Raw genomic sequence first — 239,461 nt, forward strand, 5'->3', positions numbered from 1 at the left:
AGGAATGAGCACATGGCCTAAGTCCAGCCTCTGAGACTTCTGCTCAAACTATTAGGGGAGAAAGGGGGCAGAAGGGAGTTCTCTCTTTCAAAAGATCGACAGCCACAGAGATCCTTCCTGAAAATAAGGCTGATTAGGAAGAAAGCAGAGCCAAATAAAGGAAGGAATCAGACACCTAGGGACATGATCTGGATTTCTGTATATAGCTATGCCCAAACCTAAACTTTCCCTGGACATTTCAGTTATGTGAGACAATAAATTCCCTTCATTCAACAAATATTTACTGAAGGCATACCAAGTTCTGGGCACCCTTCTGGACACTAGAATACATTAGGTAACATTTTTAAAGCCTTATTATGGCCTTCACTCGCAACTGAAATAGCCCCCTCGGTCAATAAAGACTCTGTGCTGCTTTCTGCCTGCATGATTTAACATCCTTCACGTGGATGCTTCTTTTTTGCAAGTAGACCATCGATTCACTAAGAATAAAGACCCTATGCTGTATTTTTCTGCATCACCAACTGTGATATGTACATAGTAAATAATTAACAGAGTATTTGTTAGGTCAATAAATAAAGGCTGCATTTATTGGGAATTCCACTGGTGGTGTTGAGTCTAAAAAGCACCATTTAGAAAACATGTCACAGGAGATTCCCTTCAAACACAAACAGGGCATAACGATGGAATCGGTATCAATCCACACAGAAAAGGAGTGTATCAGAGGGTGGAGTCACGATGTCGGCAGGCACGCAGGGCCTACCTCTGCACCCAGATCGTGTTCCAGAAAGGGACCCAAGAAAACATCCTGTCAGGTCATGTATACATACTCTCGATGAAAGTCAAGAAAGGTCGCAGCAATGCATCATCATTTTTTAACATAAGGAGAAAAGCTAAAAAAAAAACATAGGCAGGAGATGGCTGGCTGTGAAGACGGGAGTGGTCCAAATTCAGAATAGGAAGCCGTGGATGCTGAATGGTGAACAGAGTCTTTGAAGAACGGAGTTCAGCGCAGCTGAGTGGTCAGCTCATTCCCTGAGATTCTTATGCCCCTGGGGAAGGGGCAGCCACGACCTTCTCCTGCAGAAGAAGGCGTGACTGTGGACACAAAAGAAGGATACACAGAATGCCGCTTCAAGTATCTTGCAATTCCCAGGAGAGAGAGGAAACATTCAAGACAGAAAACAAGCTACCAGCTCACTCCACCTGGCAAGTCACCTAGTGTTTAACAGCTAATGATAAGCTGATAAAATAAAAATCATCACCAGGAGGTGAATATCGAATGCCAAGCTCCAATATGAGAGGTGGGAGGGTCAAGAATCCTCAAATCCATTGCAAAATCTAATCTAATTGTCCTTTCTCTACCCTCTTCCTATTTAATTTCTCAACAGCCTTTAACACAAGTGGCCGGTCTCTTCTTCTTGCAACAACGTTTGTTTTCCTCGGCTGCCATGACACCACACTCTAGTGGTTTTCCTTTACTTCTCTAATGGCTTCTATTGATCCTTCTGTGCTGGGCTTCTGTCAGTGTGCTACGGCTGTCGTAACAAAATACCACAGGCTGGGTGGCTTAACAGGAGTTTATCCTGGCAGACTTCTCAAGGTCAGAAGTCTGAAAGCAAGGTATCAGCAGGGCTCTGCCCTCTCTGAAGGCTCCGGGGGAGGAGCGGTCCAGGCCTCTCTCCTAACTGCCGGCAGTTCTTTGGTTTGTGGTAACATGATTCCGAGTTTCACACGGAGTTTCCCCTTTGTATGTGTGCATCTCTAAATTTCCCCTTTTTCTAAAAGACACCGGTTATAATGCATGGGGAGCCCGCTCTACTCCAGTATGACCTCATCTTAACTAATCAGAGCTACAACTATCTTATTTCCAAAGAAGAACACGTTCTGAAGTACTGGGAGTTAGGACTTCAACACATGAACCTGAGAGGGACACCAGTCAACTGTCAGAATTCTCCTCCTCAACTATCTGCTCGATGATGGGGTGCTCTGGGGTACGGGCCTACCTTCTTCCCCTTCTGTATCTATACTCTTTCTTGATCTTCTCATCAAACCTGATGGCTTTACCTATATGCTGATGACTCTGATTTTATCTCCACGTTGACTTCTCCCTGGAGGTTATCTCCAATGGTCTATTTGACACTGACTGATCTAACAGAGATCCCACAATTATTGCATCCAAACAGAATGAATGATTTTCCCAACCACAACTCCACTCCACAAACCAGTTCTTCCCAGATCAAAAACTGTAGTGCCACAACCTGGTGGCTCAAATAAAAAACCGAGGGTCCACTCTCAATCCCTCCCCTTTCCCTGGTGTTCCATTGTATGTCCTCACTCTTCTGCATTCCAAACATATAGAACCCACCCATTTCTCTCCACCTCTACCGTCACACCCAAGTCCAAGCCGTCATCACGTTTTGCTAGAACCAAACCCAAAAGCCCACACCTGGTCCTTCTTGCCGCCTTTCAATCCACTCTCAACACCATCTAGTGTTCAAGTCTCTATTAGACCATGACAGTCAGTAGCTTAAAACCCTAAAATGCCATTTATTTTTTTTTTAGAATGAACTACATACAAGTCCTTTACCACAGGCCGCCAGGGTCTTTCAGCATGGTCTGTGACTTGACTCTGGCCCGTCCCCTTGCTCACGATGCCCCGGCTCACAGAAGAACCTTCTCCCCGCCGTGAGGTCTCTGCCTGCACCCGACAGGAATGCTCCTCCACAAACCCTGCACGGGCCCGGCTCCTCCGCAGCCTTCAGCTTCCGGCTCAAACAGCAGGACTTAGAACATCTTTTCCCTGATCACACTGGATCAATAACCCCTGGCCGGTTACGTTCTGTCCCAGCACCCTCTTGATTTTTCCTCTTAGTATTGACAACCCCTGAAATGACCATCTCTGTCTGTTTCCTTATATAGTGTTTGTCTCCTGCACTCCCCACTAGAATGGAAGGTCCTCCAGGGCAGGAATTGAGTCTCTCTTTCCACCGCTGTGTCCTCAGTAGCCAGTATTGTACCTAAACCATAATTAACTTCTGTAGAGGTGTGTAACGGATGCACAGAAAAGTTCGTAGAGCCTAGAAATCATCTTATTCAAACCCGTCTGCTGAGTAGGTGAATAGCGGCCCTAGCACAGAAGTCTCCACAGAAGGAGAACTCTCTCCCAGCAACACGGAGTCACCTTCCCCTTCTCTCAGCAATGGACACCTTTCCCACTGCCTCCATCGCAAACTCCAATCCCCTCCGACCAGTGTGCACAACCTCGTCTTCCGCCACGTCCTCCCGCCATACGGCGTTCATCAACACCACTCGTGTTCACGATGGTGCCTCCCCCAGCAATGTCTTCACCCTCCCACACTAACCAGCCTTCAAGATTCCCTCTAGAGGAATTTTTTTTTTTTTCCGAAGCTGGAAACGGGGAGAGACAGTCAGACAAACTCCCACATGCGCCCGACCGGGATCCACCCGGCACGCCCACCAGGGGGTGACACTCTGCCCACCAGGGGGCGTCGCTCTGTCTCGACCAGAGCCACTCTAGCGCCTGGGGCAGAGGCCAAGGAGCCATCCCCAGCGCCCGGGACATCTTTGCTCCAATGGAGCCTCGCTGCGGGAGGGGAAGAGAGAGACAGAGAGGAAGGAGAGGGGGAGAGGTGGAGAAGCCGATGGGCGCTTCTCCTGTGTGCCCTGGCCGGGAATCGAACTCGGGACCCCTTGCACGCCAGGCCAACGCTCTACCACTGAGCCAACCGGCCAGGGCCCCTCTAGAGGAATTTTGAAGCTTGTCCTCGTACCATTGCTATGACTCTGCACTGTCACAGGCGGTCACACACAGTTCTACCATGTGACAATTATAAGACTAACTTTCTCCACCTTATTCTTAATACTTTGTGTCAGAGTTATGTTTCATCGATGTAGCTACCCACCAGTGCCTAGCATGGAGCCTCAGTGATCTAGAGAACAGTAAAAAGCTGCCGACTGCTAGCTGTAGGCCTATCGAGAACCAGTTGGGACTCTTCCGTTATCGCTCAGTGGAGTGAGGAACCGGAACACTGAGCGGCCATTCTGCTGTGTGCTATCTGACCACCGTTATTAAAACACTGGGAGAGGCAGCTTTTGATTTGTGAGATGGAAATTTACTTCAGCCTGGTATAGCTAGTTTAAGACATCACATTTGAACATACTTATAGTATGTCCAAAATAGACACACCGATACATACATACCCAACCTGTCCCCTTCCAATTTTCAATTTTTTAAAATATAGTTTGGATTTTCAGGATATAAAAGAAATAAGAGGTAACCGGCATTCCTAGGAAATTATCTTGGACCTTTTTTTTAACTTAGCATAGGCACAGACAGCACTTTTCAAAACTATTTAATGTATATTTAATGTTCCCTTTTCTAGTATCCCTATATTCAATCCCATTGGCCAAAGCGTATTATAGCTCTTCTGGTTGCCAGCCAAAGGCCTAGCAGATCAGCACCATGGACAGAGAAATGCTAAGTGGAAGAGCCCTTTTATTTTGCTTTTTTTTCTAATCATCAACAAATGTAAACGCCATTTGTATGACAGAAATGTTTTAGTTTTCCATTGCAGTTGACATTCAGTATTGTTTTGTACTAGTTTCAGGTGTACAGCCTGTGGTAGACAACCATATACATTATGTACACAAATATAAATCACCCCAATATTTCAAGTACCCACCTGACTCTTAAGAGACTATTATGCTAAGTGAACTAAGTCAGACCGAGAAAGACAAATGCCATATGATTTCACTTATATCAGAAGATCACTCTTAAGGCTGCTTATAAAATGAGAGCTATGATATCAGATGTATTACCAAAGAAAGTCTGGTTTGAATGTTCCTCTGAGGACCATGGGAAGAGAGTGCCTCTCTGGATGTGGGTCAAATCAGAGGATGGGGCCCTAAGAAAATAACCACTCCTCCGAGATGTCTCCTTGTAGCGTGATCTCCTTCATTTATTGGCCTGTATCGATTCACTACTTTTTCAACAGTCTGCTTTTCCGTTCCCAAGGGCACCAACATTTTCCTGCTGAGGTAACTGTAAACACCCACCTAGGAAATGTGGAAAAGTTTGTTCCGTTTACTCGTCTAAAATCTACGATCCTTTCTGCGTTTGCAAACTACCTTTCAAACAAATAAACGGTTTATTAAAAAAGTACGAAGGAATTTTTGATGCTTTGGAGGAGGGTTTATCATTATATGGAAGATGTGTTTAAAATGGGAGTCTCTGTCTTTCAGCAATAGATTCTGATAGTTACCGATAACATAATATGATATCTGGAACTTGTTTCCAAATAATCCTGGACCCGGGGAACAGGCAGACATGGAGGGAAGGTAGTATTGGCTATGAGCTGTAACTTGTTAAAGCCAGAGAATGAGAACATGAAAACCCTACTTTTGTGCGATTGAAAATTCCCCTTACAATATACATCTCCGTGAGCGTGTGTGTGCACCCATGCTACTGAAAGGCCGTTAAAAAAAAATCCCGGACCATAATTCCTGAAGCTCTGAAGACCTGCACCTCAGAGACCATGCAGAGCATGCTCCGACACTTCCGCTCCAAGATCAGCCTAAAGGAAGCGAGGTGACAACTGTCCCGTGAAGATTGGAGAATGTGTCGCGCTCAAGTCCGCGTGATGAAACAAGGAAGTTCAGATGCCTAGGTGTGATCGCTCTCTCCCGGAGCAAGATGTCTTCGGAAGGAAGCTTCGAAGAAAGGAAAGCTCTCTAACTAACAAAAAGCAGCTGGGGGCAGCCTGGGGGTGCAGGGCCTGAGACTGAGTGTCAGTCGGGGGTGCCTGGTTTGTGACAAGGGAGCCAAGGTCCATACCTGACCTTCTAGGTAAGAACCAAAAGCTAACATTCTAGTGGGAGAGATAAAGGTATTTGCTGATTATTTAAAAGTGCAACAACTGAACTGAACTTCTGGTCAAGATGGCAAGGTAAGTAAAGGCGGTACTCAGATTCTCCCACGAGCACATCAAAATGACAACCAAACTACAGCACAACCATTCTGCAAAATCACCTGAAAGAAACCGGCTGGCTACATGAAAAGTCCTACAACTAGGGAATTAAAGAAGAAGCCATACTGAGAGGCTGGTAGGAGGGGGACTCTGAACCAGCTGGTCCCACACCCTCCTGTGGTGATGGTTTAAAATCAGCAGGGATCTCTCAGCTGCGGAGGTCACCCTGGAGGAGCAAGGGGTCCCAGCCCCACACCAGGCCCCCCCAGCCCAGTTTCAGAACCAGGAAGAGATGTTCCATAACTTCTGGCTGTAAAAACCAGTGGAGTTTCTGGCTGAGACGGAGGGTTGGAGTCCCAAGCAGCTCCTCTTAAAGGGGCCGTGCATGGACTCACTCCAACTCCCTCCCTCTGAGCTCCAGCGCTGGGGCAGCGGCTTGAAAGGAATGGGGGACACGCAGGGAGGGACTGGAATGTTGGGCATCAGACAAGAACTGTAATTGAATAAAAAGTGCTTTTTAAAAAATAATAAGTTAAAAAATAAGTGTGATCATTTCACCTGGCTCTTTCGTTTACACAGGAAGTATGGACCTCGGTTTGCTGCAGTCCCCACCATTCCCTACTGTCTTATCCTCTACCTACTTCACTCAATTTATATTATCTGCCTGAGCCCCGCAGGCTTTTGAGTTTGTGTCCCCTGGTCTCTAATGTCCCTGGGCTGCTTGTGACACCTGCCTCTTCTCTTAAAAGCACCAAATGACCCAAGGAACTGAATATATATATAAAAGACCCTATTCTGAGCTGAATCTGAATTCTAGGTTCCCACTTAATCAATCTTAAGTAACCTTGGGCAATTATAATATATATCCCCTCGCTGAGATCTCAATGTCCTCAACTCTAAACTGAAGGTAATCCTATCTGCTTTATCCGATTTCTGTGCAACTAGAGTTGGCACACTCAGCTCTTAGCCCTGCTTTGGCTTTTGGGACCACGCTCTAACCATCCTAGCGATCCCACCAGGGTTTCTTGGGCCTGCTTTGGCTCTAGTCCCCGACATCACTGCTAGAAGGAAGGCCTCTCAGACCTCGTGACTAGGTCAACTCCCTCTGAAGTAGTAGGTTCTCAGCATCACGTTCTGCAAACGTGTTGGGTGTATTCACTACTGGGATTAACGCCTGCCTCTGCCACCAAATGGAAAGCTCAGCAGTGTGGCCCAGGTCCTGTTTGTACTCACAACCTATCAGTAGGCCCAGCATCAAACGGGTGCTCAATACACATTATTATAAAGAAACGGAAGACAAGAAAGCGGGGTGCGACCACCCCGGCCTAGGCGAGGTGCCCCAGCCTCTCCCCCACCGCCCTCACAGAGTGCCTGTTCCGACCCAGTCGCTCCCTGCCCCTGGGCTGCTGCCACGTGCTCATCCGGTTTAAACTAAGACTTGGGCACTGACTTACAATCGAGAAATTAAAAATGCTTAAAAAAAGAAAAAGAGTCACTACACTGTTTCTCAATAAGCTCTCCACTCCTAGAGCAGGGGTTTTTTGCTTTGCCCAGTGATCTGTTCTAGGCCAATGGCCCGGAACACCACCTGGCATGTGGTAAGGGGGGGAGGGAGGGAGCGATGGGTGGGCACAGCGTGGACCAGGGTCCACGGATGCGAGGACACCAAAAGCCGCCGCCGCCGCCCTGACGGGGAGTGGGGCCCAGTGGGGGGGGAAGGGAGGGGACTCCCGGCAGAGACCCACATACACACCACCTAACATGCCCAGCCACTTCCTGAGACCTTCAAGGCCAAGAGACGGCCTCACCCTGCTCCCCGGGCAAGCGAGGCGCCATTCACGAGACAAGGCCCGTGTCCCCCGCGAGGCGAGCGGGGGTCCCCGCGAGAGAGGCCACCTGCACAAGGCCAGCCACCTGCACAGGGCAGTCAGCACGTGGCCGCGACGGGTGGACTTTGCACCGTCTTCCCAGTGCTGCGCCTGCGACCCCCGATTCCCCGGGTGAAGAAAGGCGCGCACGGCCCGTTCTCATGCAGCTCACGCCCCGCTGCGTCCCCTGGGCAAGGGCCCCGCCATGCCTCCTCGCTCCTCGCGCTCTCGCGAGACTCCACGTGCTCAGCCCCTCGCCTGCGAGAAAACGCCGCCAGGTCCCCGCAGCGCGGGGACGCGGACGGCGCATGCGTGGCCGCGATTCCCAGCGCCCCCCGCGCCGTCCGCGGGAGGAGCGGACGCGAACGCCCCGGGAGAGACCTGGCTGGGTGCCCGCCGCTGCCGTCGGCTCGGGGGCGGAACCGCCCGGCGGCCTTTGCTCGGCGTGCGGAGGATTCCTGCGGACGGACGGCCCCCTTGGGCCCGGAAGCCCCGCCGGCACCGACCGCCGATCACCTAGCGCCGCAGGGCCTGGGCGCGCCGCCCTGTCCGAGCGTGGAACCCGGGACCGCGCGGGACCCTCCCCACCGGTGCCGCCCACTGCGCGGCGGCTCGCCCCTCGGAAACCCGGACGCGCCCCTCGGGGGCCCGGACACGCCCCTCGGGGGCCCGGACGCGCCCCGCCCACTGTGCGCTCTGGCCCGCGGGGAAGCTCCGGGCCCACGGGGAAGCTCCGCGCCCCCCGCGCATGCCCCGTGGCGGTGACCGAGATGCACGCCGCACAGCCCCGGCGCGGGAGCAGGCCCGGCGCGGCGACCTCGGGGCGCGCAGGTCCCGTGCGGAGGCCCGAGGGGAGCACCTACTCCCGCTGACACCGCATCGTCCCTCCCCGTCTCCCCCACGTCTCCGCGGAGCGCGGGTCCGTTTGTCCGCGCGGCGCCGGACGTGAGGCTGACCGCTGGCGCGGGAGCATGGACCCTCGGGCGGACGCTCCCTTGCAGGTCGAGGGCTGCCTGGCGATGAAGGTGGAGAAGGAGCCCGTCCTGGAGGGCGCGGGGGGCTCCCGGTCGGAGACCTTTCGCAGGTGCTTCAGGCAGTTTTGTTACGAGGACGTGAGCGGACCCCACGAAGCTTTCAGTCAACTCTGGGAACTCTGCTGCCGGTGGCTGAAGCCAGAAGTGCGCTCCAAGGAACAGATCCTCGAGCTGCTGGTCCTGGAGCAGTTTCTCACCGTTTTACCCGAGGAGATCCGGCCGTGGGCACAGAAGCAGTGTCCCGAGAGCGGAGAGGAGGCGGTGGCCCTGATCCTACACTGGGAGAAACAGGCCGGGAGAGGAGGAAGACAGCAGGTGAGAGAGCAGTTTCCAGATTTTTGTGTTTTGGACAGAAAGGCGGTGGATAGGCCGGTGTGCCCTGCAGGAAGCGCTCCCTGCTTGCGCAAGGCTCGTGGTGCTAAAGAAGACCCTTGAAGTGCATCCACTGGGAATAGGGTCGGAATTTCAAGTTCAGTAGGACAAACAGCTTTGGTTGGAAATAATGCCTTGCAAATAAAACTGAACAGTATTCGTCTAAGTATTTGTTTCAAGTCTTTGGCATAATACTTCCCAAAAATTCTATGAGAGAATTAATGCTCTCACAGGGTTTGACTTTTGCAGCTTGGTCTGAAAAAGGGCTATTGCATGTGTGCGTGCATGTGTGTGTGTGTGTGTGTGTGTGTGTGTTAGGACTTCAGCAGTTTTCCCAGGGCCTTTTAATCCTTTACTATTCCAATTCCTGTCTTTCTGTGACCTCACGCCACCCTCCTGTCACTCTTCTCCAGTGTAATTGCCAGGTCTTCATTTGTCACTGCCTTGAGAAATCTAGTTGTTTCTCAACAGCCTTTCCATTAACCTCACAAAATCTCGCAAGATTTGCAGTTTCACCTGGCACAGGATTTGCATTTGTGTGGAGAGCTGATTACCAGCTTATTTCTGTGTTGGTCAAGGATAGACCGAAGACATGGAGCTTACAAACTATGGTTTCATTTCACTAGTGAATTTGTGTTCCGATAATTCACTTCTCTGTGAACCCAGTGGGTGTGAGGACTCAGATAAGAGGTATTCTAATGACAAGAAAGCTCTGTATTACACGCCGTGCCTGACACGTTTCCCTCTCTGCATGTTAATAAGGAGCACTCTGTCCCCTTACACCCAGACTTACAGACACTCCTCTTAACACAGTGCCCTGGAGACTCCCCTCGGCAGTGGACTGACACTGTCATTCCTTCTCACATCTACCCTTCTCTGACATCTTTCGGGCGGGGGAGAATGGGCCTCCTCTGGCCCTCTTTTTCTCCCTTTTTTCATGGTGGCTTTGGCTTTACTTCCCAGGTTTGCAGTCCTGTGCACTCAGAGAAGCAAGCCCCACGTGAAGCAGTGTGGGATGTGGCAGACTTCCAGCCAGAGACCCTGCCCAGAGTGACGTCTCGGGAGGAAGCCAGAAGCCGGCACTCAGGACACCAGGAGCAGCTGAACTCAAAGAGAGAGCATCGGCCCTTACCTAGGAACGGTAACAATTCAGAAGATGTCCAGTGCAGACCACGGCACCTTTATTTTGTAGCCCTAACACTGTGACTTTTTCAGAGTAGGGTCCCCTCAGTTTTCCTTTGAGAATAAATTGAGTATTTGGAGAGAAAGACTTGATTAGCTTCAGGAGTTGGGAGTCTGTGCAGCGTACATCAAAGGGATTTAAAGACGGAATCTAGGAAAACAGGTTGCCCAGGCTGGTCTTGAAGTCTTGTAGTGTTATTTAGGAATCTCCATTCTGTAATCAGCGGTGGTTTTTAGTCCTGTCACGTGTGTGTGTGTGTGTGTGTCTGTGTGTGCGTGTGTGTGTGTGTGTGTCTGTGTTCTTAGCTGACTGCAAACAACTTGAAAACCTGTTTGGAAAGGGAAATGAGACACATATTTTCAAAAATTGACTCACAAGTAAGGCATCATGAAAGTGGCATAGGAGAGTGGTAAACGTGAGATTTCACAGAGAAGGGGCCACCGATGTCCACTGCTGCCCTAGACGTGAATGAGTCAAGTCAGACACAGGAAGTGAGCACCCGTCCTCATTTCCACAGTGGTCTCTCCATCCCTGGCTTAAAGAGAAGAACGGAAAGACCGCTGAACCAACCGTAAAAAGACACGGGCTTGCATCCTGCCTCTGCCCTCTCTGTCTGACATTGGGCGGGGCAGAGTAGCAGGTGCGTGAATGCACAGAAGTGACGTGATCGGGCGTTAGAGGCAGATAGCCTGGGTTCAGGACCTAGCTCTGCCCTTTGTCTGTGCCCTTGGTTGGTGACTTAACTTCTCAGACTTTCCATTCTGTCTCTGTAAGAAGGAAGATAATAAGGTTGTTGGTGTAGATTAAATGAGGGAGTCTGAGGGCCAGCGTGTAATAGTGCTCGCTGGATGTTAGTTTGCTTTCTCCCATAATGGGGCCATCATTCAACTTTTTCTTTTACAGAGACAGAGAGAGAGTCAGAGAGAGGGATAAACAGGGACAGACAGACAGGAATAGAGAGATAAGAAGCATCAATCATCAGTTTTTCGTTGTGACACCTTAGTTGTTCATTGATTGCTTTCTCATACGTGCCTTGACCGTGGGCCTTCAGCAGACCCAGTAACCCCTTGCTGGAGCCAGCGACCTTGCGTCCAAGCTGGTGAGCTTTTGCTCAAACCAGATGAGCCCACGCTCAAGCTGGAGACCTCGGGGTCTTGAACCTGGGTCCTCTGCATCCCAGTCCGATGCTCTATCCACTGCACCACTGCCTGGTCAGGCAACTCATGAAACTTTACATCTGTTTGACTTACACAACACCTCACCAAGAGGCAGGATCTACTACTATGCACCCCACTTTCTTATTCCTTCCAAAATGTGCATTATGATAGCATGTGTTGCGAATATTGACCGTTTCTGAACTTCCTAGTGTGTGTTTATCAGTATCTTAAGTTTCTTTGTCACGTGGACTGAATGCTCCCAGTTAACAGTTGATAAGCTTTTAGTCCAGTAAATTCATAGTGTTTCTAGGTTTCACCATCCCAGGTGATAAGGAATTCCTAAAGTGGACAAGTTTGTTCTGTCGAGGTACGTACTAGGGGTGTGGAGGACAGACAGTGTGAGGGATAGATGTCTCCAGAGGTGAATTCATTCTGAAAGAAGACCTGTGATTTCAGGCACAGATGCCGACGAGAAGAGTAAGTTTCCCAGGAGGTGATTTGATTTGCATCTGTCGAAAGTAGTAGTGTGAGCTTTTGAATTTTTGGTCACGGTAATATTTATTCTAGAAGTTTTCCTTGGACAGTTCTAGCAGAGACGTTGGAGCACAGACTGTGCTGTAGGTAAATTCTTGTGTCTTGATCCGTCTCTGGAAGGGTGTCTTGCCTGTCCACAGTCCAGGACCATGCAGCTTTGTTAGCACACTGGAGGGGATGGACTTGAACAGAGACTGCAGACTGGTCACTCACATGCCAGGCCACGCTCGTTTTGTTTCCCCTACGAAGTGTTTTTGGTGTGGGCAGTTTGTTTGTCTTTAGTTCTCAAGGTTTAAGACTTTTGATGTTCTACATAGAAGTCCAGATTTCTGGTTTCTCTAGAAAAGAGATGAAAAGCTCAGCTGTACCGGGCCATAGTCCACAAGGACGCATCAGCCGGGGCTGAGCGTTGCTGAACCCTTTCGACGGAACGTGCTCTCGCTCCCCGACGCCTTACCTGTCCCTCTCTTGATGGACTCGGTCTGCGTGCGCTCTAAAAGCACTGGCATTTGTGAGGCCTGCTTCTGGTGACCTGGTTTCGGTCAGAGTTCTGAACTCGCGGAGAAAACGATCTTGTTTTTTACATGCTCATTTCTTAAGAGGAGAAGCAGCATGAATTAAAGGACAAGGGCCCAGAGCACTAATTGTTTCTTTCTCTGACAGCACGGCCTTCTCCCTGGGTCCCCCCACCTGCTGAGGGATGGGACGCCGCAGACCAGGAAGTAACAACCACGACACTTCCTGTTGGGTCCCAGGTACAGTGTCTTATTCTCGCTGCCCTCATTTCTGGGGTCCTCGGCCACCGATTTCCTGGGCCTTCGTGGTCCTCAAAAAAAATTTATTTTTTTTTTTGTATTTTTCTGAAGCTGAAAACGGGGAGAGACAGTCAGACAGACTCCCGCATGCGCCTGACCGGGATCCACCCGGCACGCCCACCAGGGGTGACGCTCTGCCCACCAGGGGGCGATGCTCTGCCCCTCCGGGGCGTCGCTCTGTTGCTACCAGAGCCGCTCTAGCGCCTGGGGCAGAGGCCAAGGAGCCATCCCCAGCGCCCGGGCCATCTTTGCTCCAATGGAGCCTTGGCTGCGGGAGGGGAAGAGAGAGACAGAGAGGAAGGAGGGGGGGTGGAGAAGCAGATGGACGCTTCTCCTGTGTGCCCTGGCCGGGAATCGAACCCGGGTCCCCCGCACACCAGGCCGATGCTCTACCGCTGAGCCAACCGGCCAGGGCCTCAAAATTTTAATACTCCCACCAAGAGACCTTTTCCCCCTTGTTGCTTTTCCAGAGGAGACTGGACCTTTCTCTGAGTAAGGGGACACCTTGAGAGACCACCTCTCATGATTCTAGTGTTCTCTCTGCTTCACTGGGCATATGGTACACACTTGCTTCCTTGAGATCTTAGTTCTTCTTCAGGGCCTTTCTGGGCTCCATTCAGTATTGTTCATTCTTCGAAGACCCAGCGTGACTGTGCTGGTGGTCATTGCTGTCAGTGTCGTTGCAGGGACCAGTGGAAGGTGTCCACGCGGCGAGAGGCTTTTCCTACGAAAAGAGCGTACATCTGACTCCTGCCCACAGAGACCTCCGCCAGGACATCAGGGAAGAGAGTGTCAGGAGCACGGGCTCCCTGGGTAAGGAGTCTCTCCCTTGTCAGATAAAGGATTTGGGGATTTTTAACCTATTCATTCCACTGCTAATAAAATAGTCAGAAATGTTAACACTTAACGGGCTCTTCGTGGGTTACCTAAAACTCCATAAAGTCACAAGTTCTCTTTAGGATCAGTTCTTGTTTAATGATAGTAAACCCACCAATTTTCACAAAGTCTGACGTATGGGTGGATGCCCAGCAGATTTTGGTTGGTGAATAGAAACCTTATAAATGGAAGGAAAAAATAATTTTAGTACAATCACCTCAGTGGTGTGTTGTGAGTTACTTAAACAGCACAGATTTACAGGCACACGTCCCCACTGAAGTGTCACTTTACAAGCAAACTGCCACCTTAGCCATAGGGCTAAATATGATCTGTTCATGCGTAGCTACAAGTTAAGGACTACTTATAAATAAAGTTATAGGCCTAAAATATGCACTCATCCACAGTACTGCTACTATGTGCTAATTGGGCAGTCACTAGCCACACGTGGCTATTCACTTCTAAAATTAAGTCAGGTTAAACTTCAGTCCTCAGCGGCGGTGGCCACATGTGAGGAATCCAGTCACTGTATTGGACAGCACAGTCCGGGAACATTTCCATCACCACAGAAGGTTCTGTGGGACAGTGCTGCGTGTAGACCCTGGAGCACCGAGGTCACAGAGGGTTCTGTGGGACAGTGCTGCGTGTAGACACTGGAGCACCGAGGTTGCAGAGAGGGTTCTGTGGGACGGTGCTGCGTGTAGACACTGGAGCACCGAGGTCACAGAGGGTTCTGTGGGACGGTGCTGCGTGTAGACACTGGAGCACCGAGGTCACAGAGGGTTCTGTGGGACGGTGCTGCGTGTAGACCCTGGAGCACCGAGGTCACAGAGGGTTCTGTGGGACGGTGCTGCGTGTAGACACTGGAGCACCGAGGTCACAGAGGGTTCTGTGGGACGGTGCTGCGTGTACACCCTGGAGTACCGGGGTCACAGAGGGTTCTGTGGGACAGTGCTGCGTGTACACCCTGGAGCACCGGGGTCACAGAGGGTTCTGTGGGACAGTGCTGCGTGTAGACCCTGGAGCACCGGGGTCACAGAGGGTTCTGTGGGACAGTGCTGCGTGTAGACCCTGGAGCACCGAGGTCACAGAGGGTTCTGTGGGACAGTGCTGCGTGTAGACACTGGAGCACCGAGGTCACAGAGGGTTCTGTGGGACAGTGCTGCGTGTAGACACTGGAGCACCGAGGTCACAGAGGGTTCTGTGGGACAGTGCTGCGTGTAGACACTGGAGCACCGAGGTCACAGAGGGTTCTGTGGGACAGTGCTGCGTGTAGACACTGGAGTACTGAGGTCACAGAGGGTTCTGTGGGACAGTGCTGCGTGTGGACACTGGAGCACTGAGGTCACAGAGGGTTCTGTGGGACAGTGCTGCGTGTGGACACTGGAGCACTGAGGTCACAGAGGGTTCTGTGGGACAGTGCTGCGTGTAGACACTGGAGCACTGAGGTCACAGAGGGTTCTGTGGGACAGTGCTGCGTGTAGACACTGGAGTACTGAGGTCACAGAGGGTTCTGTGGGACAGTGTAGACCCTGGAGCACTGAGGTCACAGAGGGTTCTGTGGGACGGTGCTGCGTGTAGACACTGGAGCACTGAGGTCACAGAGGGTTCTGTGGGACAGTGCTGTGTGTAGACACTGGAGCACCGGGGTCACAGAGGGTTCTGTGGGACAGTGCTGCGTGTAGACACTGGAGCACCGAGGTCACAGAGGGTTCTGTGGGACAGTGCTGCGTGTGGACACTGGAGCACCGAGGTTGCAGAGAGGGTTCTGTGGGACAGTGCTGCGTGTAGACACTGGAGCACCGAGGTTGCAGAGAGGGGTGTGTCGTAGGGAGGAACGCAGTCAACCCACAGCTGTTTATGTAGGAAGCAGTTTTTATAAAATGACCAACTTCAGACCAACCGGGGACACACCGGTCACAAAGCACTCTTCCCAAAGCAGCGGGCAGCCCAGCCGCTGCGTCGCTGTGCACGCACTGGTCAGGAACGTGCTCCAGACCTGACGCAGCGTCAGGCACTGTGAGGGGATCAGAGGGCGTCACATGCGTTTCTCACCCTGAGAGGTTTTCTCTAGGAACCAGCTGGGGCAGTCAGCGGGACCTGCATGGGTAGTAAAGTGACGGTGTAAGTGATGATTGTGCCAGAGCTTGTGTCACAGTCGCTGCAGTGCACACTGTCCTGGAGAGGAGGGCCTGGGAGAGAGGTGACGGACGGGACTGACCCGTGAAGGACGGTGGTCCGGGAGAGCGTGCCGCCGCGGCGGGCGGGGCTGCAGCAGGGAGTGCGCTCTGGGTCAGCTGCGAGCTGTGTTTCTCTCTGCAGGACGTGCGTTGTCTACTCCCAGCAAGACAGCCCAGGGGGAGCCCAGGAAGGAGCCGTGGGCCGTGGGCCTCCGTCCCACCAACAGAAGGGACACTGTCCAGAGCAGCTGCGTCAGGGGAAAGGCGGGCCGCGCCGTCCCGGTCCCGGCCAGGACCGCGGGGCGGGTGTGGAGGGAGCCACAGCCGTGGGCCTTGGAGGACGAGAAGATCGCGGGCGTGCACTGGAGCTTCGAGGAGACCACGACCTTCCTGGCCATTCTCAGGGAGTCCCGCTTCTACGAGACGCTGCAGGCCTGTCCCCGGAACAGCCAGGTGTACGGGGCGGTGGCCGAGTGGCTGCGCGAGTGTGGCTTCCTGCGCACCCCCGAGCAGTGTCGGACCAAGTTCAAGAGTCTGCAGAAGAGCTACCGGAAGGCGAGAAACGGCCACGCGCCCGAGCCCTGCGCCTTCTACGAGGACATGGACGCGCTGCTGAACCCCGCAGCCCACGCGCCACCCACCAGCACGCCCAAGGGGACCGTGTCTCTCCCCAGACTGAAGAGGGTCGCTGTCAGCGCTAAAGAACGGGCCAGGTCGCTGGGGGCGGGGCATGCTGCAGGAGAGTCGGATGCGGAGGAGCCGGGCGTGGAGTTCACCCGGAAGGCGGGGGTCTGCGGTGCCCCCGTCCTGTTCCAGAACCTGAGCGGTAAGCACTGGGCTTCTCGTTCGGTCTGAAACGGTCGTGTGGTCTTGTGGGAGAAGGAGCAGCCCGGAGTGAGCGGCCGAGGGAAGGCTGTCACCCGTGCCTGCCGCCTGACGCGGTGCCGGCCACCCAGCTAAACCCCTTCCGGGTGTCTGTTCCTGGGGACAGTGCTGAGCGGCCGAGGGACTGCTGTCACCCGTGCCTGCCACCTGCCGCAGTGCCGGCCACCCAGCTACACTCCTTCCGGGTGTCTGTTCCTGGGGACAGCGCTGAGCGGCCGAGGGAGTGCTGTCACACACCTGCCGCGGTGCCGGCCACCCAGCTACACTCCTTCCGGGTGTCTGTTCCTGGGGACAGCGCTGAGCGGCCGGGGCGGCTTCTCCCTGAGGTGGGCGCACAGCACGGGTGTGCAGCACTTGGAGCCTGTGGAAAGACGAGTCTAAGCTTATCTGAGAATGGGTGTAAAGCAGCCAAGTGTTAGACTGTAGAGTCAAAGGTGCGTCATTACACTAGGACAACCAGAGGGTGTCTAACTAAAAACAGTAAAGTGGAATTCTGAAAGAAGACAAAGGAGAGAAAAAGGGAGGTGTAAATCCAAATCTTTAATTACAAACTTAATAGACTATCATACATTTGAGAAAACGATGTGATTTACAAGAGATACGTCTTAAATAGTAACACAGACATTGAAATGAAAAGGACAGAAGTGGACACACTGTCCACCTTACACAAGGAGGCCGGGACACGCCGGACGGGAGTGCCACCTAACAGCTGGGCCGGGGGACACACCGTGTCAGTACTGGGGCAGGACACTTCCGGCTCCATTTCCCTCCTGTGGAAAGTGTGACTGAGGAGGCGGGGTTGTGGTCAGTGTGCAGTGAGGGCATACAGGAAGGCACTGGGGTTGTGGTCAGTGTGCAGTGAGGGCATACAGGAAGGCACTGGGGTTGTGGTCAGTGTGCAGTGAGAGGCGTACAGGAAGGCACTGGGGTTGTGGTCAGTGTGCAGTGAGGGCGTACAGGAAGGCACTGGGTTGTGGTCAGTGTGCAGTGAGGGCATACAGGAAGGCATTGGGTTGTGGTCAGTGTGCAGTGAGGGTGTACAGGAAGGCACTGGGGTTGTGGTCAGTGTGCAGTGATTGGCATACAGGAAGGCACTGGGGTTGTGGTCAGTGTGCAGTGAGGGCGTACAGGAAGGCACTGGGGTTGTGGTCAGTGTGCAGTGAGGGCATACAGGAAGGCACTGGGTTGTGGTCAGTGTGCAGTGAGGGCATACAGGAAGGCACTGGGGTTGTGGTCAGTGTGCAGTGAGGGCATACAGGAAGGCACTGGGGTTGTGGTCAGTGTGCAGTGAGGGCGTACAGGAAGGCACTGGGGTTGTGGTCAGTGTGCAGTGAGAGGCGTACAGGAAGGCACTGGGGTTGTGGTCAGTGTGCAGTGAGGGCGTACAGGAAGGCACTGGGGTTGTGGTCAGTGTGCAGTGAGGGCGTACAGGAAGGCACTGGGGTTGTGGTCAGTGTGCAGTGAGGGCGTACAGGAAGGCACTGGGGTTGTGGTCAGTGTGCAGTGAGAGGCGTACAGGAAGGCACTGGGGTTGTGGTCAGTGTGCAGTGAGGGCATACAGGAAGGCACTGGGGTTGTGGTCAGTGTGCAGTGAGGGCGTACAGGAAGGCACTGGGGTTGTGGTCAGTGTGCAGTGAGGGCGTACAGGAAGCACTGCAGATGTTAAAGTGCAGCACAGCCTTGGTTGATATCTGTTATTAGTGATGTTTCCCTACTCCACCTTTTAAACAGGTAAGTTCTTAGAAGAAATGGGAGTATAAACCAGGTGGGAGAGTAGGGAGTGTATGTCTGACTGTTCCTGTTCAAAAGAAATAGCTCTCAGGGAAAAGAGGGAAGTGCGTTATGCACGCACAGGTGTTCGCCCGTCTGGAAGTCCATAGACGTGAGGATGGGGCTCTTGGAGTGGTCGCAAATTCCGGAATCTAGTGTTGGGACTGGAAGAGACCACCCAGGAAGATGAGGATAGAAATGACTTTTTTCACTTTACACACAAAAAACCTAGTTTAACAAGCCATGTTCCAACACGTCCTAAAAAGGTTTATTCTGCTCTAAAAGCAGAACATCTTCCTGTCTCAAAGTAGCAGACTCAGTGACATCGGCAGCTGCTACGGACATAGTTCTCCTCAAGGGAGACTGGTTCAAAGGGCCAGACGACCTTCGGGGGGACGTTCCTACTGGTGCCCCAGTCATGACTCTTAACTTGAAACTCCTAGTTCATCGCCGTCACAGTGTCAGTTTGGAGGACTGCATTATCACTCCGCCAAATACACTGAGATCATTTTATCATTTTAGTTAAAAATCTTACGAGGATTTTTACGTTATAGATTCATCTGGGAAGTGATATCCGTACAGCTTGAGTCTTCTGTGCAGAAACGTGGTACCCCTTCAGTTTTTCTAGTTCTTTCATGACTTTCAGTAAGATGTTACAAATTTTCTTTTTTTTTTTTGTATAGACCTCATTGTTGGCCAGGCGTACGCCAGGCCTATCAGTCCCCGTGCCTACTGTGAATGGGATTTGTTTTCTTTAACTTACCGTGTTTCTTAATACCGGACAGCGGCCGCAGACTCCTGACAGCTCTGAACTTTGTCCCTGAATGGCAGGTGTGCACTGGGGCTATGAGGAGACCAGGACTTTCCTCGACATCCTCCGGGAGACCCGGTTTTATGACGCGCTGCAGTCCTGCCACCGGAAGAGCAAGCTGTACGGGGCCGTGGCAGAGCGGCTGGGGGAGCACGGCTTCCTCCGGACCCCCGAGCAGTGTCGCACCAAGTTCAAGAGCCTGCAGAAGAGCTACCGCAAGGTGCAAAACGGCCACCTGCCGGAATCCTGCGCTTTCTACCGGGAGATGGACGCCCTGATAAACTCGCGGGCGTCTGGCCCCCCCAGCGCCCCCCTGGGCGTCTCGCCACCCTCAAGGCGAGAGAGAGAGGGTGCCGAGACGGAAGTCCAGGGACCGCCAGGCTGGGGGCCTGGGGAGACCCCACCAGAGGCAGCGGTGGGAGATGCTGGCAGCGAGAGAACGGGCGAGGAGGGGAGTGCACACGGGTCAGAACCCCAGGGGCCGCCGGGCCTCCTGCCCGGCTCAGATGGTAAGGCTCATCCCGGGGGCTGGTCTCAAAGACAGTCAGGGTGGTTTCCTGCAGACCCCGCCCACCGGGCATGTCACTCAGGAATTTTTTTTTTTTTTTTTTTTCTGAAGCTGGAAACGGGGAGGCAGTCAGACAAACTCCCGCATGCACCCGACCGGGATCCACCCGGCACACCCACCAGGGGCAACGCTCTGCCCACCAGGGGGTGATGCTCTGCCCCTCCGGGGCGTCGCTCTGCCGCGACCAGAGCCACTCTAGCGCCTGGGGCAGAGGCCAAGGAGCCATCCCCAGCGCCCGGGCCATCTTTGCTCCAATGGAGCCTTGGCTGCGAGAGGGGAAGAGAGAGACAGAGAGGAAGGAGAGGGGGTGGAGAAGCAAATGGGCACCTCTCCCATGTGCCCCGGCCGGGAATCAAACCCGGGTCCTCCGCACGCCAGGCCAACGCTCTACCACTGAGCCAACCGGCCAGGGCCTCACTCAGGAATATTGATGCATTCAGGAGGTGTCTGAGCACCTGTGCTGCTTGAGGCAGGGCGTATAGCCATGGCTAAACCGTGTCTGTGCCGTGGCACTTCCGGTCCAGGAGGGAGCTCACGTGCTAGGGGACCCCCACCTCAGTCTTCTCTGTGTGGGTCAGGCAGTTCTCTATCTCCTGAGAATACCGCGGGGAGGAAGATCTGGAGTTATACGTGAGGAAACACTCAGGTGAAGGAGGTGTGTCCTTAAGCCCACAGCAGAAATGTCTCAGGGATGTGTGGTGTGCGTGAGAGAAAGGACAGGCCAAGGTCGAACGAGGGAGAGAGAGGCTTGAACCTGGTTCTCAGCCCCGTCTGTTGCAAACCCTCATTGGCATCTCATCGGACTTAAAATTCTCAAAAGTAAAATCACCATCTTCCCACACCATGGCTCTTCTCTGTCCTCCCACAGGGCGTTCAGACTTTAAACTTTAGAGATATTTTTGATACCTTCTCTCTCATTATTTACATCCAGGCAGTAACACATTTTTTTTTCAACTGTTGTTGAACTTTTATCCACCCCTCTAGTTCTCCTGGTCAACACCCTCGTCCAGCCTTTGTATCTGGCACCTGGGCTGTTGTAGCGATCTCCAGACCAGCTTTCTGCATCAGCCTTGTGTTAACATTCCACAGCCATTCTTCATCTGGCTCTTCTTACCTTTCTGTCATCACCCGTTACTCTTCCCCTCCCAAAACTCTGCCCTGCTCCAAATAAACACTGGAGGGGGAAATGCACGCACAAACCCTCCAGTAGTACTTATGTGGAGATGGCGGTGTGAAGGCTGAGGTCAGTGAGTCTTCCCTAACCCTGGAAACAAACTCCTGTGCTACCATCTCTTCTGGATCTCGTTTTTTGAGTTGAACGCAAAATCTGTCATCAAATTATCAGGCTCTCGCCGAGCCAACGACTAGGCTGTGACTTCCCTCAGACCCCAAAGCAATGTTAGACCCCCTGAGAACACTTCAGAAGAGCTGCTCCGTGGACGATGGCGTTGTAGGGCTTTTCACGTCAGCTGACGGGTTATTGGGTCATCAGTGGGCGGCTGCCCCTTCCCCACAGCGCTGGCCACAGCCGCCCCTCGCTGGGCAGAGGGAGAGCGGCAGTTTCGGCCCCGTGTGTGGGGAGAGGAATGTTGACACTGGGAAGTAGAAATGAAGCCGGTAACACAGTGTCTGCCACCAGGAGTTTGATGGCCAACCAGTCCTGGACTGGGCCTCAGTTACACAGCTTGTGAAACACTTTTATGGATTAAATAATACAAAATGTCTGGAATGTGCTTTAAAATAATCTGGGCAGAGGTCACAGGGAGCGGGTGGGAACAGAGGTGAAACAAGATTGGCAGCGGGGGTCGTTGCTAAAGCTGGTGGACACTTCCTGGAAGTTCATGGTACATACAGTTCTCTGCGTGGAAGTTCACTGTACATACAGTTCTCTGCATGGAAGTTCACTGTACATACAGTTCTCTGCGTGGAAGTTCACTGTACATACAGTTCTCTGCGTGGAAGTTCACTGTACATACAGTTCTCTGCGTGGAAGTTCACTGTACATACAGTTCTCTGCGTGGAAGTTCACGGTACATACAGTTCTCTGCATGGAAGTTCACTGTACATACAGTTCTCTGCGTGGAAGTTCACGGTACATACAGTTCTCTGCGTGGAAGTTCACGGTACATACAGTTCTCTGCGTGGAAGTTCACTGTACATACAGTTCTCTGCGTGGAAGTTCACGGTACATACAGTTCTCTGCGTGGAAGTGCATTGTACATACAGTTCTCTGCATGGAAGTTCACTGTACATACAGTTCTCTGCGTGGAAGTTCACTGTACATACAGTTCTCTGCGTGGAAGTTCACGGTACATACAGTTCTCTGCGTGGAAGTTCACGGTACATACAGTTCTCTGCATGGAAGTTCACTGTACATACAGTTCTCTGCATGGAAGTTCACTGTACATACAGTTCTCTGCGTGGAAGTTCACGGTACATACAGTTCTCTGCATGGAAGTTCATTGTACATACAGTTCTCTGCCTTCGTTTATGAGCGTTTGGATTGTTCACAGCAAAACGTTAACACAAAACCACATAATTAAGTGACCAGGGTCAGAACCAACCAGAGCTGTCTGATTCCAAAGCCTGTGTCTCCTTACCATCGTATGCTCTCCATGCAGAGAACTTCCTGGAAAAGCCAGGATCCAGGATGTCCCTTGCAGTGAACGTGGCTGTCGATGCAGGAGTGAGGAGATCATTCTAGTGTGGGGAACGGTGAGAACCAAGGCTGAGTTAGTGTAGTGTGGGAGAGACAGCTGGAAGAGAAAAAGACGGTGACATTCAGGGAAGACAGAGAAGCACTCTTGGGTAGGGTATGATCAGATACTGATGGACTTAGTCCAGTGAGGGATCTGGACTGGACCACTAGAATCTACTCTAAACACTAGTGGAGTAGGGAATATTTTAGGATAGAAGAGAAATTTTGAAAGCAGGATGAATTCGAGTGGAACTTCAGGGAGATAAGCCAACTTGCTCCCGTGTTAATCAGATCTGGATGAGGAATTCGAGCTTGGGTTACAAGTCAGTGCAGCAGGCCCGCTTTGAGCTGGGCATTGTTGGCTGTTCTTGGAACTGAACGAAGATAAGGAATAATGAATCGGGGGAGAGTAACAGGACCTGAGGCCAGTGAAGCATGCAGGGGTGAAGTCCGTGTTGATGTTAACTATGGGACTGCTCTGAAATTTTTCATTGTCTTTTTTTTTTCAGATTTTGAAATTGGAAGTAGTATCAGGGAGGCTGCGATGCAGGTAATAATATATAAGGACATGGATGAGCACAGGGCACTAATAGAAAAGTCTGGAAGGGTTGTTTCCCAGACTCCTGACCCAGCTAAGTGTCGTAAGAAGGACTGCAGCTCAGGAAGACAGTGGGAAAGCCGCCCAGGGACCAGGCCAGGCAGGCCGGCGCCCCAGCCCAGAGACCCGGGGAAAGCCCTCGTGCACCCGAAGTCTCTCCTGGGGAGGAGACCCCACCGACTCCTCAAGCACGGAGACGGCCTTGGGAGGGGTGCTCGCCTCCTGGGCCGGACGACCCGCCAGAAGGAGAACTCGTACTCGTGCAGTGTCTGCGGGAAGTGCTTCGGTAGAAGCAGAAGCCTAATCAGACACCAGAGAATCCACACAGGAGAAAAACCTTTTAAATGTCTTGACTGTGGGAAAAGCTTTAACGACTCCTCCAACTTCGGTGCCCACCAGAGAGTGCACACGGGGGAGAAGCCCTACAGCTGTGGGGAGTGTGGGAAGAGCTTCAGTCAGAGCTCCAGCCTCGTCATACACCAGCGAACCCACACGGGCGAGAAGCCCTACCAGTGCGGCGAGTGTGGGAAGAGCTTCACCAACAGCTCCCACTTCAGTGCCCACTGCAGGGTCCACGCGGGGGAGAGCCCCTACAGGTGCGCGGACTGTGAGAGGAGTTTCAGTACCTGCGCACGGCTCCGGGAGCACCGGAGGACGCACACCGGGGAGAAGCCCTTCGGCTGTGCCTGCTGCGGCAAACACTTCAGTAAGAGCTCGGTGCTGACCAAACATCGGGAGGCCCACGGGAGAGAGAAGCTCCTGCCACACCCTCCGTGCGTGTGGGCCCCGGAGAGCCCACCCAGGGGGAGGGCTGACGGCTCCAGGAAGACCTTCTGATGACCTCGTCTCGTCCTCAAGGCCCCTTGAGCCCGTCCCCCCTGACCGCACTCCTGAGACCTGTTCTCAGCTGTCACGGGTCATCCCCAAGGTACACTGGAGAATGGACATCAGCTCCAGACTTGGATCCTGTTCTCACCTCTGCCTCTCACTGGACCAGTCTCTTTCTCTCCTTCAAGGTGTCTCAGTTTCTCCTTGAATAAAGTGGAGAACACAAGTGATCTGGGTTCAGAATGGAGTTCTCTTCGATATGTTGAGGCCACTGCTATGGGACGGCTACGTACAGCAACGTCAAACACCCTTTCGTGGAGGTGAGAGTTGATGTCCAGGAGATGAGGAAAAGTGCTGAAAGGATTTTGTCGTGATTGACCACATGAGATCCTGGGTGCAGCGTGGCCACGAAGTTTCATGTCTGGGAGGAATTTTCCGGAGTTTGGTCCGAACTACATCAAGTCCACTGCGGTTTTGAAGATATCCACAGAGGAGACTGAAGATTGGATAGCTCCCATCAGATTTCTGTTGCAGTCTACCCTTTTTGTGTCAAGAAGTTGATCCAGATAGTTCGAGTTGAGTCCCCTGTTGTCCCTGAAGTCACGTGAGCCATTCCTTCATTCCCTTCCGTAGAGACAGGGAGCAGCCGATCACCACATCCCTCTGTACACCAGCCTTTCCTGTCCCTGAGGACAGTCTCTCGGCCGCTGCGTTCAGGCCTGGAAGAAGCTAGTCCTGTTCTTGTTTCTTGTACGTCCTACACTTACCTCTTCCCGTCTGGGTGCTCTTGCCTGGCGCCTCTGAGCGTCACACCCTCCTCAGATCGACCGGGCTGCCTGCTCCTGGCGTATCCTTAAAAGGGTTTCAGATACATTCTAGTTCTCCCCTGTCATGTCTTTGGTTCTAATCTAGAACACAAAGTATGTTGGCATATTTATGCCTCCCACCCCCACACTTTAGTAGAATATTATATAGTCATAGTTTCCTAAGACTGAGGGGGTGAAGGAGGAGACACCTGAAGCACCAGGGTTTCTAGGCCAGTCGGACTCGCTGGGCCTGCTTCAGGTCGATGGCCACCTCCGTGCAGACTCGGGTGGTCTTTTCTGAGGCTCTGAGACCCTACTCGTAGGATCGTGACTCTTGCTGCAGAGTCCCGGGTAGTTTGTACAGTTCTGTAGCTCACTAAGTGCAAGCAGAAGTCTTTGTAGAAACCTCCAGTCCAGGACATGTTAGAGTTTTCTTCATTTACCTGTCTGTCTGAAAGATCTTTGTGCTAACCCCTCGCCCTAGCCCGATGAATAATGAAGGAAGCGTGGAGGTGGACGGATAGCCCATTCGTTTCTGGAAATTAGGGGCGGATGTGGTCATCCGAGGCTGGCCGCCTTGGGCAGGGAGCGAGCCCTCGTTGGGTGGAAGGGTTACTAGAGCCAGGGCTGTGTGGGTAGATTCTCCTCTGGTCTTACCTCTCCTTTTCTTCGTCACACGCTCTCTTGTTGGAACACATCTGGAGACAGTATTTTTCCTCTGACTGTGTCTGAATCTGTTGGAATTTGTTCAGTTACGGAGCCACGACAGGGTGTGGCCTGTGGGAAGGCAGGTGACTCAGGTAAATGCTGATAAATGTTCAGTGTACACTTGGGAGTGTTGTGCTCGTCCACCTCTGAGTAGATGGACTTCCTCGTGTTGTCTGAATCCTAGACTTAAGCAGGTGCAGCTTCACGTTGGTAGCGTGCTGAGCAGAGTACGCGGGCGGGCGTATGCCGTGTAGACATTCCGGGATTCCGACTCCGGAAAAGGTGCGTGTCCACAGGGGCCGCCTCTCAGTAAGACGTCCACAGGCTGATTGTCACCTTGACTGACGCGATTGAGGAGAGTGCTTTACTCATACGTGTTAGGCACCGTTGTGTGTGAAGGGCGTGTTCTAGGCACAGGGAGGGAGGGACACGAAATGGACGGGGACACGGGGCCTGGGCTCCAGGAACTTGGAATCAGGTCGAGAGAGACCGGAGCAGACCGTGCGCCAGTTCCGGGCGTGTAGGTCCCAGTCGAGGACTCGGTGATGAGAAAACCATCGTGACCCGCAAGAGGTGCCCGGACGTCCCTGCTGGCAGAGAAGGTCCGACCCAGCCCGTCCCGTGGGGTTCTGTTCTCGTCTCGCGGGTCTGGGATCAAGCTCCGGTTCTCCTGGTTGTAGCTGGGCTGCTGAGACCGGTAGTGAAGTCACTTGGGGAATGAAGTTTGTCTGTCTGAGGAGACGGGTCCCTCCCACCGCTGGCCAGGACTCCCGGCGTTTCGTCCTCTCAGCCGGAGTGCAAGTCAAAGTGAGGGACGTTGCTTATGTCACCTAGCACTGCCTTTGGGGCAGTCCCTAGGAAAGGCTTGCTTTCCGTCTCTGTACAGGGAAGCAGCTCTGGTCCTGAGCCAAAAAGAATAAAATAGTTATCTTTAAGAACACTGTGATTTTTATAACTTACTGTTTTCTCCTTCTGTTCTGGCTACTGAAAAACACAATAAAATTTCCAGCCCCCTTAACCAGCTACCTGAAACCTCTATTTCATCCTGTCTTATTTCTTTGAACGTTGTCCCAAACCCTACTTTTTTAGTGGTATGACTGCGGGCATTTTGTTTTCTGACGGCTCACCCAGCGCCCTTTGAGACTGGCACGCCTGCCCTGCCCAGTTTGCTGTTAACTCTCACACATGCCTCCATTCTTACTGCTGACGTGATGACACCCAGAACCTAATTTATTCATCTGGAAAGAAACCTTGCTTACGGAGGAAACCTTCACACAGACACAGCTCAGGGCCGCTTGTCACAGGGGAGTGAGCATTGGACCAGAAGCCAGAACACAGGTTTCCGTCTGGTTACCGCCACTTACTGAGTCGTTGGACGGATCATAGCCTCTCTCCAGGAGAGGCTGGGCTTGGTGGCCAAGACCACTCCGACTGTGACGTTTCATGAGGCTGTGCAGCACGGTGTGGCTGAGGAAGAGTGGAGGTCCAGGCCGCCCGGCCGGGCTCAGCGCTGCACACAGCGTCCGGGCCACGCTGAGCCGTGTCCGGGCCACACTGGCTGCGAGCACGGGCCTGAGCGGGCTCAGTCGGGAAGGGGAACCGTGTTCTACTGTAGGCACCCCGGTCAGCTGGGTAGGCCACTGCAGGTAGCTGGCTGAGGAAAGGAAGCCTGTCTTGTGAGGTCGGTGGCCGGTGACAGACAGACCGCTGTGTGGGAGCTGGGGAAGCCCCAGGGCGCTCGTGTCCTGGTGGCCGGTGACAGACAGACCGCTGTGTGGGAGCTGAGGAAGCCCCAGGGCGCTCGTGTCCTGGTGGCCGGTGACAGACAGACCGCTGTGTGGGAGCTGAGGAAGCCCCAGGGCGCTCGTGTCCTGGTGGCCGGTGACAGACAGACCGCTGTGCGGGAGCTGGGGAAGCCCCAGTGCGCTCGTGTCCTGGTGGCCAGCGTGGCTACCAGCCTTGTCCTCTATGAGTTTATTCCGAGTGTAAGTGTCTCTCTGTTCATTGTGTGTGTGTTGGTGTGCACTTAGATGTCTTCTTGAACACTTGTATGTGAAATAAATGTCTACAATAAATGACTCCCATTGGTTTTTGCCATAATTTGAAGGCTGTCTTCTATTAAGGGAAAAGAAAACTTAGAGGGGGTAATCAGAGCTGACCCTGGAGAGAACTTCCGTCTTGTTCCCGTTCGCTGCTCTCCCCGTAGTCAGAGCTGACCCTGGAGAGAACTTCCGTCTTGTTCCCGTTCGCTGCTCTCCCCGTAGTCAGAGCTGACCCTGGAGAGAACTTCCATCTTGTTCCCGTTCGCTGCCCTCCCCGTAGTCAGAGCTGACCCTGGAGAGAACTTCCGTCTTGTTCCCGTTTACCACCCTCCCCGTAGTCAGAGCTGACCCTGGAGAGAACTTCCGTCTTGTTCCCGTTTACCACCCTCCCCGTAGTCAGAGCTGACCCTGGAGAGAACTTCCGTCTTGTTCCCGTTCGCTGCCCTCCCCGTAGTCAGAGCTGACCCTGGAGCTGGAGAGAACTGTCTTGTTCCCGTTCGCCGCCCTCCCCGTAGTCAGAGCTGACCCTGGAGAGAACTTCCGTCTTGTTCCCGTTCGCTGCTCTCCCCGTAGTCAGAGCTGACCCTGGAGAGAACTTCCGTCTTGTTCCCGTTCGCTGCTCTCCCCGTAGTCAGAGCTGACCCTGGAGAGAACTTCCGTCTTGTTCCCGTTCGCTGCCCTCCCCGTAGTCAGAGCTGACCCTGGAGAGAACTTCCGTCTTGTTCCCATTCGCTGCCCTCCCCGTAGTCAGAGCTGACCCTGGAGAGAACTTCCGTCTTGTTCCCGTTCGCTGCTCTCCCCGTAGTCAGAGCTGACCCTGGAGAGAACTTCCATCTTGTTCCCGTTCACCACCCTCCCCGTAGTCAGAGCTGACCCTGGAGAGAACTTCCGTCTTGTTCCCGTTTACCACCCTCCCCGTAGTCAGAGCTGACCCTGGAGAGAACTTCCATCTTGTTCCCGTTCACCACCCTCCCCGTAGTCAGAGCTGACCCTGGAGAGAACTTCCGTCTTGTTCCTGTTCACCGCCCTCCCCGTAGTCAGAGCTGACCCTGGAGAGAACTTCCGTCTTGTTCCCGTTCACCGCCCTCCCCGTAGTCAGAGCTGACCCTGGAGAGAACTTCCGTTTTGTTCCCGTTCGCTGCTCTCCCCGTAGTCAGAGCTGACCCTGGAGAGAACTTCTATCTTGTTCCTGTTCACCGCCCTCCCCGTAGTCAGAGCTGACCCTGGAGAGAACTTCTGTCTTGTTCCCGTTCGCTGCTCTCCCCGTAGTCAGAGCTGACCCTGGAGAGAACTTCCATCTTGTTCCCGTTCACTGCCCTCCCCGTAAGTCAGAGCTGACCCTGGAGAGAACTTCTATCTTGTTCCTGTTCACCACCATCCCTGTAGTCAGAGCTGACCCTGGAGAGAACTTCCGTCTTGTTCCCGTTCGCTGCTCTCCCCGCAGTCAGAGCTGACCCTGGAGAGAACTTCCATCTTGTTCCCGTTCACCACCATCCCTGTAGTCAGAGCTGACCCTGGAGAGAACTTCCATCTTGTTCCCGTTCGCTGCCCTCCCCGTAGTCAGAGCTGACCCTGGAGCTGGAGAGAACTGTCTTGTTCCCGTTCACCACCCTCCCCGTAGTCAGAGCTGACCCTGGAGCTGGAGAGAACTGTCTTGTTCCCGTTCACCACCCTCCCAGCAGTCAGAGCTGACCCTGGAGAGAACTTCCATCTTGTTCCCGTTCACCGCCCTCCCCGTAGTCAGAGCTGACCCTGGAGAGAACTTCTGTCTTGTTCCTGTTCACCGCCCTCCCCGTAGTCAGAGCTGACCCTGGAGAGAACTTCTGTCTTGTTCCCGTTCACCGCCCTCCCCGTAGTCAGAGCTGACCCTGGAGAGAACTTCCGTCTTGTTCCCGTTCACCACCCTCCCCGTAGTCAGAGCTGACCCTGGAGAGAACTTCCGTTTTGTTCCCGTTCGCCGCCCTCCCCGCAGTCAGAGCTGACCCTGGAGAGAACTTCTGTCTTGTTCCTGTTCACCGCCCTCCCCGTAGTCAGAGCTGACCCTGGAGAGAACTTCCGTCTTGTTCCTGTTCACCGCCCTCCCCGTAGTCAGAGCTGACCCTGGAGAGAACTTCCGTCTTGTTCCCGTTCACCGCCCTCCCCGTAGTCAGAGCTGACCCTGGAGAGAACTTCCGTCTTGTTCCCGTTCACTGCCCTCCCCGTAGTCAGAGCTGACCCTGGAGAGAACTTCCGTCTTGTTCCCGTTCACCGCCCTCCCCGTAGTCAGAGCTGACCCTGGAGAGAACTTCCGTCTTGTTCCCGTTCACCGCCCTCCCCGTAGTCAGAGCTGACCCTGGAGAGAACTTCCATCTTGTTCCTGTTCACCACCCTCCCAGCAGTCAGAGCTGACCCTGGAGAGAACTTCCATCTTGTTCCCGTTCACCGCCCTCCCCGTAGTCAGAGCTGACCCTGGAGAGAACTTCCATCTTGTTCCCGTTCACCACCATCCCTGTAGTCAGAGCTGACCCTGGAGAGAACTTCCATCTTGTTCCCGTTCACCGCCCTCCCCGTAGTCAGAGCTGACCCTGGAGCTGGAGAGAACTGTCTTGTTCCCGTTCACCACCCTCCCCGTAGTCAGAGCTGACCCTGGAGAGAACTTCCGTCTTGTTCCCGTTCACCGCCCTCCCCGTAGTCAGAGCTGACCCTGGAGAGAACTTCCGTCTTGTTCCCGTTCGCTGCTCTCCCCGTAGTCAGAGCTGACCCTGGAGAGAACTTCCGTCTTGTTCCCGTTCACCGCCCTCCCCGCAGTCAGAGCTGACCCTGGAGAGAACTTCTGTTTTGTTCCCGTTCGCGCCCTCCCAGCAGTCAGCGGACCTGTTGACTCCACAGCTGTTCTTGTGCAGCTGTCCTCGGATAGGGTCCACTGCCATCGCCCCAAATAACATTCAGCTCTGATTCTAGGATGGGATTAACCTCAGCATGTATCTGGGGGAGGCACTCACCCACAGCTCTTTTTTTTTTTTTTTTTTTTTACAGTGACAGAGGGACAGATAGGAACAGACAGATAGGAACGGCGAGAGATGAGAAGCATCAATCATCAGTTTTTTCGTTGCTACGCCTTAGTTCATTGATTGCTTTCTCATATGTGCCTTGATCATGGGCCTTCAGCAGACCAAGTAACCCCTTGCTCCAGCCAGTGACCTTGGCTCCAAGCTGGTGAGCTTTGCTCAAACCAGATGAGCCCGCACTCAAGCTGGCGAATTTGGGGCCTCAAACCTGGGTCCTCCACATCCCAGTCTGACACTCTATCCACTGCGCCACCGCCTGGTCAGGCACCCACAGCCCTTTATGGTGGAACAAGACGCCACAATTTCCCCAAAGATACACAGTGTTGCTTTTGACTTACTATTTTTGTCTAGAGTTATAGTGGCTTCCAGGAAGGATTTCAATTCCACGAGTCACAGACTCAACGTACTTTGCTACTGGCTTGAACATGAATTTCCCACTACTCACGAACTGTAAGAGCCACAGGGCGGGTCGCCTACACATGAGCAGGACTCCAAAGGGAAGTCCCCTCTCTCCCGGACTTTGTAAGCCTCTGTGTGGCCGACGGCTGTAGTCCCAGGGCTCTCGAGAAGATTATCCGTTCCGTCAGCATCTAAGAGCCCCTGTAAGTTTTCCGTATTGTCCTTGAGTCCACAGCCACAGCCCCTTTGGAGGAAAGCCGCGGAAGAGGCTGACAGGTGTATGGCGCCCCGAGTTCTCCCACAAGATTCCTGACCTTCCGTTCCGTTACATGATTTAGGTCTGTGAACCGGCTCAGACCGGGGATTCGATGAGAGTCGTGGTGTCTCTAAGAGCCACAAATCTTCCATCTTTTTTCAGAGAGGAGAGAGAGGGGGAAAGAAGGAGAGAGAGAGAAGGGGGGAGAAGCAGGAAGCATCAACTCCCATATGTGCCCCGACCAGGCAAGCCCAGGGTTTCGAACCGGCGACCTCAGTGTTCAAGGTCAACGCTTTATCCCACTGCGCCACCACAGGTCAGGCAAAAACAATTCGGCCTTTTTTTTTTTTTTTTTTTTTTTTTTGTATTTTTCTGAAGCTGGAAATGGGGAGAGACAGTCAGACAGACTCCCGCATGCGCTGGACCGGGATCCACCCAGCACGCCCACTAGGGGCGATGCTCTGCCCACCAGGGGGCGATGCTCTGCCCCTCCGGGGCATCGCTCTGCCGCCACCAGAGCCACTCTAGGGCCTGGGGCAGAGGCCAAGGAGCCATCCCCAGCGCCCGGGCCATCTTTGCTCCAATGGAGCCTCGGCTGCGGGAGAGGAAGAGAGAGACAGAGAGGAAGGGGGGGGTGGAGAAGCAAATGGGCGCTTCTCCTATGTGCCCTGGCCGGGAATCGAACCCGGGTCCCCTGCACGCCAGGCCGACGCTCTACCGCTGAGCCAACCAGCCAGGGCCAACAATTCGGCTTTAAGGTAGGAGAAAGAATGCCTTGTGTCTCAAGCACTAAGAGGAACATGGCTAGTCACAACCTCCCAGCTCCACGCTGGGTCCAGCGACTCGAAGGGGAAGCGTGGTTTTGGGCAGATAGATGCCTGACCCACTGAGGTGGCAGGGCTCTGGAGGAGAATGGCACTGTGGGGTAGAGGGCACGGGGCCAAGCCCGGAACGGCTTCAGCCTCAAGGGTTGCTTAGACGCAACACAGCGCCTGCGGAGCGTGCCGGGGCGGGGAGCTTGGCGTGGCGGCCGGAGCGGTCTTGGCGATGAAGTTCAGCCTTTCTTCAGACCAGGGACTCCTCTCTCCAGACACTCCCCCGGCCGGGTCCAGGGTGGCCCAGCAGCACACCTGACGACCACCCCCCGTGGCGGCAGATCAGGCACAACGTAGAAAGTTCCGTATGAGAGGAGGGGGGCGTCCTTCCCCCTGTCGGGTTGCTTAAGCTCTCACGGTTCTTGGAAGACCTGCTGAGAGACAGGGGGGCACAAGTCTCATGCCAGGCTTCCCGACCACATGGCGCGCGAGGGCTAAGCAGATTCTGGCAGAAGGGAAGGAGTCAGTGCTCGCACCCCGGGGGTCTAGAGCGGGGTGTGCCTGCTGCAGTCGGAAGCACCCCGGACTGCGTCTGAGATCCTGGTCGAGCCCTGACACTAGGTAGACCCCTGTGTGATTACCGTCACCTTCTTCAGCCACTGGGTAGACTCCTGTGTGACCACAGTCACATCCTTCAGCCACTAGGTAGACCCCTGTGTGACCACAGTCACATCCTTCAGCCACTAGGTAGACCCCTGTGTGACCACAGTCACATTCTTCAGCCACTAGGTAGACCCCTGTGTGACCACAGTCACATCCTTCAGCCACTAGGTAGACCCCTGTGTGACCACAGTCACATTCTTCAGCCACTAGGTAGACCCCTGTGTGACCACAGTCACATTCTTCAGCCACTAGGTAGACCCCTGTGTGATCACAGTCACATTCTTCAGCCACTAGGTAGTCCCCTGTGTGATCACAGTCACATTCTTCAGCCTCTCTCGGTTTGGGGTCTGACAGCGTGAATGCTTCCCAGCCGTTCCCCTGGGAGGCTCTGAGAGCCTGAGGAGGGTGGTTAACTGAGAAAACGCATCTGCACCAGGTCCCTGGGGAGACTCCACCCCAAGCCCTGGTGCTGATCCCTGCAAGTGACAAAAACCTCTGATGAGGTCGTAAAGAAAACAAGAACTGACACGTCGTCCGCTCACAAGGTCCGAGGCGCTGTCCTCACGCTTTACAGCCATCATCTGTTTACCGTATTTTTCGCTCCATAAGACGCACCTGACCCTAAGACACACCTAGGGTTTTAAGGAGGAAAATAAGAAAAAAGATATTCTGAACCAAATGGTGTGTTAAAATATTTAATAAACTACCATATTTTTTTGCTCCATAAGATGCATGAGCATTTTCCCCTCCACTTTTTTTGAGGAGGTGGGGGGGGAGTGCATCTTATGGAGTGAAAAATGCGAGGTACTTCTCACAAGCACTCTGAGGTGACATTTCTATTTTATAGACAAGGAAACCGAGGCTGAAAGAAGTTCAGTACCTTCTTCAAGCCTATCCAGCAGATGAGCCGGACTTTAAATCTGCGTCCTCCTCGGAACCCAGGCTCATAACAACGACAGTGTGCTGCTACCCCAGAGCGTCCGGCTCCAACGTCTTTAAAATTCTGTCACCTTGTTCTCGAAAGGGCGGGAGATGGGGTGGAGACAAACTGAAGAGATCAGGGCTATTTCGGATTCTACTCTGTGCAGGCAATGAATTTGTGAGTTGGCGGGATCCGCCTGGGCATTCATTCATTCAAGTCTCTGAATACTTAGTCCCTTCTGCGCGGCAAGCACTAAGCCAGACGTGGAGTCCCGAAGACAACTCAGCTTTGCTCTCTCGCCCGAGAGCGCGCAGTCCGGGACTTGACGTGAGGACCAGGACGCACGTCCAAATCCAAGTGCAAGTTAGGACGAGAGAGGAGTTACGATGCCTCTCTTAATGGGGACAAACAGGCAAGTAGAAGACAAGGCAAGAGACAGGCTGTCCCTTTATTCAGGAACAGTGGAGTGTGGTGACAAAGCTTCTGGGAACCTGCAGTCGAACACAGCTCATCATAAGTGGTGGCGCCGTCCACCTGGATGACTTCGGATGAGGTCCTCTCCTGGAACCTGCATTTGAACCTCTGGAAAATGAGAAGACGAAGGATCCCTCCCTACCTGGGAGAGTTTCCTGGGGCCACCTTTGTGACAAATGACCACAAACCTGGCAAAAATATCTTACCTGCTACAGTCCCGGAGGAGGCCAGCAGGCTGAAATTAAGCTGCCAGCCGGCCACGCTCCCGGCCCAGGCTGTCAGGGAAGAGTCCTTCCTGGCCCCTGTAGCTCTTGGGGACTCTTCGTGCTGTTAGGTGGCCTCCCCGCTTTGTTCACGTGCCCCCTTCTCTGTGTCTCTGTGCGTCCCTTTCTGTCTCTTATAAGAACATTCACTGGAGCCTGACCAGGTGGTGGCGCAGTGGATAGAGCGTCAGACTGGGATGCAGAAGGACCCAGGTCTGAGACCCCGAGGTCACCAGCTTGAGCGCAGGCTCATCTGGTTTGAGCAAAAGCTCACCAGCTTGGACCCAAGGTCGCTGGCTCCAGCAAGGGGTCACTCGGTCTGCTGAAGCCTCACAGTCAAGGCACATATGAGAAAGCAATCAGTGAACAACGAAGGTGTCGCAACAAGAACATTCACTGGATTTAGGGCCCACCCTAGTCTGATCACCCAGTATGATCTCACCTTAATCGACCCGTCCTTAATTATGTCCGCAAAGACCTCATTTCCAAACAAGGCTATTCTTAGGTTCCAGGTAGACGTGAATTTTGGGGGACACCATTCATTGGACCCACCACCCTCCCCATGGGCCTGTTGTGGGCAGTGAGCTGATAATGTACGGAGAGCGATCAGCACAGTGATGGGCACATGAGCGATACATGCTGGGTGTACGCATGCATGCTGGTTGGTACATGCGTGTTTACGTGTGTGTGCGCGCACTGTCACTATGTTATTACTTACTGGGTTCTCCAGAGGTTTATTTCATGACTGCTTTCACCGGAAGAAGTGTTCTGCTCTTTGCGAGTGTTCTAACTTGCTTGTTTCCGACTTGATCACATTATTTCCTCCCCTTTGTTTTTCTTTAGGTTTGTGGTGGTTCCTCGTATTTTTGTCTTTCTCTTTTCGTCCAGAAATGTTCTGGATGTTTGGGCGTACAGTGTCCATTGTCTCAATAGGCAGTGTCTTATCATATTGGTGACTGTTCTCCTTTGAACATTTTGTTTTTACTCAGGTGAGGAAGTTGAGCCTGTAGAACTGGGAGAGCTTTTTGATTGTTGAGAGAGTTATGTTATATCCCTAGACTAGAACTTCCTTATATTGTGGTGGTCATCGCCCGTAGATGGCCCGGAGATTCTTACAGAGAAGATACACCCCCCCCCCCACACTTAACGGGGAGAAGTACAGAAAGTGTCCTTTGATCCTCTTTTATTCTTTCTCATCATTATACACCGCAATGTCGCTGTCCCTCCGGACCACATTGTCTCTCTCCTCAGGACATCCTGGCAGCCGGCCCACCCCACACTCACCCTCATCCCCAGCTGCCCTGCCACGGGGCCTGTCCCGGACCGTCCCGGGAGCCAGACCCCACCCTGGAGTTCGCACTGGGCTTTGCAGCCGGGTCCTCAGGTCTGGGACGTGGAACTGATTCTGACGAGCTAACGAGCATCCAGACTGGGTTCTCGATTGGGCTCCGAGCTCCTGAACGGCCTGCAGTGGGTGTGGCTACGGCGGAGACCGACCCGGGCTGGCCTGTGTCCGCGCTGGGTCCTAAGCTGGACGTGGGCCCTAACCAGACTCTGGACCAACAAGGCCCAGCCTGGACTCGGCTCCCTCCCCAGCAGCGCCCATTTCTGAAATGAAAGGCAAGCGGAAGGGCACGCGGAGGGAGACACAGGACTATTTATTTATTTATTTATTGCAAAGCGAGGCGGGCAGCGCAGGGAGCAGGAAACAGACCGCGGCAGGCCCTTCGGTCCCAGAGGACTGCGGGCGAGGGAGGGGCGGGAACTGAGCCGACAGCGCCTCTTCCAGCCACCGCCCCGCACTCCTGGGCCCCTCCCTCGGGGCACATGTTTCCGGCTGGGGGCTCTGATGAGAACAAGGGGACCCCCAGGACCTCGAGCACCCTCAGGACACAGCAGCGGTCCGTCCATCGGTCTGAGAAGCCAGGCCCCAGGCAGGGGATGGGTCAGCCGCCCCTCGGGCCTGTGCCACAGCCGGGCATGCAGCTGTGCCGGCAGCTCCAGTCCGGGCTGGGCCTGCTGGGGGCTCCGGGCGGCAGGGAGTCCACGCTCTCGGCTTCACCATCCCTTTAGGACGAGGCGAGTTTTCCCATCTCCGATGAGGAACCTACAAAAACCAGTGAGGCCCAGTGAGGTCTCGGAGCCGCTGGGGGAGAGATGCCTCCCCGAGCCTGCCCTTCCTCCGCCGCTGGGGAGCCCACCTAAGCATGAAGCCTGCCCAGAGGATGCGGTCTACGAGAAAGACTCGAGTCTGAGGACGTGGTTCGAGCACCTGCCTAGACATCACAGCGCTACCTGCAAACCTTTCCGTTATGTGAGCGCATGAATTCTCCTGAATGACATAAACTGTGTACAGGTGCATTTCTGTCTCTCGCAGTCCGAGGTCCCAGAGTCAGAACGCTTGCCTCCGCAGAAGGCTCCCTTTTCTCTTCTCCAAACTCGAGCGAGGTCCTCGTCCTGCAGCTCTAGACGCTGCAGGAGGCAGGAGCTGTCCCCAGGGGCCCCTCAGGTGAGCCAGTGACGCTGCGTCCCACCCCTACCTACCTGATCAGCATGGCCACAAGCAGGCTGGCCAGGAGCGGGCCCAGCCAGTAGATCCAGTGGAAGTCCCAGTGGTTGGCCACCACGGCCGGCCCAAAGGCACGGGCAGGGTTCATGCAGGCCCCAGACACGGCACCCCTGCAGACGACCAGCACAGGGTCACCAGAGCCCGGTCAGGAACCCCCCCCTCCTCGAATTCCCCTCCCCAGCTGAGCCGAGGTCTCACGGCCACCCGAACCCCACCCCACCGTGCGGTTCCGGTTCCGGAGGGGTTCAGAGAAGGTGCGGGTGAAGAGGCTGGTCGCACTGGAAACTGAAGGGCCTGCCTGTCCCCACACCCCGTCTAGAGGACCCCGAGGACGTGCCCGCTCCGCGAGGGGGGCGAGAAGAAGAAGAAAAGGTCTCTTCGAGGAGGTGGAGCCTATCAGCAGCCGTCAATCATGTGAACTTGGCAGCTACTTCTAGTCATGCGACCTCGGTATTTCAGTTAGGATGACAGCACCTATCTCGTGGGCTGTCAAGAGTCCACGAGAAAGCGTAGATAGAGCCCGTGCCCCGCATGTAATTCATGCACAGGTGTTTAATCGAGCTGCTTCAGCCCCTCCTGTGGGGGATCTGTGACCCCGGTGCACCTCTGGTTCTGCTGAGACTCAGGCGGGGTCCCGCAGACTGCGCCCCTCACCCGACCCGGCTCCAGTAGCCGTGGTCCATGGGCTTGTAAGTGAACCGACGGCCACCAGGGGGCAGCAAAGCGCTGCCACAGCCTCCCACGCCTCCCACCAGAGCAGCCCGGACTCGCCCTGCCACGGGTGACCTGGGCTTGGAGGGCAGAGGCGGGAAACTGCGCCCAAGAGAAAGAAAGAAAAAAGGAGTGGACCCTAGGAAGGGCTCCCTCTTCCTCTTCAGCAGCCCGTGTGGGCTCCTGTCCCAGGTCTGTCACTCAGTCTGCCGTTGTCCAGGGACCTTCAGTAAGTCACTCACGTCCTCTCTGAACCTCTGTTTTCCTCATACAGAACATGAGGGAAATAACACCTCACCCAACCTTCTCCCCTGAGTTGCTTCCCAGGCCCACTGTGGGGTTCAGTGTGAATGAGACAACAGGCGCGGAAGCTCTTTGTAAGTCGGGCCTGCAGAAATGTCTTACCGGCACTACAGAAATAACTGCATGTAAGAACCCGGCTTGCTGACTTCCTCAGAGTGAAATGAGCAGAAGGCTCCCTCCAGGCCCACACTCCCACATAGCAGTAACTTCCCAAAGATACCACAGTCCCCACCACTCCCTATTGTCTGCCTCATGCCAGCCTACTTCACCAGTCTGCATTACCATCCTGGACCCTGTCAGCCACTGAGTCTGTGCCCCTCCGGGAAGCTTCGCAGGCCCAACCGACCGAGAGCCGAGGGCACTCACCCCGCCAGGACATCCACGACGACGGAGAAGCCGATGGGGAACGGGGCCAGGGGCCCCTGCGTCCTCTCGTTGACGGCGCCCATGCAGACGGTCAGCGTCAGCAGGGTGGTCAGGACGATCTCGGCCACCACGGCCCCCACCACCTGCCCCGGCTCCTGCACCGTCACAAAGGCTGCCCCGGACGCGTTCCAGAACCGCTCCTCCGGGCTCACCACCTGCACGGGGAAGCCACTCAGTCCCACAGTGGCAGAGGGGAGGCACAGGGACAGCCAGGAGCCGCGGGCAGTGGCCCCAATACCCACGGCCCGGCCCTGCGTGAAGGGCGGCAGTGCACACACCCGGGGCCCGTCCCAGCCCCACCGTGTCTCCCGGGAGACTCTGCGTGAGCCGCTGGACTCCCCTGGGCCTCGTTTGGCCCCGTCTGTAAAATGGGGTTAACGCTGACGGCAGCGGCTCCTGCGGGCCTGAAGCTGATGTGACTTGTGACCCTCTTTGAGAGAAAGGGCACGAAAGGACCTCCCCTTTACAAACTGCAAACACACGTGACCAGTTCAAGACATTGCTAACCCCTTATAAGTTCCCTTCGGGGGTGGGGGGCACGGGGAGCCCTGACGCTTAAGTCTGGGGGGGTCATCACAGCCCCTGGAGAGGGAGCCGGCAGAGCGGACGAGGTTCAGGGCCCCGGACCCAGGTCTGGGCTCTGCTGCTCGCCAGCTCCTCTGAACTCGGGCAAGGTGCTGACGTCTCTGCCCCTCCGTTCCCCCTTCTGTACAAGGGGGACGGTGACAACTCCAGGCCCAGGCCCTGAGCGTCCCCTCAGGACCGACGGTGGCTTCCTGTGACATTGTCGGGAAGTGAAGCGAGGAGAGACGAGGAGAGAAGAACTTAGCAGCGAGGATGTGCTGGGTGAACGGCCCCGCTGTCCGGCTGCAGTGTGGCCTGTTGTCGGTTTGACAAGGTGGCCAGTGGCCCCGCGGGAGGGAGTGTGGGCACTGCTCTCTGCCGAGGGTCGGAGCCGGTGGACAGGGTCTCCGATAGGGGTGCCAGGAGGCCAGGGCAGGGGAGGGAGCCTCTACCCTGCCCGCTCACCCACACACGCCAAGCAAGGCCTGCATCTTGAAGGGCCCGTGGTTGGACTGACTCTTTCAGGGGCAGCAAGAAAAAGCGAGTGAAAGTGGGAAGGGAAGGGGGAAGGAGGAAAGGAGGAAGGCCGGGAAGGAGGACAGGAGGGAGGAGGCGAGGGCGTCCACCCGTGGGTTACACACAGAGCCATGAAAATTCTGCAGCGGAAAGGGAGAGCGAGTCGTCCTGAGGGGGCGGGAGAATTCCAGATGTGATAATCAACCCGCTCCCGTCAGAGGCAGAGAGCTCGCTTTGGAGGGGGCAAGCTGGGAACACGGAGAAGTCAGACCAGGAGCTCCCCGAGAATAATCGTATTCACCTCGTACCCCCTAGTCAGTGTTTCGTATTCACCTTGTACCCCCTAGTCAGTGTTTCGTCTTCACCTTGTACCCCCTAGTCAGTGTTTCGTATCCACCTTGTACCCCCTAGTCAGTGTTTCGTGAGAGGTCTGTAGAATAAATGAACAAGTAAATGAACGAATAAATGAATGAATGTGGAAGAATGGACTCAGGAAGAAAAGCCTCCTGTCCTGAATCCTGCTTCTTGGTCTGTCCTGGTTTGTCCGGGTGTGAAGAGAACGGGGTGGATCCGAACTGAGCCACAGGCCCCCCCAGTCCCACTGGAGAACACAGGGAGGACTGGACAGGCCCGCCCCCCCCCCGCCGCAGCCCCGCCCCCACCGGGCCTCACCCACCTTGGCCAGGGCAGCCCCGATCAGCCCCCCGCACAGCTGGGAGATCCAGTAGGGAAGGAGCATCGTCAGGGTAAGGCCTCCGATCAGCGTGACCGCCAGGGACACGGCAGGGTTGAAGTGTCCACCACTGTCCCCCACAAGAGCAGAAAGAAGGCGTGAGGCCAAGGTTCCAGGTGTGCCAGAGGGGTGGTGTCCCACCCAGCCCCCCAGGGGCTGGCCTTGCGCTGCTAGTCAGTCAGGGGTCCCGTCCAAGTAGGACAGGGGCGGCGTTTTTCCTGAGCTACCCAGGGGTGGGCATGGGCGGGCGGGAGAGCCTGGGAGGGGTCAGCCCAGTGCCTGGATGCCCCTGGGGTCCCAGAGGGTGAAGGCTGTGGGACAACGTCTCTCAACTCCTTCGAGACCCCCTCAGAGCCCCTACTAGCCCTCCGGAGCTGCGGCCACAGGTCAGAGTAACACCCCAGCCTCCAAATGAGTAGCCCAGGCGAGGCATCCTGGCCTCCCCTTGTAAGTAACCTGAACAAATGCTCCTCACCGGGCCCTGGCCAGTGGATAGAGCATCAGCCTGGTGTGTGAATGTCCCAGGTTCGATCCCCAGTCAGGACACAGAAGAGAAGCGCCCATCTGCTTCTCTTCCCCTCCCTCTTCCCCTTCTCTCTCTCTTCCCCTCCCTCTTCCCCTTCTCTCTCTCTTCCCCTCCCTCTTCCCCTTCTCTCTCTCTTCCCCTCTCATAGCAACCGGCTCAACTGGTTCAAGCATCAGCCCCAGACGGGATTGCCGGGTGGATCCCGGTCAGGATGCATGCGGGAGTCTGTCTCTCTATCTCCTCTCCTCTCAACCGATAAAAATCTTTCTTTGTTATTGAGGTATAGTTGACAATTACATTAGTTTCAGGTGTACAAGATAATGATTCAATATGGGTCTAGATTGCAAAATGACCAGCACAGTAAATCTAGTTCACACCCATCCCTACACGGAGTTACAGTTTTCTTGTGATGAGGACTTTTAAGATTCACTCTCTCAGCCACTTGCAAATACGCAAGACGGTATTCTTCACTCTAGTCACCATCCGGGGCTGCACATCGAACCCCCAGAACGTACTCGCTTTATAACTGCAAGTTTTTACCTCTTGACTCCCTTTGCCTATTTCGTCCACACACACCCCCTCCACACACACACACACACACACACACACACACACACACAACAACCTGTTCTCTGTATTCATGAGCTCGGAAACCCCCTCATTTTGGTCTGAAAGTGTGCTTAGTCTTGGAGATAAAACAGAGAGTAGGGGTTTCGGTTGGGAACGGCATTCAGAATCAGGAGAAAGGTTAGACATTCTCGAGGGAGTTTGGGGTCGGGACCTGGAGTTTGGGGTGTGAAGGTAGTGGGAAGGGCAGACAGAATTGAGCCTGGGGTCCAAGGACTGGTTTAAGCTGGCCGGCCCCCTCCACTGGTCATGGGTAAGAAAGCCTTCCTTCTTCCCAGGATGCTCAGCGAGCTGGAACCCAGAGCCAGGAGGCCCCACACCCTGCAACCCACCTCAGCATCCTGAGGCTCGCCCGTTAAATTCCCCTGGTGCGTGGAGTGAAACGGGCACCCCCATAAGAAGAAAAATGACCCCTGAACCCCCACCCAATGTGACACAAGAGCCAAAGCGCCGCCCTGATGTTCATTCAGAGCCCAGCACTGGACCTGTCCCCAGCGGACAGAAGGCACTGGGCCAAGACCGGACGGAAGACCTTGGCCCTGGACAAGAAGCCTCTGTGCAACATGCTGATGTCCTGGGGCCAGCGCCCCCGCTCCTCCGGCCCCAATCTGTGCAGAGCCTCTCGGCTGAGTTTCCTGTGTGATGGGGAAGCCCCAGCAGACGCTCAGACTCAGGTGGGCAGAGGGTGGCCAAGCCTGCGTGGCCTCAGTTCCGGTCCGTGACCAAGTTCAACCGGGGCCCTGCCAAGGCATCGAGGTGACGTGGGGCGGGGCGGGGGCTCTCCCAGGGGACAATGCAAAGCTGGAGGCTCTCTCCCCGCCACTGGCCTCTCCTCCACCAGCTCACCCAGCCCAAACAGGGAGAGAGCCCCGACTCGGAGCAGGGCTCATCCAGGAGAGGGTGGGGCACTCCGGGACACCCTACGTGCTCCCAGGACCTACTCTGCCCTCACTATAACAATAAAACAATAATAAAAAAAGCAATGAACATTTACTCATTCATCATCTGCTCCATAAATATTCATTGAACACCTACTATGTGCCAGGCGCAGAATTGGGTGCTTTAATCACACACCTCATCTTGGATCCACGGAGCAACCTCCACGTCAGTGCCCAGCGCACGGTGGGGGTGCTGAATGAATATTTGTTGAGAAAGCAAGTGATTGGCTAAAAACGTGGTGTTCTAGGGAGGCGGGCTAGGGAGGCAGGCTAGGGCACTGCATAAAAAATGGTCTCCCAGCCAGCGGGCCTGGATTCGAATTCCAGCACTGCCCCTGAGTCGCTGTGTGTCCTTGGGCGAGGTATATACCTCTCTGTGCCTCAGTGATCCCTACTTCATCAGGCTGTTGCAAACATATAATAAACCCAACACACGTTCCCATATTGTATTCTGTGTGTGGCTGGTACTCAATCCATATCGGATATTATTAATATCCCCACTCAGACCACTGTGCAGAGTCTTGGCCTGTCCACCCAGCTAGGCCGTTGCAGAGATCGCACTCAGCACCAGACCCACGGAAACAGAAGGAGATGATGTTTCCACAGGCAGCATGCCCTGGACATCGTCTTTTTTAAATGTTAAAATTCTCTTTCCGTTCTGTTTTTCTGGGAAACGGTATTTTCATTTCCTTATTCTGACCCATTTTCCGAGTGAGATTAAACACAGAGCAGCTGTGTCCTACCTCATCCTGCCAGGGGCCCATTCGAGGCACCTGCCACATGGCTGGTTCTCCTGGCAGCCCACGGACCACCCACGGAGCTCCTGTCCTGATGGGTGCTGGGCTAGGGAAGCCCTTCGCCCACCCCTCTCTGCTCACCATCCCACAGGCCGGGGTCACGCGGGTTTGTGGGTACCCGAGTGGGGAACCCCTCCACAGCCCGCTTTCCCCAGGGAACCCCTGGCTGCAATAAAACCCCAGCCTCACATCCGTCGCAGCAAAGCGACCAGCCGCCACTGAGCCCTTGATCGCACGAAGCCCTTCACACCGCTTCTGCCTCCTGCCTCCCCACGGGGCTGTCCCCCTGGGGTGTCCCCCTGGGGTGTGGGTGCCGGACAGCCAGCCCTGTTGCTCCTGAGCCACGCCACCTTGGGCCTGGCCATGGCTGTCCTGTCGCCGCTGGAACATGGCGATGAGGGCCCCCTCCGCACTGGGCTGTGGTGGCGACCGCACGAGTCCGGGCCTGTGAGGGGCTTCGAACAGCGCTAACCACATACGAGCACTATAGGATATGTGCTAGCTTGTCCAAAAATAAATAATAATAATAATAATAATTTCAAACATACTCTGCTTCGCATTCTCTCTCTGGAGCGGTTCGGATGGGAAGAGGGACCCACCCACAGTCACAGAGCTCGTGGGCGGCAGAGCTGGGATCTGAACCCCGGCGGTCTGCCTCTCCCCACCGTGTTCCCAGGACCCCGCGTGGGTGCCCGGGGACCGGGGCGGTGGAGGGAGGGGGCGGGGTCCCTGCGGACGGCTCAGCTCTCGGGGTCGCGCTGGCGGCACCCACGCACGCCCCGCCCGGCCTCACCTGATATTGCCCAGCGTGGCGGTGAGGAGGCCCAGGGCCAGCCCGTGGGCCAGGGCCGGCTGCAGCAGCCCGGTCTCCGGCCCCTTCTCGATGACGGACAGACAGCCGACGAAGGTGAAGAGGGCGGAGCCCAGCGCCTCCACCGCGCAGGGCTGCACGAACCGCTCGTGCCACAGCCCGCGCCCCCCGCCCCCCACGCTGGGCTCCTTCCCGCCGTCGCTGCCCAGCTCCAGGTCTGCCATCCCCATCGCTTCCACCGCCTGCAGGGAGGAGGGGAGGAGTGAAGGTGGGGGGAAGCCCTCCGCCCCCCCCCCAGCCGTGAAGGAATCTTCAGTCACCCCGGAAGGGCCAGGCCCGAGGGGAAGAGGTGGCAGTGGGCTCACCTGCTCAGACATCGGGGACGAGGCTGCGGGGACAGAGCTGCTGGGAACTCGCACCTGCTCTTCTAGACGCTCTTGTCTCCCTGAGGGACGGGACTGGCTGTTCCCAGCGTGGGCTCTGCCCTTTAAAAGGGGCCCAGAACGCGGTCAAGCCCAAGTGGGAGGCGGCCCCGAGGCCCAGAAGAGGAAACATTTTTTTTTTTTAATCTCAACGAGCCAGCTAGCGCCAGGGGTGGCGAGGATCGCGGAGCTCCCTGCCAACCAAGGGAAAGGGGCTGGTGTAGCTGCCTCTCCCGGGAAGCCTCCGGGCCTGCCCCCGCGAGAAAGGTGGCCCAGCGCCCCACGGTCCCCATCGGGGCCACAGGAGACACGCATGAGTAGGTGGACACGAGGGATGCCCCCACTGGGTTAGGACAGCAGCCAACTCAGCTGCAGTGGGGTTCCCCCAGTTCCCACAGGGTCTTCCTGTACACGGGGCCCCCCACACCTCCACTCACTCACCTCGGTCGCCTGACCCAGGACTGAGATGCAGAAGAGGACCGTCCACTGACAGGCAGCAGAGACCCTTTGTCCCTGTGGGCAAGCCGTGGACTTTGGAAACAGGCTGCCTGGATTTCAGCCTCAGCTCTACCAGGCACTGGCTCCTCCGTGACATGTGCAGCATCGTGACACACCGCAAGGGTTAAATGAGCTAATACGTATATGCAAAGTGCTTGTGAGGGTGCCGGACACAGGACAGGCACAATGCCAGTGTCTACTAATTCATAGCATGTGTTTATGCATAATTAATATTTATTGAACACTTTCTTTTTTTATTTATTTTTATTTTTTTATTCAGTGAGAGGAGGGGAGGCAGAGAGACAGACTCCCATATGCGCCCCAACGGGGATCCACCCGGCAAGACCACTAGGGGACAATGCTCTGCCCATCTGGGGCGTTGCTCCGTTGCTCAGCAACTGAGCTCTTCTAAGCGACTGAGGTGGAGGCCATGAAGCCACCCTCAGCATGGGGGGCCAACTTGCTCCAATGGAGCCATAGTGTGGGAGGAAAAAAGAGAGGTAGAGAGAGAGAAGGGAGAGGGGGAGGGGTGGAGAAGCAGATGGGCACTTCTCCTGTGTGCCCTGACCGGGAATCAAACCCAGGACATCCACATGCCAGGGCGATGCTCTACCACTGAGCCAACCGGCCAGGGCTTATGGAGCACTTTCTACATGTCAGGCACTGGGCTACCTGCCTTACATGCATTATCTCATTTAAGCCCTACAGCGACCCTACGAGGTAGGTACTGTTATTACAGCCATTCCACAGATGAGGCAGTGGGGGTTCAGGAAGGTCAAGTTTCTCAGGGTCACACAACTTTTGTGATTACAAAACTTGTGGGCTACGTCACAAAAAGGGACCAATACTGGGTGGGTGATTCCACTTCTATGTGGCAGCCAGAGCAGGCAGATTTAGAGAGAACACAGAGTCGTGGTTGTCAGGGACTGGGGGAGAGGGGTGAACAGGAATGAATCTATTGTTTAATGGAGACAGAGTTTCAGTTAAAGAAGATGAAAAAGTTCTGGAGAGGGTTGGTGGTGACGATTGCCCAATATGAATATATTTAATGCCCCTGAACAGTACACGTAAATGGTTAATGTGGTCGAGTTATCATATGTTATGTATGTATTACCACAATTGGGAAGAAAGAAATCCTTTGAGTTAAGCTACTACACTCAACTGCCTTTCTAATAGGGAAGAAAGGAGAGAGGGAGGGAGGGAGGGAGGGAGGAAGATGGATGGAAGAAGAGATGGATAGACGGAGGGGGGGTGGGGGGTGGATGGGCAGATGGGTGGGTGGAGGGGTGGGTGGGTGGGTGGATGGGTAGATGGGTGGGTGGGTGGGTGGATGGGTGGGTGGGTAGATGGGTAGGTGGGTGGGTGGATGGGTAGATGGGTGGGTGGGTGGGTGGATGGGTAGGTGGGTGGGTGGGTGGGTGGATGGGTAGATGGGTAGGTGGGTGGGTGGATGGGTAGATGGGTGGGTGGGTGGGTGGATGGGTAGATGGGTAGGTGGATGGGTAGATGGGTGGGTGGGTGGGTGGGTGGATGGGTGGGTGGGTGGGTGGGTGGGTGGATGGGTAGATGGGTAGGTGGGTGGGTGAATGGGTAGGTGGGTGGGTGGATGGGTAGGTGGGTGGGTGGGTGGGTGGATGGGTAGATGGGTGGGTGGGTGGGTAGATGGGTAGGTGGGTGGGTGGGTGGGTGGATGGGTAGATGGCTGGGTGGGTGGGTGGATGGGTAGATGGGTAGGTGGGTGGGTGGGTGGGTAGGTGGGTGGGTGGATGGGTAGGTGGGTGGATGGGTGGATAGGTAGGTGGGTGGGTGGATGGGTAGGTGGGTGGATGGGTAGATGGGTAGGTGGGTGGGTGGATGGGTAGGTGGGTGGATGGGTAGATGGGTAGGTGGGTGGGTGGGTGGGTGGATGGGTAGATGGGTAGGTGGGTGGGTAGATGGGTAGGTGGGTGGGTGGGTGGGTGGATGGGTAGATGGCTGGGTGGGTGGGTGGATGGGTAGATGGGTGGGTGGATGGGTAGATGGGTAGGTGGGTGGGTGGATGGGTAGGTGGGTGGGTGGGTGGGTGGATGGGTAGGTGGGTAGGTGGGTGGGTGGGTGGGTAGGTGGGTGGGTGGATGGGTAGGTGGGTGGATGGGTAGATGGGTAGGTGGGTGGGTGGGTGGGTGGGTGGGTGGATGGGTAGATGGGTAGGTGGGTGGGTGGGTGGGTAGGTGGGTGGGTGGATGGGTAGGTGGGTGGATGGGTGGATAGGTAGGTGGGTGGGTGGATGGGTAGGTGGGTGGATGGGTAGATGGGTAGGTGGGTGGGTGGATGGGTAGGTGGGTGGATGGGTAGATGGGTAGGTGGGTGGGTGGATGGGTAGGTGGGTGGGTGGGTGGGTGGATGGGTAGATGGGTGGGTGGGTGGGTGGATGGGTAGATGGGTAGGTGGGTGGATGGGTAGGTGGGTGGATGGGTAGATGGGTAGGTGGGTGGGTGGATGGGTAGGTGGGTGGGTGGGTGGATGAGTAGATGGGTGGGTGGGTGGGTGGATGGGTAGATGGGTAGGTGGGTGGATGGGTAGGTGGGTGGATGGGTAGATGGGTAGGTGGGTGGGTGGATGGGTAGATGGGTAGGTGGGTGGGTGGATGGGTAGGTGGGTGGGTGGGTGGGTGGATGGGTAGATGGCTGGGTGGGTGGGTGGATGGGTAGATGGGTAGGTGGATGGGTAGATGGGTAGGTGGGTGGGTGGATGGGTAGGTGGGTGGGTGGGTGGATGGGTAGATGGGTGGGTGGGTGGGTGGATGGGTAGATAGGTGGGTGGGTGGGTGGGCGGGTGGATGGGTAGGTGGGTGGGTGGGTGGGTGGATGGGTAGGTGGGTGGGTGGATGGGTAGGTGGGTGGGTGGGTGGGTAGATGGGTAGGTGGGTGGGTGGGTGGGTGGATGGGTAGGTGGGTGGGTGGATGGGTGGATGGGTGGGTGGGTGGGTGGATGGGTATATGGGTGGGTGGGTGGGTGGATGGGTAGATGGGTAGGTGGGTGGGTGGGTGGGTAGGTGGGTGGATGGGTGGATGGGTAGGTGGGTGGATGGGTGGATGGGTAGGTGGGTGGGTGGATGGGTAGGTGGGTGGATGGGTAGATGGGTAGGTGGGTGGATGGGTAGATGGGTAGGTAGGTGGGTGGGTGGATGGGTAGGTGGGTGGGTGGGTGGGTGGATGGGTAGATGGGTGGGTGGGTGGGTGGATGGGTAGATGGGTAGGTGGGTGGATGGGTAGGTGGGTGGATGGGTAGATGGGTAGGTGGGTGGGTGGATGGGTAGGTGGGTGGGTAGGTGGATGGGTAGATGGGTGGGTGGGTGGGTGGATGGGTAGATGGGTAGGTGGGTGGATGGGTAGGTGGGTGGATGGGTAGATGGGTAGGTGGGTGGGTGGATGGGTAGATGGGTAGGTGGGTGGGTGGATGGGTAGGTGGGTGGGTGGGTGGGTGGATGGGTAGATGGCTGGGTGGGTGGGTGGATGGGTAGATGGGTAGGTGGATGGGTAGATGGGTAGGTGGATGGGTAGATGGGTAGGTGGGTGGGTGGATGGGTAGGTGGGTGGGTGGGTGGGTGGATGGGTAGGTGGGTGGGTGGGTGGGTGGATGGGTAGGTGGGTGGGTGGGTGGGTGGGTGGATGGGTAGGTGGGTGGGTGGATGGGTGGATGGGTGGGTAGGTGGGTGGGTGGGTGGATGGGTAGATGGGTAGGTGGGTGGGTGGGTGGGTGGATGGGTAGGTGGGTGGGTGGATGGGTGGATGGGTGGGTGGGTGGGTGGATGGGTGGATGGGTGGGTGGGTGGGTGGATGGGTAGGTGGGTGGGTGGGTGGGTGGATGGGTAGGTGGGTGGGTGGGTGGGTGGATGGGTAGATGGGTAGGTGGGTGGGTGGATGGGTAGGTGGGTGGGTGGGTGGATGGGTAGATGGGTAGGTGGGTGGGTGGATGGGTAGGTGGATGGGTAGGTGGGTGGATGGGTAGATGGGTGGGTGGGTGGGTGGGTGGATGGGTAGATGGGTGGGTGGGTGGGTGGGTGGGTGGGTGGGTGGGTGGATGGGTAGATGGGTGGGTGGGTGGGTAGGTGGGTGGGTGGGTGGGTGGGTGGAAGGGTAGGTGGGTGGGTGGGTGGGTGGATGGGTAGATGGGTAGGTGGGTGGGTGGGTGGGTAGATGGGTGGGTGGGTGGGTGGATGGGTAGGTGGGTGGGTGGGTGGATGGGTAGATGGGTAGGTGGGTGGGTGGATGGGTAGGTGGGTGTGTGGGTGGATGGGTAGATGGGTGGGTGGGTGGGTGGATGGGTAGGTGGATGGGTAGGTGGGTGGATGGGTAGATGGGTGGGTGGGTGGGTGGGTGGATGGGTAGATGGGTGGGTAGGTGGGTGGGTGGGTGGATGGGTAGGTGGGTGGGTGGGTGGGTGGATGGGTAGGTGGGTGGGTGGATGCGTAGGTGGGTAGGTGGGTAGGTGGGTGGGTGGGTGGATGGGTAGGTGGGTGGGTGGGTGGGTGGATGGGTAGATGGGTGGATGGGTGGGTGGATGGGTAGGTGGGTGGATGGGTGGGTGGATGGGTAGGTGGGTGGGTGGGTAGGTAGATGGGTGGTTGGGTGGGTGGATGGGTAGGTGGGTGGATGGGTGGGTGGATGGGTAGATGGGTGGATGGGTGGGTGGATGGGTAGGTGGGTGGGTGGATGGGTAGATGGGTGGATGGGTGGGTGGATGGGTAGGTGGGTGGGTGGGTGGATGGAAAGTAGCTGCTTCAGCACAGAAGCAGGCGCGTCCAAACAAGGGCTGGGCAGTCTGCTGGTCCGAGGCCCACGCAGCACCTCAGGGGGGCGTCTGCATGCATCAGGAGGTGTGGGGTCCGCTCTCCCGCAAGTTATCTGGAGACTGTTCTCTCCTCCTCCACACCCACAGCCCCGGGTGCAAGATGTTCCTTACCCCCCTCCTCCTGCGTCCCTGCAAGTGGCAACACAAGATAGTGGCCCAGCCCTCAGCTCCCCCCCTCGTCCTTGGTCCGATTTCTGCAGGGCAGCTTCTGGGGCGTGTCTCGCTTCGTCTCTGGAAGAAGATCAGTCCTCGCTGTCCACCCTCCAGGCCCCAGGCCTGCCCGAGACCCTGCTCGTGCCGCCACTCAACATTGACCATACATATCATGCTCCTCCTATTTACCTGTTCTCTTCCCCCTCTCACAGCAGGAGCTCCCTGCTGGAATGATTAGAGCAAATCCTCACCTGGGCTCCTGGCCTCAGTGTTCGACCAGCCCTCTGATCCTGGGGGTGAGCAGGGCACGGTCTGGCACTTGGTCCAGTCTTGGGGACAAGGCTTCTCCACCTGTGCCCACTGTCTGCCCTCTGCTCAGCTTCCTCTTCCATAAAAAGCGGGCTAATGGCCCTGGCCGGTTGGCTCAGTGGTAGAGCGTCGGCCTGGCGTGCAGGAGTCCCAGGTTTGATTCCCGGCCAGGGCACACAGGAGAAGTGCCCATCTGCTTCTCCACCCCTCCCCCTCTCCTTCCTCTCTGTCTCTCCCCCCCCCCCCACAGCCAAGGCTCCATTGGAGCAAAGTTGGCCCGGGCGCTGAGGATGGCTCCATGGCCTCTGCCTCAGGCACTAGAATGGCTCTGGTTGCAACAGAGCAACGCCCCAGATGGGCAGAGCATCGCCCCCTGGTGGGTGTGCCGGGTGGATCCCGGTCGGGCGCATGCGGGAGTCTGTCTGACTGCCTCCCCGTTTCCAACTTCAGAAAAATATAAAAAACCCCACAAAAACAAAAAAAGCGGGCTAACACTGCTGCCCACCCCCACAGGGCTGTCATGAAGGTGAAGAGACAGGGTGTACTCAGCATAGCGCCCAGCACCAAGTGGGCCAAGTGGGTGCCCAATCAGACATAGCAACTCAGGGGGTCCTCGGGTGACAACACAGTTCCATTCCTACGACAGCGACGTCACCCAAATTTTGGCGTAAGTCGAAACACACCCTAACCTATGTCACTTACCTATCCTCACACAGTTGTAACATCATCATCTTCTAGAACATAAAAACACAACTGAGCCACAGAAAACGGAAAAGGACATAAATATACTGTATTGGACACTGTACTGTAGTAACAGGAAAAATGACAAAAAAATGAGTGATAAAAAAACATCCTTCCCTTTATCCCTGTGGTTGGCTGGCACCCTGGAGGGGACACTGCAGGGTGGGAGAGAGGGACCTATGGGGAGGAGGGAGCTGGAGAGGCAGGAGAACCTGCAGCAGGTGCTGGAGACACTGGGTCAGGTGAACCGGGATTGTCTAAGGAACAGGCAGGAGACACTGGGGATGATCCTACCTGTACGACGGGTGTCTCATCTCGAGAAGCAGCTGACTCTGTAGAGGGTGCAGGATCTGGTGCAGGCCTCCCCACCTTCTTAGAGAACTGTTCCAGGCTCGTCTGGAAGGTGGATGGCGTCTTCTCTTCCAAACTCTGCCCTGTAGCTCTGCAGGGCATCCGTCACAGCTCTGTAGACCTCACTGGATCTGTCATCACTGGGGTCCTCAGAGCCCACCGCAGTCTGTAAGTATGACGCTAACGGTGTAAGCCAGAACACTCACATCTCAATTTTTTTTAAGTTTTTATGGGAGTGAGAGCCGTGAACTCGGAACATCGTATGTCAAGACCGTTGTAACCCGAGGACGCCCTGTCTGTGTAAACGGTATCTCAGTAAAGAGAGGAACGGAACAACACGCACTTGACGAGTAAAAGCAAGAACGGGACGAGTCATGACACCCCTTTGCCCCTGCTTATCTGATTTTGTTTCAAACGAAAGTCTTTTGTCAAAAGGACAATTTCTAGCCCTGGCCGGTTAGCTCAGCGGTAGAGCGTCGGCCTAGCGTGCGGAGGACCCGGGTTCGATTCCCAGCCAGGGCACACAGGAGAAGCGCCCATTTGCTTCTCCACCCCTCCCCCCCTCCTTCCTCTCTGTCTCTCTCTTCCCCTCCCACAGCCGAGGCTCCATTGGAGCAAAGATGGCCCGGGCGCTGGGGATGGCTCCTTGGCCTCTGCCTCAGGCGCTAGAGTGGCTCTGGTCGCAACATGGCGACGCCCAGGATGGGCAGAGCATCGCCCCCTGGTGGGCAGAGCGTTGCCCCTGGTGGGCGTGCCGGGTGGATCCCAGTCGGGCGCATGTGGGAGTCTGTCTGACTGTCTCTCCCTGTTTCCAGCTTCAGAAAAATGAAAAAAAAAAAAAAAAAAAAAAGACAATTTCTGATTCTAATAAAAGTGTGTCAAACTGTAACCTTCCTTAAGTGCTACCTTACCACCTTTTAAGAAAGATAAAAGCGACAATATTTGTTCCTTTCTCAAAATACACGATGATCTTAAGACACCTACTTTCCCAAACAGTGTGCACCCCCTTCCCCACCCCGAACCCCTCCTCCGACCTCCGCAAGGTCAAGCATGACTGGCTGGCTGATTGACATCCGTCTGTTGACGTCAGGATGGCTCACTGGGGCCCAGCGGGGAAGGAGAGCCCACCGGTCCGGACCTGGGTCGGGATCCAGGTGTCCTAAGTCCATCCTTCCTTCCTCCACACGTCTCTGCCCTGTCACGCACAATCCTAGGCACAGGATTAAATTCAAGGTCGATTAATCACCTGGCCCTTAGCTTTAGACGATATTGAGCAAGAAGCTAACTTGAGAAAAGTGTACTGTTAGGTTGTAATCTTGTAAGTCGTCGAAAACTAACGTAAGAGGACCTCCCTCCCAGGTGGCTCACCAGCGGCACCATCACCCCCCCTCAGGGCGGCCTCCTCCCGTGTGGGAAAATGGCTGGGAATTAGACTGTGGTCCTGAGACAAGTCTGTTGTGTGGACTTTGGAACGCCACGTCCTGCGGGGGTAGAACGCTGCCCTTGCAAACACTGGTGAGATTGTTTAAAGGAAAATGGTTGATCCCTAGGGCTCCTCCCTACATACCTGAAAGACATTAATTACCCTTCTCTGCACCTAAGCCCAGGCTCTGCTAATTTGCTTAATGAGTCAAGAGACCAATAAATACGATGAGGCTGCAGTGATCTGGTCTCTCGGTCCTAGAGGCCGGGAGTCCCCTGGACCCGTCTTTTCTCTCTGTTGCGTCTTGCGTGTGTTTTTTTCTCCAGTCCTGCAGCGCCCTCCTGTCGTGCGCGCCCACGGCCGAGCTGGCCTCGGCAGTTCCGTGTCATGGGGACCGCCCTGCGCCTTGTAGCGTCTTCAGCAGCATCTCTGGCCTCCCCCCACCGGGAGCACCACTACCCTGAGCTGCGACAACCGAAAGTGTCCCCAGATAGATAGCCGGATGTCCCCTGGGTGGCGGAACTGGTCAGGAACCTCAGAGGATTTGGGATGTTGGTGGAAGCTCCTCTGTGCAAACCGCCCTCCCAGGGCGACAGGGAGGCCCCCCAGAGAGACAGACCCAGCCCTCGGGGCTGGCACAGGGCGTCTGGGAGACGATGGTCTCAGTGTCTGCTCAGAAACTGCTCCCGGCTCCGCGACGAGGCCAGAGCACCCCACGTGCCTGACCGACGCACCCAGCACGCGCTTCCTGACGCCTTCCGTTCACAGAGCGCGGCGCGGGGCAGGGTCTGGGGTCCGGGCCTTGTCGAAGGGGCATGGGGCTAAGGGTTTGGTTTTGTTTTTTCTCCTAGATCCAGTTATGCTTCTTTTTTGATTTTTTTTTTTTAAAGACTTAACATGTTCACCATTTCTAAGTGCCCAGTTCAGTAGCATTGTCCTCACCACTGTCTTTTCTCAGACATTTCCATCTTCTCCAACCGCATGCAATTCTGTGTCCGTGCCACACGAACGCCTCATCCCCTTCTCCCTCTGTCCCCTGGCTGCCACTCCACGCTCTGTGTCCGCGGCTTTGCTGCTCCAAACGCCTCCCGTCAGGGCGAGCCCACAGCACTCGGCCTTTCCTGGCGGGCTGATGCGCATCGTGCCCTCACGGGCCGCCCGCGCTGGGGCCCCGGTCAGCATCTCCTCTCCTTTAGAGACGAACTGTTACCCCCTTGTGGAAACAGGCCGTGTTTTATCGACCTGTTCATAGACACTTGGGTTGCCCCCCTCCTTGTGGTGAGGAGTCATGTTGTAAGAACTGGAGTACAATAGGAATTCTTTCTTGATGGCTAAAAAAAACTTGAATGTCACTTTTTTCTTTTTCCTTAAAATGGACTCGAGTCCCTTTTCCCCCCTTACCAGTGCTTGGCTTTCCCGGCTCTGTCCCTGGCAGTGACATCCGGCATCCGTGGTGTCTTCTTCAAGATCTAACCCCTCCTTCCCTGGGCGACAGCATCTGGATGTTCCTTGGAGGACCACACGGGCTGTCCTGTCTCGGCTCACACAGTGTGGGGGGCGCTGACACCCCGCCCCCATCCATCCCCGCATCAGTCGGCTCTCCCAGCCCATCCTTTCACCACTGGAGGGGCTGGGCGTCGACCTAGGTCCAGCTCACCCGACGTTCCACCTCCCGGCCGTCCCAACCGGGTCAGGGATGGGCAGAGAATGAGAGCCAGGCCATTAACATGAAATTCTGGAGGCCCTGGCCAATTGGCTCAGTGGTAGAGCGTTGGCCCAGCGTGTGGAAGTCCCGGGTTCGATTCCCAGTCAGGGCACACAGGAGAAGCGCCCATCTGCTTCTCTACCCCTCCCCCTCTCCTTCCTCTCTGTCTCTCTCTTCCCCTCCCGCAGCCGAGGCTCCACTGGAGCAAAGTTGGCCCTGGGCACTGAGGATGGCTCTGTGGCCTCCGCCTCAGGCTCTAGAATGGCTCCAGTTGCAATGGAGCAACACCCCAGATGGGCAGAGCATCGCCCCCTGGTGGGCATGCCGGGTGGATCCCAGTCGGGCGCATGTGGAAGTCTGTCTGCCTCCCCGCTTCTAACTTTGGAAAAATACCAAAAAAAAAAAATTCTGGGGAATTTTTCTGGAGATTTTTGGGAATGACAAGCAGCACCCTTTCTCTGGTTGTTGGGAGGGAGAGGTGATGCCAGCCAGCAGCCATCTCTGCCACACGAGGGACAAGGCTGAGGAGAAGGGTGTCACAGAGGCGAGCAGAGCCCAGCGGGCGACCGCGGTGGATGACTTCCACGTCGTGTCCTCAGACCCAGCCGGGCTGGGCTGGCCCTGGTCTTTCCAGGATTTTCTCTTTCCTGAGCCGGCTGGAGCTCAGCTGCTGGCCCCTTGCAACAGCGAAAAGAACAAAGATTCCCATCTAATACCCGCCAGCGCCCATCTCTCTTTCCCATTTTGGGATGCTGAAGTCTGCGCACGCGCGGACGTCTCCCTGGCATTTCCAAGGACAGCGGACAATCTTCGGAAGCGAGGGGCGCGCGGCAGCACCTGCGTCACCCTGGGGCCCACCTGTCTATCCAGGTTAGAGGGGGACTTTACAGTCAAACCAGGGAGATGCGTCGGGCACGTAAATAAATAACTCCCGCCCGCCAGAGGCTGCGCGGGACAAAGCCAGCTGCAGGTGACCCGCCCTGGCGTGTCCGGCGGCCACTAGAAAGGCAGGACGGTCCCACGCTGGGGAAACTCCTGGGCAAGTGGGGCCGGAAAACGGAGACGAGAGGATTAAACGAGGCCAGACCACTGGACCCATTTACAGCCAGCTGGTGAATCACAAGACCTCCCTCTGTCTTCCCTAACCAAGGACACTTGACAGCAAAGAATGGATACTTCTCCTCTCTGACCCGAGAATAAATAGCGTAAATCACCCCAGTCGGGGGAGATAGGGGACGGAGACCCAGTGAATGAATGCCCTGTGTGCCGCCCAAAGCCAAGGACGGATGAAGTCAAGGGGGACGGATAACGGAAACCCGATCTGAGCCAGGCAGACCCAAGATAAAAGTAACACGGTGAAAACAACCAGGGGACGATCCCAAACCTCCCTGGTGCGCGCATCCCGATGAACCGACAAGCTGGAGGACGCAGCGGGCACGGGAACGAAATGTTCTGCCGAAACCCTCCCCCAAGACTCTCCCCCGCAGGAGAGGAGAAACACTCAGAACAAAGGACCCGGCACGGGCTCGCTCTAGAGCACACCTGTGCCCACGCTGGGGCATGGACGCTTGACTTCCTTCTGAACTCTAAGGGCCCCCAGGAGACTTGTGACCAGGAGGAGCAGTGGGCAGCGGCGGCTCGTCCCAGGCGTGCCCCCCACCCCCGACCCTGTCTCCAGGGCCTCCTCTCCTCTGACTTCCCAGGGAGCCGCGGGTGCCCCGCCCTGGCCCCCTTCCTTCCTGTGACCTTCCTGGGGAGCCCAAGCAGAGCCCCGCCTGGTCTCTGCCGCTGCCGCCTCTGCCCCGAGAACCTTCCTCCGTCTCCGTCCCCAGCTTTCACAACCGTCCTCTGAAAACCACCGACTTGTGTTGTGGGACCTCGCCTGCACAAGGTCAAGGACCCACACGGGACTGGCCGGCCCGAGGCTGACCCACTCCGTGCCCGGTGCCCATCCGTGCAAACACCAGGACGAGCTGACCTGGGCCAGCAGGGAGCGTACACCTCACAGGCTGGGGGACGGCTGTTACGAAAACCTTGAACATGCTCCGGTACCAGCCTGGAGTCTTCTCCTTGAAATTTAAATTTTTTTTTTATTTTGGAGTGAGGAAGGGAAAAGAGAGAAACCTCCATTTGTTGTTCCATTCATTCATGTTGTCATGGGTTGATCCTTGGATGGGCCCCTGACCAGGGATCGAACCCACAACCTGGGCACATCAAGACGACACTCTAACCCAGTAGCTGCCCGGGCAGAGCTCCTTGCACTTGTTAGGAAGTCTTGAAAGTAACCGAGAGGCAATCGCCTCCCTGGGGCAGCGTGGTCCGCAGCCCACACCCCCGGAGACGCCAGCCCAGATGCAGGTGGTGGGGAAAGATGGCCGTGTTTCTAGGAGGGGCAGCTGGGGCTTCCTCCCTGCCACTCTGCCTGCCCAGGTTGAGTCCGTCACTCGAGTGGGATGTCCGTCCGGTGGGCGAACCTCGTTTCCGGCCTGTGGCATGTGCTCTCTCTAGGGGCGTCCTTTCCCTCTGTCAGAACCGCGTGGGTTTTCTAGGGGCTGCTGGGACCACTGGCCACTAACATAGTGGCTTCAGACTAAGTTCTGGAGGTCAGGAACCTGAGACCAAGCTCCCGGACTCCGGTCAGCCAGGGTGCTGGTGCAGAGATCGAGCCTGTGCTGTTTGCCCCTGCGGTGACGAGTGACACCTGTCCTCAGCTTCTGCCCCAAAGCATGCATCACTCCATCTCCACCCTGAGATCACAGGCCCCTCTCTAAGGACCTCGTGGTGACCCTGGGCCCACCCACAGGCTCCTGGGTAAGCTGTCCTCCAGGTCCTCGATCGCCCTGCAGGGCCCCTTCCGCCACATGAGGGAACATGGTCACAGGCTTCGGGGAGCAGGAGGACATTTCAGGGTCCCCGTTCAGCCTCCTCAAGAGCTGAGAGGAAGGTCTTCCGCAGGCCGGTGTCATGGGGGACAGGGACAGGAGCAGAGGGGGCTCCGGCGTCCGGAGGCCCAGGGTCGAGGCACAAGGCGCAAAGTGCACTGTCGGCTGCTGCAAACAGGACCAGGTGGAGCAACCCCCAAGCGACGGGAGGGCAGGAGCTGTCAGTCTCACAGCCGCCAGCCACGGCAGGCAGGAGGCAGGACTGGGTTCAGCTCATGTGGGGGGACCCCATCACCCACCCAGAGCTGAAGGACCAGCACGCAGGCAGGAGGCAGGACTGGGTTCAGCTCACGCGGGAGGAACCCATCACCCACCCACAGAGCGAAGGACCAGCACGCAGGCAGGAGGCAGGACTGGGTTCAGCTCACGTGGGGGGACCCCATCACCCACCCACAGAGCGAAGGACCAGCACGCAGGCAGGAGGCAGGACTGGGTTCAGCTCACGCGGGAGGAACCCATCACCCACCCACAGAGCGAAGGACCAGCACGCAGGCAGGAGGCAGGACTGGGTTCAGCTCACGTGGGGGGACCCCATCACCCACCCAGAGCTGAAGGACCAGCACGCAGGCAGGACTGTGGGTTCAGCTCACGTGGGGGGACCCCATCACCCACCCAGAGCTGAAGGACCAGCACGCAGGCAGGAGGCAGGACTGGGTTCAGCTCACGCGGGAGGAACCCATCACCCACCCACAGAGTGAAGGACCAGCACGCAGGCAGGAGGCAGGACTGTGGGTTCAGCTCACGCGGGGGGACCCCATCACCCACCCACAGAGCGAAGGACCAGCACGCAGGCAGGAGGCAGGACTGTGGGTTCAGCTCACGCGGGGGGACCCCATCACCCACCCAGAGCTGAAGGACCAGAACACAGGCAGGACTGTGGGTTCAGCTCACGCGGGAGGAACCCATCACCCACCCAGAGCTGAAGGACCAGAACGCAGGCAGGAGGCAGGACTGTGGGTTCAGCTCACGCGGGGGGACCCCATCACCCACCCGCAGAGCGAAAGACCAGCACGCAGGCAGGACTGTGGGTTCAGCTCACGCGGGAGGAACCCATCACCCACCCACAGAGCGAAGGACCAGCACGCAGGCAGGACTGTGGGTTCAGCTCACGCGGGGGGACCCCATCACCCACCCACAGAGCGAAGGACCAGCACGCAGGCAGGAGGCAGGACTGTGGGTTCAGCTCACGCGGGGGGACCCCATCACCCACCCAGAGCTGAAGGACCAGAACACAGGCAGGAGGCAGGACTGTGGGTTCAGCTCACGCGGGAGGAACCCATCACCCACCCAGAGCTGAAGGACCAGAACGCAGGCAGGAGGCAGGACTGTGGGTTCAGCTCACGCGGGGGGACCCCATCACCCACCCACAGAGCGAAGGACCAGCACGCAGGCAGGACTGGGTTCAGCTCACGTGGGGGGACCCCATCACCCACCCAGAGCTGAAGGACCAGCACGCAGGCAGGAGGCAGGACTGTGGGTTCAGCTCACGCGGGGGGACCCCATCACCCACCCAGAGCTGAAGGACCAGCACGCAGGCAGGAGGCAGGACTGTGGGTTCAGCTCACGCGGGGGGACCCCATCACCCACCCACAGAGCGAAGGACCAGCACGCAGGCAGGACTGTGGGTTCAGCTCACGCGGGGGGACCCCATCACCCACCCAGAGCTGAAGGACCAGCACGCAGGCAGGACTGTGGGTTCAGCTCACGTGGGGGGACCCCATCACCCACCCGCAGAGCGAAGGACCAGCACGCAGGCAGGACTGTGGGTTCAGCTCACGCGGGGGGACCCCATCACCCACCCACAGAGCGAAGGACCAGCACACAGGCAGTTGGCAACTGACATTTATTTAAACGGTGAGTCAACAGAAACAAGAAGTGGTGGGCAGCCCTAGGACTGGCCTCTCGAGCGAGGGATGGACAGGGAGACGCCGCCTGGCCGTCACTCTGCGGACAGCACATCGGCTCGGGGGAGGGCGGTGGCTGCAGCTTCCGGTTCGGCAGGAGCCGCAGACAGATCAGTAACTGATCTCCTTCAAACCTGAGGGCAGGAAACACGAAGCTGCTGAGAGACTCCGAGGGCAGAGAAAGGGGACAGACTGGGGTGGGGGCGGATGACCCACCGGACCCCAGCCCCCTTGCCCAGCTCTGGGACACAAGCCACCTCGCGCGCGGGCCACTGTGGCTCTGGTCTCCTGCTTTCTAAGACGAGATTTCACAAGGAAACAGGCTCCTGGGTGGTTTAAAGGGGTCAGGAAAGCACTGGAACGGCTTTGACTCTGTGGTCAACTCCAAGCCTGTCCCGTAAGAGCCGAGCTCCGAAAAAAAAAGCCTGACCTGTGGTGGCGCAGTGGATAAAGCGTTGACCTGGAAATGCTGAGGTCGCCGGTTCGAAACCCTGGGCTTGCCTGATCAAGGCACATATGGGAGTTGATGCTTCCAGCTCCTCCCCCTTTCTCTCTCTCTGTCTCCTCTCTCTCTCTGTCTCTCCCTCTCCTCTCTAAAATGAATAAATAAATAAAAATAAAAATAAAAAAAAAAGAGCCGAGCTCCGAGCAAACGCAGAAACGGCTCTTCACGGAGCACCTGCGTGTACCGACCGCCACGGCGGCAGCCAGGCCATCACATCTGTGTCCAGGACACTGTTATCTCCGGAAAACCTAGAGTCAGCGCAAAAGCAGTACACACCGCCTGCATTCCCCAGGTCCGGAGACTTCAGTCAGCTAGGACACGGCCTGGTGATGGAATTTCATGAAGCTATTCGAGGTGTTTTTTTGTTTGGGTTTTTGGAAGCATCATTGCAACTTATTTGACATAAGTTCACAAATGTTCGACATCACGGAGTTTGTAACAGCAAGAGAACACACTTGTGTTATAATAATAAGTAGAAAGGTTGAGAACCAGTGACACACCTATCAATTCAACTCTGCTGGAAACACGAGACAGTTGTAACAGCAAGAGAACACACTTGTGTTATAATAGTAAGTAGAAAGGTTGAGAATCAGTGACACACCTATCAATTCAACTCTGCTGGAAACACGAGACAGAGAACCCGCAGGAGGAAGTGACCGGGTTCCTCGCGTGACCTTCTCTGCCGTACTCACACTTTCCACAGTCTCTTCTAAAAACTACATTGTGTTTAAGATTCGGAGGGCAGTAACAGTATTTTAAAAAACCACTAAGTGACTTTAAATCAAAAGCAGACGGAGGAGGAGGCTGTGGGCTGCGCTGCACAGCTGAGTCGCTCTGTGAACGAGTGGAGAGTGACTAAGGGCCTCGCTCAGCCTGGAGTTTTCACACGGGGACAGTCCCCGCCCCGCTGTGCAGTCTCCTGTCTGAGGCCGCACGTCCCTGGGCAACCTGCAGGAGGCCTGGGGACGGCACCTCCGGTCCAGGTCAGCACGGGGATCTCCACAGGCTGGCGAGGCACCCGCGGGTGACCCTGAGGGGGCAGGGGCAGCACGGGGCAGCTGAGGAGGGACTGGACTGAGGCCACGGGAACAGGGAGCGCCGACGGGGCCCTCTCTCCCCAGGGCCCTGCTCTGCAGGCTGGGCAACGTGCCCCCACAGCTGCATGGGGGTGCTGGACACCGTGCTCTGTGTGCACCGCCCAGTGGACCTGGCAACGAGCTGGTTAGAGACAGACGGGGTGACTCTGATTAAGATCATCATTATTTTAAACTGTGCAGGTCTTTCGCCTTCCCACTGAGGAAGGAGGCTGCACAGCAGAGCGGGAAAGGGCGGTTGGCGGGAGTTGGCACAGGACGGCACCCGGGCAGTCCTGCTTCTGCACTGGAGAACACAGGAAGTGAGGCTGACCCTGGGCATGCTCCCGGGCACAGCGCACGTCCCCTAGTTCTCCTGGGGCAGAGAGCCCCGCTAGGCCTATGTCCTCTGCAGGTATGGGTGCCCTGCTGGGGCGGGAGCAGCAGGTGGGTACCCAGCTCAGTGCCCCCTCTGGTGGCCCGGCACAGCGGGGTGGCACCTAGCTCGCTCCCCCACCCCCATGGCCCGGCACAGCGGGGCGGGGCGGTGCCTAGCTCGCTCCCCCCTCACCCCCATGGCCCGGCACAGCGGGGCGGGGCGGTGCCTAGCTCGCTCCCCCACCCCCATGGCCCGGCACAGCGGGGCGGGGCGGGGCGGTACCTAGCTCGCTCCCTCCTCACCCCATGGCCCGGCACAGCGGAGTGAGTCAGTACTTAGCTCGCTCCCCCCCCATGGCCCGGCACAGCGGGGCGGGGTGGTACCTAGCTCACTCCCCCTCACCCCCATGGCCCGGCACAGCGGGGCGGGTGGGTACCTAGCGCGGCGCCCCCTCGGGTGGCCCAGCACAGGCAGTAGTGCTGCATCAGCTGCTCCAGGAGCTCCAGCTCGTCCAGGAACTCCAGGGACTCGATCCTGGGGGCAAGCAGAGAGAGCACACACGGTCAGCGACGGAGACAGCCACATGCACACGGTCAGTGACGGAGACGGCCACACACACACGGTCAGCGACAGAGACGGCCACACACACACGGTTCAGCAGTGGAGACGAGGCCGTCGTGGGCGTGGGGAGCTGTCCCTGACCCACACTGCGCGAGGACTCGGCAGGATGGTGGGTGTGGCATGCTTCCACTCTAACTTATTTTTATTGAAAAGAAGAAACAAGCACAAGCAAAATCAAAAACAAAGAAGAGCCCAGGGACACAGCTGCAGTTCGCGTCACCAGCGGTGGGTACCAAGCCGTCTGCAGAGCGCTGCGCTTTGGGAACAGGCCGGGGCTGGGGGGGACACTGGAGGGGAGAAGGGCTCTGGCTCCCGGGAGAAACGGGTCCACAAGGATGACACGTGCAGCACACAACAGTCACGAGCGTGAACGCTGAACCACTGTGCTGCGCAGACGTGGGAGACTAATCCACCGGGAAAGGAAAGCGAGGTTTTCTGTCTCACTGATGAGACAAGAAATGTCAATTTACCCGACACCTCTGCAGCTGCCAGCCGGACGGCCAAAGGCTGACGCCTGCAGAGGGGACCCGGGGAAAAGGAGCTGCCTGCGTTGCCAGAGTGACCGGGTGGACAGCCGCTCCGAGGGCAGGTCCCCTCCGCTGTGTGCACCCCGCGCGTCCCCTCACGCGGCAGCTCCACTGGGACGGCCGTCCCGGGTCAGTGCCAGGACCTACGCTCAGCCTCAGGCACGGAGCCGTCACAGCTGCGGGCGGGGACAGCAGCCACAGACGGGAAGACTCAGCTGACCCATCAGGGCGGCCACAGGGCACTGCGGCCCCTGGAAAGGGCAGGTGGGTCCGTGCGGACCGCCACCAACCGCCGCTGAGACACGGCCCGGCGCTCACGAAGCAGGCTGTCTGCTGAGCAGTGGGCACGGCTTAGTGCTGCCCACGTGAAGGGCAAGCGCGGGCACGGACGCCGTCTGCGCACAGGACGCTGAAGAGTGGGCCACTCGGGACAACACAGAGAACGGAGAGAAGGCGGTGCGTGAGCGGTGGGGTGTGCGGGGAGGGTTTCTGTCTGCACTCTATACTAACCTCATTTTTAAGCACGTACCTACATGATTAAGGATTTTTTTCAGATGTAAACTTTCAAACGTGTGCATGCACAGAACAATGAACAAATACATGTGGGAGACGGCTGTCGGGCTGGCTCGCTGGCTTCCCGGCTGCAAGCACTCTGCACGGTTCCTGCGTGGCATGAGGCAGAAAGCCACGTATGTGCAGCCGTGTAAGGCTGCGGGGGCTGCCCCGGGGCGGATCGCCTGCCCGCCACTGCGAGGGGCCACTTCGCTGTTCCTTCACCCGCTGCCGTGAGAAGCGGCTTCCCTGCCCGTGTGCTCGTCCGCCGTCGGGAGACTCTAATAAACGGGAACAGCCCAGTGCTTTCTGGCCCCCCCCAGTCCCTCTGCCGTCTGCCCGAATCCAGTGTGGACCGGCCTGGCCTCTGCCGCCAGCATTACAGTGTGAAACAATAGCTTTTTAAAATATTTTCTGTCATATGCACCCACACTGGAGGAAAATTTCAGGCTCTAAAAAATTATAAAAAAAATAAAAACTGATCCACATTCCTATATTCACAACAGCCAATATTAACACTCTGTGCAGGCTGAGGGGGTTCACACAGCTGTGTCCGTGCACTTGGTCCTGTCACGCTGTGCAGGCTGAGGGGGTGCACACAGGTGCACACAGCTGTGTCTGTGCACTTGGTCCTGTCACGCTGTGCAGGCTGAGGGGGTGCACACAGGTGCACACAGCTGTGTCCGTGCACTTGGTCCTGTCAGGCTGTGCAGGCTGAGGGGGTGCACGCAGGTGCACACAGCTGTGTCTGTGCACTTGGTCCTGTCACGCTGTGCAGGCTGAGGGGGTGCACACAGCTGTGTCCGTGCACTTGGTCCTGTCACGCTGTGCAGGCTGAGGGGGTGCACACAGCTGTGTCCGTGCACTTGGTCCTGTCAGGCTGTGCAGGCTGAGGGGGTGCACGCAGGTGCACACAGCTCTGTCTGTGCACTTGGTCCTGTCACGCTGTGCAGGCTGAGGGGGTGCACACAGATGCACACAGCTGTGTCCGTGCACTTGGTCCTGTCACGCTGTGCAGGCTGAGGGGGTGCACACAGCTGTGTCCGTGCACTTGGTCCTGTCACGCTGTGCAGGCTGAGGGGGTGCACACAGGTGCACACAGCTGTGTCCGTGCACTTGGTCCTGTCACGCTGTGCAGGCTGAGGGGGTGCACGCAGGTGCACACAGCTGTGTCTGTGCACTTGGTCCTGTCACGCTGTGCAGGCTGAGGGGGTGCACGCAGGTGCACACAGCTGTGTCCGTGCACTTGGTCCTGTCACGCTGTGCAGGCTGAGGGGGTGCACACAGCTGTGTCCGTGCACTTGGTCCTGTCACGCTGTGCAGGCTGAGGGGGTGCACGCAGGTGCACACAGCTGTGTCCGTGCACTTGGTCCTGTCACGCTGTGCAGGCTGAGGGGTGCACGCAGGTGCACACAGCTGTGTCTGTGCGCTTGGTCCTGTCACGCTGTGCAGGCCCAGGGGTCACATCTGACGTGTGAACGTCTATCCATGAAGAACTCTGGATGCTTCCTGGCTAACGTTCCTACCTAACCAGCAGACACTCAGGGCACGCTTCCTGACCCACGTTCTAGAAGCCAGCACTTGAACAAGGTCATTACCAAGTTCAGCGGCCAGCAGGCACCAGCACCAGCACGTGGACGCACACTCCACAGGCGGGCACAGCCCCGCCCTGTGCCAACCAGGCCCTGCCCTCGTGCTCAGAGAAAGTACGAGGCGGGCAGCACTGCTGAGTCAACGGGCTGCCCCACCTGTCTCCATGCACAGCATCCGGCAAAGCCCTGGGCAATGCGGACACAAACCACGTGGCCCTCAGAGCCAGGAGGACCGCTCAGCCTGGGGTGCACAGCAGAGCTGTCCCACCTTACAGAAGTCTGTGACATGCGGGCCAGCTGCTGCCCGCCCGGCACCGGCACCGCCCCCTCCCTGGGTGCCCGGAGGACTGTGAGGGCCAGCCCGCCACCCATGCCGGGCCAGGGCCATTGACCGCAGCCGTCCTGGCATGGGGCAAAGGGACAGCGGCCAGGGGGGCGGCAAGCTCTGGAGGAACCCGGGAAGCAGTGAGCTGAGCGCGTGCAGACAGCACTGGCAGATCCTCAGGGCTTTGACACGCACACCTGTGCACACAGCACTGGCACAGACCCTCAGGGCTTTGACACGCACACCTGTGCAGACAGCACTGGCACAGATCCTCAGGGCTTTGACACGCACACCTGTGCACACAGCACTGGCACAGACCCTCAGGGCTTTGACACGCACACCTGTGCAGACAGCACTGGCACAGATCCTCAGGGCTTTGACACGCACACCTGTGCACACAGCACTGCAGACCCTCAGGGCTTTGACACGCACACCTGTGCACACAGCACTGGCACAGACCCTCAGGGCTTTGACACGCACACCTGTGCAGACAGCACTGCAGACCCTCAGGGCTTTGACACGCACACCTGTGCAGACAGCACTGGCATAGACCCTCAGGGCTGTGACACGCACACCTGTGCAGACAGCACTGGCACAGACCCTCAGGGCTTTGACACGCACACCTGTGCAGACAGCACTGGCACAGACCCTCAGGGCTTTGACACGCACACCTGTGCACACAGCACTGGCACAGACCCTCAGGGCTTTGACACGCACACCTGTGCACACAGCACTGGCACAGACCCTCAGGGCTTTGACACGCACACCTGTGCAGACAGCACTGGCACAGACCCTCAGGGCTTTGACACGCACACCTGTGCACACAGCACTGCAGACCCTCAGGGCTTTGACACGCACACCTGTGCACACAGCACTGGCACAGACCCTCAGGGCTTTGACACGCACACCTGTGCAGACAGCACTGGCACAGACCCGCAGGGCTTTGACACGCACACCTGTGCACACAGCACTGCAGACCCTCAGGGCTTTGACACGCACACCTGTGCAGACAGAACTGCAGACCCTCAGGGCTTTGACACGCACACCTGTGCACACAGCACTGCAGACCCTCAGGGCTTTGACACGCACACCTGTGCAGACAGAACTGCAGACCCTCAGGGCTTTGACACGCACACCTGTGCACACAGCACTGCAGACCCTCAGGGCTTTGACACGCACACCTGTGCAGACAGAACTGCAGACCCTCAGGGCTTTGACACGCACACCTGTGCACACAGCACTGCAGACCCTCAGGGCTTTGACACGCACACCTGTGCAGACAGCACTGGCACAGACCCTCAGGGCTGTGACACGCACACCTGTGCAGACAGCACTGGCACAGACCCTCAGGGCTGTGACACGCACACCTGTGCAGACAGCACTGGCACAGACCCTCAGGGCTTTGACACGCACACCTGTGCAGACAGCACTGCAGACCCTCAGGGCTTTGACACGCACACCTGTGCAGACAGCACTGCAGACCCTCAGGGCTTTGACACGCACACCTGTGCAGACAGCACTGCAGACCCTCAGGGCTTTGACACGCACACCTGTGCAGACAGAACTGCAGACCCTCAGGGCTTTGACACGCACACCTGTGCAGACAGCACTGGCACAGACCCTCAGGGCTTTGACACGCACACCTGTGCAGACAGCACTGGCACAGACCCTCAGGGCTTTGACACGCACACCTGTGCACACAGCACTGCAGACCCTCAGGGCTTTGACACGCACACCTGTGCAGACAGCACTGGCACAGACCCTCAGGGCTTTGACACGCACACCTGTGCAGACAGCACTGCAGACCCTCAGGGCTTTGACACGCACACCTGTGCAGACAGAACTGCAGACCCTCAGGGCTTTGACACGCACACCTGTGCAGACAGCACTGGCAGACCCTCAGGGCTGTGACACGCACACCTGTGCACACAGCACTGCAGACCCTCAGGGCTTTGACACGCACACCTGTGCACACAGCACTGGCACAGACCCTCAGGGCTTTGACACGCACACCTGTGCACACAGCACTGGCACAGACCCTCAGGGCTTTGACACGCACACCTGTGCACACAGCACTGCAGACCCTCAGGGCTTTGACACGCACACCTGTGCACACAGCACTGGCACAGACCCTCAGGGCTTTGACACGCACACCTGTGCAGACAGCACTGCAGACCCTCAGGGCTTTGACACGCACACCTGTGCAGACAGCACTGGCACAGACCCTCAGGGCTTTGACACGCACACCTGTGCAGACAGCACTGGCACAGACCCTCAGGGCTGTGACACGCACACCTGTGCAGACAGCACTGGCACAGACCCTCAGGGCTTTGACACGCACACCTGTGCACACAGCACTGCAGACCCTCAGGGCTTTGACACGCACACCTGTGCACACAGCACTGGCACAGACCCTCAGGGCTTTGACACGCACACCTGTGCACACAGCACTGGCACAGACCCTCAGGGCTTTGACACGCACACCTGTGCAGACAGCACTGGCACAGACCCTCAGGGCTTTGACACGCACACCTGTGCACACAGCACTGCAGACCCTCAGGGCTTTGACACGCACACCTGTGCACACAGCACTGGCACAGACCCTCAGGGCTTTGACACGCACACCTGTGCAGACAGCACTGGCACAGACCCTCAGGGCTGTGACACGCACACCTGTGCAGACAGCACTGGCACAGACCCTCAGGGCTTTGACACGCACACCTGTGCAGACAGCACTGCAGACCCTCAGGGCTTTGACACGCACACCTGTGCACACAGCACTGGCAGAACCTCAGGGCTTTGACACGCACACCTGTGCACACAGCTCTGGCAGAACCTCAGGGCTTTGACACGCACACCTGTGCAGACAGCACTGCAGACCCTCAGGGCTTTGACACGCACACCTGTGCAGACAGCACTGCAGACCCTCAGGGCTTTGACACGCACACCTGTGCAGACAGCACTGCAGACCCTCAGGGCTTTGACACGCACACCTGTGCAGACAGCACTGCAGACCCTCAGGGCTTTGACACGCACACCTGTGCAGACAGCACTGCAGACCCTCAGGGCTTTGACACGCACACCTGTGCACACAGCACTGGCACAGACCCTCAGGGCTTTGACACGCACACCTGTGCAGACAGCACTGGCACAGACCCTCAGGGCTTTGACACGCACACCTGTGCAGACAGCACTGGCACAGACCCTCAGGGCTTTGACACGCACACCTGTGCAGACAGCACTGCAGACCCTCAGGGCTTTGACACGCACACCTGTGCAGACAGCACTGCAGACCCTCAGGGCTTTGACACGCACACCTGTGCAGACAGCACTGCAGACCCTCAGGGCTTTGACACGCACACCTGTGCAGACAGCACTGGCACAGACCCTCAGGGCTGTGACACGCACACCTGTGCAGACAGCACTGGCACAGACCCTCAGGGCTTTGACACGCACACCTGTGCACACAGCACTGCAGACCCTCAGGGCTTTGACACGCACACCTGTGCAGACAGCACTGGCACAGACCCTCAGGGCTTTGACACGCACACCTGTGCAGACAGCACTGGCACAGACCCTCAGGGCTTTGACACGCACACCTGTGCAGACAGCACTGGCACAGACCCTCAGGGCTTTGACACGCACACCTGTGCAGACAGCACTGGCACAGACCCTCAGGGCTTTGACACGCACACCTGTGCAGACAGCACTGCAGACCCTCAGGGCTTTGACACGCACACCTGTGCAGACAGCACTGCAGACCCTCAGGGCTTTGACACGCACACCTGTGCAGACAGCACTGCAGACCCTCAGGGCTTTGACACGCACACCTGTGCAGACAGCACTGGCACAGACCCTCAGGGCTTTGACACGCACACCTGTGCAGACAGCACTGCAGACCCTCAGGGCTTTGACACGCACACCTGTGCAGACAGCACTGGCACAGACCCTCAGGGCTTTGACACGCACACCTGTGCAGACAGCACTGGCAGACCCTCAGGGCTTTGACACGCACACCTGTGCAGACAGCACTGGCACAGACCCTCAGGGCTTTGACACGCACACCTGTGCAGACAGCACTGCAGACCCTCAGGGCTTTGACACGCACACCTTGCAGACAGCACTGCAGACCCTCAGGGCTTTGACACGCACACCTGTGCAGACAGCACTGCAGACCCTCAGGGCTTTGACACGCACACCTGTGCAGACAGCACTGCAGACCCTCAGGGCTTTGACACGCACACCTGTGCAGACAGCACTGCAGACCCTCAGGGCTTTGACACGCACACCTGTGCAGACAGCACTGCAGACCCTCAGGGCTTTGACACGCACACCTGTGCAGACAGCACTGCAGACCCTCAGGGCTTTGACACGCACACCTGTGCAGACAGCACTGCAGACCCTCAGGGCTTTGACACGCACACCTGTGCAGACAGCACTGCAGACCCTCAGGGCTTTGACACGCACACCTGTGCACACAGCACTGCAGACCCTCAGGGCTTTGACACGCACACCTGTGCAGATAGCACTGGCACAGACCCTCAGGGCTTTGACACGCACACCTGTGCAGACAGCACTGGCACAGACCCTCAGGGCTTTGACACGCACACCTGTGCAGACAGCACTGCAGACCCTCAGGGCTTTGACACGCACACCTTGCAGACAGCACTGCAGACCCTCAGGGCTTTGACACGCACACCTGTGCAGACAGCACTGGCAGAACCTCAGGGCTTTGACACGCACACCTGTGCACACAGCACTGGCAGAACCTCAGGGCTTTGACACGCAGACCTGAACAAAGAGACGCTTCTAACAGTTAAGAGGAAAGTCTGTGGAGAAGCAAGACCAGAAATTCTTCTCGTCTTGCACGAGACCAACACTGATGCGGGCAGGTCCCGAAGGCAGAGGACACAGCACAGAGCAGGAAGGACAGTCACAGCCCAGAAGGAACCGGCACCGACACTGTCCAGAGATGGACGTGCAATGTGCCCTGCAGGGTCGTTACCATAGAGAAACGAACAAGATGAAACACAGAGGACGCACAGGTCAGCCACACAGCCGCCCCGGACAAGAATCACGCAGTTAGACACGGTGACCCGTGGAGTTTTGACAAGTAAACAGAAATACAATCTACTGCAGGGCTTCTTAAGAAAAGACGACTTACAAACTAATACACGTAACATGAAGCTACTGATTCAAAACAACACAGTGCTATAGATCAGTAAGTACTTGTCTTATTGACAAGTGCACAGAGGAAGAATGCACCCGCTTGGGAACAGCAGCACGACACGACACTTCCTGTACTTTCTGTTGCTTTACAAGCCTGTGCTTCTGTCCTAAGGAGAGGACGGTCCACTGACACATGCACAGCAGAGGCTGCCCCAGACCCCTCTGAACAATGTCCTGCCCTCCCTCCCCCCAGACACGCAGCAGCACAGCGCCTGCCGCAGAGCGCGCTCCGGGGACTGTGCAGGGGCGCCTGCTTGTGCTGCCGGAGACCGTGCTCTGGCACCGACCCCGTCTCCGCTCCCAGCTCAGTGCCCGTCGAGGTGCCAGACTGTGTGACCTGGGGGAGCGGGTGACCGCGTTCGTTTCAAGACGCGTCTGGTCAGGGTTCTGTGCATCTCCCGTGAGAGGACCCCGAGTGACGCCTCGGGCTCCGTACCTGCTGACTTCAGTCCGGGGTAATCTGTTGTACAATTCCATCATGTTCACGGCTGACGCTGCTTCCCACCCATTCGACAGGAGCCGATCTCGCTGAGACGGGCGGGGGAGGGAAACGGAGAAGGCACTGTCATGAGCACACACGAGAACTTCTGTGACTCTTTCAGAAGCCCACCCGGCCCCCCAATCTTCTTCCCTTTCCCCCCGACATTTAATACTGAACACACACCATTACCTGCTTGAGTGGGGGCAAGAGTGGGAGGTGTCTCTTTGGCCGAAAAAATGACATTTTTTAAAAGGGTTAGGACTACTATATAGCTTCCAGGAGACAGAGGGTGTAAAAAAGTCCAGACTGTGTCTGGATTCGGGTTCAAACGCGCCACGACGAGCACGTTCAGACATAACCGCGGAAACTGAACGTGCCGGGTGTTAGATGCTACAAAGGAGGTACTGCCCATTTCTAAGGTGTAATCGTGGCATTACCATCGCTGACCTGGGGGAGAAAGGCCTGTTGGGAGGAAATTTCTACTGAACTGTTTATGGGGGAAATGATATACTATCTTGGATTTGCCTTAAAATATTGCAACAACAATGTAGAGGGAGTATTTACCCACTATTAATTACCGAAGGAGGCTGGTGGGACGGGGGAGTTAGTTTTAACGTTCCTTGTCCTTTTCTGTTGTTTGAAAATGGGTAATAACAAGTTAAGATACCAGGGCCTAGGGGAACAGGTGTTTCTGATACCAGGCCAGGCCAGCAGGGCTCGGGGTTCCCAGCGTGATGAGCTGTGGCCCCCGTGGGGCCCTGGCTGCCTGCAGACAGACCTCCGGAGGGCTGCTCACACTCTCATCTCTGAGGCGTGGGCACCCTTTCTGGGTTGGCTACGGGTACAGAGGCCGCCCCATCTCCGCCTGCTGACCTGTGACTCTAAGGACTTGCAGGTCTCCACCCCCGCCAGGTCACACTGTCGTCTCCGCAGGTTTTCAATCATGATCTGCCCAAAGCGATCGTCCATGTTCACCTGGGGAGGGGAGGAACAGCCAGGCACTGCCGTGAGCGGTCACGCTCAGATAAGCGAAGTGAAATGACCCCTCCTTCCACGCAGCGAGGACTGAGGGTTGCTCACACCCAGTGTGGGCGCCGGGGCCTGTGGGCAGTGCTGGCGGGAGAAGGGACAGGTGGCCCTGGAGGCCACGGTGCACCCTCGGCAAGCCCGGCCGGGGCCCGGCCAGCAGCCCACTGCGAGCGCGCTCTCCTGCCTGCAGGTCCAGAGATGCAGGATGTCGCTGCAGCGCAACGCCTGACGGGAGCACCTGGAGAGAAGTTCACTGTGCACCATCTGGGGGCGAACCAGTTCTGCACACGTCATATAACGAGATGCCACACGGCGGGGAAACGAGAAAGACGTAAAGATACAAACACAGGCAGCAATACGGAATGAGCTCTAAGATCCGAGAACTCTTGAAAAATGAGGTGCAGGGGAATGTGTCCTGTATTCTCCCATCTGCCTGTAAGAAGAAACCACTCGCCTGCCCTGTGGTGACGCAGTGGACAGAGCACGGCCTGTAAGGCGGAGGTCACAGGTCCGAAGCCCCGGCTGGCCCGGTCAAGGCACACGTGGGAAGCAACTATGAGGTGATGCTTCCCGCTCCTTGCCCACTTTCCCTCTCTCTCTCTAAACCAGTAAATAAAATTTATAAAAAAAGTCTCTGCATTTGCATATGCAGGAGACTGGGCGCTGGCCACACGGCTCCCCCGGGGCGAGGGCGGAGGCCTGGCGTGGGGGGACTTCCGCGGCCTCGCTGCCCTTCTGTACTTCTTGATGTATTTTTATTCTGCGTGTAGTATGGCTTTTGAATGAAAAAAAACCTGTGTAAAAAACTGTAATTAGATTCTATATGTGTACAAATGCCACAAAATGTCATCTTATGTATATGATAGCATACACACAGTGTTACTTTGTCACAACGAACCAAAAATTCGTCACTAACAGTACGTGACAGGAACCCAGAGTTCACAGGACAACGACAAGAACCGGTGGTTTCTCTCTGGGTGGACATGTAAGGCTCACGTGGCACCTTCCACAAGGGCCAAGGCAGCAGTCCCAGGAACTCCGGCCCCAGGTCGGCAGGGGGTTGAGAAGCCGGAGCCGGGAAACTGGCGGCCCCAGCAGGAAGGGAGACGTCTGGGGCCCGTGGACAAGAGAGAGTTGGCGCGGGCGCGGGGTGCGCAGAGGGGCGGCCACCGCTGGGCTGGGGCAGACCGCGCCCTCCCTGCTTCCTCTCACCTGCTCGTAGTTTATGAACATGGCCGTCCCGAACGTCCTGGCCGCCCACTGGATGAGGCTACTGGACTGCTCCGGGGTCATGTAGACCAGCACGCACTCGGTTATCAGGAGCGTCGGCAACCTGGGGACGAGAGAGGCACGCACGTTTCCGTTGGGCTGGGACCCTCGCTGGACACGCCCCAGGAACACCAGAAACACTCGGCAAGTCAGGGTCCATCAGCCCAGGGACGCGTGGGTGACACAGTCATGTCCCAAAGAGTGACACTGCAGAGGTGAGCAGTGATCACGGTTTGTCTGGTTACTGACAACACTGAAATGGCCACAGAGCCTCCCCCCACCTGCACCCGCACTGTGGCCATGCCAAACCGCAGGTTCTGCCCCTTGGCAGGTGGGGACCATCCCTTCCCTGGGATCCGGGCCAGTCACGTCACTCGCTTTGGCCAATGATCAGTAGCAAACTGGAAGCCAGACTCTCACGTGCACATGAACCACCCCACTAAACCCAGCCCAAACTCTCAATTTAAGATCCTGAGCAACGGCCCTGGCCGGTTGGCTCAGTGGTAGAGCGTTGGCCTGGTGTGCAGAAGTCCCGGGTTCGATTCCCGGCCAGGGCACACAGGAGAAGCACCCATCTGCCTCTCCACCCCTCCCCCTCTCCTTCCTCTCTGTCTCTCTCTTCCCCTCCCGCAGCCAAGGCTCCATTGGAGCAAAGATGGCCCGGGCGCTGGGGATGGCTCCTTGGCCTCTGCCCCAGGCGCTAGAGTGGCTCTGGTCGCGGCAGAGCGACGCCCCGGAGGGGCAGAGCATCACCCCCTGGTGGGCAGAGCGTCGCCCCTGGTGGGCGTGCCGGGTGGATCCCGGTCGGGCACATGCGGGAGTCTGTCTGACCGTCTCTCCCCGTTTCCAGCTTCAGAAAAATACAAAAAAAAAAAAAAAAAAAGATCCTGAGCAACTAAATTGTGAGCTGTTCAAAACCTTGTTTGGAAGAAATTGTTACACACAAAGAACTAACTGATACAATACAGAAATACTGATATACATGTAGCAGAATCTAGTTCCTTTTAGGCAAGCTCATGCCATGAAGAATTAAAAACAACATGAATAACCTTCAAGAAATTACATTATTGCCTGACCAGGCGGTGGCGCAGTGAATAGAGCGTCAGTCTGGGATGTGGAGGAACAAGGTTCAAGACCCTGAGGTCGCCAGCTTGAGCGCAGGCTCATCTGGTTTGAGCAAAGCTCACCAGCTTGAGCCCAAGGTCCCTGACTCAGGGTTTGCTGTAGCCCCCCTCCCCGCGCCCCCCCCACCCCAGTCAAGGCATATATGAGAAATCAATCAATGAACTAAGGTGCTGCAACGAAGAATCGATGCTTCTCATCTCTCTCCTTTCCTGTCTGTCTGTCCCTATCTGTCCCTCTCTGTGACTCTGTCTCTGCCACACACAAAAAAAATTACATTATAGTTAGTGTCCATTATCACTTTCCATGTCCAAAGTACTAAACAAATTAGGAAAAGCATCAAAACTCCATGGAAATATCTAAAAGCCTTAATTTTTTAAAAAAAGAACACTGAAAGAGGTTTTTTTTTTGGTTTGTTTTACAGAGAGAGAGTCAGAGAGAGGAATAGACAGGGACAGACAGACAGGAACAGAGAGATGAGAAGCATCAATCATTAGTTTTTTGTTGCGACACCTTAGTTGCTTTCTCATACGTGCCTTGACTGTGGACAGAGTAATCCCTTGCTCGAGCCAGTGACCTTGGGTCCAAGCTGGTGAGCTCTGCTCAAACCAGATGAGCTCGTGCTCAAGCTGGCAACCCCTGGGTCTCAAACCTGGGTCCTCCACATCCCAGTCTGACGCTCTATCCACTGCGCCACCGCCTGGTCAGGCCAAAGAGGTTTTTAAACAAAGAAAAACCCCACTCCTATTCAGGAACTAGCAAGCAGGAGAGGTCAGCTTGGAACCCAGAATAAGACTCCGTGATGTGGAGGGGCTCGGGCTTACCGTATCAGCTGTGACAACCCACACCTGATCTTCCCTCGCTCACCTGCCCCAGAAACCCACTCGCGTCCCTGAACGTCAAGACTCACTCACCTTCTGCTAAAAGGACACTGCACCTTGCAACCTGTGAATTACGACAAGGCTTCCCCAAAGGGGGGGGGGGGGGGAAGGCAGATGTGTGAGTAAGTCCTAAACACAACCTGATTGATGATTCCAGGCTAAACACATAAACAAGAACTTCAGAAGGTACACACGACAGCCATCGCCACAGAAACGAGATGTGTTAGAAAGATCAAGCTCTAACTCCCTGCACGTCCCCCCCGGTCGCCCAAAGCTCACCTGCGTTTGCACCTGTTCTTACCCCCCACTCACTTCTCAGAAGAATGAGGATCTTTCCTTCCCCCCTTCTTGCTCCAGCAATGATCCCCCGACCTGCTAATTTCTTTAATCATCTGCCATTGATTTTTGCCTTCAGCTTTTTTAAAAAAACATTCCCTTGACCCTACCTCCCCCTCAAGCCTCACTCTTGAGTTACCCCAAATATCCACCAACTGGACCCCACGTAGGCACGCCTTTACCGCCCACTAACTCCACTCCAACCCGATGCTGGGCAGCGTCCCGTGCTGAGGTCACCCGCCTCAGTCCCCTCCTCTGCGCGCCCAAGGCCCCCCACCCACTCTCCAGGATCTGCTGTGAGCCCCTCTGCTGCATTTTAAAAATAATTCTGCGACGTAGATATATCATCATGAAAGTATACTATTTGGGGGGTTTGATTTTATACATTTGGTTTTTCAAACTGAAAATTAAGTTTCTGAGTTCTGTCCATGTTGACCTGGGTCACACATGGTGCAGGCGATTCACGCACTCCCGCTGGTGGACCCTGAGGCTGTGTCCAGTTTTCTGCTCCTAAGAACGGTGGCCGCGGGCCCTGGCTGGTTGGCTCAGCAGTAGAGCGTCGGCCTAGCGTGCGGAGGACCCGGGTTCGATTCCCGGCCAGGGCACATAGGAGAAGCGCCCATCTGCTTCTCCACCCCTCCGCCGCGCTTTCCTCTCTGTCTCTCTCTTCCCCTCCCACAGCCAAGGCTCCATTGGAGCAAAGATGGCCCGGGCGCTGGGCATGGCTCTGTGGCCTCTGCCTCAGGCGCTAGAGTGGCTCTGGTCACAATATGGCAACGCCCAGGATGGGCAGAGCATCCCCCCCTGGGGGGCAGAGCACCGCCCCTGGTGGGCGTGCTGGGTGGATCCCGGTCGGGCGCATGCGGGAGTCTGTCTGACTGTCTATCCCTGTTTCCAGCTTCAGAAAAATGAAAAAAAAAAAAAAAAAAAAGAACGGTGGCCGCGACGACCCCCTACCTTGTGCACACATGCAGGGGACACCGCTGGAGGCGGCACTGGTCGTACACACTTCCGCAACCCCACTCGGTGTTTCCTGACTCCTCCTCGCCGCGGCCACACTGAGTATCTGTCCTGTAACCGGGCCTCTCACCCTGTCACCTTGCCAGCACTTAGTATTGCCAGTCTTTGTCACTTTGCCAACCTGACGGGAGTGACGTGGGGTCTGACCGAGTCCCACTGAACCTGACGGGAGTGACGTGGGGTCTGAGTCCCACTGAACCTGACGGGAGTGACGTGGGGTCTGAGTCCCACTGAACCAGACGGGAGTGACGTGGGGTCTGAGTCCCACTGAACCTGACGGGAGTGACGTGGGGTCTGAGTCCCACTGAACCTGACGGGAGTGACGTGGGGTCTGAGTCCCACTGAGCCTGACGGGAGTGACGTGGGGTCTGAGTCCCACTGAACCTGACGGGAGTGACGTGGGGTCTGAGTCCCACTGAACCAGACGGGAGTGACGTGGGGTCTGAGTCCCACTGAACCTGACGGGAGTGACGTGGGGTCTGAGTCCCACTGAGCCTGACGGGAGTGACGTGGGGTCTGACTGAGTCCCACTGAACCTGACGGGAGTGACGTGGGGTCTGACCGAGTCCCACTGAGCCTGACGGGAGTGGCGTGGGGTCTGAGTCCCCCTGAGCCTGACGGGAGTGACGTGGGGTCTGAGTCCCCCTGAACCTGACGGGAGTGACGTGGGGTCTGAGTCCCACTGAGCCTGACGGGAGTGACGTGGGGTCTGAGTCCCACTGAACCTGACGGGAGTGACGTGGGGTCTGATTGAGTCCCACTGAACCTGACGGGAGTGGCGTGGGGTCTGATTGAGTCCCACTGAGCCTGACGGGAGTGACGTGGGGTCTGAGTCCCACTGAGCCTGACGGGAGTGACGTGGGGTCTGAGTCCCACTGAACCTGACGGGAGTGATGTGGGGTCTGAGTCCCACTGAACCTGACGGGAGTGACGTGGGGTCTGATTGAGTCCCACTGAGCCTGACGGGAGTGACGTGGGGTCTGAGTCCCACTGAGCCTGACGGGAGTGACGTGGGGTCTGAGTCCCACTGAACCTACGGGAGTGACGTGGGGTCTGAGTCCCACTGAACCTGACGGGAGTGACGTGGGGTCTGACTGAGTCCCACTGAGCCTGACGGGAGTGACGTGGGGTCTGAGTCCCACTGAACCTGACGGGAGTGACGTGGGGTCTGAGTCCCACTGAACCTGACGGGAGTGACGTGGAGTCTGAGTCCCACTGAACCTGACGGGAGTGACGTGGGGTCTGACCGAGTCCCACTGAGCCTGACGGGAGTGACGTGGGGTCTGACTGAGTCCCACTGAGCCTGACGGGAGTGACGTGGGGTCTGGCTGAGTCCCACTGAGCCTGACGGGAGTGGCGTGGGGTCTGAGTCCCACTGAGCCTGACGGGAGTGGCGTGGGATCTGAGTCCCACTGAACCTGACGGGAGTGGCGTGGGGTCTGAGTCCCACTGAGCCTGACGGGAGTGACGTGGGGTCTGAGTCCCACTGAGCCTGACGGGAGTGACGTGGGGTCTGAGTCCCACTGAGCCTGACGGGAGTGACGTGGGGTCTGAGTCCCACTGAGCCTGACGGGAGTGACGTGGGGTCTGAGTCCCACTGAGCCTGACGGGAGTGACGTGGGGTCTGAGTCCCACTGAACCTGACGGGAGTGACGTGGGGTCTGACCGAGTCCCACTGAGCCTGACGGGAGTGACGTGGGGTCTGAGTCCCACTGAGCCTGACGGGAGTGACGTGGGGTCTGAGTCCCACTGAACCTGACGGGAGTGACGTGGGGTCTGAGTCCCACTGAACCTGACGGGAGTGACGTGGGGTCTGAGTCCCACTGAACCTGACGGGAGTGACGTGGGGTCTGACCGAGTCCCACTGAGCCTGACGGGAGTGACGTGGGGTCTGAGTCCCACTGAACCTGACGGGAGTGACGTGGGGTCTGAGTCCTCCTGAACCTGACGGGAGTGACGTGGGGTCTGAGTCCCACTGAGCCTGACGGGAGTGACGTGGGGTCTGAGTCCCACTGAACCTGACGGGAGTGACGTGGGGTCTGACTGAGTCCCCCTGAACCTGACGGGAGTGGCGTGGGGTCTGAGTCCCACTGAGCCTGACGGGAGTGACGTGGGGTCTGAGTCCCCCTGAACCTGACGGGAGTGACGTGGGGTCTGAGTCCCACTGAGCCTGACGGGAGTGACGTGGGGTCTGACTGAGTCCCACTGAGCCTGACGGGAGTGACGTGGGGTCTGAGTCCCACTGAACCTGACGGGAGTGACGTGGGGTCTGACCGAGTCCCACTGAGCCTGACGGGAGTGACGTGGGGTCTGAGTCCCACTGAGCCTGACGGGAGTGACGTGGGGTCTGAGTCCTCCTGAACCTGACGGGAGTGACGTGGGGTCTGAGTCCCACTGAGCCTGACGGGAGTGACGTGGGGTCTGAGTCCCACTGAACCTGACGGGAGTGACGTGGGGTCTGACCGAGTCCCACTGAGCCTGACGGGAGTGACGTGGGGTCTGAGTCCCACTGAACCTGACGGGAGTGACGTGGGGTCTGACCGAGTCCCACTGAGCCTGACGGGAGTGACGTGGGGTCTGACCGAGTCCCACTGAGCCTGACGGGAGTGACGTGGGGTCTGAGTCCCACTGAACCTGACGGGAGTGACGTGGGGTCTGAGTCCTCCTGAACCTGACGGGAGTGACGTGGGGTCTGAGTCCCACTGAGCCTGACGGGAGTGACGTGGGGTCTGAGTCCCACTGAACCTGACGGGAGTGATGTGGGGTCTGAGTCCCACTGAACCTGACGGGAGTGACGTGGGGTCTGATTGAGTCCCACTGAGCCTGACGGGAGTGACGTGGGGTCTGAGTCCCACTGAGCCTGACGGGAGTGACGTGGGGTCTGAGTCCCACTGAACCTACGGGAGTGACGTGGGGTCTGAGTCCCACTGAACCTGACGGGAGTGACGTGGGGTCTGACTGAGTCCCACTGAACCTGACGGGAGTGACGTGGGGTCTGAGTCCCACTGAACCTGACGGGAGTGACGTGGGGTCTGAGTCCCACTGAACCTGACGGGAGTGACGTGGGGTCTGAGTCCCACTGAACCTGACGGGAGTGACGTGGGGTCTGACCGAGTCCCACTGAGCCTGACGGGAGTGACGTGGGGTCTGACTGAGTCCCACTGAGCCTGACGGGAGTGACGTGGGGTCTGGCTGAGTCCCACTGAGCCTGACGGGAGTGGCGTGGGGTCTGAGTCCCACTGAGCCTGACGGGAGTGGCGTGGGATCTGAGTCCCACTGAACCTGACGGGAGTGGCGTGGGGTCTGAGTCCCACTGAGCCTGACGGGAGTGACGTGGGGTCTGAGTCCCACTGAGCCTGACGGGAGTGACGTGGGGTCTGAGTCCCACTGAGCCTGACGGGAGTGACGTGGGGTCTGAGTCCCACTGAGCCTGACGGGAGTGACGTGGGGTCTGAGTCCCACTGAGCCTGACGGGAGTGACGTGGGGTCTGAGTCCCACTGAACCTGACGGGAGTGACGTGGGGTCTGACCGAGTCCCACTGAGCCTGACGGGAGTGACGTGGGGTCTGAGTCCCACTGAACCTGACGGGAGTGACGTGGGGTCTGAGTCCCACTGAACCTGACGGGAGTGACGTGGGGTCTGAGTCCCACTGAACCTGACGGGAGTGACGTGGGGTCTGAGTCCCACTGAACCTGACGGGAGTGACGTGGGGTCTGACCGAGTCCCACTGAGCCTGACGGGAGTGACGTGGGGTCTGAGTCCCACTGAACCTGACGGGAGTGACGTGGGGTCTGAGTCCTCCTGAACCTGACGGGAGTGACGTGGGGTCTGAGTCCCACTGAGCCTGACGGGAGTGACGTGGGGTCTGAGTCCCACTGAACCTGACGGGAGTGACGTGGGGTCTGACTGAGTCCCCCTGAACCTGACGGGAGTGGCGTGGGGTCTGAGTCCCACTGAGCCTGACGGGAGTGACGTGGGGTCTGAGTCCCCCTGAACCTGACGGGAGTGACGTGGGGTCTGAGTCCCACTGAGCCTGACGGGAGTGACGTGGGGTCTGACTGAGTCCCACTGAGCCTGACGGGAGTGACGTGGGGTCTGAGTCCCACTGAACCTGACGGGAGTGACGTGGGGTCTGACTGAGTCCCACTGAGCCTGACGGGAGTGACGTGGGGTCTGAGTCCCACTGAACCTGACGGGAGTGACGTGGGGTCTGAGTCCTCCTGAACCTGACGGGAGTGACGTGGGGTCTGAGTCCCACTGAGCCTGACGGGAGTGACGTGGGGTCTGAGTCCCACTGAACCTGACGGGAGTGACGTGGGGTCTGACCGAGTCCCACTGAGCCTGACGGGAGTGACGTGGGGTCTGAGTCCCACTGAACCTGACGGGAGTGACGTGGGGTCTGACCGAGTCCCACTGAGCCTGACGGGAGTGACGTGGGGTCTGACTGAGTCCCACTGAGCCTGACGGGAGTGACGTGGGGTCTGGCTGAGTCCCACTGAACCTGACGGGAGTGACGTGGGGTCTGAGTCCCACTGAGCCTGACGGGAGTGGCGTGGGATCTGAGTCCCACTGAACCTGACGGGAGTGGCGTGGGGTCTGAGTCCCACTGAACCTGACGGGAGTGACGTGGGGTCTGAGTCCCACTGAACCTGACGGGAGTGACGTGGGGTCTGAGTCCCACTGAACCTGACGGGAGTGACGTGGGGTCTGAGTCCCACTGAGCCTGACGGGAGTGGCGTGGGGTCTGAGTCCCACTGAGCCTGACGGGAGTGACGTGGGGTCTGAGTCCCACTGAGCCTGACGGGAGTGACGTGGGGTCTGAGTCCCACTGAGCCTGACGGGAGTGACGTGGGGTCTGAGTCCCACTGAACCTGACGGGAGTGACGTGGGGTCTGAGTCCCACTGAACCTGACGGGAGTGACGTGGGGTCTGAGTCCCACTGAGCCTGACGGGAGTGACGTGGGGTCTGACCGAGTCCCACTGAGCCTGACGGGAGTGACGTGGGATCTGAGTCCCACTGAACCTGACGGGAGTGGCGTGGGGTCTGAGTCCCACTGAACCTGACGGGAGTGACGTGGGGTCTGACTGAGTCCCACTGAGCCTGACGGGAGTGACGTGGGGTCTGACTGAGTCCCACTGAGCCTGACGGGAGTGACGTGGGGTCTGATTGAGTCCCACTGAACCTGACGGGAGTGACGTGGGGTCTGAGTCCCACTGAGCCTGACGGGAGTGACGTGGGGTCTGAGTCCCACTGAACCTGACGGGAGTGACGTGGGGTCTGACCGAGTCCCACTGAGCCTGACGGGAGTGGCGTGGGATCTGAGTCCCACTGAACCTGACGGGAGTGGCGTGGGGTCTGAGTCCCCCTGAACCTGACGGGAGTGGCGTGGGGTCTGACCAAGTCCCACTGAGCCTGACGGGAGTGACGTGGGGTCTGACCAAGTCCCACTGAACCTGACGGGAGTGTCTTGGGGTCTGAGTCCCCCTGAGCCTGACGGGAGTGACGTGGGGTCTGAGTCCCACTGAACCTGACGGGAGTGACGTGGGGTCTGACCAAGTCCCACTGAGCCTGACGGGAGTGACGTGGGGTCTGAGTCCCACTGAACCTGACGGGAGTGACGTGGGGTCTGAGTCCCACTGAGCCTGACGGGAGTGACGTGGGGTCTGAGTCCCACTGAGCCTGACGGGAGTGACGTGGGGTCTGAGTCCCACTGAACCTGACGGGAGTGACGTGGGGTCTGAGTCCCACTGAACCTGACGGGAGTGACGTGGGGTCTGAGTCCCACTGAGCCTGACGGGAGTGACGTGGGGTCTGACCGAGTCCCACTGAGCCTGACGGGAGTGACGTGGGGTCTGAGTCCCACTGAGCCTGACGGGAGTGACGTGGGGTCTGAGTCCCACTGAGCCTGACGGGAGTGACGTGGGGTCTGAGTCCCACTGAACCTGACGGGAGTGACGTGGGGTCTGAGTCCCACTTAGCCTGACGGGAGTGACGTGGGGTCTGACCGAGTCCCACTGAACCTGACGGGAGTGACGTGGGGTCTGAGTCCCACTGAACCTGACGGGAGTGACGTGGGGTCTGACCGAGTCCCACTGAACCTGACGGGAGTGACGTGGGGTCTGAGTCCCACTGAGCCTGACGGGAGTGACGTGGGGTCTGAGTCCCACTGAACCTGACGGGAGTGACGTGGGGTCTGAGTCCCACTGAGCCTGACGGGAGTGACGTGGGGTCTGACCGAGTCCCGCTGTGGCTCTGTCCCTCTCCGAAGACACTCGGCTTCTTCTCTGAGCTGCCCCGTAATTTTTTCCCCCCATTTGCCTATGGGATTATTTTTTTTAACAGTGGCTGCTTTTTATATATTCTAGATGCCAACCCTTTCTGTGTATGTTGCAGTTGTGTTTCTATGCATACAATTATCTTCTCTCTCAGGCTTTGTTTACATTACACACCAGTGTGTGTGTGTGTGTGTGAGAGTAAGAGAGAGACAGAGAGAGGAACAGACAGGGACCGACAGGAAGGGAGAAAGATGAGAAAATTCAATTCTTCGTTGTGCTCCTTAGTTGTTCATTGATTGCTTTCTCATATGTGCTTTGACGGAGGCGGTCCAGCAGACTGACCCCTTGCTCAAGACAGTGACCTTGGGCTCAAGCCAGCAACCTTTGAGCTTCAAGCCAGCGACCATGGGGTTATGCCTATGATCCCACGCTCAAGCCAGTGACCCCATGCTCAAGCCAGATGAGCCCGCGCTAAGGCTGGTGACCTTGGGGTTTCAAACCTGGGTCCTCTGCGTCCCAGTCCGATGCTCTATCCACTGTGCCACCGCTCGGTCAGGCTACACACCAGTATTTCACAAAAGCAATACAGGTGATTCTGACATGAAACAGACTTTGAGAATCAGCGCTTCTAAAAACTTCAGGAAATCACTTGAGGTGGTAATGAACTGAAATACGGGGCCCGGTGTCCTGCGGCCCTGCCCGCCGGAAGCGTCTCCTGTGAGTGGAACCACCAACGGAAGAGGTTAAAAAAAATCTCACTGTGGATTCATGTTACATTTCTTTAGCTTCTCTTCCAGTTCAGACAAGTCTCGCAGGTCGGCCCCAATAATGGCGAATCTCTTTGAGTCCAACAGGTGTCCATCTGCAAAGAGAAGAGGAGGTCAGCTCGACGGAAATCAGTCAGGAAGAGATGATGATAATTCCAACGGACAGGGCTTCCTGGAAATTAAATTGTTCTTCTCCATTATAAAAATATATACTCATTATTCTTTTAAAAAAGATCAGATAAGGGGAGAGTGCAAACTAACTGGAATCACATTTCCCAAAAATGGCTATTAATGTTCTTGGTGTGTAACATTCCCGCTATTTCCCTATGGGCTTCAACTCAGACACAACACAAATACACACTGTCACACGCGCTCACACACACACACCACACACAGAAAAAGGAAATGGGGCTGCTCAATACTTGTTTCAAAATATGTATTTCCTGCTTAACAGTGATTTCACGGCGTTCTGCAGAGCAGATGAAACAAGTGACCAGACAGCCCAGCCCGCACTGCCAGACGTGGTGTCCACGTCCTCGCTGTCGGGGGCGCTGGGCTGAGCACCCCGTGTGCATCGTGAGCCCCGTCTAACTGCTCCGTGACAGCAAGCACAGTCACCTGTGGGATACATGCACCCCAGACGCCCACTGCAGGGTCTCGGACAGGGGTGTTACTTAAGGGTACGTACACACTTACAATAGGAGCAAGTATGTCCCAGAGATCTAAGACACTGTGTGTGGACGCTGACGATAATACTGTACTATCATCATCAAACTCACTGGAAGCTAGATCTTAATTATCCCCACCACTAAAAGAAACATGCACACAGACACACGTGTTCTGTAGCACTGTTTACACAGAAATGGGACACCGGAAGCAGTCTAAGTGACCATGGGGGGAAGGGAGAAATGAGGCGGAATTTCCGTGCGGCGAGGTACACGGATGCTGCTGAGATTTACGATGCAGAGAGCTGCACAAGCAGACGGGAAGAGACAGCCATGACTTGCTGGGCCATGAACACAGCACGTTACAAACAGCACCTATCACTTACTCAGTTTACTAAACCTGCATGTAGACAGAGATTTCTACATAGAAAGTTATTCATTCAACATACACGTATCGAACTTCAACCTACACTTCCTCAACGTGCATCACTCGACAGAATCTATCGCGCCTCCTATGCGCCAGGCACTGGACGAGGTGTGCCGTCACCACTCTCTGGGTTAACACACCAGGCACTGGACGAGGTGTGTCATCACCACTCTCTGGGTTAACACACCAGGCACTGGACGAGGTGTGCCATCACCACTCTCTGGGTTAACACACCAGGCACTGGACGAGGTGTGTCATCACCACTCTCTGGGTTAACACACCAGGCACTGGACGAGGTGTGCCATCACCACTCTCTGGGGTTAACACACCAGGCACTGGACGAGGTGTGCCAGCAGCACTCTCTGGGTTAACACACCAGGCACTGGACGAGGTGTGCCGGCAGCACTCTCTGGGGTTAACACACCAGGCACTGGACGAGGTGTGCCGGCAGCACTCTCTGGGGTTAACACACCAGGCACTGGGCGAGGTGTGCCGGCAGCACTCTCTGGGTTAACACACCAGGCACTGGACGAGGTGTGCCATCACCACTCTCTGGGTTAACACACCAGGCACTGGACGAGGTGTGCCGGCAGCACTCTCTGGGGTTAACACACCAGGCACTGGACGAGGTGTGCCGGCAGCACTCTCTGGGGTTAACACACCAGGCACTGGGCGAGGTGTGCCGGCAGCACTCTCTGGGTTAACACACCAGGCACTGGACGAGGTGTGCCATCACCACTCTCTGGGTTAACACACCAGGCACTGGACGAGGTGTGTCATCACCACTCTCTGGGTTAACACACCAGGCACTGGACGAGGTGTGTCATCACCACTCTCTGGGTTAACACACCAGGCACTGGACGAGGTGTGCCATCACCACTCTCTGGGTTAACACGCCAGGCACTGGACGAGGTGTGCCGTCACCACTCTCTGGGTTAACACGCCAGGCACTGGACGAGGTGTGCCGTCACCACTCTCTGGGTTAACACACCAGGCACTGGACGAGGTGTGTCATCACCACTCTCTGGGTTAACACACCAGGCACTGGACGAGGTGTGTCATCACCACTCTCTGGGTTAACACACCAGGCACTGGACGAGGTGTGCCGTCACCACTCTCTGGGTTAACACGCCTCCGTAGCAGAAGACACCGACCCGGTTCTCGTGGAGGAGGGAGTGACTACAGAGGGGTCTCACTTTCTACCTCATCGTGATCAGCCATGTAGTGTTAGCTGCTGTGCTACAGGCGACTGTTTTCACACGAACACTGAGCAAACATCTAGAAAGTCACGAGAGCCAACGTGTGGGAAACACACAGCCAGTGGAGAGTCTGACAGGCTCTCCTCTCTGTCCGCACGAAGGAGACAAAGCCGGGGACACTCCCTGTGGAGGCTCAGCTGGGAACCGGTGGCGAGAAGGACAGTGACGACCGCGTGCGGTGGTGCGTACAAGGGGCCTCGGAGCTGTCTCACGGCCACCAGTCACCTGTGCCGGCCATCCAACAGGACCGCCTCGCTGAGCACGTTTTCTGACCTGACTTATTATGAAGCCCCTTCAACTTCTCTACAGACACAAACTGAAAACGATGGAAGATTCCGGAAGAGTTTTCTTAATTTGAAAAACTTAGAAATTAAGACAGGGTTGTTGGAAAGTCATAACTAAAACTGGAGGTGAAAATTGGAATGCTGGGGCCAGAGAGGCAGTGGGTCAGGTGACGCAGGCTCTGCGGGAGGGCGGGGCAGGAGGGAAGAGGCCCCGCCCCTCCCAACGAAGCCCCTCCCCTCCCAACGAAGTCCCTCCCCTCTCAAAGAGGCCCCGCCCCTCCGCCCCTCCCCCCCAGGAGAAAGGGGCCTACCTTGCCAGGTCTGACCTTTCCAAGGAAAACAGGAAATCTGGGTTTTCATGAAAAATCTACTATTTTCAACGTGTTGACAACTAATTAAAAATTTTTTTAAAGATTTAAGATTGGGAGTGATGTCACGGAAATGGCGCCGTGAGCAACGCGTCCGACAGATCTCCCCAAAATCACAACAAATTTATCAACTAGAAACAGAAAAATTTATCCTCGGAGCATTCCGGAGTTCCACACAAACTGAAAGCGAAAGGACTATTATCACTTGAATCTGAGAGACGAGGGTGTGGAGGAAGCTACTGCAGGAACGTTCATTTAAGCCGCAGAGGGAGTGCGCCTGTGTGCTATCAACAAGACCACCCTCAGATTCCAATAAGAAAGAGGAAATCGAATATTATGGATACAAAAGAAAGAGAGGTAACACAAATAGATGTGGAAAAATCTATGGAGAAAAGACTTAACATATTGGAAGCCTTGGAGCTAAATGACAGAGAATTTAAAATAGAAATCTTAAAAATACTCAGAGATATACAAGAAAACACAGAAAGGCAATTTAGGGAGATCAGAAAACAACTCAATGAACACAAAGAATATATTACCAAGGAAATTGAAACTATAAAAACAAATCAAACAGAAATGAAAAACTCAATTCACGAGCTGAAAAACGAGGTAACAAGCTTAGCTAATAGAACAGGCCAGATAGAAGGTAGGATTAGTGAAATAGAAGACAAACAACTTGAGGCACAACAGAGAGAAGAAGAAAGAGACTCAAAAATAATAAAAAACGAGAAAGCCCTACAGGAATTGTCTGACTCCATCAGAAAGAATAACATAAGAATAATAGGTATATCAGAGGGAGAAGAGAAAGAAAATGGAATGGAGAATATACTCAAACAAATAATAGACAAGAACTTCCCAAGCCTGTGGAAAGAACTAAAGCCTCAAATTCAAGAAGCAAACAAAACACCAAGTTTTCTTAACCCCAACAAACCCACTCCAAGGCACATCATAATAAAGATGACACAAACCAATGACAAAGAAAAAATTCTCAAGGCAGCCAGGGAAAAGAAGAGTACAACATATAAAGGAAGGCCTATTAGATTATCATCAGATTTCTCAGCAGACACTCTACAAGCTAGAAGAGAGTGGACCCCAATATTTAAAGCCCTGAAAGAGAGGAACTTTCAGCCAAGAATACTATACCCATCAAAGCTATCCTTCAAGTATGAAGGAGATATAAAAACATTCACAAATACAGAAAAGATGAGAGAATTTATCAGCAGAAAGCCCCCACTCCAGGAAATACTAAATGGGGTTCTCCAACCAGATTCAAAGAACAAAAGAAAACAACACCACAAGTAACAGCTCCACCAAGAACACAATAAAACCAAACTTAAACTGTGACAACAAAGGAAAAAAAGGGGGGAGAGGATGGAGATTAACAGTAGCAAAGGACGATGAAGTGCAGAAATACTCATAAGATAGGGTACTACAATGAATATGGTAGGTACCCTTTTCATTACTTAATGGTAACCACCCTTGAAAAAACCACCACAAAAACACTTGACTTAAAAAAGGTAGCAACTGAGGAAAGAAGTATGGAACACAAACATACAAAAACAAATGATAGAAAAACAAAAGAGAAGAATCAAACAAGATACAAAACTAACAGAAAGCAATTTATAAAATGGCAGTAGGGAACCCACAAGTGTCAATAATTACACTAAATGTAAATGGATTAAACTTACCAATAAAAAGACACAGAGTAGCAGAATGGATTAAAAAAGAAAATCCAACTATATGCTGCCTACAAGAAACACATCTAAGCAACAAGGATAAAAACAAATTCAAAGTGAAAGGCTGGAAAACAATACTCCAAGCAAACAACACCCAAAAAAAAGCAGGTGTAGCAATACTCATATCTAATAATGCTGACTACAAGACAGAAAAAGTACTCAGAGACAAAAATGGTCATTTCATAATGATTAAGGGGAAGTTGAATCAAGAAGACATAACAATCCTTAATATATATGCACCAAACCAAGGAGCACCAAAATATATAAGACAGCTACTTATTGACCTTAAAACAAAAACTAAAAAAAATACAATCATACTTGGAGACCTCAATACACCGCTGACGGCTCTAGATCGGTCATCCAAACAGAGAATCAATAAAGATATAGTGGCCTTAAACGAAATACTAGAACACCTGAATATGATAGACATCTACAGGACACTTCATCCCAAAGCGACAGAGTATACATTTTTCTCTAGTGTACATGGAACATTCTCAAGAATTGACCATATGTTGGGCCACAAAGACAATATCAGCAAATTTAGAAAAATTGAAATTGTACCAAGCATATTTTCTGATCATAAAGCCTTGAAACTAGAATTCAACTGCAAAAAAGAGGGGGAAAAACCCACAAAAATGTGGAAACTAAACAACATACTTCTAAAAAATGAATGGGTCAAAGAAGAAATAAGCACAGAGATCAAAAGATATATACAGACAAATGAAAATGAAAATACGACATATCAGAATCTCTAGGATGCAGCAAAAGCAGTAATAAGAGGAAAGTTCATATCACTTCAGGCCTATATGAACAAACAAGAGAGAGCCGAAGTAAACCACTTAACTTCACACCTTAAGGAACTAGTAAAAGAAGAACAAAGACAACCCAAAACCAGCCGAAGAAAGGAGATAATAAAAATCAGAGCAGAAATAAATGAAATAGAGAACAGAAAAACTATAGAAAAAATCAATAAAACAAGGAGCTGGTTCTTTGAAAAGATCAACAAAATTGACAAACCCTTGGCAAGACTCACCAAGGAAAAAAGACACAGGACTCAAATAAATAAAATCCAAAATGAAAGAGGAGAGATCACCACAGACATCATAGATATACAAAGAATTATTGTAGAATACTATGAAAAATTATATGCCACCAAATACAACAATCTAGAAGAAATGGATAAATTCCTAGAACAATACAACCTTCCTAGACTGAGTCATGAAGAAGTGGAAAGCCTAAACAGACCAATCAGCAGGGAGGAAATAGAAAAAACTATTAAAAACCTCCCCAAAAATAAAAGTCCAGGCCCAGACGGTTATACTAGTGAATTCTATCAAACATTCAAAGAAGACTTGGTTCCTATTCTACTCAAAGTCTTCCAAAAAATTGAAGAAGAAGCAATACTTCCAAACACATTTTATGAGGCCAACATAACCCTCATACCAAAACCTGGCAAGGATGGCACAAAGAAAGAAAACTACAGACCAATATCTCTAATGAATACAGATGCTAAAATACTAAACAAAATACTGGCAAACAGAATACAACAACATATTAAAAAAATAATACATCATGATCAAGTGGGATTCATCCCAGAATCTCAAGGATGGTTCAACATACGCAAAACGGTTAATGTAATACACCATATCAACAAAACAAAGAACAAAAACCACATGATCTTATCAATAGATGCAGAAAAGGCTTTTGATAAAATACAACACAATTTTATGTTTAAGACTCTCAACAAAATGGGTATAGAAGGAAAATATCTCAACATGATAAAGGCCATATATGATAAACCATCAGCCAACATCATATTAAACGGCATAAAACTGAGGATTTTCTACCTTAAATCAGGAACAAGACAGGGTTTTCCACTCTCTCCACTCTTATTTAATGTGGTGCTAGAAGTTCTGGCCAGAGCAATCAGACAAGACAAAGAAATAAAAGGCATCCATATCGGAAAAGAAGAAGTAAAGGTATCACTTTTTGCTGATGATATGATCCTATACATCGAAAACCCGAAGGACTCCACAAAAAGATTATTAGAAACAATAAACCAATACAGTAAGGTCGCAGGATACAAAATTAACATACAAAAGTCCATAGCCTTTCTATATGCCAACAATGAAATATTAGAAAACGAACTCAAAAAAATAATCCCCTTCACGATTGCAACAAAAAAAATAAAATACCTAGGAATAAACATAACAAAGAATGTAAAGGACCTATATAACGAAAACTACAAGGCATTATTAAGAGAAATAGAAAAAGACACAATGAGATGGAAAAATATTCCTTGTTCTTGGATAGGAAGAATAAATATAATTAAAATGGCCATATTACCCAAAGCAATATATAAATTTAATGCAATTCCCATCAAAATTCCTATGAGATTTTTTAAAGAAATGGAACAAAAAATCATCAGATTTATATGGAACTATAAAAAACCCCGAATAGCCAAAACAATCCTAAGGAAAAAGAATGAAGCTGGGGGCATTACAATACCTGACTTTAAACTATATTATAGGGCCACGATAATCAAAACAGCATGGTATTGGCAGAAAAATAGACACTCAGACCAATGGAACAGAATAGAAAGCCCAGAAATAAAACCACATATATATGGTCAAATAATCCTTGATAAAGGGGCCAACAACACACAATGGAGAAAAGAAAGCCTCTTCAACAAATGGTGTTGGGAAAACTGGAAAGCCACATGCAAAAGAATGAAACTCGACTACAGCCTGTCCCCGTGTACTAAAATTAATTCAAAATGGATCAAAGACCTAAATATAAGACCTGAAACAATAAAGTACATAGAAGAAGACATAGGTACTAAACTCATGGATCTGGGTTTTAAAGAACATTTTATGAACTTGACTCCAATGGCAAGAGAAGTGAAGGCAAACATAAATGAATGGGACTACATCAGAATAAAAAGTTTTTGCTCAGCAAGAGAAACTGATATCAAAATAAACAGACAGCCAACTAAATGGGAAATGATATTTTCAAACAACAGCTCAGATAAGGGCCTAATATCCAAAATTTACAAAGAACTCATAAAACTCAACAACAAACAAACAAACAATCCAATAAAAAAATGGGAAGAGGACATGAATAGACACTTCTCCCAGGAAGAAATACAAATGGCCAACAGATATATGAAAAGATGCTCAGCTTCATTAGTTATTAGAGAAATGCAAATCAAAACTACAATGAGATACCACCTCACCCCTGTTAGATTAGCTATTATCAACAAGACGGGTAATAGCAAATGTTGGAGAGGCTGTGGAGAAAAAGGAACCCTCATTCACTGTTGGTGGGACTGTAAAGTAGTACAACCATTATGGAGGAAAGTATGGTGGTTCCTCAAAAAACTGCAAATAGAACTACCTTATGACCCAGCAATCCCTCTACTGGGTATATACCCCAAAACCTCAGAAACATTGATACGTGAAGACACATGTAGCCCCATGTTCATTGCAGCACTGTTCACAGTGGCCAAAACATGGAAACAACCAAAAAGCCCTTCAATAGAAGACTGGATAAAGAAGATGTGGCACATATACACTATGGAATACTACTCAGCCATAAGAAATGATGACATCAGATCATTTACAGCAAAATGGTGGGATCTTGATAACATTATAAGGAGTGAAATAAGTAAATCAGAAAAAAACAAGAACTACATGATTCCATACATTGGTGGAACATAAAAATGAGACTAAGAGACATGGACAAGATTGTGGTGGTTACCAGGGGTGGGGGGAGGGAGGGAGGGAGAGAGTTAGGGGGAGGGGGAGGGGCACAGAGAACTAGATAGAGGGAGGCGGAGGACAATCTGACTTTGGGCGAGGGGTATGCAACATAATTTAATGACAAAATAACCTAGACATGTCTTCTTTGAATATATGTACCCTGATTTATTAATGTCATCCCATTATCATTAATAAAAATTTATTATAAAAAAAATAAAATTAAAAAAAAAAAAAAAGATTTAAGATTGGGAACCTATGGACAGCCAAGAGTCACGCAAAAAGCTGCCTTAAAATGCTTCACGGTGAATACGAAGGAAGTGCATGGGGTCAGAAGAAGACAGGGTGTGACCTCGTGAGCGTAGGTGCGTGTGCGCAGACGCACAGATGCACAGTGCACACAGGTGCGCGCACACCATCTTTAAAAAGGAAACAAGAAATGAAGCAAAAATAACCATACAGTCCACGCTGTGCTACTGAGGTGCAGGACACTTGCCGATCTGAAGGGCGTCCTCGGAGTGCAGTTCCACGATGGGCTTTGATAGGAGAGGCTTGTTCCTGCGGGAAGGTGGGAGAGAGGAGAGGAGTCAGGCGGCTCTCGTCTCACCACGCAAACGTGCCCTGCTGCCGTGGGGTGCCCTGTGCGACCCCATCTGACCCGAGGCACCCACGGCAAAGCCTCAGGGCACACGTGTCTCTCTGGTCAGGTCAGCCGAGCGTCAGGCTCCAGGTCTGATGTCAATCACCAACTGAGCATCAAACACTGAGACTCAGGAACAGCTCAAGACAGGCTGGCAAGAACTAACTCCCCAAATGTCCCAGGATTGGTCAATAAGCCGCCTCTCGTTTTTCTGCCTTGTCTCAAACAAAATTTTAAAGATAGAAATCACTCCTCACAGATAACTAAAAAAGGTGACTTACTCAGACCTAAAGTTCAATAACATGTATGTGATAACTCCCCCCATAATCGAGACTATGAAAAAAGAAACGAGAAAGCCGGACTGTCAGTACCCCAGCAACCACACAGAGACGCCGGAGCCTTCCAGAGCGTTCCCTGCCCCGGGGCCACCGGCCTGCACAGGCCTCCTCCCTCCTACTTCCCGGAGTTGTAGCGAGCGCCCCCCGACCTGCACTTCCCGGAGCATCGGAATCACCATGTATCATCCGAAAAGCATCTTTAATATAAAATATTCTTTTCTATTTGGAAAGGGTAAAAATCTTCCTTTCATTGGATAAAGTAGAAAAAAACAAAGCTTGAAAAACAATTCTGGTCTGTGAGGAAAAGACACTTCTAAAGGACATGCTTAAACTTTGATGCTGATTGAATCTTTGTAAATAGAAGAAGGAGGATTTCATGTCAGCAACTGATTTGAACAGGAGGAAGAAAGCGTGGGTAACATGAGTGAGAAACGACCTTGGACTAGAAGCCAGGGTTTAAATCTCAGCTCCAGCCCTTTCTAGTCGGAGGACCTTAGGCAAATTAACCAAACGTCTCCCAGCCTCAGTTTTCCCACCTGTAAAAAGGGGCGAACAGCACTACACTCATGAGTCTGCTCTGAGGACTGGCTGACACAGCCCAAGTGAGGTGAGGCATTTACCCTGTTGCCAGGCAAAGAAAACCTCTCAGCAAAGATTAGCAACCTGGTCATCTACAACTCTGCAAAGTCTTTGCCACCCAGAAAGTCCCCTACCATAATATCTCATATATAATCACTGATGGACTTCAGTCTCCATTCATTCATTCAAAAAATATTTACTGCATGTCTATTCTGGACCAGGTAACTTTCTGTGCCCGGGGATAAAGAAGCAAAGAAAACACACGTAAAAAGATCAAATGACTTAACGTGTGTCCCTTGAGAATTGATTCCTGGGTAGACACAGGAGAGGGCGTACTTCACATTAGCACCGCAGGACACGTTGGGATGAGGGTCCCAGGGCAAGAACGAGGCAGAGAGCTGGTCAGAGGGAAGCCGGGCACGAAAGCCATCAACCCCGCCGCCCGCTGAGCGCCAGCCAGGAGTCCCTTCTTCTGGCCGAAGCCACACACACTCACTTGATGCTGTGCAGCTTTCGCGTGACTATCACTGGAAAGTCGACTTCAAAATATTTACTTGGCAGAAGATCTTGATCCTGAGAAAAAACACAGTCGTGTCTAGAATGAGTTACTCGTGCACACAGTTACGGGTCATCCTCACGGACCGGGGATGGGGCCCTGAGGAGCAAGGTGGCGCACAGGGTTTGACCGCAGGGGACGGACATGGTCAGAAATGCATTTTCAAAATGACTCTGGCTTCACCGTGAAGAATGGACAGAGGAAAAGGTATGAGGCCACTGAGGTCACCCAGGTCGGAAGTAATGGGAACCTGACCTGGGAGAGTGGCCGCTGGAGCGGAGGTGGGTAACAGGCACTGTGCAAGTAGGACATGACATTTTTTTAAAGTGAGAGTAGGGGAGACAGACAGACCCCCACACGTGCCTCAGCCGGGACCCACCTGGCAACCTCCCCACTGCCCCATCTGAGGCCGATACTCGGACCAACCGAGCCACCAGCTGCAAGAGGAGAAGAGAGAGAAGGGGGAGGGGGCGGGGAGGAGAAGCAGGGGGTCACTTCTCCTGCGTGTCCTGATTGGGCATTGAACCTGGGACGTCTGCATGCTGGGCCAACGCTCTACCACTGAGCCCACCGGCCAGGGCCCCTAGTCTTTTAGAGAAGCACACACATCTCTACTACAGGGATCAGCAAACTCTCTGCACAGAGCCAGGAGGTAGCTTAGTCTCTGCGGCCCCATGTGTCCTGCAGGAACTCCTCGGCTCTGCTGTGACTGCTGAAGGCACATGAAGCCGTGGACAGCAAGTGTCCCTATGGGACTCGAGTCACAAACAGAGGTGGCCAGCCAGAGGTGGCCCTGAAAAAGCAAACAAGCATAATTTTGTTTCTAGAAAGAGGAACCTTAGGGTGTTTAAAACCAACCCCTTTAGGGCAGTAAGAACACTTCCACAAAGGACTTCAGACCCTGTGCCCTCCTCCCTCCTCGCTCCTAGCGGACAGCCTTGCTCTGGAACGGGGCACAAAAGCCTCAGAACACGTTGCTCAGAAACAAGAATCTCAAGACTGGAAAGAAAACACACCATGAGCAAGACGAAAGGTGTCCGGCCCCAAGGCGGGATTTCCCGAGGCCCCTGTTGGCACCCCCTCGCTGCCCCTCGCTGCCCCGGCTCCAGCCCTCCACACACCGTGGTCACTGCGTCGGGGGTGCGGTCGGCCTGCAGAAAAGACGCCTCCCAACACGCACAAGCACAGGGCTGCATGCGGAGGGGAGAGCAGGAATCTGGAGGCGCGAGCGGGAGCCCCAGGCCTGTCCCCTGTCCCAGTGCCCCGGGCTAGAGGCCGAGCTGGAGGAGACAGAGGACAAAGCCCCGTCTGTGTACACACACACACACGTCTGTGTACACACACACACACACACACACACATACACACACACATACACACACGTCTGTGTACACACACACACACACACACACACACACACCTCTGTGTACACACACAGCTCTCCTGTGAATTCATGTGCGTGATTCTCATCCCAGATGGAGAAGGCAAAGGCAATCCCTCGGTACTAAAACCAAGCTAAGGCTGCCGAGTTCTTGCTTCCCTTAGGAGAAAGGCTGGGAGCTCTGCTCTGATGACCACAGACCTCCTCATCAGGTGCGCTGACAAGGGACAGGCAGAGACGCAGGTCGGGCTGCACCGTACACTCTAATGTACCTCCGTGCCCATCTCAGGGGACTGTGGGGAAATGCACGCACCCACGCCTGCTGCACGACCGCCCTCACAGGAGAACGAGAGGAGAGCGTGCACAGCCACAGAACAGGAGAGCCGTCGCGGAGCTCTTTGTAGGGAGAGGGTTCGGTGGGAAACTTCCAGCCCAGGATTCAGAGACCGACACTGCAGTCCTGGCTCAGGCACGGCCCCGACCCCAGCTCCCTCTCCTGCGAGCCTGCGGGCACTGCTCGTGAACCCAGCCGAGCACTGGAGGGTCAAATCCAAGAACGGCTGCAGAAGGGCTCCGCGCCGCACGCCACCACCCAGCCGGGCGAGTCTCCGAACTGTCCTCAAGACAATGCTACGCCGACATCACAATCTCAGTCCGCACCCAAGTTACACACGCACGTGCTCTCCGGCTCAGCGACCCCACCAACGTGTCTTCTCCTGATGCATGTCCACGCACACACAGGAAAACTGCACCCGATTTTTATGAGCATCCTGTCTGTAACACCGAAAGATGAAACATGACGCCCTCCGCCACGGGGGCCGCCCGGCGGCGTCCAGAGCTGATGGCAGCGGGGTCCGGAGCTGATGGCAGCGGGGTGCGACGGCGGCCAGGATGCGGTGGGAGGCGGGCTGTCGGTCCCTGCACAGCTGTCTCACTGGACCTGAAACTTTCTGAACCAGGCGGACATCTCTGAAAAGTCTATGTAAACAACTGGGGGAAGAGGAAGGGGAACATTAACTCACCTTTAATATCCAGAAGGTGGTGTCCATCCCAGCCCCAAGGTTTATAATCTGACAATGACATTCTGTCTTCCGTAGAAATGACTTGGTGAGCTGACTGATGCCGTGGACTCGAGCGAAATAGCCTAGGAGAGGGACAGAGAGATGAGCCACCCCTCAGGGACAGCCGCAGGGACCCCTGCTGAGCCCACCTGCACAGGAAGTCAGAACACGCCCTACTCGGGGTCAGCAGAGCAGCCGCGGACATTATGGGAGATGTGGCAACTTTCAAATTCTCTCCTTTTTTTTTAAAGCCATCTATACCAAAGTACAATCTATATTTAAGACGGGAGTGAACTATCTAAAGAGAAATAAAATGTCCTGTAATTTTTACTTAAGACAAGGGTTTTACATCAAAGCATCTGCTCTAAATGTTCGTCTTGGAAATGATCTCTAGGAATCTGACCTCTTGACCTTTTATTATGGCCGTAGAGAAAGATAGTCAGTTTGCCGGTAAAACTCAAAATTGCAAAATCCAATGGAAAATAATAGTTTTAAGTCAGGAAGTGAGGCAGAGGAATGTCAAAGCAAAGTCGGTGGTATTTCCTACGTAGCTTTCATCCTGGCCCTGCACGGTCAGATCCTCGATCTCTACAGAGGAGCCCCAGGCGGGACGGGGAGCGGCTGCCTGACAGAACGGCCCGGGCAGCTCTGGTGGGAGTCGGGAGACAGACGGAAAACGCAGCGGGAGAAAGGAGAGGGGGTCCGTCTGTGCTCTGAAGCCCTGATGTGCACAGTGCAAGTGCTTTAAGAACCAAATCTGAGAGTAGCATTTACAAACTTTTATTGCAACCTCGTAGGAATTTATGTCTGTTGAATCTACTCATAAATAATTTGGGCTGTATTTTATATGTGTCTTTTTCATTTATTTTTCTAGCGAGTCACTTTTATTATATTTTACAGAAACATACACAATGGATTGGGTGTAAGAAAGATACATATCCTTACCACACACAGTTTGGGAAGCACCCACTCAGTGGGTTGTAGGTCCCTAAACTAGAGATTCAAACCCAGAGAGAGAGGGAGGGGGGAGGGAGGGAGGGAGGGGGAGGGAGGGAGGGAGGGAGGGAGGGGAAGGCTGACACGCTGCCTGGCCGCTGAGCCGGTCACCACAGCAGGCCGGGCCCCTGGAGCACAGGAGGGAGGCTGCAGACCCCTTAGCCAGGCTTTGCCCAGTCGTACCAATGACTGGTTTCACCCTCAGCTCAAAGTAAATACCACGTCCTTATTCTCAGAAGCCCCCGCTTTAAAATTCCTCTGCATTTCTTACAGACCCTCTTCTCGGTTCCAGTCCTCACAGCCAAGAACCCACCCCCACACAGGAACGGCTGTCACTAGGCAGTTTTTCAGTCTGGCTGAGAGGAAGGCAGGCCTGTCCAGTCCTTTGATTTCCCTGATAAAAATGACTTGCAGAGCCCAATGGCGTAACCAAGCCTGACCAGGTGGTGGCGCAGTGGATAGAGCATCGGACTGGGATGCGGAAGGACCCAGGTTCGAGACCCCGAGGTCGCCAGCTTGAGTGTGGGCTCATCTGGCTTGAGCAAAGAGCTCACCAGCTTAGACCCAAGGTTGCTGGCTCCAGCAGGGGGTTACTTGGTCTGCTGAAGGCCCGTGGTCAAGGCACATGTGAGAAAGCAATCAATGAACAACTAAGAAGTCACAACGCACAACGAGAAACTGATGATTGATGCTTCTCATCTCTCTCCGTTCCTGTCTGTCTGTCCCTATCTATCTCTGCCTCTGTAAAAAAAAAACAAAATAAGATAAAAATAAAAAAAATAAAAAAAAGCAACAAAAAGTAATCCCTTATATGAAGAGACACTTCACAGTCAAATAAATATATATATAGAGAGAGAGAGAGAGAGAGAGAGTGTGTGTGTGTGTGTGTCTCTACCAGAAAGTTCTGTCCGTTTCTATCACAAGTTTCGACACGTAAGCACATGTTTATTTGGCGCATGTGTGCCTCTCTATTTTTATCACTTAATGTATACATACTGACGTAGCAAATTAACTAAAACAAAGTTGATTCACGTTAGTCTTATGTGTGAAGCCATAGTGTACCCATGGCTACTGATAAAGTTCATTTATGCCACTGTAATTTTTACGAATTTCAACAAGGAAGAAATGCTACAGAAGCACGTCTGTCGCATCCACCATATTCCCCGGACTTAGCACCCTCCGACTATCACTTGTTTTTGTCCTTACAAAATTTTTTGAAGGGCAAAAAATTCAAAAATGAAGAAGATATCAAACAAGCACTGGTTCAATTTTTTGCATCAGAAGATAAAAGATTTTTCAATTATGGGATATACAGGCCCTGGCCGGTTGGCTCAGCGGTAGAGCGTCAGCCTGGCGTGCGGGGGACCCGGGTTCGATTCCCGGCCAGGGCACATAGGAGAAGCGCCCATTTGCTTCTCCACCCCCCCCTCCTTCCTCTCTGTCTCTGTCTTCCCCTCCCGCAGCCAAGGCTCCATTGGAGCAAAGATGGCCCGGGCGCTGGGGATGGCTCCTTGGCCTCTGCCCCAGGCGCTAGAGTGGCTCTGGTCACGGCAGAGCGACGCCCTGGAGGGGCAGAGCATCGCCCCCTGGTGGGAAGAGCATCGCCCCTGGTGGGCGTGCCAGGTGGATCCCGGTCGGGCGCATGCGGGAGTCTGTCTGACTGTCTCTCCCCGTTTCCAGCTTCAGAAAAATACAAAAAAAAAAAAAAAGGGATATACAAATTGCCCTCATGCTGGCAAGAAATCATTAATAATAATGGCAATTATATTATTTAATAGTTTATTGATGGTAAGAAAAATTTGTATTTTGTTTTATTCCAAAAACGGACAGAACTTTCCGGTAGACCTTTTATATATATAAATATAAATGGCTTTTCAACATATGAAATGATCTTCAACCTTACTTGTAAGAGGAATAAAAAATAAAACTGCTCTAAAATACCGTTCCTAAGTATCAATGACAAAGATGAAAAAGTTTCACACACTGATGACCAAGATTTGATCATTTTAAAACTGGTCCACATCTTATTCTGCTGTACTTTGGTATGGTTTGACATTTTCCATTATAAAAATGTTTTCTTTTAAAAAGAACTGTTTTAAAGGTGACACGCTTTCTAGTCCACCGTGCTGGTGAGGCCGCTGGGAAAGGCGCACTTCGTCTGCGACGAGAGAGCAGGCCGGGACGCCGAGAACGAGCCCCCGGACCTCGGGCCGCTAGGCTGACGAGGAGATGTCGGGGAAGGTGTCACTTGCCTCTGTTGATCTCTGGGGCCTTCCTCTCTTTAGACAGTCTCACAAGGTGCTGGATGTACGGGTCGTCCCAGTAGCCAACGCTCACGGCAAACCTGAGAGGACAGAGAGGCGGCTGTGAGCAGAGGCCCGTGCACACTCCGGCCAAGCTTCCCGGCCACCTTCCCAGGAACCAGGTCAAGAGGGTGGAGGGAAACACTGGCCTCAAAAGGCCAACAGATAGATGCACGCTCACTGCCCCGTTCCACACTCACACTCACTCCCCGGCATGCACGCTCACTGCCCCGTTCCACACTCACACTCACTCGCCCGGCATGCACGCTCACTGCCCCGTTCCACACTCAGACTCACTCGCCCGGCACGCACGCTCACTGCCCCGTTCCACACTCAGACTCACTCCCCGGCATGCACGCTCACTGCCCCGTTCCACACTCAGACTCACTCGCCCGGCACGCACGCTCACTGCCCCGTTCCACACTCAGACTCACTCGCCCGGCACGCACGCTCACTGCCCCGTTCCACACTCAGACTCACTCCCCGGCATGCACGCTCACTGCCCCGTTCCACACTCAGACTCACTCCCCGGCATGCACGCTCACTGCCCCGTTCCACACTCACACTCACTCCCCGGCATGCACGCTCACTGCCCCGTTCCACACTCACACTCACTCCCCGGCATGCACGCTCACTGCCCCGTTCCACACTCAGACTCACTCCCCGGCATGCACGCTCACTGCCCCGTTCCACACTCACACTCACTCCCCGGCATGCACGCTCACTGCCCCGTTCCACACTCACACTCACTCCCCGGCATGCACGCTCACTGCCCCGTTCCACACTCAGACTCACTCCCCGGCATGCACGCTCACTGCCCCGTTCCACACTCACACTCACTCGCCCGGCATGCACGCTCACTGCCCCGTTCCACACTCAGACTCACTCCCCGGCATGCACGCTCACTGCCCCGTTCCACACTCACACTCACTCCCCGGCATGCACGCTCACTGCCCCGTTCCACACTCACACTCACTCCCCGGCATGCACGCTCACTGCCCCGTTCCACACTCACACTCACTCCCCGGCATGCACGCTCACTGCCCCGTTCCACACTCACACTCACTCCCCGGCATGCACGCTCACTGCCCCGTTCCACACTCACACTCACTCCCCGGCATGCACGCTCACTGCCCCGTTCCACACTCACACTCACTCCCCGGCATGCACGCTCACTGCCCCGTCCCACACTCACACTCACTCCCCGGCATGCACGCTCACTGCCCCGTTCCACACTCACACTCACTCCCCGGCATGCACGCTCACTGCCCCGTTCCACACTCAGACTCACTCCCCGGCATGCACGCTCACTGCCCCGTTCCACACTCAGACTCACTCCCCGGCATGCACGCTCACTGCCCCGTTCCACACTCAGACTCACTCCCCGGCATGCACGCTCACTGCCCCGTTCCACACTCAGACTCACTCCCCGGCATGCACGCTCACTGCCCCGTTCCACACTCACACTCACTCCCCGGCATGCACGCTCACTGCCCCGTTCCACACTCACACTCACTCCCCGGCATGCACGCTCACTGCCCCGTTCCACACTCACACTCACTCCCCGGCCGTCTCTACATCCCCGCCCACAGCCCGCCCAGCACGTGTCCATGGTGGCCACTTCCCACCTCTGCCTTCCCTCACACCGCCCATCCTTCCTCGGAACCCCATACGGCCAGGACCCTCACTCCACCTTCACATGCACGGGGCTCGCAATAATGTATTCACCCAGCCCGCTCACCGGCCAAAGCTGTCAGATAAATCGACTCCACCAAAGACTTCTCTGCCAAGAGGAAAGGTTATTCGGAAATATTTGCTGAGCGTCACTGACGACGACCTAAGTTTTTGTCCTGACTCCGTCACTTCATGTCCCTTAAGGTGGTGGGGGTGGGGGGGCGCGGGGTGGGAATAAACAGACCTCTACGACCTGGGAAACACTACGGTGGCCTAAACCCTCTCTGCCCGTCTACACCACAGGGAGTGACGGTGTCAGTGTGCCGAGTCTGGAAGCGGAAGCCTGCATCACCCTGGAAGTCTCCCGGCAGCCGTGGGCAGAACTGGCCCGAAGACCACTGCCCCGTCCAGAAGGAGCCTGGATCGCCAAGGCCAGGACACGCACCGTGGGCCTGCAGCCTGCGCGGCCTCTCTGAGGACGTTCGTGCGAGAACAAATGTCTTCACCACGAGCCACCTGGGGCCACGCTCCTGCTGCTTTTGGCAGAAAGTACCCTCATACCTTACAAGGCACTCATTCCCACGCTGCCTGAGTGGTGACCTGACACTGTTGGGGGGAGGGGTCTTCCAGGCAGGCTCTGTGTGTGTGTGAGTGTGTGCAAGTGTGCACACGTGAGTGTGTATGAATGTGCGAGTGTGTGTGAGTGTGCACGTGTGTGTGAATGTGAGAATGTGTGTGTGAATGTGAGTTGCAAGTGTGTGCGCGTGTGTGTGAATGTGTGCACATGTGCACACGCGAGTGTGTGAATGTGCGAGAATGTGTGAGTGTGCGCGTTTGTGCGCATGTGTAAGTGTGTGTGAATGTGTGAGTGTATGTGTGTGCGAGTGAGTGTGTGTGTGCGTGTATGTGTGTGTGCATGAGTGTGCGTGTTTGTGCGCGTGTGTGTGTGAATGTGTGAGTGTATGTGTGTGCGAGTGAGTGTGTGTGTGCGTGTGTATGTGTGTGTGCGAGGTGCCCCCAGACAGGTCCTGAGCTCATAGAGCAGAGACCACCTCTTTTCTCTGTATCTCCTGACCAGGTTCACCGCAGCTCTGACTGCATTGGGTGCCGGTTCTGGAAACAATGTCCACGGGACCCAAAGCAATGTAGGGATTCAATTCCCATCAAGACACCAACGATGTATTTCACAGAACTAGAACAAATATTCCAAAAACCTGTATGGAACCACAAAACACCTGAATGATAACAGCAATGTTGAGAAACGAGAACAGAGCTGGAGGAATCACACTACCGGAGAGCAAACTACGCTACAAGCCACAGTGGTCAAAGCTGCATGGTGTTGTTGTGAAAACAGACACAGAGATCAATGGACCAGAACAGAGAACCCAGGAATAAACCCACGCCTTCATGGTCGATTAATATTTGACAAAGAATATACAATAAACATAGTCTATTCAAAAAATGGTTTGCAGAGCAAAGGAAACCATCAACAAATGAAAAGATGAGAGAACAAATTCACTAATTATACATTTGATGAGGGGTTAAATATGCAAAATTTATAAAAGACTCATACAACTCAACACCAAAAACACAATCCAATTAAAAAATGGGCAAAGTGGCCCCGGCCGGTTGGCTCAGCGGTAGAGCGTCAGCCTGGCGTGCGGGGGACCCGGGTTCGATTCCCGGCCAGGGCACACAGGAGAAGCGCCCATTTGCTTCTCCACCCTCCCCTCCTTCCTCTCTGTCTCTCTCTTCCCCTCCCGCAGCCAAGGCTCCATTGGAGCAAAGATGGCCCGGGCGCTGGGGATGGCTCCTTGGCCTCTGCCCCAGGCACTAGAGTGGCTCTGGTCGCAGCAGAGCGACGCCCCAGAGGGGCAGAGCATCACCCCCTGGTGGGCAGAGCGTTGCCTCCTGGTGGGCGTGCCGGGTGGATCCCGGTCGGGCACATGCAGGAGTCTGTCTGACTGTCTCTCCCCGTTTCCAGCTTCAGAAAAAAAAAAATACAAAAAAAAAAAAAAATGGGCAAAGTACCTGCACAGACACTTCTACAAGGAAGACATACAGACGGCCAACGGACATACGAAAAGATGTTCAACGTCACTATTCATTAGAGAAATGCAAATTAAAACCACGATGAGATGTCACCTCACACCTGTCAGAATGGCGATCATCGATAAATCAACAAACATCAAGGACTGGCGAGGATGTGGAGAAAAGGGACCCTCGTGCACGGTTGGTGGGAATGCGGACTGGTGCAGCCACTGTGGGAAGCAGTGTGGAGTTTCCTCAAGAAATTAAAAATGGAACTGCCTTATGTCCCAGCAATTCTTCTTCTGGGAATGTATCCAAAGAAACCTGAATCACTCATTTGAAAGACTACATGTACCCCTGTGTTCTCTGCAGCATTATTGACAACAGCCAGGATATGGAAGCAGCCCAAGCGCCCCTCAGTGGACGAGTGGATACAACAGCTGTGCCCCGGTAACACCATGGAATAACCACTCGGCCGTAAAAAAGGAAATCTTAACCTTCGCAACAGCACGGATGGACCTGGAGAGCATTATGCTTAAGTGAAATAAACCAGACAGCGAAAGACAAGTACCGTCTGATTTCACTTATATGTGAAATCTAATGAAAAGAATAAACTAAAAATCAAAATAGAAAGAGACTCAAAGAGTCAGAACAGACTGACAGCTGCCAGAGAGGGCAGGGCTTGGGGCCGGGTGAGACAGGAGAAGGGATGAAGCAAAGAAAACAAACCTCACAGACACAGACGACACGTGGGGATTACCAGAGGGAAGGGGTGTGGGAGAACAGAAGAGGGTGAGGAGGGAGCAAGGACGGAGGGCGGCCTGACCTGGGTGCACACGCAGTACAATATACAGATTCTGGGCTGCAGAGCTGCACACCTGAAACCTGGACAATTCTACTAATCAATGTCACCCCAAGAAATTCAGTCTTTTTTGAAGATTTAGAAAATAGAAAAAAATAGTGAAGTTAAAAGGAAATGAAGTAGAATAGAGTAAAACAGAAAATACCGGGGTGCACTGTACATAGTGAGGGATCAGATTTCTGTGAAGTTTTCGTTTCAGGTCTGTGTTGGAGGAAGTAAGTTTTCTCACCGGGTTGGATGAACAGATTTCACAGCATTCGTCTAGCGCCCTCTAGTGGCCAACACCATGCTGCGCTGAAGGAAGAAGGGCAGCCTTGGGATGAGAAGTTGGTGGGTTGGAAGGGACCTTGGAAATGACCTCGTCAACCCCCACACCAGGGCAAGAACGCTTCCACCAGTGTCCAGCCACAGCTGGACTAGCCCCCCAGAGACAGCACCGACTCCACTGCGAAGCAACTGCTGGAAAGCTCACTGGCTGGCCTCCCTCCAAGCGCTCCTTGGGGGGCTATGACCGCCCTGGCGGACAGCCAGGGACAACCTCCGTTCCTCTCAACTCTGTGCTAGCAGTCGATCTCCCAGCTCTGAGGCAGCCAGGCAGCAGTTACGGAGTCTCCGCTCAGTGCCAGGCGCTGGGGAGACGGCGGTGAAAAGGCAGAGAAGGGCCAGAGCCCAAGATGAACGCGAGGTTATGACCCACGAATGAAATGGAGAGTAAAGGGACCCGACTGAGAGAAGGGACAGGGCAGACCCCTCTGACGGGGGAGTGGAGCCCAGAGAGTGGGGGCGTGCACACGGCGCTGCAGCCGGGAGGGACCGCCCACAAACGCGAGGCGTGTGGACGGACAGACGCACAGACGCACGCGGGGTCCCTGGTAGCGGAGAGGAGGCAGGGGACCAGAAACAGGAAGGAAACAGGACACCCTGGGGAGGAGGCAGGGGACCGGAAACAGGAAGGAAACAGGACACTCGGAGAGGAGGCAGGGGACCGGAAACCAGGAAGGAAACAGGACACTCGGGGAGGAGACAGGGGACCAGAAACAGGAAGGAAACAGGACACTCGGGGAGGAGACAGGGGACTGGAAACAGGAAGGAAACAGGACACTCGGGGAGGAGGCAGGGGACCAGAAACAGGAAGGAAACAGGACACCCTGGGGAGGACACAGGGGACCGGAAACCAGGAAGGAAACAGGACACTCGGGGAGGAGGCAGGGGACCAGAAACAGGAAGGAAACAGGACACTCGGGGAGGAGACAGGGGACTGGAAACAGGAAGGAAACAGGACATTCGGGGAGGAGGGAGGGGACCGGAAGACAGGAAGGAAACAGGACACTCGGGGAGGAGACAGGGGACCAGAAACAGGAAGGAAACAGGACACTCGGGGAGGAGACAGGGGACCGGAAGACAGGAAGGAAACAGGACACTCTGGGGAGGAGGCAGGGGACCGGAAACAGGAAGGAAACAGGACACTCGGGGAGGAGACAGGGGACCGGAAGACAGGAAGGAAACAGGACACCCTGGGGAGGAGGCAGGGGACCGGAAACAGGAAGGAAACAGGACATTCGGGGAGGAGGGAGGGGACCGGAAGACAGGAAGGAAACAGGACACTCGGGGAGGAGACAGGGGACCAGAAACAGGAAGGAAACAGGACACTCGGGGAGGAGACAGGGGACCGGAAGACAGGAAGGAAACAGGACACTCTGGGGAGGAGGCAGGGGACCGGAAACAGGAAGGAAACAGGACACTCGGGGAGGAGACAGGGGACCAGAAACAGGAAGGAAACAGGACACCCTGGGGAGGACACAGGGGACCGGAAACCAGGAAGGAAACAGGACACTCGGGGAGGAGGCAGGGGACCAGAAACAGGAAGGAAACAGGACACCCTGGGGAGGACACAGGGGACCGGAAACAGGAAGGAAACAGGACACTCGGGGAGGAGGCAGGGGACCAGAAACAGGAAGGAAACAGGACACTCGGGGAGGAGACAGGGGACCGGAAACCAGGAAGGAAACAGGACACTCGGGGAGGAGGCAGGGGACCAGAAACAGGAAGGAAACAGGACACCCTGGGGAGGACACAGGGGACCGGAAACAGGAAGGAAACAGGACACTCGGGGAGGAGGCAGGGGACCAGAAACAGGAAGGAAACAGGACACTCGGGGAGGAGACAGGGGACCGGAAGACAGGAAGGAAACAGGACACTCTGGGGAGGAGGCAGGGGACCGGAAACAGGAAGGAAACAGGACATTCGGGGAGGAGGGAGGGGACCGGAAGACAGGAAGGAAACAGGACACTCGGGGAGGAGGCAGGGGACCGGAAACAGGAAGGAAACAGGACACTCGGGGAGGAGGGAGGGGACCGGAAGACAGGAAGGAAACAGGACACTCGGGGAGGAGGCAGGGGACCGGAAACAGGAAGGAAACAGGACGCTCGGGGAGGAGACAGGGGACCAGAAACAGGAAGGAAACAGGACGCTCGGGGAGGAGACAGGGGACCGGAAGACATGAAGGAAACAGGACACTCTGGGGAGGAGGCAGGGGACCAGAAAGAGGAAGGAAACAGGACACTCTGGGGAGGAGGCAGGAGGAGGCAGGGGACCGGAAGACAGGAAGGAAACAGGACACTCGGGGAGGAGACAGGGGACCGGAAACCAGGAAGGAAACAGGACACTCTGGGGAGGAGGCCGGAGAGAAAGGTGGGCTCAGGTCACACCGAGCCGGGAGGAGCCGGGAGTGGACCACAACAGAACCCCGGCCACGGCGGGCGGGAGGGAGGGAGGCAGGCGCAGTGGACAGACAGCACGTCTAATCACCAGCTCCTATGACCTCCCTTCCCCGTGTTTCTAACACGTGTCTCTTCCAAGTTCTCAAACCTAGATGACAGCCAGCGCCCGCCACGCCTCCAAAAGAAAAGGCTCTCACTGATTTGCCCATCGGAGTGAGAAGATCAGAACACTCACAACACAGGGCCGGGAGAGAGGGAGACACCCTCCTGTGGGCACTGCTCCCGGGGGCTCTGGCGGGAGACGGGCATCCCGTTTCAGAGTTTGCAGACCATGGACTGGAGCTTGTCTGAACCAACGCCAGCGTGTCCACACCTAACGAACCAGCCACTTAATCTGTAAACTTGAAGACTTGGGCACAGAAAGACGTGCAGAATACACTGTTGAGAGTGAAAGGGAAGACCAGAAACACAGGCAGCGTGTGGGCCAAAATGTGTGTGTGTCTGAGTACAGAGGGAGGTACTGGGGAACGACACCCAAATATCAACAACGACCTTCGCTGAGACTCCTGGTGTGCGTGTGTTTCAATTAATGTTTTTGAGGTTTTCTGCACTGACCAGATGCCATATCTCATTATGTCTAAGACAGCCTCAGTGGTAAGACTGAAAAAACACTGACAATTAGTTGACTTCACGTGTTTCTTCTCACTTAGGAATTTTAACGTTGTTGTTACTGAAAAGCCTTCTCCTTGGGAAGCCTGCCCTCCTGGCTGTCTGACACAGACGTGAAGAGGAAGCCACGAGTGGAATGGGTTGATTACGTCTTCACTTTCAGGCCATCTGCGCCTTTCCGCACAGCCAGACCCTGGTGCCCTGTGCCCTGCCCACGGGGCGTTCCTGAGGGGCGGCTCTCCACCCTCCCCTCCCGGGCTGTCCCCCCAAGCCCCTGCTCCTCACTCTGGAAGCCCTGACGCTGGCTCTTTCTTGATTTCATCGGAAGGGATCTGTGGGCGGTTTTCAAACAGCCACCAGGATTTGTGCTTCCCTTCCCAGGGGTCCTTGAATGGCGTGTGGACCCCAGCAGCCAGGGCTGTGGTCACTGCGGCCCCGCCGTGCCGCCGGGAAGAGCAGCGGCGTCTGCTTGCGTCAGAAATGACTCCTCTAACACGGCCTGACGGTGACTGCAGGGTGCATCGAGAACACGTCCCATCGGCTTTCCCGGCAGTTAAAATGCAAGAGTATGTGGGTCACAGACGTGACCAAGGACAGCAGCGCCCTCACGACGAGAAACAGGAGGCCAAACAAAGGCACAGGTGGAGCCAGAGAAACTTCCGTAGCCTGTCACAAAGTCCAAGACCCCTACAGCATGAGGCACTCCTATATGTTAATTTAAAAAAAAAAACTAGTATCCCAGAATCAAAAAATAGACAAAGGGCAAAAATAAGTAATTCACAAAAGAAGGAACTACTGACCAATAAACACACAAAAAGCTCAGTCTTACTGATAATCCAGGGAATAAAAACAAAAGCAGAAACAGTGGGCCTGACCGGGCGGTGGCACAGTGGATAGAGCATTGGACTGGGATGTGGAGGACCCAGGTTCGAGACCCCAAGGTCGCCAGCTTGAGCGCAGGCTCATCTGGTTTGAGCAAAGCTCACCAGCTTGGACCCAAGGTCGCTGGCTCAAGCAAGGGGTTACTCGGTCTGCTGAAGGCCCCACTGTCAAGACACATATGAGAAAGCAATCAATGAACAACTAACGTGTCGCAATGAAAAATTGATGATTGATGCTTCTCATCTCTCTCCGTTCCTGTCTGTCTGTCCCTATCTATCCTGCTCTCTGACTCTCTCTCTGTTTCTGAAAAAAAAAAAAAAGAAACAGAGCAGTATTTCTCCAAGCAGGCAGCCACAAGCGTTTTCACAGACCCTGGCCTGGCACATGCGTGAGGAGGAACCTGGGCCCGGTGCACTGCCCGGGTGCTGCGGGCCCCGGGGCCGCGGGAATAAGTGTGTGCGCACACGCCCGGACAATCTGCTTTCATCCTACGAAAATTACCCAGACTGGCCACTCAGATCTCCCCACATGAACAGTGAGCCCGAGTGACAGCATCGGGTCCACAAAGCAGGCTGCGGGACCCCAGGCAGGAGTTCCCAGGCTGCTGGAGGGAACGTCCCCTTGTGTGCAGATGCCCCGCTCGGCCGCGACACTGCGCACCCAGCTCTGCTGTCCCCTTCCACCACATCCTCTGTCCCCAAAGCCCAGAGAACACCCACTCTATCTGCAGATCCCGATTTCATGTTTAAACCCAGATTCAAAGACTCAAAACCTCAGATCTGGAAGGGCCTCGAAGGTTTTCTGTCTTCCTTCAACCCCAAACACTTTCAAACGTCTCACGGCATTCACGCGACACCCGCTCAGTGTAACCCATCTTTAAATCAACTCAACGTCTTGAGTACGTGCTCAGGTCTGATCCACTCTCTACCGTTTTCTTTTCTTATAACATACACTGGAATACACCCCTAACTACGAACACTGAGACCATTCATCTGGGCACCGCCTGAAACATCTCACGTTCCGCCCCTGGAAACACTGATCGGGGCCAACCAGCTGCCCACTCCAGACACACTCACTGTGTCCTGCCGACGCGGGCCTCTGCTGCTACAGGGGGGAGGTGGGAGACGCCCCCCACCAGCACCTCTTCATCGGGGACTTGGAATGGGGAGGACCCGGAATGGGGAGGCCCCCCCCCGACTCTCCCAGCCTCTGAGCATCACGGCCAGCGGGTCCACTGTGCTCTGAATCACACCCACTCACAGGAACACCTATGTCCCCGGCTCTCCCTCCTCTGAGCACCACGGCCAGCGGGTCCACTGTGCTCTGAATCACACCCACTCACAGGAACACCTATGTCCCCGGGGACAACCCCAGGAAAGCCCTGCTGTGCAGACCAAGGCTGAGAGCAAGTGGGGGCCTTGTGGGGGACTGAATTCTACTGTTGTCCTCACCACCTAACCTGCTCGGATTTAGAGCTCTGCCCCCAATACGGCATTGCTCAAGTGGTGTGTGTGTGTGTGTGTGTGACCGCATGTGTGTGTATCTATATGTGTGTATATATGTATGCGTAAGTGTATGTGTGTAATATATACATACACCCACACACATAATATATTGTATATTATGTGTATGTATATGTATGTGTGTGTACATATGCATGTGTGAACATACAGAGGTGAGCAAAAGTAGATCTACAGTTATTCATATGAACAAAGACATGCAGGCTCTGATTACTACACTAGCTTTATTCACTCAGAAGAATGTCACTCACAACTATAAACCTCCATTTCTAACTCTGTACATGTGTATTTTATATATATATAATGTTTATGTGTGTGTGTGTAATGCATATGCATGTATAGATATTACGCTGGCCCTGGCTGCTTGGCTCAGTGGTAGAGCATTGGCCTGGCATGTGGATGTCCTGGGTTTGATTCCTGGTCAGGGCACACAGGAAAAGCGACCATCTGCTTCTCCACCCTTCCCTCTCTCCCTTCTCTCTCTCTCTTCTCCTCCCGCAGCCATGGCTCGATTGGAGTGAGCTGGCCCCAGGTGTTGAGGATGGCTCCATGGCCTCCTCGTCAGGTGCTAAGAAGAGCTCAGTTACTGAGCAACAGAGCAAGGCCCCAGATGGGCAGAGCATTGGATTGCTTGGTGGATCCTGGTCAGGGTGCATGTGGGAGTCTGTGTCTCTGCCTCCCTCCTCTCACTGAGTAAAAAAGTAATAAATAAAAATAAATAAATAAAATAATGCTGAATGAATGTATCATTCTGAGAGACCTGGAGCTAATCAGGCAAAGGAGGGTGGGAGAAAGCATTCTGGGCAGAGGAGCAGCACGCTGGGGGCCCTGAGGGAGGGGCGACAGGACACACCTGAAGAGCAGAAAGGCTGGTGGGAAGGGGGGGGCGTGGGGGGGGAGAGGGGAGGGGGAGGGCAGGGGGGGAGGGCAGGGTGGGGGAGGGGCGACAGGACACACCTGAAGAGCAGAAAGGCTGGTGGGAAGGGGGGGTGTGGGGGGGGAGAGGGGAGGGGGAAGGCAGGGGAGGGGTGGGGGGGTGGGAGAGGGGAGGGGGAGGGCAGGGTGGGGGAGGGGCGACAGGACACACCTGAAGAGCAGAAAGGCTGGTGGGAAGGGGGGGCGTGGGGGGGGGAGAGGGGAGGGGGAGGGCAGGGAGGGGAGGCGTGGGGCGGCGGGAGGCTGGAGCAGGTCAGAGGAAGCAGGGCCACGCAGGCCCCGTAAGGAATAAGGAACCTGGTCTCCTAACAGCAACAAGAGGCCGTGACACCAGGGAGTGGCGTGGTCAAGCGTGCCTTTTATAAACTGTCCCTTCAGTGTGAGACGTGGACTTTGGGGGCGGCTGGGTGAATGGGGGGGCTCAGCGGGCGGACCGGTGCCCCATCTCAGACCACAGACTGCCCGCGCTCGGACGGAGGTGGCAGAAACGAGGTGAAGAGAAGGAAGCCGACTCCAGGCCCGGCCAGCAGATACAAGTCCAGTCTGGGTGACCGATGGCATGGGGGGTGGGGGTCAGTGGCAGGTTGGCTTCCGGGCCACCCTACCCATGTCCCCCGCAAGCCTAACGAAACGGCACCAGTCACTGGGCTGCGGGAGGGGTGGCACGGAGACCGTGGGAAGACGATCTTGAGCAGTTTTGGAAACAATGAATCTGAGATCCTTCTGAGACGCCTGGATGGAGACGCTCCGGGGCGCCGTGGGCGTGAACCTCCAGGGTGGCCCAGCCGGATGGTGACAGGTGTAGCCTGGCGAGCAAAGCTGTGCCCACTTCCACCTGGTGTCTGACGGTCAACCAAAAGGTTCTAAGTAACAAGTGACAGGATAAGATGTATGGTTCTGAAATGTCACCCTCGTCACAGCATTCGCACCGGGATGAGGGAGGGGCCAGACCAGGCGCTGGGGGTAACCCGGCGCACGAGGACACGTGCAATAGACCAGGTGGGCCAGGAGACCGAGCAAGGGCTGCAGCCGGGGAGGGGAACCGGAACAGCTGCGCGTGCCTGCTGGGGACCGTCCTCACCGGAACCAGCGGGGTCAGCTCTCCACTAACAGCCCTCAGGACCTCCCTGTTTCAGTATCCATCCCCCCCACAACCCTGTCCTCCACCCAGGCCCAGCCAGGGTCCAGTGCCCTGGTCCACCCCTGCACTTCACTCGCTCCGCCATTCCACTCCCGCATTTTCCTTCTGCAAACACCTCCCTGTCTGCTGAAGACGCACCTGCCCCACTCTGGAAACAGAGGAGGAGCCGGACCCCACAGGCTCGCCCGGCCCTCGGACAGCCACGCTGCTCTCCTGGTGGACGGCGCCGGACCCCACAGGCTCGCCCGGCCCTCGGAGAGCCACGCTGCTCTCCTGGCGGACGGTGCCGGACCCCACAGGCTCGCCCGGCCCTCGGAGAGCCACGCTGCTCTCCTGGTGGACGGTGATGGACCCCACAGGCTCGCCCGGCCCTCAGAGAGCCACGCTGCTCTCCTGGTGGACGGTGACGGAACCCACAGGCTCGCCCGGCCCTCGGAGAGCCACGCTGCTCTCCTGGTGGACGGTGACGGAACCCACAGGCTCGCCCGGCCCTCAGAGAGCCACGCCGCTCTCCTGGCGGACGGTGACGGACCCCACAGGCTCGCCCGGCCCTCGGACAGCCACGCCGCTCTCCTGGCGGACGGTGACGGACCCCACAGGCTCGCCCGGCCCTCGGACAGCCACGCCGCTCTCCTGGTGGACGGTGACGGACCCCACAGGCTCGCCCGGCCCTCGGACAGCCACGCCGCTCTCCTGGTGGACGGTGACGGACCCCACAGGCTCGCCCGGCCCTTGGACAGCCACGCTGCTCTCCTGGTGGACGGCACCTCTCAGAATATCAACACAAGGTCGCAGCAACTGTGACCACGTGAAACAAAGCAACACTGCTCCGCAGTTTCGTCTCAGAGGACAGAAGCAAGGTCTTCACGCCACCCACAAGGTATAGGACACCTGTCTACCTGCTGACATGAGGGACTGTGGCTCCTTCCTGAGTTTGTGTTGGTCTCACGTGACCACACCTCCTTCCAACAAAGACTGACCAGAGTACCCGATGACAGGACCGCCCCTCCTCCTGCCGGCACCCAGGCCAGAGCAAACCTCCACTTCCCGGAAGCCTCCCCAGAGGCATCCAACCCCAGCCCGGCTCCTGTGAGTTCTAGCGCCCTGTCCCTGACAGGCCCCGTGGGTCCCCCCTGACCCCGTGCTCCCTCACTACGATGAGTAACTGACCCAACCTGTTTGACCACAGGTGCGTTTCCACTGGTCCCTGCTGGAAGGACCGGGACAACTGTTACAGGACGGGGTCGTTAAGTTTCTTGGCTGAAGTTAGCGAATTCCCAGCCAACAACTGCCATTTTCTCTGTTTGGCCACACCCACAACCTCACTGACGTTACCCTGAGAATAAGGGGAGCGAGGGGTGAGAGGGAAGCTTGAGGAAAGTGGAAAATGTCTGAGTTAAGTATTCCGGAGAGGAGGAAAAGGCGCTGACCAGAGAGTCATACGAGAATGGTCACTCTCTGTGAAGGGCATGTGAGGTTGGCTGCCATGAACTCAGGGCAGTGCCAGGCCTCCCTGCTGCGCGATTCCTGCCACCAGTATTCGGGTGAAAGAGAAGAGTCTGGCTCAGCCAGGGTTTGGAGGAGGGCGAGGGGGGATAAAGCCTCGGCCAAGAGAACTGCTCAGCGACTGGCTGAGAACTCTAAGCTCAGCTGGGAGCCGACAGCCCAGAGGAAGTGTCTGAAGGGAGACCACGGAGGTCCTCGGGGAACTACGCTGAGGGCACAGCGCATATAAGGGACTCCGCGGGCTGAAGAGAAGAGCGCAGAGAACCATCGAGGAAACGCATCCACGTGGCCAACACGTCTGGTCTTCAGAGCCTGGGAACCAGCCCAGAAGCTTCTGGTTCAGTGGGTCAGGCGTCACAGGTCCCCAGCACCTGTCTGTTAGAACGCCCCGCAGGCGATGCCGCTGCATAGTTCGGGCTGCACACGACCGCCTTAAACCCTCTGCGGGTCCAAACCAAAGCCCCTACCGTGTCCAGAGGGCCATGACACAGAGGGCCCTGGAAACGGAGGCAGAGAAGAGCTGGAATAATCAAAAACTATCCAAGTGAGAGTCGAGGAAAGCCAGGCTCTAGTTCCACTAGGTCTCTGTACTTTTCTTTGTGTCTGAACCATTTTAAAGCTCATTTATTTTTTTTTAAATAAGCAGGCATGCAAAAAAAAACATTTCCAATAAACAGTAAGTAAACTGATATGATCAATAAATATTAGGTAAACCTAATTCTAACGTGCTACAGGAAAGTATTTTGTGTCTCTCTCATAATTTAGATGGCACTGCAGTCTCTTTACAAACATCAGTCCGTAGGAGGAAAGTTATTTCTGATTCCACAGTGCTACAGACGTTGTCAAGAGCAACGGAACGCTGCAGAAGAAACGCAGCTGAATGACAGTCACTCGAGTTCACAAATCTCCCCAGGGACTGCCTCCACCCTTCAATACCTCTGCTTGTGTTTATTTATTCCATCCACCACCGCTAACACATGCTGCATGCAGACACCACTCCGAGTGCTTTACTAACGGTCAACAGGATGCAACCTTTACCATCACATACCAAGCAGATATTGTTCTATCTTCCCCACCAGACGGACACCTGAGACCGCAGAATGGTTTAGGAACTTGCCCATGTTCCCACACGAGCTGCTCAAGGGCAGAGCCCAGGTCAGCACGGCGTTCTGGCCATGGAGCCCAGGGTCCGCACCAGTGTGCCTGTCGTCTCCGAGAACCTTCAACACGTGCCAGCCTTAAATCCCCAACTTCCGTCCTCCCCACCGGACAATCCCTCCCTGGCCCCGCCTGCACTCTTTCCCTGCTCTGCCTGAACACCGTCCTACACAATTCTTAAAATTTTTATTTTAGCCTTTTGTTCTCAATTTGAACATCGCTGCCTAAATGACAAACTCTAAATGGAACGCTGTATCTCTCAGCGCCCAGCCCAAAACTGGGATGATAAATTTCACCGGGAATTAAGTGCCTACTGTCTCTTTTCCAACTCGCCCGTACACGACAGGCGCCGTGCCAGCCTTGCTCATCAGGTGTTCCCAATCACCGAAGCCCTACCGCGCCGCGCAAAGGAAGGTCCTGGCACAAAGCAAGCCCTCCGTCATTTTTGTTGAATGAACGAACGGAGTACACTCAAGTCTGCCGCTTTCCATTCTATGATTTCGGGTGCGTGACAGGCACCTGTGCTCACAACGCATCCCACCCACTTCACCCTCCTAGCGTGGACTCTTGTCGTAGACAGGCAAGGGCTCTGCCAAGTACCGGCTCTGCACACCCATATCCGATGTGGTCACCGACACCTCACTTCCACCACCCGCCTCCCTTGATTGGCATGAGCTTCAAGGTGCACCATGGGGATCGGGACACATCCCCTTCTCCAATGGAATGCAACCTATAAAAGAAGGAGAGTCGGCAACTCTGCGCCTACCCGAACCCATCAAGAGTGTAGCCAGTCACGTGCTGCACGTCTGTCTTTCCAGCAAGACCCCAGAGAGGCCCAGACCACGCGCGCCCCGCGCAGCGCCGTCCTCCGGGCCTGCAGGCCCCGCGCCCCGGGCTGGCGCCGTGCCTGGCACACCGCAGAAGGGAGATCCAAGTCTGAGGGATGGAAACGAACCCCAGCTCCGTGCAAGCCGCAGGTGGGCGGCGCGGGCCGCGGGAGCTGGTGGGCGGGCGCCTGCTGGCACGCACGCGTGGGCCCCCGACGCGGCCCCGGGGGGACCTCGACCCCGCGCCCCGCAGGCACACACACCTCTTGCACATGGACGCATCTTCACAGGTGCCGCGCACGCCCTCGTCGTCCGTTTCGGTCGAGGAAGAACAGGAGTTGAAAGGGGGCTTCCTCAGGCTAGTGGCCATGGGCGTGGGAGGTTCCGGGGAGCTGCGGCCACCCGGGACATGGAAGCTGGGTCCGCAGCCGCCGGGGGGAACAAGCGACCCGCCCTAGAAAAGCAGAAGAGGGGGCTGGACTCCGCCCGGCTCAGCTGGCGCGGCTCGGAGAGGCCGCCCACGACCGCTGTCCCAGCAACCTTCGCGCCGATGGGAGCCTCTGACAGACGCCCATTGGGCCGCGGCCCGGCCTCTCAGCCTGCGGAGATGTTCATTGCACAACTCCTTTTGGTCCCGCCCACACAGCCCGGAAGTTTGCGGAGGCGGGGGAGGGAAGTAAACGGAAATGGACACAAGATGGTATCGCTATGCTTTCTGGGAATTGTAGTCTTCGGGGCGTTGGGAGGCCATTGGGTTTCTTTAGGCTGGTCACAATAGTTTATGACTGTAATTAACGCAGGGCAGGAACCTAGCGTTGGGGCGAAGGGCAGAGAATCCAGCAGGAGGAAAAAAGTGTCATTGTGACAGTCATTCGGGGCTCAGTATCATTCCACAATTGAACAAATATGTATTGATTTCCTTCTGCGCTATATGTATTGATAGGAGCTGTACTCTGAACACATAATGGCCTTTGATGTGTCATAAAGGAAGGAATGGGTGGAAAACTGATACAATAGAAAATTATGCAGCAATCAAAATGAGTGAACTGCCCTGGCCGGTTGGCTCAGTGGTAGAGCGTTGGCCTGGTGTGCGGAAGTCCTGGGTTCGATTCCCGACCAAGGCACACAAAAGAAGCGCCCATCTGCTTCTCCATCCCTCCCCCTCTCCTTCCTCTCTGTCTCTCTCTTCCCCTCCCGCAGCCGAGGCTCCATTGGAGCAAAGATGGCCCGGGCGCTGGGGATGGCTCCTTGGCCTCTGCCCCAGGCACTAGAGTGGCTCTGGTCGCGACAGAGCGACGCCCGGGATGGGCAGAGCATCGCCCCCTGGTGGGCATGCCGGGTGGATCCTGGTAGGGCACATGCGGGAGTCTGTCTGACTGCCTCCCCGTTTCCAGCTTCAGAAAAATACAAAAAAATAAAAAATAAAAAAAAAAATGAGTGAACTAGAGCGGCCAGTTACAAGCATCAATGGCTGAATTTCAAAAACATAATAATCACCAAATGAAGGAAAAATAACATTTATATAAAGTTCAAATCAAGCAAAATTAATCTTGTTTAGAGAATGCCTATATGATAAAAAAAAGAGTACTATACAGGAAAGTAAAGGAATGGAGGGGCAATGAATCAGGGTATTTGTGACCATTAGCAAGTGAGGAGGGTAGGACAATTGGAGGACAAAGAAAGGGAATGGGGAAGAAATACACAGACACCCCAATAATTTCTCAAATTGGGGGAGGGGGATTCACATGTGTTTGTTTTGTTATTTTGCATATTCAAGATGTTCATTACTTATACTTTGTACTGGATTTATTACAAAGTGTTTTTTAAAGAAGTGTGTTTGCATTTTGCATTTTATTATCTGTCAGGATCAGGGGGCAGATAAACTCAAACTTTAAGAACCTTGGATTGCACACCCAGACACTCACACACACACACACACACGCCAAATAAACAACAACAGAAACCCAGTACCCATGTCTGGGACAATGTCAGATATCAAGTGCTGCAAAGTATTCAATGGAAGGACAAGACTTCATTAACACCCAAAGTAGAAACAACGGCAAGCTGAAGCTAGGAAGTTCTGCCAAGGGGAGGGGTGATGAGGTGACGCGTGCCACCTTCTTTGAATGATCCTCTGTGAAGACGGTAATGTAAACCATTGAACAAATACAGTCTCCTAGTTCGGCAGTGCACCCACTCCACGGATGTAATCACTGTCCACAGCAAGTAGAATAAGTTGTGGTTATCATCGATGTGAATGGTGAGGATGAGGCGGATTGGAAGAAGGTGGCAGATACTCTGATACACTTGCAGTGTTTGGTGAAAAAAGAATATTCTTTGTTGAGCCCTCAATTCAGAAAAAAAGATGGTGATTCCGAGGACTTGGGTCAGGGTTTCACGGAGGGCCACCCCCAAAGGCTTCCCGCAGGCAGGGCTAGCTCCTAGCATATAAGCTCCTGGCCAAGGGGTTGGAACTTGATGACACAGGAGTAGACTGGAAATGGCAAGCTTTGTGATCTACGGTTGTATGATGCTTCCAAATAGGAGACGATTGAGTAGTTGTGAACAATGTCCTAGCCAGAGAAAAGTCACTAACAATTAATCTGCATTCTCTGGCAAAGTCAAGAAAAGAGAAACTGGGGTTTAAAACTGCTGTGAACATTAATATTGGGAGCAAAATCTGTGCATTAACTGTGAAATTTCTTCCCAAGAGGTTAGAGTGGATGGAGATTTATTTGTTGCTTCAGCTGTCTTGTACTTCTTTCTTCTATAACAACAGCTGGAGTTTATTATGGAGAACTACACTCCCCTTTCAGCCTACATGGATCAGGTAAAGTTCCCTATCTGATACCAAGACCTGGCCAATCACACACAAAATTACCCTAGCTGCATTTTAGGGTGTGTGTGTGTGAGTGGTGGTGGTGTTGCTGGTGACTAGATTGATCCAATAGACATGAATCCCAGGAGTTAAATAGGAGTTGATGTGACTGGAAGAGTTTTCTTCCTTTTTTTAAATTTAATTTTATTATTTTCTTAGGTGAGAAGAGGGGAAGTGAGGCAGACTCCCACATGAGCTTCATTGGGATCCACCTGGCAACCCCATCTGGGACCAATAGTCAAGTATCGAGCTATTTTTAGTGCCTGAGGCTGATGCACGCCAACAAAGCTATCCTCAGCACCTGGGGTCACAATTGAAACAATTGAGCCAATGGCTGTGGGAGGGGAAGAGGGAGAAAATGGGGAGAGGGAGGAGGGGAAAACAGATGGTCACTTCTGTGTGCCCTGACAGGGAATTGAAACCGGGACATCCGTATGCCAGGCCGATGCTCTAGCCACTGAGCCACCAGCCAGGGCCTGGAAGAGCTTTCTTTTCTGCCGCACTTAAACCTGGGAGGCTGTATCTTTGGAGCTACTGAGAGCCATCTTGTTACCTCATACAGCCTGAGAAAGATGCTAATGGCAAAGCTAACAGAGTCTTCAGCACTGTATGCTCACTTAGGGGTGACCTGAGTTTGGAGTGTGGGAGCTGATGGGAAAATCATTGAGCCTGTGGAGCTGGGCAGTTAGAAACAGCTGAATTCAGAAAGATGGAAGAAACAGGTCATCGGGAGCTGGCAGCTTTCAACCTGAGCTGAGCTCACACTAAACTCACCCCCCACCAGCACCTACTAGTACCTCAGTCAAATCATTATTTTCCTTCTCTGGTGGTCCCATTTTCCAAGCCTTTGACTTCCTCACAAGCTTTAAGTAACTATACCATGTCGGAAAGTTTACCTTTCCTCCATTGAATTGCTTTTGCACCTTTGTCAACAATGAGGTGTGCCTATTGGTTAGGATTATGTCTGGGTTCTTTGTTCTGTTCTACTCATCTGTGTGTCTATCCCTCTGCAAATACTATACAGTTTGATTTCTGTTGCTCTGTAAGTTTTGAAATCGGGTGGACTGATTGCTGCCACCTTATTATTCTTTTCCAAAATTTTCTAGCTGTTTTAATTCCTTTGTCTTTCCATATAAATTTTGGAATAACATTGTGTATCTCTACAAGAATATCTTACTGGTTTTTTATAAGAATTGCGCTAAATCCCTATATCAATTTGGGGAGAATCGACATCTTTACTATGTTGAATTTTCCAATCCATTAACATAGTATACCTCTCCATTTATTTAGATCTTTGATTTATTATTATTATTATTATTGGTGTTGTATAGTTTTCAGCAAACACGTCTGGACATATTTTGTTAGATTTACACTAAAATTTTGTTTTTATCAGTGATTGCAATTGTAGGTGGGGGGGTTATATGTTCACTGCCAGTATATAAAAATTCAAGTGACTTATATATTTATTCTATATCTTGTGACATTGTTAAATTCAATTATTAGTTTTAGGAAGAAATTTTTTAAATAACTTCCTGTGGTATAAAGCCTGAAATGTTCACTATTAAGAACTGTCATGACATCTGGCAAAATCAACGGTGCCTCGAATGGCCTAACAGGAAGCTCCCTACTCTCACTCCTTTCAGAGATAGGTCTCCTAACTGAACAACTATTCTTCTCACAGGGACCACCCGCAGCACCTGTTGATTCCCAAGTACCAGGCTGCAGTTCCCTATCGGTTCACAGAATTAGTCCATCAAGCCCAATACACCTTCCTCAGGGAACCACGGCTCACCCCATTGTCTTCTCACTACAAAGTTTGCCCCCTGTCACTCCTGCTGGTTCACTCTGTTCCCAAGTGCAACCCCCACATGGCCCTGCTTGGTGTGTGGTGTCCTCCTCTGGGCCGGGAGTATACATGACTAGTAAACTGTGTTAGTCCCCTCTCTGTCCAGTGTCCTGTGTTCAGCCATCCCCATATAAGTCTAGGGTAGGAATTCCTCTCTCACCAGTGGAAACAGAAGAGGAGGTAGCACCACAAACAGAATGGCTTAACCTCAGCTGAGGACACCTGGTCAGCTTTAACTGACTGCTCTTTTGATGAGTACCTAGTTTCATAAAGTGGTAGTTATTCTCTGAGATGTAACTGCCAATTGCCATCCGGCCTGGGCTTTGAGCTCATGCTCTATGATCTCAAATGGGTATTGCCATTAATTCCTGCCCCAGTTTCTCATTCTTACCAACAAGGCAAGAACAGCTGTTTATTTCTAGTTTATCCCAAAGTGAGGTGCCATTGGGTGTGACCGGTGTCTGACAGGTGGTCTCCCGAGCTCCTACCTGAGGGCAGTGACCATGCAACATCTTTTTTTTTTTTTCTTCTGAAGCTGGAAACAGGGAGAGACAGTCAGACAGACTCCCGCATGCGCCCGACCGGGATCCACCCGGCACGCCCACCAGGGGCAACGCTCTGCCCACCAGGGGGCGATGCTCTGCCCCTCCGGGGCGTCACTCTGCTGCGACCAGAGCCACTCTAGCGCCTGGGGCAGAGGTCAAGGAGCCATCCCCAGCGCCCGGGCCATCTTTGCTCCAATGGAGACTTGGCCGCGGGAGGGGAAGAGACAGAGAGGAAGGAGGGGGGGTGGAGAAGCAAATGGGCGCTTCTCCTATGTGCCCTGGCCGGGAATCGAACCCGGGTCCCCCGCACACCAGGCCGACGCTCTACCGCTGAGCCAACCGGCCAGGGCCAACCATGCAACATCTTAATTGACGGGTGCTTGAGTTCCGCTTAGTGGGTGTGGGGCTACCCTGTTTCCCCCAAAATAAGACATCCCCTGAAAATAAGACCTGGCGTGTCTTTAGGAGCAAAAATTAATATAAGACACTGTCTTATTTTCGAGGAAACAGGATACATTGTTGTACATGAAAACAAAGTCACAAAAAATTCTTGATGGAATTCAGAGTTTGGTTGGTTAGGCTGATGTTTGTGATGACATGACTACGGTATAAAAATCAATGTTGATTTTTTTGTCCAACAATAAATGTGAATTCTTGTTCATGGAAAAATAAGACATCCCCTGAAAAATCAGACCTAGCGCCTCTTTAGGAGCAAAAATTAATGTAAGACACGGTCTTATTTTCAGGGAAACAGGGTAGCACTTTGGTCTGGTCACTGTGTCTAGCCTGATGACCATCACGGGCTGTTGGGCCACCCTACAGACACCGTCTGGGGAGGCGCATTTCCAGCAGAGTCCTGGGGATGACCCCTTCTGTTGTTTGTGGAAAATAAAAGAGAAGGCCAGCCCTGGCCGGTTGGCTCAGTGGTAGAGAGCGTCGGCCTGGCGTGCAGAAGTCCCGGGTTCGATTCCCGGCCAGGGCACACAGGAGAAGCGCCCATCTGCTTCTCCACCCCTCCCCCTCTCCTTCCTCTCTGTCTCTCTCTTCCCCTCCCGCAGCGAGGCTCCATTGGAGCAAAGATGGCCCGGGCAGGTGCTGGGGATGGCTCCTTGGCCTCTGCCCCAGGCGCTAGAATGGCTCTGGTCGCAACAGAGTGACCGCCCCGGAGGGGCAGAGCGTCGCCCCCTGGTGGGCGTGCCGGGTGGATCCCGGTTGGGCGCATGCGGGAGTCTGTCTGACTGTCTCTCCCCGTTTCTGGCTTCAGAAAAATACAGAAGAAAAAAAAAAAGAGAAGGCCACAACCCCAGGTAGATTTCAGAAGATCTCTGTGGTCGCCTCCTGAATCACTGCTGTTCAGGCAAAGGGAGTGAGTGACCTTGCCCGTGTCCTGTGCTGTTGCTTCCCTTGCTGCTGACATGTGCTCTCTTGACCCCTAAGGATTTCGAGGTGCTCATCCCTGGCACCATGTGCCCTGGCAGCACATGGCCCAGGCACTGATGGGGGGAAAAAACCATGTGGGAGGGACAGTTGACCTCTAACTTCTTTCCCAGGGCAATGCCCCCTAACCAGTGTGCTTGGGCTTTACGTAGTCCTGGTGCTTACCAGCAGAACAAGGGACTTATCCTATGATCAAGGTGCTTGAGGCCCTCACCCCAGCTATAGACCAAATAATCTCACTGGATATGGACTCCAACACTGGGAGATTTACGTCCCTCCCCCGAAGGAAGTGGATTGTCACCGGCGGGACCAAACAACCTGAAGTTCTCACCGCATGTGACTGGATGGGAACAGACAAAAAAAAACACAACAACCTGTCACTTTACATGCCTAGAAACAAAAAACATCCAGGAGGGATCTGTACAGAAAAACGGCGCAGCAGGGCAGCCGTCCAGACGGGAAAAACACCGGGCAGCCCCGTGGCGCAGGGACGGAGTTCCTTCAAACCTGACTGCAGCCTGATGTCCTTCCGCCATTCAGCCGCTGCCGTGAGAGAGGCCCTGACCCTGAAGATACTGATCTGATACTCCGTGTGTGGGGAAAAGCAGTCTCCCAGTTGTGGCCTGAAATAAACCATGCTTCTCACTTCCATTTTCTATATTAAGACTCCAAACTTTTGTTACTTTAAAACTATCAAAATGTTCTGCTTCAGTGTGTTGGGGTTTTTTTTTCTTCTTTTCAGGCAACTGGGTTTTGATTTGTTCTATCGTATTTCGCAAATTCCTCATCTTTCACAGAAAAAGAGCTGAATGCGCTTAATAGTCATTGGCTCCTGCTGGTATTGGAGATTATCCACTTCCGGTTTCTGCTCTTGTAAAGACTGAAGTAGATGCTGCTTACTCTGCTTTTGATCTTCAATTCTTTTATTTTTTAAAAAAGATTTTATTTCCTTTTTTTTTTTTTTTTTTTGTATTTTTCTGAAGCTGGAAACGGGAGAGACAGTCAGACAGACTCCCGCATGCGCCCGACCAGGATCCACCCGGCACGCCCACCAGGGGCGAAGCTCTGCCCACCAGGGGGCGATACTCTGCCCCTCCAGGGCGTCGCTCTGCCGCGACCAGAGCCACTCTAGCGCCTGGGGCAGAGGCCAAGGAGCCATCCCCAGCGCCCGGGCCATCTTTGCTCCAATGGAGCCTTGGCTGCGGGAGGGGAAGAGAGAGACAGAGAGGAAGGAGGGGGGGGTGGAGAAGCAGATGGGCGCTTCTCCTGTGTGCCCTGGCCGGGAATCGAACCCGGGTCCTCCACACGCCAGGCCGACGCTCTACCGCTGAGCCAACCGGCCAGGGCCAAGATTTTATTTCTTGATTTTACGCTGGGGCGGGGGGGGGGGGGTAGTGAGAAGTATCAACTCGTAGGTGATTCACTTTAGTTGTTCGTTGCTTGCTTGTTGCATGTGCCTTGACCGGGCACGTGCCAGGTTTCAAGCTGGAGCCCTCAGTGTTCCAGGTCAACGTTCTCCCCACTGTGCCACCGCAAGTAGGCTCCAGTTGTCTTCTGACGATGTTTTATTCTTCCTCCAGATTGCCTTTCACTACATCTAGTGATAGTCCAGCGGTTAGGGCTTCTCCTAGGGGCAGCTGGGCTCTTGTTCTCTCCCTTGTTAGTTTTCAAGATGACTCTTTTTTTCATGGACTTTTCCCTCTGCGGTTTGTTGAAACTTTTTTATTTTTCCTTAAGGCTTGAGCATCCTTATTAAATTCCTCCCAGAGACCTGAATTTTAAGTTTTTCAATAAAAATGTTCTTTTACTTCTCTGGTCTAGTTTTCTCCTTAAAACATCTCTCTTGAAAGACAAGTACCATATGATTTCACTTATAAGCGGAATCTAATGAACAAAATAAACTAAGAAACAAACTAGAAACAGACTCATAGAGACTGAGCAGACTGACAGCAGTCAGAGGGGTGGGGGCTGGGGGGCTGGGTGAGGACGGTGAAGGGATGAAGCAAAGAAAAAGTTGTGAACACAAGACAGCAGTGTTGGGGCTGCAGGAGGGAAGGGGGATAGGAGGATTAGAGAGGGGAAGGTGGTGGAGAAAAACTTGACTTGAGGTGGTGAACACCAAACGTAATATTAGAGACGAGACGTTGCAGATTTGCACACCTGAAACCTGTCGTTTCATAAACCAATGCCACCCAATAAATTCAATAAAAAACTAGTTTAAAAAATCTCACTTTTTGCAGAAGCCTTTTTTATTGATATATTTTAATTCTACCCTCAAGTTCTTTGATCTTCTTGATAGACTCTTCTTTCTCAACATGCAGAACTTGAGTAGTTTTGTTTTTCTTACATATGGTGAATTTGAGCCATCGGTTGATCAGATTCCCAAACCACCCTGTTGTAACAGGTTTTCTAGTTATCCAAGCCTTTTTGCATAATCGCTTCTTTTTTTTTTTTCTTGGAGCCTACGATTTACTTCTGCCAGTTTCTGTTGAACATTCTGCAGCACTGCAGCTTCAAGCTGATGGTCATCAATTTCCTTATTTCGATTCTGTTGAAGTTCCTCAGTGGTATTTTGCCATTTACAGATTTCATTGTGGTCAAAACTGTTTGCTTCTCATCCGGTGGAAGTCCAAAAATGCTTCCAGTGGCTAACTTCAGCCTCACATCTTAGAATTTCGTCAACCTGTTTTTACTTTGTTTTGATGAAATCAGGTCAGCAAAAGTCTATGCCAGCTCCTTTGCTAGCTGAAGCATGCTGATTGATATCCTAAGCCAATAAAGGTGACGCAGGGGTCGTTACGAGCGCTGACTGCCTCTTCAACAACTGATCCTTTAGCATGATCTGTTTCTATGGCTTCGGAATCTGGTTTCCATGGCTTTCAGTTGTAGTTGATGTCGATAAGGAGCAGTTTGCTGCCTTATTTGAAGCTCTGATGGTTTATGCTTCTATTCTAAGTCCTACAAAGAGTCTTAGGTCTCTTGTTCTCTGATCTTAAGTTCGCTTGCAGGGCTTCAACATCCTTTCTCTTAGAATCAGGTGTCTCTTCCCCCTTTTCAGTTTCCTTCGTCAGCACATCTTTTGTGAAGTTAGAGATGTGGTCAGTGAAAGAAGCCACATGGCCTGCCCCCCAACCCCAGGGAGTGGCTAAGCTAGAGCCAAGGCCACTAGACCAGGAGGTCATTGCTATGGAACATAGGACTGACCTGGTCCATTTGGCAAAAGTGTCCAGCCCCATCGTGGGATAGCCACCCCTCCCCCTTCCCCCAGAAATGCTTCCCAAGAGACTAAACCAGAGTGAAGTAAATCACAGTCATGTCTTGCTAGGCAATGGCTCGAGCCTGGGGTTTGAGGGAAGGGGACTAGGGGGCCTAGGAACCCTGAGGCCTAGCCTGGACACAGTGCTCCTGTCTGGTGACGTGGCCCATGAGCTTCTTATGTCCCCTCTGCCTCTGTGAATGTCTCCTCACTGCCCTGTCCCTGCCACCGGCCCTCCACCACCACGATAGCTGCTCAGGGGGTGCCACCTCCCATACCATCCCTAGGCATGGGCTAACAGAAAACACACATCACCTTTGACTTTCTCATCTCAACAGTCCATGTTGTCCTGCAGTATGTGATATCCGTGCCATGTTTTAGAAAATTTTGAGGTAACATTTCCCGAGTTACATGCATTCATCTAAGAGCACCAGTGAGTGTATTTGGACCAGTGTCTGACTGCCCATCAGTGTGACCCGGGGAGGACAGTGAACAGTTCCTCACCCACAGTCCTGGGGAGGGAAGGGGTCAGTCAGTCAAGAAACAGCTGAGTTTAAGAGAAGCGGGTGGCAGGGGAGCAATGGTGCCCCTGGTGTTGCCTGTTACAGGTGTTTAGATCTCCTCAGGGAGTGAGTGGACGAGAGTATCAGAAAAGACCGAGGGAAAGTGGATCTGGGTGGTGAGTGCACAATGCAGCCCACGGATGCCGACTTACAACGCCCACTTGAAACCTCTGCATTATTAACCGTGGTCGCTGGCAGTGCATTTCACGAAAATAGTTTTTATCAGTGGACCACGGCTTGCAAGGAGGCGGCGCTGACCTGCTTGTTTACGCCCTGCACAGGGAAAAGCGGAAGCGCCGGTCTCCGCTGCTGGGAGGAGAGCCAAAGACGCTGGCACCGCCACCGCGAGTCATCGGCAGCTGGACTGCGCCCTGGACCTAATGAGACGTCTGCCTCCGCAGCAAACCCAGAAACTTCTCAGCGCCCTTCTGGACCTGGTCCCAGTCTGTGTGATCTCCTATCCTGCTGACTGGGCACTGAATATTGCCAAAGACAAGGCGGTGGGAAAGGATTACCTTTTAAGGACCTCTGCAAGCTATGGTGGAGTACCAAGCATGACCTTCCTCTTGAAGATGGGGCCCAGTTTTCTCTCCACGGTAAAAGCTGGAGGTGGAAGCCACCATGCCCTTGATCAGTACGGAGACTTGTATCTTGGAGGCAGTGTCTCATCTGTGTACTTCTGGAATCTGGACCATGGTTTTGCTGGGCGTATCATCATCAAGGAGGCTGGGGGCGATCAAAGATCAAATGCTGCTGGAATTGCATCCACGCTATGGAAGCGCAGGCGAAATTTCCCATGACAAGTTGACATCCACGGTGCCGCTGTGGCTGCAAACCCACAGATCCGGCTCCAGCACCTGCACCTGGAGGCGGCGCCTTCCTTACCAGACAGGCGGAGAAAGATGAAACTATGCGTGACTGCTACCAACACAGTAGTGTTGGTGCCTGGTCAAGGGCACGGGAAACGGCCCTGGCCGGTTGGCTCAGCGGTAGAGCGTCGGCCTGGCGTGCGGGGGACCCGGGTTCGATTCCCGGCCAGGGCACATAGGAGAAGCGCCCATTTGCTTCTCCACCTCCCAACCCCCCCTCCTTCCTCTCTGTCTCTCTCTTCCCCTCCCGCAGCCAAGGCTCCATTGGAGCAAAGATGGCCCGGGCGCTGGGGATGGCTCCTTGGCCTCTGCCCCAGGCGCTGGAGTGGCTCTGGTCGCAATATTGGCGACGCCCAGGATGGGCAGAGCGTCGCCCCATGGTGGGCAGAGCGTCGCCCCTTGTGGGCGAGCCGGGTGGATCCCGGTCGGGCGCATGCGGGAGTCTGTCTGACTGTCTCTCCCCGTTTCCAGCTTCAGAAAAAAAAAAAAAAAAAAGGGCACGGGAAACAAAATCAGAAGTAGGCTGAATGAGATCCACTTTGAAGAGCCAAGGACCATGTCAGCGGGCTGAGGTCTGCGCAGACCTTTGCAGACAAGTCACAACAAGAAGCTCTTAAGAACGAGCAGGTGGAGGGCTCTGGAGAGAGAGCAGCCATGTTAAACCTCTGCTTCACCCTAACCGGCATGCTATGCACTCTTCAGCATCCTTTCTTAGAAACCTGGTTTTCTGCCCCCTCCCCTCCCGCACACAAGCTGCGCTCACGCTCACGCCTGCACCACGCCACCTCTCCCTGAGAACACAGCCCCTAACCAACCTTCTAGACGGCAAGGCCTGCTTCCCCCCACGTCCTGCTATCAGCACTCAGCGTTCCCATAAAGACCGTGTCGCTCTCTTTGCCCCGGGTCTCGCTCCCTGCTTCGCACCGCCCATTTTACAGGCAGAAGATAATACACTATCTGCCTCTCCTTCCTTCCCACCTTTTTGTTACATTGGTAATAAAGAAAATGGAAAACAAAAAAACATTCATGACATAACGGCGGTGTGTGAAAGACGAAAAATTGGGGGAGGGAGAAACCATCAATGGGAGACGACGGGCGGCGCGGCAGGTCGGGTAGCCCCGCACGCGGCCGGTTCCGGCAGCGACAGCGTGGCGGAAGGAGCTCCACCGCGCTTGCGCCTTGCCCCACCCCTCGGCCGGAGAGCGGCGCCGCCGGAAGTGACGCGCAGGGGCCAGCCGCCGTGTGCGCCCCGCCCCTCGGCCGGCGGGCGGTGCCGCCGGAAGTGACGCGCGGGGGCGGCCCAGGCGGGGAGCCGCCGCGCCCGGCCGGGAAGCGATGTAGGATCCGCAGCCCGTCTGCCCGCGTCCCGCCGGCCGAGCCCGGCCACCGCCGCCATGAAGAAGCAGTTCAACCGCATGAAGCAGCTGGCTAACCAGACCGTGGGCAGGCGAGTGCGGGAGCGGGCGGGGGCGGCGTGCGCGGGCGGCTCCGGGCCGGGCTGAACCGCGCCTCCCTCGGGCCCGGCCGGGTCCCGCAGCGGGGTTTGGGCCGGACCCTGCCCTGCTCTGTCCTGCCCGGGGGCCGGGCCGGCGGGCGCCCTGCCTGGGACGCGTTCCCAGCCGTGCGGGGGCCGCTCCGCGGGAACCGGGTCCGTGCCGTCCGTCCCGTCCCGTCCCGTCCCGCGCACCGCGGGGACACTCGGGGTGCTGCGGTCCCTGCCCGACGCTCGCACGCTCGGGGCCGGCTGACAAGGCTGCGGGAACGCCTTGCCCCGGTTTAAAAAAAAAAAAAACAAGTTAAAAAAAACTCACTTTGGATTTGAAAGCAGCCACTTCTCCCTGTGTCTTCGGTTCTGCTTTCAATGCCGGACAAACGTTGATTCTTTAAAAACATCGAACCTTTTGGCAGAAAGACAGAGCCACTGACATGTATGCGTGCGGCTTTTTGTTTGTTTGCTTTGTTTTTTTGGTTACAGTTGACATAACGTGATTAGTTTCGGGGGCACAGCGTCGTGAGGAGACCACCTACCCCTTCGAGGGGGTCCCCGCCCCGCCCCGCGCACAGTGATGACAGTTATTCTGAAATGACCGAAGACACCAGCCTTGGTCGATGCCCAGGCGGGTGGCGCAGGAATGGTTTGTGGTTTGTGGTTCGTGGAGCTTCTCCAGGTGATTGTCACGTGCGACACCTTCAGGGGCACCTATTTCAAGGTCTTCCAGAACTGTCCCGATTTACTGTTTGTTACACGATGAGATAAAAGTTGACTTTTTCCATTTTCACTCGCATCCCCAGCCCCCCGCCCCCGCCAGCGGTGAAGCAGAAGGGGGGAGTTCAGTTTGGCAGAATCGCGGGGCCACTTCTTTCTTTCGTCTGTGCGAAAATACTTTTACTTCCTCTTGAATTTCCCAAATTTGCTTTTCACTGTTTCGTTTCCCTCAAACTTTTTTGCTTAGTTTTGATGCTCAGTTTTTCTTGGTACCCACCCCACCCTGCGATCCTGGTTGTGCATTTTTTTTTCTGTTTCCAAAGTGAATCCCTGGCCCCTGGACCGTGCCCTGCTTTCCTGTTGTTTGTAGGAAAATAACCGATAGGCTAGGGAGGTAGAAACTATAGTAATGAAGACTGGTGTTTCAGCCAAGTATCTGTAAACAGATTATAAGGTGATTTTTCTACTCTTCTTCGTGTCCTCAGTAACGTGTTTTGTTGAAATCGATATTTAGTGAGGATCAGGATACATTACCTGATTGCCATGTCGGCCTGTTGGTGTGCTGTATTTGGCAAGCTCTGTTTGCTCCTCCTCGGTCAAGTTTTTTAAAGCTGCCAAGCCGCGCGGGGTCTCCCTGGCCCCTGCTTCCTCTGTGGCAGCTTCTCTCTGGACACTTGTACATTCCAGCCATACCTGCCTACTTTCAGTTTCTAGAGGAGGCCATGCTTTCTCCCAGTCAGTCTCTACCTGGACCTTTCTTCGGAAGCCTTTTCAACACTGCCCAACAGCCACGGTCTCCGATTCGTTCTTTAGGTCTCGGGGTGAAGGTCTCTGCCCCTGACTGGCTTCCCCTGGTGTTCCAACACAGACTGCCCGTCCCTCCTGGGTGCTTTCGTAACTTCACGTAGCACCTGTTTTTCTGTAACGTAATTGCTGCTTTGCTTGTCCGCGTTCTCCATTAGACTGAATGCCTCCAGAGGACTTGCTGTGTCTCTCTCCTTTGATTCCCGGGACTGCTGTGCTTCCGGTCACGCGGTAGACACTCGGCAAATGTTGTTCATCTATGGTGAATCCAGTTCTTACTGGATTGCCCTGGTGGTGCGGACCCAAGCATGGGAAGATGAAAACCGGGCCAGGTCTGTGGTGATTCACGCTAGGACTGTAATTCTGGCCCTGACCTTTGACTGTTTGAAAATCTTAATTGCTGGATGCCAGTGGAAGCTGCAGCTATTACAGAGCAATTAAGGGTGTGGCAGTTGTGTAGCCAAAGTCAATTTTTTTTTTTACAGGGGAACCTTTGCTTTACTGCTGTTGATTTCCTAGGTGTATTTGTATTTTTTCCCACTTATTAATTAAAAAGGACTAGGGAGAAACACATGAAGGTGAGAGAGAGCCTGGAATGGTTATTTTGTGGAAGCCGATGGTGGGCAGTCATGGGAGTCCGGATTCTGGGTGTATACGGGTTAAGCTGAAGGCTAGACAGCAAACGAGGCCCCCGGCACCCACACGGGTGAAGCGTGTGACTGGCAGGCGCACTGGGGAGATGATCCGTTTATCGAGCTCTAGGTGGTGCCTTGCTGTGATGTTCCCCTCCCAGAATCAGGACCTTGTGAGTAACCCCACAGCGAGGTTCCATGGGCTGGACATGTGGGAGATTAGTAATGGCTGGAAGGAGTCAGTTCTCATGATGCAACTTGTTTGCAGAGGGTGATGAGTCTGTTTTGGGAGGTGCTTTGTGTATACAGGGGCAAGCTTCCGAGGTGGTCCCATGACAGGGATGTCCCCAGGAGGAGAGAGAGGATGGTTCTTTTTGTCCATGCATCCCACTCAACAGACATTGTGGAGCCCGAACTGTGTGCCATTGTGCAAGGCATTCAAGAATCAGAAGTGACAGCCTCACAGTGCCTCCCCTGAAGGAGCTGGGTGGAGCTGGGCAGGCAGGCAGCGAGTCTGTACCCCGAGCTCAGAGCCTAGAGACGCATGGCTACTGAGCAGGGCAAACCCGGGGCTGAGTGCGTAGAGGGGAGACAGCAGAGCATGGGGAAATTTGACGGAGCCTTTTTTCTTTCCATTTTAGGCACACTTTTCCCAAATTTCTCTTCTGTCAGTTAGATCTCTTGGTTGTAAGAAAGGTTGATTCGAGTGTTCTCAGCAAACGTGGGAATTGATTGGCTCCTGTGTGCCCAGAGTCCAGAAGTGATGTGGCCGCAGGCTGGGCTGGGTCCCGGGCTTCCTCTCTCTGGGGCTGTGTTCGCAGGGAGACCCCTAGTCTCCCATCATCCATCCTCAGTTCACAGCCCCGGGGGGATTCCAGCCACTGTGGCCAGATCCCAGGACTGACTGCATGTTTCTGACTGGGTCACATGCTTTTCCCTGGAAGTGGGAATGCAGTCAGCACCACGCAAACCACAGAGATTGAGAACTGGGGAGCGCTGGCCCCCTGAGGGAAACTGGGGTGCTGTTGCCAGCAGAAGGGGAGGAAGCGTGTCGGTCAGGCAGAGAGACATCATGTGTCTTTTGTAGTTCTGCTAAAAAGAAAGGTGCTTTGTTTTTGAGAAGGCTTCACGCAGGTGCTCCAGGGAACAGGGTGGTGGTTTGGGGGGCTCCCCCCGAATCCAGGAAAGTGGACACCAGGGTAAGGAGCATGTGGAGATGAGGTGGCAGTGTCAAGGAGAAAAGGGTGTCAAGGGACTAACTAGGAGAGTTATTTTATCTTTAAATCTGAGTGAGCTTCTGGGAGTGCCTCAGTGAGCGCTGGCTCCTGTCTGAGTGAGTGCTTCCTGGAAATGCTCTTCTAGATAAGTTGTCACACACTCGGATGCCCAGAGGGGCCGGGCTCCTGAGATTAATGAGGGACGTAGGCCAGGTGCTGGAGGAGGGGCGCCTTCCTGTCTCACCAGAGGGGCCCTGGGAATATGGGCCCTGTGTGGCTCAATTTTGAGAGTTTTGAGAAAAGTCTGAAATGTGGATTTTAATGAAAATCAGATGGCATTTACTACAAATTGAACAACCAACATGACATCTCGTGGGGCTAGGCACAGTAACCAGGGCCAGATTTGGCCTCTGGGTCACCAGTTGGCAATTGCTTGTCTAGAAGGACCTGGAATTTAATGACCCCTGTGTTACCATTTTTTGTCCTGTACCTTACTACTCGGTTATTACTGTATTCTCAGCTCTTTGAATTTGTTAAAGAATCGTTCTTTCCTTCCCAGAAAACTGTGAAAGCTCTGATAAGAAATGTCACGAGTGTTTCTGCAGGCGTTTGGTTTACCAAGTGCTGCGTCCGCTCCCTGGCCTCGCCTGTGGTGATGACCACTTCTGTTTCAGGAGGAAGGAAGACCGCCTTGCTGTGTCCGCACGGCTCCTCTAAGTGGCCCAGGCGGACGTAGGTCTGGTCCAGGGCTTCCGACTGGACCCTGTGGCTTCCGATGGCAGACCCTGGGCTGCCTCTTCCTTAGGAAAGGGTTGACGTTTACTGAGTGTCTCTGGTGCTCATTAACTGGGCTAGGTGCTTTGCATGGATTATCTTCCTCTATTCTGGGGTAATGATGGGAACCGGAACTCAAAGAGACCAGTAAATGACAGAATGACAGAGCTGTGAGTTCAAACCTGGGCTGGTTTCCCAGGCAGCTCCAAGTCCACTCTTCATGTGGGCAGCTCCTGTGTTCGAGTTAGGAGTGACACCCTTTATGGGGGGGGGGAGGATGGGAAACACCGACTCACAGTTGCTGCACCTTAGTTGTTCAGGATTGCTTTCTCATATGTGTTTTGACCAGCGGGCTCCAGCTGAGCCAGTGACCCCTTGCTTCAGCCAGTGACCTTGGGCTCAAGCCAGCGACCTTGGGCTTCCAGCCAGCGACCATGGGGTCAATTGATGATCCCACGCTCAAGCCGGATGTGCCCACACTCAGGCTAGTGACCTCAGGGCTGGAACCTGGGACCTCGGTGTCCTAGGTTGACAGTATCCACTGAGTCACCACTGGTCAGGCGAGTGACGCTCTTTTTAAATCCCGGAGGCTAAGAGTTGGATGTTGCTCCAGTCCAGTGGCTCTTATCAGGTATGGTTTTGCCCCCGCCCAGGGACAAGGTGTGGAGACATTTTTGATTGTCAGGACTTGGAGTTATCGGGGGGGTGTTAGTGCCATGTGGTAGGTGGAGGCCAGGGGTGCCATGCTGACCGTCTTACAGTGCTCAGGGCAGCCCCACGGCGGGCAGTGGTCTGGTCCCAAACGACCGAGTGCTGGGACGGAGAAACCCTGGTCTAGGCCTTCCAGCCCCTGGGTGTGTGAATTTCCAAAGCCAAGGTTCTCCCTGTTTGCCTGCGGAGCACAGCAGAGTTCTGTTTGGAGTGTATGTATATATTTTTCATGATCATTGGCCCATATTTAAAAATTTAGTTTTCACACAAAAACCTGGATTTCCAGCTTCTAAAGTCTTGGAAGACCTGGCCGTACCTGGCGTTCTCCCAGCAGCTGGGCGGCAGCGGCTCGGCCGCCTCAGCCCCTACCTGGCTTGTTTCACTGGGACGTTCCTTGCTGGCCCCTCCCTGATCATAGAAATCAGATGACCTTCTCCGGAACAGAAGGCGCAGTTCCTCCTGAGAGCTGTTCCAGGGGCAGCGGGACCCACAGGCGGGGAGTCTGACCGCAGCTCTGCCTGCATGCCCGCCCGGCGCACTCCTCTGGGGCCAGGACACCGCGCGCGTCTCTGCCGTGACCGCCCTTCCTGCATCTCACATCCGAGCCGGCCCCTCTCTAGTTGCCTCTCCATCCCTCATGGGCCCCGCTGTTGTGCTTCACTCCCAGGGCTGTCCTCGGCCATTCCGGGGGAGCGTGAGCAGGGTTTCTGAGAAAGGGGGCAGCTGTGGTTGGCTCAGTCTGAGCAGAGTCCGGCCGGCCTGTGCGCAGAGCGGGGCGGAGAGACATCGGGGCCTCTGCCGCTTCTGAGCGTCGTCTTCTGGGCTCTTATATCCTCCTTCTTTTTACAGGGACAGAGAGTCAGAGAGAGGGATAGAGAGGGACAGACAGATGGGAACGAAGAGAGATGAGAAGCATCAATCATCAGTTTTTCGTGGCGACACCTTAGTTCATTGATTGCTTTCTCATATGTGCCTTGACCGAGGGCCTTCAGCAGACCGAGTAACCCCTTGCTCGAGCCAGCGACCTTGGGTCCAAACTGGTGAGCTTTTTGCTCAAACCAGGTGAATCCGCGCTCAAGCTGGCGACCTCAGGGTCTCGAACCTGGGTCCTCTGCATCCCAGTCCGACGCTCTATCCACTGTGCCACCGCCTGGTTAGGCTTCTGGGGTCTTCCTGTGTACTTTCTGTATTGTGAATTCTAGAATATAACAAGTCCTGCAACAACCCTTTGTTCACAGAAAGAAAAGAAAAGGAGCCCTCAAAGGGTGTGGTGATACGCTGGACTTGCCTGGGAAGGGGCATGTTGTTCTACTGTGGAGTTAGCTTTTGTGGCTGCAGCTCCCCTGTGCACACAGCTGACCCCAGCGATGGAACATTCTGTCTAAGGTCCCAGATCAGCACGTGCACCACACGCTCTTCTCAGACTAGGTGTTTCACATGTATCGTTCTATTTCTTGCCTGGGAAGGGGCATGTTGTTCTACTGTGGAGTTAGCTTTTGTGGCTGCAGCCCCCGTGTGCACACAGCTGACCCAGCGATGTAACATTCTGTCTAAGGTCCCAGATCAGCAAGTGCACCACACGCTTTTCTCAGACTAGGTGTTTCACGTGTATCATTCTATTTCTTGTTTCAGACACAGGTAGGTGCTGTGGTAATTAACCAAGAAGTATACATTCATTTAAAAATACCATTACACGCCTGCTTTGAGCCTGTGTGGTTTTTTTCTTAAATGTGGATATTTAAAGTACAACAGGCCCACAGTCTTTCATCCAAACCCTTGGGGCCAGACAAATTTCAGAATTCAGAATTGTCAGATTTGAGAAAAGTGGTAATGTCCATGTGCCGTCATACTGTATTTCCTGCAGGTCTGGGACTGTAGTACTTAATCCAACATGCTAATGTTTCTGTCGCGATCTGTGAGTGTGTTTCACACCAAAATGAATACATAAGGATTATAAATAGTTTCCTGTTCATTCAGGTCAAGTTTTATGGCCAAATGAGTTATAAGAAGCCTTGTTTTTAGATTTCAAAATGATAGATAAGGAAGTATGGACCTGTTTCACTTTCAGTATCATTTTTATTTAGAATCTGATTTTTTTATTTTATTTTAAATAACGTTTCCCATACTACAAAAAGTTGGAAACCACAAATACGCCGGGTAAGCCGGGATCACGAATGCAAGTGGAGAGAAGTGTCAGACCCCAGGGAGTGGTGAGGACTGCGGTGAGCGAGTACATGTCCAGTTAGAGGGGGCCGTTGCTCTCAGCTCTAGCCACTTGTTCCCCTGGCATCATTTTTTTTCCCATGTCCACAGCTAAACGTATTCCCAGGTCCCAGGGCAGGAACCCAGAGCCCGTGAGCGTGGAGCTTGCTGTAGCAGCCATCTGGGCCAGCCCTGTATCATTTTTAACGATACTTCAGAGTGTTGATTTCCATGTGAAGTTTCTTGACATTTAAATGTCAGCAAAACAGGGAAAGAGAAACTTGTAGGTTAAAGAAAATACATTTACGGCCCTGGCCGGTTGGTTCAGTGGTAGAGTGTCGGCCCAGGGTGTGAAAGTTCTGGGTTCGATTCCTGGTCAGGGCACACAGGAAAAGTGCCCATCTGCTTTTCAACCCCTCCCTTTCCTCCCTCCCCCTCCCCTTCTCTCTCTCTCTCTCTTATCCCCTCCTGCAGCCATGGTTTGAATGAGCAAGTTGGCCCTGGGTGCTGAGGGTGGCTCCATGGCCTCCACCTCAGGCACTGGAATTGCTCTGTTGCCCTAGATCGGCTGCAGACAGGGATTGCTGGGTGGATCCTGGTCAGGGCGCATGCTGAAGTCTGCCCGCCTCCCTGCCTCTCACTTGATAAAAAATAAAGAAGAAAATACATTTGCAAGCTTTATTGGGCCTTAGGCTGCCTGCTTGCTTTGACCTCTAGTGTAGAGACTAATTCTTGTGGTGTGTGAAGGTGGACAGTAGTGTTTTGCAATGAGCTTCTTCCTCAGATGGGGATGGAGCATTTGTTTTATCATTATCCATCATGCTTTCTGTATATGCTGTATATTTTTTAATGTAAAATATTTCATAAGAAAAAGAACATAAAAGAGTAGATACTTCAGAATTGCTTTATAATCTAGCTTATTTTATTTTTTAGGTCTCTAAACCTAGTGGAAAGTATCTTTTTTTTAAACTTATGAATTTGCAACTTTGAAGGTATTTATCTTGGAAAAGGGAACGAAAGCGGCCAGCTACAGTAGGAGCCTCTGTTTAATCAGTCCGAGCTGAGGGAGGCTAGGTGGCAGAGCTCCCCCTCCCAGGGCCACCACAGTGGAAGTGACACTGCACGGTTGCCCCTGTGTTTGGACGGGCAAGTGTCCTTCACCCCCTCCCCTCTCAGACCTTAGCCCTGGGTGACCTCAGCCCCTCCATACCACCTCATGGCTGGTGGCTCTCAGCTTCACGCCTCTCGCCCTGGCGTTTCTTCAGCCTGAATCTTTATCTTGAACATCTCCACTTTAAATGTCCTGCTAAAGTTCAGCTCGTGAATGACATCCTCATATGGGCCTTCTGGCCTAGACTGTGGCCTTCAGGCCAGATCCTGCCCACTTCCTGTGTTGTGGACAAGGGCTGCTGGCACCTCGCCACGCACTGCCGCAGGGGAGTCTAGTGTTTGTGACAGTGGCCGCGTGGGGCGGCCCGTCTCTTTACAGAGAGGTTGCTGACCCCTGCCTGGCTGCGTGGAGTGCCACCCAGCTCAGCCGGTCACCTGTCAGTCCCCACTCACCTGCCCGTTCTGGAGGACCAGGCTTTCCCCGTGATCGTGATCGGGCAGGTCCGCCGAGTGTCTTGACTTGATCCCTGTCCCTCAGTAGCCAGGTTCCTAGTACTTTAGTTCAAGCTTTCATCTTTTTTCACCTGGACTCGCAGCTGGCTTCCCACTGATGTGGCTGGCTCGAGCTGGTTGGTGTCCTTTTTGAGGGACATTGTAGACCACCCCTTGCTTTTGACATGGCCAGTCACTACTTGAATGAGAGCAGCCACACTCCCCTCTAAGTGCTGCTCCTGTGAGCTCGCTGCAGGTTGAGTGGGACACTGATGTTTGTGTCGTCAGAGTACTGCCCATCGCCTTCTGACGGGACAGCCTGTCGTTCCACCTGAGTGCAGAGGGGGCGCACTGCCGTGCATGTCGCTGTGCATGACGTGTCGGACGTCACGTGACGCTTCAGTGTCCCCCTAGTAGTGTTAGATGCTGTCTGTTAAAATGTGCTTGTGGAGAGGCCCGTGTGGGGAGGACCTGCAGCCTTCCAGCCCAGGCCGGGAGGGTGCCCGCTGCCGGCCAGCGCCACCGTGGCCTTGGAGAGCCAGCCGGCGTCTGGACACTCACGGGGGAGATACTAAACTGTTGTTGTAAGCTACTAAAATTTTATACTTTGCTACCTTTTTTATTTTTTTCACTAAGTTTGAAATAAACGTGTCCATATATTTGTTTCCATCTATGAGTTTCCTGTGTGTGTCATTCGTTTAATTGCCATGGAATTAATGTCCACTTGTCACTTTCATTGTTAGTTAGCAGATCTTAGGTATCAATAATGAACTATTAATGCCAGATGGTGAGTATTTTGTTCTCGGATGCATCACTCAGTGCAGTGCCGGGATCTTGAGAGAGGATGTTCTTCACGACTCAGTGTCGGTTGGACGCAAGTCTCAGAAGATGAGGCAGATGCTGTTGACAGTCTGACCCTGTGGTTTATGTAGGAAACAGCTCCTGAGTCGTGGAGTCTACTAGGAGTAAAATGATCGGAGAACGATGTTCGGTTCATCTCAGCCCTCCAGGTTGGGAGGCTTGTTTCCGGGGTTTTGATGTTTCACTTCATTACAGATTTATTTGTGTTGGCTGCTCCTTTTTGAATCGTCTCCTGAGATGTTTCTCCTGTCCTCACCTTTTCCGCTGTTCTTTCCAGGTGTCTTCCTTCTCAGACGTGCCTTTTAGTCTGGTGGTCAACCTGAGCTCCCCTTGAATGTTTCATTAGCCTCTCTTCTCTCCTTTCTCAGTTCTCCGCCCGGGGTAGCCAGATGTGTGCCTTCTAGGGTTTACGTCATAAATCATAGACTACACAGGTGCCCCAGTGAGTCACATATTTAAATAAGTAGACATTTAGAGACACAGAAATTTTTCTAAGCCACTACCAGCTACCTGTCAGCTGTCAGGGTGAGCATGTATAGAGCTACCTGCTTGGGTTTCACTTGGTCATCGGATCCTCTCTGAGACATGGGCTAGAGTGACCACTGGAACCCACGCCCAGCAGCACCTTGGGGAAATACACCAAAGTATTTCTACTTCGCTGGCTCTGGTGAGTGTTCGGACAGAGGGAACATGGCACAAGCCTGGGGTCTCAGAGGTGCTCGGGGCCCCGGGAAGACTCCCCTGGCACGTGACCCCAGGCACTCTCGGCAGCAGGCAGGGAGAGACGTGGGCGGTGGAGAAGTCCACGAGGAAGGAGAATATGTAGGCGAACCCTAACTCTGAAAATTTCATCCTTTAACTTAATGTTTTCGGTCAGTAACTTGGAAAAAGGCAACCATATCTAATTTATTTTTTATTTTTATTTTTTGTATTTCTCTGAAGTTGGAAACGGGGAGGCAGTCAGACAGACTCCTGCATGAGCCCGACCGGGATCCACCCAGCATGCCCACCAGGGGGCAATGCTCTGCCCACCTGAGGTGTTGCTCCGTTGCAACCAGAGCCATTCTATCACCTGAGGCAGAGGCCACAGAGCCATCCTCAGCGCCCGGGCCAACTTTGCTCCAATGGCACCTTGGCTGTGGGAGGGGAAGAGAGAAACAGAGAGGAAGGAGAGGGGGAGGGGTGGAGCCCTGTGTGCCCTGGCCGGGAATCGAACCTGGGATGCCTGCACACCAGGCCGATGCTCTACCAGTGAGCCAACCGGCCAGGGCCAACCATGTCTGATTCTTAACAGCAAAAAACTCTGTCCAGCACTTTTTTCAAATTCATTAGGTGGTGGGTGGCTGTGTGTTGGCCCATGTGTCCTCAGGTTCACAGTGACTGGTGTTCCTGGATGTATTTCCATCCAATGAAAGGAGTAAGTTCTTCAAAGCTTTAAAAAAATATTAAACCAGTGCTCTCAGTTTTCTTTGCTTTGTATAAACTGATAGCCATCCTTCTTGAAAACAGACAGTTTTGTTGTACATTGAAACATTTCTGAGGCGTCATGTCTCATAGAATAGTTTTTAATCTTTGTACTTGCTCTAATCCTACAGCCTTTTCAGTGTTCCCATTGCTCTTACATCTTTGGACATGTGAGTATTAATACTATGTCCTGTACAGCCCCGAGATGGCAGAATCAAATATATTATATGGGACCACCCATGACCGTGACCACCAGCCTTCAGAGGCAGACAGTATTGCTTGGTTGTTGCTGTCACCTGTGGAAGACCACCATCGGAAAAGTTCCTGTAGCAGTTTTGGGGTGGGGAGGGAATCATAGTGTAAGCACCACTGCAGTAGAATTTGGGTGAGTCCTTATAGGCAGAAGGTTGAGAAAATTATAAATTGGTGCTTTCGGAGGACAACTCTGGTGGCAGGTGCATTGGAGTTTGAGGGGGACAGGAAAGAGGGAGGCCGAGAGGAGCCTCAGTAGGAAGCTGTCGCAGCATGCTGGGGAACAGGGGTGACGGCCAGAGCTGAGACAGTGATCCTGCAGACGAGGTCGAAGTGTCTTACACAGTCGTGTTGGGGGCAAAGGAGAGAGGAGCGCTGAGGAGACTGGTCGTGGTTGGAGGTTATTTGCTGAAACAGGTAACGATAATTCTTCACTCTTCCATTGTTTTACAATGCTCTTCTCTTTTTTTAAACATGATTCTTTTTTTGAGAGAGAGAGAGACAGAGACAGGGAGAGTGTGGGGAAGCATCAGCTCACCATAGCTTCCCTTTAGTTGTGCATTGATTGCTTCTCGTATGTGCCTTGACTGGGGATCAGACCCCAGGCGCCAGCTGAGCCAGCGACCCCTTGCTCAAGCCAGCGACCTGTGGGCTCAAGCTGGTGACCTCTGGGCTCAAACTGGTGACCTTTGGGCTCAAGCTGGTGACCTCTGGGATCATGTTGATGAACCCGCCCTCAGGCCAGCAAGCTTGTGCTCAGGCTGGCGGCCTCGGGATTCCAAACCGGTGAGGTCAGTGTTCCAGGTTGACGCTCTGTGTTCTGCGTCACCACTGGTCAGGCTTCAACATACAATTCTTTATCCAATTTTCTTGTTGGGCTTTTCCTCCCACGAGTGTATGGGTTTGGGGGGGTGTGTGTTTGCACCAATACCACACTGTTGATCTGTAATGTGTGTTAAATCTGGTAGAACTGGTCTTCTTCAGCCTTTTCCCCCCCAGTTATTCTTTCATGTTTTTGTTAAAAGATGTATTTTGGTATCATTTTCTAGTTCCTAGAGAAATTTGTTTAGGGTTTTGATTGGTTTGGAGCTCATTTATTCCAATAATATTTATAGGGTGCCTGCTATGGTCTAGGACGGAGGATATAAAAATAACTAAAACCAAGGAATTACGGCTGGTAAATTTGAAAACTGAGCTATAGGGACAGTGATACCTTGGCAACACGAACAGGGCCCATCTCCTTATCTGTGCTTTTATGTGCATCCAAAGTGCTCTGTTGTTGAGGGCTGTGCCCAGTTAGTTAGGTGGCAAACATGTTGATAATGTTTGTCCGTATACTCGTTTGTACCTTGTTTAGCTGCAATTGATCATTTTGTTCTTTGGCTTTTCTATGTATATATCATCTATTTTATGCTTCATTCTCCTCTTTTCTGTTATTTATTTCCGTGATTTCTTTTCCACCCCTTATTCAGTTGGTTAGACTTTCCAGTATAATGTGTAGCTGCCTAATTGTTTGCAGCAACATTGTATAAAGGGCATGGACTTGCACCACTGGTGGGCGTTCCAGAAACAGAATGAGGAATGTTTGTCCTGCTGACATGCAGGTATCTTCATCTGGATGGTTCCCAGGGGAAATCTACAGACATTTTCCCACACACCTCCTAGTATGTATAATATTGGAGCCTTTATTGTGTCTTAGTCATAAGATTGGTAGATGGTCTTTTTTTTTTTTTTTTTTTTTTTAAGCTTTTGTTCACTTGAGAGAGAGAAAGAGAGAGAAAGAGTGAAGGGGGGGAAGAGCAGGGAGCATCAACTCCTATATGTGCCTTGACCAGGCAAGCCAGGGTTTCAAACCAGCGACCTCAGTGTTAGGTCGAGGCTTTATCCACTGCGCCACCACACGTGGTCTTAAAGACAGGGTGCTGAATTTGTCGTAGTCCACCTATATTGGGAAAACCATTGCACTGCGCTTAACTGAGGAAGATTTCGTTGAGGCAGAGAGCGTTGAGACGTGGTGAGAGGAATGGCAGCCTGTCAGCACAGCCTCTGACAGAGTGGCCGGCTGTCACCGGGCAGCGGGCTTAATTGCATCCAGTCTGTGAGTGAGCGCAGTCTTCAGGAGTAGAAGCCTGGCCACCGTAGACTCACGTGGAGGTTCTAACAACCCTCTCCCTGGAAGAATTGCCCACACACGCACATTTGCACGCAATCTCGTGGACTTCGCAGACATCCTCGAGCCCGTGCACGGAAGTGCAGGATTGACCAACCCACCTGTGCTTGGCGGCTCAAGAAGCCTGCTGGTCGCTGGGCAGGTGCTGGCGAGGGTTCCCACGCTGCGCACGGGTCTCCAGAGAGAGGTGGTTTGCAGACGTGCACCTCCCGTGTCTGACTGTGGCTGTCGCTCTGCTAGTCTCCAAGCACACTCCCCGTCTGCAAGCGCCTTCCTCGGACAGGAGTCTGCTTCTCTCGGTACGAGGTTGGTGGTCACGTCAGATTACTTCCCTTAACAGTCAGCTCGCGGGTGGGCAATTCATCAATTTGTTGTGGTTTTTAAAACTTTTAGATGTAGGCTTAAAAACAACCTGAAACTGCTTTACGGCAGGGGGGTGTAGTAGCGGGCGTGCCGTTGGCGGGGGCGGTCTCCCCGCGTGCGTGGCCTGGCGCAGCAGCAGTGGGGGGCGTGCCGTTGGCGGGGGCGGCCTCCCCGCTGCGTGGCCTGGCGCAGCAGCAGTGGGGGTGTGCGTGGCCTGGCGCAGCAGCAGTGGGGGGCGGGCGTGGCCTGGCGCAGCAGCAGTGGGGGGTGTGCGTGGCCTGGCGCAGCAGCAGTGGGGGGCGGGCGTGGCCTGGCGCAGCAGCAGTGGGGGGGGCGGGCGTGGCCTGGCGCAGCAGCAGTGGGGGGGCGGGCGTGGCCTGGCGCAGCAGCAGTGGGGGGCGGGCGTGGCCTGGCGCAGCAGCAGTGGGGGGGGCGGGCGTGGCCTGGCGCAGCAGCAGTGGGGGGCGGGCGTGGCCTGGCGCAGCAGCAGTGGGGGGCGGGCGTGGCCTGGCGCAGCAGCAGTGGGGGGGCGGGCGTGGCCTGGCGCAGCAGCAGTGGGGGGGGCGGGCGTGGCCTGGCGCAGCAGCAGTGGGGGGCGTGCCGTTGGCGGGGGCGGCCTCCCCGCTGCGTGGCCTGGCGCAGCAGCAGTGGGGGGCGGGCGTGGCCTGGCGCAGCAGCGGTGGGGGGGCGTGCGTGCCCTGGCGCAGCAGCAGTGGGGGGCGTGCCGTTGGCGGGGGCGGCCTCCCCGCTGCGTGGCCTGGCGCAGCAGCAGTGGGGGGCGGGCGTGGCCTGGCGCAGCAGCAGTGGGGGGCGGGCGTGGCCTGGCGCAGCAGCAGTGGGGGGGCGGGCGTGGCCTGGTGCAGCAGCAGTGGGGGGTGTGCGTGGCCTGGCGCAGCAGCAGTGGGGGGGCGTGCGTGCCCTGGCGCAGCAGCAGTGGGGGGCGTGCCGTTGGCGGGGGCGGCCTCCCCGCTGCGTGGCCTGGCGCAGCAGCAGTGGGGGGCGGGCGTGGCCTGGCGCAGCAGCAGTGGGGGGCGTGCGTGGCCTGGCGCAGCAGCAGTGGGGGGCGTGCGTGGCCTGGCGCAGCAGCAGTGGGGGGGCGTGCGTGGCCTGGCGCAGCAGCAGTGGGGGGGGCGTGCGTGCCCTGGCGCAGCAGCAGTGGGGGGCGTGCCGTTGGCGGGGGGCGGCCTCCCCGCTGCGTGGCCTGGCGCAGCAGCAGTGGGGGGCGGGCGTGGCCTGGCGCAGCAGCAGTGGGGGGCGTGCGTGGCCCGGCGCAGCAGCAGTGGGGGGCGTGCGTGGCCTGGCGCAGCAGCAGTGGGGGGCGTGCGTGGCCTGGCGCAGCAGCAGTGGGGGGGGCGTGCGTGCCCTGGCGCAGCAGCAGTGGGGGGCGTGCCGTTGGCGGGGGCGGCCTCCCCGCTGCGTGGCCTGGCGCAGCAGCAGTGGGGGGCGGGCGTGGCCTGGCGCAGCAGCAGTGGGGGGGCGTGCGTGGCCTGGCGCAGCAGCAGTGGGGGGGGGTGCGTGGCCTGGCGCAGCAGCAGTGGGGGGCGTGCGTGGCCTGGCGCAGCAGCAGTGGGGGGCGTGCGTGGCCTGGCGCAGCAGCAGTGGGGGGTGGGCGTGGCCTGGCGCAGCAGCAGTGGGGGGGCGTGCCGTTGGCGGGGGCGGCCTCCCCGCTGCGTGGCCTGGCGCAGCAGCAGTGGGGGGTGTGCGTGGCCTGGCGCAGCAGCAGTGGGGGGCGGGCGTGCCTGGCGCAGCAGCAGTGGGGGGCGGGCGTGCCTGGCGCAGCAGCAGTGGGGGGCGTGCGTGGCCTGGCGCAGCAGCAGTGGGGGGCGTGCGTGGCCTGGCGCAGCAGCAGTGGGGGGCGTGCGTGGCCCGGCGCAGCAGCAGTGGGGGGGTGTGCGTGGCCTGGCGCAGCAGCAGTGGGGGGTGGGCGTGGCCCGGCGCAGCAGCAGTGGGGGGCGTGCGTGGCCTGGCGCAGCAGCAGTGGGGGGCGTGCGTGGCCTGGCGCAGCAGCAGTGGGGGGCGTGCGTGGCCTGGCGCAGCAGCAGTGGGGGGCGTGCGTGGCCTGGCGCAGCAGCAGTGGGGGGGCGTGCGTGGCCTGGCGCAGCAGCAGTGGGGGGCGTGCGTGGCCTGGCGCAGCAGCAGTGGGGGGCGTGCGTGGCCTGGCGCAGCAGCAGTGGGGGGCGTGCGTGGCCTGGCGCAGCAGCAGTGGGGGGCGTGCCGTTGGCGGGGGCGGCCTCCCCGCTGCGTGGCCTGGCGCAGCAGCAGTGGGGGGGCGGGCGTGGCCTGGCGCAGCAGCAGTGGGGGGCGTGCGTGGCCTGGCGCAGCAGCAGTGGGGGGGCGTGCGTGCCCTGGCGCAGCAGCAGTGGGGGGCGTGCGTGCCCTGGCGCAGCAGCAGTGGGGGGCGGGCGTGGCCGGGCGCAGCAGCAGTGGGGGGCGGGCGTGGCCTGGCGCAGCAGCAGTGGGGGGGCGTGCCGTTGGCGGGGGGCGGCCTCCCCGCTGCGTGGCCTGGCGCAGCAGCAGTGGGGGGGGCGGGCGTGGCCTGGCGCAGCAGCAGTGGGGGGCGGGCGTGGCTGGCGCAGCAGCAGTGGGGGGGCGGGCGTGGCCTGGCGCAGCAGCAGTGGGGGGGCGGGCGTGGCCTGGCGCAGCAGCAGTGGGGGGCGGGGCGTGGCCTGGCGCAGCAGCAGTGGGGGGGGCGGGCGTGGCCTGGCGCAGCAGCAGTGGGGGGGCGGGCGTGGCCTGGCGCAGCAGCAGTGGGGGGGCGGGCGTGGCCTGGCGCAGCAGCTCCTGCAGGCAGGAGCGAACCTGAAGGACGGCGCGCGGTAAGGACGTTAGATGTCACCTAGGAGCGCAGGGACAAGCCCGATGCCAGGCAGCTGGCTCACAGTAAGGCGGTTAGATGTCACCTCACCACTGCAGGCCAAAAGAAACTCCAAACGGATTAAGAATTTTGTGTGAAAAATAAAATAATAAAATAGAAGAAAATAAGGTAAGTACTTGATACTCTGGCATTAAAGTGCAGAGAATGAATAAAAGATAACCTATAAATTTAACCAATAATAATTAAACTCATTATTGAAATTATGATGAAGGATCAACTGAAAATAGTTGAGAACAGCTACACAGTATTCTTTTTTTTTTTTTTAATTCTTTTTTTTTTTACAGAGGCAGAGATAGACAGGGACAGACAGACAGGAACGGAGAGAGATGAGAAGCATCAATCATCAGTTTCTCGTTGCGCGTTGCGACTTCTTAGTTGTCCATTGATTGCTTTCTCACATGTGCCTTGACCGTGGGCCTTCAGCAGACTGAGTAACCCCCTGCTGGAGCCAGCAACCTTGGGTCCAAGCTGGTGAGCTCTTTGCTCAAGCCAGATGAGCCCGCACTCAAGCTGGCGACCTCGGGGTCTCGAACCTGGGTCCTTCTGCATCCCAGTCCGAGGCTCTATCCACTGCGCCACCACCTGGTCAGGCCACAGAATTCTTAATGTAGAAGACTCTCTTACCACTTTAAAGAACTCCACGGAGCAGGAACCGTGTACAGAAAGGTCACAGGTGGAAGACCATTAGTAAATATATGTGACTCTTCAAAATGACAAGCAGTCGAAGCACAGAGCCTTGCGACTGTTTTCATTTCCTACACTGGCCGATTGTCACATGCTCTGGGTCCGCCTGGGAAGAGGTGGGACTTGCCGTGTCACATTGCCAGTGGGACTGCAAACTGGCGTTCTTTTCAGTTCACCATTGTGCTCTAAGAACCACTTCTAAAATCTGAACCCTGGCTCTGGCCGGTTGGCTCAGTGGTAGAGCATCGACCTGGCGTGCAGGAGTCCCGGGTTCAATTCCCGGCCAGGGCACACAGGAGAAGCGCCCATCTGCTTCTCCACCCCTCCCCCTCTCCTTCCTCTCTGTCTCTCTCTTCCCCTCCTGCAGCCAAGGCTCCTTTGGAGCAAAGTTGGTCCGGGCGCTGAGGATGGCTCCATGGCCTCCACCTCAGGCGCTAGAATGGCTCTGGTTGCAACAGAGCAACGCCCCCTGGTGGGCGTGCCGGGTGGATCCTGGTCGGGCACATGCAGGAGTCTGTCTGACTGCCTCCCCGTTTCCAACTTCAGAAAAATACAAAAAAATTAAAAATAAATAAATAAAATCTGAACCCTGCTCGCTGTCCACTGTCTCCTACCCTTTCCGCTTCCTCTTTCCCCAGCAGCGTCTCCTGTCTCCTGCCCTTCGCTCAGTCTCTGCCTACCTTGGGCCTCAGTCGGTGCCCGGTCTCTGGTCACCGTCCTGCCCAGAACTCTGTCCGCTGGCCTTTTCTTTCCCCTGTTCTGCGGAACAGCAGCCTGGCCCATTGATGGTTTTGGCTTCTCCACTCCTGCACCTGAGACGTGGGATGTGGCCCAGAGAGATCATCCAGTCTTTCAGGTTAGCACCGCCAGAGTTTCATGGCTGCCCAGCTCAGCTGGGCTTTCCCTGCTGCCTTCCAGCCCAGGGCGGGTCTCCCACTCCTGTTCCTGAGCGCGTGGCCAGACTGATTTCCCGGGCCCGGCCCCACCCTCTCAGACAGCCCCTCAGGGGACCTGCCTCCTGGCTTCCCAGGAAGCTGGTCCTTCCACACTCCCAGTCCCTGACGCACGTGTGCTGGTCTCTGTGGTCATCAGGGCTCCCTGTCTGTCAGGGCCTGTCCCCCCAGCCTCTGCCAGGGTCCCGGGCTCTCCTTCGTTGCTGTGGGTCTTCTCAGCCTGTCTGCCCGCCCTCCGCTGGCTTTCACTCAGCTGGCTTCTCTCTCCACGTGGCGTTGCCCTCCCTCACCACCCACACCCTGCGTCCTGGCTCCCATAACCACTCTCCCCACACCCCCCCCCCCGTGGTTGGCGTTTGTACCAGTTGTTGGTCCTTGCTTCACTGACACCCACCACTCCGACTTCTCTCCCTGCCCTCCCTGGGGCTCCTCCTTTGTTCCCAGAAGAGCCCTGGCTCCCCACGCCTTGCGTTCCCAAAGCTTCTGTCTGGTCTTCCTTCTGTGCGGCGCCTGCATTCCGAGTGAACGAGCCCCCACCCTCTCTGCTGCTTCTGCAGTAGCGCTCTCTGAGCTTCCATCACGATGCCGCTGCCCTGCCCTGGAGCCCAGAGCCCAGAGCCCAGAGCCAGCCGTGCGCTGCGCTTGTCCGCCCAAGGCCAGTGGAACCCTGACACTCAGCCCTCCAGAGCTGGGCTCCTCGCCCTCGGCCTCGCCTGGGTCTTCCCCTCTCCTCTCCTGTGAAAGAAGAGCCCTCCCGTCCAGTCGGAAACCTGGTGACCCTCCCGGGCTCCTCCTCCTCCTCACTTCCCGTCCACGCCGTCACCATGTGTCCTCACGTTCACCGAGGCTTGGTCGGGCTCTCAGTCCCCCGCTTCCCCGCTGCTCTCTACGCGGGCTGCCGTGGGTCCTTAGCGTGCTTCTCCTCGGTGCTGCCCATCAGCGTCTCCCAGTGCTCCCCAGAAAGACCCCAGAGCAGTGGCAATCATGATAGTGCACGTTTATTTGGATGTTGACTGTGTGCCAGGCAGTCTTCCAAGTGTTAGCTGTGTACCGGCCCCCTTACTACCTGGGAAAATCAGTACTGTCCCCTCATTTACAGGGGAGGTAACAGGCGCAGAGACAGTAACTTGTCTGAGGTCACAGAGCTAGTACATCTGTCTGCAGAGTCTTTTAACTACTTATGTCATAACAACAACAAAAACCGTGTTTTGAGCTTTCTAGGAATTAGCATAATGCAGCTATTAACTCTTTTTTCATCACTTCAGCTCCATGAATTAGAAACTCTCGTTTTTACAGGTGAAGAACAGGCACAGGGGTGTGAAGTCAGTTGCCCACAGCGGCACAGCTCTGGGACGGACTGGGCTCTGATCCCCCACAGCTGTGTTCCAGGTTCCAGGCTCTCATCTTGGCTAGTGCACCACCTACAGGGACTTAGCACCCGGGAGGGGGGGGGGCGTTCCAAACTGGAATTTTATGGCTATTTTCGTGTTCTGCTTTCAGGATTGTGGGTGGAACTATGCATGTATAAGATGTTCTTGCTAATAGGAGTGTTTGTAATGTGAAGAACAGACCAGCACGTCCAGGTGTGATGAAATGCTAGGCTGCCGGTCATGCAGCAGAAATTTCTGTGTCTGCTGAAAGTGCTCTGTTCTGACCGCTCCCCTGCTGCCATTGTAATGATTGATCTTATCATTTGGATTTTTGATAAGTTCTTAGGAATGCAACTATCGTAACAACATACTGCAGCACAGGATTGCAGTGTTGTCTCTGCCATAAGTTCCTGAGTTTTTTATGGTAGGAAAATTCTCTGATGAGGGAGGGACTGAAGACACGAGGGAGACAGTTTAGTTTGAGATGGTTGACTGGACACGTGCTTGCTTGTTCTTCTGTGTTAAAATCCATTTAAATGTTAGCCGTAGCCAGTTGTCTCAGTGGTACAGCATCAGCCTGGCATATGGGCGTCTTGGGTTCAATTCCCGGTCAGGGCACACAAGAGAAGCAACCATCTGACTCTTTCCTCCTTCCCCTCCCCATCTTCTCCCTCTTTCCCTCCTGCAGCCAGTGGCTCAGTTGGCTCCAACGTGACCCCAGGTGCCAAAGATAGCTCGGTTGGTCTAAGTGCATCAGCCTCAGGTGCTAACAATAGCTTGGCATTCGAGCATCGGCCTCAGACAGGTTGCCAGGTGGGTCCCAGTCGGGGCACATTCAGGAGTCTCATGACCTCCCCTCCTCACTGAAAAACAAAATACAAAAAACAAACAAAAACAATCATGCAACACATGACTGTTTAGTCAGGGGCACTGACCTCTTTTCTCTTACATTGTCAAATTTAAAAAGTGACAGTATTCAACACAACAATAGCCGTACAGTATGAATGAATCAAAATATACCTATTGTGGGTTTTTTTGTCAGATCAGCAAAAAATATATTTTTGGGTGTGCCACAGAATATTAATAAGTAGGTGTGCCATGAGATGAAAAAGGTTGAAAATCACTGCATTACATTGATTTTCACCCAAAAAGACCGCCACCATTTTGCCTTTCTGGCAACCATAAGATTCTTTCTATTCATCAGACGGTTCTTAACTGTGGGCAATTTTGAAGCCTGTTCCCTTGAATTGGTAAATCTCCAGATATTTTTGGTTGTCATCACCGGGGTGACCAGTCTTCGTACATAGCAGCAAGGTTGAGAAGTAGTTAGCTCTACATTGTGTAGCAGACGCAGCCCAGATTTGACCTTTGTCTCCCAGGACCTTAGAGATCTCAGTTAAAATTGGAACGCTGAAACTGGCCTTCTTCATGTTAAACTCGCCCAATACGTTACTAGAAAGTAGATTAAATCTTGAACTCTGTAGTGTGCCAAATCTGCCTGCACAGTGAAATTTAGGGTGTGACATCAAGAATGACATTTAGTAAGGCAAAAACGTCCATAGTTAGAATGATTGAGACACCTTTGTGCCGCGCTCTGCCTGTGGCAGCCGGTCTGGCTCTGCCCTGGGGACCTTGGCGCCGTCCCTTGTTTGACCAAGGCCGCGGCAGCTAGTCAGAGTTGGCATGGGCAGTAGAGCGTTTTGCCACCCTTCCCTCGGCGGTCCCAGCCCAAACGGGCTCAGCGTAGATGTCACACACCTGTTTCTTCCGCCTCCCCTTCCGCTCCCCACCGCAGTATTGGACTGAGATCTTCGGGAGGTGAAATTCGTTTCAACTTGGCCTCTTCAAAAATGTCTTTATTTTGCTTTCATCTTTGAGGAATATTTTCTTTCGTTGTAGAATTTTAGGTTGGCTGTTTTTTCTTTCCACGCTTTAAAGACACCATTCTGTTGTCCTCTGGTCTCGTGTCTCTGATGACAGCTCAGCATCGTTAGTGTTACTCCCCTGTAAGTGAAATACTGCCCCTCTGCCCTGTATGCTTTTAGTAGTTTCTCTTTATGTTTGGTTTTTAGCAGTTTGACATTGATCTTTTAGATGAGGTGTGTGTGTGTGTGTGTGTGTGTGTGTACTGCTTAGAGTTCTGTGAGCTTGGATCAGTGGGTTGATACTACTCATTGCTTTTGGAAACTTCTCAACGGTTGATTCTTCAGCATTTCTTTGCTCAAGCTCTCTCTCTTCCCTCTGGCACTCTAATTACATGTACTATATGAACTTTTTTTTCAAGTGAGAGGAGGGGAGATAGACATGTGCCCCAACCGGGGTCCACCCAGGAACCCTGGTATGGGGTTGATGCTCAAATCAGCTGAGCTATTTTTACCACCTGAGGCTGACGTGCTAGGACTACCTGAGCCGTACTCAGCGCCTGGGGCCGACACCCCAAACCGATTGAGCCAGTGGCTACGGGAGGGGAGGAGGGGGAGAGGGAGAGAAGGGCGTGGTGGAGGGGAGAGAGAAGCAGATGGTCGCTTCCCTGTGTGCCCTGATGGAAAATCAAACCTGGGATATCCATATTCCAGGCCCTTGCTCTGTCCACTGAGCCAACCAGCAGGGATTAGACTTTTCCATAGTGTCTCACAAATCCTGGATACTTTGTTTCAGTTTCTTTTCTTTCTGTATTGTAGTCTGGATAATTTGTTTCAATTTCTGAAATGTGAAATCCCTCCTCTGCTCCTGCATCCTGTCCACATTTTTCACCAGTCCCTTTAACATTCTATCACAGTTGTTTTCAAGACCCTGCAAGATAATTTCAGCATCTTGCCTATCTTTTGATCTGGTTCTACCTGACTGCATTCTGTCTTGAAAAGGCATCGTATTTCCTGTTTTTCCCTGTGGTCAGTTTTGATTGAATGTGAACTAAACTGAGTAACCGGACTCCTCTGCCAGGCTACTTGTGTGGGGACTCAAGTCAGTCTGGGCTTCGTTGTTACTTTTGATCCTTTCCTACACTGCCAGCTTCAATTTCTTTATCTGAGTCCTCCTGCATACCCTCAGACTCCTTAATAGGACTTGTATGGCTGCGGCAGGAGCTCTCTTCTGGCCACGCCCCTTCCTGTGCAGAGAGCCACTGCCTGATGCACGTCGCAGGCCCAGGGTCCGGCAGTGCTGTCCTCGGTCCTCAGTCCTCGGCCCTCAGCAGGCCCCGTGCCCCTGCGCTGGGCGTGCAAGGGTTCTGCCCAGGCGCATCCTGCTCTCCCTCTGACCTTTGTCCTCCTGCTGGCTGACGCCACGCCTCTAACTCCACTGGTCTAGGAGGGTCTCGACGCCAGTGCAGGTTTCGGAATAGCTTGCTGGAGTCCTGGATCTGCCTCGGGCCCTCCCATCAGCTCTGTCAACTTGGGCAGGTTACTTAACTTTGTACCTAGGTTTCTCCTTTCTGAAGTGGGTATAATAGTATCGATCTCCTAGTTGTCTTTAGGGTTAAATCAGTTACTATGTGTAAAGCACCTGAACAGAGACGTTAACAGGATTTCTGGAGCAAGATTGCCCAGATTCAGAGCCTGTCTGAGAAGCTGTGAGCACATCGCTTCACTTGTCTGTGTCTCGGTTTGCTCACCTGTAATGTGGAGACAATAATACGTACCCCATGGAGGTGCTGTGAGCTTGAAAGGGGTGTATTCTTGCAGAGCAACTGGCCCAGTGCCATGCCCGGGGAATGAGCTCAGCCCATGTGACGCCAGCCCACCCCTCCTGGGGGCCTTGTGCCCCTGCCCTCAGGGCGTTCCGCGCTGGAATACAGTCCCCGTTTCCCTCGGCAGCCCTGCAGCTTGAGCTCGGTCGGGGCAGGGCCGCACGCCTTACTTCCAGCAGCCGGTGGGAGGGAAGCCAGCAGGTACTTAGTCTTCACTGACTGTGGGACAGCAGCCCGTGGGTGAGGTCAGGGACGGGCGCACAGCCGCACTCAGTTATTTCGTTGTTCTGAGAAGGCCACCTTTCGGAAAGGTTACTTTTCTGTTTTGAAGCTTCTGCCGCATCCTTTCAACCACGGAGCTTGGTGTTGGGTCCCTCCCTTCCTTGACCTTTAGAGCCAGGCCAGGGAAGCTGCCCGGTTCTCCACCCACAGCCTAGACGTCATCCCTCAGCGCGCCTGACCCCAGCTCTCCCTCCACTCTGTGCCCCACGCTAATCAGGGCACCTTCTGGCTGCATCTCTTTGTCCCTGTGGAAACCAGGGGGCCCACACTTCCACGTTTCTCCACGCCATATGCTTTTTAGGAACAGATCATGTTGAATGTTGTTGCTGAAGTTACAGTCCTGCATTTGCAAAGCATAGTTTCAAAGGTTTCAAAACAGTCTCTCATTTGCTGTTTTATTGCGGTCTTGTAAAAGCTGCATGAGATTGTTGATGCAAATATAAATACAGTGAGGTGCAAAAAGGTCAAGGGATGCATTTTTAGATCATACGGTGTTTGTGGTGGAGCTAAGGCCAGCATCTAATGTGAAGATTAATTGAGAGAGTTAGCCTTGGTTGTTGATCTTGAAATTGCTCCCACTCTGCGGGTGCAGAGGCTTTGTAGGTGTTGAATGGACGCCCCGGAACTCTGAAGAAGTTGCTGTTTACCTTCCTGCCTCATCCGTCAGCTCCGCACGGGCGGACTGGGGCTCATTTCTCTTCTTCCCAGTTCAGGATGTTCAGAGAGCCCCGTGTTGAGGCAGGTCCCTTGGGAGGTGGTTTCTGTCTGGTCCTTCAGTGAACACACATCTGAGCACCCAGCGTGGGGAGTTTATAGTCTCGTCTCCATGGAAATACAGCCACACGGATGTGGATCCTTCCACGAGGGCTTTGCCAGCTCGCCACGCCCTTGGTCTCTCCGGTTCTGTGTGTTGTACACCCAAGATTCCCTCTGGTGGCTGCCAGCCCGCACGGTGTCGTCACAAGCAGCCCTTTGTTGTGAGCGCTGCCTCCTCTGTCCCCGCTCAAGGTTTGACACAGCCACTTGTTTCAGCGTGGCCGGGGTCCCGGGAGGACTCACCCCATTCGAGTTAGGGCCGCTCCCTTGTACCGGGGAGGACTCAGATGGAGACTCCGAGTCAGGTCTGTCTGCTCTGGAGCCTGACTCCCAGTCCCCCGTCTCCTTACTCTTTGCCAACAATGAAACTTGGAATCTGGACTCGTCAGCTTCTTATCACTCAGCTCACTCTGCCTGCGAAAGCGAGACAGTACCCAGCTCTAAGTCACGCACGGAGACCACATTTGGGGCGGTCTTGACCTAGAAAGTGGACATTTCTGGCCCAGTCTGCAGGAACGCTTCGACTGTCTCTGCTGCTGCCCACCACTTCCTGCCAGACCCTCTTTCTGCCTGTCCTGTCGTGATGGCGCCCCCAGCAGCTCTCAGTACTGATTCTAACAGAGGCACGCACCTTGGAATGGTACAGAGGGCTTTTCAAAACAGCCAGGCCCACCTGCAGAAGCTCTGTTCAGTCATTCTGGGTGGGAGTTCAGTTATTCTTTCTTTTTTTTAGTTTAATTTTTATTTATTGATGTTAGAGAATGAGAGGAAGGGGGAGAGGGGGACATTGATCTCTTCCTGTATGTGCCCTGACCGGGTATTGAACCAGCAACCTCTGTGCTTCGGGACAATGCTCTAACCAACTGAGCTATGTGGCCAGGGCAGATATTCTTTTTTTTTTTAACAACTTTTTTGAGATGTACTTTTTATCATAAAATTCACCCATTTTAAGTGTTCATGTCAGTGATTTTAGTAAATGCCCTGACTTGGGTAACCATCACCACAATCCAATTTTAGAATCGTTTCATCACCCTGTAAGATCCGTAGTTAATCCGTGTTCGCAGCCTTACCCTCAGTTAACCACCAGCCTACCTCCTGCCTTTATAGACTTGCTCCTTCTGGCCATTTCTGATGAGTGGAGTTGTGTAGTATTTTTGAAGCTGGTTCAGAGTGGCCCCTTCTCGGACTGTCTTTAGATGAGCTGCAAGTGGCCCAGGTCCTCGTAAGCGGGACTGAACACTTAGCGATCGTCCCGGCCCGCTTTCTGTGGGGACGGGCCTCCGAGTCCGGGCGCGCTGGCCTGGGAAGAACTGTGTGGAGGAGGGCCGGCACGACCTTTCCAGCACGACCTTTCTGAGACGCAGAGCGCCTCCCTGCCACGGGGCGCATGGCTCAGAGCGAGACCGGGGCTGTGTGGCCTTGCCTCTGGCACTTCCGCGTTAGTTGGGGGGCTTTTCGGCTCCTCGGGCCTCTTGCATGGACTTGGAGGCCAGCTGGGCCCTCCGCTGTCTCCAGGTCTCAGCTCCACGGGCACTGTCCTCATGGGACATACTTGGAAAATATCACTCACATTCTTTTGCTTGCTTAAACTTTTATTTATACACTTATTCATTTATTTATCCACTTATTATATGTGCATTTATTTATAAATTTAACCTATCCATTTATTGATTCACTAATTCATGTGTTTGTTTCACCATTGCAATGATTACTTTTTCCATTCCGTATCTATAGTGATGTTTCGTGACACTTAGAGGAAGCGGGCCAACCTGGTCGTTTCTTTGTCCCCAGTAGGTAGCAGGGAGACTGAGATGACACAGGAGGTGCGTGAAGCTTTGCTTTATGGAAATTTAAGTCCTCCTGGGGACACCTGGCGCTGTGTGGAGCCCCGACTGACCCGTGCGGTCCTCTGTCGGCATGGCCGGAGTCTGTCCTGGGGACACCTGGCGCTGTGTGGAGCCCCGACTGACCCATGCGGTCCTCTGTCGGCATGGCCGGAGTCTGTCCTGGGGACACCTGGCGCTGTGTGGAGCCCCGACTGACCCGTGTGGCCCTCTGTCGGCATGGCCGGAGTCTGTCCTGGGGACACCTGGCGCTGTGTGGAGCCCCGACTGACCCGTGCGGTCCTCTGTTGGCATGGCCGGAGTCTGTCCTTGATGTGGCAAACATCCCTTTCCCAGGGCTGTTCAGAGAGAGGGAGAAATTTCAAAGCCTCCTTCTGCTGAGGCCACGCCCCTGAGTGGGGGTGGCCACGGGTGCCCCCCTACACCCCCCCACCCAGTGGTGACCATCGATCACTAGTCCGGTTAAATAAACTTTAATGGTTGTAACGTCATCCCCATGTGCCAAGGTTGCGATCTGATCCCTGGTCCCTGCACCTACAAGATCAGCCAGTGCTAGCACAAGTGCAACAACAAATCCATGTTCCTCTCCCTCCCTGCCCTTCTCCCCCTTTCTGCCCTCTCCCTCTCTCTCCCTCTGTCTCTAAAATCAGTCAATAAAACAAAATGTTTTTTGAAATCTCAAACTCAGGTTCCTCCAGGTCCAAGCAGGTACTGAACGTGACGGGAGCTGGCAGGGGAGGGAGGGACGGACTCGGAAGCCCCCGGAGAGGCCGTTGGGAGGAGGCACACAGTGCTCCGCGTGCCGGTGGCCGAGGCAGGGCTGGAGGTAGCTCCGTCCCGTGTGCCAGGGGAGAGCCAGCTGACCAAACAAACAGCTGCGGGGCCAGCTCGCCTGTGTCGGAACACGATAAAACTCGGTTCCATTTACTCAGAAGTGTAACAATTCATCTTCGTCATTGATGGGAATTCAAATAACATCATGGAGACTCAGTTAAGATTGATAAGAGTTTTGTTATTGTTTAAAGTAAAAAATAATTGTTACTTATCTTAGAGAAGCTGTAACTATGTGGGCAGAAGTCCATCATTTGGAGAAATAATTCAGATTATAGAACTATTAGATGTATTTTGCCCAGATTACCAACATACTTTCCACTGGACATTTTTCTCTCTCATAAATACCCACCCTTTTTTCCCAGTATTATGCCTGGGGATAATTTTTTTCCCCCATGCTATCTCATTAGCATTTTGTAAACTCTTTTAAGACTTGTTAAACTACTCTGTGGAAATGTGTAACAAATTGTTTCATTTAATAAAGTGTCAGAGGGTCCTTTATTTTTAAAATCCAATTATGTGGATTTCAGATTCCTTCCCAGAAATTTAAGGAGACAGCTAATCTAATGAGATAAAACAGCAAAAATTTACCCTGGCTCACTGTGAGGTGGCCGTGTGCCCCCCCAACCCCCCCCCCCCCGCTGGGGGGGCGCCCGGGCTCCTGTGGGCTTGTAAACACCTGTGACAGATGGCAGGGAGGAGAGGCGCCCCCGTGGGCCTGTGAATACAGATTCCGCTGTGGGGAATGATCGTCATGCTGTTGTCTTACGTAAGTACTGACGGTCCTCAGCAGGTTGTCTGATTTTATCTTACTCAGAAAAGATGCATCCAGATATTTTCAGGGAGCCAGAATTTAAAATCAGTTTATTAGGTATTCTCTCCCTGCCTGCCCCATCTTTTAGAAGTTTTAACTGGTACGTCAGAGTGGACGTGTGAGTAAAGAAACGGCAGACCGCGCTCTGTGAGTGTGGAGCCCTCAGCACACAGTGCTGTCTGGTCTGGGGAGCAGCGGGGACTCCGATGCTGGATGGTGTGGGTGTTGGGCCCGCGCTTGGGCAGTGGGAAGGGGGCTCCTGCCCTGGAAGCCCTGGAATGGCTGCAGGGCTGGAAGGAGAGGAGCGATCTGGGGGTGTCCTGAAAGGCCAGCGCTTCCCGAACCCTGACACACAGGTGGGGACAGTGTGGAAGGCCCTTGTAACCTAGGAAGAATTCGGGGGTGATTAAGAAGGACTGGACTTTATGGGAAACGACGCTCCCCTGGACCCGGACCCGGCACACCAGGGCCTTTGAGTCAGATTGGGCTCCAGGGGCCCAGAATGGGTTCTGCATTTCTACATGGGAAAAATCAAAAGGAGGAATATTTTGTGACATGTGAAATTGTGTGAATTCAAATTTCAATAAAGTTTATTGGCCTGACCTGTGGTGGCACAGTAGATAAACCATCGACCTGGAATGCTGAGGTTGCCGGTTCAAAACCCTGGGCTTGCCAGGTCAAGGCACACATGAGAAGCAACTACTACGAGTTGATGCTTCCCGTTCTCCCTCCCCTCCTTCTCCTTCTCTCCCAAGTCAGTCAAGGTTATTGGAATGCAGCTGGGCTCACTCACTGACTTGCTGTCTGTGGCTGCCCTGCCGCAGTGGGCGCTGAGGAACTGGTGGAGCCCGTGGCCTGTAAGCCTGACATGTCTAGTATTTGGTCTTTCCAGGCTGCCCCGCCGCAGTGGGCGCTGAGGAACTGGTGGAGCCCGTGGCCTGTAAGCCTGACATGTCTAGTATTTGGTCTGACATGTCTAGTATCTGGTCTGACATGTCTAGTATCTGGTCTTTCCAGAGCAGGTTTGCCAACAGCCAGCAGCTGACAGAGACAACTGTATCTGTTTAGATTTTGTCCTTCGATCTGTTGATAAGGAGGTTTCAGAAAGAATAATCGTTCTATTATTTCAGTGTTGGGGGGCACACGGGAGGGTAGATGTGGGTAGGTGGAGGACAGCCCGTTTCTTTTTTTTCTTTATTTTGTATTTTTCTGAAGTTGGAAACGGGGAGGCAGTCAGACAGACTCCCACATGCGCCCGACCGGGATCCACCCGGCATGCCCACCAGGAGGCGATGCTCTCTCTGTCCATCTGGGGTGTTGCTCTGTTGCAACCAGAGCCACTCTAGCGCCTGGGGCAGAGGCCAAGGAGCCATCCTCAGTGCCTGGGCCAACTTTGCTCCAATGGAGCCTCAGCTGCGGGAGGGGAAGAGAGAGACAGAGAGGAAGGAGAGGGAGGGATGGAGAAGCAGATGGGCGCTTCTCCTGTGTGCCCTGGCCGGGAATCGAACCCTGGACTCCTGCACGCCAGGCCGATGCTCTACCACTGAGCCAACCGGCCAGGGCCAAGGACAGCCCATTTCTGATCCCTCTCTCCCAGCATCCCTCGGCAGCACCAGGCTGTGCCTCCACGCTTGGACCATTATCACCATGCAGCCACCCCCATCCATTCTTGAACACGGAGCAGAATGTCTAGGAAGAGAAAATAGACGTCCAGACCCGCCTCACACAGCGAGCCTGCCAATGGGGTTTGCATCACACCTGTGAGAACCACGGAGCAGACCCAGGTGGGCAGCCTCTTCCTGCGAGCGGTCGACAGGCAGTATTTTGAGCCTGTGGGCCCTGAGGGCTGCTGCCACCCGGCTCTGATGTAGCGGGAAAGCAGCGTGGACAGAGCCGTCAGCCTGGCCGGGCGCTGTGCAGCTGTGCGTGCACTGAGATCCAGATTTCATCGAATTATCTGTTGTCAAGTCTCTTCCTCTTGACGTTCTTCAACCATTTGAAAAACGATAGCTGTTCTTCGCTTGCCGGCCACACAGAAACGGGTGGTGAGCTGGGTTGACCTGCAGGCTATGGGGTCCTGACCCCTGGAAATGTGGATGGTCTGCTTTTTGTGTGTTTTGGATGAAACAGATTAACTTTGGAAGGCAGTAAGTAGCACATTCCTGTCGTAGTCATTGCGGATCTTACGCTGGAACGCAATTCTCCACGTGTGTATGGGTTGCTTTCCTGCCTCGTGTTATTGAAGTTTTCGCTTGCTGTATGTTTCGAAACCAAGAATATTTTTTTCAAACCTTCTCCTTTGATTGTGATAGCCATTTACTTTTTCATGTATTCGTTCGCTGTGTGTTACTGAGCACCAGCTGTGTGGCAGGCAGGTGCTGAGCTGAGGTGTGGGGAAAGGTGCGGGCGGCGGGAGACCCGGCCTCTGCCCCGGGCCCCTGGCTGGCAGGAGGCGGCGGCGGTGCTCTGCTTGGAAGCTCCCAGCGTTGGTTTCGCGGCTCCCAGAATCCGTGCTCTGTGAGACTGCGTGGCGGCACCCTGGGCGGCAGCGTGGGGCTTCATGACAGCCCTGTTTGGCCCTTGAACACAGTGGGGGCAGCAGCTTCTCTAGACTGAGTCTGCAGTTAGATGCTGACATGGTCAGACAGCTGGGAATTCTCCTTTGACCCTGTCTCTAGTTGGAGCGTTCTAGTGGACTGCTCCGGGTCGGGAATGTGTCCGTTTCTCCTGGGCGGGTGGGTGGGCTGGGAGAGAGAGGGAGAGAGGGAGAGAGAGAGCCCGTAGTCACGACCGCAAGGCTGGGCATTGGCACCGCTGGCCAGGGAAGGGTGGACACACCGAGGCCAGTGCAGCACTGCTGCTGTCAGCCTTTGGGAGTCAGGAGGGGAAAAGTGTGTGCTTTACCAAAACTGGTAAATCCGTGAGAAATCCTGCCTGGCACAAAAGCCTTGGCGGAATGACCAGTGGAATCGCACGGTGACTGACCTGCGTAGGAAAAAACAAGCCCAGGAGTGAAGGGGCGAGCGGGAGTGCCTTCCTGCCCGCATTGTTTCCCGGGGACAGGAAGCAGCCAGGCAGGGCGCTGCCCAGCGCAGCTCCCAGCTCCCCGCTCCCAGCTCCCAGCTCCCAGCTCCCGGCTCCCAGCTCCCGGCTCCCCGCTCGCCGCTCCCAGCTCCCAGCTCCCAGCTCCCAGCTCCCCGCTCCAGGCGCAGAGGAGGCCCCGGCAGCAGGGACGCCCGCACGGCACAGGAGTCCAGGTCTGCCTCGCGGGCTGTCTGATCTGCAGCCTTTGGGGCAAGCTTGGTTTTTACTGTTGGATAACTTTGTCCAGCTTGTTTGTTAGTTTGTTTTAGGTGCCTTGACAAATTCACTGTATTGCTCCGCCCTTGCTTTATTAATGAATTTTAAAAAACTAATCAAAGACAACACAGCTCAGTGAAAACCAAGTTTACTTGGCTAATGTTAATGCCTTTTGAATGTGCACCTAGACCAGTATTCTGATTAGACGCTGGGGTTTCCTTTGGTAAGAACCCCACGTCACTGGTAAAGATGAACGAACACTCCAGAACAGTTCAGCAGAAAAGGGACGAGCCTCGGACCGTGAAAGTGATGAGGGGATCGGATCACTGGACCACCTGGTAGGGGAGGCGGGGATCAGGGTGGTTCCCTCAAATAAAGTTGGAGCGGGACCAGCCAGTGGGGAAATCTTTGTGGGAGGGACCGCCTTGAGTTGTATATTATGTTGTGGAATCATAACTTGTTCCTTAAAAATAATCTTTCCTGAGTGTCCCATATTCAGGGACTGGAAGAATTAGTATTATTAAAATGTCTGTGCTGCTCAGTGATCTGCAGTTCAACATAGTCCTTATATTGAATTCTAGCGGCTTTTCTCATAGAAATAGAAAAATGATCTTAAACACAAAAGACACTCAATAGCCACAGTTATCCAAGAAGAACAGGGCATCAAACATTCTGATTTCTAACTATTTTATGAAGCTATAGTAATCAAAACAGTATAGCACTGGTGTAAAAACAGCCACAGAGACCAGCAGGCCAGAACGGAGAGCCCAGGGGCAAACCCGGGCTACATGGTCAGCTAGCCGTGCCGCGGAGGCCGGGGAGTACGCCCCAGGGAAAGGGCCGTCTCTCTGTGGTGGTATGGGGACAGGGACGTCCTCGTGCGGAAGAGTGAAACTGAGCCTCCCTTACTTATGTCACTCACAGATCAACTCAGATGGGTTTTAAAGAGTAAAACCGTAAAACTCCCAGAGGAAAGCAGGGGAAGAGCTCTTTGAACTTGGTCTTGGCCGTGACTCAGTGGCACTGACACCAGAGAGAAAACAGACAAGTGGGACTGCGTCAGGTTGAAGAGCGCGTGGCCCCAGACCTGCGGGAACGAAGGGCAGCTTATAAAGTGCGAGCACACATTTGCAGACGTGTATCTGATAAGGGTTATTATTTAAAAAGATGTAAGCCACTCATGCAAAGCAATTCCAAAAAAGACCAACCTGACTAAAAAAATGGGCAAAGGACCCAAGTGCAGTCATGCGTTGCTTAACAACAGGATCTGCTCCAAGAAGTTTGTCTTCAGGAAACATCAGAGAGCACACGTAGGTAAAGCTAGACAGCACAGCCTGCTGCACACCTAGCCTCCGTGGCATAGCCTGTTGTCCCAGGCCACACACCTGGACAGCATGTAGGCAGTTGTAACGCAGTATTCAGCATCTGTGTGCTTAAAAGTATCAAACAGGAAAGATACAGTAAAACTGCAGTGCAAAAGATACTATATAGCACACTTGTTTAGGGCACTTACCCTGAGTGATGTTTGCAGGACTGAGCCAGTTCTTCATATCCTTATTTGAAAAGCTTTTGTCTATATGGAGGGGGGGGGGTCGGGGGGAACACATGTTCTTTTTTTTTTTTTTTTTTCCTGAAGTGAGAAGCAGGGAGGCAGACAGACAGACTCCACATGCACCTGACCAGGATCTACCCACATGCCCACCAGGGGGTGATGCTCTGCCTGTCTGGGGCATTGCTCTGTTGTAACTGGAGCCATTCTAACACCTGAGGCGGAGGCCATGGAGCTGTCCTCAGCACCTGGGCCAACTTTGCTCCAATGGAGCCTTGGCTGCAGGAGGGGAAGAGAGAGACAGAGAGGAAGGAGAGGGGGAGGGGTGGAGAAGCAGATGGGCGCTTCTCCTGTGTGCCCTGGCCGGGAATCGAACCCGGGACTTCTGCACGCCAGGCTGACGCTCTACCACTGAGCCAACCGGCCAGGTGGGAACACATGTTCTGAAACAGTTTACTAATCAACATTTTTCTGTTAATTTTTTTTTGTTGTTGTTAATGTTTAAACTTTTTTTGTTAAAAACTTAAGACAAGGTCAGGATCACCAATATCACTATTTTGCCCACTGGAAGGGCTTTGGTGGTTATGACACATGGCGCTGCCCTCGCCTGTAACATTGTTTATGACAGCCCCTCTTCCGGGAAGCCTCCCGCGGGACCTTCCTGACACGCTCCCTGAGGAAGTAAGTGTCACTCCTTTCAGAAGTAGCTGTGGGGGTTTGCTCGTTTCGTTTCTTTGTCCTTCTCTCCATCATAGATTTGCTTGTTAGAAGATGATGTACCATGAACATTACTGTCTGTTACTGAAAACCTTTTAGTGTTGGGTCCATGTTTGTGAAGCATTTTAAGGAGCTCATGTGAGGTCTGTAAAAGCTTCTGCTGACCCTTCAGTGTGGATTTTCTTGGGGGTTCTCCTCCTGCGGTTTCTTTTTCTCTCGCCTCGTCTCCGGCTGAGTTCCTGTTGGGCCCGACAGCTGCCCAGGACGGGGCTGGTCAGTGGCCACCCCGAGCTCTTCTGCACCCCTCCTCCGCTCCCGGTGTAGGCCGCGGCCTGGGCGGGCTTGGCAGCCTCTCAGCTCCGAGGTTGCAGTGGCCACAGCACCGGGATAGCACAGCATCACCAGAGGTCACAGTGGCCACAGCACCGGGATAGCACAGCATCACCAGAGGTCACAGTGGCCACAGCACCGGGATAGCACAGCATCACCAGAGGTGACAGTGGCCACAGCACCGAGATAGCACAGCATCACCAGAGGTTACAGTGGCCACAGCACCGGGATAGCACAGCATCACCAGAGGACAGGGCCGCGGCCTGGGCGGGCTAGCCTCTCAGCTCCGAGGTTGCAGTGGCCACAGCACCTGATAGCCCAGCATCACCAGAGGACAGGGCTGCGGCCTGGGCGGGCTTGGCAGCCTCTCAGCTCCGAGGTCACAGTGGCCACAGCACCTGATAGCACAGCATCACCAGAGGTGACAGTGGCCACAGCACCGAGATAGCACAGCATCACCAGAGGTCACAGTGGCCACAGCACCGGGATAGCACAGCATCACCAGAGGTTACAGTGGCCACAGCACCGGGATAGCACAGCATCACCAGAGGTTACAGTGGCCACAGCACCTGATAGCACAGCATCACCAGAGGTTACAGTGGCCACAGCACTGGGATAGCACAGCATCACCAGAGGACAGGGCCTGCTCAGCCCCGTTCCAGTCCATGGGGCTCCCACTGGACGTGGTGCCTGTTGTTGATGAAACGTCATTATGCAGGGCATGACCAGACATTTTTCCTGAGAAGATTTGCACGTGGCTAACAGGTATATGGAAAACCACAGTGAGCTACCACCTCACTCCTGTTAGGATGTTTGTTATCACAAAGACAAGAAATAACAAATGGTGAAAATATGGAGAAATTAGAACACTTTTATACTGTTGGTCTAATTTGGAAACAACCATTGTGGAGAACATATGAGTGTTCCTCAGAAAATTAGATATAGAGCCTGACCAGGCAGTGGCGCAGTGGATAGAGCGTCGGACTGGGATGCAGAGGACCCAGGTTCAAGACCCCAAGGTCACCAGCTTGAGTGTGGGCTCATCTGGTTTGAGCAAAAAAAGCTCACCAACTTGGCTCGAGCAAGGGGTCACTCGGTCTGCTGAAGGCCCGTGGTCAAGGCACATGTGAGAAAGCAATCAATGAACAACTAAGGTGTCACAACAAAAAACTGATGATTGATGCCTCTCATCTCTCTCCGTTCCAGTCTGTCTGTTCCTGTCTATCCCTATCTCTGACTCTCTCTCTGTCCCTGTAAAAAAAACAACTTAGATATAGAACTACGTAATGATGCAGCAATCCCAGTTCTGGGTATATCTCTGAAGGAAATAAAGTCAGCATCTCAGAGAGATGTCTGCACTTCTGTGTTCATTGCAGCGTTACTCACACGGCCAAGATATGAAAACCACCTATCATTGTATGAATGGACAGAGAACTCGTAGAAACAGGAGTACAGTGACAGAGGCCAGGGGGAAGGGAATGGGGAGATGCTGGTCAAAGGATACGAGCCTTCAGGTACAAGATGAGTGAGTTCTGGGGTCTAGTGGACAGCATGGTGACTCCAGTTAATAGTGCTCTATTTGCTGGAAACTTCCTAAGGAAGTAGATTTTAAGCATTCTTACAACTCTAGCAAAAACAGTAATTTTGGGAAGTGATGGATGAGTTCATTAATACAACAGTGGTAATCATTTCACAATGTAAATCAGATCACATGGTATACTTTAAATCAGCGGTTTTCACCTGACTGTTGGTGGTAAAGTGGTTAGAGCTCCAGCCTGGGAAGCTGAGGTCCCCAGTTCAAAACCCTGATGTCGCCAGCTTGAAGCCCAAAGGTCTCTGGCTTGAGCCCAAAGCTGCTGGCTTTAGCAAGGGGTCACTGGCTCGGCTGGAGCCCCTGGTCAAGGGAGGTATGAGAAAGCAATCAACAGACAACTAAAGCGCCACAATGACAAGTTGATGCTTCTCATCTCTCTCCTTTCTCTCACTCTCTCTCTGTCTCTCCGTCTCTCTCATCAATAAAATCCGTCAGTCAGTCCATCAGTGGTTTTCAACACTGGTTTGTAGACCGTTGTATAGAACATCATGGCGGTTAACTCTTCCACAGACTGGTGGCTCTGTGGGTAGAGTGCTGGCCCAGCGTATGGACGTCCCACGTTTGATCCACAGTCCGGGCACACAGGAGAACTGACCATCTGCTTCCCTTCCCCTACCTCTCCGCTTCTCCCTCTTTCCCTCCTGCAGCCAGTGGCTCGATTGGTCGAGCGTGGCCCCAGCTGCTGAGGATGGCTTGGCTGAGGCTGATCTGAGCGCGTCAGCTTCGGACGTTAAAACTAGCTCAGTACTCAAGCATCAGCCCCAGATGGGGTTGCTGGTAGATCCTGATTGGGGCACATGCAGGAGTCTGTCTCACTATCTCCTCTCCCCTCACCCGAAAACCACTGTTTTATATAGATACAGGTTTGTTTGTCGATTATACCTCAGTAAAAGTCATCTCTCCTCATTATAGGGAATTTTAAATAATTTCAGTAAACCCTAAAATCTGGTTAAGATGCGTAGGAGCCCTTTCTAAAGTTAATTTTCTCAGTGTAATATACAAAGTGTCCACAGAGGCAGGAAACATAGCATCAACCTATCTTTGAACGTGTGTTCACATTTTCATACGTGCTCCGATTGGTTTTCATCCTCCGGATACCTTCTCAGGTACAAGGCCTCCGCACTTAAAGCAGAGGGTCCAGTTGTTAACTGGTAAACAGGAAAATAGATGTACTGATGTGCCTTGTATTTGGGTCCCCTGAGATGTGAGTTCTGTGTAGTTGACAGTTGGACCAGGGCTTAACTTCACTTGAAGTTAAGCATCACTTAAGATTGTATCAAGCACATGACTTGAAATTGTAACTAACATAATACTTAAAAAAAAATTGAAACTATGTATTCATATGGTTTAAAAAGTCAAAGAATCATAAAAGGCTCATCAGAGTGGAGTGGGCTCTCCTCTCTCTCTCTCTCTCTCTCTCTCTCTCTCTCTCTCTCTCTCTCACACACACACACACACACACACGTCCCCCAGTCGAGACCCTCCAGCCAGAGAGGCCACACCTTTCAAATTGTAGCTGTTTGTTCTGGCGTTGATTCAGATCTGTACTTACAAATGTATGTCAACTTCTGCCCTTTGAGTTATCAAGTTCAGGTGTCATGTATTGACCTCTTATCATGATAAACGGGGACCGCGGGCTCTTGTGTAACCTTCCCTCCTTTCTGCTTTCTTATCCTGCCAACACAGTTCTAGTACAGTGTTTGGATGTATGACTAATATGTGCATTGTATTTTCATATCCGCTCAGTTATTTGAAGGTGAGCCCAGTAGTGTACTACAATCGTCTTTCTGATGAGCTTTTTGGTTTTTTCCTGAAGTATTTGCTTTGTATTTACATTTGCTTTTGTCTGTGGCCCCTACAGTGTTTTGCTCGTAAATGATTTATTTAACTCCGAATTCCCTTGTGTACCCCCCGAAGTCCTAATTAATTTGTATTGTTTGCACTTGCTGGTCCTGCATTTTACTTTTTATTTCTAACACCAGTGTGGTTGCTGCAGTGGAGCCAGGAGCAGACGCGCCCAGGCGGATGGTCCTGCGCCAGCCCCCGGGACCCCTGAGCAGCTGCTGGTGCTCACACTGGGTCTCCACACAGGCTTCCCTTCTTGTTCTGTTACAGTTTATTTCTAATACCAGCGTGGCTGCTGCAGTGGAGCCAGGAGCAGACGCGCCCAGGCGGGTGGTCCTGCGCCAGCCCCCGGGACCCCTGAGCAGCTGCTGGTGCTCACACTGGCTAACAGCCCACACTGGGTCTCCACACAGGCTTCCCTTCTTGTTCTGTTACAGTTTTTAAATAATTTTATTTCATAAGAGGACATATTTGATGAGAATCTCTTCTTTTCAACTTATGAATACAGCTGACCCTGGAATGGCATGGGTTTGTGGACACTTATATGAGGATTTTTTTCTTTCAGACTACAGTTATAAATTTAATATACTTGATTTTTTTTATTTATTGTGGTCACATAGATTCTAGTGTCGCCCTGAACGCATCCCCCCTCCCCCATATTCCCCTCAACATCTCCCTGGCCCCCCTCCCAACGGCGCCTCCCCCCTTCCCTTCAGGTTTAATTCTGTTCCTCAGTTCTCACTGTTCCTTGGATTCCTCAAATGAGTGAGGTCATATGATATTTTTCTTTCTCTGCCTGGCTTATTTCACTCAACATAATAGTTTCCAGATCCATCCATGTTGTTGCAAAAGGTAATATTCCTTCTTTTTCACGGCCCCATAGTATTCCATTGTATATATGTATGGACCACAGCTTTTAATCCACTCGTCCACTGACGGACACTTGGGCTGTTTCCACTTCTTGGCTATTGTGAACAATACTGCCATAAACATGGGGTGCATTTGTCCTTTTGAAACAGTGCTATGGTGTTCTTGGGATATATTCCTAAAAGTGGGATAGCTGGGTCAAAAGGCAGTTCCATTTTTAGTTTTTTGAGGAATCTCCATACTGTTTTCCACAGTGGCTGCACCAGTCTGCATTTCCATGTGAGGATTTTTTTTTTCAGTAAATACTCTAAAATGCATTTTTTATGACTTTCTTAGGAACATTTTTTTCTCTATGTTGTAAGAATATACTATATAATACATATTACACACACATCATGTGTTAATGGACTTGCTATTGGTAAGGCTTCAGGTCACCAGTAGGCTGTTGGTAGCTAAGTCCCGGGATTGGGGAGAGTTCTGTGTGGGTTTGTGACTGACTGCATGGGGACGTGGTGCTCCTAGCCCCTGCCTTGTCGAGGGCCCACCCTGTGTGACTAGCAGGTGGGGCTTCCCTTGGTACGCGCATACCCACAGACGGAAGAGGTTGGAAGAGGTTGCGGACTCCCCTCAGGGTGTGCAGGGCCTCGCCGGGGTCTCTGGGCCGTGGCCGGAGAGGACAAGGTGCCCTCTCCCCAGTCTGTGGTGCTGGTTTGTCAGAGAGGACCAGGTGCTCTCTCCCCAGTCTGTGGTGGTTTGTCAGAGAGGACCAGGTGCTCTCTCCCCAGTCTGTGGTGGTTTGTCAGAGAGGACAAGGTGCTCTCTCCCCAGTCTGTGGTGGTTTGTCAGAGAGGACCAGGTGCCCTCTCCCCAGTCTGTGGTGGTTTGTCAGAGAGGACCAGGTGCTCTCTCCCCAGTCTGTGGTGGTGGTTTGTCAGAGAGGACCAGGTGCTCTCTCCCCAGTCTGTGGTGGTTTGTCAGAGAGGACCAGGTGCTCTCTCCCCAGTCTGTGGTGGTGGTTTGTCAGAGAGGACCAGGTGCCCTCTCTCCAGTCTGTGGTGGTTTGTCAGAGAGGACCAGGTGCTCTCTCCCCAGTCTGTGGTGGTTTGTCAGAGAGGACAAGGTGCTCTCTCCCCAGTCTGTGGTGGTGGTTTGTCAGAGAGGACCAGGTGCCCTCTCTCCAGTCTGTGGTGGTTTGTCAGAGAGGACCAGGTGCTCTCTCCCCAGTCTGTGGTGGTTTGTCAGAGAGGACCAGGTGCTCTCTCCCCAGTCTGTGGTGGTGGTTTGTCAGAGAGGACCAGGTGCTCTCTCCCCAGTCTGTGGTGGTTTGTCAGAGAGGACAAGGTGCTCTCTCCCCAGTCTGTGGTGGTGGTTTGTCAGAGAGGACCAGGTGCCCTCTCTCCAGTCTGTGGTGGTTTGTCAGAGAGGACCAGGTGCTCTCTCCCCAGTCTGTGGTGGTTTGTCAGAGAGGACCAGGTGCTCTCTCCCCAGTCTGTGGTGGTTTGTCAGAGAGGACCAGGTGCTCTCTCCCCAGTCTGTGGTGGTTTGTCAGAGAGGACCAGGTGCTCTCTCCCCAGTCTGTGGTGGTTTGTCAGAGAGGACCAGGTGCTCTCTCCCCAGTCTGTGGTGGTTTGTCAGAGAGGACCAGGTGCTCTCTCCCCAGTCTGTGGTGGTGGTTTGTCAGAGAGGACCAGGTGCCCTCTCTCCAGTCTGTGGTGGTTTGTCAGAGAGGACCAGGTGCTCTCTCCCCAGTCTGTGGTGGTTTGTCAGAGAGGACCAGATGCCCTCTCCCCAGTCTGTGGTGGTTTGTCAGAGAGGACCAGGTGCTCTCTCCCCAGTCTGTGGTGGTTTGTCAGAGAGGACCAGGTGCTCTCTCCCCAGTCTGTGGTGGTTTGTCAGAGAGGACCAGGTGGTCTCTCCCCAGTCTGTGGTGGTTTGTCAGAGAGGACCAGGTGCTCTCTCCCCAGTCTGTGGTGGTTTGTCAGAGAGGACAGGGTGCTCTCTCCCCAGTCTGTGGTGGTGGTTTGTCAGAGAGGACCAGATGCTCTCTCCCCAGTCTGTGGTGGTTTGTCAGAGAGGACAGGGTGCTCTCTCCCCAGTCTGTGGTGGTTTGTCAGAGAGGACAAGGTGCTCTCTCCCCAGTCTGTGGTGGTTTGTCAGAGAGGACAGGGTGCCCTCTCCCCAGTCTGTGGTGGTTTGTCAGAGAGGACAGGGTGCTCTCTTCCCAGTCTGTGGTGGTTTGTCAGAGAGGACAAGGTGCCCTCTCCCCAGTCTGTGGTGGTTTGTCAGAGAGGACAAGGTGCCCTCTCCCCAGTCTGTGGTGGTTTGTCAGAGAGGACCAGGTGCCCTCTCCCCAGTCTGTGGTGGTTTGTCAGAGAGGACCAGGTGCTCTCTCCCCAGTCTGTGGTGGTGGTTTGTCAGAGAGGACCAGGTGCTCTCTCCCCAGTCTGTGGTGGTTTGTCAGAGAGGACAGGGTGCTCTCTCCCCAGTCTGTGGTGGTGGTTTGTCAGAGAGGACCAGGTGCTCTCTCCCCAGTCTGTGGTGGTTTGTCAGAGAGGACCAGGTGCCCTCTCCCCAGTCTGTGGTGGTGGTTTGTCAGAGAGGACCAGGTGCTCTCTCCCCAGTCTGTGGTGGTGGTTTGTCAGAGAGGACCAGGTGCTCTCTCCCCAGTCTGTGGTGGTGGTTTGTCAGAGAGGACAGGGTGCTCTCTCCCCAGTCTGTGGTGGTTTGTCAGAGAGGACAGGGTGCTCTCTCCCCAGTCTGTGGTGGTTTGTCAGAGAGGACCAGGTGCTCTCTCCCCAGTCTGTGGTGGTTTGTCAGAGAGGACCAGGTGCTCTCTCCCCAGTCTGTGGTGGTGGTTTGTCAGAGAGGACAGGGTGCTCTCTCCCCAGTCTGTGGTGGTGGTTTGTCAGAGAGGACCAGGTGCTCTCTCCCCAGTCTGTGGTGGTGGTTTGTCAGAGAGGACAGGGTGCTCTCTCCCCAGTCTGTGGTGGTTTGTCAGAGAGGACAGGGTGCTCTCTCCCCAGTCTGTGGTGGTTTGTCAGAGAGGACCAGGTGCTCTCTCCCCAGTCTGTGGTGGTTTGTCAGAGAGGACCAGGTGCTCTCTCCCCAGTCTGTGGTGGTTTGTCAGAGAGGACCAGGTGCCCTCTCCCCAGTCTGTGGTGGTTTGTCAGAGAGGACCAGGTGCTCTCTCCCCAGTCTGTGGTGGTGGTTTGTCAGAGAGGACCAGGTGCTCTCTCCCCAGTCTGTGGTGGTTTGTCAGAGAGGACAAGGTGCCCTCTCCCCAGTCTGTGGTGGTGGTTTGTCAGAGAGGACCAGGTGCTCTCTCCCCAGTCTGTGGTGGTGGTTTGTCAGAGAGGACCAGGTGCCCTCTCCCCAGTCTGTGGTGGTTTGTCAGAGAGGACCAGGTGCCCTCTCCCCAGTCTGTGGTGGTGGTTTGTCAGAGAGGACCAGGTGCCCTCTCCCCAGTCTGTGGTGGTTTGTCAGAGAGGACAAGGTGCTCTCTCCCCAGTCTGTGGTGGTGGTTTGTCAGAGAGGACAGGGTGCCCTCTCCCCTATCTGTGGTGGTTTGTCAGAGAGGACCAGGTGCTCTCTCCCCAGTCTGTGGTGGTGGTTTGTCAGAGAGGACAGGGTGCTCTCTCCCCAGTCTGTGGTGGTTTGTCAGAGAGGACAGGGTGCTCTCTCCCCAGTCTGTGGTGGTTTGTCAGAGAGGACCAGGTGCTCTCTCCCCAGTCTGTGGTGGTTTGTCAGAGAGGACCAGGTGCTCTCTCCCCAGTCTGTGGTGGTGGTTTGTCAGAGAGGACAGGGTGCTCTCTCCCCAGTCTGTGGTGGTGGTTTGTCAGAGAGGACCAGGTGCTCTCTCCCCAGTCTGTGGTGGTTTGTCAGAGAGGACCAGGTGCTCTCTCCCCAGTCTGTGGTGGTTTGTCAGAGAGGACAGGGTGCTCTCTCCCCAGTCTGTGGTGGTTTGTCAGAGAGGACAAGGTGCTCTCTCCCTAGTCTGTGGTGGTGGTTTGTCAGAGAGGACAAGGTGCCCGCTCCCCAGTCTGTGGTGGTGGTTTGTCAGAGAGGACAAGGTGCTCTCTCCCCAGTCTGTGGTGGTGGTTTGTCAGAGAGGACCAGGTGCTCTCTCCCCAGTCTGTGGTGGTTTGTCAGAGAGGACAGGGTGCTCTCTCCCCAGTCTGTGGTGGTTTGTCAGAGAGGACCAGGTGCTCTCTCCCCAGTCTGTGGTGGTTTGTCAGAGAGGACAGGGTGCTCTCTCCCCAGTCTGTGGTGGTTTGTCAGAGAGGACCAGGTGCCCTCTCCCCAGTCTGTGGTGGTTTGTCAGAGAGGACCAGGTGCTCTCTCCCCAGTCTGTGGTGGTATGTCAGAGAGGACCAGGTGCTCTCTCCCCAGTCTGTGGTGGTTTGTCAGAGAGGACAGGGTGCTCTCTCCCCAGTCTGTGGTGGTGGTTTGTCAGAGAGGACCAGGTGTCTCTCCCCAGTCTGTGGTGGTGGTTTGTCAGAGAGGACCAGGTGCTCTCTCCCCAGTCTGTGGTGGTTTGTCAGAGAGGACCAGGTGCTCTCTCCCCAGTCTGTGGTGGTTTGTCAGAGAGGACAGGGTGCTCTCTCCCCAGTCTGTGGTGGTGGTTTGTCAGAGAGGACCAGGTGCCCTCTCCCCAGTCTGTGGTGGTTTGTCAGAGAGGACCAGGTGCTCTCTCCCCAGTCTGTGGTGGTTTGTCAGAGAGGACAGGGTGCTCTTTCCCCAGTCTGTGGTGGTGGTTTGTCAGAGAGGACAGGGTGCTCTTTCCCCAGTCTGTGGTGGTTTGTCAGAGAGGACAGGGTGCCCTCTCCCCAGTCTGTGGTGGTTTGTCAGAGAGGACCAGGTGCTCTCTCCCCAGTCTGTGGTGGTGGTTTGTCAGAGAGGACAGGGTGCTCTTTCCCCAGTCTGTGGTGGTGGTTTGTCAGAGAGGACAAGGTGCCCGCTCCCCAGTCTGTGGTGGTGGTTTGTCAGAGAGGACAGGGTGCTCTTTCCCCAGTCTGTGGTGGTTTGTCAGAGAGGACAAGGTGCCCGCTCCCCAGTCTGTGGTGGTGGTTTGTCAGAGAGGACAGGGTGCTCTTTCCCCAGTCTGTGGTGGTGGTTTGTCAGAGAGGACAGGGTGCTCTTTCCCCAGTCTGTGGTGGTTTGTCAGAGAGGACAAGGTGCTCTCTCCCCAGTCTGTGGTGGTGGTTTGTCAGAGAGGACAGGGTGCTCTCTCCCCAGTCTGTGGTGGTTTGTCAGAGAGGACAAGGTGCTCTCTCCCCAGTCTGTGGTGGTTTGTCAGAGAGGACCAGGTGCTCTCTCCCCAGTCTGTGGTGGTTTGTCAGAGAGGACCAGGTGCTCTCTCCCCAGTCTGTGGTGGTGGTTTGTCAGAGAGGACCAGGTGCTCTCTCCCCAGTCTGTGGTGGTTTGTCAGAGAGGACCAGGTGCTCTCTCCCCAGTCTGTGGTGGTTTGTCAGAGAGGACCAGGTGCTCTCTCCCCAGTCTGTGGTGGTTTGTCAGAGAGGACCAGGTGCTCTCTCCCCAGTCTGTGGTGGTTTGTCAGAGAGGACCAGGTGCTCTCTCCCCAGTCTGTGGTGGTTTGTCAGAGAGGACCAGGTGCTCTCCCCAGTCTGTGGTGGTGGTTTGTCAGAGAGGACCAGGTGTCTCTCCCCAGTCTGTGGTGGTGGTTTGTCAGAGAGGACCAGGTGCTCTCTCCCCAGTCTGTGGTGGTTTGTCAGAGAGGACCAGGTGCTCTCTCCCCAGTCTGTGGTGGTTTGTCAGAGAGGACCAGGTGCTCTCCCCAGTCTGTGGTGGTGGTTTGTCAGAGAGGACCAGGTGCTCTCTCCCCAGTCTGTGGTGGTTTGTCAGAGAGGACCAGATGCTCTCTCCCCAGTCTGTGGTGGTTTGTCAGAGAGGACCAGGTGCTCTCTCCCCAGTCTGTGGTGGTTTGTCAGAGAGGACCAGGTGCTCTCTCCCCAGTCTGTGGTGGTTTGTCAGAGAGGACCAGGTGCCCTCTCCCCAGTCTGTGGTGGTGGTTTGTCAGAGAGGACCAGGTGCTCTCTCCCCAGTCTGTGGTGGTTTGTCAGAGAGGACAAGGTGCCCGCTCCCCAGTCTGTGGTGGTTTGTCAGAGAGGACCAGGTGCTCTCTCCCCAGTCTGTGGTGGTTTGTCAGAGAGGACCGGGTGCCCTCATCCCAGTCTGTGGTGGTTTGTCAGAGAGGACCAGGTGCTCTCTCCCCAGTCTGTGGTGGTGGTTTGTCAGAGAGGACCAGGTGCTCTCTCCCCAGTCTGTGGTGGTGGTTTGTCAGAGAGGACAAGGTGCTCTCTCCCCAGTCTGTGGTGGTTTGTCAGAGAGGACAGGGTGCTCTCTCCCCAGTCTGTGGTGGTTTGTCAGAGAGGACCAGGTGCTCTCTCCCCAGTCTGTGGTGGTTTGTCAGAGAGGACCAGGTGTTCTCTCCCCAGTCTGTGGTGGTTTGTCAGAGAGGACAGGGTGCTCTCTCCCCAGTCTGTGGTGGTTTGTCAGAGAGGACAGGGTGCCCTCTCCCCAGTCTGTGGTGGTGGTTTGTCAGAGAGGACAGGGTGCTCTCTCCCCAGTCTGTGGTGGTTTGTCAGAGAGGACCAGGTGCTCTTTCCCCAGTCTGTGGTGGTGGTTTGTCAGAGAGGACAGGGTGCTCTCTCCCCAGTCTGTGGTGGTGGTTTGTCAGAGAGGACCAGGTGCTCTCTCCCCAGTCTGTGGTGGTTTGTCAGAGAGGACCAGGTGCTCTCTCCCCAGTCTGTGGTGGTTTGTCAGAGAGGACAGGGTGCTCTCTCCCCAGTCTGTGGTGGTTTGTCAGAGAGGACCAGGTGCCCTCTCCCCAGTCTGTGGTGGTTTGTCAGAGAGGACCAGGTGCTCTCTCCCCAGTCTGTGGTGGTGGTTTGTCAGAGAGGACCAGGTGCCCTCTCCCCAGTCTGTGGTGGTGGTTTGTCAGAGAGGACAGGGTGCTCTCTCTCCAGTCTGTGGTGGTTTGTCAGAGAGGACCAGGTGCTCTCTCCCCAGTCTGTGGTGGTGGTTTGTCAGAGAGGACCAGGTGCTCTCTCCCCAGTCTGTGGTGGTTTGTCAGAGAGGACCAGGTGCTCTCTCCCCAGTCTGTGGTGGTGGTTTGTCAGAGAGGACAAGGTGCTCTTTCCCCAGTCTGTGGTGGTTTGTCAGAGAGGACAGGGTGCTCTCTCCCCAGTCTGTGGTGGTTTGTCAGAGAGGACCAGGTGCTCTCTCCCCAGTCTGTGGTGGTTTGTCAGAGAGGACAAGGTGCTCTCTCCCCAGTCTGTGGTGGTTTGTCAGAGAGGACAGGGTGCTCTCTCCCCAGTCTGTGGTGGTTTGTCAGAGAGGACCAGGTGCCCTCTCCCCAGTCTGTGGTGGTTTGTCAGAGAGGACCAGGTGCTCTCTCCCCAGTCTGTGGTGGTTTGTCAGAGAGGACCAGGTGCCCTCTCCCCAGTCTGTGGTGGTGGTTTGTCAGAGAGGACCAGGTGCTCTCTCCCCAGTCTGTGGTGGTGGTTTGTCAGAGAGGACAAGGTGCTCTCTCCCCAGTCTGTGGTGGTTTGTCAGAGAGGACAGGGTGCTCTCTCCCCAGTCTGTGGTGGTTTGTCAGAGAGGACCAGGTGCTCTCTCCCCAGTCTGTGGTGGTTTGTCAGAGAGGACAAGGTGCTCTCTCCCCAGTCTGTGGTGGTTTGTCAGAGAGGACCAGGTGCTCTCTCCCCAGTCTGTGGTGGTGGTTTGTCAGAGAGGACCAGGTGCCCTCTCCCCAGTCTGTGGTGGTTTGTCAGAGAGGACCAGGTGCTCTCTCCCCAGTCTGTGGTGGTTTTTCAGAGAGGACAGGGTGCCCTCTCCCCAGTCTGTGGTGGTGGTTTGTCAGAGAGGACCAGGTGCCCTCTCCCCAGTCTGTGGTGGTTTGTCAGAGAGGACAAGGTGCCCTCTCCCCAGTCTGTGGTGGTTTGTCAGAGAGGACCAGGTGCTCTCTCCCCAGTCTGTGGTGGTTTGTCAGAGAGGACAAGGTGCTCTCTCCCCAGTCTGTGGTGGTGGTTTGTCAGAGAGGACAGGGTGCCCTCTCCCCAGTCTGTGGTGGTGGTTTGTCAGAGAGGACAAGGTGCTCTCTCCCCAGTCTGTGGTGGTTTGTCAGAGAGGACAAGGTGCTCTCTCCCCAGTCTGTGGTGGTGGTTTGTCAGAGAGGACAGGGTGCTCTCTCCCCAGTCTGTGGTGGTGGTTTGTCAGAGAGGACAAGGTGCTCTCTCCCCAGTCTGTGGTGGTTTGTCAGAGAGGACCAGGTGCTCTCTCCCCAGTCTGTGGTGGTGGTTTGTCAGAGAGGACCAGGTGCTCTCTCCCCAGTCTGTGGTGGTTTTTCAGAGAGGACAGGGTGCCCTCTCCCCAGTCTGTGGTGGTGGTTTGTCAGAGAGGACAAGGTGCTCTCTCCCCAGTCTGTGGTGGTTTGTCAGAGAGGACCAGATGCTCTCTCCCCAGTCTGTGGTGGTGGTTTGCTGGAGGAGGACAAGGTGACCAGGGAGCAGGCGTGCGCGGGAAGCTGGGGAGGTCTCAGGCCAGGTCCGTCCTTGTCGGGTCGACTTTGGGGGCGCATTCTGTGGCCGGCTGCTCGAGCTCAGTCAGCTGGGTCCTTGTCCCACTTCCCTAACTGCTGGGGCTCCCTGCCTATGTTTGCTCTCATGCAGTGCCTGGCCTCCTGCATGCCAGGCAAGGGCTGGGCTGGCATCCGTTGGCCTGTTGCTTACAGGACCTGTTCAGAGAGCTGGGAGCTCGCCCTCCTGGGGCCTGGAGCCCTGGCCGGTCTGCAGGCTCTGCTCTGGGCCTCGGAGGTATTTGAGGTCGGCTTTCCTGCACAGACTCCGAGTGAGCCACTAGCGTGGGCAGCCAGGTTAACTGGGGCACTGCTGTGACAGCTGGTGCTGAGTCCTCTGTGCACTGCCTGCCTCTTCGTTACACGCCGTCACCCGAGTGCAGGCTGGGGGCCTGCCCGCCCTACAGCTGGCAGCCGCTGCTCTTCTGGGCTTAGCAGTGTTTTGAGGTCACTTTAGGGGGTTTCATTTACTTTCTGGCCAGATAGCTTTTCCTTGTGTTGTATTATTAGTTCATGGGCAAGACATGTAGCGCTCCACTCTGCAATATATCTTATAAAAGGGCTTCAGAACTCCTGGTTTCATTGATGACTATCTCTTCTCCCTCCCACCTCCCAATGCCGAGGGCTACACACACTTTTTCTTTTCTCTTAGAAATGTCCTTGTTTATTCCCATGAGAATTTGGTAGTGTTGGTAAATGACCTATCATTTGATCAAAAGTCCCAATGGCACTTAGCCTGTTGTAATTCTGGGCATTATATATAGCATGCTGCCCTGCCGGGCTGCAGAGAAAGTGACAGTTTCTGTGATCTGGCAGCTGGGACACCAGCAGCACCTCTGCTGGCCGCTGGCCGCCACATCGGTCTTCTGGAAGGTCAGTGGCACGGACAGTGGTTCTAAAGCGTAGCCGAGGGAAAGTCCTGAGAATAACTTTCTAAGGTAAAGATCAGGAGAAATCTGAAAGAGGGAGCATTAATTGTTACTATTGTGTATCATTGCGTATGCTTCCGGATTTGCGACAAGTATCAATAAGGCTGTGAAACTCGTGATACTTTTTAGAATTGAAGGTGAAGCTTCTCTCCAGCAGCCTGGTGGTGGGGGGGTTGCCAGGGCAGACTCACTGACTCAGGCTCCAGTCAGTTTCGGATTGCTGTTCTCGTCAACTTTTGTTTGTTTTTCTTCGGTAAAGATTGGTAGAATCTCTCCCCTTGTTGCATTCATTTCTGCCTGCTTTGTTTTAAATTCCAGGATGATAATGATTAATGGTGCTGAGTTGCTTTTCACTTCTGGATCTCTAACTCTGACCTTTCCATTTTTCCTGCAGAGCTGAGAAAACAGAAGTCCTCAGTGAAGATCTGTTACAGGTAACAAAATTTAAGTCTTTTTTAAAAAGATCTGTTTTTAAAAATCCATAGGTGAAAAATGAAGCTTCGGGGTTGTGTTGCTGTTTTTTACCTGAAACAGAGTAAAACTGATGAGCGCGTGTGAGCGGGCGAGGGCAGCCCCTGAGGCGGTGGTGACAGGAGGGGTCTGGAAGGTCGGGTCGTGTTAGGAAGTTCAAGGGGTCTGCTTCCGCTCTCCAGAGCCAGCTGTCGGACTGGGGCAGGGCAGAGGCTGGTCGGCCGGCCGGGTCCTGGGCAGCTGGGGGACGCTGGTGTGCCACTGTGAGGGTCCCCTGACGGGTGGGCCCTGTCACGGGCAGCCGGGGCTCCCCTGGCTCAGCCCAGAGGTCCGGCCTCTTGTTCCCCCCACAGCCTTGTTCCCTGACTCTGGCTGAGCGGGGTCCTCAGGCCGTAGGGTCTCAGCGACAGTGACTGGATGTGTCGGAATCCCATCAGCTCAAACTTGCTTTCCTCTTTGTACGGAGAGACGTTTCCTGCCCGGGACCTGAGCCAGGGGCCACTCCGCTCCATCTCTCACCAGGCTTCCCTGCCTTTGGGGCCGGGGTTTCTCCCAGGAGGCCCTGGGCCCTGGGACACATCACTTCACCCTCCCACATGCCGTCCCCACCCACACCCCACACCCCGGGAAGGACGGACCCTTCAGAACGGACGGTCCAGTTGTGCCTCCTCGCTTGTCTTGTCTCTGGTTCCGTGACCCGCAGCAGATCTGCCTCGGTGAGCCCCAGGGCCAGGCCTGTCATGTATTTCAAACTCATTTTCAGACATTAGAAATACTGTTTGGACCAGTTAAGTTTTTTTTTTAAGTGAGAAGGAGAGATAGGCAGACTCCCGCATGCGCCCCAACGAGGATCCACCCAGCACCCCCCATATGGGGCTGATGTTTGAATCAACCGAGCTATCCTCAGTGCCTGAGGCTGACACGCTCAGACCAACCGAGCCATCCTCAGCGCCCAGGGCGAACACTCAAACCAATCGAGCCACTGGCTGTGGGAGGGAAAGAGAGAGAGAGGAAGGAAAGGGGGAGGAGTGGAGAAGCAGATGGTTGTTTCTCCTGTGTGCCCTGACCAGGTATTGAACCCGGGACTTCCACATGCCGGGCCGACGCTCTACCGCTGAGCCAGCTGGCCAGGGCCCGGTTTAGCTTTCACCACTCTCGGTTTTCATATTGGTGCTCTCCCATCCCTGTCACTGACACACATGTCCTCCCTCAGTCCCGGAAGCCCCCGCTCGGCAGCCAGAGTGCTGGCTTCTTGTGGAGGGTTGGTGGCAGCCACCTCTTCTTGTTCCTGTGCCCAAGTACCTGTAGAGTTTGCCAATTTGTAGAGACTCCTTATTTTGTGACAAAAATACTTATTCCCTGTCTGCCATAACTGCTGCAGGTGTTCCCCTGATTCTTACTGTTTTAGTATAGAGAAGAGAGTGGCAGCTAAAAGGGTGAGTCTGGTGCCCAGCGCCCTGAACCTCTGTCCAGCTTTGCCCCTGCCTCACCCTGTGGCCTCAGGGATCTGCTTTCTCTCCCTGTGCCTCGGTTTCCGGTTTCCTGAAAGGCGGGCAGTAGCCCCAGGGGACAGCCGCAGCGGGTAGTCAGGGGTCAGTGAGTTAAAGGTGGGTAGTCAGGGGTTAGTGAGGTAAAGGCGGGAAGTCAGGGGTTAGTGAGTTAAAGGCGGGTAGTCAGGGGTTAGTGAGGTAAAGGCGGGTAGTCAGGGGTCAGTGAGGTAAAGGCGGGTAGTCAGGGGTCAGTGAGTTAAAGGCGGGTAGTCAGGGGTTAGTGAGTTAAAGGCGGGTAGTCAGGGGTTAGTGAGGTAAAGGCGGGTAGTCAGGGGTTAGTGAGGTAAAGGCGGGTAGTCAGGGGTTAGTGAGTTAAAGACGGGTAGTCAGGGGTTAGTGAGGTAAAGGCGGGTAGTCAGGGGTTAGTGAGGTAAAGGCGGGAAGTCAGGGGTTAGTGAGGTAAAGGCGGGTAGTCAGGGGTTAGTGAGGTAAAGGCGGGTAGTCAGGGGTTAGTGAGGTAAAGGCGGGAAGTCAGGGGTTAGTGAGGTAAAGGCGGGTAGTCAGGGGTTAGTGAGGTAAAGGCGGGTAGTCAGGGGTTAGTGAGGTAAAGGCGGGTAGTCAGGGGTTAGTGAGGTAAAGGCGGGTAGTCAGGGGTCAGTGAGTTAAAGGCGGGTAGTCAGGGGTTAGTGAGGTAAAGGCGGGTAGTCAGGGGTTAGTGAGTTAAAGGTGGGAAGTCAGGGGTCAGTGAGTTAAAGGTGGGAAGGCCGCGGTGCGGCCGGCTGCCCCGAGTGCTGCCTGGCCACTGGCTGAGTCCCACTGCTGCGAGCCAGGGGGATGGTGTTTCTGGTGCGAGCCTTCCCTCACGTGGGTCCGTGTTCCGCCACATCTGCAACTTCCAGCCTTTCTCATCTCACAGCTCATCAGCTAAGTACTGAAATTCTGCAGCATGCCATAAAAGATATTATTTATTGATTTGACAACAAAAGAGGATAATCTTTATTCATTCCCACTGGACAACTATGGTTGTGTTGGCTGTTGTCACTTTTTAAATTTGGCAGTCTAAGGGAGAGGTCAGTGCCCTGACTGAGCAGCCGGGTGTCACGTGCTTTACGAGTTCTTTGGGCACACCGGTTGAAGATCGCCGTCCTGCATCCTCGCTTGTATCTTCATGAGAGCCGTCTGAGCGGCTGTTTGTCTAGCTGGTATGTTGTTTCCCAGGACAACGGCGATTCCCAGGAGAGCCGCACCGTTTGTTTACAGGGACTCGGTAGAGCTGTGTCCTGTCAACAGATGCTGAGGGCACTGCCTCATCGTGTGCCTGCATTCTAGGCACCAGGGCTGAGTCCCTGAAGAGAACAGGCCGGGCCCCTGGCCCTGCGGGCGCTGCGCTCTAGTGGAAACTGGAGCCAGAATGAAAGGGAGTTTGGGGTTTTTCCCTCGTGCTTTTACGGAAAAGGAAGAATGTGTATTAGTTTTCTGCTGCTGTAAGATCTGGGCACTGTAAGTCGGGGGAAGCGGATGCGGCATCTGCTCGCATGTGGACGGGCATCTGCCAGGCCCGGCCTGGGGTCCGCCGGGCCCCCCTCTGGGGGCAGCTGGGAGAAGGGCACAGAGCCAGCCCACTGGGCAGAATGTTTGGGGTAAGAATGTTTTCTGCTCTGAATTTGTTGATTTTGCTTTAAAATAGAAAGCATCCCTAAGGGCCTGCTCTCATTCTTACTGAGTCATCAGAATACACATTTTTGGCATTCCTTCCAGTAAAAAGCAGCTCCCTTTGCCATAAACAGCCTTCTCCCAGCAATGATGTTTTGGGAAGCGAGTTATGATGGGGGGTCCCCTCAGTCAGTGCTTCTTACTGCTGCTGCCCTTCTGCGTTAGAGGCTGTCGAAGAAACAGGAGCAGAGGCTCCTCTGAGCTCGGTAAGGAGCACTGAGAACACTGACCCTGCGTCTCGGGAGTGCAGCCTGGGCTGCGTGTGGGGGCTGCGTGGCTCTGTGCGGGCAGCGCTGACCACCCGGAGGGTCCCCTCTCTGCCCTGGGCCTGGGGCTGGGCCCAGGATGTTCACGCGCACTTTTGCGCGTCGGACCGGGCACGTCCCCAGTGCCGTGGGATGTGGCTTCATGCCACTGATCTCTTCATAGCAAGTTAGGTGCAGTCTCCCAGGGACCCAGAACCCCAGAGGAAGGGAAGTCAGTGGCCCTCAGCCCGAGGGGTTATTGGACACTGTGTGCAGGTGGTGTGCCTTGTCACAGCTGGTGGCACGGGGTGCTCCTGGCACCCAGTGTGTGAGGCCATGCAGGACGCCAGACACACTGTGTGCTGTGCTGCACAGGACGCTTGCCCACGGTCACCGCCCCTGTGTCAGTAGAGGCCATGCAGGACGCCAGACACACTGTGTGCTGTGCTGCACAGGACGCTTGCCCACGGTCACCGCCCCTGTGTCAGTAGAGGCCATGCAGGACGCCAGACACACTGTGTGCTGTGCTGCACAGGACCGCTTGCCCACGGTCACCGCCCCGGTGTCAGTAGTGAGGAGCCCTGGTGTCGGGACAGGAACCATTTGCGTTTACACCGAAGAGCCAACGAATCTGACTGCAGGTCGCTTCCCCTGCCTGGCGCAGACACAGCATCACGAGAGGCCGGGTCTGTCCTCAGCCCTGCAAATAGTCCCTTCTCTGTTCTGTCAGATTGAGCGGCGCCTGGACGCAGTGCGGTCGATGTGCCACCACTCCCACAAGCGCCTGACGGCGTGCTTCCAGGGCCAGCACGGCACAGACGCCGAGCGGAGACACGTGAGTACTGCTGCCGCGCCGCGGCCTCGGTCTCTGAGGGGCTTTCGCCTTGACTGGTGGGTTTCCCGGCAGCACCGGCAGACTTGTCCCCTGCGCCACATTCACGCTCACAACGCCTGCCACCCAGGGCGTTCTTCCGTGCCGAGGACGTGGCTGAGCTGGAAGCCCGGCTCACCCCGGTGCTCCTGACGAGAGCCGCTTGTCCCTGATCAGGGCACGGACATGTCAGTTAGGAATCCTCGGATGGCAGAGCGCTGAGCCTTGTCTGAAATTGACTTAGAACATAGAATTTATTGGCTAACTGAGAAATCCAGGCGTTGGGACGACTTAAGGTGAGCCTTGGCCTGGCGTGTCCGTGATGTCGCCGGAAGCCAGTGGCTTTGCTTCCCTCCCCTCCCCTGTCTTCAGAGTCTGCTGCCCCTGAGTGGGCGGTCCTCCTGGTCGCAGGCTGGCCGCCAGCATCCCTGCGTGTCCTGCAGGCGTCGAGCACGTCCCCTCGGGTCGTCCCGATGGAGCGAGCGTGCCCTTTCTCTGTGCGGTTCTGCTCACCACCAGGCGTCTCATAGGGAGAGCTGGTGTGCGGATGACCTGCGTCGCCCTCCCTGTGCGCTTCCTAAGGCGACTGTGGGCCTCCTGACCACCGGGTATTGCTCTTCTGCACAGCTCCGAGCAGTCTGCAGTGTGCCCGTCAGAGGGGCGGGGTTTGCACTCCTGCGCCCCCAGGAGCGTCCTTCAGAGTCAGCCTGTGCACTGCTTCTGCCCCCCCCCGCTTCAGCCTGTGCACTGCTTCTGCCCCCCCCCCGCTTCAGCCTGTGCACTGCTTCTGCCCCCCCTTCAGCCTGTGCACTGCTTCTGCCCCCCCCGCTTCAGCCTGTGCACTGCTTCTGCCCCCCCCCCCGCTTCAGCCTGTGCACTGCTTCTGCCCCCCCTTCAGCCTGTGCACTGCTTCTGCCCCCCCCCGCTTCAGCCTGTGCACTGCTTCTGCCCCCCCCGCTTCAGCCTGTGCACTGCTTCTGCCCCCCTCCGCTTCAGCCTGTGCACTGCTTCTGCCCCCCCCCCGCTTCAGCCTGTGCACTGCTTCTGCCCCCCCCGCTTCAGCCTGTGCGCTGCTTCTGCCCCCCCCCGCTTCAGCCTGTGCACTGCTTCTGCCCCCCCTTCAGCCTGTGCACTGCTTCTGCCCCCCCTTCAGCCTGTGCACTGCTTCTGCCCCCCCCCGCTTCAGCCTGTGCACTGCTTCTGCCCCCCCTTCAGCCTGTGCACTGCTTCTGCCCCCCCCGCTTCAGCCTGTGCACTGCTTCTGCCCCCCCTTCAGCCTGTGCACTGCTTCTGCCCCCCCCGCTTCAGCCTGTGCACTGCTTCTGCCCCCCCCCGCTTCAGCCTGTGCACTGCTTCTGCCCCCCCCCGCTTCAGCCTGTGCACTGCTTCTGCCCCCCTCCCCCCGCTTCAGCCTGTGCACTGCTTCTGCCCCCCCCCGCTTCAGCCTGTGCACTGCTTCTGCCCCCCTCCCCCCGCTTCAGCCTGTGCACTGCTTCTGCCCCCCCCCCGCTTCAGCCTGTGCACTGCTTCTGCCCCCCCCCCGCTTCAGCCTGTGCACTGCTTCTGCCCCCCTCCCCCCCCTTCAGCCTGTGCACTGCTTTTGCCCCCCTCCCCCCGCTTCAGCCTGTGCACTGCTTCTGCCCCCCCCCCGCTTCAGCCTATGCACTGCTTCTGCCCTCCCCTCCCTCTTCTGTGTCCTCAGTGCGTCCTCCTCCTCAGTCTCACAGCCGTGGCCTCGGCTGCCTCCTCTCCTCTGGTCTCCCGGCTTCTCACTGCTGTCTTTATGCAGGGATTTCTGAACCATTTCCAGCCGAGCCAGGGAGCCCCTCCTCTGGCTGTCTGTCAGTGTGCACAGCCAGTTCTTGCTCTGTCACCCGAGTGCCATACGTCCTGTTGAGCAAGCTAGACTGCGGGGTGTCTGGGTCCCTCGTCCCATCCTCACTTCCGTAGCGCTGGCTGGGTCCCCCGACTCTGGGAGCACGCTGCCTTCCTCACCTGGGCTCCTGCTCGACCCAACCACCTCTCACCCGGACTGCCGCGGGCGCCTCCGCGGCCTTCTCCAGACCGTCCCCGCTGGTCACCTGAGCCGGTGTCTGACCCTTCACCCTCCTGCCTAAACGGAATGGAACGAAACCTCAGTTTAGCCTTCTCAGTAGCTCTCAAGGTCACAGACACTCCTGGGGTGTTTGGAAACATGTTCGGTTGCCATGGGGACTGGAGTGCCCTGCTGGCATTTGGGGGGTGGGAGACCACGCAGCCCGTCCACAGTGTCTGCAGGGATAGGTTACACCAGAGGGCAGCCACAGTCCCATGGTCTTCGCTTCCTGTCGCTCATGCTGCATGCCATGTCCTTCACACGGGACTTGGCTACATACTTGTTTGCGTCTAACGAATGTTCGTGACCGTGGGGCTGTGTCTTAGAGGAGACGCAGAAGGAACAAGACATACTGTGTTCAGTTGCTGGAGGTGAAGACAAGTAACAGGTTGTCTCACCCACTGCCTGGGGGGGCGATGCGCCCCAGTGGGTAGTTGTAAAACAGCTTGCCAAACAGAATATCACAGGGTACTGTGGGAGGACCGAGAATGGGCACCAAAGGAGGAGAGGGGGACTAAGGTGCGGCTGCCTGGAGGAGGTGGCAGCCTAGCCATGAAGGAGGGAAGTGAGTAGCAGGCGATGGGCATATGCCGGGAGCAGGAGCAGAGGCAGGGTTCTGGGCCCTCACTGCTAACCTGTGCCTCAGCCTTCCTTCTCCTGCCTCAAGCAGCAGTGCCCCAGACGGGGCTCTGAGGAAGCCTGCACTCTGCGTGTGGGAAGAGGTGTCCCCATGGAAACGACAGGGGATTGGTGACCAGAGAGGTCATATAACATGGAGAAAATCCAGCACTCGCTGGGTTTCTAGGAAATGTAGGGGGAGCCCCCAAAAGCCCCACCAGAAACTCTCGCACATGTGCGGAGGCCGGGGCTGAGGAGGGAGACAGGGCAGGCGGAGCTCGTGCTGGGCGTCACGGGAGCTGGAGGCCACTCTCTGTGCAGTGGGCGTGCATTCTGTGAGTCACGCCTCCCGAGCTCGCCTCTCGGTGACGCCCTGGGATGGCCCGCGGCCTGGGCCTTGGGTCCTTAGCCCTCGCGAGGGGCTCAAGGTTGGTGGGCTCGTCTTCATTCAAGAGCTCACATGTCCCATCAGTGGAGTGTCCTTAGTCATGGACATGAGGAAGCAGGGTTGTTGTGGGCCTTGGGGTCAGGGCACAGAGACCCCAGGCTGTTCACAGCTGGGAGCTGGATGGTACTCAAAATAGACTCCCTTTTCTGGGCTTTGCCCCATGGCCACAGAGCTCCGGAGCTGCACCAAGCGTGCTTCTCTGCGTGTTACGTTTATCCTGCCTCCCATGCCTTTAGAGGGCCGCGTGACCAGCCTGTGAGTTACCCTCTGTTAGGGTCAGAGCCACTGCCCGTCTCCTCAGGTCTTCCCGGCCTAGAAGCGCAGCCGCTGGGAATGGGGCAGGTGCAGCCTGTTACGTAAAAACAACTTGTGTATTCCAAACTGCAGTGCACTGTTTGAACAGGCTGCACGTGTACGTGGTTAAAACCCAGAGCGTGCTGCAGAGCATGTGCACGCTCTCCCGCCCGTCTTCCCGGCGCCCCGCTCCCTGTCCCAGAACCACCAGCACCCCTTGTGCAGCCTCCCAGGGCCGCTCTGCAGTTCAGGCAGGTGCAGTGCGAGTGTCCAGTTAGCCCCGTGAAAGCAGAAAGGACGGTGACAGGCCCGAGGTCAGGGCACAGCACCGCCGTGAGGTAGACCCTATGTCCGACGTGAGTGCCCTCTCTAATGGGGAGGCAGACTCCATGGGCACTGCCACACTGAAGGCACTTTCTGTCAGCAGATCCTGGTGCTGTAACCAGCCCACGTGCTCCTTTCCCTCCCTCGTTTCCCCTGTTCTGAAGTGGCCGCCAGCCTCTGGGTCTGCTCATCCATCCCTCCCTGGGGCCAGGCCACACCCTCTCACCCCCAGCCTCTGGGTCTGCTCCCCCATCCCTCCCTGGGGCCAGGCCACACCCTCTCACCCCCAGCCCTGGGTCTACTCCCCCATCCCTCCCTGGGGCCAGGCCACACCCTCTCACCCCCAGCCCTGGGTCTGCTCCCCCATCCCTCCCTGGGGCCAGGCCACACCCTCTCACCCCCAGCCCTGGGTCTGCTCCCCCATCCCTCCCTGGGGCCAGGCCACACCCTCTCACCCCCAGCCCTGGGTCTACTCCCCCATCCCTCCCTGGGGCCAGGCCACACCCTCTCACCCCCAGCCCTGGGTCTACTCCCCCATCCCTCCCTGGGGCCAGGCCACACCCTCTCACCCCAGCCGTCAGGTTCCTGGACAGTGCAGTTAGAATGTTAGTCAAGTGATCCTCCTGGCAACCTGTGGTAGGAGAAGAGGTGCCTTTGTGCTTAGGAAGCTGAGACACGTGTCTCTGGCTGTTTGGCTGGGCCGCGATAGGTAAGTACCTTAGGCTACATCTTTATGATTACAGCCAGATGAACAGCCCGTTTAAGAATGCATATTCTGGCCTGATCAGGTGGTGGTGCAGTGGATAGAGCATTGGACTGGGACGTGGAGGACCCAGGTTCGAATCCCCAAGGTTGCTAGCTTGAGCACAGGCTCACCAGCTTGAACACGTGATTGTCGGCTTGAGCACAGGGTCGCTGGCTTGGGCATGGGATCAAAGACATGGACTCATGCTCTCAGGCTTGAGCCCCAAGGTCTCTGGCTTGAAGCCCAAGGTTGCTGGCTTGAGCAAGGGGTCACTCAGTCTGCTGAAAGCTCACAGTCAAGGCACATATGAGAAAGCAATCAATGAACGACTAAGGAGCCGCAATGAGGAATTGATGCTTCTCGTCTCTCTCCCTGTCTGTCTGTCCCTCTCTGTCCTTCCCTCTGATTATTTCTTTGTCAAAAAAAAAAAAAAATGCATGTTCTAGCAAAAGGTTTTGGAATTGAGCACAGCTTCCTGCATTTATCTGTTTCAGAAGCAGAGCAACTGTGTCTTGTGTCTGTAGTGCCTGGGACAGAGTGCACACTTGGTTAATTAATAACAGTAACAACAACATCACAGCAGCTAACGTTGACTGAGTCCCTAACATGTGCTACGCACTTGACATTGAATGCCCGTGTAGGTCCACAGCAGCCCTGGCCACCTGCACCGTTCCATCCTGTGCTCCAGGTGCGGGGAAGCTGGTACAGGGCTTCTGTCACACGGCCCGTACCTCTGAGACCATAGCCAGCACCCAGACAGGCTGCCTGGAGGAGGAGTCAGTGAGTGATCATCGGAAGCAGATCACTGAGCAGGGCTGTCAGTGCTGATGAAAACTGTCTTCTGCCCTCCAGAAAAAGCTTCCGCTGACAGCCTTCGCTCAGAACATGCAGGAGGCGGCTGCGCAGCTCGAGGACTGTCTGCTGGGGTGAGGGCCACGTCAGGGAGAGCCGGGCATGGGTCAGGGACATGGGAGGGGGTGTGTGTGTATGTGTGTGCGTGCGTGCGTGCATGTGCGCCCACTCTACTGGGGTAAGAGGGTTCTGTCAGGGAGAGCCGGGCATGGGTCAGGGACATGGGAGGGGGTGTGTGTGTATGTGTGTGCGTGCGTGCGTGCATGTGCGCCCACTCTACTGGGGTAAGAGGGTTCTGTCAGGGAGAGCCGGGCATGGGTCAGGGACATGGGAGGGTGTGTGTGTGTGTGCGTGCGTGCCCACTCTCCTGGGGTGAGAGGGTTCTGTCAGGGAGAGCCGGGCATGGGTCAGGGACATGGGAGGGTGTGTGTGTGTGTGCGTGTGTGTGTGTGTGTGCGCGCGTGCCCACTGTCCTGGGGTGAGAGGCCGGGTCAGGGAGAGCCGGGCAGGGCAGGCCTGTAGGGTGAGGACGTGGCCAGATGACCGTGTCCGTGCAGCTGCGTGTGTGTGTGTGCTCGTTCTCCCGGGGCAGCGCTGGCCCACCTGGTGTCCAGCTGCCTGCCCTCACGAGCGTGTTGGCTGTGGGCCTGGTTTCTGCAGGAGGATGCTGGAGACGTGCGGGGACGCCGAGAACCAGCTGGCCCTGGAGCTCTCGCAGCACGAGGTGTTCGTGGAGAAGGAGATCGTGGACCCCCTGTGCGGCATAGCGGAGGTGGGCGCTCATGTCTGAGGCTTCAACAGTAGTTGGTGGCTTTGACACACGCTTCTTTCTGGAAATACAGGGAGTGAATGGACAGTTTATGACCCTTTGCCTAAGAGAAATTTGTAAATAAACACTGCACTTTGAAACGTGGAGCCGGAACCCCGAGCTCACCCAGCTGGCGTGCGGTTGTCCCTGCAGGTGGAGATCCCCAACATCCAGAAGCAGAGGAAGCAGCTCGCCAAGCTGGTGCTGGACTGGGACTCGGTCAGAGCCAGGTAGGGGAGCTGGAGGAGGGACCGGGGACGTGGCGTCCTGTCACCTCCGCAGCCACTGCGCCCGTCCCCAACGCGGTGAGGGAAAGACCACTTCGTGGACACCGGGACGCTGTCACAGGCTCGCCTGCCTGACCTGTTGACACCTGCCTGGAGGCCCACCCTCCCAAGCAAGGCGGGGGGGCCTGAGAGCATCCTGACCCCAGTGAGCCAGCAGAGAAGGGACAGGACAGTTAGGAACCCTGAGTGCGTGCGGGAGGGGACGGTGGCAGAGCAGCCTGGGAGGATCGTGACGTCTGTGACCTCAGCCCCTGAGAGCCCCTCAGGTCCGAGCCCCTGTGCGGTATGCTGACCTTCACGACCAGGCCCTGTGCTCAGCAAGGAGGCGCTCGTGTAAAACGACTTAACGGGCAGCCCTGGGCACTCGCTCCGTGACCCTCTGCTGACCTGTGACCCTGGCTGCCGGGCCACGGCCTCACCTCCGTCCTCGAGCATGTCTGTGTCGGTCACGCACACGGGCTCCTCCGGGCCCGGCAGCCGGGTGGGCAGAGGGAGGCAGCACACTGCCAGGTCTCCCTTCCCCTTCACTGCGAGGGCTCACAGGCTTCTGTAAGGACCAGTAACAGACGCCTCTGTCTTTGCAGCCAGGTGCCTCCTGCTGCAGCCGCTCCACTGCTGCCGCTCCACTGCTGTGAGAGCGGGAAGGCAGCCTGGGCAGTCCGTCCGTGAACGCGCACACCGCCGTCCTACAAAACCTGATTACAAGACCGGGGCTTTGTTGGCACCTGCCCATTAGCTCTGCCTCCACGGCAGTCGTGTGGGGTAGACAGGATTGTTCTGTGTGGCAGACACACTGGCCCGGCTGTCATTTACTGAGTTCTTCTGACATAATTACTCCCCATTATATTTGAGGTTTGCTGTCGATAGTGTCTTTAGAACACTCATTCTTACAAGTGTTTTTAATTCTTGAAGTGCTCAGTAGCTATCAATTTTTAGGAACATGACTGGGCCACTGGCTTTTCCTTGCTGAAAGTAATCACAGGTCGGGATAGTAGTTGAAAGAGTCATCAAGAAATGGAACGGACTCCCGGTGGTGTAGGGAACATTCCAGATCAAAGCGGTAGAGTAGGGGGATGTTTTATAGCTAGGGTTCCAGGACTTCACACTACGGGAAAGGGTTTTCACGGACTGATGTCCAGCAGCGGGGCTAATGTGAGGCAAGATGCAGTCAGTCTGCTCCCAGCACTACAAGACCCTGTTGTGGCCTGACCAGGTGGTGGTGCAGTGCATAGAGTGTCAACCTAGAACTCTGAGGTCCCAGGTTCAAAACCCAGAGGTCGCTGACTTGAACCCAAGGTTGCTGGCTTGAGCAAGGGGTCACTGGTTCGGCTGGAGCCCCTCAGTCAAGGCACAGATGAGAAGCAATCATTGAACAACTAAAAGTGAAGCGGCTACGAACAAGTTCATGCTTCTCATCTCTTTCTCACAAATCAATAAAAAATAAAGTAAAATAAAACTACCACCATCATCATCAATTGAAAAGAAAGATCCTGTCATGGTGGGACGCTAGTGGTTCTTCTTGCTGCTGCATCCTTAGAGGATAACCTTGGGAGGAGCTGGCTTCCCAATGCTAGTGCCTGTCCCGGGCGCAGTCGGTTTGGGGGATGGGGTCCGTCTCCCTTAGGTCCCTGAGGCTGTGTGTGTGCAGCTGCTTCTCAGATTCTGACCACCGCTGTGTTTACAGGTGGAACCAGGCTCACAAATCTTCAGGAACCAACTTTCAGGGGCTTCCGTCAAAAATAGACACCCTGAAGGAAGAGATGGATGAAGCTGGGAACAAAGTGGAGCAGTGCAAGGTGGGAGGGGGTTTGTATCAGTCTGCGGTGTTCGCAAGTGGTGGATGGAAGTCAAGTGTTGCAGATTATTGAATGTTTAACATAATTCCTATTAGAATGCTCTAAATGGGCCCTGGCCTGTTGGCTCAGTGGTAGAGCATCGGCCTGATGTGTGTAAGTCCTGGGTTCAATTCCCGGTCAGGGCACACAGGGGAAGTGCCCTTCTGCTTCTTCACCCCTGCCCCTCTTGGGTCTTTCTCTGTCTCTCTCTCTCTCTTTCCCTCCAAAAGTCATGGCTCAATTGTTTTGAGGAAGTTGGCCCCTGGTGCTGAGGATGGCTCCCTGACCTCTGCCTCAGGGCCCTAAAAATAGCTGGGTTGCCCAAGCAACAGAGCAGTAGCCCCAGATGGCCCATAAGGGGCTTACCAGGTGGATCCTCGTTGGGGGCACATGCAGGAGTCTGTTTTTCTGTCTCCCAAATCTCACTTAAAAGAAGTACTCTAAATGATATTAAAGGTGGTTTTATTTTTTTAATTTATTTTCTAAGACCTTACATTCCTTTGGAATCAGAATAAAACATTTTTTAAAAATCAAGTAGGATATTTTAAAAAACTTTACAGAAATGTCTAAGCTTATTTAAAATAAAGAATAGGTTAAAAAAAGAAGTAGCAAAAGCCATAGCAAACGCATCATAAAGCTACAGCAATTAAAACACACAAGGCACCAAAACAGGTCAGATTTCCTAGGACAAAAGGGATTGTACTGAACCTATAGCAAAGGGGTCATCATATGTCCGTAGGGAAGGGAAAGGCTACTTTTAAAATGTTGCTTGGACAATTGAATTGCTTTATAATTTGGTAGACATAGCATTTTAAATCTCATAAATTCCAGATTAGATGGCTAAGTGATTTCATTCTTTTGTGTGTCTATGAGAAAAGATGCTTATGGCTAGCATTAGGTCCGCTATTTTAGTTTATTCGGGTCATGTTATAATTCAGTTCTTATGGTGGCAAACCTTCATTAGTTAACTGCAGTAAAATGACTTGTTTAATTAAAATAATATGGGTAGTAAAAATTAAAGCTAAACTCCCAAAGTCACGCCATAGCCAAGCGTTTAGAAAGAGTCTTCAGATACATGCTTCCAGTGAGACAGTCTCACACCAGCTGCTGCTGCTTGTTCAGAAGGGCTTGAGCCTCGCCATGTGGGCACCCGGCATCTGCACCTGGTCAGGCCCAGGTCTCGGCTGTGGGCTGCTCACTGAACACGAGTGTGGCTGGAGGCTCGGGCAGTCTGAACGGGTATGTCACAAGCTGCTGTCTCCTCTCAGCGTGCACGCCAGGGTTGTCATTTCACACGGTGGCAGCTTATGAAGCTCTCTCTCTATGCTAACTTCTGGGTCATTTCCTTGAATCTGACTTCTGTTCTACTGATTCTTTTGCTGTGTTCTATGTCTGTCTAATTCACATTGAGTTTTACATTTCATTGACTGTATGTTTCTTTTCTCGAGTTCTGATTCTTCAAGGCGGCCCTTTCTGGTAGCACACTCTTCTTCAGTACTTACTTTCCGTGTTTGCAGTCCTTTTCGGGATGCTTGCTGTGACAGCCTCTGGCAGTTCTGCTTCCGAAGCTCTCTGGCGGGCTCGGAGCCTGCTTCCTGCCAGGCCCTCCCCTTGGGCTTTGCAGTTTTGCGTTGTAAGCTCATTTGAGGAGGGGCTTTACCTGTGGGATTCCTGGGGTTTGGGAGTGAGTGTCCCCTGAGAGGGCTCGTTACCAGTATGGGCCATTTTTAACTCGGCTTTCGTAGTTTGAAGATTCCTGACCACACATGTAGTCACACTCAGGCGTGTAACTCTCGTGAAAGCAGGTCTGTGTTTATGAAAGCCTGGGAGATGTTTACTGTCCCGGACCCAGAGCCCAATTCAAGACGGATATACTCGAGCATTTTGTTGGCTCAGCAAAGTTTTCCAGTCCACTCTTTCTTGAGGGTATAGTTTCTAGGAAAGTTTATCTCTATGGGTGATGTGCATGCACCTCTCTTATTGCAGTTCCCCAAGGCGTCGTGTTTCATCCTCTGAACCCCCTTGACTGCGGGGCTCACACCTTGACTGCCAAAATCAGCCAGATTCACACCAGCTCATCCCCAGCTCCTGTCCATGTCGGGCTTTTCCTCCTCCCTTCTGTCCTCCCTTCACCTTCCTCCTCTCTTTCTCTCTCTCTCTCTCTCTCTCTCTCTCTCTCTCTCCCTCTTCCTCCCTCCCTCCCTCCCTTTCCTTACTCTCTTGCTTTGTCTTTTTCTTCTTTCGCTTTTTTTTTTGGTGGGGGGAATAGGGATTCATGAATTTACTTTGTTACTTTCCCAGTTGTCCTAAAAGAATGTCTATTATTCTTCACTGCATTTTCAGATTTTTGAAAATAAACAAGGGAGTCTTCATGTAATTCATTTACATTAGTTAAAAAATATCAGAAGTATAAAACAATGTACAGTGAAGTTATTTTTCCTCCCTTTTTCTTATGTAAGTAATAACATACCATAAATAAGGCTCTATACTTCACTTTTTTTTCTTAAAGTGAGAGGAAAGGAGATGGAGAGACAGACTCCCACATGCACCCTGACTGGGATCCACTGGCAACCTCCATCCTGGGCCAGTGCTCACAACTGTGCTATTTTTAGCACCTGAGGCGGAGGCTTCACATCCTTCACTTCTTAACATGGTGCATTATCAACATGCTTTGGGGGCTTCTCATGTTCGCCCATGATAAGCTTCCTAATTTGTCCCCATGTCTGGTGGTACCAGTCGGCAGATGGGTGATTCATCTACGCTGTTTCCGTCCTGCTTTGCTCTCGGAGCTCCCAGAGGTTGGTTCTAGCTGCCATTTTCTCTCAGTTCTGTTTCCTCAGTGCCGTGTCTTCCCTCTTGCTCCCCCAGGACCAGCTTGCAGCAGACATGTACAGCTTCATGGCCAGAGAAGGGGAGCACGGCAGGTTCTTCGTCACGGTGAGCTCGGCCCGACAGAGCAGAGGGGATGGTAGAGCACTGTCAAAATTCAGTCATCTTAGCTTTTTTTTTTTTTTTTTGCAAAAGATTTTATTTTTAATTTTGCTCAGCCATTGTGTGTGTGTCCATCCAATGCTAACATGACTTTTGTTTTTGAATGTGGGTCTGTTCTCAGTTATTAGAAGCCCAAGCAGATTACCATAGAAAAGCATTAGCAGTCTTAGAAAAGGCCCTTCCCGAAATGCAAGCCCATCAAGGTAACGTAACCGCGTGCTGGCTGTCGCCTCTCGCCTCGCCACCGCTGCGCTCTCTGCCTTCTGCTCCCGGGTCCTCTGCATGCCTCGCTCTCCGCTCTCCGCCCGGGCGGCCCCGCCCCCAGCATAACTCATCTCCCTGCTGCCTTCTCTAATCTCTTCCAAGCCCGGTTAACACACTAACGGGATTTTCACGTTCTTCTGGAATCTTCCCTTGAAGAGGAAGCCAGACCCTTTGGGGGAGTTCCTGTATGCTTTTCTCTTCTAAATGGGGCTTAAAAACTTCTAGCCTCTACCGATCTTTTCCCAAATCCATTACTTGTCCCGCGGACTTGGTTCTGGTCCGGGGCCTCCGTAAGCACACCTTCTAGCGGAAGTGTTTCGGACGTGGCAGAGGGATTTTGGAAGCCCGTCCTTGGTGTTCCATCACGGGCACGTCATCGGTGACCGCCTCCTAAGAGCGTGGCCGCGGCCCTCAGCCCTCCTTGTCTGGACACGGCTCTTGTCCTCACCGCCCGGCTGTCCTGCGTCCTGCCCACCCTGTTCGAGCGCGTTGCAGGGCTTACCCGCCGTTACGAGTGGACGGAACCTTCCCCGGGTGTCGCGTTGTACAGTTTCACTGGAACGTTAAAGCTTTTGGTTCTAGTCCTCTGACTTGCCTTCCTGCACGGTAATTACCAGCGAGGCCAGTCAGTAAACACGGTTGAGGCAGAAGTCGCTGTTGTGTGGCCTGTTTCACTGTGTGTGCGAGGCGAGACCCGACGTGGGGCCTAGGTTCTCCCCGCAGAGCTGGTGGCGTGGAGCTGAGGGAGGGTGGAGCCAGCTGCTGTGGCGTGTGGCCGCTTCTGTCCTTGTGAAAGGAAAGGGGTGGAGTGTGGAGACGGCTGTGAGCCGTGGGTGTGCACAGACGGCACTCCTGAGAGTGCCCCTTCTCCGCTAAGTCTGAGGAGGTCCCAGCAGGCTGTGGCTCTGCGGCTGGAAGTGTCCAGACTGGCGCTGGGAGCCTCCTGCCCGAGTGTGCAGTCGGAGCATTGGAGGTCCAAGGGCAGCAGGGGGCGCTCGCCGGCGGTCCCTGCAGCACGGCCACGCTGCCCGTCTGAGCGATCCGGGCTCCTGGTCCCTGGTGGAGCGGTCGCGTCACGGTGCGAAGGAGAGAAGCTGGGGTGAGCTCTCAGCCTCGCAGGAGGCAGACCTGAGGCACGTTCAGAGTCACAGGACACCTGCTGTGTGCAGGCCTCGCAGAGGACAGAGTCGTAAACATCATTTTAGCCTTTGCATGGCTTAAAATCCGGTTTGGAAGAGTTTGTTAACAGGTATAAAAAAAGACCTATTTAGCAGTTCTTTTGTTTTGTTTTTGAACTTGCGCTCTGTTTTTCTCCCAAGCCTGTTTTCCCTGGGGAGGACTGTGAGAAAGTGGTGGAGAGAGGGAGGGAGGGAGGGCTGGGCGTGGAGGGAGGGGAGCTGGCCCTGGGGACAGCGGCTGAGGAGCCCGCCCCAACTGCCCGCTCGGGGCTGTGCCTGCACCCTGCCCGGAGCTCAGCCCCTCCGGCTGCATGCCGCTCCTCTGCCTCCGTCCTGTCTCCCTCTGCCTCTCTTCTCTGTCTTCAGAAAGATTCAGTGTCTTCATGTCAGAAACCACTGGGCTCCCCCGCCCCCGCCCCCGCGCGCCCGTCACATGCTCACGGTCAGCGGACTTGCTCGCAGCGTCCCACATACCTCGTCCTCTTTCATTTCCCGGTGGGCGCTTGGCCCATCGCCACCTGCCTCCTGCACCGCTTCCCGCCCGTGTGCACACCGGCTTCTGCTCGCAGTCACTGCTGCGTAGAGAAAACAACACCGGGGTTCCCAGAGGGGCAGCGGCCTGGTCCTTGCCCTGTCCTGGCGGTCCGTGTGGCGTGGCCAGCTCTCCCTTGTTCCGGTTTTCCTGTCATCGCACTTGTTTCCTCTCGCTGGCAGGGCTGTGCGTTCTCCGCCCCTCATCTGACAGCCTGGCGCTCACCCCCGTCCATGCAGCCCCTGCGCGCCAGTCCCTGGACCCCTGGCTGTCCATGTGACTTGACTCCCCACACGGCAGCTGCCCTCTTCTCCCGCAGTCCAGTGTCGCTCCCCCCCAGGCCCCACGGTGCCCCCAGCGTCCCCCTGCGCGTGTCCTTGCCGCCTGTGCCCGAGCTGGGAGGAGACGGAAATGCCCGCTGCCTGGACCCGAGCTCCTGTCTTTTCTCAGCCCGTCTTCTTGGTCTGTTAATTCTTGTCCGTCTTCTAAGACACCTCCCCCTCCATACACTCCCCTCCGTGGGACGCCTTCCCTGCCCACGGAAGCCACAGTGAGCCCCGTCTTCTAAACTGCTCCATGTTTCATTTGAAAATATGGCCGTGGACTGGTTGCCATCAGACTCTTTCCCATCACAACCCTAATTTCTGGCTTCTCTTGAAAGTTCAGAAGGTCTGGTGACGCTGCTGTCCCTCATGGCGGTGGCGTGACAGTCTCCGGGGACACTGTGCCCCCTCGCCTGACTCGGCTCCGACAGGCCCACCCTGCTCTGAACACACTGCGCTTGGGACTGTAACTCAGTAGCCGTGTCTCGTCCTGTTGGTTGCGGTGTGTGTACCTGCGTGTCCTGTGTCTGTCTCATCACATCCGGAGTGTACTCCCACTCAGGGCGCGTCACAGCTGTGCGGTCTGAGGGGCCGGCGCCTTTGGCTGCCTCTTGGTCAGTGGTTCTCACACCTCAGCAGGGTGGGGAGCAGGGCACAGTCTCCGGTGCTTACTAGAAAGTTCCTTCAGGGCTTGGAGCAAGCCGCCTCTCAGCAGCACCGGGTCAGGCATGTGGCAGAGGTGCTGACAGGCTCCCCTGGCCCAGCTTTCCTGGGTGACCCTGGTGTCTCCCTCCCTGGGGAAGGGTCCAGTGGCCACCCTCTGCCCATGTTGAGAATCACTGCTTTGGAAAAAAGGGACAGTGCTGGAAGTAAGACCTGGTCTCTGTGGGGCAGTCCCAGAGCTCTGGGTCTGGGAAGGGCCAGGGCCTGGCTGCTTTTGCTGTTAGGGACTCCACTGGCCAGGGCTGGGCCAGAGGAGGGGACTCCTGGCCCTGCTGAGAGTGGCTTGCCCTGGTTCTGTCACGCCCCTCCCTCACCCCCTCCTCAGCCGCTGCCACTTGCTCTTCCTGTTGAGTTTTCGCCTTTCACACGTGCTCAGGTCCACGGATCTGCGGGGTCTGGCTTCTCTTTCCCTGTACGGCTCCTGCCATGGGCTTGCACCTGCTCCCACGTGTGGGCGAGTGTGGGGACACAGTGCGGCCGGGGCTGAAGGGCAGATGCCCAGAACGTGTGAGAAGGATGGGGCCCCTCCTGTCTCTGGGAAGTGAGGCGCTGTCAGCAGGTTGCCACTGGCTGGCTTCCCCCTGTGTCCAGCCGGACCCTCTGGGCTGTACTGGAGGCCGCAGGCCCCGCCCACCCGCTCTCACTGCCGCGGCCCTTCTGCACTCCCGGTTTTTCTGCTTTACCCGTTTCTGCCACGCTGCCTCGACCCTCCTGCGCTCGGAAGCAGAGTCTGTGCTCTGCAAACCACGTTATAAATTGTCAGCGTGCTCCCAGCCTGGCCGCAGACTCGCTGTCAGGGCCTTGGGGCGCGTTGGGAAGCCCTGCCTGTCGCAAGGTGGTGTCCTGAGCGCACATGGGCCCTCTGCAGGCCCGCGCGACGGTGCTGGGCGTGTGTTTAACGTCTGAGAAGTTACTCCTGGTCCATGGTGAGGGAGTTTGTTTCCTGTCCCATTGAGGGGGCCAGCGTGTTTTTGCGTGGCGGGAGTAAATTTCTTTTCCGTGAAAGAGTGTGCTCTTGAGTCCTGCACGTTAGCGAGGTGCTCGCCTGCCGTGCGTCTACGGGACGTGGTGCCAGCTGCCCTTTCGGGGCACGCCCCAGGCTGCTGCCCCGAAGCACAAGCCCCTCCCGGCCTGTCACACTTTCATGCCCTCACAAGTGGGGACAACACGAGCGAATGGGACCCTGTACCCCTTGCCCAGAGCCCGGCTCCCAGGCCGCCAAACCCAGCCCTGTGGTTGCCGGGGACACAGGGTGTCAGCGCCGGGTTGCCGGGCCTCACAGGCGGGTTTGCTGCTCTAGATAAGTGGGCGGAGAAGCCGGCCTTCGGGACGCCGCTGGAAGAGCACCTGAAGCGGAGCGGCCGCGAGATCGCCCTGCCCATCGAGGCCTGCGTGATGCTGCTGCTGGAGACGGGCATGAAGGAGGAGGTGCGGCAGCCCCCTGCAGCCCCTCCCCCTTCCCTGCCCTGTACAGCCCCGCCCCTTCCAGTACAGCCCTGTCCCCTCCCCAGTGCAGCCCCACCCCTTCCCGGTACAGCCCTGTCCCCTCCCCTGTGCGGCCCCGCCCACTTGCCCCACCCCTGGTGCAGCCCCCACGTGGTGACCCCCACTTTCAGTTGAGACAGGTCACAGACACAGTTAGGGGGTTGAGGTTTCCCAGGACAGCCTTTGCCGTCCTTCCTGCAGCTCACTCTGACTTTCTGTCCTATTTGATTGTACCCTTTGATCCTCTGGTTGTGCTTTGTGAGAATGAATTTCATGACACACTGAGGGACCAGCGCTTCCACAAGATTCGGTTTTCATAGCAAGAGTCTTACATTTTCAAAACATTATTTATTGATTTGAGAGAGAAAGGGAAACATCAGTGTTTCTGTTCCACTCATGTGTGCACTCATTGGTTACCTCTTGTGTGTCCCCTGACCAGGGGTCAGACCCACAACCTTGACGTGTCAGCATGATACTCTAGCCAGCTGAACTGCCCAGCAGGGTGCAAGAGTCTTGCGTTTGTGTAGTACCACACAGTTGGCTTGGGGGGGCATGCTCACACACTTTATTTTCTGAAGTCCTTACTCTGGCAAACCCCTGTTCCTGCAGGGCCGTCTGAGTGTTCCTCTTAGGCAGATGGGAGTTCAGCACACGGGGAGCTCGCTCGGGGGCAGGGCCAGAATGAAAACACGGGTCTTTGTTTGCCTTCTAAAAGCTTTATTGAGGCCTGACCTGTGGTGGCGCAGTGGATAATGCGTCGACCTGGAAATGCTGAGGTCGCCAGTTTGAAACCCTGGGCTTGCCTGGTCAAGGCACATATGGGAGTTGATGCTTCTAGCTCCTCCCCCCCTTCTCTCTCTCTCTCTCTGTCTCTCCCTCTCTTCTCTAAAGAATGAATAAATAAATAAATAAATTTAAAAACTTTATTGAAATATAACAGGCATACAAACAGTGTGTGTATCATAAGTGAGCAGCTTGATAAATCCTCACAAACCGAACCACCCATGTATTCAGCACCTAGATCAAGAAACACCCCAGTGCGGCTCTGGCCTGTTGGCTCAATGGATAGTGTCAGCCTGGTGTGCGAACATCCTGGGTTCAACCCCCATTCAGGGCACACATGAGAAGTGGCCATCTGCTCTCCTCCTCCCTTTCCCACATTTCCCCTCTTCCCTTCCCATAACCAGTGGCTCAGGTGGTTCCAGCATCGGCCCCAGACAGGGGTTGCTAGGTGGAGCCTGGTCAGGGCACATTCAAGAGTCTGTCTCACTCTCCCTTCTCCTCTCACTTAAAAAAAAAAGAAAAACGCCCCAGGAGTGCTCACTGTGTTTGCTCCCAGTCACTGCCCACTCCCCAAATGACATGACCTCGACTGCTGACAGCCTAGGTCAGTGCTTTTCCTCCAGGCCCAGGCCGTCCCCTCAGGAGATGTTCGGCAAGGCCTGGAGACAGCTTTGGCGGTCACAACTTGACCAGCGAGCATATTGCTCCTGTCATCCGGAGAGTAGAGGCCCGGGGCCCCTCTGAGCATCCGGCCGTGTGCAGCACTGCCCCACAGCAGAGAGTCACCCGGCCGCCGGTGTGGGCGCAGCTGAAGTGGAGAAGCCCAAGGCTTCTGGCCCCGGGCCAGCGTCTTCCCGTCCTGCCTCCCTGGTCGGCCCTTCCTGTGTTCATCTCTCTCCTCGTTAGTAATATTAATAGTTAGGGCACTGAAAGTGACTGGTAGTTCAGTCTGACGATTTTTCTAGAGATCTCCATTCTTTAGGATGTTCTTGAATTTAAAGAGATCTATAGCATCACCCATGCAGAAGTATAGAATGGCTTTTGAGTAGATTTCTAATAGGCACAGGTGTTTTAGCCGCGGAGCAGGGCAGGGACGAGGTAGGCGGCGTGACCACTCCCACAGTGGGGTGTGCTGGACTTGGGGCTGAGTCGGGGGCTTCTCCGTTTCTCTGCTGCTGCTCGGGGTCGGGCTCACAACTTGAACTTGATGCTCACGGCTTTCCTTTGCCTTCAGGGTCTTTTCCGAATTGGAGCTGGGGCCTCCAAACTAAAGAAACTGAAAGCTGCTTTAGACTGCTCTACTTCCCACCTGGATGAATTTTACTCAGACCCCCACGCTGTAGCAGGTGAGCCAAGGGTGCCCTTCGGGCGGTCGGCGAGTCCTGGCCCAGGTTGCCGGTTCACCAGAGTCGATAAGTCTTAAGTGGTCTCTTTATCTGGTGAAATGGAGAACGCAGGTGCAGATGCACACACATGCACCCCTTATCGAGTTCTGTTTCCTCTTCCTGATGGCTGTGTAAACGTGAAGGTCACTTACAATCCACATATTTGAAGATGTGCTTGTATTTTCTTCTGTGTTTTACCACCAGCGTCTGGATTTGCCTGGGGAAGGGATGTCTAGGAGGCAGCTCGGAAGCTGCTTTGATCTTCTGTTGATCTCAGTGTCGCGGGTGGGCAAAAGTAGGCTTACAGTTGTGAGAATGGGAAACGCAGTTTATTCTTGTGTTATTATTAACCATATCTTTATTTTATTCTTTACAGAGACAGAGAGAGTCAGAGAGGGATAGATAGGGACAGACAGACAGGAATGGAGAGAGATGAGAAGCATCAATCATCAGTTTTTCATTGCAACACCTTAGTTGTTCATTGATTGCTTTCTCATATGTGCCTTGACCATGGGCCTTCAGACCAAGTGACCCCTTGCTCGAGCCAGCGACCTTGGGTCCAAGCTGGTGAGCTTTTGCTCAAACCACATGAGCCCGCACTCAAGCTGGCGACCTCGGGGTCTCGAACCTGGGTCCTCTGCATCCCAGTCCGACGTTCTATCCACTGCGCCACCGCTGGTCAGGCAATCATATTATTTTTTATATGAACAATTCTCACCCTACTTTTGCCCCACCCTGTATGTTGCAAGGGACAGAAATTGTTTTAGGAGCATGTTTTAGGGCTCATGACTATTCTATATATTTAGAAGATTGTAACTGAGATCATTTCAATTTACAAAATAGTATGTCCCGAGAGTCCCAGCCCCCCCCCCCCCTTCATCTCTTAAGAGAATGTTCATCATTTCAGGTGCTTTAAAGTCCTACTTACGGGAACTGCCTGAACCTTTGATGACCTTTAACCTGTACGAAGAATGGACACAGGTTGCCAGGTAAGTTTAGAGAACACTGAGTTTAGAAGCTGTAGGAAGTGCTGTCATGCTGTGTCCCATTTGTAAGTCGCCTTACTCTCCTGCATGAGAAAATACTGAAATAGCAAACTTTTAAATCTACACCACAGTTCTTAAGTGTAGGGTGAAAGTGCCGAGTGTTGTCATTGTTGGTCTAGGAAGGTCACCACTTAGGCATTCGTTTAAACGTGTGTCACTTAGTGAATGGAGGCGTGTCACGGTATCCACGTTATGGATTGGCTGATCTGATCTCCTTTTATGCTGAAGGATGTGCTGTCACTGGGGACAAGTGTTGTCCCGCCCATTGTGCCTGCTGAGCCGTGTGGGGCTCAGGTGTGCAGCAGCGCAGTGTTGACCTAACTGGTCATACTAGTTGACGCTTACTGGGCATCTGCTGTCTTCTGAGTACCGTGCTGGTCTTCACCCGTCACCTCCTGTAATCCACAGTAATAACCTGAGCAGCAGATGTTGTTGCTGTGGTTGTTTTACCGATGAGGAAACTGAGGCCAGGAAAGGAACAGGGCTGAGAGAGCAGCCAGTAGTGGGCAGAGCTGGGTACAGACCCAGCCCCTGTGTGACCCGAGGCTGTGCTCCCGTTCCCTAGCTCATCCGTCCAGCCCTAGCGTCAGTCTGTCTAGGGGTGCTTGGTTCTAAGCAGAGCAGACTTGTTTAAGAAGTCCTAGGGGCTTCTCCGTGGCTGGCCAGCCTGCCCCCCATTCCCTCGTCCCTTCCTCTTAAAGGGGCCTGAGCCCAGAGGGAGGAGGAACAGACCTCACCTCCCGTCTACTCCTCCCCCGTCTTCAGGTGCCACCACGCGCCGCCTCTGGGACAGGCCATTGGCTCTGGTCAGTTACAGTACAGGGCCCGGGAGGCCGTCCCTTGTCGCTTTAACCAGGCACCTGCATTTGAACTTGCCTCTGTGCTGTGGATGAGGCTTTGTCCCTGGTAGACAGGGAGCTTTTAAAGTCGGAGCAAGTTCTTGGTCACGGTTGTCTCCTTGGAACCCAGCACGGGGCTCGGCCTGCTGCGACTGTCCCTGTGTGTGGGACTGTCCCTGTGTGTGGGACTGTCCCTGTGTGTGGGACTAGGGGCGGGAACCGGCAGTCCGGCAGGTGGGGAGGGCTCTGCGGTTTCTTTATTGGGTAGCCCCACACACACACACCTCCTAACACGGGCTCTCCTTCCTGCTCTGAGACTCTCCCACTCGTCCCGGGAGGAAGTAAGCTTCCAAAGAAGGCGTCTGCCTTTCGAGGCTTCTATGCCTGAGTTCTGTGTCTAGGATTACCAGCGCGGCCGTTTGTTGACTGGCCCCTGGAGTGGTTATTTCACCTCAGCCCATAACTGCAGAGCGGCCTGGCTGTGGAGGGTGTGTTGAGCCCTAGGGTGTGATGCGTAGACAGCTTCTGACCCGCTCCCGCTGGTGGGCACTGGGCTCTGCTCTGCGTGCTGGGTGGGCCCTGTGTCTGAGAGTCTGCACACGGAAGCTGTAGCGGAGGAGCTCCCGGGACCGCCCTGCGGCAGGACGGGTCCCTGGGCGTGGGCTGAGCTGGACTGAGAGCGGGGAGGGGGTCCGTAGGCCTGTGCTCGGCCAGCTCCTCTGTGCCAGCCGCCTGTGGGGCTACATCCACACACACGTTCTCTAGACAGCACTGTCAGTGGGGTCTTCTCCTGTGGCCAGCGGGGTGGGCCTCGCAGCCCGCAGCCGCGTCCACCTGCTCACTCCGGTTCCGCACGTCAGGGTATTGCGTCTTGGGGAGGTTCATGCTGCTCACAGTTAAATAGTTTGTTGGTGTTTTGACTCCAGATCTGTTTATTTCCCAAATCTGTGCTGTTTTCCAACTTTTTTTCTGTCCACAGAGGCATCCCTGTTAATGTAGCCTATGAACACAGGGTTTACTGATACATGCGTTTTAATAAATGGTTACAGATAAAATTTTTTCTTAGTGTGCAGGATCAAGACAAAAAACTTCAAGATTTATGGAGAATATGTCAGAAGCTGCCACCACAAAATTTCGTTAACTTTAGGTATGTATGATTGACATTCTGTCAATAAAGCCACCAAGCTACAATGACTTGATAGTGACCAAGGTTCAGTCCCCAGCAGAGAGGGTGTTTAATTCCAGCACGCTGGGCACCCTCGGAAATGCTGGGGTCACGCGGGGCTGCTGGGGTTGGGGGTGGGCGTGAGGTTGCTGTGGCCGTCGGGCGTGTCGGCGTTCACAGGGAAGCTACTCAGTCCCCCACCGCCGAGGCCACTGGGGGAAGGTCGTGTGGAAAGTTCGGTTGACTTATATGGGATTTGGAGTCTAAATTGTCCCATATGTGAAGGGTAAAAATTAACCAATAGTTGTACTTTCCGTAATATCTTTAATTTTAAATAGAGCCTAAATCATCCTACTAAATAAAGTTTCAAGAAATGGACATTGTATATTACTTTATGGAATAACTGTGTTCCTTAGAAAAGTCTACCATAAAATACATTTCTGGAGTTTAACCTCTATTTTCCCTTTGACATAAAATGTGATGTCAAAGAATCATGGAGAGAAGGGAGGGTGACCACTGATAATGAAGTTGTTTAAGATTAAAGAAAATTAGCCTGACCAGGCGGTGGTGCAGTGGATAGAGCATCAGACTGGGATGTGAATGACCCAGGTTCGAGACCCCGAGGTCACCAGCTTGAGCACAGGCTCATCTGGTTTGAGCAAAAGCTCACCAGCTTGGACCCAAGGTCTCTGGCTCAAGCAAGGGGTCACTGGGTCTGCTGAAGGCCCGCGGTCAAGGCACATATGAGAAAGCAGTCAATGAACAACTAAGGTGTCGCAACGAAAAACTGATGATTGATGCTTCTCATCTCTCTATTCCTGCCTCTTTGTCTCTGTCTATCCCTCTCTCTGTCTCTCTGTCTCTGTAAAAAAAAAGAAAAAATTAAAGAAAATTTTGTGAGAGGACCTGATCCAAAATGGCAGGTACTTTCCTGGTGAAATGCCTGGCATGTTACCTCACTCTGAACTCCCCAGGCCCGGGGAGGGTTCCCTCTGTTACCAGCCCCGCTTTCTGAGAACGTTGGTGTTGCAGCACCGCTCGCTGACTCGTACAACGTCCACCTTGACACTGCAGGCGTTCCTAGTCTGCGCTCTGCCTGCCGGTGGGAACGCAATCCCAGTGCTTGTACTTTGGGATTTGGCCTTTTATTTCATTCTTTATAACATTTTACCAGTTGTATGCACCCCTAGTTTTGTTTCACTGGGGTTATTTTTACTACGTTTGTATATATTGAAAACACTGTTAGTCACATTGTAATTTATTTAGGACTAGACTAGATAGCTCGTACAGGAGGGGTGGACTAGGAATACACAGCACATAGAGGTTAAGTCCTTGGTTGACCTCTGAGCTGTTCTCCTCTCCCAAGCCCTGGATTCGCCTGTTCTCAGACCACAGGAAGTGTGTGGCATGTCTCCCTGAGCGGAGGTAGTCACCCCTGAGCAGCCTGGGCCTGGGAACCCGGCCGGAAGCTGATGCCTCCGCAGGCATTTCAGAGCGATGCTTTCCCTCTCTTTTCATCCGCAGGTATTTAATCAAGTTCTTGGCGAAGCTCGCTCAGACCAGTGACGTTAATAAAATGACTCCCAGCAACATTGCCATTGTGTTAGGCCCTAACTTGTTATGGGCCAGAAGTGAAGGGTGAGTCATCTGTCCCGTGTTATCTCGTTTTCATGTTTTCTTCCCGCCTGACAGGAGAGGGGACTAGACTAGAGCCCCAGGCCCACACTCCCCTGTGAGGGGCCCACGTGGAGGGGGAGAGGGGACTAGACTAGAGCCCCAGACCCACACTCCCCTGTGAGGGGCCCACGTGGAGACGGGAGAGGGGACTAGACTAGAGCCCCAGGCCCACACTCCCCTGTGAGGGGCCCACGTGGAGGGGGAGAGAGGGGACTAGACTAGAGCCCCAGGCCCACACTCCCCTGTGAGGGGCCCACGTGGTGACTGGAGAGGGGACTAGACTAGAGCCCCAGGCCCACACTCCCCTGTGAGGGGCCCACGTGGAGACAGGAGAGGGGACTAGACTAGAGCCCCAGGCCCACACTCCCCTGTTAGGGGCCCACGTGGAGACGGGAGAGGGGACTAGACTAGAGCCCCAGGCCCACACTCCCCTGTGAGGGGCCCACGTGGAGGGGGAGAGAGGGGACTAGACTAGAGCCCCAGGCCCACACTCCCCTGTGAGGGGCCCACGTGGAGACAGGAGAGGGGACTAGACTAGAGCCCCAGGCCCACACTCCCCTGTGAGGGGCCCACGTGGAGACAGGAGAGGGGACTAGACTAGAGCCCCAGGCCCACACTCCCCTGTGAGGGGCCCACGTGGAGACAGGAGAGGGGACTAGACTAGAGCCCCAGGCCCACACTCCCCTGTGAGGGGCCCACGTGGAGGGGGAGAGGGGACTAGACTAGAGCCCCAGGCCCACACTCCCCTGTGAGGGGCATGGAGACAGGAGAGGGGACTAGACTAGAGCCCCAGGCCCACACTCCCCTGTGAGGGGCCCACGTGGAGACAGGAGAGGGGACTAGACTAGAGCCCCAGGCCCACACTCCCCTGTGAGGGGCCCACGTGGAGACGGGAGAGGGGACTAGACTAGAGCCCCAGGCCCACACTCCCCTGTGAGGGGCCCACGTGGAGGGGGAGAGAGGGGACTAGACTAGAGCCCCAGGCCCACACTCCCCTGTGAGGGGCCCACGTGGAGACAGGAGAGGGGACTAGACTAGAGCCCCAGGCCCACACTCCCCTGTGAGGGGCCCACGTGGAGACAGGAGAGGGGACTAGACTAGAGCCCCAGGCCCACACTCCCCTGTTAGGGGCCCACGTGGAGACGGGAGAGGGGACTAGACTAGAGCCCCAGGCCCACACTCCCCTGTGAGGGGCCCACGTGGAGGGGGAGAGAGGGGACTAGACTAGAGCCCCAGGCCCACACTCCCCTGTGAGGGGCCCACGTGGAGACAGGAGAGGGGACTAGACTAGAGCCCCAGGCCCACACTCCCCTGTGAGGGGCCCACGTGGAGACAGGAGAGGGGACTAGACTAGAGCCCCAGGCCCACACTCCCCTGTGAGGGGCATGGAGACGGGAGAGGGGACTAGACTAGAGCCCCAGGCCCACACTCCCCTGTGAGGGGCCCACGTGGAGGGGGAGAGGGGACTAGACTAGAGCCCCAGGCCCACACTCCCCTGTGAGGGGCATGGAGACAGGAGAGGGGACTAGACTAGAGCCCCAGGCCCACACTCCCCTGTGAGGGGCCCACGTGGAGACGGGAGAGGGGACTAGACTAGAGCCCCAGGCCCACACTCCCCTGTGAGGGGCCCACGTGGAGACGGGAGAGGGGACTAGACTAGAGCCCCAGGCCCACACTCCCCTGTGAGGGGCCCATGTGGAGACAGGAGAGGGGACTAGACTAGAGCCCCAGGCCCACACTCCCCTGTGAGGGGCCCATGTGGAGACAGGAGAGGGGACTAGACTAGAGCCCCAGGCCCACACTCCCCTGTGAGGGGCCCACGTGGAGACAGGAGAGGGGACTAGACTAGAGCCCCAGGCCCACACTCCCCTGTGAGGGGCCCACGTGGAGACAGGAGAGGGGACTAGACTAGAGCCCCAGGCCCACACTCCCCTGTGAGGGGCCCACGTGGAGGGGGAGAGGGGACTAGACTAGAGCCCCAGGCCCACACTCCCCTGTGAGGGGCATGGAGACAGGAGAGGGGACTAGACTAGAGCCCCAGGCCCACACTCCCCTGTGAGGGGCCCACGTGGAGACGGGAGAGGGGACTAGACTAGAGCCCCAGGCCCACACTCCCCTGTGAGGGGCCCACGTGGAGACGGGAGAGGGGACTAGACTAGAGCCCCAGGCCCACACTCCCCTGTGAGGGGCCCACGTGGAGGGGGAGAGAGGGGACTAGACTAGAGCCCCAGGCCCACACTCCCCTGTGAGGGGCCCACGTGGAGACAGGAGAGGGGACTAGACTAGAGCCCCAGGCCCACACTCCCCTGTGAGGGGCCCACGTGGAGACAGGAGAGGGGACTAGACTAGAGCCCCAGGCCCACACTCCCCTGTTAGGGGCCCACGTGGAGACGGGAGAGGGGACTAGACTAGAGCCCCAGGCCCACACTCCCCTGTGAGGGGCCCACGTGGAGGGGGAGAGAGGGGACTAGACTAGAGCCCCAGGCCCACACTCCCCTGTGAGGGGCCCACGTGGAGACAGGAGAGGGGACTAGACTAGAGCCCCAGGCCCACACTCCCCTGTGAGGGGCCCACGTGGAGACAGGAGAGGGGACTAGACTAGAGCCCCAGGCCCACACTCCCCTGTGAGGGGCCCGCGTGGAGACAGGAGAGGGGACTAGACTAGAGCCCCAGGCCCACACTCCCCTGTGAGGGGCCCACGTGGAGACAGGAGAGGGGACTAGACTAGAGCCCCAGGCCCACACTCCCCTGTGAGGGGCCCACGTGGAGGGGGAGAGGGGACTAGACTAGAGCCCCAGGCCCACACTCCCCTGTGAGGGGCATGGAGACAGGAGAGGGGACTAGACTAGAGCCCCAGGCCCACACTCCCCTGTGAGGGGCCCACGTGGAGACAGGAGAGGGGACTAGACTAGAGCCCCAGGCCCACACTCCCCTGTGAGGGGCCCATGTGGAGACAGGAGAGGGGACTAGACTAGAGCCCCAGACCCACACTCCCCTGTGAGGGGCCCGCGTGGAGACAGGAGAGGGGACTAGACTAGAGCCCCAGGCCCACACTCCCCTGTGAGGGGCCCACGTGGAGACAGGAGAGGGGACTAGACTAGAGCCCCAGGCCCACACTCCCCTGTGAGGGGCCCACGTGGAGACAGGAGAGGGGACTAGACTAGAGCCCCAGGCCCACACTCCCCTGTGAGGGGCCCACGTGGAGACAGGAGAGGGGACTAGACTAGAGCCCCAGGCCCACACTCCCCTGTGAGGGGCCCACGTGGAGGGGGAGAGGGGACTAGACTAGAGCCCCAGGCCCACACTCCCCTGTGAGGGGCATGGAGACGGGAGAGGGGACTAGACTAGAGCCCCAGGCCCACACTCCCCTGTGAGGGGCCCACGTGGAGACAGGAGAGGGGACTAGACTAGAGCCCCAGGCCCACACTCCCCTGTGAGGGGCCCACGTGGAGACAGGAGAGGGGACTAGACTAGAGCCCCAGGCCCACACTCCCCTGTGAGGGGCCCATGTGGAGACAGGAGAGGGGACTAGACTAGAGCCCCAGGCCCACACTCCCCTGTGAGGGGCCCATGTGGAGACAGGAGAGGGGACTAGACTAGAGCCCCAGGCCCACACTCCCCTGTGAGGGGCATGGAGACAGGAGAGGGGACTAGACTAGAGCCCCAGGCCCACACTCCCCTGTGAGGGGCCCACATGGAGACAGGAGAGGGGACTAGACTAGAGCCCCAGGCCCACACTCCCCTGTGAGGGGCCCACGTGGAGACGGGAGAGGGGACTAGACTAGAGCCCCAGGCCCACACTCCCCTGTGAGGGGCCCACGTGGAGGGGGAGAGAGGGGACTAGACTAGAGCCCCAGGCCCACACTCCCCTGTGAGGGGCCCACGTGGAGACAGGAGAGGGGACTAGACTAGAGCCCCAGGCCCACACTCCCCTGTGAGGGGCCCACGTGGAGACGGGAGAGGGGACTAGACTAGAGCCCCAGGCCCACACTCCCCTGTGAGGGGCCCACGTGGAGACAGGAGAGGGGACTAGACTAGAGCCCCAGGCCCACACTCCCCTGTGAGGGGCCCACGTGGAGACAGGAGAGGGGACTAGACTAGAGCCCCAGGCCCACACTCCCCTGTTAGGGGCCCACGTGGAGACGGGAGAGGGGACTAGACTAGAGCCCCAGGCCCACACTCCCCTGTGAGGGGCCCACGTGGAGGGGGAGAGAGGGGACTAGACTAGAGCCCCAGGCCCACACTCCCCTGTGAGGGGCCCACGTGGAGACAGGAGAGGGGACTAGACTAGAGCCCCAGGCCCACACTCCCCTGTGAGGGGCCCACGTGGAGGGGGAGAGGGGACTAGACTAGAGCCCCAGGCCCACACTCCCCTGTGAGGGGCCCACGTGGAGACAGGAGAGGGGACTAGACTAGAGCCCCAGGCCCACACTCCCCTGTGAGGGGCCCACGTGGAGACAGGAGAGGGGACTAGACTAGAGCCCCAGGCCCACACTCCCCTGTGAGGGGCCCGCGTGGAGGGGGAGAGGGGACTAGACTAGAGCCCCAGGCCCACACTCCCCTGTGAGGGGCCCACGTGGAGACAGGAGAGGGGACTAGACTAGAGCCCCAGGCCCACACTCCCCTGTGAGGGGCCCACGTGGAGGGGGAGAGGGGACTAGACTAGAGCCCCAGGCCCACACTCCCCTGTGAGGGGCATGGAGACGGGAGAGGGGACTAGACTAGAGCCCCAGGCCCACACTCGCCTGTGAGGGGCATGGAGACAGGAGAGGGGACTAGACTAGAGCCCCAGGCCCACACTCCCCTGTGAGGGGCCCACGTGGAGACGGGAGAGGGGACTAGACTAGAGCCCCAGGCCCACACTCCCCTGTGAGGGGCCCATGTGGAGACAGGAGAGGGGACTAGACTAGAGCCCCAGGCCCACACTCCCCTGTGAGGGGCCCATGTGGAGACAGGAGAGGGGACTAGACTAGAGCCCCAGGCCCACACTCCCCTGTGAGGGGCCCACGTGGAGACAGGAGAGGGGACTAGACTAGAGCCCCAGGCCCACACTCCCCTGTGAGGGGCCCACGTGGAGACAGGAGAGGGGACTAGACTAGAGCCCCAGGCCCACACTCCCCTGTGAGGGGCCCGCGTGGAGGGGGAGAGGGGACTAGACTAGAGCCCCAGGCCCACACTCCCCTGTGAGGGGCCCACGTGGAGACAGGAGAGGGGACTAGACTAGAGCCCCAGGCCCACACTCCCCTGTGAGGGGCCCACGTGGAGGGGGAGAGGGGACTAGACTAGAGCCCCAGGCCCACACTCCCCTGTGAGGGGCATGGAGACAGGAGAGGGGACTAGACTAGAGCCCCAGGCCCACACTCCCCTGTGAGGGGCCCACGTGGAGACAGGAGAGGGGACTAGACTAGAGCCCCAGGCCCACACTCCCCTGTGAGGGGCCCACGTGGAGACGGGAGAGGGGACTAGACTAGAGCCCCAGGCCCACACTCCCCTGTGAGGGGCCCATGTGGAGACAGGAGAGGGGACTAGACTAGAGCCCCAGGCCCACACTCCCCTGTGAGGGGCCCACGTGGAGGGGGAGAGAGGGGACTAGACTAGAGCCCCAGGCCCACACTCCCCTGTGAGGGGCCCACGTGGAGGGGGAGAGAGGGGACTAGACTAGAGCCCCAGGCCCACACTCCCCTGTGAGGGGCCCACGTGGAGACAGGAGAGGGGACTAGACTAGAGCCCCAGGCCCACACTCCCCTGTGAGGGGCCCACGTGGAGGGGGAGAGGGGACTAGACTAGAGCCCCAGGCCCACACTCCCCTGTGAGGGGCCCACGTGGAGACAGGAGAGGGGACTAGACTAGAGCCCCAGGCCCACACTCCCCTGTGAGGGGCCCACGTGGAGACAGGAGAGGGGACTAGACTAGAGCCCCAGGCCCACACTCCCCTGTGAGGGGCCCGCGTGGAGGGGGAGAGGGGACTAGACTAGAGCCCCAGGCCCACACTCCCCTGTGAGGGGCCCACGTGGAGACGGGAGAGGGGACTAGACTAGAGCCCCAGGCCCACACTCCCCTGTGAGGGGCCCACGTGGAGACAGGAGAGGGGACTAGACTAGAGCCCCAGGCCCACACTCCCCTGTGAGGGGCCCACGTGGAGACAGGAGAGGGGACTAGACTAGAGCCCCAGGCCCACACTCCCCTGTGAGGGGCCCACGTGGAGGGGGAGAGGGGACTAGACTAGAGCCCCAGGCCCACACTCCCCTGTGAGGGGCATGGAGACAGGAGAGGGGACTAGACTAGAGCCCCAGGCCCACACTCCCCTGTGAGGGGCCCACGTGGAGACTGGAGAGGGGACTAGACTAGAGCCCCAGGCCCACACTCCCCTGTGAGGGGCCCACGTGGAGACGGGAGAGGGGACTAGACTAGAGCCCCAGGCCCACACTCCCCTGTGAGGGGCCCATGTGGAGACAGGAGAGGGGACTAGACTAGAGCCCCAGGCCCACACTCCCCTGTGAGGGGCCCATGTGGAGACAGGAGAGGGGACTAGACTAGAGCCCCAGGCCCACACTCCCCTGTGAGGGGCCCACGTGGAGACAGGAGAGGGGACTAGACTAGAGCCCCAGGCCCACACTCCCCTGTGAGGGGCCCACGTGGAGACAGGAGAGGGGACTAGACTAGAGCCCCAGGCCCACACTCCCCTGTGAGGGGCCCACGTGGAGGGGGAGAGGGGACTAGACTAGAGCCCCAGGCCCACACTCCCCTGTGAGGGGCATGGAGACAGGAGAGGGGACTAGACTAGAGCCCCAGGCCCACACTCCCCTGTGAGGGGCCCACGTGGAGACAGGAGAGGGGACTAGACTAGAGCCCCAGGCCCACACTCCCCTGTGAGGGGCCCACGTGGAGACGGGAGAGGGGACTAGACTAGAGCCCCAGGCCCACACTCCCCTGTGAGGGGCCCACGTGGAGGGGGAGAGAGGGGACTAGACTAGAGCCCCCGGCCCACACTCCCCTGTGAGGGGCCCACGTGGAGACAGGAGAGGGGACTAGACTAGAGCCCCAGGCCCACACTCCCCTGTGAGGGGCCCACGTGGAGACAGGAGAGGGGACTAGACTAGAGCCCCAGGCCCACACTCCCCTGTTAGGGGCCCACGTGGAGACGGGAGAGGGGACTAGACTAGAGCCCCAGGCCCACACTCCCCTGTGAGGGGCCCACGTGGAGGGGGAGAGAGGGGACTAGACTAGAGCCCCAGGCCCACACTCCCCTGTGAGGGGCCCACGTGGAGACAGGAGAGGGGACTAGACTAGAGCCCCAGGCCCACACTCCCCTGTGAGGGGCCCACGTGGAGACAGGAGAGGGGACTAGACTAGAGCCCCAGGCCCACACTCCCCTGTGAGGGGCCCACGTGGAGACAGGAGAGGGGACTAGACTAGAGCCCCAGGCCCACACTCCCCTGTGAGGGGCCCACGTGGAGACAGGAGAGGGGACTAGACTAGAGCCCCAGGCCCACACTCCCCTGTGAGGGGCCCGCGTGGAGGGGGAGAGGGGACTAGACTAGAGCCCCAGGCCCACACTCCCCTGTGAGGGGCATGGAGACGGGAGAGGGGACTAGACTAGAGCCCCAGGCCCACACTCCCCTGTGAGGGGCCCACGTGGAGACAGGAGAGGGGACTAGACTAGAGCCCCAGGCCCACACTCCCCTGTGAGGGGCCCATGTGGAGACAGGAGAGGGGACTAGACTAGAGCCCCAGGCCCACACTCCCCTGTGAGGGGCCCGCGTGGAGACAGGAGAGGGGACTAGACTAGAGCCCCAGGCCCACACTCCCCTGTGAGGGGCCCACGTGGAGACAGGAGAGGGGACTAGACTAGAGCCCCAGGCCCACACTCCCCTGTGAGGGGCCCACGTGGAGACAGGAGAGGGGACTAGACTAGAGCCCCAGGCCCACACTCCCCTGTGAGGGGCCCACGTGGAGACAGGAGAGGGGACTAGACTAGAGCCCCAGGCCCACACTCCCCTGTGAGGGGCCCACGTGGAGGGGGAGAGGGGACTAGACTAGAGCCCCAGGCCCACACTCCCCTGTGAGGGGCATGGAGACGGGAGAGGGGACTAGACTAGAGCCCCAGGCCCACACTCCCCTGTGAGGGGCCCACGTGGAGACAGGAGAGGGGACTGGACTAGAGCCCCAGGCCCACACTCCCCTGTGAGGGGCCCACGTGGAGACAGGAGAGGGGACTAGACTAGAGCCCCAGGCCCACACTCCCCTGTGAGGGGCCCACGTGGAGACAGGAGAGGGGACTAGACTAGAGCCCCAGGCCCACACTCCCCTGTGAGGGGCCCACGTGGAGACAGGAGAGGGGACTAGACTAGAGCCCCAGGCCCACACTCCCCTGTGAGGGGCATGGAGACAGGAGAGGGGACTAGACTAGAGCCCCAGGCCCACACTCCCCTGTGAGGGGCCCACATGGAGACGGGAGAGGGGACTAGACTAGAGCCCCAGGCCCACACTCCCCTGTGAGGGGCCCACGTGGAGACGGGAGAGGGGACTAGACTAGAGCCCCAGGCCCACACTCCCCTGTGAGGGGCCCACGTGGAGGGGGAGAGGGGACTAGACTAGAGCCCCAGGCCCACACTCCCCTGTGAGGGGCCCACGTGGAGACAGGAGAGGGGACTAGACTAGAGCCCCAGGCCCACACTCCCCTGTGAGGGGCCCACGTGGAGACAGGAGAGGGGACTAGACTAGAGCCCCAGGCCCACACTCCCCTGTTAGGGGCCCACGTGGAGACGGGAGAGGGGACTAGACTAGAGCCCCAGGCCCACACTCCCCTGTGAGGGGCCCACGTGGAGGGGGAGAGAGGGGACTAGACTAGAGCCCCAGGCCCACACTCCCCTGTGAGGGGCCCACGTGGAGACAGGAGAGGGGACTAGACTAGAGCCCCAGGCCCACACTCCCCTGTGAGGGGCCCACGTGGAGGGGGAGAGGGGACTAGACTAGAGCCCCAGGCCCACACTCCCCTGTGAGGGGCCCACGTGGAGACAGGAGAGGGGACTAGACTAGAGCCCCAGGCCCACACTCCCCTGTGAGGGGCCCACGTGGAGACAGGAGAGGGGACTAGACTAGAGCCCCAGGCCCACACTCCCCTGTGAGGGGCCCGCGTGGAGGGTGCTCTGCTGCTCTCCTCAGGCAGCTGGCTTCTCGGAACTCTGCTGGGAGCTGGGTCCTGTCTCAGATCTGACCGCACAGGGATGTGGGAGACACTGTCCCAGGCCCCCGAGGGCCCCGCTCCTGGGCAGTGGGCAGATGAATGGCTGCAGTGCAGGGATGAGTCCTGTCCACAGCCTATGAGTGTGGGTAGCACAGACGGGACAACGTGTGACAGCGCTGGTACTTGCTGAAGAAACAGTTCTGGCCCTGGCCAGTTGGCTCAGTGGTAAGAGCGTCAGCCCAGTGTATGGATGTCTTGGGTTCAATTCCTGGTCAAGGCACACAGGAGAAGTGCCCATCTGCTTCACCCCTCCCCCTCTTGCTTCTCTCTCTCCCTCTCTCTCTCTCTCTCTCTCTCTCTCTTCCACTCCTGCAGTCATGGCTCAGTTGGAACAAGTTGGCCCCAGGCGCTGAGGATGGCTCCACGGCCTCTGCCTCAGGCACTGATATAGCTCAGTTGCCGAGCAACAGTAACAGCCCCAGATGGGCAGAGCATCGCTGCCTGGTGGGCATGCCGGGTGGATCTTGATGGGCTCATGCAGGAGTCTGTCTCTCTGCCTCCCCACTTCTCGCTTCAGAAAAAAAAAAAAAGAAGAAACACGGTTCAGGCCAAGAAGTTCGCGGAGGGCTCTGCACAGGAAGTAGCGCTGTAGCTGAACTTCGCTGTGCAGCTCCCTGCACACAGGCCCTGGATGAGCAAAGGGGTTGCAGGCGCGAAAGTGCCAGGTCTCTAATGTTTACGGTTGTGTCGCCTGTCCTATAACTTGAGCACAGGGGACATGAGGTCGTGACTGAGGTTAATAAAGGCAGAGGGTGGTGCTGTGATGAGTTCCTTGGGCCTCACAGATAACCTTTAGAAGGAGGCGCTGCTGTCCTTTGTGCAGAGGAAGACAAGTAGTGTGGTTCAGGTGGCACAGCAAGGAGGTGGTGCCCAGTGCTGGCCAGTCTGCCCCTGAGCTCCGCCCCTCCGCAGGGAAGTGGTGGCGCCCGGTGCTGGCCAGTCTGCCCGAGCTCCGCCCCTCCGCAGGGAAGTGGTGGCGCCCGGTGCTGGCCAGTCTGCCCCTGAGCTCCGCCCCTCCACAGGGAAGTGGTGGCGCCCGGTGCTGGCCAGTGTGCCCCTGAGCTCCGCCCCTCCGCAGGGAAGTGGTGGCGCCCGGTGCTGGCCAGTGTGCCCCTGAGCTCCGCCCCTCCGCAGGGAAGTGGTGGCGCCCGGTGCTGGCCAGTGTGCCCCTGAGCTCCGCCCCTCCGCAGGGAAGTGGTGGCGCCCGGTGCTGGCCAGTGTGCCCCTGAGCTCCGCCCCTCCGCAGGGAAGTGGTGGCGCCCGGTGCTGGCCAGTCTGTCCCTGAGCTCCACCCCTCCTGCCTCCATTGCTGCTGGTCCGCCTCGCAAACTGATGCGTGGCTCGTGTTTGCAGTAAAAAGCGCGGTGACTTCTGAATCACTCTTTCTACCTGTTTATCCCTTCATTCATATGCACCCGATTTTGTTTCAGGAAGTATGTGTAGGGTTATTTACAAAGATCTGATATCGTAAAGCAAAGGGCCAGACAAGCAGACGTGCAGAGGTTGCTGCTCCCAGCGTGTCTTACAGCTGACACGTCCCGGGTGGACCAGGAGGTCCACGGAGAGGCGACAACCCAAAGGGGAGTGTTCCCTCGCTTCTGAGGTCGGGGAGAATTTTCTAAACATAGAGGCGGTGCAGGAGACACATTGAAGAACGGGTAGATGTGGCTCTGTGACAGCTAGAGATACCTGTGTGTCAGAACGTCCTTAAACTGATGGTGTGTACAGACTAGGAGGGGTTCCTCCAGAAATAGCCAGAATTCGTCAAAGGTCCTGCAAATCGTTAGACACACAGCCCCTCCTCACAAAGGACGTGAGTGCACAGTCCCCCCTGGTCTGAGAGTGGTCCGGATCCAGGTGGGGGAGGGGACAGGTGGGGTTTGCAGACAGAGCTTGGCTTTTAAGCTGGGGTTTGAAAGGAGCTACACCTTTGGCTTGTTTGGAAATTAGGGTGAAAACGCTCTTGCTGTGGAGAAGTGAGGTCAGCGTGATAGAGAGGGTGGATTAGGGGCAGTCAGGCCTGGGACCCAGCCTCTTGGAGTACAGTGTATTCTCTGATGAAGTAAAATGCGTGATTGTGCAGCATGGCTGTCCGGTGTTGGGAGCACTGGGACAGTTAGGTCAGGTGCCCTAGCACTGAGGGCGGGGCAGGTTGGCCCTCGCCGCATCTGAGCCCCCGCTGCAGCGAGCCTGGTGGCCGGTGACAGGTCTCACTGTGTCAGTCCTTCTGAGCCCTGCGTCCGGACACTTCCAACTCCTGAACACACATCTCGGGACCAGTCCATGTATATAACATGCTTCATAATTCGTGAAACGTGGGGGCTCGGATTTTCTGACCAGTAAAAGGCACTGAAGCAACCCACGCTCTTGGCCTTCTCTTGAGCAAACATGGTTCGTGCTGATGTTGGGTCTTCCCAGTAACTACCATGGTGACACTGTCCCTGGGGGAATACAGCCCTGTCCCAAGGCAGCGTCAGCCAGCGTTTGACGCACAGCCATTCACGGGCTGCCGAGCAGTGTGCATGTCACGGGGCAGACGGCGTGACAGTGCTGGGGTCGCGCTTCCTGGGTGCTCCCACCCACGTGGGCCGGGCCTTGTGCACTGAACTTCCCGTTATCCTCAAAACACTGCATCCTTCGGAAGTCAGCAGCGGGGGTGCAGGCTGTCCGGGGAAGCCCATGACCTGTGTGGCCTTCTTTGCAGGACGCTGGCCGAGATGGCGGCCGCCACCTCCGTGCACGTGGTTGCGGTGATCGAGCCCATAATCCAGCACGCCGACTGGTTCTTCCCCGAAGGTAACCGCTTGCAGCCTCCCCGGCTGCTGCCAGAGAATGGAGATCCTAGTGTGACAGTAAAGAGTTCCTAAAGGAGAGTGCATCCGTGATCACTCACGATTGCACATGTGATGGCCCCTCTGCAGGTACTGGCTGGGCAGCTGTTGGAAGGGTGGTCCGAGCCTGGCCCTCCCCACCTGCCGTCCTCGAGCAGCCCTGCTGTCTGTCCCTGCAGGGGGAGCCCCGGGGAGCCCGGGCTGTGCTCACCTTCCCCAGCAGTCTTCTCCGGAGGAGCCGGGCCTCCCTGCTGTGGGCCGCCCGTAAATACGTGCTGGGTGGCTGGATGCATATGGCGTTGCACCCGAGATTGCCTCTGAGAAAACGAGTCACGCAAAGGCTGTCCAGGCAGTATGGAGCTGACGTTGCCTTTTACTTCTGTTTTATATCAAACTAAATAATATCTCACTTTCTGTGATTCGAGTCAGTAATCCATGCTCCTTGTCCTCTTTGGCATTTGTGTGGTTGGCTGTTCACAGAAAAGACAACGGAGTTGTGTCGCATTCTGAGTCGCACCCCTCCCCTGTCTCCAGTTCTGTCTGACCTCCTGGGTTAATAAGCCATTCTTAAGACAGTGAGCGTGTCCGGGGCTTCTGCCCGGAAGCAGTGAGGGCCGTGGGCTCAGGAGTGACCCCTGTCCCACTGGGGGTCCGAAAGCTCTCCTGTCCCCTGCTGTCTCAGAGCCATGTGTTCCCTTTTCTTCTTGCAGAGGTGGAATTTAATGTATCAGGAGCTTTCGTGCCTGTTGCCCCCCCAAATTCCAATCACGCGTCCCACATTGGAAACGACTCGGACTCAGGGACCCTGGAGAGGAAGCGGCCGGCCAGCATGGCGGTGATGGAAGGGGACTTGTTGAAGAAGGAGAGGTGCGTTTAGAGCCAGTCGCTCTCAGACCGACGTGGTCGAGCCCTTGGTGCCCACTGCCGCCGTGTGGGTCTTGTCTCATGGGAGCGGGCCCCGGGGACCAGGAGTGCTAGAGTCCAGGGAGTTTCAGGAGGACGTCCCTCTGCCCGGGCAGCAGGTGTGCAGCGTGTGGCTGACGTGTGCCGTGTGCCTCATGCCCTGCCTGGTGGTCTGGCATCCGGACGCGCTGCAGAGCCACCTGAGTGCGTGCTGGGGGCAGGGCGGCAGGTGTGCAGCGTGTGGCTGACGTGTGCTGTGCCTCCTGCTCTGCCTGGTGGTCTGGCACCCCACACATGCTGCAGAGCCACCTGAGTGCGTGCTGGGGGCAGGGGCGGCGGGGGGGGGGGTCAGGGAGAAAAGGCAGCTACTGTGGACTATGTCCGTGAGTGGAGCGGAGACCAGCTGCCTCTCCAGTGAGGTGGCGATTTGGTGTTGTGTCAAGAGGCATGTTTTTGGTATAACTTGGCCCCGCAGCGGAATCTGGTGCTTCTCAGAGCAGCCTCAGTAATTGCCGATTCTGGAAGAGAAAAATGTCTCTTTTGGACTTGGTGGGAGGCAGCATGTCTCTACACAGACCCTGCGGGAGAGTGGAGGGTTTTCAACGGGGGTGGAGGCTGTGTGACTTCTGCCATCAGGTGCCACCTGCCCGATGTGTGTGATGAAGTGCCACCTTGTTCAGAGCCGCGCTGAGAGTCCAGGACGCCCGCTCAGTGACGTGCTTTTCACGCGTACATGTGATAATGTTACCCCATTGTCTTACGTTAAAACTAAACAGGCAGCTCTATTTCAGTTGTCCAGTCTTACAATGAGGCTTGTTTTTTTGATTTGCTTTTTTTTCTAACCCATGGCGAAGGGAAATGCCTGTCACTTTCCTGTCCTGTCCCTCTGAAGTCCGTGTTTGCTGTGCAGACGTTGTCTGTTCACGCGCCCGCACTGCTTCCTGACGACCAGCTGTCCGCAGCCAGCCCTGCCCGCGTGGATTTAAGTCACAGAACGCAGTGTCAGGGTTCCAGGTGGCACACAGGACACGGTTCTCAGTCACCTGCCCAGGGAATTCTCCCCACCAGAACCAGTTCAGGGAGCCATAATCTTTTTTTATTTTTTGAAAAGTGTTGAGTTGCTCCACCAGTGAGCCTAGTGGGAAGTGTCTTCTCTGTGCCCTGCCCCGGGCACCGTGCCCTGCCCCGGGCACCGTGCCCTGCCCCGAGCACCGTGCCCTGCCCCGAGCAGCTGTGGCCCAGGCCTGTCCCTTCAGCTGCACCTCTGTGGGCACCTGCGCTAGGACCCCGCCTTGGAGTGGGAGGGGCCGCGTGCCCAGCCCTTGCGCGGCCTCCCGTGCCCAGACGCAGAGTTGAGATGCGGGCTCGTGTGTAGGGACATGGGCGCATGGGCGCACACGGCTCCCGTGGGGTTACGCCCGCACAGTGAGGCTGGCCGGCGTGCCCGCTGTCCCGGCTTGCCGGGTCGAGGGGGACACTGGGCAGGACCAGGCTGTCACTCTCGCCAGGTCGAGGGGGACACGGGCAGGACCAGGCTGTCACTCTCGTCAGGTCGAGGGCGACACTGGGCAGGACCAGGCCGTCACTCTCGCCAGGTCGAGGGGGACACGGGCAGGACCAGGCCGTCGATGCCTGCAGGGACGGGGCCAAGCCACGCGCTTGCCTCTGTCACAGGGACGACCGCCACTGGTCCTTCTGCTTCACTGCATGCTGGGCGACTTGGGGGGCTGTGCCGTGTGTGGGTTTAACACGCGTAGACCGAGGGCTCCTGTGTCCGTCGTCGCCTCGCATGGTGTGCTGACTCTTTCTTCTCTCTGTAGCTTTGGTGTGAAGCTTGTGGACGCCCAGGCCTCCCGGCGGGGTGGCACCCTAAGTAGAAAGCACGTGTCCCCTGCTCTCCAGCCGCCACTCCCGCCCCCAGACTGCAGCACCCCGGCTCCCCTGGGCCTGGAGCCCCCTGCCCAGAGCTCTAGGGCTGAGAGCAGCGCAGGGGGCGGGCCTGGCCCTTCTGCGGGCGCGCTGGAGCAGGGGCCGAGCCCAGGCCACAGCAGGTAAGGGGGCTGGCTTCTGCTGGCGGCGGGGGCTGGGCGCCCTGGCCTTCCTGGGCGCTGGCCTGTGGGCACGGTGTCCACGCCCTGAGGACGCCCGGCATGCAGTGAACCATACTTGCACTCACGCCTCTGGGCAGAGGATGGGAACAGGACTGAAGTGCTTGCTTGCTCTCTGTTCCAAAGAACGTGCACTTGTTCGCATTCTTGACCGTGCTGCTGCGCTGAGAGTGTCCAGCTGCCCGGTGTCCAGCCTGTGGTAGTCTCTCTCACCTGCTCAGGTGTGCTCAGTGTTCGTCCACCGTTTGCTTATTGCCATCTAATATGCCACTAATAAACAACGTAGCAAGTTAGTTAGGTTACGATATTCCTGGCCTTCACCTGTCTGTCGGTCTGTCCGCCCTCCTCACCTCTTCCCCCGCCCCTCCCCCACCATGCACTCAGATTGCATGGGCGGCAGTGCGGAGTGCCCCTACGGGACTGAGAGGCCCCCTCCCCTGGCCTCAGTCTGTAGGGAGTTGGTACAGAGTACAAGGTACGAGGTGATGACAGGTTTTCTCAAAAGGCTCTTCTGTTGCTTAACCTTTTGCAGTTATGTAGGAACTTCAAGAAAAAGCACCACTGAACTTGAGAGTTCTGTTTAATTTGCATAAATTGAGTTCTTCACACTAACTGGGCAGGTGAGCACCAGAGGCCACTTCCGGTGGTGGCTCGGGCCTCTGGAAAGGGCAGCAGTAGAAGGGGAGCGGTGTGCTGACCCTCGGTCACTGGCTCTGCGTTGGCCCCTGTGAAGCTCCAGGCGGTGGTCGTATATAAAGGAGAATAAGTGCACAAGAAAGGGAGGCCTGTCTGTCCGCGGGGACCTTCCCCACGGGGAGATGAGTCTGCCTCAGAAGACCTCTCATCTGGTCTGCTCTGGGGGGGAGGGCGGGCCTCGGGCCCTAGGGTGCTGCTTCAGAGATAAGAAACTCCGCTGGACTCGGAGCTCTGCATTCCTGAATTCCTTTCTGCTTACACAGTTTGGGGAAGGTCACTTTTTTTTTGAGAGAGAGAGAGACAGGAAGGGAGAGATGAGAAGCATCAACTTGTAGCTTTTAGCTGTTCACTGATTGCCTCTCATACGTGCCTTGACGGGGGTAGGGGTGGGGCTCCAGCTGAGCCAGGGACCCCTTGCTCAAGCCATCGACTTTGGGCTCAAGCCAACAACCTTGGGCTCCAGCCAGCGACCATGGGGTCATGTCTAGGATCCCACGCTCAAGCCAGCAACCCTGTGCTCAAACCGGTGAGCCTGCGCTCAAGCCAATGACCTCAGGGTTTCAAACCTGGGACCTCAGCATCCCAGGCTGATACTCTGTCCTCTGCGCCACCACCAGTCAGACTGAGGAAGTTTACTTTCTGATTAAAAAGAAGTATCTTCCAAGTTCCTGGGGTTCACATGCACACCCTCTGCTCCCTGTGGGCCCGTCAGTCCTGTGCTGCTCCTTCAGTGTGTTGGTTCTGGTTTACTTTTGTTTGAGAAGAAAGGCATTAGTGGACTCACGTTTTCATTTACCATAACATTCCATTGGTTGAATCCAGGCTAAATGTGTGATCTAAGGCGGTAGTGAGTTCTCACTGCAGAAGGACAGAGGGGATGTCAGCCGTCAATTTGCTCTTGGGCGTTTTAAGTTTAGACATTCTTGTGCACATTTCTCTCAAGGCCTTCACTCTGAATGTCGCTGTGAAGAGACGTCCTGAGCCCGGACAGGGGCTTCTGCCCCCACCACCCCGCCCCGCCCCACCCGGCCCCTCAGCGTCACGGGCTTCTGCCCCCACCACCCTGCCCCCCGCCCCATGCGGCCTCTCAGCGTCCTGCGGTTCTCCCCTCGCGGCGGTGCTGTTGGTGCGACAGGACAGGGGCTTCTGCCCCCAGCACCCCGCCCCACGTGGCCCCTCAGCGTCCTGCGTTTCTCTCCCCGCGGCGGTGCTGTTGGTGCGACAGGACAGGGCTTCTGTCCCCACCACCCTGCCCCCCGCCCCACGCGGCCCCTCAGCGTCCTGCGTTTCTCTCCCCGCGGCGGTGCTGTTGGTGTGACAGGACAGGGGCTTCTGCCCCCACCACCCTGCCCCCCGCCCCACGCGGCCTCTCAGCGTCACGGGCTTCTCCCCTCGCGGCGGTGCTGTTGGTGTGACAGGACAGGGGCTTCTGCCCCCAGCACCCCGCCCCACGCGGCCCCTCAGCGTCCTGCGTTTCTCTCCCCGCGGCGGTGCTGTTGGTGTGACAGGACACGGGGCTTCTGCCCCCACCACCCCGCCCCCCGCGGCCCCTCAGCGTCCCCGCGTTTCTCTCCCCACGGCGGTGCTGTTGGTGCGACAGGACAGGGGCTTCTGCCCCCACCACCCCGCCCCACGCGGCCCCTCAGCGTCCCCGCGTTTCTCTCCCCGCGGCGGTGCTGTTGGTGCGACAGGACAGGGGCTTCTGCCCCCAGCACCCCGCCCCCGCCCCCGCGGCCCCTCAGCGTCCCGCGTTTCTCTCCCCGCGGCGGTGCTGTTGGTGTGAGCTGGGCCCCACTAGTTCAGAGCCTTCGTATTTTGCCATAGTTTTTGCTTGGTTTTGTGTGATGTACATGTCACAGTCACATTATTTTGAAGTCCCAACACCCTTTCATGTTTTTAATATTGCCCAGTTGAAGTACAAGCTGGAGCTCAGAATTTCCTGTTAGTTACGTGAAATGGTATTCGAGTGGCCCGGGCGTTGGCAGACGTCCCGAGGCGATGGGTCTCATAAAGTATGAAGTCCCGTGTGGCACCAAGCACTCAGCATTCTGGGCTCAGGGTGAACTGTCCAGAATGCCCGATCCCTGCTCGCCTGCCGGGGTGAGAGCTCTAGTTGGAATCGTAGGTGTTTTAGTGTGCTTACTAGCTTCACCGCCTAACTCAGCTTTACTCCCTCAGTCCTCCCAAGCCCAAGGACTCTGCAGCAGTGCCGGCACCCACGTCCGGGAGAAACAGCGGTCAGGTGGCCAGTGGCCAGAACCAGGGGCAGGCCGCTGCCGGCTCCCATCAGCTGTCTGTCAGCCCGGCACATGGCCCCACAGGCTCCAGCCCTCATACTCTGCGCCGAGGTAAGCAGCCTCTTCCCTCTGTGCCCTTGCTGGGGGTGCGCTCAGCACCTGGGGGTGTGGGGGCGCGTGCAGGCTCTCCAGCAGATCGTTCGCATGTCTGCTAAAAACTGGCAAGCACCGGCCCTGGCCGGTTTGCTCAGCGGTGGAGCGTCGGCCTGGCGTGCGGGGGGACCTGGGTTCAATTCCCGGCCAGGGCACATAGGAGAAGCGCCCATTTGCTTCCCCCCCCCCTCCTTCCTCTCTGTCTCTTCCCCTCCCGCAGCCAAGGCTCCATTGGAGCAAAGATGGCCCGGGCGCTGGGGATGGCTCCTTGGCCTCTGCCCCAGGCGCTGGAGTGGCTCTGGTCTCAGCAGAGCAATGCCCCGGAGGGGCAGAGCATCGCCCCTGGTGGGCGTGCCGGGTGGATCCGGTCGGGTGCATGCGGGAGTCTGTCTCTCCCCGTTTCCAGGTTCGGCAAAAAAAAAAAATGGCAAGCACCCTGGCTGGTTGCTAAGTGGATAGAGCGTCAGCCCGGCATATGCACGTCTAGGTTTGATTCCTGGTCAGGGCACACAGGAGAAGCGACCATCTGCTCCTCAACCCTTCCCCCTTCCTCTTCTCCTCCCACAGCCAGTGGCTTGGTTTGAGCACCGGCCGGGCGCTGAGGATAGCTCGGTGATTCGAGCTTTGGCCCCAGGTGGGGGTTGCCAGGTGGATCCTCGTCAGGGTGCATGTGGAAGTCTGTCTATCTCCCTCCTCTCACTTAAAAAAAAATGGCAAGCAGGAAGATCAGTCATTAATAAGAAAAATCACTAAAGGGAAATGAAAAATGGAGAGCAGAAAAGCATTCATTTAAAACTCTGGTTAAGCTACAGAGTATCACTAACACACAAAAGTCCTTTCTCCGCCAGCATTCCCAGTTTTCCAGGAATCTGGTGTTTCCAGCCCTCACTCTGTTTTGGAACCGCCTCTGCTGGCCAGGCTCTGCGGGCTGCGAGCCACGTGTCCTCCGGATTGGGGTCAGGGCTCTCCGGGCCCTCCTTAGCATAAAATCTGAACTGTTGCCACCTGGATCCCTGAGGTCCTCGCCCAGCAGCCAAGAAACGGCTTCAGAACACAGAACAGATCGTGTCAGCTCGCACTGAAACTCTGCAGCGAGCGAGCGGCATCCGTCCGTGCAGACCTCCCGGCAGGGCCCTGGGCCAGCCGGGCCCACGACGTCATGCCCGCACCCCCACTCGGGCCTGGGCTGCGCTCCAGCGGTGTGGTCTGCTCTGGGCGGGGCTCCGCGCCTGTGCTCTGGAGGGCTTCTGCGCTCGTCTCGTCTTCCAGTGCCTTCTGACCCACTTCTTTCCGTGTTTTATTCTTTTTATTTTTTTAAGTTTTATTTTTTGATAACACCTGACATCAGGTCTCCTGTCATAAGTTTTATTTTTATTTTACTTATTTTTAAATTTTCTTCTTAAAAGAAAGTTCACTTAGGAAGTTACAGAAGTCGTAGAAGGGCGCTTGGAGCTCAGGAGAAGGAGGGGCCGGGCGCGGGCACGCCCCCTGCCAGCCCTGTGTGTGGGGGCGCGGGGGGCGCTTCTCTGGCGCACCTGACGCTTTGTGGCTGCTGGAGTAACCTCCCGGTGCTCTCCCCCCAGGGCCTGACAGCCACCGCTCCCCTCTCCCGTTCGCTGCATGTTGCTCTGAGGGTTCCCTGATACGCAGAGTCCGGTCGTATTTGTACTTCTGTGACGGGCCTATTTCACTGAGCACAAGGCCCTTGAGTTCCATCCGTGTTGTCACGTGGGGCAGAACTTCCTTCTTTTTGAAGCTGAGTGATGTCCCCGTGCACGTGTGAACACTTGCTCTTCATTCAGTCGTCTGCCGACGGGCACCCAGCTGTCCCCGCATCGCGCTGGCGTGATTGGTGCCGCAGCGCATGTGGGGTGCGGATGTCTCTGCGGTGGTGGGTGCGTTCTTTCGGGATATGCCCAGATATTTGGGGTAGATACCTCTCACTGGACTGAGAGCAGACCCCAGCAGGCAGAAATAAGCCGTATACAGAGTGAAGGCCTTTGACGAGTGTGTGACAAGGACCAGGTGTGAGCAGGTCTCTCTCAGAATCTCTGTCCCCGCTGGAGGCTCAGCAAAACCAGCATATCTGGGTCTCCCGTGATAGGCCCAATTCTAAAGTTGTTGCTTGAGTGTAGGGGAATACTTTTTTTTTTTTTTTTTTGCTATTTTGAAAAATGTTCGAGAATCAAAAATGAGATCAGCATGAGGTGCACACTCGGGGGGTGTGCGCTGTGACTGGCCAGGAAGGGACCGGCAGTGACAGCCCGCCCACCCCGCCCCCGCGGAGCTCCCGTTGAAGTGTCACGGGGGTGCGTGTCGCTGGTTACTGCACCTTGTGGGGAAGCGGGAAGACCCTGGGCCTGTCGCCCGGGGTCCGGGGAGAATGTGGGCAGGCCAGGCAGGGCTGCAGTGAGTGTCCTTGGCGCCAGGGTGGGGGACAGGCCTGCTGAGCTGCGGGGAGACCTGCTGAGCAAAGTAGAGTGGGGACAGCAGCAGCACTTTTATTTATTTATTTATTTTTATTTTTTTTGTATTTTTCTGAAGCTGGAAACGGGGAGGCAGTCAGACAGACTCCGCATGCGCCTGACCGGGATCCACCCGCACGCCCACCAGGGGGCGATGCTCTGCCCATCTGGGGCGTTGCTCTGTCGCGAGGCAGAGGCCATGGAGCCATCCTCAGTGCCCGGGCCATCTTTTGCTCCAGTGGAGCCTCGGCTGCGGGAGGGGAAGAGAGAGACAGAGAGGAAGGAGACAGGGAGGGGTGGAGAAGCAGATGGGCACCTCTCCTGTGTGCCCTGGCCGGGAGTCAAACCCGGGACTTCCGCACGCCAGGCCGACGCTCCACCACTGAGCCAACCGGCCAGGGCGTGCAGCAGCACTTTTAGAAGGCTGCCTTGGCCGTGGTGGGGGACGCTGTTGCAGTGATGCCCACAGTGACGAGGCCCTATCGCATGGGACGGCTGTGGCCTTGGGAAGGGACACATTCAGGAGACTCGGACAGCCTCCTGCGGGTTGGGTGATGCTGGTGTTAATGAGAGGCGAGGGGGAAAGGCCTTTGGTTCAGAATCTGAGTTCTGGCCTTCCGCCGAAAGTCTCGTGGCTGGCCCGAGGCTGCCAGTTGGACCTTTCCTGACTCAGCTGCCATGAATGTCAAGGGGAGATAAAATGCTCTCTTGGGGACACTCGGGACTGAACGTGATGTCTATCTGTGACAGCGCTGTCCTTATAGAGCACCACACACTTGTCGGGTGGGATGTCGTGAGCTGCAGATAGGGAGGGAGACAAGTTCAAGTTCACTGCACGGTCCCAGGCCCCACCTGACCCCTTGATTGCAGTCCATTCCTCTGAGCCACGGTGTCTTCACCAGGGTCCCCCCTGAGGCCTGAGGAAAATCCGGTCTCTGCCTGGATTCCAGGTGCAGCCCTGCTTGTGGCTGAGACTTTCCTTCTGGGCCACGTGAGGGGTCTCTCCTGCCTTCTGCCCTCGGCCATCTGGGGTCTCAGCCTTCCTCTCAGGAAGCGGGGTCCTTTCTGCCCTCCCCCCGCTCCCGCACTTCGCCTGCCACACCTTCTGGACCGGCCTGGCCCCCGCGTGGGGCTGGGCCGTTGCCTTGTCCTGCTGGCCAGGCTCCTGCTCCAGGTCCCAATGCACCCTTCATGTCAGGCGAGCTTTCGGTCTCACGTACTGCTGACACTGCTTAGAGCAGAACTAGGGACTTTCTTTTTCAGTTGCTTATGGGCAGAGTGCAGCTAGTGTCCCCAATTCCGGCCTTCGTCAGCTGCTGGTGCCCGCGGGAAAGGTCCCTGAGCTGCTGGGTCAGAGGCTGTGGGCCAGCAGAGCAGGGCAGGCTTCATCCCCTTTGTTCCGGGATTTTGGCCCAGGGGGAATGAGGGAGGAAGAACTCGGGACATGGGTGCCGGCGGCAGGGGAGGCTGCAGGCAGGGCTGTTGGTGCTGCTGGGGGCCAGGCTGGTGGCCCAGGGGGAATGAGGAGGAAGAACTCAGGGGACATGGGTGTGGGCGGCAGGTGAGGCTGCAGGCAGGGCTGTCGGTGCTGCTGGGGCCGGGCTGGTGGCCCAGGGGGAATGAGGGAGGAAGAACTCAGGACATGGGTGTGGGCGGCAGGTGAGGCTGCAGGCAGGGCTGTCGGTGCTGCTGGGGGCCAGGCTGGTGGCCCAGGGGGAATGAGGGAGGAAGAACTCGGGACATGGGTGTGGGCGGCAGGTGAGGCTGCAGGCAGGGCTGTCGGTGCTGCTGGGGGCCGGGCTGGTGGCACGTGGCTGTTTCTCTCCGTTGTTCCCCCTCCCTTTGGGGCGGGCGGGCGGGATCACAGCAGAGTCTGGAAAATGCTGCAGTCACTCCTGCCTGCTGCCTGCCAGCCCCAGAGCGGAGCTCCACACCCCTGCTTTCCCACCCCGCCCTTCCTCCTGCAGACCCCTCCCCTAGTGACAGTGATCTCAGCGGCTGCTGGGCGGAGGGCAGACGCAGTCCTCAGAGCAGTCCTTCTAAGGCCATCGGCCACATTGACTTTATTTTTATTAGAATTAGCTTGGAGCTCAGAGGATTCTGAATTGGTAGAACTCCCGTTATTAAAAACCAATCAAGGCCTCTAGAAGAGGCTTAGAGAGTGTCTGCTGCGTGGACAGTGGGCAGCCGGCCCGGCACTCCGCACCCCTTACCGCGCCCTGTAGCTGTTTCTGCTTCTCCCTCTTCCCCCCACGCGTGTAGGCCACGTGGCAGGCCTGACTGGCGAGCACTGAGTGTCCTTGTTGAACTTTTTTGTGTGTGTGACCGAAAAAGAGGGACAGATAAGAACAGACAGGAAGGGAGAGAGATGAGAAGCATCAATTCTTCATTGCGGCACCTTAGTTGTTCATTGATTGCTTCTCATATGTGCCTTGACTGGGGGGCTCCAGCTGAACCAGTGACCTTGGGCTTAAGCCAGCAACCTTTGGGCTCAAGCCAGCGACCATGGAGTCCTGTCAATGATCCTACACTCGAGCCGGCGACCTCATGTTTTTGAACCTGGGCCCTCTGTGTCCCAGTCTGACGCTCTATCCACTGCGCCACCACCTGGTCAGGTCCTTGTTGAACTTTTAAATGACAGGTCTTTAAAGGCCTATAAATGTGTCATGTACTTCTTAAAAATAAGTGTTTTATTGATTTTAGAGAAGAAAGAGAGGGAGAGAGAGAGAAACAGAAACATCTATTTGTTCCACCTACTTATGCACTCACTGGTTGATTCTGGTCTGTGCCCTGACCGGGGATCAAACCCACAACCTTGGTGTATGGGGACAATGCTCTAAGCAACTGAGCTAGCCAGGCAGGGCTAAACTTTTTATCATGGAGTAATTTTAGATTTACAGAAAAGGAGCATTAGGGTGAGGAGCGCCCTTCCAGGATGCCCTTCCCCATGTCAACATCTTATGTCATTGTCACAGCTAAAACCAAGACTGGTGCGTTGCTGTTGACGACAGTCTGTTTTGTTTTAGTGTGCCTGGTTTTCCACCACAGCCATTTGCTAGTCCGGGCTGCTCCCATACAGGGGCCACACTGCGTCTCCCTGTCCTGTCTGCATAGTCCCCTCTGTCTGTGACCGTTTCCCGGTGTCCCCTTGGTCCCCACGGTGGTGGCAGTGGGGAGCACTCAGGCATTGGAAGGAAGTGCCCTCCCTCTGCGTTTGTCACGTGTTCTTCCCGGGATGAGGCTGGGTCGGGGTTTGGGGAGGAAGGCCACACACAGAGGTGAAGTGCCACCTGACCCCATGTTGTCGCGAGTGGTGACGTCAGCACTGGCTCAGACAGTGAGGTCGGTCCCCCGTGGCCGCCGGCTGAGTGGGCGCTGGCCATCACTGCCGTTCTTACTGAGAGCTGTCTCCCCCTGTGCAGCTGTGAAGAAACCTGCCCCGGCGCCCCCGAAGCCGGGAAACCCACCGCCGGGCCACCCTGGGGGCCAGAGCTCCCCCGGGACCAACCAGCCAGCGCCCAGCGTGTCATCGAAGCCAGCCTCCGGAAGTCCGTCTCCGCCTGTCCAGCACGCGGGCACAGCCCCCGGGCAGCCGTGCGCCACCTTGCAGCTGAGTGGGCCCCGGAGGGCCTCGGGCAGCCTGGCGCCCATGCACGCGCCCAGCCACCCACCGCCGCAGCCGCCCACGCAGGCCCCGCAGTCGCACATCCGGCTGGGCGGCCAGGGCGTGCCCGCCCCCGCGGCACAGCCGGGTGAGCAGGGACTGGAGCAGCCCGCGCACACGCCCCCCAGGACGCCCACGCCCCCCAGCACTCCGCCTTTAGCAAAGCAGATCCCAAGTCTGCCGGTTTCCCAGCCCCCTGCCGCGGGCCACCCTGAGACTGCACAGCCGCCGGCCGGGACCTTACTGAGACCGAGACCAGTACCAAAGCCCAGGAACCGGCCCAGCGTGCCCCCGCCCCCACACCCTCCCGGGGTCCAGCCTGGGGGGGACGGCGGCCTCTCCAGCACGGTGCCCACCGCCTCCAAAATCGTCACAGGTGAGTGGGACGCTGTGCTGGGCTCCCTGCCAGCCCTGAAGGGGCACCCCGCTTGTTTGAGTGCCTGGCTGCTCTGGGGCGAAAGCAGCTGGGGTTGAGAGGGCAGGCGGTGGGCAGAGCCCTTGGGGTTTGCTGACCCCTGGTTTGTAGCTTGGTTGTGTGGTTGGGATCTGTGTACGTGTGCATTTGTGTAAGTACACTGAACTAGTCCAGGCGGAAGGCCTTGTATAACGTGAGCATGAAATTCATTTTTTAGCGAATATTCATGAAAATGCTTATTTTCCCTCTAAGAGTAAAAATGTTTATGGTAAGTGAAGCATTTCAGGTATAACTTAGGGAAAAAATGTCATGTGCCAAATTGGATGCTCAGGGGAGGGAACTCGCAGCCCGGGAGTGGGGGACCCAGCCTTCCTCCCGGGCCGGGCGGCTGCGGGGTGTGGCGGTGACTGCAGGTCTCTGTGTGCAGCCTCACGGGCGTGTGGCACAGGTGGGCTAGCGCCTAACCGTGCTTCAGTGTGATGTTAAATAACATGTCCGCTCAGAGTGCTCTACTTTTCTTTACTTTTTGATCTAAGGATAGGAAGAATGGATTTTGCTTTAAACGTGTTTTTTAAAATGGTAATTAGGAACTTTGCATTTTTTGTGCAACAGCTGAGCTTTAAATTTTTCAGGGTGGATATATATATGTATATATATATATATATACACATATATATATTCCATTCCTTTTCTTTTTTAAATTTTTGTTGATGTTGTTTAGAGAGCTGTTTTTAGGGAGTGCTGAGGGACTGCCCAGCCGACAGTGAGCCGAGGGGCACGCCAGCCTGGCGCCCCGAACGAGGAGGCCTCGCCTCCCAGTCTGTCCTTCAACAGTGTTCTGTTCAGACGTGTATTTGCGAGGGCTGTTAGTGGCTAGTGGCTTTGTTTCGGATGACAAGTCTGCGGTGTTGGGAAGAGCCACGTGAGACTGTTTGTCTCTATAGATGCCCCCTAGTGCCCTCACAGGTGGGGAAGGCCCTCAGGACCGAGGTTTGTAGCCCGCGCAGCTTGCCCAGCGCCCCGCTGAGCCGTGTCCGCCCGTGTGCTCCGAGTGTGAGCTCAGAAACAGCCGTGCGTCCGCATCACGTGGACGGGACGTTCGTGTTGAGCAGAGCACTGTGGCCCGCAGGCCCCGAGTCCGGGAGGCAGCTGTGAGGAGGGCGGAGCCGTTTCAGGCGCTCAGACCGGGGCTGGAGCGACTCCCTTGTTCTTGGGAAGCGCTGCCCAGGTGCTTGCTCTTCTGTCCGGCACATTGATTGGCTCGCCGCATCCCACCGGGGACTCGGGCGCAGTCAGCTTGGGAAACCGTGTCCCTGGGGCCTTGAGCTTTAATATTTAATTTTATCAAATCTAATTTTAAATGCAAGTTAACTGCATGACGCTTCTTAATTTGATGTTTTACATTTTCAGGACCCCTCCCCCCCCTCAAATCTTCACCCAGAGAGCCCACACTAAACCTCTTTGCATTCTAGCACGCTTCCATTGACTTCCTTAAACCACGTGAGCTTTTCAAAGGCGCCGCGAGGCCCCGCAGAATCTCGCTGTTGGGCCCACGCATGAATGGCTCAGGGCCCATTTGTGCACAGGGCTCTGACCGACTGATTGAGCCCTGAGCTTTCTCACAGCTGGGCTCTCAGGAAGACCTGCAGAAACCAGGGGGGAAAACAGGGCCGACCTATCAGAAGACTTGGAGGAGGGCACAGGCGTGGCTCCGCCTTCCCAGGCGTGGCTCCTCCTTCCCAACTCCTTGGAGATGAGCCCTGTCTGGGGCTGGCCAGGGGTGGCAGTCTCCTGGGGAAGCAACCCCCCTGAAGCCAGGGCCCATAATAGTTGAGGATTCATGACCCAGCAAAATTTATTTCCCAAACCTTTCCTCTCGTTCAGATGAAAGACTGTGAACCAGAATTAGGTCTGTTCTTTAACGCCATTGTCAGGATGCCTTTATCCTGAAAGGTTATTTTATTGATATGCTTTGACACTGTAATGCTCTGTACTTTACAATCGTCAGATAAGTGAAAGTTCATAGTAAAAATACTTCTCCTTAGGATATTAGCTACATATCTAAAAACTGATCCAGGCTACGAATTCTCCTAACTCAAGATGTTCCAGGTCAGCACAATTATCTTCATATTATAGAATTCACTTGTAATGTTCCTAAAATCCCCTGGACCGCCATTAGAAGCACACCCAGGCCGGTGTTTGGAGTTTATGAACCCGTGAGTGTTGGTCCGGCTGCTGTGAACCTTCCTGGCCCTAGACACTGGGGGTTTCAGGCAGGAAAGGGGACTTGGTTCGACAAGCAGCCCTGTGTCATGACATGAAGGGCTCACCTGGGAAACTTGACACAGACACATTTCTGAAAACAGTTGTCCGTTTAGAGCAGGTGATTGTAAAGTGTGAATTAGGGCACAGGTGTTAAGACAAGCTCTGGGAGGAGACCGCTGTTGCCCTGCAGGTGTAGCAGCCGCCTCCGGCTCCTCCGGGCCCCGCCTGGGGGTGGGCAGCTCCCTCTGACTCTGGCAGCCGCCTCCGGCTCCTCCGGGCCCCGCCTGGGGGTGGGCAGCCCCCTCTGACTCTGCGAAGCCGGAGGGTGTCAGCCTTACAAGGAAAAGAGTTAATGTCTTGCTGTTTTTGAAGTAATAGATTTTAGCAAAGAGTGTTCTAATTAAAACATTTCGTTAAATAATTTAGATGTATGATCCGCCATAATCAGTCAGAACTGAAATTGGAGTATTTGATGGTAAGGAAAAGGCACCTGATTGGCCAAAGCTCTTTTGCCCCCTTACGATCATACTTGTGCACTAAGCCTGTTACTAACCAGTCACTAACCTGCCTGCTTGCACCCTCACTAACGCTGCGCGTGAGCGGCGGCAGGCTGCGCTCGCTCACGCTTGCTGCTAACCCTCTGCACCCGAGTGTGTTCGCAGCTGTGTGGCGGGACCACGGGCTGGCCGTGGACTTGCGCCTGCTCTACACCTTCCTGCGCAGGCAGGCCGGGGGCGCGGCAAGAGGGGCGCCCTGAGCCAGACTCGCGGGAACTGGACTTCAGTCCTCTGCCTGACCTCAGGCAGGGCCCAGCCTGGGCGGTCTCTGCAGTGCTGGTGTTTGTGAGACTTGCTGTGAGGAGTGGTGTTAGAGGAACAAGAAAGCATCTCAGGGTTCTTAATACCCAGCGGGTCCACATAAATGGTAGCAGTTTACGATCACTTTTATCTAGAAAACAATCCGAGTTGTGTCATACGTCAACGTTTTATAGCTTATATGCCTGACCCGGCCTGCTTGGACCCGGACCCGGGAGGTCAGGGGCCCCGGTGTCCACACTGTGGTTCCGGTGCACAATTTGGCCATGGGTTACGAAGACAAGGCTCGGGAGGAGAAGCTGTTTCTTCATTTCCTGAGCCTGAGAATTGCCATGAGTCACTGTCCACCGTGTGATGGTGGGACAGTCACGTCAGGGGTCACTGAACACTCGACACTGCTGGTTATTGGAGTGTCCTTCTGCTGTCATGAAGGTAGCGCATTAAAGAGTGAGCAGAGGTGTGAAAGCAGACTAGGGCACTGGAAATGACAAGGTCACCTTCTACAGCAGAGGTCGTCCAGTGCCATAGTCTCTTGTTTTCCTGAGAGAGCGACTGGTCATAATTATTGGCATATCCAGGTGTTGCCTTTTCATTTTACTTTACACCCAGTGTCCCTTCCCGTGTTTCACTGTAGGTGTTATAGCCGTCTTCTCAGTGACTACATGACACTGTGTTAAGCAAACGTATTCTTGCTTCTCGTGGGACATTCAGGCGGCTTCCATGGGCAGCTTGCTTCTCACAAACGAGCATCCCAGCCACGTCGGCGCACACACCCAGGGGGACCGAGCATCCCAGCCAGGGGGACCGAGCACACACCCAGGGGGACCGAGCATCCCAGCCACGTCGGTGCACACACCCAGGGGGACCGAGCATCCCAGCCACGTCGGTGCACACACCCAGGGGGACCGGGCAGACTGTGCTTTGACGAGAATGCTGGGAGGTTGACTCCGAGTGTGTGGGACCCGGAAAGCCTCTCCCAGCCCTCGAGAGCTGAAGGGGGGTCCTTCCCTCAGACCCCCCCCCCGGCTTAGGGAAGAGGGTCGCCCTCCCTCAGACCCCCCCCCCAGCTTAGGGAAGAGGGTCGCCCTCCCTCAGACTCCCCCCCCCCGGCTTAGGGAAGAGGGTCGCCCTCCCTCAGACCCCCCCCCCAGCTTAGGGAAGAGGGTCGCCCTCCCTCAGACCCCCCCCCAGCTTAGGGAAGAGGGTCGCCCTCCCTCAGACCCCCCCCAGCTTAGGGAAGAGGGTCGCCCTCCCTCAGACCCCCCCCCAGCTTAGGGAAGAGGGTCGCCCTCCCTCAGACCCCCCCCCCAGCTTAGGGAAGAGGGTCGCCCTCCCTCAGAACCCCCCCCCAGCTTAGGGAAGAGGGTCGCCCTCCCTCAGACCCCCCAGACCCCCCCCACCTTAGGGAAGAGGATCGCCCTCCCTCAGACCCCCCAGACCCCCCCCACCTTAGGGAAGAGGGTCGCCCTCCCTCAGACCCCCCCCCCCAGCTTAGGGAAGAGGGGTCGCCCTGCAGGTGGTCATCTCAGGACTGGCTCAGGTGCTGCACCTGTCACCTGGCTGCTGAAATAACCTCGGAGATGTAGGGGGAGAGGTACCACCTGGGCACACAGTGGGAATGGTCAAAGTGACAGTCTTCCAGGACCGTGTCCCTCAATTACAGAGTGCCGGTGCCAGAAGGCACGCTTGCTGGGTTAGCGCAGTCAGCAGTCGGGGACCTGGGAGCATTTGTCAGAACCCCGGGTCGGGGGCGAGCCACCCAGCGTGCCGCCTGGGCTGAGGTCCTCACTGGGCCTCTGTCTCTTCCTCTGTTGATATGTGTGTCTGTTATATGAATTTAGCTCCGAGCAGCCTAGGCTCAAAGGCCGGCCCTTGATGGAATGCATGAAATGAAAAAAATGGTGTTGTAAGTAAATTCACAGCCAGGAAGTTTCAGAAGTATTTAAATCTTTCCTAAAGTAACCTTTTTACTAAATCGCACTGGACTGTTTAAGACTCACCCCACTGTGCCCTTGGACAGCCCTCTCTCTGAGCCCCCTCCCCCAGAGGACATGCAGGCTCCTTTTGGCAGGGGAGGCGTGCGGTGCCGACATGGAGCCAGGCTCTACCCAGTGCTGGCCTGGTCACCCCACTGTGCCCTCGGACAGCCCTCTCTCTGAGCCCCCTCCCCCAAAGGACTCCTTTGGGCAGGGGGGGGCGTGCAGTGCCGACATGGAGCCAGGCTGTGCCCAGTGCTGGCCTGGTCACCCCACTGTGCCCTCGGACAGCCCTCTCTCTGAGCGCCCTCCCCCAGAGGACGTGCGGGCTCCTTTGGGCAGGGGGGGGCGTGCAGTGCAGACATGGAGCCAGGCTCTGCCCGGTGCTGGCCTGGTCACCCCAGGCAAGGACTGCGCCACTCAGGGTGTCCCTTCCTGATCTCCATGGTGGTGCCCGCTGCCCGGGGGTGCAGTGAGGTGGTTGGTGACAGGTGTGCTCGCTGTCAGCTGCCGTCACCACCGTGGTCAACCTTTCTCCAAGGGGCTGCACACTCCGCCCCGGTTCCCACTGCTCCGTGTGGGGGCAGGCTTGCTGTTCTCTGAAAGGAAAGGTTCCCGGGAGAGCGAGGGGCTGGGGGGGCAGCGTGCCAGCAGCCCAGGCACCCCAGCTGGGCGGGGCCAGGCAGGAGGGGAGGGGACGCACCCTGAGCACAGAAACAGTCAGGAAAGTCCAGATCTACGTGTGATGCGAAATGAAAGTCAAGTTTGTTCAAAGACATGAGTGGCTGACAGGTACTGCATTAACCTGTGAATCAGGCATTTGTTAACCAGTAGAAACCTGATTGCAGACACCCCCTCATCGTGCAGCCCGTGGGCGGGTCCCTTCCGCAGTTCCCTGTTCACTGGGTCAAGGGAAGGGGATGAATTTGCAGTGGTTTCTTGCACCGGTGCTGTCTTGGGGACAGGGCCTCTTCCGTGGCTGAGGCTGCGGGGAGAGCCGGTGGGTGGATGGCCGGACGCCTCTCCATCATTCGCCTGTGCCTCTGTCCATCGCTCCTTCATCGCCCGGGGGGCCAGCCGCCAGATTCACGGGTGCCTGCTCCTCACCAGGGACTGTCCCAGGCACGGCAGACAAGGGAGACACGCTCCCTGCCCTGTTCACCTCTCTGCTCTTGAGGACAGATGCGAGATGTCCTCTGTCCTGTGCCCGAGACCACCGTGCCTCGACCTTTGGGTGGTGGAGGTTTTACGGTCATTCTCAGACCATATTGTCAGAAATGGCAGGCAGCATCTGACCTCTCTGACACCTTGCCTAGAAATTTCTCTTGAATTGCGATGAGTAGAAAATTGAGGGTCAGGTCTGCCAACCCAGGACTCCGTGCGAGAAGTGGGACACCGGGGAGAGAAGCCATCTCAGCCGGGGCTGGAGGGACCCTGAGGCTGCGGGGTCAGCGCGGGGAAACGCCACACCTCAGCAGGCACCCTGAGAGCTCCCGGGTGTGGCGGGGGCCCCAGCGCGCCCTCCCCTCTCTAGCCCAGCGAAGGGGGGCTGCAGAACAGCTGAGCACCCCCCTTCCCTCTTGCCCCAGCCCGGAATCTCTAACGGGCTCGTGGAGGCTCGTGCGCTGTGAGAACCTGCATCTGCTGGAGAGACGGGTCCTCTGCAGGGTCAGGGCTCTGCTCCGCCACGGGCTTCACGAAAGCCGGGTCTGGCCTGCTCCCCCGTGTCCTCGCAGGTGGCACTGTGCCTGGTCCACAGCAGGTGCTCAGGAAGTGTTTGTGTGTGGACGAGTGGAGACACATCGCCTCCCTAGCAGGAGGGCTGTGATTGGTTAAGGTGTCCTGTGAGCGTGGCCGTGAGCGGCACGCCTCGGGGACAGTGTAGCTGATATGTCCTCAGGGGACATTTGGCAATATCTGGAGACATCTTTGGTTGTCACCAACATCTAGTGGGCGGAGGGCAGGGACATGGCTGAATACCCTGTCGTGCACAGCACAGCGGCCCAGGATGTCAGCGGTGCGGAGGCTGAGCGCTGGCGTTAGCAGTAGGAGCCTGGCACCCCCCCCCCCAGGAGGGAGCTCTTCCTGGGAGGTCCCCTCTGCCGCAGCCCAGCCGGTTATTGCGGGGCTGCATCTCAGGACGGCCACAGGCTCCCGGGAGGGGCCCGCAGGGGCGGGGCGGGGCGCTCCCTGCCGCATGCTGTCCTGGGGGGGGGCTGGGGGCCTCACGAGGGCGCGTGTGCGCGTGGGCTGCCGCTCAGACCCTCGGCTTCTCCCCTGGCGGGCGCCCCGTGGCCTCTTGGGCGTGACCACGCGATGGTAACGTGTCCTGTGTTTTGTTCAGACGGCAGTCCTCGGGTGTCAGAACCACTGCACGGCGTCCTCCCTGAACTGCACTCAGACTCGGCGAGCAAAGCCCTGCCCGGCCGCGTCCTGCTGGACATGGACAATGACACAGAGAGCACGGCCCTATGAAGGAGGCCGGCCGGCCCGTGACCCGCCCGTGACCCCGCCACCCTGGCGAGCGAGCCCGTGGACGACAGGCCAGACAGCGAGCAGCTTCCGTGGAGGGAGAGACGGCCTGGCCTCGCCGGACCGGGCCCCTCGCGGCAGGCCAGAGCGGGGCTGCTGCCGGAAGCTGAATGACCTGTGGCCTGCAGAGGGTGGCTCTCTCTGCGTGGGAAGGACGGAGCGCATGTCCTCACCGAGCTGCGGCACCGTCGGCAGTCCAGTCCGGAGTGGACAGGAAACACCGCGTTGTGTTATGAACACAGTCGTCCCACATCTCGCCCACTCCCCCCCGGGACCGTCCCGTTCTTGCTGCGGGGTCACGTGTATGAAGCGCGGGCCGCGCCTTCCTGCCCCTCACGACCGCGAGCTCCAGTGGTGACTGCTGGCTCCGTCACCTCAGCAAACTGGATGTCCCTGTGCCTTGTCGGGTTGCCAGAGATGGAAAGACATGTACTGTTCTTTTTTAAAAAAGCAATGTAATTGTTACTTGATAAGGACCGAACATTATTCTAGCTCATGTTTAATATGAATTAAATATATTCTATGGTTTATATGAAAACTTGATTGTCCTTGGAGGAAAAACTCTGTGCGTGTGTGCGTGTGTGTGTGTGTGTGTGTGTGTGCGTGCGCACGCTCGCTTAACCAGACAGAACGGTGGCCAGCCGTCTGGGCGTGTCACTGAGGATGGAGAACAAGGTCACAGTGGCGACATGCCGGCTAGCTGTCCCGCATGAATGTTGGTGGGTGAGGCCTCCCTCTCCTCTCGCCAGTCCTGACACCCTGTCTTGTCCGCCGGGAGAGGCGGGGCTCGGGCAATCTCCTTTTCCTCTTAACGCAAGGTTCCTCGTGCCCCAGAGGACCCGTGACATCACTTACATGAAGAAGATGTAGCTGTGACCCCGTCCCCCGAACCTTACATGTGCTACAGGCTCAGGGTCCCTCCTCCTACGCCGTCCATGTGGGAGCTTCCGCTGCTCCCCTCAGCTGTGGCCCAGACCCTGTGGAGGAGGCAGTCTCCACACTGCCCGTCCGAGTGGACCTCCTCCTCCAAGCAGCCTGACTGTCCACGGTCCAGCGCCGGCAGCACCTGGAGACGCCCTTCCCACGGTGCCTGAGCTCGCTCACAAGGAAGGCGGGACCCGGTGCCTGGGGACTGGGGGGCCCTCTCACCACGTAGCACGTGCTTTGTTACCGTCCACTGTGGAATACAAGCCTCGTTACCATAAACGTCCTTCAGCTTTCCTCTCCTGCTTACTGCAGCCTCTCTACCTCAGCAGCCCCAGGGTAAAGAAAAAAATAACTGGCTGGTGCGTGTGGAGGGTCAGGACCGAGTCCAGCCTGCTGTCCATCGTGGTGGCTGGGCTGCAGCCTGAGGGCTGGGAGCATCTCCCAGACACCGCAGAGGCACGGCTACCTCGGCTGGAGGGTTGTCACGTCACTGTCACCATCCCGTCCCCCGTCCCCTCAGCACTGTTGTCTTCCCACAGTCGTCCCCACCCAGCCAGCCCCACCTTCACATCCACACAGCTGTTCACAGACCACACAGTGCCGGTCATGTGTGGCTCCATGACAAATGTCCACAAACTCAATGCCCTAAAACAGCACACATTCATGATCTCCCCGTTGCTGCGGGTCAGGAGCCCAGGCCCAGGTCAGCCGGGTCCTCTGCATGGCCCCTCTCAAGACTGAGGTCAGGGTTCGCCTTGGGGTGGGCTACCATCTGCAGGTTCGACTGGGGACGGATCCACTCCTAACAGCTCTTTCCAGTTGTCAAAACTCACGCCCTTGTGGTGGTGGGGTTACAAGGTCTGAGGGTCCTGGCTGTTCGCTGGTCATCGTCTCTGGGCTGCTCTTATCTCCTACGGGCTGGCCTGCAGTCCCTGGAAATGTGGCCTTGCCCAGGGTGGCGGCTACTTCATCAAGCCGCCGAGGACCGTCTCTCGAGTCTGCTAGCAAGACGGGCTTACGTGACGTGATGTAGTCATTAGCTACGGACTGATGTTCCATCTGCTTTGCCAAAGAATTCTGGTGCCTGACCAGGCGGTGGCGCAGTGCATAGAGCGTCAAACTGGGACACAGAGGACCCAGGTTCAAAACTCCGAGGTCAGCGGCTTAAGTGTGGGCTCATCTGGCTTGAGCATGGGATCATAGACATGACTCTGTGGTCGCTGGCTTGAACCCAAAGATCACTGGCTTGAAGTCCAAGGTCGCTGGCTTGAGCCCAAAGTGACTGGCTTGAGCAAGGGGTCACTCAGTCTGCTGCAGCCCCCCACCCCCACCCCGGTCAAGGCACATATGAGAAAGCAATCAATGAACAACTAAGGAGCTGCACAGAAGAATTGATGCTTCTCATCTCTCTCCCTTCCCTGTCTGTCCCTAAATGTCCCTCTGTCTATGTCACAAAAAAACCCACAAAATTATTGGTTAGAAGCCAGTCACCGGGTTAGTCTGGGGAGGGGACTACACAAGGCACAAACACTGGAAGTGGAGACCACTGAGTGTATCTTAAGGTCTATCTATCACACTCATCAGAACATTGCACATGACACCTGTGGGGGCCTGTCTGCACCAAATATGTATGTGTGGAAGTGCAAATCCCTCGGGCTCTGTCTTCACTCTCTCCACTTGTGTATGAGCTCAGTGTTTATGTACATCAATAAATTACATTTGAATGACCCAAAACATTTGCATGCCGTTTACTTCATGGTGGGAAATGCACTTTGTCCTCTCACACGGACTCGTAATGGAAGGCAGGTCTTCCGAATAATCGGTGTGTCCTCCGGGCGGTTACTGAGGACTGACTTCCCTGCGCGGGCCTAGACCCCAAGGAGCCAACCTGGACCACACACAAGCCGGGCCTCAGCGCCCTGGGGGTTAGCACACAGGCACCAGGAAGCAGGGGCAGCAGTGGGGGCCCAGGGAGCAGCGGGGCAGCATGGGGAGCGGGCACCTCCTGGAAGGGCAGTCTGGCAGCGTGGGGGGCAGTCAGAGGCAGCGTGGGGGGCGGGCAGCAGTGAGGTAGGGGGCCTCACACCCCGTGTTGGAAGTTGCCCAGGGCAGTGGGGGCTATGAGGGAGCAGGGGAGAGGATTTATTTTCAGTCCTGTGACCACAGTACAGAAGAGGGACCGGAGGGGCCAGACAAGAGGCAGGAGCCCCGGAGAGAAGGGCTCACGCCGACCCGATCGAAGGTCACACGCCGTGAGGGGCAGAGCCAGCGAGGATGGGCGGTTGATGGAAGGCCCTGCCCCGAGGTGAGTGCTGACCAGGGGGCGCTTCAGTGACCACGGTGGCCGAGTGGGGCTTGGAAGCTGCGTGGTTCCCGCAGGCCAGGGGCCGGGTGACGACTGGCCAGACCTCGCAGAAATAACTCAGCGCAGAAATAGTGGGTGTTCCCTGGTGGGCGTGCCGGGTGGATCCCGGTCAGGCGCATGCGGGAGTCTGTCAGACTGCCTCCCCGTTTCCAACTTCAGAAAAATACAAAAAAGAAAAAAAAAAAAAGAAAGAAATAGTGGGTGTTGGTTGGCAGTAGG

The 239,461-nt window shown here is 55.8% G+C and overlaps 4 protein-coding genes and 2 pseudogenes across 7 annotated transcripts; 3 read left to right on the top strand and 3 right to left on the bottom strand.

Annotated features, from left to right (window-relative positions):
* The first annotated feature begins 8,207 nt into the window (after positions 1-8,207).
* On the top strand, positions 8,208-55,066 carry ZKSCAN2 (zinc finger with KRAB and SCAN domains 2). 2 transcript variants are annotated; one of them, XR_010751204.1, is made up of 8 exons: positions 8,208-9,204; positions 10,225-10,402; positions 12,799-12,890; positions 13,637-13,763; positions 16,146-16,829; positions 19,490-19,978; positions 23,245-25,890; positions 55,055-55,066. XR_010751204.1 is itself a non-coding variant. In XM_066383379.1 (7 exons), the coding sequence occupies exons 1-7, from the start codon at positions 8,827-8,829 to the stop codon at positions 24,168-24,170; spliced, it is 2,874 nt and encodes a 957-aa protein (XP_066239476.1). In that variant the 5' UTR covers positions 8,208-8,826; the 3' UTR covers positions 24,171-27,752. The 2 variants fall into 2 exon arrangements, 1 of the variants encoding a protein (XP_066239476.1); XM_066383379.1 differs by lacking the exon at positions 55,055-55,066 and having other exon boundaries at positions 23,245-27,752.
* Positions 36,519-44,463, bottom strand: AQP8 (aquaporin 8). The gene is made up of 6 exons (XM_066380075.1): positions 44,443-44,463; positions 44,060-44,319; positions 40,322-40,448; positions 38,506-38,720; positions 37,101-37,235; positions 36,519-36,663 (listed from the first exon to the last, which is right to left on the bottom strand). Exons 1-6 carry the CDS (start codon positions 44,452-44,454, stop codon positions 36,615-36,617), a joined length of 798 nt encoding a protein of 265 aa, XP_066236172.1. The 5' UTR covers positions 44,455-44,463; the 3' UTR covers positions 36,519-36,614.
* Positions 55,067-59,282: 4,216 nt separating the features above from the next.
* On the bottom strand, positions 59,283-116,146 carry LCMT1 (leucine carboxyl methyltransferase 1). Its single transcript, XM_066383380.1, has 11 exons — positions 115,884-116,146; positions 99,644-99,735; positions 96,357-96,478; positions 93,894-93,970; positions 92,337-92,398; positions 83,336-83,438; positions 72,884-73,004; positions 71,516-71,617; positions 70,598-70,689; positions 61,752-61,849; positions 59,283-59,492 (listed from the first exon to the last, which is right to left on the bottom strand). The coding sequence occupies exons 1-11, from the start codon at positions 115,988-115,990 to the stop codon at positions 59,470-59,472; spliced, it is 999 nt and encodes a 332-aa protein (XP_066239477.1). The 5' UTR covers positions 115,991-116,146; the 3' UTR covers positions 59,283-59,469.
* Positions 116,030-127,675, top strand: LOC136404360 (F-actin-capping protein subunit beta-like; annotated as a pseudogene).
* A 632-nt stretch (positions 127,676-128,307) lies between these two features.
* Positions 128,308-236,153, top strand: ARHGAP17 (Rho GTPase activating protein 17). Of its 3 annotated transcripts, XM_066383382.1 has the most exons (21): positions 128,308-128,461; positions 176,551-176,590; positions 180,806-180,910; positions 186,323-186,396; positions 186,983-187,094; positions 187,284-187,360; positions 189,102-189,213; positions 192,121-192,189; positions 192,365-192,446; positions 196,564-196,691; positions 198,766-198,877; positions 199,824-199,905; positions 201,868-201,948; positions 203,491-203,604; positions 215,595-215,686; positions 216,432-216,588; positions 218,445-218,675; positions 221,607-221,776; positions 227,706-228,323; positions 231,054-231,102; positions 235,763-235,891. In XM_066383382.1, the coding sequence occupies exons 1-20, from the start codon at positions 128,409-128,411 to the stop codon at positions 231,059-231,061; spliced, it is 2,517 nt and encodes an 838-aa protein (XP_066239479.1). In that variant the 5' UTR covers positions 128,308-128,408; the 3' UTR covers positions 231,062-231,102; positions 235,763-235,891. The 3 variants fall into 3 exon arrangements, with proteins under 3 accessions (XP_066239479.1, XP_066239478.1, XP_066239480.1); XM_066383381.1 differs by lacking the exon at positions 231,054-231,102 and having other exon boundaries at positions 235,763-236,153; XM_066383383.1 differs by lacking the exons at positions 218,445-218,675; positions 231,054-231,102 and having other exon boundaries at positions 235,763-236,153.
* LOC136404691 (small nucleolar RNA SNORA5) lies at positions 135,660-135,777 on the bottom strand (annotated as a pseudogene).
* Positions 236,154-239,461: the final 3,308 nt, after the last annotated feature.

The sequence above is a fragment of the Saccopteryx leptura genome, chromosome 4 (assembly GCF_036850995.1).
Source record: "Saccopteryx leptura isolate mSacLep1 chromosome 4, mSacLep1_pri_phased_curated, whole genome shotgun sequence".
In the NCBI taxonomy this organism is placed as follows: domain Eukaryota; kingdom Metazoa; phylum Chordata; class Mammalia; order Chiroptera; family Emballonuridae; genus Saccopteryx; species Saccopteryx leptura.

Excerpts from the sequence above, each read along its gene's own strand:
- ZKSCAN2 (XM_066383379.1), top strand. The coding sequence starts at position 8,827 with ATGGACCCTCGGGCGGACGCTCCCTTGCAGGTCGAGGGCTGCCTGGCG. Across the intron at positions 13,764-16,145 it reads CAGGAGCACGGGCTCCCTGG|GACGTGCGTTGTCTACTCCC; the intron begins GTAAGGAGTCTC and ends TTCTCTCTGCAG. Across the intron at positions 19,979-23,244 it reads CCTCCTGCCCGGCTCAGATG|ATTTTGAAATTGGAAGTAGT; the intron begins GTAAGGCTCATC and ends TTTTTTTTTCAG.
- LCMT1 (XM_066383380.1), bottom strand. The coding sequence starts at position 115,990 with ATGGCCACTAGCCTGAGGAAGCCCCCTTTCAACTCCTGTTCTTCCTCG. Across the intron at positions 83,439-92,336 it reads CGAGGACGCCCTTCAGATCG|ATGGACACCTGTTGGACTCA; the intron begins GCAAGTGTCCTG and ends TTCTCTTTGCAG. Across the intron at positions 61,850-70,597 it reads CCCCGGACTGAAGTCAGCAG|GATCGAGTCCCTGGAGTTCC; the intron begins GTACGGAGCCCG and ends GCTTGCCCCCAG.
- AQP8 (XM_066380075.1), bottom strand. Across the intron at positions 38,721-40,321 it reads TCGGGGCTGCCCTGGCCAAG|GTGGTGAGCCCGGAGGAGCG; the intron begins GTGGGTGAGGCC and ends TTCCCCGTGCAG. Across the intron at positions 37,236-38,505 it reads GTCGTGGATGTCCTGGCGGG|GGGTGCCGTGTCTGGGGCCT; the intron begins GTGAGTGCCCTC and ends GGTCGTCTGCAG.
- ARHGAP17 (XM_066383381.1), top strand. The coding sequence starts at position 128,409 with ATGAAGAAGCAGTTCAACCGCATGAAGCAGCTGGCTAACCAGACCGTG. Across the intron at positions 186,397-186,982 it reads CTCGAGGACTGTCTGCTGGG|GAGGATGCTGGAGACGTGCG; the intron begins GTGAGGGCCACG and ends TGGTTTCTGCAG. Across the intron at positions 199,906-201,867 it reads GAATGGACACAGGTTGCCAG|TGTGCAGGATCAAGACAAAA; the intron begins GTAAGTTTAGAG and ends ATTTTTTCTTAG.